The sequence below is a fragment of the Lemur catta genome, chromosome 12 (genome assembly GCF_020740605.2).
Source record: "Lemur catta isolate mLemCat1 chromosome 12, mLemCat1.pri, whole genome shotgun sequence".
NCBI classification, from domain to species: domain Eukaryota; kingdom Metazoa; phylum Chordata; class Mammalia; order Primates; family Lemuridae; genus Lemur; species Lemur catta.
In genome coordinates this window covers 27,922,483-28,210,840 of record NC_059139.1, presented here as the reverse complement: position 1 = coordinate 28,210,840, position 288,358 = coordinate 27,922,483, and the positions used below count along the sequence as shown (strand labels likewise).

The window sequence follows — 288,358 nt, the reverse complement described above, 5'->3', positions numbered from 1 at the left end:
TGCGCCGAGGCGAGGGGCCGCAAGTGTGAAATATTAAAGCGGGATTCTTTGCTCTCTTTTTCTTCTTCGGCAGCTCCTCGGCTGGGGAGCTGCTGTGGGCTCTGGCGCCTGCCGAGCTCTGAACGTTCTCCCCGAGCACCGGCGACCGGTGGGCGCGCGGTCGCCATCTTGGGTCCCACAGTGTAGCCGCTGCGGATCCATAGGGGGCCACGTGGGTCCCCGCGCAGCTCCCTTTTATAGTCCGCGACCCCACGCCAAGAGCCGTGGCTCTGTGTGAACTCTGTGGGCGGGAGACATCAGCGGGAAAGAGCTTGAACTCTGGGGGATCCCCGCGGTATGCAGCAATTAACGTGAAAAGGGGCGGAGCTACGCCAAGGCGAGGGACCCTGAGCGTGAAATTATAAAGTGGTTTTTTTTTTTCTCTCTCTCTTTTCTTCTCATTTCTTTCGCTTCTTCGGCGGACCCCTGGCCGGGCAGCTGCTGTAGGCTGTGGTGCTTGCAGAGCCCCCGGCTCTGGGGCCAGCTGAGCTCTGAACATTCTCCCCCAGCGCGGGCCACCGGCGGGCACACAGTTGCCATCTTGGGTCCCACAGAGTAGCCGCTGCGGATCCATAGGGGGCCGCGCAGGTCCCCGCGCAGCTCCCTTTTATAGTCCGTGAACCCACGCCAAGAGCTGTGGCTCTGTGTGAACTCTGTGGACAGGAGACATCAGCGGGAAAGAGCTAAGACTCTTGGTCGAGGAATAACAGGGGGTTTTTTTGTTTGTTTGTTTTTTTCTTTTCTCTTTCTTTCTTTCTTTCTTTTTCTTCTTCTTTTCTTTCTTGTTTTCTCTTTTTCTTTTTCTTTTTATTCATGTTGTTTTTTTAAAATATTATTATTATTTTTTATTATTATTATAGTGGTTTTTTGTTTGCTTGTTTCTTTGTTTTGTGTTTTTTTTTCTCTTTCTTTTCTTTCTCTTTCTTTCTTTTTCTTTTCTCCTTTTCGGTGGCCCGCTAGCCCAGGAGCTACTGTATACTCCTGAGCACTCCAGACCCCCAGCTCTGATTCCTACCGGACCTTGAAAATTGCCCCCCAGTACCAGTGATCTCCGGGTGGGCAGCAGCAATTGTGCGGGCCAAGGTCTAACTGCTGCAGAGCCATAGGGTGCCAGGCGGCTCCCCAGGAGGCTCCATCCCCTGATCCATAGACCCTCTCCAGGTCCCCTTCCCAGGTGTGAACACTGAGTGCTTCCCCAGACGCAAGAGTGTGGAGCCTGCACCTTGGGAACATTGGGACAGGGTAGACATTTGCCCGTGGGAGCTGCAAAGGCTGGGGCACTGAGTTAGTGAGGGCACCGCCTCCTCCGCCTAGCCAGCATCTTTCCTGCGGAAAGAGACAGAAACCACACACCTAGAGGAAGAACCAAAAGACAGGGGAAAAAAGAAAAAGAGAGGGAGAGGCTTTCTGCTTGCAAATAGTATGAATCCTGCCTGCTAACTGAAAGTCCACAACACAGTGATTTAACTTGCCAAACTGGTCTTAGGTCAAGCCAACCCTCTGGGGGTGGACCCATCAGAAGCAGTCCCCCAACTGAGATGATAGAAAAAAACTCTAAAGAACACACAACAGTCTCCCCCTCTAGACAAAGGAAGCAACATACCTAGATTGTTTCACAGCCTAAGAACAGAGTACAAGGTGTGCTGTTAACCAGACTAAAGCTGTGAGAAAAGATCTAACGATAGAGCCAGATGGGAAGGGCTCAGCGGAAAAATATGGGGAGCACAAAAAAACCAAACAGAAACCTCGCCCCCAAAGAGAAATACCAGCTCTCCTCCAATTGGCACAAACCAGATTCAGAATACCAACGTGTTACCAGAAGAATTTCAGTTTTGGATTATAAATAAGCTGAATAATATACAAGAAAAAATAGATAACCAACACAAAGAAACCACAAAAAAAATCCAGGATTTGGAAGAAAAATTCACTAAAGAAATAGAAATATTGAAGAAAAACCAAACTGAACTCCTAGAAATGAGAGATTTATTCAGGGAGCTACAAAATACAGTGTCTCAAGAACAGGGTAGATCAAACAGAAGACAGAATCTCAGAGATTGAAGATAACTCTTTCCAATTAAATAAGACGGTCACAGAGATAGAGCAAAGAAATAAGAAAAAAGATCAGAGTCTTCAAGAAATGTGGGATTATGTGAAGAAGCCTAACGTGAGAGTTATTGGCATCCCTGAGGGTGAAGAAGATAATAAGCAAGGACTGGATAAACTATTTGAAGACATAATAGAAGAAAATTTCCCAGGCCTTGCTAAAACTCTAGATATACAGGTTCAAGAAGCTCAAAGAACCCCTGGTAGATTCATAGCAAATAGGAAAACACCACGCCACGTAGTCATCAGACTGACCAAAATATCCACTAAAGAGACCCTTCTTCGAGCTGTAAGGAGAAAGAAACAAGTAACATACAAAGGGAGGCCCATTAGAATTACGCCAGATTTCTCAACTGAAACTTTACAAGCAAGAAGAAGTTGGGGCCCCATTCTCACTCTTCTGAAACAGAATAATGCCCAGCCTAGAATCTCGTACCCAGCTAAGCTAAGCTTTCTATATGAAGGAGAAATTAAGACATTCTCAGATAAACAAGGACTGAGGGAATTCACCAAAACAAGACCACCCCTCCAAGAAGTACTCAAAAGAGAGTTACACACGGATCATCACAACAAAGACCCATGAATGTAAAACCACCCAAGAGCTAAAGATCAAATTCCAGCCACCACAATGGCTCAAGAGAGAAAACATAGCAATGAAGTTCTACCCAATAAGATGAACAAAAATCTGTCCCACTTATCAGTTCTCTCACTAAATGTCAATGGCCTGAATTCCCCACTCAAGAGACATAGACTGGGCCAATGGATAAAAAGACACAAACCAAGTATCTGCTGCCTTCAGGAAACTCACTTAACTGGCAAAGATGCATTTAGATTGAAAATAAAAGGATGGAAATTGATATTTCAAGCAAACGGTAGCCAAAAGACAGCTGGTGTGGCAGTTTTAATTTCCAATAACTTAGTCTTTAAACCAAGAAAAGTAATAAAAGACAAAGACGGTTACTACATACGAAAGGCACAATTCAACAAGAAGACATAACCATACTTAATATATATGCACCCAACCTAGGCGCACCAGATTCATAAAGCAAACCCTACTTGATCTGAACCAAATGATAGACAACAATACTTTAATAGTTGGAGACTTTAACACCCCACTGACAGCACAGGACAGATCCTCCAAGCAGAAAATAAGCAAAGAAATAGTAGACTTAAACAGAATGCTAGAACAAATGGGCCTGACTGACATCTACAGGACATTCTACCCGAAATCCACTGAATATACATTCTTCTCATCAGCTCATGGGACATTCCCTAAGATTGACCATATTCTAGGACATAAAGCATCCTAGGACACACAACCAACATCATACTGAATGGAGAAAAATTGAAAGCATTCCCACTCAGAACTGGAATCAGACAAGGCTGCCCACTGTCCCCATTACTTTTCAACATAGTATTGGAAGTCTTTGCAAGAGCTATCAGACAAGAGAGCAGAATCAAGGGTGTCCAAATAGGGACAGAAGAGATCAAACTCTCACTCTTCGCTGATGACATGATGTTGTATCTGGAAAACCCCAAGGACTCAACCAAGAGACTCCTGGAATTAATTAATGAATTCAGTAAAGTCTCAGGTTACAAAATCAATACACACAAATCAGAGGCATTCATATATGCCAATAACATTCAATCGGAGAACCAAATTAAGGACTCAATACCTTTCAAAATAGCAACAAAGAAAATAAAATATCTAGGAATATATTTAACTAAAGAGGTAAAGGACCTCTATAAAGAGAACTATGAAACACTAAGGAAGGAAATTGCAGAACACATAAATAGGTGGAAATCCATACCATGCTCATGGATTGGAAGAATTAACATTGTTAAAATGTCTATACTACCCAAAGTAATCTATAGATTCAATGCAATTTCTATTAAATTACCAACATCATTTTTCACAGATTTAGAAAAAATAATTATACACTTTGTATGGAATCAGAGAAGACCCCATATAGCAAAAGCAATTTTAAGCAATAAAAACAAAATGGGAGGTATTGATTTGCCAGACTTCAAACTATACTACAAAGCTGTGGTTCTTAAAACTGCCTGGTATTGGCACAAGGGCAGGGACACAGACCAGTGGAACAGAACAGAAAACCCAAATATAAAACCATCCTCATATAGCCATCTAATCTTTGACAAAATAGACAAGAACATACTCTGGGGACAAGAATCCCTATTCAATAAACGGTACTGGGAAAACTGGATAGCCACATGTAGAAGACTGAAACAGGACCCACAGATTTCACCTCTCACAAAAATCAAATCACGGTGGATAACAGATTTAAACATTAAATGGGAAACGATTAGAATTCTAGAAGAAAATGTAGGAAAGACTCTTACAGACATTGGTCTAGGCAAAGAATTTATGAAGAAAACCCCTAAGGCAATCACAACAACAACAAAAATAAATGAATAGGACCTGATTAAATTAAAAAGCTTTTGCACAGCCAAAGAAACAGTCACGAAAATAAACAGACAGCCTACAGAATGGGAAAAAATTTTCGCATACTGCACATCAGATAAAAGACTGATAACAAGAATCTATTTAGAACTCAGGAAAATCAGCAAGAAAAAATCAAACAATCCTATCAAAAAGTGGGCAAATGACATGAATAGAAATTTTTTAAAAGAAGATATAAGAATGGCTAAAAAACGTATGAAAAAATGCTCAACATCCCTAATCATCAGGGAAATGCAAATCAAAACCACAATGAGATACCACTTAACTCCAGTGAGAATGGCTTTTATCAAAAAATCCCAAAACAACACATGTTGGCGTGGATGCGCGGAGACAGGAACACTCATACACTGCTGGTGGGAATGCAAACTAGTGCAACCCCTGTGGAAAGCAATATGGAGATACCTTAAACAGATTCAAGTAGACCTACCATTTGATCCAGCAATCCCATTATTGGGCCTATACCCAGAAGAACAAAAGTCATTCTATAACAAAGACACCTGTACTCGAATGTTTATAGCAGCACAATTCACAATTGCAAAGATGTGGAAACAACCCAAGTGCCCATCAATCCACGAATGGATTAGTAAACTGTGGTATATGTATACCATGGAGTACTACTCAGCTATAAGAAATAACGATGATACGACATCTCTTTGGTTCTCCTGGAGAGAGTTGGAACCCATTATATTAAGTGAAGTGTCCAAAGAATGGAAATCCAAGCATCACACGTACTCACCAGAAAACTGGTTTCCCTGATCATCACCTAAGTGTACATCGGGGAAGGATACCAATTGGATGTCAGACTGAGATGGGAGGTGCGGGGAGGGGATGGGTGTATGCCTACATGATGAGTGAGTTGCACACCCTCTGGGGAATGGTCATGCTTGAAGGTGCAGACTCGGGGAGGTGGGGGGGGATGGAGGTATGACTACATGGTGAGTGCCAGGTGCACTGTCTGGAGAATGGACACGCTTGAGGCTCTGACTCAGGGGGATGGGCGGGACATGGACAATGTATATAACCTGAACTTATGTACCCCCATGATGAGCTGAAATTAAAAAAAAAAAGAATAATCACACCCTGATTCCCTGATTTATCTCCCATATCCAGATTTTCATTTACAAAGCTTATTCAAACCTGTATGCTCCTATGTCATAACCTGGAGAAAGGCATACTTTCCGCAAATTTTCTGGGTGAATGATTATGCTAAGGTAAATTAAAAGTTTTTAGTCATGAGTTATTAATTTGTTTATTGATAAAATGTGAAGTTCAGCAGATAATTAGCAATTCTTTAATCTTCAGCCAAATTGCTGAGCTATACTTCAAACCATGAGAAAATTCTGTAACCAGGTATTTGGAAAACTCAGATATTTATTCTTCGGACACTTGACCCCAGCTCATTATGCCCATCATTTAAATACATTCCTAGACAAAGAGTATATCATAATAGATCATGTATAATAGATATTGAAATATAAAATACAATAAACCTGACAATAAAAGCCAGTTCATAAGAACATGAGAACTTGACCCGGGCCTACGGCCCACTCAGCTCAGCTGTAACAAAAACCTTCAGTCCTAAAATAGTTGTCTTCTTTGAAACACATTTCAATCATTCAGACTTTTCTTAATAACCCATTTATTATACATTAATTTATTTAAAACTGTTTAGTATATTTTCATTCTATAATTTATCCTCTAAAATCTCACTGCTATATTCCTGGCAATACTCTTCTTTTTTCCTAAAGTTTCTCTCTTTCACTCTTCAAGGAGTTTCCCCACTTTTATACACTAAAAATGTAGAAATGTAGTAAACTTGTCACTGCCTACCTAACCCACACCCACCCCCGGTTCACCGACTTCAAGCATGTGCACCCACCAAAATATCCTTAATCTTCCCAGCCCATCTTTATATATTTGTTTCCTCCCAGGCTCATTCCTCTTAACTGATGTAACTGCTCTTCACCTTCCCAGCAATTCCTCCCCTCTTCCCCACCATCTCCAACAGCACTACAGACCTCCCAAGGTTCAGAATTGAACATGAAACCATTTGGAACAGTGAGATAACATTTTCTATTTCTTTCCAAAACACTTTCAGCAAGCTATAAATTAAATTTTCCACAGGCTCTTAAATTTCAGTGGAATGATAGAGAATTGATGGTCAAGACAGGACAGAAACAAGAGATTGTTCAAGGTATAGGTAATATCCTCGTGCTTACTTTAGTATCCTGAAGGCCAAGAAAATGTATGTCCCTCTAGTTAGCATTTCATTATAGCACTTCATTGCTATTCAATATTGTACTAATGCTCTCATTTCCTGTTCAGTAATGTATGACCAATTACATGAATACAGAGATACCTCTAATAACATATTCCCTGTGGATCTTGGCATGTAAATAAAATAAGGAGATACTATAATTCTAAATGAACTCTTTAGAATATGTGCAGACATACAAGAGACAGAACCGCAGGCCTTTGGGCAGGGTTACTGCCCTATGTATCTCTGTGCCCACAGCACCCAAGGTAACACCTGGTTCATCATAGTCCTCCATACATATTGAATGTTGGATTCATTAATTGTTAAACAATAATACAACTTTATAACATAAATAGATAGACCTTAGAGATCATCCATTCTAACCTCTTATTTCATAGAAGAAGAAACTGAAATCTAGAAGAAACTTACTCTAAGCAAAGCTTTGGGAGCTTGCCCAAAATTTAACAGCTGGGTGGCTGACATAACAATTAATCATTTTTTCACAAGAGTGTGCTTCATCTTATGAATTTTCTAAAACATTTTTATTCTTACAACACTTTAAAGAGATGATATTTTAAGGAATAAATATTCACACTTTACAACCTAAAAAGTAACCTCAATCAGCACAACATATTAATTCAATTGAGTATTTCCTTAGTCTCACACATGCTATAATTGCTGATATTAAATCGGTTGGTGTTCTCTGCACCACATCCTCAACTACTGCCCCACACAAAGTCCTGAAATAATTGCTTCATTTAATCTGGTTCTGTTTATTGAGTCTAAATTTGTTGTGCCCAGCTGCCTTACACATTGTTAATTTTATATGTGAAGACTGACCTGGACACTGAAACATCCTGATATGAACTTCAGTAGAAATTTATAAAACATAATTTATTTTAAAACCCACTGAACAAAACCCTTGTATCTCATTGCTATGATGTAGGGTTCCTATGCAGATAATTCTCTGCCTCTAAATGGAGCAACTCTGAGAGCAATTAATTCACACCCCTTGCAAAAGTGAGACTCTGTGGAGACTCATTTCAATGCCTTACATGAGTCTTTGTGGACCCCTTATCTACTCCTACTGGCTTCACTGCCATTTGCTCCCCACCCAACTTGTCTTTTTCTATGTGCTTCCAGAAGAGGTGCATAAGAGTTAAGGAGATGTGAAAATACAAGCCCACAAAGGATAGTTTAATCGCTTGCTCTTTTCATGCTGTCCCTGATTATGGTATCTACAAACCACAACACCAACATCTGCAAAATAGAATTAACAGCATTGAAAAAACCACCAGATGTCATATAGTCCCATCTTTTGTACCAAGTCATATGGTCCCTAATGACAACAAACAGTTAAACATCTCCAAGGAAGGAGCTGCTCTAACCTCCTTTGGTGTCTATCATACTAACTATGATAAAGTGATGGAGTGAGTGTGGTATAGACCACATTCTTGTGATCCAGATGGCTTGTTCTTATGCAGTGGAATTCTCTGTTAGATGTCAACAAGAGTGTCAGTGTCTTTTCAGAGTTGTGTGAGAAGACACATAATCTGGCTTGTGCAAGAGTTGTTAAGGAAGAACAGAGAAGAACAGAGATGTGAGGGGGAGAGATTGTGCTTGACTAAACTTTCACTTTCCCATGACATCAATATTTAAAGACCATTTGCCCTTGCCTTGCTTAGTTAACACTATTAGAAGGCATCTGTGTAAAACTAAGACAAAATAGTTGGCCTTTTAACACAGACATAGCACCTGAGAGATGATGAATCACAACCCAAATCCCTTACATTCTGGCCATCTACTGGAAAAATACCAGATTTAGAAGGAGTCAGAAGTCTCACTCTTCATTATCCATAGGTTCTATCTACATAAAGTTTTGAACATTTATCCAGTATATCTTCTTAGATATAAAGAGTAGGTGTCTAAGTTTGAGTCAGTGTAGCAACGAGGGTAGCTTCCTCAGTAGAAAATAGATGACTATACATATAAATTAGGTAAATAAACAAATATATTATTGTTCATATCCTTGACTATGAAAGAAGAAAAACATTTATTGAGTGCCATTTATTTTTAAATTATACAAGTCTATGAGGCAAGTACTACTACTTTTACTTTCATGTAATGAAGAATTACACAATTGGCTTAAGGTAACATAGCAAATAGGAAACAGTGTCCAGATTCAAAATCTGTTGTTTCTAGTTCTAAAACTACATTGTCTTTTCTCCTGCAAAGAAGAACAGAGTTATTTTCTAGTGAGAAATAATTATTGCACACTTTGGTTACTGGGGATTTACTTTTCTTAGATGATTTATTAAATAAAGAAACCGGGGTTTAGATTTACCTCTTTCAATATTGAAGTACATAATCTGTTTGTCAACGATAGGGGCTGCCTAATTCACTATTTTATGCCCATGCTGCCTTGATGAGGGTTGTATTCTCAAGAGGGTCTTTGCATTCTCTCCTACTACCTCTTACCTAGACTTTTGGAAAGATCATTTGGCCTGGAAAGAGGAGAAAATTGAGACAGAAATTTCCCTAAGTGAATTGCCACCATATGAGAAGTGGGTCAATTAGTAGCATTTATCTCTGTACCATATATTATACTTTTAGAATAAGTGTATTATATTTCCTACATTTCTATATGCCTCTTATAAGCAGTAACTGTACCTTGATAATTTATGGATTCCCATAGTAGGCATAAATAACAAGATTTTGAATGCATTCATTTCAGCAGATACCTCTACAAATATCGACTGAATACTGAAGAAAGACTTATTAAACCAAGGCCGGGCACAGTGGTTCACCGTAACCCTAGCACTTTGGGAGGCCAAAGTGGAAGGATTGCCTGAGGTCAGGAGTTCAAAATCAGCCTAAGCAACATAATGAGACCCTACCCCTACAAAAAAAAGAGAAAAATTAGCCAGGTGTGATGGCGTGTGCCTGTAGTGTCAGCTACTTGGGAGGCTGAGGCAGGAGAATCACTTGAGCACAGGATTTTGAAGTTGCAGTGAGCTATGATCATGCCACTGCTCTCATGTCCAGGCAATAAAGCGAATCTTTGCATCTAAAAAAAAAAAGAAAAAGAGGAAGAAAAGATTTATTAAACCAAATGTAAATGTGTTGAATCTAATCGAGTGTCTTATTCAAACATACATTATTAAAGAGCTACTGGCACTCTGGTATATAGAACTAAAAATATACATTCCTAGAATTAGCTACTTTAAAGCCTTTCTGGAAAATGGAAGACAATAACCAACAGTTGCAGAATGTCAGTATTAAATGAATCCTCAAAGGTCATCAACTACAACAACATATTTTGCTAATGAGAAAACTTGGTCTAAGGATGTTAAATAATTTGCCTAATGCCACAAAATATCATGGCAAGCCAATACTAAAAGCTATGCCTCCTATTTAGCAATGGAGTGACCTTTCTCCCATGTGACTTCAATCATCTTTCTTCTCATATTTCTGAATGAATAAATAAACTGATAAATGTTACCAAATACAGAAAGTGCCTGGACTAATACAATGTTGTGGGCTAACAATATCAGAGCCAGCCTTTACAAGATATGATTCTCACCTCCCCAAAGACATAATTAGATATGCATTACATAAATGAATATTTGTTATAAGTTGTTCAAAATTATACTGTATTCCCAAGTTACCTTTGTCTATCTCAATTTCCCTCTGAGTTTCACTGGGACAGTCACTTTTTTCATATTTTTATTTGTTGTGCTTTTGCTTATATTTTCAAAGATGCTAGGATGATAAGTCAAATTTCAGTGGAGTTCTTGGAATGCCTCAGAAACCAAGTCACTGAATCAGAAACCTAAAAATGTGTTTTTCCTGCCTCTTCTTCTTTTGTTCTCCCATTCTGCAGGTTAGTTTGCAGAATGCCAATTTTGCTGCTCACTAGAACTGTGACCTTGAACAAGTTTCTTAATTTCTCTACCCATGTTTCTTCTTCTGTAAAATGGAGGTAAAAATAAAACCCTTATGGAGTTACATGATAATTAAGTTAGTAATACATACAAAACACTTAGAATAGTGTCCCGTACATATAAGAATGCAACAATTTTTATTACTCTGTTTACTCAAGAACTGTTGATCTAAATAGGATTTTGGTTAATTCTGGTGCACCAAGACCTGGAAAATGGCCCCTTTTTGGCTGAAGTAATTCCCTATTTATTCCAAGGAAATGTGTAGGTTTGTCAATATACTTAGTGCTACATTATCCGACAGATCAACTAAGCACGTGTTTAGGTCTCCCTCAGGGAAAGGGTAGAACAAATAGGAGAGGTAAAGAGATTAAGAGAGAGAGAAGTTGAGTTTTAGTAGATTTGTAGAAAATCTGGAAAGAAGCCATCTTAATTTTAGCATACCTCTAAATTTCAGGTAACTTGGCATTGCTTTACTTTGAATAATACCAGGCATGGTCGCGATGAAGGAAATAATGTTTCCAGTACTTGGTGTCTCTTCCGATCTGAACCTGAGTCTAGCATTAGGACACCACCATTTGTTTTGGCTGTTTTTGTTTTCCGTTGTTTGCGCCAGTATGAGAGATGATGCAATCTCTTTTCAGGACGCAATGAGAAACAAGGGGAGCCTGAATGGAAAATGGAATATAATAATTGGACACTTAGCACATAAAAGGCATTGTGTTGGGTTCTGTTCAATATGTAGAACTTTACCAGAATTACTTTTGTTTTTCATTTAGTAAAGCCTCTACACAATAGAGACCCTCACACTCAAATACAACTTCAAAACAACTTCCCAAGAAAAATATCTGAAACTGTCACCAGCATAAAGGTTCTTGCTAACGTCGCAGAACGGAATTTCAGGATGCACACACAACCAAGCAATAGTGGCAAGTTTATTGAGTGAAAGCAGACAGGCTTAGGAAAGCCTTGCGTAGAAGCAAAAGCACACTCCCAAGAAAGGAAGTGCGCAGGCTTGGAGAGAGCAGCTGCGCCAGACCCTGAGTGGTTGCTGTTTGTATTTGTTGAAGTCAAAAAAGGCTGCGTAGTCAGCGTTCTTTCTGTTCTTACTCATAGTTCCCCTGTTTTTCCCACAAGGGGGGTCAAAACCACAATGTTAACTTGTTGCAATTGTGATATAAGGGGGGAAAGGTCACTTTGTACCTTTGCAACGCCGGGAAATTAATGGGTCTTTTCTTCTGCTCGGATCTGTTTGTTCAAGGGACTGTTTGTTCCAGCCAGGTGACTAACTTTTCCAGTCCCTCCTCTCTTGCTCATACCTGATTACCTACTCTAACATTCCCCCTCAAGAACTCTCTGCCCTTGAGATCTTACAAGGGTATGGGTGGAAGTCTCATTTTCTGTAACTGCTTCAAGCTGACAGGAGGTGTCCTCCCTACCTATGTGCCCAGGAGTTCTTGTTCTCTGTCAAGGGAGCCTGAGGGAAAGTGGAGCACATAGGGCAACAGCAGTTTGATCCACGGCACACATTTAGGTGGAAACTGATCCCTGCCATCCATAATGTCCTTGTTCTCTGTCAGGATAGATTCCAAGTCACTGGAGATTTGAGATCAGAAAGATACTCCCACTGAGTCTAAAGAAGAGAGAGAAGAAAGTTAAACACAGGTTGATATTGTTGGAGAATGAGAATAGACTGAACTGAGTCATTTAAAGGCTTGGCAATAAGTCCAAACCCAGGTATCCAAATCCGGCAAAACACTGCCATGCCCAAAAATGTATTAAGTTGCTTCTCTGTCTGTGGTGGTCCTATGCACAAGATGGTTTTCTTGTGTTGGACCAATGGCCTCTGCTGGCCTGGACTCAAAATGTGACCTAGATAGGTTACTGTGTGCTGTGAAACCTGGGCCTTGGCAGGAGAGACTTTATACCCCCTTTCTTCCAAGAAATTCAAAACTTGAATGGTGTTTTTATTTGAGTCTTCTAAGGTTGGGCCGCAGATGAGTGTATCATCCACATATTGTAAGAGGGCTCCAGTGGTTAAAGAGAGCTCTCATAATTCTCTGGCAACTATATTGCCAAAAATGTGTAGGCTAACTCTAAAGCCCTATGGTAAGACTTTCCATGTGTATTTATTGTGTTGTTAGTTGATGGATTAGTCCACTCAAAAGCAAACAAATATTGGGAGCCTGGGCGTAACGGTATACAAAAGAAAGCATCTTTAAGATCTAAAACTGTAAACCAAGCAGCTTTCTCAGGTACTTGAGTCAGCTTGGCCTTAAAATCAGCAAAATGGGAGTATTGCAGGGTGACCGGCATGGGACTATGAGGCCATGTTTGAAAAATTTCTCTATTAAAGGCTGAAGGCCTTACTGGGCTTCAGGTTTGATAGGGTATTGGCATCTATTGGGGAAGCTAGTCTTACCCTTGAGAGAGACCCTAACTGGTTCAGCAAATTTTGCTCTACTGGGATTCCCTGCCCCAAACCTGAGGGTCAACCTGATTCCATATCTCAGTGGTTGGGGTTCTTCAAGGGGACATAGGATGGCCAAGAACAGGTCTCGGGTCCCTGGTAAACTTACAGTTGTTCCCAAGGCTGTTAGGAAATTTCCCAATAAAGAGCTTGGGCATTCAGGCATGACTAAGAATTTATGAGTGAGTTCCCCCAGGGACAAGGAAGGGGCTCAGTGAATCATTTAGGTTTGGGCTTTCCCTCCACTCCAACAATGGAGCAGACCTCAGAAGACAGTGGACCATTATGAGAAGTCTAGACAGAGTAAGCAGCTCCATTTCAATTACAAATTTAACAGTCTTACCTGCCATGCCAAGTGTCACCCAATGTTCTTCCTTAATAATGCGGACGGTCTGTTTGGGAGCCTCTGGGAAACTTTGGCCTCCCCAGTCCTCCAACACCACTGCTGTGGCAGATCTCTCTCTCTCTCTCTCTCTCTGTCTAATCCCTTTGAAACAGGGGACAGTCCCTCTTCCAGTGTCCAAACTTTTCACAAAGGGGACATGGTATCTTAGGTAATCTTGAACTTGGACTCTTTTGGCCGCCTTGAGGACAATCCCAACTCCAGTGATCCTGGCTCCCACAGGAGTAGCATGTTCCTTTACCTGCTAGAGGGGCACACAGGTTGACCTTGAGGTAGATCTGCAGGTCGTATGGCTGTTGCCAAAAATTTGGCATGCCTTTTAGCCCTGCTTTTTCAGCCTGATCTCTGTTGTTAAAGACAGAGAAAGCCACATCCATTAACTGTTTAATGGGGGTTTGAGGACCTAGTGCCAATCTGTGGAGCTTTCTACAAATATCTGGGGCTGACTGGCTAATGAAATGGGTGGCCTGGATAATCTCTCCCTCTGGGCTATTGGGGTCCACATTAGTATATTTCTGGAGGGCCTCTACTAGCCTGGATTGGAATAGGGCAGGATTCTCATCCGGTCCTTGAGTAATCTCTAATCTTGTCATAATTGACAGGCTGATGATGTATCTTTTCATGCTTTCCAATAGACAAAGGACCATATGGTCTCTCGAGGCTGCCCCTGGCTCCCCAGGCTGTGGTTCCATTGCGAGTCGATGAGAGGAAGAGCAGTCAACTCTACCAGGTACATGCTGGACTGGCGTATGTGTAAAGCATCTGCATAAGTTTGAGCCTCAATCCAAATTCTAGTTCTCTCCTCTCTCTGACAGCAGTGGGACAGGACAACCACTAGATCTCTCCAAGTCAGAGAAACTGGGGTGGGGGGGGAACAACCTTGGCCCACCTGGTTGGCATTTCTCAAGGCAGGAACCACATTTATCAGGGTCCTCTCTGAGTGCCATAAAGGCTGGAACATATGGGACTTCTGTCCACTTTCTTTCCTGTCTTGAGTCACAAACATCTTTTCCCCACATATAATAAAAAAGTACTTTGAAATAAGAGTGGAATCTAGTAGCAGAGACTAAGAACAGGGCAGCCATAAAGAGTGAGTCATGGGCTTCTGCACAGCATGGGGAAGTCCCCTGCCACCTCCCACGGCTGGTGTCACTCAGTGTCTGGCAACTGCTTGGATCTACACAGCCTGAGGAGTGACCCTTTGCCACCCCAGTTAGAGGGAGCCGCAGTCAGCCAGATGGAGCGAGGCTATGCACCTGTGACTCACCAGAAAGCCTGCAGAAGCGAAAGAAGGAAAATTCTCCAATCCAGTCTCAAGGGTGAGGACAGCCATACTCACCGCGGGTCACTTGGGGATGAAATAATCTCCAGGCTGGTTCACCATGAGGACATCACCAGCATAAAGGTTCTTGCTAATGTGGTAGAAAGGCATTTCAGGACATGCACACAGCCAAGCAATAGCGGTGAGTTTATTGAATGACAGCAGACAGGTTTAGGAAAGGCTTGTGCGGAAGCAAACGCACACTCCCAAGAAAGGGCAGGCTTGAAAAGAGCAGCTGCGCCAAACCCTGAGTGGTTGATGTTTTTATTTGTTGAAGTCAAAGAAGACTGGATGGTCAGTGTTCTTTGTGTTCTTACTCATAGTTCTCCTGTTTTTCCCATAAAGGAGATCAAAACCACAATGTTAACTTATTGCAATTGTGATATAATGGGGGAAAGGTCACTTTGTACCTGCGCAAGGTGGGGAAATTAATGGACCTTTTCTTCTCCTCAGATCTGTTTGTTCAAGGGGCTGTTTGTTCCAGCCCGGTGACTGACTTGTCCGTTCCCTTTTCCCTTGTTCCCTTGTTCATACCTAACTGACTACCTACTCTAACAAAACTGTTTTATCTTTCAGGAACAGGTCTACACAAAAATTCCCTGAAACACTTTATCTGTTACAGCTCAACAAACTTAGCATTTCACAACCCAACTTCTCATGGGTCTTTCTTTTGAAAGGGAAAAGTGTTTATTATGTATGTATGCCTAATGATCAGATTCTTCTAGACTGCCTTGGGAGGATGCAAGGTTGGGGGGATACTCAAGTTATCCATCCCTCCCATCCTTCTCCCTCTCTTGTGTGGTACAACAGAACCACTGGGCTGCCCCTCAGCCATTCTCTCTGTGGGGTGACAGCAGCGGAGGGATTCAGTTTGCTGACCAAGGAGATGCAGAGGCCCAGGTGAACTGGGAGGAGAGAGATTGGGGCCCCTGGACTCTGCCTCTGCCCTTGGGGAGCTGTTTGAGTCAGGGGAGGAAGATGGAGAACTAAGTTCTCATGTAATAAATACAAAAGGAAGAAGGGTAGGATATTGATATTAATTGAGCTCTTATCTTGTGCAAAGATCTGTAAAGGATTTTTTTTTATTTTTTTAACTAACAAATAAAAATTGTATTTATTGGCTGAGCACAGTGGCTCACGCCTGTAATCCTAGAACTCTGGGAAGCCTAGCTGGGAGGATAGCTTGAGGTCAGGAGTTCAAGACCAGCCTAAGCAAGAGCAAGACCCCTTGTCTACTAAAAATAAAAAAATTAGCCAGGTGTGGTGGTGCCCACCTGTAATCCCAGCTACTTGGGAGGCTGAGGCAGGAGAATTGCTTAACCCCAAGAGTTTGAGGTTGCTGTAAGCTAGGCTGACACCATGACACTCTAGCCCAGGTAACAGAGCAAGACTCTGTCTCAAAAAATAATTGTATTTATTTATTACATACCACATGATGTTTTGAAATATGCATACATTATGATATATTCAATCAAGCTAATTAACATATGCATTGCCTCACATATGTATCATTTCCTGTGGTGAGAACTCTTAAAATCTACTCTCTTAGCCATCTTCAAGAATACAATGCATTGTTATTAACTATAGTCATCATGTTGTACAATAGACCTCTTTAACTTATTCCTATCTAACTGGAATTCTGTATCCTTTTTGTATACTATTTGTACACTTTTTAAAACTGAACATAGGCATTTCCAGATGCCAGAGCATTGCACGGTGAGAGCTAAAGGGTACAGCTTTTAGTAGTGTAAGTGTGGCTCTGCTGCCATTCTGATCGGCTACATTCCTGTTGCGGCTGAGAGTGAAAGAGGATGGTGGGATTGGGTGGGGGGACTGGTAGTCACAGAAGACAAAGCTACTGAAAAGAAGACCATTCAAACCAAGCCCAAGTTGCAGGTTACTTACCCAGTTTGCCAGGAGCCCTGTGTTCAGCCCAGCCAAACACAGAACCCAGAAGGTTCCTATTTCCTCTTTCTTATTCTTCATCCCACCGAGGAAGACTATCTGACCATTTGAAACTCAGCAGCCACATACCATTTCCAAAGGAGGGAAAAGAAGAGTCAGGTCCCCACATCTCCTGGTGTTGAAAAATTTTGAAATACATATTTTTAGTTCTTCCAAAAAAAAAAGTTTAGTTCTCAAAAACACTGTTTATAATAAATCATATGTCTCTGTTTTTAAATTGTAATCAACTATAGGGTGAGAGCAGCCCTTTTATAAAAACTCTGAAATTAAAACAACCACTTAACACTCCAACCTAATGCCTGCAGTAAATCAAATGTCTTTGTTGTTTAGATTTTAGCTGTACAGGTCCATATAAAAAAAGAGTTTTAGCACTATTTATAAGAAGAATTGTCTCTCCAAACCCATCCAACAATTTTTTCATTCTTTAGGTAAAAACGTCAGCAGGAACTTAAGTGGGGTGTAGGCAGGCTACCAATAAGTTTTTGAGCCAGACGTTATATAACAAGGTCAAATTGTAATGTACACACAAATGTACAGCAGCTTAAAAAAGCAGTTCAAAAAAGTGTCCAATAAATTATTGCCACAAGGCTGGGAGGGCTGCGAGGTATCTGAGTTAAAACCGCAGCTCTGTCACTCGCACACTGTGTGACCTTGGACATATCGCTTACCCTCTGCTTCTCAGCTTCCTTGTATATGATCTCACTACTACTTACCCTGCCTTTCCAGATCAAACGCTAGAGAACAGTCCATGCGGCTGAGTGTTCCTTTACATGCTCCCTATAAGACGTTTGCCTCTGACCCTTTCTACAAATGTGTTCCAAAAAGACCATAATCCAGTGTCTGCTTTTCTCTAGACAAAGCAGACTCTTCCCTGTAACTTGATTTTCCACTCTCGCTGAAAACAGAAGAGGTAAGAGTAGCACAGCATACATAGAAGGAAGAGTATTGTGCTGTAAGTCAGGAAAATTAGTTTCCAACCCTGGCTCCGCCACTTCTTGGTTTGGGAAAAGACACTTGACCTTCTATGCCTATTTCCTCATCTGTAAAAGATGAGGTTAGCATATGAATTACCTTAGATGATTATTAAAAGGGCTAGAAAGAATGTATGAAAAAGACTTAGCTCCTGGCACAGAAAGGTGATCCTATAAATGGTAGGCATTACTATTATGGATACCAATGAATGTCTACTGATTCACTTTTACAATCCTTGACAAGAGTTATTTAAAAAATATAAATAAATATGTTTCTGAAAAGAAAACAGTAGATTATAGAACTAGTTAGGGTTTTGGTGCTCAATCCTACACATTCTCTTTTCAAGGTTACCAGTCAAAGGCAGTAATTGCTATTCAAAGAAGTAACAACCAAATGAACACTGAGTCCTGCTTTATTAATCGCTAGGGAGAGCCCAGTAATTCACAGTTCCAGAAATTGTGTTAGGGATATAAAGGTAGCTAGTGATGTAACTAAGAACTAAAGACAAAGGGAACAAAAGAAACTTTCTTTTTCTTTGGGGACAAAAGAATTTTTTAATTTCTTTTGGGAGGAAATGGATAGTAATGGGGCTAAGAACGGAAATAATGACCACTCAGATAAAAGGTTTGGAAAATGAAGAGCCATCCAAATGACTTGGGAGAGTATTCTCCTGAAAAGCTAAGAGTGGGGCCACTGAAGAAGAAAAGTCAGGCATTACCAAAGGCTTCAGGGTTTTTGGGACTGGAAAATTCCTTGGCTCCTTTTAATGACCTGAGTGATTATATTTATTTATGCTATTTATTCCAAGATGAGATTCCGTAGGGCTCTCAGTTTCCATATGTACTCCATAGATTCAATTTTAGGAGTAGTAAAGGAGAGGGAAGGACTTTCTGCTAGTTTCTGGAGCACTGTTTATAGAGCTAAAGTACTGGGCTTTCCTCTTGGGTGGATTTTTCCCAGATGTGCTGTGTGGGAACTCAGCCAGTGATGTGTGATTCCCCATCTCTTAATCTATTGCCACCCAGCAGTTTGAGGATAAAGGTGATTAACAAAGCTTACAAAGTAGAAGTCCCAGATGGAATTCTATGGAACATTGAAATCTCATGAGGGAATGTGGCAAAACCACCAATGATGTCATTATAATTTCAAAACAACTAAAGAAATCAAACAATTGAAACTGGACCCCAGAATCTTTCAAAGATCACATTTGGACATCTGGAGATGTCACTCATATTAATGCAGACAGTAGCTTCATAATGAAGCAAATCAATTGTAATATGGAACCCAATGTTGAAATTTTGAAAGTATATTCACTTTCCAAATGTCAGTATAAACATCCAGGATATTGTTGAATTCCTCTTCTCATCCACACTTGGGACAGGACTCATCCACTAACCTTCCTGGACTGCTCCAGTCTCAGCCAATCCATAGGAGACTCTGGGAGAAAATTTGCCTTTCCCTACACTACGGTTTCTTTCAGGCAGTGATGCCAATTAAAAGAATAGGTAAGGCAATATGTATGTTCAGTTAATAATCTATTACCTACTAAAATTTGACCAGTTAGCAGAGAAGAAATAGGTCTCCAATACCCAAAACATTTCTAATCGTGTAAGGTTGGGTTTGTATATTCCTATAAAACCACTGCCCTCCTTCCTGCTTTGCCTTCTTTTGACTTTGATTTGGATTCCCTCTTTGTACAGGGCCTCCCAGCTTCAGCATAACTGGGCTGATTCTTCCAATTACTTCTTTATGTTATCATTTTAATATAGGAAGTGGTTTGGAGTCCCATTTAGTTAGGCACAAGCATAGGCCTCTCTTGGTGGCAGCTCTTAATAACCTTCAGGACATTTTTTTTTTTTTAGTCCACTTACTATACTTCTCTGGTCAAAAACTTTCTAAGAACTAGATAGTATTTGTATCATATCATGAAATGCCAATTGATATTAAACTGTTTTTCCATGACCTGTACTTTTGTTTTAGCTTTTGGCAAAGTTTCTGTTTGGTTGGTTGGTTGGTTGGTTGGTTTGGTTTTTTTTTTTTTTTTTTTTTTTTTCAGATTATCCTGTTCCTGCACATTGATTTCTAACATACTATGAGGCCTGCTTTCCTATTTGACCTTACTCCCTTTCAAATGGAACTCTCCCAAGTCTTTGGCCTGTTAACATTGGACCCTGGGTACACCAGACCCTTTGTCCGTATTGGGCCACTTAGAGAAACCAAAGGAGTTTGAATTTAGGTGACAGAATGCAGGGGAGAGTCAAAAAAACATGCAGACAAGGTCTTGCTGAGCAGGACCTTGAATTAGATGCCCACTGCTTCACATACTTGAATGAGGCCAAGAGATCATCATTCAAATAATGCTATACGTACATATCCAAAAAATGTAATAGTTATGAAATTCAGAGCCAAGAGAGAAGAAATTCACAATTGAACCTCTTGAAGTAAGACATAAAGATACCTTTTAAGATGTTGCTGACCCATGAAAAATACCAGATCCAGAAAAAGCACATGGAAGAAAATAAAAGGAACTTTTAAGGCTCCAAGTTTCCAACCAAGTTTAGTAAGATAAATATGTAAAAAAAAATGGCTATGAAATTTTAACACTTTAATATTGCAGCTGAAATACCTTGTGCTAGAATATGAATGATTCTGAAACAGAAAATCTCAGGCCTCCAGGTCACGTGTTTGCTCACATCTATGAGCAACATATTGCCAATTCCCTGTGAAACCATTTATTCTAAATTTTCAAATCTTTTCCCATGGTTATTTGGGAAGATCACCACTATGCATGTTTTTCAAGCATATTTTTTGAAAAGTAAAATGTTCCTAAATTCATTTTTGGTTAAACATACTGCTTTCTAATAGAAATCCTTTCCAACCAAAACCCTCACCTTACCCTCTTATTCTGTAGGTTTTCCTTATCCTTCCAGAGCTTATCACTCATGATTCCCAAGCCTACAGCACAATGAATGAACATGAGCAAACAGAGGATCGTGCACAAGAAAACAGCAGTTCAGCTCCAGGTTGGCCCAGCAGCATCCCTTCTCACAGGCAGAATTAGAGGTCACTTCCAGAGACGCATCTTGGGTCCTGTGTAACAGACCCATTCTTCTCCCAGAATCCTACCTTGATCAGTGTACGAGTTTTTCATGGACAAATTGCAGCAACTAATCCCCTCTATTCCTCTTTTCCATTGTATAGGAGAAAAAAGGGATTACTAAAACTATAAAGGCCCAAAGGAGGATTTAGTTAAACTCACCCCAAGAAAAATCTATTTTTCAACAGTCAAAGAGAGATTATCCCCATCTTGACATTAACATGATACTGTATGAACCAACCAACTGTTCAGGGTTTGAGAAAATCTCCCTCACCCGCTAGGTCCTGTATTTTTCCTTGTGCTTGGCTAGTTCCTCTAGTTAAAATCATTGTTGTCACCTATGCCCACCTGCCTAACCTGGGCCTCTGGACAAAACACTATCTAGGATTCCTGAATACAAACCTGTTTTCTCCATTCTACCAGGCTGCCTTAGACACTGAGTTCTTCAACCTCTAACCATGGATTTGCCCATAAATTCTGCTCAGTTTGAACCTCTGAATGTCCACCACAAACTGCCTTCTCAAAATCCAAAAAAGCCTAGTTTGGCTTAACCTCTGAGGCTCTAATCTCTAATTTATCGCTATAATTTTCCTTGTTCGGTCTACCCCCAGCCCTGTCTTCTTCTGGCCCTCCTCCTGCCTGACCTAACATTTCTTGACTGCTTACCACTAAGTCCAGATGTCAATGAGAAGACATCATGGAACTCTTCAGCTAATCCTTCAACTTGATAAAGAAATGATGTGAGGCCTAGAAAGTTTCCACATCAAGCAGAAAAAGTGATCCAGCTGATCATTTCAAACATGAGTTATAACTAAAGTGATTTGAGGAGAGAGTTGACTGAGAACTATATTTTTTAGCAAACAACTTTGCCCATTTGTAAAGTTGGGGGGTTTTTTTTAATGATTCAAAGAGAGTATCCTAGCCACATGTGTAGAAATGCACTTGTTAGCTGGGTTTTCATTGTTATTGCATTATAAGGAGTAGCTTTCACAGGAAAAATGTTAATCCTTGTAGGGAATTGGCATTACATAACCATCAGATATTTCACCCTCATAGATACTTTAAGACAGTTTTTAAATCGTGCTACATTCTCCCATGGTTTTCTTCATTCCAATCTTAATATCAAAGGTGAAATTCCTGAATGTGTAAGACTTAGGTCTTTACATCAAGTTTTAGTAATACCTCTATACAACATCTCTAAATCATTTCTGTCTCAGAGTTCACCACTGGTAATTTACTGTGTGAACAGTGAAATATTCAGTGTTTTTGCAAATGGTACAATATTCTAGTGGAAGATATAATGTCTGGGCCCCTCGTTCTGTCTGTCTCTGGTTTGTGTCAAGTTGACACTGTGTAGGTCAGTTCACTCATCCTTAACACATTGTTTAAATATACAGTAAAAGCAATATTCATGGAGTGGTATAAATATCATACCCTCAAATTACAACAGTTTTATTTTGATACTTCCATCTTCCATAGAACTCATGGAGATTTCAATGTTTCAATAACTTGAGATTTAAACCGACCAAAAGAAATGTTCTGACATGGATGATACAAAAGCTAAATATAAAAAGAGACATTACTGCTTTTTTAAAAAAAAAAAAAAGTCTCCTTTTCAAGCACCATTGCTTTGCAACCTTGGTGGGGAGTGCTAGTGAACACATGGATCATTCTAAGGGGTAAAAGTCTGTTCTATAAAACACTTCTGTGTTTAAAACCCTTTCTCCATCCCCATTGAGGAAGTCAGGGTGATGAAAAGAATAGATGTTTGTGTCAGCAACACCAGGCTACATTTATCATTAAAGCAATAAGACAGAATTAAATCTCCCCATGTAGAGCAAAACTATTGAAATTGTTTGATTGCTGTACCAACTTCACACATAGATGAGTTAGTACAACCAGAAAGTAATATACATTATTAATCACCAGTCTCACTGATGAAAATGACTTCATAACTATTTTGATTTCCCTGCAATCTGACTTGACTGATATTTAAAAAGTATGCAATTGGGCCTAGAGACTGCTCTAGAAGAGAAAAAAAAGCTTCATTTTTATCCCTAAGCAATTGCTAAGTAAATGTGTGACCTAGCTCAGAATTAGAGAATAATTTCTTACGACTTTTCTGGTAAATATTTATCAAAAATAACCTCCCAAATCTAGACAGAATAAACTATTTCCCTACAACTTGAGAATTTCTAAAGCTAATACCTGCAGTACTGTTTCAAAATTGTTATAACATTTATCATTGTGCATAAATGTTAATAAAGGGTAGATTTCATTTGGAGAGAAATACAAGAAAATCCAAAATAAATGTATATCTCAGTATTTCATTCTATTTCATCATTAGCACTAGATAATTATCCCCTCTCTTATGATGATTCAAATAAAAATGCTACAATGAATATAAATAAACGAGTTTGGTTGAAATCAGGCACATTAAAATAATTTTTCTTTGGGAGGAATGCATAGCATATCTTAACAAATTGTTTCAGTAGATGAAGAGCTTCCTGACAAGAAAGATGACAACAGATAGTCAATAACAAGGTAACACTGAGTCATAGACCAAAACTTTAGCTGAAAGCTTCAAAGATCCAAAGAATTACTAGTGAATAACATTTAAGTCCATTGATATGAGAAGAATTTTAAGTATTTTTCAAATGCAGATGTCTGTAGAATAATGAATTCAGTAAATACTTGACTTTTGTTAAGAACTTTTTAAAAGAAAACCCACCTCCTAATGTTGGTTCAACAGTAAAATTTATTGAAATTCAATTGTTGTCAAGTGGGGCCCCATTTCCTCTGCTTTTCATAATTGTGGGCAATTACTAGACACAACATTTTCCTGAAGTGTAAGCCAAAGCCCCAGATGCCTGCCCAGATTCTATCCTTTCCAATTTACTTTGACATCCTCAGTTCCTTTCATAGGAAATGAACATTAGCCTCTTGTGCATTTCGCCTCCTAAGTTGTGTCCCATCTGAAAGACCATTGTCAGAAACAAGCCAGTTCTTACCTGACCCAGACATGTAATTGAAATACAACTCTACAGGTGTTTGGCAGATGAACTAAGAGAGAAGCCTCTGCAATTTCCATTTTCATTCTACAACCCCACTGTCTGGTGCTTAAATCATTTTTTCCTTTTCTCTTATTGAATTTAAGTTAATGTTAAAATAGTTAATAAAGGGAAACCACATTATAATTTCTGCCATTTACTTAAATCTGCCAAGTTGGTGTATTTTTTTCATTATTTTGAGACCCATTCCACATTCTGGCAAGGGCTTGCTCCCAGTCTGACATAATGAGCTGAGGCATCATTCATGGCAGGATGAAAAACTTGCCCAAAAACCAATTCCCTGACCAATATAACACCATGTAAAATATGACCTAGGCCTCAAGCTATAGGTTTCAGGAGAGTCAGAAGAAAAAGTTACATTTTTGCTCCTTGTACACAGGCTACCTCTGATACAATTTCCTTATGTTTGCTGACAATTCTAGAAGCAAATGGACTATTTGTTCCTCTATGGAAATTTTCAAAGCCACGGGATAATGGTTTCAAAGAAAGGAAAGGGGGAATGATGAAATAACAACAATGCTATTCCCCTTTCAAGGAGAAAAACTACAGCATATTTCAACTGGGTGGCCCAATTATACAAATTAATACTTATTTTTTATTTGTTTGTAGTATGACTTATTCCAGAAAGGATTTAAAGCATCTTCAAAAGAAACTTATAATACAACAAGATACAATAACTTTAAGACACATAAGGAAAAAAAACAAACAAAGAAAAACTAAAGGGAAGGAGAACAAGAGGGAGACAGAATTCAGTAAATAAAATTCATGTTAAGTCCTCTATTTTGCTAAAGATGTATTATAGATTATTACTATTCTTATTAATTAACTATAAATTAATAAATCCACAAGTAATGAAACCACCACTTGTAGAATGAGGATGCAGGATTGAAGAGCTCAGAGAGTTGTTTTTTGAAATGAAGATTGGTGTCACTAAGAGATGGATTTATTTTATATTGGAGGCAAATATGTGTATGCTATGACTGAGATACTCTGATACAGTTTTAGTCTCCAGCTTCCTAAATATTAAAACTAACTTGAAGGAATAGCTTTATTATGAGTTTATATTTATCTTTTGGGGACTATGCCTTGAAAATTTCCCACACATGGAAGTATTCATGATTTGCATCCTGAAAGCTGATACCCTAGTATTTCGTGCCATTGACAGATAAGCAGCAGCACCATCAAATAACACTTGCAATCCTGACCCAGCTCTCTGATGACTAGAGAATAGTTTCTTGCACACCTCTGGAAGAAAATACACCATGGGATTAAGCAGTTGAGGACAATTGCTCTCTTTGCCACATGAGCAGTTAATACTCCACCATGGTTTTGGATGATTTATTACAATGTGCTATGAAGTTGGCACACAGAAAACCACCTCTCTATTCACAGAACTATTCTATTCCAGAATCCTGTGCATGACACAACAGGGTGATTTTTCAAAGTCACTAGCAAGTGTCTTTAACTTTTCTCCCAAGTGGCAAAGAGTTGAGAATTGCCCTGCCTCTTTCCCCATTGCTGCTTTCTCTATTGTCAAGTTGGGCATTTAGAAAACTGGACATAAAGGAAGTTCAACTGACTTAAAATGCCTCTTGAGGTTTCTTATGCTACTTTTTCTTTCAATGACAGCAACACAGAGAAAGAACCACAGGTCTTTCCACGCTAGCCAAAACACTGGCAACATTTTAGGCTTATGTTAAAATTTTCACCTTAAGACTTAGGTAATTCGTGATGGACTTTCCTGGGCACCAGTGTGGTGAGATGTGGTCACGCTCTGCTCCACCGAACATCAACACGCTGAGTAGTGTCCTTGAAAGCATAATGTTTTATTTCACAGTGAAGAACTGAGATTTCCAAAACTTCTTCAAAATTGGTTTCAGTCCAAAGTTAGAATGTATCAAGGAAGACAGCCAAATTCTCCTTGCTATGGATGAAATACCCTGGTCATTGGAAGGTGAAGAAGAGCCAAGGCACAATTCCAGAGCCCCTAAGTTCCATTTCCAGAGGCCTCCTTGGTGTATCAAGGACCAGACTAACAATCCACCTACAAGCTCTTTAACTCATATCCAGAGTTGCTCACTTATTCCTTGCATCCATAGAAATAACCAATATCATCCTAGCCAAAACTAATCATAATTCCAATAATAACAGCAGCAGCTCCTTATTTGTAGAAGGCCCTACTATGTGTCTGATGCTGTCCTAGACATTTTATTATGTTATTTCATTTGGTCCTCACAATAGATTTGTGAAATTGATATTATCATTCTCATTTTACAGTGAGTAAAGTCAAAGAAGAGAAGTCATTTGTCTAAGTTAACCCAATCAACAAGTGGTTAGGTATAAAAAGTTAAGTGTGAGGCTATTGACAATGTATTTCAACTCCTCAGAGAAATATACCACATAAATTTTAAATTATTTGAAACTTCTGAAAAAATTTTCTCACACTATTTATTGAACAACCAGAAAATTGTTAGAAAATACGGTCAATGAAGCATAGAAGGCCTCATGGACAGCACAAGGTCTGCCTCCAGTCCAGACAAGCTGAATAGCCTGGCACCATGTTTGTGAGTCACAAGTTGTTATTTGTTGGACTACACAAATGAAATAATGGCCAACTAAGCGTCAGCAACCCTGGGGTCTTCCTAGCAATGTGCAATCCCCGAGGCATAGTCCAAGTCATTGTTCACCCATAATTCACCCAGATATTCAAACTAACTTAAACTCCCTGAAAACACCCTGTGTTTCAAGGAATCCAGCAAAACTCTATCGAACTGAAGGCTTAGAAAAATGCCTACAACTAATCCATGGCCTGCGGGTTCACTGGGAGCTAGCTTGGGGGGTCAAAGCTTACACACAAGGGAAAACAAAACATGTGCAAATGCAGCTGAATCTTTCTCCTCAAAGCAGTGCTGGAAAACTCATGTAAATATACAAATACACTGAGCTGTATTGTGAAAGGAGCCGTTTGTTTTACTAACGCAAGTTGGTATGGTGCAAGATTTTTCTTGGCAAACAAACAGGACACAATGGAAAAATTTGTAAACAATAGAGTTTTCTGGCAATTTTTAAAAAACTGAATGAACAGCCTTCCCAAAAGGTTAAAAAAAAAAGGGGGGGGGGAAAGAAACTGTTCTTTTTCCCCATTTCCCATGAGAAACTACTCACATAAAATTTAAGAATTGAAGCAGATGAAGAAATGTGGCTCGACGATCAGCAGAGCAAATTGAAAGCACTGTAGGTCACTAGTGAGCTAACCTGCCAAATGTTCAACGTGGGGAAGTATGCAGGCCAGGCCACAGTAGCCAGAATGAGAAGTCTCTGGATGACGGTCACATGCTAGAGTTCAGGAGGTGAAGAAACCACTGCTCTTCCTTTGACTACAGTCATCGTCACAGTGACGGAGGTTCAGATACAGGCATTGCTTTAATTACCAAATGTTACTATAGAGACCAAATGTTCTTGCTTAAACACAGATTTCATAGGAAATATGTTGGCTGAAGGACAAAAATATAACGGGAAAAATGTTCCCCCAAGATAAGGTATACCATGGTGGCTTAAGAAACCTGAGCCTATTGTGACCACACCTCTCTCCTGAGCAGCCCCCAAACCAAACGGGTGAAGTCTCTTTAACATCCTGTACATCTCTTTTTCTACTTGATCATTCAGAATCATTGAAAACACACATCATTCCAAAGTCAATGCCTCCTCCTTTCACTCTTTGATATACTCAGAAATAAATTTACATCATACATGTATTAAAGATTCAAAGGACTATGAATTAAATCTTTTCTTAGATTAGTTGGTATCTGATACATTTTTAACTGAAAATTTTATACACTTTATCATACATACTTGTATAAAACTACATATAAAAGGCACACAGTGGGTTTGGTATCCAACTCCAGTTCCTCCTCTCTAACAAACTGATAATAACCCTTAATTACTATGGCTGAGGGACTAATTCTCATACAATTCTAGATCCTCTTCTCTGTCCCACATTCAGGCTTATTCTACCAGGTTTGTACTGGGATGTGTCCTTCTCCCTGAAACGTTCCTGCCAACAAAGTTCAAAGATGCTACTTGAGCACTTAATGTCCATCTGCTCTCAACCAAGTAACCGATGTTAGCAATCTGTTAACAATCTGTGTATATAATTTTATACCCTTCTCAATGATCATGTATTCCTATATATTGTGTATGTGAATACACATCATTTGATATATAAATACACTAATATAGAAGCTGTAATTTTCTTTGATTTTCAAAAATGAGGCTATATACGAACATACATATATTTTTTTCTCACTTAAGAGTATACCCTGGACATCCTTCCCAGCATTAACTTATCTCATTTCTTTTAATGATTGTATAATAATGCATGGTAAAGATTTTCCAGAATTTAATCAGCCATTTCTCTGTTTATGGGGATTCATTTAGTTTCCTATCTTTTTGTGCTTAAAACAATAGATCCAATTAGAAGTAAAGTACCAGTGGAGATCTATATAAAAGCTTAATCTGCACAGGTAAGGGTTCTTGAGGCCTACTCCAAATAGAATGCCAAGGAAGGACTGTATGTACACACCTTCTGTTCCTCTGTCCCTCTTCTGAGCTGATGTCACTGTACAAACTGTGCAGTAGTCCCCATCTGGTGTCTCTGCTTCCACTCTTGCCTTTCTGCCTTCCATTCTTCACATAGCAGCCAATGACTTGTTAAAATAATAAATCATCTTATTTTATTCCCTTTCTTAGAACGTTCCAACAGCTTCCATTCACACAGAGGATAAAGTCACTGCCAACCAAGCCCAATGTGATCTGACCCCTGGCCACTTATGCAACCTCATTCCCTGACACCCTACACACACTCATCCACTGACCACATTCCTTTCCTTGCTGTTCTTCAATTGCACCAACTGCTGGCCTTTGTACCTGTTGTTTTTTCCCACCTGCAACCCCCTCACTTGGCTCCCTCCTTCACTTTATTCAAGCCTCTGTTTAAATTTCCTCTCCTCAGAGAAGCCTTCTTTGATTATCATATTTAAAATTGCCCCTTACCTTGATATATTTATCTTTGAATCATTGATCGCTACTGAAAAATACATTACAAAATGTTACTAAATCTTCTTCACAAGCACAGACAGTTAAAACTTTCTATGAAAGCAGACAATTGTGTCACGGCCCTAAGGATTCATTATCCCATTTGTACTATTACACACAGTTGCCTGAGTTTCCATTTAATTTTACTCTTTGTGGTCTCCCTGAGCATGAACTGCAGAGTTGGTGGTGGAGACTAATGACAATACTGGAGAGGGAAAAACGGGAGAAAAAAATATGCCTGCATCTGAGGGGTGCTCTGTTTCACTTTGGGGTGTGGTATCAAAAAGAATCCTGGAAAATGGATGCTGGGTTTTATTGAATGGTTTCTCATTTTCCTATAAGTCTAAAATACTGTAATTGGAAAGACAGCCCACCCTCATTATCTCCTGTTTACAAATATATTCATAGTTTGCATATAGATTTGAGCTTCAATCAATAGAGCTAGTTAATTAGTTTGGAATAAGCCATCTATGAAATAAGAACTGGTTGAAGATTCTATTAAGCATAATGTGAGTAGAAAGAGTTAACTCTATTTACAATAGAACAGCTTATCTACTGACTAGTCATGGTCATACTGTTGTTTCTGTTCCAGGGGCTTCTCTCAAAGGGCAGCAAGTTGAGGTGATTGCCTCTGTCTCAAGCTTTGGGGGATCCTACTGTTAATACTGAGCAAACTCAGAGAAATTTCCCAGTGGAGAGAAGGAGGTAGGTTCACTAAGATGGTAGAGAGATCTGGGATTCATATGAGAACAATCAGCCTGTGAATTTCTCCACCAATACTATGGCAAGTGTAGTGGTGCCACTGGTTTGCGCTCCCCTTTATCTTTACCCCTACTTGAAGGCATCTTTGATAATGATTCTGACTTAACTGCAACTGAATCAAGATGCTGACAAGGACAGTAAAGTGAGGTACACACTTTTTCTTTTTAACTTATCAAAGAATTATATAGTTTACTATTTGTCAAACATTGCTCTAAGCACTTTAAAATATTATCTTATTTAATTCTCACATCAACCCTATGAGGTCAGAGCTATAATCAGTTGGGTAATGATTTATCCAAGTCACATAACTAGAAACCAACAGAGCCAGGATTTTAACCCAAGAAGTATGTCTCCAAAGTCCATGCTTATAACCATAACTATACTGCCCGATTATATCACTTGTAACTGACAGCATGGGAAGAAGAGCAAAATCTTACCTACAACTTTTTAATTAAAAAGACTATTTGTAAAAATTGTCAATAAAAAATGAAATAACAACCAAAGGTAACTGCTATTTTCTGTTTTAAAGAATATCTACCACTTTAGGAGGAAACCTTGTATTTGAAGATAAAAATGGGTAAAATATTAATTCTTAATGTCCTGGATTTAGGTTATACCACAATTATTTGCTTATGATAAATTCACTTGCATTGTTAATTTAAAAACCTGTTCCAGAAAGTGGTTCTCTTTTACAGGAATATCCGATTATAAGTCTTGTAATCTGTGGTTAATTCCTATAGGATTTCTTTTACCCCAATTTGTCCAAACAAAATTAGGCTAGGTTTGTATTGTATACATGTTTTATTATATATAATTAAGAATATATGAGCTCAGTTTTCCTATTATATCTAATATTATTTTAAATGTTTATATTTATAGCAATTTTTCATAATGTTCTGTCCTATGGAGAACTTGTTTTATGTAATATAATATGAAGCAGGAATTGAAAAAGAGATTGTGTGCTTTGAGAGAGGAAAATGTTAAGGAAAAAGTATTTATAAAATATATAAACTAACAATGATGAATTGAAGAATATTATCCCACTAACTTGCATTTTATAGTTCTTCTCATTCCATAATCTGAAATCTCAGGCAAGATCTGCTCTCTTCATTACAAAAGGGAAAACTTGGTCACAGATTAGTGGATAGTCTAGGATGTTACGGACAATCTGAGATAGAGTAAAAACTCAGATTTTCCACCAACTTAGGAAATCAATAAGAAATATTTCCTGCCCTGCCTTGTCAACACAGCAATAATGCAAAGCATAGTTTTAAAGCAGGTTAGAAGAAATGTCCAAAACTTATATAATAAAAATTATACAATTCTATAATACATGGAACAAATAGAAAGATGCCATGTTGATGATGAGAATGCCATATTATATAGATGTCATTTCTCTCTACAGTTATTCATAAATTTGATAAAAATCCAAATTAAAATAGCTCTCAGAGACTTTTTTCCAAAAGCTAGGCAAGCTGGTTATAAAGTTTGAAAGAACAGACAGGTAACAACAGTAAGCAAAAATCTAGAAACAAGCAATGACAAAAATAAAGCCATAATGACTTGTTAAGGAGTACACAATATAAAAAGATTTAAATTGTAGAATCAAAATATAAATTTCCAGAAGAGTGTAAAATTCTACAGTTTTTGTATGCAACAGAAGTTATTATCAGCTTAAAACAGTCAATTATAACTATAAGATATTTCATGTAAGCCTCAAGGTAGACACAAAGCAAAAACATACAGTAGATACACAAACAATAATGAGAAGGGAATCAAAACTTAGCACCGCAGAAAATTATCAAATCACAAAGGTAGACAAGAAAAGAAAAAAGGAACAAAGGATCTACAACAATCAGAAAACAAATAACAAAATGGCAGCAGTGAGTCCTTACCTCCCAATAATAACAACATTGAGTATAAAATAATTCTCCAATCAAAAGACATAGAATGGCTGAATAGATTTTTTAAAAATCCAACTATATCCTCTCTACAAGAGACCCCTTTTAGCTTTACGGACATAAATAGGCTGAAAGAAAAGGGATGAAAGAAGATATTCCATGCAAATGGTAACCTAAAAAAGGCAGAGATGGCAATATTTTTATCAGATAAAATAGACTTCAAATCAAAAACTGTCACAAAGGACAAAAGAAAGTCATTATCTAATGATAAGGGGGTCAATTCATCAAAAGGACACAACAATTATAAATATATATGCACCCAACATTGGAGCACCTGAATATATAAAGCAAGTATTTTGACATGAAGGGAGAAATAGATAGCAATACAATAATAGTAGGGCATATCAATACCCCTACTTTGAACAATGGATAGATCAACTAGACAGAAAATTAATAAGAAAATACTGGCTTTGAATTATACTTCTTACCAAATGGACCTAACATACATATACAGAATGTTCCATCTCACAGCAACAGAATACACATTCTTCTCTAGCATATATGGAATATTCTTCAGGATAGCCCATATGTTGGGCCACAAAATGGTCTCTTTTTTTCTTTTGTTATTGATACATAATATTTTACGTATTTATGGGATACATGTGATATTTTGTTACATGTGTAGAATGTGTAATATTTAGCCAGGGTATTTGAGGTGTCCATCACTTTGAGTATTTATCATTTCTATGTGTTAGGAACAATTAAAGTCTTCTATTCTAAGCACTTTGAAATACACAACACATTGTTGTAAACTAAAGTCCTCTAGTCTCTGTTGAATATTCGGACTTATACCTTTTATCTACCTATATGTTTATACCCATTAAGCCACCTCTCTTCATTCCTCCTCCCTCCCACCTATTCTTCCCAACCTCTGGTATCTATCATTCTATTCTCTACCTTTATGAGATCAAATTTTTTAGCTCCCACATATGAGTAAGAACATGCAATATTTTTCTTTCAGTGCCTGGGTTATTTCACATAACATAATGACCTCCAGTTCCATCCATGTTGCTGTAAATGACATAATTTCATTTTTTATGGCTGAATAATATTCCATTGTGTGCATGCGTGTGTGTGTGTATACTATATTTTCTAAATTCAATTGTCCACAAACACTTAGACTGATTCCATATCTTTGCTATTGTGAAAAGTACCATGATAAACATGTGAGTGTAGGTATCCCTTTCATACACTGATTTTTTTTTTCCTTTGGATATGTACCCAGTGGTGGGATTGCTGGATTATATGATAGTTCTATTTTTTGAGAAATCTCCATACTGTTTTCCATAATGGCTATACTAATTAACATTCACACCAACAGTGTATGAGTACCATTTTCTTCACAACCTTGGCAGCATCTGTTATTTTTTGTCTTTTTAATAAAAGCCACTCTAACTGGGGTAAAATTATATCTCATCGTGGTATTGATTTGTATTTCCCTGATGATTAGTTATGTTGAGCATTTTTTCATACATCTGATGACCATTTTATGTCTTCTTGTGAGAATTGTCTATTTATATCCTTTGCCCACTTTTTAATGGAATTTTTTTTCCTGGTAAGTTCCTTGTATATTCTAAATATTAGTCCCTATTTTGGATGAATAGTTTGTAAATATTTTCTCTCATGCAAAAGGTTATCTGTTCACCCTGTTTATTGTTTTCTTTTCTGTCCAGAAGTTTTTGGTTTAATATAGTCCTATTTGTCTATTTTTATCTGTGCTTTTGAGGCCTTAGCAATAAAATATATGCCTAGACTAATGTTCTGAAGTGTTTTTACATGTTTGTTTTCTTCTAGTGATTTTAGAGTTTGGGGTCTTACATTTATGTGTTTAGTCCATCTTGAGTAGATTTTTGTATATGGTGAAAGATAGGGGTCTAGTTTCATTCTTCAGCATATGGATATCTAATTTTTCCAGCACCATTCATTGAAAAGGGTGCTCTTTTCTCAGTGTATATTCTTGGTGACTTAGTCAAAAATCAGTTACCTTTAGATAAATGACTATATTTCCAGGTTCTCTCTTATATTCCATTAATCTGTATGTCTATTTTTATACCAACACTTGCTGTTTTGGTTACTAAAGCCTTATAATATATTTTGAAGTCAAGTAGTGTTATGTTTCCAGCTTTGTTCTTTTCATTCAGGATTGCTTTGGCTGTTTGGGATCTTTTCTGTTTCTGTACAAATTTTAAGATTGTTTTTTCTATTGCTATGAATTTTGATAGGGATTACACTGAATCTGTATATTGCTTTGGGCACTATGGTGATTTTAACTATACTAATTCTTCTGATCCATGAGCATAGAACGTCTTTCCATTTGTTTGTGTCCTTTTCAATTTCTTTCATCACTGTTTTATAGTTTTCCTTGTAGAGAACTTTTACCTTTTTGGTTAAATTTAATTCTAGAAATTTTTTGTAGCCATTGTAATTGGGATTTCCTTCTTGATTTCTTCCTTGGCCATTTCATTTTTGGTGTATAGAAACACTACTGACTTTTGTACATGATTTTGTATCATGCAATTTTACCAAATTTGTTTATCAGCTCTAAGAATTTCTCAGTGAAGACTTTTGGTTTTTCTAAATATAAGATCATGTCATCTCCAAAGAGAGAAAATTTGACCTCTATTTTTCCAATTTAATTCCTTTTACTTCTTTCTCTTGCCTAATTGCTCTAGCTATGACTTCTAGTACTATGTTGACTAAGAGTGGTGGAAGCAGGCACCGTTGTCTTGCTCCAGTTCTTAGAGAAAATGCTCTCAACTTTTTCCCATTCAGTGCGATGTTGGCTATGGGTTTGTCATATATGGTCTTTATTATTTTGAGGTATGTTCCTTCAATGCCTAGTTTGTTAGAAGTTTTTATCATGAAGATATGTTGAATTTATTCAAATGCTTTTTCTGTATCTATTAAGATGATCATATGGTTTTGGTCCTTCTATCTGTTGATGTGATATATCATGTTTATTGATTTGCATATGTTAAACTAAACTTGCTTCCCTGGTATAAATCCCACTTGATCATGGTTTATTATCTTTTTGATGTGCTGTTGGATTCAGTTTGCTAGTATTTTGTTGAGGATTTTTACGGTATGTTCATCAGAAATATTGGCCTATAGCTTTCATTTTTTGTTGGTCTCATTTTGGTATCAGTGTAACGATAGCCTCACAGAATGAGTTAGGAAGAATTCTTTTAAATTTTTTTGGAATATTTTGAGGAGGATTGGTAGTAGTTTTTTTTTCTTTATATGTTTGGTAGAATTTGGGTGAATCCATCCAGTCCTGAACTTTTCTTTGTTGGGAGATTTTCTATATTACTGATTCAATCTCACTACTCATTGTTGGTTTGTTCAGATTTTCTATTTCTTGTATTGGCTTTTGAATTATCTTATAAATCATTGAGCTTCTTTTGAATCAAAAAATTTAAATTCTCTCCATGGGCTCTCATTAGTTTCTTTTTGATTGGGATCTGTTTCTGGAGCATTATTGTGTTTCTTTGGAGGTATCATATTTCCTTGCTTTTTCATGTTTCCTGTGTCCTTATGTTGATGTCTGCATATCTGGTGTATCAGCTGCTTCTTCCAATTTTTTTAATTTGCTTTTGTAGGGGAGGCCTTTTTCCTGAGGATGACTCTATATTGATGGTTGGTTGGGGCACTTTGGCTTTGATTCCGGGTACATGCAGTAGTGTAGCCTATGTATAATTTCTTGGGCTGTAAATAGCATCAGTAGCATCTGAGATTTCCTCTGTGGCGAGGGTGCAGTTATTAGTGGAGGCTGTGTTGCAGTTTTGCTGGGGACTGGGATGCCAGGTGCGCCACTCTTCAGGCCCAGTACTGGCAGATGTGGGTAAGCATGCCTATCCTTGGACCCCAGGGTGGCATAAGCTTATCAGGTCCAAGCTGGCCAATTCTTGGGCCTCCAGGTGGCTTACTTGGATATCAGTAGTGTCATCCATGGGCCAGGCCAGGGGGTGAGTTTTTAGGCACCTGGGAAGCCAGTGTGGCACAGGCTGTGGCAATAGCAGTGGTAGTATGACCCTCTATGTGCTGAGCCATGTGCACTGGTGTTGGCAGTAGTTGCAATGGACTGGATGGGGCAGTCTCCAGGCCTGCAGGTGGCACATGCAGGTGGGTGCCAGCTGAGGTGGTAGCAGTTGGGTGGATAGGCTCAACCTCAGGCACCATGGGAGTGTTCAATTGTCAACAGTAACAGACTGAGCTGGGCAATCCCCTGCACCCCAGACCGTGTGCTCTGGCATGGGAGTAGGGGGGAATTCAGGCCAGCAGGCTTGCCTGCAGGCCCTCCCAATGGTGTGTAGAGTCAGTGGCAGTGGTAGACAGGGGTAGGTCCATTCCCAGGCCACTGGTCAAATGCTTGGCTGGAAGCCAGCAATGGCCACACTGCTGCTCTACCACTGGGGTTGTGGTGCTGCCTTCAGTGATGGCAGCCAAGTTGACAGGTATGGAGCACACATGCCACTAACATCCCAGCCTTGGCAGTGCTCATGCCTCTGCCTTGGGTGTGGTGGAGCCCATGATCACACACACCTAAGGTCTGGTGTCAGCAGCCAGCTCTTCTCTTGAACTTCAGCCCTAGCACTGCTGGGCTCCAAGACAGTGTGCAGTCTGTTTGGGGCAGAGTTCTAAAATGGCACTTTGCTGTAGCTGCTTGGGTCTCAAGGAATGTGAGAGAGCTAGCATGAGCTTCCTTCCTGGAGCAGTGCCATTATACAATCTCCCAGCAGCTCCCTATGTTAGTTTCAGGGCCCATGACGGTCGAGGGGCTCTCCCATGGCTAGGATTGCAGGAATCCACAATGAGAATGTGGACCACTGAGGATCTCTCACTTATCCTTCCCCTGTATTGGGAAGTCTCTTTCAGCTCAAAGATGATCCCAGCCCAGCAGACTACCTCACTTCTTTCTCTTTCCTTGCTTTAGGCATTGCCTGTCACTTTCGTATTGAATTTCAGTGTCCTATTTTGAAAGATTTATTCAAAGTGTGATTATGCACTCAATATTTTGGTTCTTCTTAGTGCAGGAAGTAGGTACAAAATGCTCTTAGTTAGCCATCTTTAAGCCTTCCCCCTTAGCTATATTTCTTACATGCCTTGTGACATTGGGTAAACTATTCGTCGAATCTGTGCCTAGTTTTTCTTTTCTTTCTTTCTTTCTTTTTTTTTTTGAGACAGAGTCTCACTCTGTTGCCCAGGCTAGAGTGCCGTGGCATCAGTCTAGCTCACAGCAACCTCAAACACCTGGGCTCAAGCGATCCTCCTGCCTCAGCCTCCTGAGTAGCTGGGACTACAGGCATGTGCCACCATGCCCGGCTAATTTTTTCTATATGTATTTTTAGCTGTCCATATAATTTCTTTCTATTTTTAGTAGAGACGGGGTCTCGCTCTTGCTCAGGCTGGTCTCGAACTACTGAGCTCAAACAATCTACCTGCCTCGGCCTCCCAGGGTGCTAGGATTACAGGTGTTAGCCACCATGCCCGGCCAGTGCCTAGTTTTTCTCATTGAAAAATCTGCACAAGGCCCCTGTCTTAAAAGCTTTGTGAAAATCAAAACAAATCTTAACAAATTTGAGAAGATTGAAATCATGAGTATTATCATTTCTAGCTATAATGGTATGAAAGTTGAAATCAATAGCAAAAGGAATCTTGGAAAATTCACAAATACTGGAAAATTAAACAACATACTCCTGAACAACCAATATGACAATGAAAAAATCAAAAGGAAAATTGAAAAATATCTTGACGCAAATGACAATAGAAACACAACTTACTAAAATCTATGAGATATAGCAAAAGAAGATCTAAGAGAAAACCTTACAGCAATAAATGGCTACATTTAAAAAGAAGAAAGATCTCAAATAAATAGCCTAACATTATGCCTCAAGGAATGAAAAAAGAACAAACTAAATTCAAAGTTAGCAGAAGGAAGGAAATAATAAAGATTAGAACAGAAGTAAATCAAATAGAGAATAGAAAAACCATAGAAAATATCAATAAAACTAAGAGTTTGTTTTTTGAAAAAATAAACAAATCAACCAATCCTTAGCTAGCCTAAGGAAAAAAAGAGAGAAGACTCAAATAAAATCAAAACTAAAGGTGGAGACATTATAACAGATGCCTCAGAAATAAACGGATCTGAAGGGATTATTACAAACATTTATGTGTCAACAAATTGGATAACTTAAAGAAAGTGGACAAATTTGCAGAAAAATAGTTTTCATTTTTTTGAAATTATTAAGTACATAGTAGTTCTATTTTTACAAAATAATGTACATTTTTAAGTATATAAAGTTTCTTGAATGTGGCCTTATTTGATTGCAGCTAAATTAAAGTGGCCTTCCAACATGAAAAGGATACCTCCCCACCCCGGTCAAGGACATTGCTTCTGCAATTTCTCCTACTCTCTTCTGCCCACTCTCTACTGGGCACGCCTGTAGCTCTGACTCAGGTGGGGCAAAGGCAATATATGTAACCTAAACATTTGTACTCCCATAATATTCTGAAATTTGTTTAAAAAGAAACCTATAAAAAAATTCAGAATGGGTTTTATTTGGGATTCTAAAATAATTTCAGCAATAAAATTCAAGAACAAAGTAAAAAAATAAAAACGATGAATATTGCTCAGGCTATAAGAATTAATTTGCTTACTCTAGAGGGAGAAATGGAGCAAAGTTAATCTAGGCAGGAGGAATAGCATGTGCAAAGACATAGAATCATGAAAAATGCAATATATTTAAGAATTTAATTAGTTAAATAAGGTATGGAGGAGATAATTTCAAATTAAACAGTGGATTATCAGACTACACAGTTCCTGCATAAATCAGAGGATCCAAAATTCATACAGTAGCAATCAGTATGGCATATAGGGGAGATATCCAGTTCTGGAGTTAGATTTATGCTATTATTTCTCCTTTAGAAATTACTCTTTGTATGATGCTGGGTGAATTATTTAACATTGTAAGCCTCTATTTCCCCATCTATGAAATAGGAAATACTAATAATAAGTAATTCTATCTATTTCATAGAGTCATTATGAAGATTAAATCAGTTAGTACCCTTGGACCAGTGGTTCTCAGATGTGGGGTAATTTTGCCCTCAATGGGCATTTAGTAATGTCTGGAGACATTTTTGATTGTCATGACTGGGGAGGTGGGAGGCTGCTACTGGTATCTAGTAAGCAATGGTTCAAAGATGTTCTTAACATCCTGTCATGCACAGGACAACCCTCCACAACAAACACTTATTTGGGCCAAAATACTCAGGGTCTTGAGGTTGTGAAACCCTGACTATGTATGAATAATGGCTAGCTTACAGTATGCAGTCAATAAATGTTACCCAGAAAGAGTAGGAGGAAGAGGAATAAGAAAAAGAGGAAGGTGAAAAGAAGGAAAAGGGGACCAGGGGGAGGAGGAGGAGGGTTGATGTGTACAAAGGAGATGAGCTCACTGCAGGTGCTTTCTTCTGTGGTGAGTGCCAAGACACCATGACCTGCTAGCATTGGCTGCGCCTCCTAATCCCAGCCTCCACTTGTCCTTCTACATATACAATTGGTCATAGGGTTACTACATAAGAATTACAACCTGGTGGGCCCTGGAAGGGAAGTCAAACACCTGACCAAAATGAAATTTTATAACATAGGGAGGGTGAGTGACCAAACCCCCTTGTAATTCTATCACATGGCCACCGTCTCCTATCCCACAAACAATTGTCCCAGGCCTGAGAGCAATAAATGGCAATACCCAATAACCAAGCATGAGGGCTGGCAGTTTATTTATCCCACTAGCCTTTAAAAATTGAATCATACAACTCAGGTCTAATAGATTAGGCATATAATAAAAATGGACCACAGCACACTAAACAGGAATCTCCCCATATAAAACCCAGGAGGCCAAAAGACCTCTGAAGACCCTGCAATCCAGGGGTGAGACAAAGTGAGGAATGGCTGGGGGCAAGAACAGAGGATATCCTGATGAGTATATAGGATCAGTGATATCATATCCTTCTTCAAACTGAGCTTCAGCTAACCACACTTTGGCAAAACAAAATACAGAAGCAAGGCTCTGCCAGAAAAGGCTTGAGCCACAAACCAAAGAGCAATCTGCATATATACATGATGTGGAAAGAACTGCTTGTCAGATGGTGTTTTTTCTCAGCCACAGGCTCACACGCAGTGGTATCATCTTTAAATTATGAAGGACAGTTTGATTCTTTAACTACCCAGGCATGCAGGGAACCAATGCAGGATAATATCCTATGTTGACAAGTTAATGTCTCAGCAGGAAAGACCAATTAGGAAATGTGTCATTTAGGGTGCTGCCTATACTTCCAGAATCAACTCAATGTTTCGTTTGAACTGACATCTCAAGAGAACAACTAAACGCTGAGGCTCTGGAGTCAGACAGAGTTGGATTTCAATATTAGCTCTACCATTCACCGACTGTGCAATATAGGAAAAGTTATTTAACCTCTCCAAACGCCAATTTCCTCACCTCTAGAATTGGGATGGTAATAATGGCCACATTATGAAGGTATAGTGAGGATTAAATGTGATAGTTCAAGTAGAATTCCTATCCCCTCACTAGCACAGTGTAAGCCTTGGCTAAATACTGGCTGCCGTGTGGTCATTGGTGTCCATCAAAGAAATCATTTATTTTATCTTCATGTATCATCTACTGTATTTGAGAACAAAGGAAACAGGTCCAATCAATCATATCACATGTTGCTAACTGTGAATTAGAGTGCAGGGGTCCACATATTCTAAAAATAGAACTATACACAAAAAGTGTGACTCATGAATTTGTTCATGATTATTCCCAGATGTGGACATAGCATTTCTTATAGTTTTGATATATCTATTCAAATGTTTGTCTATGTTCTTTTTCACATCCATGTTACCACCATTTTGAGGAGAAAAGATATTTCTTTTGAATAATTTCTCACGTGTACACTTTTCTTTCCCTGCCATGATACTGACCAACCACTGTCAGGAATCTGTCAGCAACAGAAGTTCTGCTGGGAGAAGTTTACTATCAGCCAGTGTAGTAGCTCGGTCTCAGGAACTGCAATGTGAAAACAAACCCATTTCTTCCTGGAATTCAGAAGCTAAGCTATCCAAAGTTCACTATTAGAACATAACTGCCTCTAATGAAAGAAATACTTAGTAAAACATTAAGTCAGTCTCACATATAGAGGCAAAGTAACAACAGGTTAGAACACTAGAATGAGAGAAAGGAAGGCAAGAAGCATGAACTTAATTAAATTGGTATTTCCACTAATTGCTTTGTGACTTGGATACAACAGTCTTCATTAGTAAATAAAACATGAAAAATGTCATAATTACTAGCATTTTTTGAGTGCCTACTACATACCAGGCACTGTTCCAAGTCTTTTACATACACTAACTTACAGCAATCTTATGAGGTAGAAATTTCATCACCCTCACTTTGTAAGATGAGGGAAAGGAAAGTTAGAGACATGAAGTACCAAGATTACACCGATAGTAAGTGGCAGATATTGGGTTCAAACTCAAGCAGTATGGGTCCAGAGATTTTTCCTTTTAACTTCTACACTTCAATGCCCCTGAATGAAAATACAGAAATACTGCTTATCCAACAGCATTAAAAATCTAGACAACAACCCATTCCACAAAATAACATTAGATAATGAAGCTATGCCCTCATCACAGTAACAATTTAAATGATTTGGTTTCCAGTGAAAGATTAATGTCATATTTTAAGGAGAGTAAAGAGAATCTTTTAATTTACTAGGTTTAACCCACAAAACATTCAGAATTTGGTGTTTGTAATGGTCTTAATGGATACATTTTTTTCTTCCAATAGTTTAACATTTTTACCAGAAAGGAAGATGAAGTTTTCTCCAAGTAGTTTAACTTAACTATAAAAGGCTGTCTTAAATTGTTCTTATTTTTCATTGTCTTAGTCTACTTGATTCACAAATTTCTTGTTTCCCCTTTAATGAAAAAAGTTTATTTAAACTCAATCTTTCCTCTCATTGGCTCACAAGCACCATCTAGTGAAGAAACAGAGTAATTACAGAACAGCTACTGATAGGGATCCCTATTAATTTGCATTAACAAAGCTAATATAACACCGTTTTATCATTGTTCTAAAACAGAATGAGATTTATTAAATGCAAACATTATTGGTAAGGCTAAAAATATGCATCTCAGCGTTTGTTTCTGTTTGGAGTTTACAGAAATTAAGAATTAGCCTGCTTTGTATTTCTAACCCCTATTGGCCTTTCCACTACTAATGACTATTGGCTCTCAGACAGCATTTAAGTGATCCATGTCATGGTACCAATATACCAGAATGCTTTTTTGAAATTTCTTTTTCCATATCAGCCCATGCTTCACTTCTCACTTCTCCTTTTCAGTAATCACACTATAATGGTTATTCACCTAACCATGTGAGCCCTCAAGAAGCTCACAGTGCAGATTTAGACATCAGGGGAATAAAGTATTACAGGTATTATGATACAGTGTAGATCAGGGTTAATCAATTCTAATCTGAAGTGTCAGATAGAATTGGCTACCATTTTGCAATTGCATTGGAGGGCAAGGAGCACATCTTATTCTATGTTAGTAGCTCTCTTAGCCAACTTCCACTTAACCAACTCACCAGATCAACTGAAGCTGTCCATTATGTCTATAAAATGTATTGGCTCATACCCATTGCACACTGGATGCTTAGGGCTAGAAGGCTACTCTAAAATACTCATGAATTTCTCTTCCTTACCAGCTGAGTTATATGCTTAACAAGAAGCAATTGAGTTTTCTTCCAAATATGTCCATGCCAGTTTGCTTGTAGTTGCACAATATTAATTATACAATTTAATAAAATAAAACATCAGCCAACAAAATATAAGTTTAAGAACTGGTGTCAAATGAGATTGAAGTGAAACAACTATGGAAGACTGGAGGGAAATCATAAAAATCTAAATTAATTCTATATTCAACTTGCCTTGAAGATATTTTTAGGTTTTTGTTCTAATTGTTTAAAAACCCAGAAATCTTAGCTTATGCTTATTGGTATGTTTTATGCAAGAAAGACAATACATAGCATTTCTAGGATCTCAAAGTTTAAAATTAAGTGAACAAAAGATGATAAAAGGATTTATAACCAAGAACAATATTAAAAAGTAGCACAGTGTTGTAAGAATAGTGTCGAAGAAAGCAAAAGCACAAAATGAGCTCAAGGCTGTGGAAAAATAAGAACAATAAACTAGGCTTTTGGTGCACATCTTTGGACTATGGTAAATGATGGCATAATAACAAGAAGCAGAGAGAAAGTTGATCTCAGATCCTGTTTTCCTTTGTTTGCTGTAAAATAGAATGAACTTTAGCTGGAAAGGGACTGTATACAAGACTCCTAACTCCTCTAAAATGTGCTCAAATGAAACGTGTCCATGCTATTTCCAAATGTAATTCCAGAACAGTCCTTGAGATAACAGAATCTGTTGTCAGCCACCTTTGAGGAATCAAGACAAACAGGAGAAGCATTATAAGACTGATGGTGGTGCAAATGTGTCCCTAACCAAAATGGCAAGAAGTAGATATTGTATTTGATGGACTGGAAATATACTAATTATCCTAGCTACATTCCAGAATAAATTATCAAAATCTCATACTATGATAATCTAAAAAGGGAACCATGTTGAGTGTGAATCAGAGTTAGTTCTAGGAAATAAGTCCTACCAGAACTAACTCAGTTCTGTTTTTGTGTGTTTATTAAGTTAGTCAGTTTCCGATTTCTGTGTATTTTTAGAAGACATTTGACAAAGTCTCTAAAGATATTTTTCTGGACAAAAAGTGAAGAAATGTGAGTTTAAAATATTTATTACTGTTTGTACCTAAATTGTCCGGATTAACAGATCAAAGCCAGCCTTGGAGAAAAGTCTGCAACACATGTTGTTCAGTTTCATCCTAAGCCCTACAAAATGAGGAAATCTTTTTTTTCTCAATGAATTCAATGAGAAAATCGATGTCATAGTTGCAGGTTATACAAGTTAGAAGAAACAGTCAACTCACTGGATAGCAGATTCAGGGACCTGATCTCAAACAATAAAAAATGGGCACAAATGCGTCAGTTTAAAAAAAAACAAAAAACAAACCACAGAAGTGTAAATGGGACAAAAGTGGATTACAGTATCAGGAGCATGTGTGGAGAAAGAGTTAAGGGTTTTAGATAAATTCTATATAAGAAAAAGAAGTGTCAAAAGAGGTAATGTGTCCATAAACTATATTAATTAAAGAGTTAATAGTCTAGAGAGGAAAGGCTTTCCATAGTGGCTGGCCATTGGTGTCAAATGTTATAGAAATGTCCAAAAAATGCATTCTGAGATTTACATTTGATAAGGAAGTTATTGCTGATTTTCAAGAGTGACTTCAGTTAACAATCGAGGTAGGGGCCAACAACAAAATTGTATGAGGAGCAAAGAGAAAGTGAGCAAAAGTAAACTACCCATTTGAGGGCTTTGGTAAAAGGAAGAAAATAACTTTAAAGTAGAGAAGATAAACTAATATTGGATTATTGTTAAATTCTCCTGTTTTAAGAAAACTTTGATCATTTTATGCAATTTAGAGCAAAAAAACTCAAGAGCTATATCCTTAGTATTTCTAGATTATTATCTAGCTTCAGCTATGCTCTGCCTCTAATAATCAATAATTTATATATTTTATTTTTTATTTTACATTTATTTTATAAATAAGCTCATCAGAAAGACTAGCTCTAGGTGATATAGAGGAACTAGAATATGGTTTAGCAGAATTATTGGGCTAGTAAAAAAAAAAAAGGAGGGAGTCTAAACTGTGAGCAATAGCAGATAGAAAGACACTTTCCTACAAAGATTCTATCAGCTCTACTATAAAGAAACAACCTCTACAGGGAACAAGGACAAGCATGGGACAAAGAAGAGGTCAGAAGATGATAAATAATGTGGATAATAAAAAAGAGGAGGACCAGATATGGAAGGAGGACAGAGATCCTGCCAGGACCAGGCTATAAGCTTTATAATTTTGTAGTAAGGAAAGAGTAGTAGTTACACCAGAACTACAATGTGGTTTTGTAGTTGAATTATTTGTTGCTTGTTGGGTGGGGAAATGTATGCTTAAGTACATAATAAGGTCTCAAGGATGGCTTTGAGAGATTCAAGACTTCAATGGAAGAAGTAACTGCAGATATGGTGGAAATAGCCAGAGATCTACAATTGGAAGTAGAGCCTGAACATGTGACTGATTTGCTGCAATCTCCTAAAAAACTTGAACCAATGAGAAGTTGCTTCTTATGAATGAGCAAAGAAAGTAGTTTCTTGAAATGGACTCTATTCCTCGTAAAGATGCTGTGAACGTTGTTGAAATGAGAACAAAGGATTTAGAAACTACGTTGATAAATCAGTGACAGGGTTTGAAAGGACTGACTTTAATTTTGAAAGAAGTCATTCTACTGTGAATAAAATGCCATCACAAAGCATCACACGCAACAGAGAAATCTTTCGTGAAAGGAAGAGTCAATCAATGTTGCAAACTTCATTGTTGTCTTATTTTAAGAAATTGCTACAGCCACCCAACCGTTAGCAGCCACCACCATAATCAGCCAGCAGCCATCAATATTGAGGCAAGACTCTCTACCAGCAAAAAGATTAAGACTTGTTGAAGGCTCAGATGATTGCATTTTTTAACAATAAAGTATTTTAATGAAGGTATGTACATTGTTTTTTAGAGGTAATGCTATTGCACATTTAAGAGTCTACTGTATAGTATAAACATAACTTTTATATGCACTGGGAAACCAAAACATTTGTGCAACTCATATTGTGATATTTGCTTTATTATGGCAGTCTGAAACCACCCCTGCAACATCTCCAAGATATGCTTATATTAATATATACCTCTCTATAAGCATAGGATGAGGCTTCTCTCTAGTCATATCTCCAAAAATGCTTAGCAGAACACGTTTAAATTCCATAGCACTTGTTAAATTAAAAAAAAAAAACAATTAAATTTTAAAATTCAGTGATCAGGCCAAAGTCACTCATGCCTATCATCTCAGCACTTTGGGAGGCCAAGGCAGGAGGATCACTTGCAGCCAGGAATTTGAGACCAGCCTGGACAACATAGTGAGACCCCCATCTCTACAAAAATTTTAAAAGTTAGCCAGGTGTGGTAGTGCATGCCTGTAGTCCTTGCTACTGAGGAGGCTGAGCCAGGAGAATTGCTTGAGCCCAGGAGTTTGAGGTTGCAGTGAGCTATGATTGCACTTTAGCCCACATGACAGAGTGGGACCCTGTCTCAAAAAAACCAAAAAATCCAGTGATCAGATGACAATGGGAAATGCTGTATATTATACCTTTCCTTTTGGAGATTTCCAGTGCATACTATTATCAATCCTGTGATAATAAACAAAAAAAAAATACTGCTTAATTTTATTTAAGCCAGCATTTAACAAACTTGTGTTACCACAGAACCCATTTTTCCCTTACCTTCCATTAGCATCACACTTTGAGAAATGCTTCTCCAGGTCAATTACTCCCCAGATATTCTAAATTGAAGAACAAACAGCAGTTATCCCTAGGGAAATAAAAGTGAAGGCTTTTGAACTCATACCCCTCAGAGATTTATAAATATGCTATTCATAAGTTGAATTTTGGTTAAACCATGATTGCTATTCTTGCTCAACCCATGCAAAGTCAGAATATTAATATTAAAATAAAATCTAAAGCTCTATCATCACTTCCTTTTTTCTGCTTATATTAGTAAACCCACTATAAATAATTTTTGCATTTAAGTTCATTATTACAGACTTTGATGATGATAAATTTGAGAACTGCAAAGTGTATCAAAGCATCATAGCTCTTCCTTAACAAATCTAAAATTATTTAATTATGAAAGAAAGGGAAGCTTTTTAACTATTATTCCATGGAAAAACAGGAATAATATTTATGGCATCTCAGTGATGTTCTTACAATGGATGCTAGTACAATGCATGTTAGCTCTCATTAGTTTTGTTGCTTCTGGGAATGATTTTGTTCATCTCGAATTGAAATGGATCAGGCATTGTAAGGGAGCCCACATTGGTCTAATAAGTCTTGTTTCAGCATAGCACTGTTAGCTTTAATTTCCCCTCTTGAAACATCCCATAGAGCTTTCAGAATGCCAAGTGCCTGCTTTTTTTTGCCTTCAGTAGTAATAAAACATGAAGTTCAGGCACGTGAATTTCTAAAGTAAGAAGGTAAGAGAGAATTTAATTGTTCAGAATTTCAGTTCATTCATTCACAAATTCATTTAACAAATATTGAGTATGCTCCATGTGTCAGAGATATGAAGAGTATTAGGAATATTACAGTGGGCAAAATACGCATGATCTCTGTCCCCTTGGAGCTTACAGTTCCAGGGGATATAAGTGTAATTACATATAAAGAAGGTTGAATTGCCACTACCATAAGTGCTCAAAGAGGGGATATCTGATACTATGAGGGCCTATAATGGGAGAATTGACATAATCACAGGGTTCAGGGACTGCTTCCCTAAGAAAGTATTACTGGAGTCCTGAGCTGAAGGAAGAGCAGGAGTTTAACTGGATAAAGGAACAGGGGAAGAGCCTGGCAAGCAGAAGTCAATGTGTGGGCAAGTCCTCTGGTAAGTGAGGTCCTGGTATGTGGTCCTTCTCAACCATTTCATAGGAAAGCAAACTAACAAACTAATCCTGGCTCAATGGTGCATAACAAAAAACAGCGTTATGTGTCCAGGGATGGTTGCATGTTCATGCTTATAGATGGAAATTTTTAGCTTAGGGGAAAAATTCATTATTTGTATCTGTAGTCCCCAATGCTCAGGCAGTGGCCTGGTAACAGTCTGTGGCCTGTTAGGAAGTGGGTTGTGCATCACCTCCTGAGCTCCACTTCCCCTGGCAACATGGAAAAATTGTCTTCCATGGAACTTAGCCCACACAGCAGGAAGTGAGCAGAAGGTGAGTGAGTGGAAGCTTCATTTGTATTTATAGCTGTTCCCCATTGCTCGCATCACAGCCTGAGCTCTGCCTCCTCCCACTCCTACTCCCACCCCAGGTCCGTGGGAAAACTGTCTTCCATGAAACCGGTCCCTGGTGCCAAAAAGGCTGGGGACCACTGATTTATATAATATTGAAATTTCAAATACCAGAACAGGCTTATAAGAAAGATAATCTGGCATAAGCAGGGCTTGCCAGTGTCTCTCAACTCATACTGTCTATAGGACCAATCATCCATACTTCCATGGGAAAGGAGGAAGTGGAGACAATAGGAAGGAAACTAAGGAAAGAGTTAAAAAAGAAACAGTTGGCACTAAGTTAATGGATACTTGGGGGGAGGGGGTGCTTTAAAGAAAAAAAAAGGAAAGAAAGAAAGAAAAAATAGTTTGCCGTGAAGACTCTGTCATAGCTTCAGTCTTCCATTGCCCAGCAGTCTGTTTTTCGGGAATTCTGGCAAGGTTCAGCTGGTGGGTCTCCTGCTCCATGTTATGTTGGCTCAGGCAGCTGCCTTCAGTGGTATGACCAAGACAACTCCTACTCCTCTGAGACTGTCTTCACGTTGCCTCTCAGGATTCAGCCCCAGCTTCTTTATAACATGGCAGCCAGCTCCCAAGAAGGAACTTCCCAAAGAGCCAAGCCCAAATGCACAAGTTACTTATCAAACTGCAGTTTGCACATCACCTGCTAACATCCTGTGAACCAAAGCAAGTCATATTATCAAGCCCAAAGTTAAAAAAAAAAAAAGGATTAATTCACATTTGCAGTAATAAAGTGCTCTTGGGATTTCCAAAAATGGTATTAGCCTTTCTTTGTATGTATGCACGTACTATCACCAAAGAGTCACTAAAAATACTTAGCCTCCTTCTTTTCTCATATCTATAAACAGTCTCCACACAGACCCCCACTCTCTGACACAAAAAAACATAGGTTTTATAAGTGTTGAAGTTCCCTCTGTATTAAATTTTCCTGTTTAGAAAAAGCTGTCATTTATAAGGGAGAACTATTAACTGTATTCATCATTCCATCCATTTGTAAAAGTAGGTGAAATATGAATCACCTTTTATATTTTTTAGAAGTGCCTGAAATTATTAAATGAGATGTTTTGATCACCTGTAATTTCAATGACTTATGCCATCCCAATTCTTCACCACCATTAATAACCACAAATTAGCTACATTAACATTCATGATGTATTGTAAGGGAACTGTACTAGTTAAGGTTCAGTCGGGAAAGCAGAACCACAGTGAGTGGTAGGAAAGAAGAGATTTACTAGGAATTAGACTTTCCGCATTGTGGATACTGGTGAAGAAGTCTATGAAATGCTCTTGGCTCTGTTTCTGGTGGCAGGGCAGAAGTGACAATAGGTGGGCAGAGCTGCCAACTGGACATGAAGTTGGAAGAGTGAGGACAAACTAAAACCCTTGTCTTTCACCCAACACAGAAGCTGGTACCCTGTACTGTGGAGCTATAAATGTGCCTTTCCCAGTATATGCAAAAACTGAAGAAAGAGATCCCACAGGAGCAAGAGAAGATGTGAATCCAGCTGCCACACAAGACCAAAGAGTGAGCCTGGAGATCAGGCATGAACCTATAATTCCAGCAATTTGGGAGGCTGAGGCAGGAGGACTGCTTGAGCCCAGGAGTTCAAGACCAGCCTGAGCAACATAATGAGAGCGCACCCCTACAAAAAAAAAAAAAGAGAGAGAGAAAGGAAGAGAGAAATTGGCCAGGCGTGGTGCTCTGCATCTGTAGTCCCAGCTACTCAGGAGGCTGAGGCAGGAGGATCGCTTGAGCCCAGGAGTTTGAGGCTGCGGTGAGCTATGATAATGCCACTGCACTCTGGTCTAGGTGACAGAGTGAGATCTTGTCTCCAAAAAAAAAGCCTATTACCCACTAAGCACTGAGAACAGTAGCATGTGCCTGTAGTCCCAACTACCAGAAAGGTTGAAGCAGGAGGATTACTTGAGCCCAGGAGTTCAAGTCCAGCCTAGGCAACACAGTGAGCCCCACCTCAAAAGAAAAGAAAAGAAGAATTTGACTGTGTTTATATGTATCCCATATTACACTGCAAGCTTCTTGAGGCAGGGGCTATGTCACATGTGTCTGTTACCTAGAACACAGCACATAGCACAATATTAATAAATAAATGATAGGGCTTGTCATTGCCATTTGATCAGATATTTTGTAGATGGGAGACCAAAGTCAACAATAAAGGGAACAGAATTCAAAACACTTCAAATATAAGCAATTTCTCACATCACTTTATAATCTAGAAAATGTCATTTACTGCTACCATTAACTCCTTTTACATCCTCTTCTTGTTTGAATTGCAACTCCTTACCCCATATGCCCTCCGAAAATCTCATGCTCATGGTCTCATTCTTCTCCTCTTTGACATCATCTACCTCCAACAACTATCATAGTTTAGGTTTCACCGCATCTCACAAATGCTCCTTTGGTCTCTCTTCTTTCCAGTGGCTTTTCTTCCCCATCTCATGGGAAATGAAAGGTCCCCCATGATCAGCAGTGGCCACTTCACTCTTCTCAACCTGGGTCCCAGGCTCCACAAGTCCCTCTGATCCCACAGCTCAAGCACAGCAAGAACACCAATGATGCTATGGCCCATGCCCTCCCTGTAGTCTATTCTAATTTCATCCTCGGGTGGTAGTATGAAAATATTAAATCACGACAATTTTAAACATGTTTATCTTCTTTGTTCCATTTTATTCAAATTCCTTTATTTCTGTGGGGAAAAAATATTAGTCCAGTGGAGTAAAAAACTTATGCATAAAATAGGAACCGTAACATTTACTGAAATTATTAAGCACTTGCAATTTAAGAAAAATGTATAGTTAATTGGCAGAAGATGTGATTCTTGTTGTTCCATTTACAACAGGGTAATTATGGGAAGGTTGTGATGTTTTGTGCTCTACTTTCTCCAATAAAAATTACAATTAATAACATATACAGAAATTATTTTTAAATGATTTCCTGAGTAACACATCAGTATAAAAAAATTATATAAACATTATTAGAAATGCTAACTTGTATTCTTAAAAATAATTAATATCAAAAAAGCTATTTTGACTTTTCTTTGTTTTAGATGTGCTCCAACTGTGAATTAATGGTTCAACTTTTGGTTATAGATTTAATACCAAAGCATTGCTAATAAACTAGTAGAAATGAGATAATATGGCACTTTTTATTCCTCATAGGGCAGGGGACCAAAAGGAAAAAAATTCCCCAAAACAACTCAACATCTCACTAAATCTTTTTAAAGTAAAGATTTCTGAAACAATTGAGTTAGCTTCAGGAGATGCATTAAATGGCTCTTCCTTAAAATTTCTTTGCTTGAAACATTTGGATCAATTACATTCCAAATTATTTAAAGAGTGCCTACTATTTTCCTTGTGGAAATAGCACAAATATTCCATTCTACTACAAAGGCTTTTAAAATTTTCACCCCAAATATGAATTGTAATAGTAGGAGAAATTTGCCAGAATTTATCATATCCTCCACCTTATGTATTTCTTCTTCCATATTGCTTTAAGCATCTTGTTAACTTCTTTTATTTCATTTAGATCAAAGAAGTATAGACAACATCAGTGTGCAAAGATATCAGCAGCCAAGACTATAAATATCCATCTCAGGGATGCCAGACTAGACACATGGAGACCAAGGACCCGACTCACTCCACCAAACCGTGACATTATATTGTTTGCCTTAGTGTTCATCCTCTTTGGTTCTGAATGAAGATGAGTTCTCAGGAGGAGGAGGAGGAGAAGAAAACTCCCTGAATTAAGATCAAGTTCTTATCGCCAGGGATACAGGGGCTCAAGAGAGGAATTAAGTTATAGGAAAATAACGTCATATTTTTGGCACATTGGAATTTATGGCTGCTGAGAGATGAAAATCCACACCAAGCTTTTGCCTGACTGGCTGTGAGGTGGGGAGGTATGGGAGTTCCAAGCAAGCAAAGGGGTGAAGAAGGGACAGTCCTGGAAAGCAAAACCCAGAAAGGTGGAGGGTCTGTTCCAAAGCCTCCTTTTTTCTGCTCCTAAAGAGAAAGCATTGTCGGGATTTAGGCTTTTGCGTGAGGTAAAAATGGCAATAGCTACTTACAGAGAGAATGGGTGGAAGTGCAAATCATGACTGTATAACCAGCAACATTCATGATGTCACATAAGAACAGCAGGCACTTATTTTCTCTATGAAGTTGGTAATGTTTATTCCTGTCGTTTTATAAATGGATGGCATCTTCTAGCTGAAAATTTAACTGCCTTTTTTCCCCTTATGTCAGTTACATCCTTTATTTTTAACAGAAATCAACTGAGTGGTTAAGTGGACCTCACCATTGGTCAGATCTCAGTTTAAGTTCCATTCTGCCATTTTCTATTGTAGAATACACTGAAACCCACAAGATGTTGCTATGTTGTCCAGCATAAAATGAGTGCTTATTAACTAGTAGCTTTAGCCACCCACTGAGTTACTGAAATTAAATGAGGGAGCAGGGTCTTTCCATCTAGAGTAAAACAATTTAAAAAAAAAAAGAAAACAAATAGAGCTAAACTGAACTTCCAGAAAATGAGTCCTGAACAGAAGTCAATGTAAAACATACATAAAAGCATACTCCCCCCCCGCCCCAGCACCCTGCATAGTAATATATATTAAAATGCCTTTGCACTTAATTTCTCAATGTGATACACTCTAGAAATATAAGCATGGTCATAAGTGATTATGTAGAAAACAGTAATACCTTTCATAGTGATGCTACTACCCAAATACTCATCATGGGTTTATCACTAAAACCCACACTTTGGTGCTGCTTGTACAGACAGAATCCTGGGTAAGGTGCATTACAGCAAGGACCAAAGCCAATAGGAATAGTCTGAAATCCTTATGTGTATGGTATTCTCGTAGGACTTTCTGGTATAGTCTTTGAATGTTCTTTTGGTTTCACTTAAAATGATGATTCTAATCTTTGTAAGAACCATGTTTCCAAGCTACTATAATTATACCCAATGTTAATGAAGCAGTTATTCTTAACTAGACACAAGGATGTGGACCTGAAGTACATGTAAGCTTCCGTGCCCATATATCTCCCAATGGGACAAAACCACAGAGCTAGCTATAACTTACAAGCACAGAATTTTCCATCATCGTAAAGCTTTAAAAGGCTCTTTCTAGAAAGAGTGATTTTTTGAAGCATAATGTCCCATTAAACTTGGGGACTAATGACAAAACATTCTAAAGATAAGGCCCTGGGATTGTGTTTCATCCCTCTAGGGAAGAAATCATCTCCCTCCTGACATAGCACAAAGGGGTTATTTAGTCTCACGTTCTCCCATTTCTCTGGAGGGTTTTAGACATGACCTTTCAGTTCTAACCTGCTGCTGCTGCTGCCTCCATGTGTGTAGTAGGAAATTGGAATCACAAGGTCTGAAGAGAATTAACCAGGCACAGGACCCTGCTGTATTAGTGTTAAGCACTGTATTCTCATGAAAAGTGCACTCCCTAACTGGGAGAAAGGGGGAAAAAAAAAAGACAAGGCACCAACTCACTGGCTTTTGGAAAATCAGTTCTGGAAAAGAACTGGTTTAGATAAAATTTCACTGGCTGAATCTAGTTCTATACCTTATTGTAGATATTTCCAAGTTCTGCTTTTCCTATAGGAAGCCAAAAATGAAATAGGAAAATAGAAAAAAAATGGCCTTATTTCAGTTTCTAAGTCATTCATTTCCAAGGGTTTTTACTATTCCCTATATCATCTCACATTGCTGCTGTGTAGGTTTCATCCTCCCAAATGCAACAGAAAGAAGGATGCGAAACAGTTTATTTGATCTTCATATTCCATCTTTATATAGGGGAAATGTAAGCACTCTCAACTCCCTGCTCTGAGTTCTCACTTCCCTTTTCACTTATCTCCACTGTGGGGGAAAGAACTAGCCACCATCATTCTGAGTGCCACCTGTATTCCCTAAACCCACATCCCCTCCTCAACTCTTCTCAAAGTCCAGGACAACCACTTCTCCTCCCCACCATTCTGTTGCTACCAGGTGTACCTCCCCACTGAACTCACAGTCACCTCAGGCAAGCAGGATCACTTTGACTCCATTCCAGCATCTTCACGTCTTTGTTTTTCACAATGACCCAAACAATGCAGACTAAGTATCCAGCTCTCCAAAGGCCTGGTTTAAACTACAAGGTAAAAATGAAATGTCTAGGAGCAAACTCAACTCCACATCCTTTAGGCAATTTTCCCATTAGTATTATTCTTCACAAATATGCTTTCGGCAAGAACTGGAAAGCAGAGTTAAAGGTAATAATCTCTGGCAAAATAAGAATTGCAAATATTTTACACAGAATGAGGCAGTCATATGCTTTGACAATCAACATGACAGAGATGTCATATCTCCCTCCTACTTAGGGTTCCCACTGTTAAAGTTCCCCATAATCATAAACTAAGCTTTGTCTACCTATCTGATATGATGCCCCACTATTCTCCCAAATAAATTACCTACTCTGGTCTAACTATTTTTCCTATCAGTATCTCAATCATCTAAGAGCTTCAAATATTGATCATTCTAATTACTGATCTCATCGTACACATCACTGCGCTACCAGCATCAAAAGATTTCCATTCAAAATTACAATATGCACGCTAAATGTCCTTAATCACTTAAATAGTGATGAAAACAGTCCTTAGCCCAATATGTAACTTCTAAGACATAAAAGTTTAAGAGCAGGAATTTTGAGTGCTGTGAAATTTGAAATTCAAATGTGACCATTTCTGCTAATTTACTAAATCAACACTTTAAAAGTTTCACTTAGAAAAGCTTTTTCTTCCTCCTTGTTAATTAACTTAATTCTTCTTTCCTTTGAGAACCTAAAGAACGGCTGGATTATGCAAATTGTTGCCACTGGAGTGAAGGGTTTGGGTTTGTTTTTTACCATTCTGACCCAATAATATTTGTTGGCAAAGGCTCTCAAAAACTGGCAAGAGCTATAAATTAGAAATATGAACTATTCTCCCTAGCTATACAAAGAGCTGTCCAACTTTCCAACACTAAAATGCTTTAATTCACAAGACATATGCCTTAGGGGACTAGGAAATTTGTCTCTAAGTTAGGTGAACATATGGGTTATGAGTTATTAATTATAGAGAACAAAGCTTTGGGATTAGATAAAGTGAACCCTAAAGTTGACTGATACCTAATATATTCCATATTTGTACTGGATGAGAGAATATAGCAAAATCTAAGTCATGACTTGGGTGGATCAGAAAGACCAAGGCCAACTTTCTAGATTCATTACCAAATACTTAACTGATACTCCCTAACTCAGTAAAGGGCTAAAAGCCTAATACATGAAGAAATTAGTTCCATTAGTCTTCTCTAATCGCTAGAAAAAAAGAGCATATGGAATAAAGAGATTCTATGTAGCAGAAAATTGTCCAAATAGAGATAGAAATATATATGTGTAAAAACATATATTTACTTATACATATATTTTACTTAGATGTGTAATTTAAACACAACTCCCAATTTCCAGGAAGAGAAAATAAAAGATGATTAACAAGGCCTTTTAAAAGACAAATCAACATTAACATTTCACTACTTAAGGGTAATTTTTTTTTGTAACAGACCATAGGGTACAATAGATTAACAAAATTATAGCTGTTACTTATGTGCACATAACATTCATCAATATGTCGGGCAGGTGGGAGGGGGAGTGGGCGGGGAGTAGGGGAGGGGGAGTAGGGGATGGCTATATTCACACTTAATGGATGTGGTACCCACTGTCTGGGAGGTGGACACACTTGCAGCTCTCACTCAGGCGGTGCAAAGGCAATATATGTAACCTAAACACTTGTACCCTTGTAATATTCTGAAAGTTAAAAAAATGTTTTCCATTAAAAAAATCATTTTGTATATCCCACCAAAAATTGTAGTAGAATGTCAGAAAGACATAGTGAATAATACAAAAACAAGCACCACATATACTCACTATCAAATTGGTACTAATTGATCAACACTTATGTGCACATATGGAATTAACATCCATCAAGTGTCAGGCAGGTGGGAGGGGAAGGAGGGGATGGGTAAACGCACACCTAATGGATGTGGTACGCACTGTCTGGGATGGGCACGCTTGGAGCTCTGATATCTGCCCAAAGGAACAAGAGACATTCTATAATAAAGACGTCTGCACTCGAATGTTTACAGCAGCACAATTCACAATTGCAAAGATGTGGAAATAACCCAAGTGCCCATCAATACATGAATGGATTAATAAAATGTGATATATATATATATATACCATGGAGTACTACTCAGCTATAAGAAACAATGGTGATATAGCACCTTATATTTTCCTGAATAGAGCTGGAACCCATTCTACTAAGTGAAGTATCCCAAGAATGGAAAAATAAGCACCATGTGTACTCACCATCAAATTGGTTTCACTGATCATCACCTAAGAGCACATACAGGAATAACATTAATCGGCTGTGAGGCAGATGTGGTGGGGGGAGGGGATGGGTGTATACATACATAACGAGTGTGATGCGCACCGTCTAGGGGATGGACACACTTGAAGCTCTGATTGGGCGGGGATGGGGGTCAAGGGCAATATACATAACCTAAACTTTTGTACCTCCATAATATTCTGAAGTAAAAAAATTTATTTAAAAAAAGACAATATATGTAACCTAAATGTTTATATCTATCCCTGTAAAATTTTTTTAAAAAGTTTAAAAAAAGAACTGTTCATTCTTCTAATAGAACTTCCATAAAATTCAGTCCTGAGATTACTAGTGATGCATTAACAAACTGTATTTACCACTTAAAAATTTAAAAGGAGTCTTTCTTGTTTTAAAACACCACACACACACACCCCACATACACAAACACACACACACACAGATCTTAATCTCAGGCACAACCAGATTGATTACAAAACCACCAGATAGTGAGTTTACAGTAAAAAATTTCGTACCAGTTATTTTTTCTGGTTTAGAGATAGTTTTTTATGAGTTAATAATTGTTTTGAGAAACTTAGTATCAAATTAATTATATAGACAGATATCCTAAGTATTCATTACACATTCACCTATATTTAGAGCTTTTGACACCATAGCAAAGTCGAAAGGAAAATCTTGACTTCCACTACAAAAACCATCTTTACTGGTACTTAGGTGAACAAACAGGTAGCTTAAAAAGCCACCATTTCTCTCAAATGTCACCAATTACATAAGACTTCAAAACACACTCTGATTTGAAAAAACAATCCATTCTTATAAACAATTAAGACACATTAATTTCATCTGTTTCATAGTAGCAGGTCTTCCCCTGGTGTTTATAATACCCAGAAATATTTAATTTTAGCCTTTTGTCACCAGAGATAATTTCTACATCAATTGCAAACATGATGAACTCATTTTATTAGTCAAATAGTTGAATTCCACTCAAGTGCACTTAATACAGTACTACACATTATAAATTGATTGAAATTAAAGACATCTCTGATTAGAAATGGGGTTTTCAAAAATACAAGTAATACTAATTTCAAGTTATATGTTTCAGTGGTGTTCTAATGAAACATGTACAGCAAATGATTTGTTTCCAGCATCTCTGAAAGATTATCTAGTCCTTTAATGTATTAAAATAGTAGTGAGAAAATATACCCTTGAAATCTAGAATCTGTAGTTTGAAAAATTAAAACTGATTTGATATGGTCTATTCAGACAGATTAAATTGCAAGGGGACAGCTCAGGAGTTCACAAAAGTTTCAAATTAGTCACATTTGTTGAAAAAACATAAATGCAGGTGCCTGCAATGTTTACATTGTGTCAGAGTTTTCAGACCCATGTATAACGTAAGCCCTGAAATCCTAAACACTTAATTTCTTAAAACATTTCTGGTTACTGAGGAGGCACAAAAAAATCCAACAGGATTATATCTAAAATGAGGCTGTTCTTTCTCCTTTTATAAAATACTTTTGATTCATAACACAAAAAGTATGCAAAGACATTAAGAATTTTTAATCCTTTTTTAAAATTGAGGGATCACTGCTCTTGAAAAATCTTTTACAGTATCTGCTTTGCTTTCTTCAGTCTCCCTTTTCTTCCAAGAGCTTCACTACATACGTATATCACCCATGTACACTGATACTTTATTTGCCTGTTCCCACAACTGAAGAGGTGCCATTATTGGACAAAGGCTTGATCTTTAATGTTTATTTCTGATAGGATTCCCTCACTTTCGCCTGCAGCGCGTCACATGTCTTCTTAGCATCACCTAGAAGCATGGCTGTGTTAGGCTTGTAGAAGATTGGATTGTCCACTGCAGCATAGCCAACACCCAAAGACCTCTTCATGACAATGACCTAGGAGCCAAAGATTAAATGAAAAAGCATATTTAACAGACTTGCCTGGGACCTGTTAGGCACACAAATGTTGCCCTTCCCTGCCTTTGAACACGGCATGTCCCACTCCTTTAGTACAGAGACTTTAAAAATACACAAGGAGTATTTTAAATGTATGTTTACATTGTATTAACTTTATTTTTTAAAGTGTGCCCATATTCTTATATCCATAAGAGTTATGTTAACAATAGTTTAACTCTTGAGTGATAAGATTACAATGATTTTCTTCTCAGTGCTTTTCGCTATAAAGACTTTGTATAACATTTTCTAATCAGAAAAATAAACATCTTTCTACAAATGTGCTAAAGAAGACAAACTTAGTACATAAGCCTTCACTACAAATCCTAATAAAAATATGGTTGAGTGGGGAAATGGTGTAATTCTTTTCTATCATTTTAGAGTAAAGCATACCAGAAAGTTCTAGGACAAAAGCCCAAAGAGCAATCCAGCTTCTCACAAGGACAAAACTAATGACTAATATTACAAAGCAAAATGAAAGGGGCATGTCAATCTATAATATTGATGTGTTACAGACATTTACAATGGACATGCTGTCTTGCTAAATATCAACTGAGTTCTTAATGAAATGAAAAGCCTTTCTATGGTCTTCTAGGACATGTACTCTATCTAAAAATGGAAGCAGTGCAAATTTATCCTTGTTTCATATAGCGTTACTATAGTAATACACTCTGCAAAGTCTCAAATATTGACTACTGATGCCATAATTTTTCATATACACACGAACAAGTGTATTTCATATCTACTCACTCACCACAAACACTAAGTTTCAAACTCCCATATTTATAATAAAGAGAAACAAAATTAAAGGGAAGATACATATTCCATTATTATGATTCTTAATATGCAGATATGACTCAAGCATGGTAAAGAGGCAGAGGGAAATTTACAAGCCTTTGAGTTCTCTAAAATCTAGCAATTAGCTTTTGCAGAAGTAAGGTACATGAGCAAAGCTTGCTTCCTTATTCCATGTTACTGTTTGGATTTCTAAATCACCTTTCTGCTAGACACTCCATAACAACATACACATTCCCTTTCGAAAAAATAAAATGAAAAAAATATGCTCATCTTGGTATATGAAGGCCATGATACTGACTCACTGTCCCAGAGGGAAGCCATCTGCTTCACTGGACTCAATCTGGAATTCAGCCAGACTCATTCTAAAAGCTCACAGCAATTTTTTCAGCTGTGGTTACAGATTTTGTTAATCCACCCACATAATCTCATCTGGTTCTACTCGTGATGAGGGCATTTACTCAGGTTCTTTGGTGGCCAGAGAACAGACAGAAGCTGGATATAGGGAACTGGGCCCTAAACATGTACTTACTGCTGGGCCTCCTAAAAGGCATTATCATTTCTTATCAAATGATCAAAGAAAGTTCTGTGTGTGTGTTTTAAGTGACCTTTGAATATCAAAATGAAATACAAGTCTGAAACTTTACCTGCTTTGATTTCCAGACCTCAAGGACTGGCATGCCTGCAATAATAGAGTTGGGATCTTCTTGAGCTGCTGAATTAACAGTGTCATTAGCTCCAATTACAAGGACCAAATCAGTGTCTACATAACAAAAGAAAAAAGAGAAACATAAAATTCAAAGGGTCACTTTCACTTCTTCTCAGGCAAGTCATAGTGATCTGACTTTATAGTAACAAGAATAACAAAAACTAATATTTATAGAATACTCACTTGTGCCAGGCACTGTACAAAGAGCTTTATCAGAGAGGTTAGGCAATTTAGCCAGTGTCTCACGGTTAAAAAGCAGCAGGTCCTGCATCTGAACCTGACCATCTTGACAAAAGCCTGCGTTATTCCTGCCTTTCAACGGATCAACCTAATCTGACTTTGTAAGTCTTTTATTATCTCAAAATGATCTTGCTAGTCACATAAGATTTGCATCCCATTCTCAACTTATAAAGTGACCACTTAAGATGCAATCTAATGTCTAAAAGAGAGTGGTCTAAAAGTCTGTACTGTACTAAAGTTGTGTCCATAATTCCTGGCACTAGCTGGTGTTGCACATAATTTAACAAAAGTGAAATTTGAAAAGGGACATAAAATTAAAATGGTCTACGTTATCTCTTTAAGAACTGATATAAACTACCTTAAAATGTTGCCAAAAATGCCTTGTGAATCTAGGCATACATACAATTTCATTATTTTTTCCTAATAAACAGTGTTTTTTAAGTTTATAGTGGACACTTGCCAGAGGGAACTGGTTTAATTTTAATAAACATAATCTTGGGCCAAATGTCATTATCATTCACAACATCTACCCAATGACAGCTATAAAGTATAGCACTTTATCTAGTGAAGTCCTAGTACTTTAAAAAAAGAAAACTACTTTCATGACCATGCACTGATATAACTGAAAACCAGTATAATCTCAGACACTGACAAGACTCAGATACTAGATTATGAACAGAAGCATTCTTGGAAATGAGGAGCCTGAGGCTGAGTACCAAGTTCAAGGCGGCAAGCTACTGAGAGTCAGGATCTGGATTCAGAAGCCAGGTCTGCCCAGATCCCCAGTCTTCATCATCTCTGCACCTCAACCTGGGATTTTCACCGTCCTTCAGTTCTTCACACAGGAGCAAAACTTACCCATGCTGCTTACAGATCTTTTGCACCTTATTCAATAGTGTCCTTCACTTATTTAATTTCAACTGCATACCTACTGTGTACAGGTTACTTTTTGTCTGACTAGTCAGTCTTCACTAATTCAACGATTTATGCTTTAAGTCTGACATTGTTTTATTCACTCTTAGAACATTTAAACTTCACCGCCACCCCCATCACTTACCTGGGAAATCATGGTTGATCTCATCCATTTCCAACACAATATCATATGGCACCCCAGCCTCAGCCAGCAGCACGTTAAGCTGACCAGGCATTCGGCCTGCCACTGGGTGAATTCCAAACCTAGATGTGAAACAAATGAACAGCTGGCCTTACTTGAGGGGCCGAAATATACAGAGACCCCCAACGTCACCCCCAAATATGCACACTTTGTTCTTGGCACCTCTGCTTTCTCTTGCTACTATCTGATCTCTACAAGTAGAAATAGAATTAGGCCAGATATATGGTCAATCTAAAAATACTGAAGTTGAAGATTCAATATGTTAGTATGCACAAACTGTAGCTTCCACATGTGTTTTAAGTACAATGAACTTCCAATAATATTAATAAATAATATCTATTTATTACATTTAAAAAGCTATGTGCTGTCCCATGACATTTTCTGAAAAATCTTGAATCTTTAAAAACATATTAAGTCAGGCCGGGCACGGTGGCTCACGCCTATAATCTTAGCACTCTGGGAGGCAGAGGCAGGCGGATTGTTTGAGCTCAGGAGTTTGAGACCAGCCTGAGCAAGAGCGAGACCCCGTTTCTACTAAAAATAGAAAGAAATTATATGGACAGCTAAAAATATATATAGAAAAAATTAGCCGGGCATGGTGGCGCATGCCTGTAGTCCCAGCTACTCGGGAGGCTGAGGCAGGAGGATAGCTTGAGCCCAGGACTTTGAGGTTGCTGTGAGCTAGGCTGACGCCATGGCACTCGCCCAGGCAACAATGTAAGGCTCTGTCTCAAAAAAAAAACAAAACATATTAAGTCAAATGGGAATTAAATGTTTCCTGTGGAAAAATCAACATTATCCCATCAAAAGCAGACTTGACATCCAACTTTAACCTCTATGTTCAAAGGTAGTGAAGTAAAATATTGTCGTATACATGACGTTAAATATGCATATACCATCTTTCAGAGAACGGTATGAAGTATTGCTCCACATCACAGAAGAAATGTGACAGTAACACACGGGAGTGTTTAAAACACAGAATGGGTAATGCACAGTCAGAAATCCACACTTAAGGCAAAGGATAATGAAGCATCAAGGAATTTCAGCCACAAATATGAGATCTTTACAGTTTTTTAATCCAACCTCTTGCCCACTGTATTTATCTTTGTCTCCTCAGCACTGGGCACATGCTTGGCACATAGGAAGGGCTCCATAAAAAGTAAATGCATGAAGGAATCTAATAAAGAAATGTATTTTATACTATCTCCCCGCAGGGATCCATCCAACCTTAAATACCTTCAGAGACCAGAAATTTACTCCCTTCTAAGGTCTATTCCACAGCTACACTATGTGTGTCTGTGTATTACGTGCATTACAGTCATTGATATACAGTAAGTCTTCACTCAACGTCATCTACAGGTTCTTAGAAACCGCAATTTTAAGCAAAACGACATATAACAAAACAAATTTTACTGCAGGCTAACTGATATAAACAAGAGTCAAGTTCCTATGGCATATTTCTGTGTATACAAACATCACCAAACTTCTAATATTAAACATTGAAATAAATGCTATATGTACATTTAGGAAAGAATAATAAAAACAAGTAATTATTGATACTTATCCCATTATTCCAGTTCAGTGTCACAGGTGGCAGAAGCATAATCCAGCAGCTCTGGGCATGAGGCAGGAAGCCACCCTGGACAGGACACCACCCTATCTCAGGGCACACTCACACCCACGCTGGCTCAGACTGGGACCATGCAGACCCGCCAAGTCACCTCATGCGCATAGCTTTGCGATGTGGGAGCAAACCGGGGTGCTCAGAGAAAACCCATACAGATGTGGGGAGAACATGCAAACTCCACATGGACAGTGGCCCCAGCCAGAATCAATTTTTTTTCTTACCAACATTATAGCACAATAATGTTGAACAAAACAATGTTATTCAAGGACCTGCCATATGTATACTCATTCATATATATACATATTCATTCATATTGAGCCAAAGAGAAAAAAATTATATGCATGTGCGTATTACATATACCAAAGAGAAATCTCATCTCATTGTTTTCCAAGGTCTGTAGTTTTGACACCTGGAACCATAATGAATCTAGTCCCTCTTTCATTTGTGGATTCCTGTCAGCTATTCTAGGATGCCTACTAAGCAACACATCCTCAGTTCTTTCAACTGTTCAACAAATGACAGGACTTCCTGACCTACTGCTGTCCTAGTAACCTATTCCTATATTGTCAATGTCCAGCTTCAACCTCAGTCCCTCAAAGTGAATACAATGTGCTAGAATGATCTAGATGCAAATGGAACAGCAAGAAAATCATGTCCTCAGTCCTTTCACTGATAAAGTCTAAATCTGCATTAGCATTTATGGCTGTCACAATACGTTGTTGGCTCATATAAACCTTATGGTCACTTAAGATGTCCCATTACTTTTCACAAGAACTGCTGCCAAGCCAGGCTCTCCCCACTCTTAACACAGGTCCTGTTGAGAAGAATTAAAGAGCATGGGAATTGATCTCTTTCTAAGAAGACCACCAAAAAAGAGCTACAAGATGGCTATTTATTTTGCCCAAATAAGTGAGAAATGGTTTTCTACATCTTTAAAACTGATAATAAGGGGCCTGAATTGGGGGACTTGTAATTGTGGGGAAAAAAAGACATCAAATGACAGGTATTACCGTTTATCAAACTCCCATTTATAAAATTTTCCATCTGGAATCACTGAGTATTCCTAAATAATCAATTTATTAAAAATTTAAAAAACCCAGAAACTCTAGAGCTGTAAGGAAATGAAATAGACAATCATTTTTGTTTCCTCTTTTTTTATATTTTCCAAATTTATGAGTATTTACAGTTTTTTATAATGGAAAAAATTAACTTTTCATTTAAAATAAATACTTTATGCTTTTATATCATGATATAGTTTATAAATGGTTTTTCATACATTATTTCATCCTATTCCTAATAATCTTTAACAATCTCCATCTAGAATTACAATTTAGTGCAGCTGATTCAAATTCAGTGCTTAGTTAAATAAACTGGGTTTTACAGCTACATTACTGTATCTGCAAAAAAGAAGAGAGAATGCATATACATGCGATTGTTGACATATGTTTTGGCATGGTGGCTAATATTGACTCTTTAAGATGTGCTATGCAGTTTGCACTACTGTTTTTAGGAAATACTAAAACTGAGTTTCAAACTCAGGTCTTTCTGCCTCAAGAGTCTGAACTCTTTTTTTTTTTTTTAATTTAAAAATTTTTGGAGATACAATCACATGATTCAATATGAAGAAGAATATTCTAAGAAATCTTGCTCTTACTATACAATATTGTCAGTATAATCCTGCCATTTAAGAGGTATTTTTGTTTAGTTAATAGCTAGAGTTAACCAGTTGTGGTTGCGATCTTGGGCAAGCTACTTTTTCTATCTGTTTTCCCAAAGAGTGGTTAACTGGCACATCATGCCAAGGTCTATAGAAAGCTCTGTATAGAAAAGAGCTATAGAGGAGTATCTATCTCTGCTGGAATGGGTTAAGTAAGGTAATAGGAATGGTGTTACATTTCAAGAATTCAATTTATAATGTTCTTTGAGAATTGAGAGCTCCAGCAAGTTTCAACAATGCCACACTGTAAAATCAAAAACACATTAAATATTTGCATGGATGAATCAACATGGGGAAAAAATGCCTCTTAGTATGCATACTGTCTATAACAGGGCAAAACCTTTATAAGCACCTCTTAAATTATTCTGGGGAAGTAGATTCTGAAAAATTGCTAAGGATGGTCTGATAGTGTTTCTACCCACAGTCCTTCTGACATCAAATGTGTGGGTTTTTTCCACACCAACAACCAGTTCTCCAGCTCTCCAGACATCAGCTGGATGTCCTGCAATCCAATTCAATTTTGACACTAACAGGGTGAGTGTCAGACTCCACAGATTTCAGGGCTCAGTCTCACAAAACTGCCCTCGCTTCAGATGCCAGTCACAAATACCAGGCTGCCACCTGTACTGACAAATCAGACTCTCCTTAGGTCTGATAATTTGCTAGCACAGCTCACAAAATACACTTTGTGGAGACACACTTTATTTATGTTATTATCAAAAATAACATTTTATTATGTTATTACAACTCAGGAGGGAAGAATGCATGGACCTTCCAGGCACCACCTTCCCCAGCACCTCAACGTGTTCACCAATCCGGAAGCTCTCTGAACCCATAGTGTAGGGGTTTTCATGGAGGTTTCATTATGTAGGCATGATCGATCAAATCACTGGCCTTTGGTGACTGAACTCAATCTCTAGTCCCTCTCCCATCCCTTGGAGTTCCAGGGGTGGGACTGAAAATTCCAACCCTCTCATCACATGGTTAGTTCCTCTGACAAGCAGCCCCCACCCAGAAGTTCTCTAGGGGCCCAACAAGAGTCACTTTATTAGCACAAACAGCAGGTTATGTTTGACAGGGGCTTGTTATAAATAACAAAAGATGCTCCTGGTACACTATCAGCAAATTCCAAGAGTTTTAGAAGCTCTGTGTCAGGAATGGAAGATAAAGACTAAATATATATTTATTATCACAGATAGTAAGTAGAAATGAACTGTACAGAACAAACTATTAATAATCTAACATTCTTTTAAAAAGAATCCATCTCTTCCTTCAGTGGGTTGTTCAGAGTTTTATTTAAGTGAAAATAAAGGTAACGGCATTAGCTTACTTCCAGGACTGTGGTCACCCAACCTCACTATCTTTATGCATGTTTTCAGTTCAACTACAAATTCTCTTATCATTTTTGGCAATGTAACAGATAGTTCAACCCTTGAGTAAAAATTTTTTTTTTTAATTCTCTAGAAACACGATTTTTTTTAACTAGACATTGCTATTCTAATGTCATCGCCTATGTCAAACCAAAGTTTTCAATCACTCCCAACAACAAATGAAATAAGGCAAAATACTGAAAATTTATGTTCATACTCTTCATGTAGAAATGTAAGCTATATCCAGCACCACGACAACTGTTTTCAAAGTGCTCCACAGAAAGCATTTCCAAAATGTTACATGGACTCTTTGGTTGAGATATCTACTTTTAAAATGTAATATTTTTACAGTGGCAATAAGATAAAACATTTGAAAAGAATTTTCTCTAGGCACCAAAGTGCATGCTCATTGGAGACATTTTCCTAAACCTCAAATCTGAACATATATATGTTTTTAATACATACATTTTAGTGTGAATATAAAAAATAGTATTGGAAAGAAAATGTATTATATTGAAATATCCAAAATATATTGCCAAGCCTACTTGCCATGAATTTAGGAAACAAAAAGATATGATGAATAGAAGTTTCAAAGGTACTTGACTTTATGAATAAGTAACCAGTTTTCAATGCAGGACTTCTAACCTTTTCTTCTATGGTGGGGATAGCTAAATAATTCCTTAGGATCATGGATAATAACAGAAGCAGTAAGAAAAAAATAACAGACCTAGAAAAGGTAAAACTCACTTAAGTGTAATAACAACTCAAATTTTTTTTAAAGTGCTGAATTTGTATAATTCTTGCATAAAATGAGAAAGAAAGTACACAAGGCAAAATACGTAACCTAAACTTTTGTACCCCCACAATATGCTGAAATAAGAATAAAAAATAAAATAAAATAAAAAAAGAGAGGGACATGAACATGTGGTTTTAAAGGCACATGTGACAGCAAAGTATGTAAAATTAAGGAAGTTATTTGAACATCAAAATAAATAAGGATAGTAATATATTATAACCCACTGGAGAAAATGGGAACCCATGAGTCAATACTGGTAACAGTCATACATCAATAAGTAAAGAAATAAAGAAATAAAATAGGAGGTACTCTCCCTTACAGTGGTGGACCATGGGCTGATAAATATGGTGGGGTTTTTAAATTGCCATTTTGCAAGCATCATAATAAAGATTGGTACTGTAAAAGTCATCAGCACCTGTTCAATCTAGGGGGCAAAGTCTGATGAGATGCAGGATATTTGCATGGTCTTAAAGAAAGCTCAAAGCAGTTTGCCCCTGTTCCCTTACTCTTACTTCAACTGAGAAAGAAAAAAAAAATGTTTAAAAGCTTTTAGTGCTTTCTCTGATGGCCTGATAGCCACTTCATTGAAAAATGATCAATAATCAGATAAAGAGTAGTTGTTAGAAATAGTAACCACCTGCACACTTTGCTCAATTCGCGTGTAAGGGGACAGAGCCCATATTTCTGTTTTCTCCCCAGATAATAATTTCTTGCAAATATCTAACAGAATAGATTACCAAGGCTAACAATCCAAATCTCAGCCAAGAAGAACTTAAATTGAAACAGTAGTTTATTATGTATCTTAATGCATTGTTTGGTATACATGAGTACTTACAATATTTTAACTCAGTGTTCCTCTAAATATTGTATGGGAGAACTAAAGGCACAGAAAATGTGCCCCAATAAAGACAAAGATACTACAGTTAGGTTTTAGGACCCTGACGTGTGATCATTTTTTAATAATGATGGAACAAAATCATTTCCAAAAGAACATATCTTAAAATCAAAAATTTTAGTTTAGAAAGGTCATTTTACTTTAACAGAGGTTTTGGTAATATATCTAAAGTGTCTCACATTGCATTATTAATTAGCTGATTTTCTTTCAGAGTTAATGCCAATTTGTATTTCAACTATATCAATTTCAAATCTGCACTCCAGTTTAACTCAGGGTTTTTTATTTCCCCCCAAGAGTACCAAAAGGTACTCTTACTTCTATTACTGACTAGACTTGATGATAAAAGTAATAACTAGACTTAGTGCAGGGAACTGCAGATTCAAAGGATCAGAGAGTACTTAGATAAGGTTCGAGAGAAACAGAAAATACTTAACAACTCAGAAAACATCACAGTCTAAGCAAAAAAGTATCTGGATCAACTAGCTAGAAAAAGGGTAAAATTGTGATTTTTTTTTAAATAAACCAAATAAAACAGAAATTGACCAAATATTTCTCATTTCCACATAACAGAAGAAAAGAAGGTCTTCAAATGCAAAAGAAACAATTGAAATGAGTGTTTTTAAAAAAGACTTCCTGTTAACAATTTAAAACAAATGCCTTATATCTAGGGAAGTTTCAGGCTTCTTTTTTGCGAGTCAGGGAGAGAGAGGCTCATTCACCTGAGATGATGTACTAACCACCAACCAGTTCAGTCCACAGTTAATTCAAGAGCATCTTACACATAACTGCAAATGATGGTGGGCAGTGGGCCTAATCAGGACAGCTGGACACTGAGACAGTCCTTCACCGTGGGATGTGGTGGATGGATCTCAACCAGTGAGAGACAGAAGCAGCTTAGATGGAACCCAGGATTTCCAGAATAACTTTAATACATGACGTTGCTCTACCTCAACCCTATAGTACTAATTGCCTCTCAAATTACTCATGTGTGCTCTTTTCAGGTGTTAATATTTAATAGTAAACTTGGACACCAAAAATTGCTAATTTCCCAGTCCTTCTGATCACAATAAGTGTTTCCTGCTTCCCCAGGCCCATTTCTCTTCCCAAAATTGATTGGCAAGACGTAAAGACAACTAAAAATCGCTGTACCACATGATATTTAAGGTATTAATTTCATGCTGCTGCTGTAACAAACTACCACAAATACAGTACCTTAAAACAACACGAATTTATCTTCTAGTTTAGAAGCTCCAAGGTCCAAAATCCGTTTCCCTGGACTAAAAAAAGTCAAGGTGTCGGCAGGGCTGCACATTCCTTCTGGAGGTTGTAGGGGAAAATCCATTCCTTGCCTTTTCCAGCTTCTACAGTCTGCCCACGTTCCTTGGCTTGTGGCCATATCACTCCGACTGCTGCTTCCACTGTCACGTCTTTCTCTGACTTTGACCCTCCTGCCTCCCTCTCATAATGACCCTAGTGATTGCACGGAGCGCACCTAAATAATCCAATATAATCTACCACCTCAAATCTCCCTCACCTTATTCAATTCTACAAAGTTCCTTTTGCCATGTAAAGTAACATATTCACAAGTTTTGGGGAATAGGATGTGAACATGTTTGGGGGGCCATTATTCAGCCTACCACAAAGCTCTTTTTCTCGTCCTAACAGCGCATGAACTAGCACTTCTATTTTAGTTGGACAACCCAATATACACTTTGCGATTTACTTTTGAATTTCAATTTTGCATCCCTCCTTGATTCCTGTATTTTTTTCTTTGTTTTCAATACTGCATTCATCATCTTTAAATTAATCCATCTCACTACCATCTTTATGCTTTAACTGAGGTATCTTGCACCAAATTAGAAATTAAAGACCTTAAATATATTATTTCTTATTGTAATGTCTTGATTAGCTGCAGACTGTATAAAGACAATGTTTCTGTTGACCTAGTTATGAAGGGTAAATAATCATCAACATAATGATCATGTTATGCTAAATATCCCAAAGGACAGATCATTTTATATCTGCTTGCATAATAATTTATTACACTAAACTTTAAGACTCTAAGGTCAGAGAAAAACACATGCTAGAGGATGCCAATGTTTTAAGAAAAATAACAGAATACATTCAAATTTGTAGAAATATATATGCACACTGATGAGTCAATGTGAATTTATAAGCGATTCTGGCCCATGTAACTGGATAATCTCCAAAGCATGGATTAAAATTAATTATATCAGACACTGGTTGGCCATGACCAACAATTTCCAAGAACTGATGGCCAAAGCTCATCGATTTCCATCATCACATGAAAAATATTCAGAATTTCAACATGCAAAGCCTACCAGCCTTTTAGCTCTTCTCATTGAACAACAAAAATTATCTTTTATTATGCACATGCTTAAAAAAACAGAGCCAGCTGTCCCTGACAATATTCTACAGAAGAAAAATATTAATAACTACTAAAATGAGATCATGGAAAGACCTTCCATGCTTCCAGAACTCTTTCTTTATGCATCTCCTCCTTACCATACTGCAACATAACGACTGTTTGGCATGACTGTGCTCTCTCAACTGAGAGCTCCTGAAGTATAGAAACCATGTCTTATTTACCATTTCCCATAGTACCTGACACTCTATTGTAGGGACTCAACTAAAGGGAAAGGAGGGGCCGGGCACGGTGGCTCACGCCTGTAATCCTAGCACTCTGGGAGGCCGAGGCGGGTGGATCCCTCGAGGTAGGGAGTTCGAGACCAGCCTGAGCAAGAGCGAGACCCCGTCTCTACTAAAAGTAGAAAGAAATTATCTGGCCAACTAAAAATATATATACAAAAAATTCGCCGGGCATGGTGGCACATGCCTGTAGCCCCAGCTACTGGGGAGGCTGAGGCAGTAGGATCGCTTAAGCCCAGGAGTTTGAGGTTGCTGTGAGCTAGGCTGATGCCACGGCACTCACTCTAGCCCGGGCAACAGAGTGAGACTTTGTCTTAAAAAAAAAAGAGAAAGGAGGAGCAAAGGAGTCTTAAAAAACACAGTGTGCTCCATAAGGCACACTGACTCATAAACATTCTGTTTCTTTGTAGAGAAAAAACTTAGAAAAGTAGTGTAGGGTAGCAGTTAAGAGTTCTAGATTGCATTGCTTAGGGTTCAAAGCATTTGGACAATTTATTTCTCTGTGCCTCAGTTTCCTCCTGTGTACAATGGGATTGATAATGAAACCTCTTCAGAGGATTACTGTGAGATTTAAATGAGATATTTCGTGTAAAGAGCATTTCATACAAAGTACTTTAGACCAGCACCTGGCAGACATAAGCCTTCAGTAAATGCACACAGCCATTATCCTACTCAAATACATTTTTATAACACAAATACTCATCTGAATTTTTCAAATAAATGCCCACTTCTTAATGATCACTTAATACAAACAAGCACACATTTTCACATTCAAACAAAATGTTGATTTAATGTCAACACTTTCTGGGTTGCTTTTCTAATTTTTACCTTGAAATCCCAGTAAATATCAATATAGTTCAATAAAAGCCAGAAATTCTTTGTACTTACAGTTACATCAAAAGTCTGCAAATGTAGTAAAGGTAGATAAAGGTAGAGTAGGGCCGACTCACTGGAAATTTAGTCACAACTAATATTAAAATATACATTTATTCTGACAAAGTCAAATTTCAAAAGCTCACTGTTAACCATTCAACAGATACTATTAGGCAAAAAAGTATTGTCTCCTTGGGTGACAGACACAACAAATGTCATCATCAAGTTAGGATAATCTCTTGAATATCTTGAAGAAAGCAAAATTTCAACCTTTTTGCTATGTTTCTCTCTCCAGTATGAAAATGATAAAGTCTCTCATAGAACTTTATATAATAAAAAAAGCCCTGGCTTTGGTCATCAATTCAGAATAGACCCAGGCACAGTTCAAAAAGAGTGGAATAATGTACTCAAATGAAAAAAACCTGATCTTCAGAATCTTTTAAATTAACCAAGAAAGAATTAAAAAAAAATAAGAGTATATGCAAGAACTACTCATGAATACTGAGTAAACTTGGTAAAATTTGGGAAAGGAACACTCCAAAAAGTTATCATTTTTTTAAAAGGTTTTTTATAATATATGATGGCATAAACCCCATTCTTACAGTTTTCCAAATACCACATGCTTTAAAGGGGATACAACAACATAAATATCCATGATCACAGGCCATGGAGACAATATGTCCTGACCAGAGCGCATTACAGCAGTTGTTCTTGGGCATGTGGGGCCATTAAAGAATATAAAACATTCACCACATGGATCTTATCAAACTGTTCAAATAAAATACTTCTTCATGTTCAGATTATGGGAATATCCAGGCCTAGTGCAGCAATAAACCATTGGTTTATTGACTTGAGCACCCCAATTCAACAATTAGACAAAGAAACTGCAAGGACAATTGGGCTCCTTTCTAAAGTACTTAGAGGGTTTTCCCCATTTTGTAGCCTCTTGCTCTTATAGCGACAAGGATCTCCAGAATTTTTAAATAGAAGCTCCTTACAACCTTTAACTATCCGCTTATATGTTTTGAGAATCACTAGCAAAATTTATTTCCATAGTCAAGATATTCAAAGAGTTAATATCCCTTCTTTTACTGTGTTTTATATTTTAAAATCAAACTGCACACAAGATAATGTACATTGACAGCATTTTGGAATTCTGCCTTCACAACACCCCCATCCCACAATTTTCCTAAATATGTTATTCTAACCTCCTAGGAAGTTGACAAATTAGAAAAAACAACAAAGAGAAAATAAAAAGAGGGCTCATTTATTAAAAGTCTACTTACTACTATTTTTAAGCCATAAATATTTGTAAATCAATAAAACTTTAATGGTTAAATTAAAGTTTTCCCCAATCCAACTGCTTCTTAAGGCAGGGATCCTTTATTTAGAAATTATACCAAATATGTTTGCTCAGGCCGGGTGTGGTAGCTCATGCCTGTAATCCTTGTACTCTGGGAGAGAGGCAGGAAGATGGCTTGAGCTCAAGTGTTTGAGACCAGCCTGAGCAAGAGGGAGATCCCATCTCTACTAAAAATAGAAAAATTAGCCGGGCATCGTGGTGTGCACTTATAGTCCCAGCACTCGGGAGGCTGAGGCAGAATTGCTTGAGCCCAGGAGTGTGAGGTTGCTGTGAGCTAGGCTGACGCCACGGCACTCTACTCAGGACAACAGAGCAAGACTCTGTCTCAAAACAAAACAAGGAATACGTTTGCACAGTGTTCTGTCACAAAACAGGCTGGAAATTCCACTGTAGATGCAAGAAAAGTGTCCCTGGTATGAGCTACACCTAGCGACCTTTTGAATTCCATGTTTGCATGTGGCAATGCTCCATTCTGACGAGGTTCCATGGAGGTAATAAAAGGATTTGTTACTATACTCAATATTTGTTACATTTAATTATGTATTTCACCTGTGAAAAATATGACTGACAGACTGAAAACGCAGTTTTCTTTGGCTTATCACAAACTGATCAGAACTTCTGGTTGACAGTTATGGGTCACTTATTAAAAGCACAAGGGAAAGATTTTTTTAAAAGAAATAATTTTAACAAATCAGTTTAAAATAAAACTTTCCCAAACATGAAGGCAGCAGGGCGAACATCCATGTTACCTAAATTACCCTTAGTGGTAAAAAGGCTGAGACCAGCTGATGGGGGCTCATCTACCCATCTGAAGAGAAACACGGTAATGAAGTGAAAAAATATTTCTGCCAAGGCAGTTGCTGTCCACAAAAACTAATTAATGAGATAGAATGTGGAACCAACCTCTCTGGTGAGGCTTCTCGGGCAAAAGGATAGACACCCAGCTTTCTAAAATTGTGAAAGTCCTTCTTAGAAACAGTGGTTCTGACAAACTCACTCATGTAATTCCGAATGAAAAAAAAATGTTTATTTAATTTCCTAGTACTTTCCAACATCCAACATTAGAGAACATTCTGTATCTTTTTTTTTCTTTTTTTAAAGGCAAATAAGGGCTGAACTGCTACTCTGATTCTGAAATCTGTTGTTTATCCATGGCCTTCCCTTCAGAAAAAAAGTTATGAAAGTCAGCTTACGAAAATGTCTCAGGGGCACAATTTTTCTAATGCAGAATAATAGACCCTGTCGTATGAATGTGAATGAGGAAATGTTTGACAAACTATTGTCACATTTTCCATCTGTACATGTGGCCTGTGACACTGAGGCCACCCAAAGAGATGAGATGTCACCTAAGGAGAATCAAGTCAGACAATCTAATGCAAACATCAATGCAGTTCTCTATAAAACCATGTCCCAACATTACCTTTTCCACTCCAAGGAGATTAATTATAGATTGTGCCTAAATCTGGCTTTTGCATCACTGAACCAAATCTAACTACCAAGCCCAGAATAGAAACTATATGACTACTGACACTGTTTTGATTTCAAAATAACCGACAAGACTATGATGAATGATATCAGAGGAAAACCTGAAATGCAATTTGTGACTCATGTCCTAGAATATTATATTCTGGCATATTGTAGAGATTTAGTTAAAATTATACATAATTTCATCTTTCTGTCTAACTTTAATGATGCTGTTGAATGGCTCTTAGAATGCAATGGCTAATGAGCCAAGAAATTAAAAATTATTTATAAGATACTGAAGAATTTGAACATTAAATAAGAACAGGGCTTATTTATTTATACTCTGCTGTGTTCACATGAACTTCATTATAAAAACTCAGCTCAAAGAGTTTATTATAACTATGAGGTTATTAAGAATGGAATGTCCAATTTCCTTAAGTACTAAGTTTGACAGCTGATATCTCTGACATTTCACTTTGACGTGTCTTGTTTTATTTTTATTGTGAAGGTACATCCTCAGTCTTTCAAACTCACATTATGGATTATCTTTCAAATTTTTTAGAGCAATTTTTGTGAAACCATGGATAAGTGAAAAAAATTGTGTTATTTTAGAATATGAGTTCCATCATGGAACCAATGCAACGCAGATAGCTCGAAATATCAATGAAGTGTTTGGGAAGGATGTGGCTAATGAATACACAGTATACTAATGGTTTGAGAAGTTCCAGTCTGGTGATTTTAGTCTTGAAAATGAGCTATGTGGGTGACCTGAGATCAAGCTGGATAATGATGAGCTGAAAGCTGTAGTGGAAGCAAATCCATCTCAACCTCTACATGTGAATTAGCAGCAAGGTTTGATGTTACTGTTCCAACAATATCAGACCATTTGAAACAAATGGGGCAAGGTAAAGAAGCTGGATAGATGGGTACCACATAAATTCAATGAGCATCAGAAGAGAAATGGCCTCAAAGCTTCCCATTCTTTGCTGTCATGACATAAAGGTGAACCCATTTCTATAACGTATTATAGATGTAGATGAAAAATGGATTCTTTTTGACAATTGCAAGCATTCAGCACGACAGTTAGATAAAGATGAAGTACCGAAACACAGTCCAAAACCAAATATTCATCAGAAAAAGCTAATGGTGTCTGTTTGGTGACCAAGCACTGGTAATATCCACTACAGTTTCATGAAACCTGGTCAATTGATTACAGTGGATGTCTACTGCAACCAATTGGACGAAATGATGAGGATGCTTATGATTAAGCAGCTGAGACTAGTCAATAGAGACAGGCCAATCCTCTTGCAAGACAATACTCGACCACATGTTGCACAAACAATGCTGCTCAAACTACAAAAGCTGGACTTGGAAACTCTCTGTCACCCACCATGTTCACCAGACCTTGTCTTCCAGGCTTTGGACCACTTCTTGCATGGAAAAATATTCAAATCTCAACAAGCTGTAAAAAACACCTTTTACAATTTCATTGCCACTCTCTCCAGGCTTCTTCGCTGCTGGCATAAGCAAGCTACCATTAAGATGGCAAAACTGTGTTGATAGTTTAGGCACATACTTTGATTAATTGTACTGCTTCTTGTTTGAGATAAAATAAACTTTTGATTCAAAATTGGACATCGCATATTTAATTACCTAATAATACTATAAGCTAAAAATCACCCTGATGGTTGGAGACACAGATTTTCATCAATAGTGAGAGTTTCTTCCTCAGGATATGGAATGCCTGTGACAAGGGTTTCTAAGGAATGAGTCCTCAAATGATATGGCTGGAAGAGGCCCTACAAGGCACCTAATGCATAGGCTTTAACATAATCCTCTTTTCTTTCCACCATACCAATATGCTATAGACAGTATAAGGCCAAACAATCTGGGATGAAGGTGGCCATTTCCTAGGAGCATAAGAAGCATCTTTGATCTGGGAGATTACTGGCAATTCCACATAATAGATTGAACATAGATGTGAGTGAATGCACAGTTTCTTTGACCTTCCTCTCTTCCAACAAAAGTTTCACTGATTTGACCAAGTACATAAACAAACCCCATCACACCCACCCTCCTGCTATCATCTTTTTGAAGAGGGCAGGCTCAATGTAAAGTGCGAAGAAACACGCCATAGCCAATGAATTGGCTAATTCATTGCTAAACAGTACCAGCTATAACTCTGAAACTCTGATACAATAACCTATGCTATAGCTGTTCTTCCTCTTTTCAACTATAATACTGTATGAACTGGAGACACAATGGGGTTATAAGTGCCTCCAATTCATATTATTTTGAAGCCTATTAAACTAACATCTCAATGAATGCAAATTCCACAGGATCAGGAATTTTTATATGTTGTATTCACTGATACATTCCCAGGACCTACAACAGTGCCTGGCACAAAGTACTATATAATTACTTGTTAAACAAATAGCCATTAATATGAATGGTTGTGTCTTTTATTAAAAAAAAAAACTATTACAAAGCTGACATAAAACTGCTAAACAATGTCTATTTCTTTATTCAAATATTACACTAGGTCTTTTACCTGGCCTAATTTCTATTCTCTTGAGAAACATGTGACTATTACTTTACCAATGTGCCTTGGCTTTTCCTCCCCCCAAAAACATAACAAATCCAAGAAGCCTAAACTTTGGTTTATTTGAATCACATTTACTCCATGAAAAACAGGAAAATCCAGTTAGATGGACAAAATATTTCATCTTCATGTATCTTCAAAGAATCAATTTCTTTCTTAGTAAAAATAACATATTTAAACCAATAACCATGTTATACAAGACTGTAAAACACTATTAAGCTGTAAATATCATAGGCATCTAGATGTGTTCAGAGAGAAGATAAAAATATTTATTTTAAAAAACCTGCAAAAATGTTATGAGTAGTTTAAAATGTTCCCGGGCAGCTAACTACTCAGACTACTCCTTTGCATTCTTACCTACTATTCTACTTGTCTTAGCATACTATCATGTTAAATGGAATTTATTCATTCATTCATTTATTTATAGATTTGTTTTCCTCGTAACCTTTTTTTTTTTTTTTGAGACAGAGTCTCACTGTGTTGCCTGGGCTAGAGTGCCATGGCATCAGCCCAGCTCACAGCAACCCCAAACTCCTGGGCTCAAGCAATCCTCCTGCCTCAGTCTCCCGAGTAGCTGGGACTACAGGCATGAGCCACCATGCTGGGCTAATTTTTTCTATATATTTTTTAGTTGTCCAGCTAATTTCTTTCTATTTTTGTAGTAGAGACAGGGTCTCACTCTTGCTCAGGCTGGTCTCAAACTCCTGACCTCAAACAATCCGCCTGCCTGGGCCTCCCAGAGTGCTAGGATTACAGGCGTGAGCCAACGCACTCAGCCCATAACTATTAACTTTTGAGAATGAGGACTGGGTTTATGCATCCTTGTATTCTCAGTACCTAGAAATAAATTTCTATTAATAAATTATTAATAGAAAGATATAATTGAACATTAACATGAAAGCAACGTATAACATCAGTTAGTCAATCAAAGAAATTGAAAATTTTTAGTAAATTCAAAAGACTTCTGTGATAATCCAAGCAATGATGCTTTATAGGAAGAAAATCAAACAGTGATTAAGTACAAAAAAAAAATTTATGTCCCTTTCTAAGAATTACTCATTGGGAACATTATCTCTGCTTTATGATGAAAAGCCTATCATATAATCAATCCAAAAATTAGGACATAAAAAGAATATTTGTGGCTCTTGTATTATAAGATTTTAGCCACAAAATGCTTTTAGAGATGAAGCACTAGTTAGGTAAGCTGCACAGGCATGCTGGACAACTAGGAAGCAACAATACCTTGGCCACTAAAGAGAGTCTAAGTGAACTTTCATGACATTCTAAAATGAGTTCTTGTCATGAAATGTCATGTGCTTCATTATATAATCTCAGCTCTTTGTGTGCATGTTATGACTATGGCCAAAGTAAAGGAAAACAGGAGTGTCTCTAAATCAATCATGGGCCATGAAGCCAGACAGACTGTATGACAGATGCAGTTTTTCTTGGCACCACTTGGGCGTAACTAACTGATGACAATCATATGTCCATACTGGCACATTTCCACAGGGGACGTGTATGAGTATGTCACCACATCTGGATGCTAGGCATGTTGGGGTCCTGAGGCACAAAGACCTACTAAAACCAGAGGCCCAGCAGCTGTACTCAATGAACACTGTGGGAGCTCCACAGAGTGATGAAAGAACTAAATTACCGCAAACTGTAAATACAGATTTATTTCATTAAAATACGAGGTAACTGCTGCAGCCATCTCTTGTTCAAACAGACATTTGCCTCTTTAAGAAAAGAAAAGCTAGCATCTATGTATATACACAGTCCTAACTTCATAAAGAAAATCTGCATTTCTCCCAAGATAACACATGTATTAATACACAGCAAAATCAACAGTTTCTATGAATCTCTTTAAATTAAAAAAAATTCCACACAGAAGCTAGAAAGGAAAACAAGAAAAAATATGATAATCTACTATCATCATGTTAGCAAGAATAGTCCATTTAATTCAAAGGCAAGATTTACATAATTTGTTACAAAGATTATGTTGAAAATTCAACCTACTACAGTAAAAAGAACTACAGTATATTCATATATAATTGCACCTTTAATATGAAAGACAGAGGACTATAAATAGCTAACTTATCCTAACTCACAAATAGAGAAACCAGACTGAATAATAATTTTATTCTGATCCTATGTAATAAATTATTAATAAATTTAGTAAATTATTTGAACAAACTATGTCAACAACCATGTGAAGCAATGAAAAACTCTCATTGAAAAGCCTGTTTATGAAATTATTTGATAAAAAAAATTTATAACTGAGAAACTATTCATATGTGTATAATTAAATATCTTAAGTCAAATAATTACGTTTCCCATGCAGTGTGACAGAAATCATCCTATAACAGCAGTTTATATTATATCCTCATGGATAAAATTCTAATTTTAATCAGATCAGAAACTAAAAATTCATTTGTCTTATCCCTTTTCTTCAGATTTTTTTCCCCATCTCTCTTATTTGTTTTTACATCCTGCCTTCCTTCAAGATGCCCAACAGTCTTATGATGCTCTTCAACTCAGCATCCATCCATCTAACACTGGACTGTTTTTTCAAAATGTCTGGTTAACCTAGGCTGATCAATGGGTAACAAGAGAGGTATGTCAACTTAATCATTCCTTTCTCTAAGGATCACTAGGACATGAAAGCCATCTTTCTCTATTTTATTATGATTGCCACTCATCTCCTAAACATTATATGGTGATAGAAGGCATTACTAATACATTGGACTTTTTCACATCTGGATTGAATAAAGAAAACAATTTCTTTTTAGGAAAATCATAAAAAAATCTTTAACACATCCTTTTCACTTGTAGGTCTGCAAATATTCTAAGTGGTAAGACTAGGACTAAAAAGAAAGCACAGTTTAATATCACATATGAAAATGGGAATAAGTAACTAAAAAGAAGACTTACGTAAAAATTTTAAAATAGTCAATGACTTTTCTCATCTTCTATCTTCATCTAAGATTATCACTAAACATGGAAACTACTCACAACACCGAAATGCTATTCCCACACTAAATAGTACTTTGATTCATGTATTTGAAAAACGCTAACTATAGATTGCAGGAAGCAGTGGGGGAAGAGTGACAGAAAAAGGGAAGGGTGAGAGGGAAAGAAAGAAAGGAAGAAATAAAACAGCTGACAAAACTGCTGACACCAAGACAATTTAGGTAACTCTCTGATTTCATCATCTAAGTCTCTTTTACCACTATTAATAGCTGAGACATTTAAAGAAAAGATCAGGATTCCACATCCAGTCTGGCACAGATACTCTGACTAGTTCTAGGCACACCATTTAGCTTATTTTATCATCTGCCCCTAGACAAAAGTGTAAGGTTGACATCTAAAAGGAAATTTTATTAACAGTAACAGTTTTGTCAAGGATACTAAATTACAGCTAGATAGGAGGAATAAGTTCTTAGTGTTCTATAGCAGTATTTAGCATCACCATAGGTAACAAAAATATATTATATAGTTTCAAATAGCTAGAAGGAGGATATTGAATGTTCCCAACATAAAGAAAGTATACGTTTGAGATGTGGATATGCTAATTACCCTGATCTGATCACTATACATTATGTGTATTGCAACATTACTATGTACCCTATAAATATGTACAATCATTATGTGTCTATTAACAAATTTTTTAATGTAAATACTATAAAACATTTTTTAAAAGTTTCATCAACAGATGTTAACATCCTGGTGAATACCCTAATTCTACTTAATGAGTTATCTTGTCTCTCTGACTTATGGTGTTATGTCAATGCAACTGCTAGTGAACCAGCATCCACATAAAATGGGCAGCAGTTGTCCTAAGAGGGGTAAGTTTAGAGGCTCTCTTCTCTGACTCCTAAGTAACAACAGAGTTCCAGAATGGGGACCCAAATGTAAGCAGGACAGATGCAAAGTACCTCAAGGGTTACCAAGCTCATGACCCAATGGCTCCATTTTTACATTACTCAAATCCTTTTTCTAAGGTCACGGGGAATAATCTAGGAATGCAGTCCTTGACTTTGCCACTCAGTTTGAGGTCCTCCCAAGAGCAGTCCAATGCCCCCATGGCAAGTGGCAGGAATAGCCACTGCTCTAATTCATATTTCAAAACGTGTATGGCTTTATAAAAAGAACATGTTCAGCAGTCTTTTCCACCCCGACAGTAGGAGGACTAAATCAGCACAACAGTAACCAGCCCACAGGTTTATTACTGGTCTCACTTTTCCAAAAGTTCTCTTTTGAGCCCCTTTGTATTTCCTCACTGTCAACGGAAACCAAGAAGATACAACTTGATGTAATTCAAATGCTTAACTTGACTTCATTCTCCAAATCAAACCATAGAGGAATAAGGCTTCTGCTTTTTCCCATTAATAAACATCCTGGAATTTGTGATAATAAAATTTCTCTTTCTAAAATGAGTCTATGTTTAGAGTCAATGCTATTCTACAGATGGCAAAAACTAAACAGTAAGACTAAGACTAGGATAGAGTTTGGGTTTTTGTTTTTTTGGGGTTTTGTTGTTTTTTTTTTTTTTTACAACAACTTAGTTTCTTTACCTAGGACTATATATGTTAAATGCCACTTTAAAAAATAGTCATCTTTTTTAAAAAGCTGCCCCTTAACCAACATGGGTTTGAACAGTGTGGGTCCACTTACATGCAGATTTTCTTCAGCCTCTGCCACCCCCGAGACAGCAAGACCAACCCCTCCTCTTCCTCTTGCTCCTCAGCCTACGCAACGTGAAGACAACTGAGGATGAAGATCTTTAAGATGATCCACTTCTACTTAATGAATAGTAGATATATTTTCTCTTCCTTATAATTTTCTTAATAATATTTTCTTTTCTCTAGCTTATTTTACTTTAAGAATACAGTAATATAATACATATAACATACAAAATCTGCATTAGTCGACTTATTGGTAAGGCTTCTGATCAACAGTAGCTATTAGTAGTTAAGTTTTGAGGGAGTCAAAAGTTATACATGAATTTTCAACTGTACAGGGTCGGTGCCCCTAACCGCTGCATTGTTCAAGGGTCAACTGTATTTCCTTTTCTTCACACACACATCTTTACACGCACTTCAAGCCTCTCACTTACCTGACTTTTTTGCCTTGCTCAGTGAGCATCTTTACCAAATCAGCGATGGGGTACTGAGCTTTGGCTGCACAGAGACCATACCCTGCAAGGAACATGAAGAACACAGATATGTTTTTTATTTTGAAATTTATGAACTACAACTTCTCTCTTGATCAAAACACATTTTTATGCCAACATAGGCAATTAGGTAAGAGGACTGGAAAATGAAAGCAAACTTATAATTTGGGCTTTTAAGAATACTGGCCTAAATTTGAAATTCAAAATGTAATGATCTCTCCTCAATCTTCTGCAGTGTCTGATAACTGCTGGGCACGCCCTCCCCACACACCATACACACACCTGCGTATACCCTTCTCTTCTCTCCTCTTCTCTCTCTTCATACTTGGCTGTGATGACACTGCGGTCCCCTGGTTCACCTTCTAACTTCGTTTACTGTTCCTTCTCAAATTCTTTGAATAGTTTTTCTCTTTCTGTTTTTCCCCTTAAATGATAAAGTTTCCCAAGATGGTTTAACTCTGCCCTCATGTTCTCCTTGAAAATCTCAGATTATCCTATGGCTTCAACAACCATCCAGTGATTCCCATCTGCCTACAAACCTGACCTGTCATTTTAGCACCAGCACAGCAAACCCAATGTCCCATCTCCATCTCAAACTTAGTATCTCCAAAAAAGAACTTAAAATTTCTCCCAATACCCAAGAGAAAAAGCTCTCGATATTTCTGATGTTGTTGCAGGTATAACCAAGAACTTCAGTCATCTTCATTCTCCTTTTCTCTCTATTTTGTCCATTCTATCTGTACAAGGAATCTCACATCTGTCCCTACTTTTCTACGCCCATCCTTCTAAATGCCAAGTCTCTGCTCAAGCTATTCCCTCTGCCTTCCCCCATCCCACATCATCCATCCTCTAAGGCTCAAAAGAAATCCTCACTTCCCTACAAACCTTACAAACTTTCATAGGTTCCTCATGATAGAAAAATTGCCTACGCAGTTCAGTGTAGCCCTTACCATTAGCCACCTTGCACTACTCATCTACCCATCTCACTTTAACACTAGATGAAAATTGTCTACAGGAAAAGGATCGTGTCCTCTACATCTTCACAGCCTCACACTCCAGCAGTGTTTCTCAACCGTGAGACCAACATCACTTTGGCTGGAAGCATTCACTATGCAGGAGTGTCCCACACATCACAGCATGTTTAGTTTATCTGCTTCTACTAATTGACAGCAGCAGCCCCACCTTTGTGACAACCAAAAACCCAAATCCACATGCACGTGTTTCCAATGCCCCTAAAAAGCGATACTGCCCCAAGTTAAAAAGGCTTGCACCTTAACATTTAGTTTGGCTACTGTTTGTTATCTTTATCTCAGTACATAACCAACCAATAAACTACCCACATGTCAAATCAGTAGATTTTCTTTACAGAAAGCTTATATGATAGCATGGTAGAGTTAAAATCTTAATCTGAAATTAATGTATTACTTATAATACCACAGCATGCTGTGATAAGAGTGAAGAACTGGCTAAACCTCAGAAAATTGGGAAATTGAGGCCTGGAGAAATTTAATAACTCAGTCAATATCATATCGGTTGAGACACAGCTTTTAAAAACAGAAGTCAGGTGGTGTGACTCCCAGACCAAGCTCTTTCTACTAGGCCATGCTGCCTTATCTTATTGAAAACCACATGATTCTTCATATTTAAATATTTATGTTTGAAACAAGACTAACATTTGCTGAGCAAGCCTAATGAGTGAGCTAAACACTTTCATGTACTATATCTAATTTAATCTGGACAATAGGTCCAAAAATTACCAACGAGAAAAAAATTACCAAGACTCAAAAATGAATTAAACATATGTGTGGAATCACAGAAAGACACAGCTAGAACCCATACATCAATTTATAGAATCTCCACCTGATCCCCAAAATATTAAAACTGAGAATTCTCAGTATTTTTCACTATGCCATCATAAAGTTGCTACTATGTTTCCATTATGTTTTCAAAAATAAAGAAGTTCCAATTCTATTTTTTTCCTATTACAAAAAATTATTTTAGGCCGGGCGCGGTGGCTCACGCCTGTAATCCTAGCACTCTGGGAGGCTGAGGCGGGTGGATCGCTCAAGGTCAAGAGTTCGAGACCAGCCTGAGCAACAGCGAGACCCCATCTCTACTAAAAATAGAAAGAAATTATCTGGCCAACTAAAAATATATATACAAAAAATTAGCCGGGCATGGTGGCGCATGCCTGTAGTCCCAGCTACTGGGGAGGCTGAGGCAGCAGGATCGCTTAAGCCCAGGAGTTTGAGGTTGCTGTGAGCTAGGCTGACGCCACAGCACTCACACTAGCCTGGGCAACACAGCGAGACTCTGTCTCAAAAAAAAAAAAAAAAAAAATTATTTTAATGTAAGTAAAACAAAAATCATGGGTTGTTTGCTTTTTAGTTTTTGTTTGTTTTACCTGGAGTAATAATAATGTTATTAGCTTCTCGAATCATGTCAATTGCATTGTCAAGGTTGATCTCTGTATGTGTGCCAGAAATTTCCATGGGTTTTCCACCAGCTGTTGACGTGGTACCATAGCCTCCAAGAATCACATTAGCCAGGGAGCGATTCATTGCCTGAAGAGCAAAATTAATCAGCTGTGAGAGTTTAATCCACATAACTTTTCAGAATGGTATAAATTTTGTGTAAAAAGTTGTTTAGTTGATCATTTAAAACATTTTAACCCGATAAATTTGAGCTGCCTTCTTAATATTATTTCAAAAATTTAAATGACAGAAGACATTTAAGAACCACATTATTTTTTTCCCTATCAAATCAATTGCACATTGATATATTTTCAGTAAAATAGTAAGTAAAAACAAAGAAGTTAATGGAAAATTATCAGTAAAATTAAGAAATTAATGAAAAATTCAGGTCTACTTATTATTGTCTGAACGCTGATTGAGCAACTTTTGCCTCCGTGTTTATGTGGATTTCACCATAGTAAAAAGAGATTAAAGAGAATGACAGAAAATAAGACAACTCTACAGATCTCTCTTGGGTGAATTCTGCTACCAGAAACAAGCCGTGAAGGGGCACCTGGGAAGAATCAAAATCAGAAGGATCCACTTCATTTAGAACTCTGCTGCCCTCTGTCATCAAGAAAATAAGAAATGTGGGGGTTGATACCATCTTATTTTCCAAATCAATTACAGCTCCCTGAAGCCCTATACCTAAGTTGTAATAGAAGTAACTGAGCTCATCCTTAAGATCCTAAAATATTTCACTTCCAAACAGGTAGATGAATGAGGTTATACACTCCTTAAAATTTATATCCACCCTTTTAACTAGAAAATCAATCTCAAAAAATAAATAAATAAATAAATAAATAAATAAAAGGAAGGCACTTCTCATCGCATCTCATTTATAATCATCCAAGAATGTGGCACACAAAGGCCACAACAGAATTATGTGGCAATAACTGATCTGACTTTGAAAAACAGTTCATTTGTAGACCTCTGGAGACAGGGTGGTAAAAGAAAAGGAAAGAAGCTATTTGTTCTGAGTAATCAAACAGATTTTAAGAATTCAAATCACTGACTGCACATGATTAAAAGTCATTCTACATGATCATAACTGCATTCATCACTTCAGGAAAAATTCTAAAAATTCATTAAACCCTATTTTAAGAGTTGTGATAAACATATTATATGTATCCATTATACCACTTAAAAGCTACATAATGTCAATCTATTACTTAAAAAAAAAAAAGACAATACTTTATTATTTAAAAGCACTAGAGATGTTCGATGATAAGTACCACATCAGGAAAAACATGACCACCCGTACAATGATGGCCCAGCCTACTACCAGCTCGGTGGAGACATTTGGGTTACTGCTGAAGTGAGACACAGGCTATGGCAAGGAGGAAAAGGAACATAAAAGATGAGCAAAAAGCCATACTTTGATAAAGGCAGCCTATAAAGAATATAAATTTTAAAGATGATAGATCAAAATGTTGCCAGAACTTTAATTGATCCTTTGACCTAAACTCATTTATCAAACACAACACCCACATTTTACAGAACTCAAAGTTTGGTAAGGTTGTCTATAATTACATTCAAAATAAAGCCTGAAATATCTTTATGTATATTATTAATGGATCAGAGGGTCAGAGAACAATTACATTAATTGACATGAAGTTTAAAATTCTTAACACATCCTCCCATATTTAAATCCAAGGTTTAATGAAAACCCAAATAGCCATATCTGAGACTTCCCCAACATTCAACTTTTGTTGACATTGATAAATCTTTTCTAGTTTTGAATTACAGAATTCTACAATGCAGCTATCAAAAAATAGATTCTACCAAATTTTTGCCCTTCAGTCTAAGCTCTCCCAACTCAGCTATTTCGGCAGCCTGCCCTTAAAAATTGATTTAAAGGACTATTTTAGACATAAAGATATTTCTTTCACATATAACTTTTTTTAAAAAAAGTCAAATGAACAAAGAGGCTCTATCACCTGTCTCATACAGTCCTGCAGAAGGACAGATCACAGAGGACATGATGCAGAGGACAGATGGGGAGGGACAGAACCACTTTATTCTAACTTGGCATGATAGGAACCATTATTTGCTCCTATAAAACTGAATGGCGGAGAGGGAAAGAATTTCTGAGGACATTGAATTAATGTGTGCCCACTTCTAATGGCACCTTAGAGAGAGAAAAGGGAACCACACAGTAGTTGAACAATCAAAGTCAACTTGTTAAACATGTATCCACAATTATATCACCATTAAGTTAACTCCATGTGGCCTCTTAAAAACGAAATTATTTTTCATCTCTAAATTTACCATTGCAACATCATATTTTCAACAAATGTTTAGGGTTTATTGTTTTGTTTCTTTCTTTCTCTCTTTTTTTTTTTTTGGCTTGTTTAAGTGATTAATGAGACTAAACACAGATCCAGAGATTGAAGAAAGTTCCCAGTTTCCAAGACAAAGAATTTACAACACTGTCCAAGACTGTTCCTTTTTAGCTATTAAGCCCTACAATTAAAATTGTATTATACTACATTAAAGAGAAGCTTAATTCTCATAATTCCAAGCACACTGTAAGAAATAAATTCGAAAACAAAGGAAAGGTCATAAAATAGACAAACCCAAAGCAATAATAGCATACATACTATTCACTAGCATCTCTCATTCCAATGTTTTGTAGGTAATAATTAATCACAAGGTAAAAAAAAATTGTTTTTGGTTTGACTTTTGATCTACTTCATTTTGTTCTATTTTCATCTGTAAATAAGCAACAAAGTACAAAAATCAGAAAATTTGGTCTGAAAATGCTGTTCTATTTTTGCAAGATCTCTACATCCCTGGCAATCTGGATACTATCACAAGTAGGGAGACTGTAAAATCATAAAGAGGTTAGTGTCTATATGATATGTGGATATAAAGCAAATCACTGGTTTGAACTAGTTGTTTGGACACTGCTGACACTTTTCAGTTTTTATAATATTGGGTATTATGTTACCATAGCATCGGGCTCAGAGGACACCCAAAAGAATTGTCAGAACAAAAATTCAATTTTAGGGTTAGCCACTTGGGGTGCATTACATTCCCTCATACATAATAAAACCACTCTGTTCTGGTTTGGATTCACGTTTCTTTCAATAAACAATAAAGAAGGTCAGCATACTGGTACCATATTAACTCTAGTATATCTGCTACCATAACCTATCTGGAGAGATTTCCAACATATAAAATGAGCTAAAAAATAAGATATTCATCTATTGTTCATTCAACAAACATTGTACTTGTTTGAATATGCCAGGTGCTAGGCCAGGCTTCATAAACACAAAGGTGAATAATAAATGGTGCTTTAAGATACTTTATAAAACAAGAATATTTCCTACCTTCAGAATCAGTGTGGGGATTAAATAAGCTAATATTTGTAAAGCACCCAGCATGATGCCTGCAGTATTATACTAAAGTCCAATTTTGAGTAGCTATTTCAGTTTTATTATTCTGAACTACTTTGAGCTGCTAAGAACAGGCATAAACAATTTCTTATAATAAAGCAGCACAAGGTAAAAATCAATGAAGGTTAATGTAAAAAGTCAGAAATCAAGAATATTTAGGAAAAAAATTCTGTCTTCAAAATCTAAAAAATATGGCAAGCTTGTTTTTTTGTTGGTTGCTCATTTGTTTTGTAACAACATCTAACAGTAGAGATTACACAGTAAAACAAGCACACTACAGCTCACTAGTAAGAGCTTTGACTACTAAATCCCTTACAGAGATCAATTTATCAATATCAAAAGCCAACAAAAGATCTTACTCCCTTTGACCATGTAATTGCACTATAAAAATTTGACCTAAGGAAATAAAGACGCACAAGATGGAATACTGCAACCAAAAAAAAAGTTAATGGACTTGGATAGATTATGGTATGTCCATGTGCTATAATATCATGTAGATGCTAACTATTATTAGTTAGAAAATTAAACAGAAAATTAAATTTAAAGTTAGACAATTAAGTAATACATTAAATACAATGTATTTAAATATACACATATAAAAAAAGACTAGAATGTTAACAGCTAAGTGGTAATGGAAGTTTAGATGATTGTCTTATTTGATATTTATCTTTTTCTGTTTCTTCTAAATTTCCTACATTAAACATCTTTTGTTAATTTTTTTTAATTAAGACTTCAACTGTCCTTGAATCCAAATTAATACAAACTTGTTATTACAGAGTATTAATCTGACCCAATATGATATTTATGGCTTCAGGCAGCTATAAGAATAACTTATTAGCTGTAAATATGGTATCGGAATAAAATATATCTGCAATATGCTCATGTTAAATGACATGCTTGAGGCAGTAAAAATAGGGAAAAAAAGAACTAGAGAAAACATATCAAGAAATATGAAAGGATAGCAAAAGAAGAGAAAGATGATGTAATTACAGAAGTACACATAGAAGAGAGCACTTTCAACAGGTGCCTTTTACTACCTTATTCTAGTTATTAGTAACAGTTACAGAACTGATACCATAAGAGTTGCTGTGGTTGGTATAACTAATAATAAAAGATACTAGATGAAGAAGAAAAAGGAGAAAAATAAAAGACACAGACAGTCAGAAATTTGAGAAATACTGTTAATAAATTTAAGAACCTAAAGAATACCATTTAAGGAAAAAAAGATAAAGGCAAGAAAGTACCCATGATATTTCAAGGCTAGATATAAATCTTCCTCCCTTCCTTACCCATATCGGTATGCCACTGGCTTTGTTAAAATTAAAATCTTCCCATTTAATTTTAAAAATAGTTTCTGACAAACCACAAGTAATAATGAAAATCTGCTGCCCCCTGCTGGCCATTAAAATTTATCAAATGAGGAAAGACTAAGGGTTAAAAGTTCATTTTTAGAGAAAACTGTATTTCTAGTACAACTGAACAAATTTTTCTTCTTCACCAACATTTATACTTAAAAACCCCAAAGCCTGAAACTTTTCAAACAGGATATATAAACCTCCACTTTTCCAAATCCCTGAACAACTCAAGTGATTTCATTTTAAAATTTTTTAGCTTGTTTTGAATTTGGGCTGTCAAATCCTTTGTTTTAAAATATGGCCAAAGAAGCAAAAATACTTTTTATTATAATAGCATTCCAAATTACAATGATATTTTCAATATTTCATAAAGTAAATAAGGATTATTTTTATTTCATAAAGTCACATTCTGATTTCACTTATAATAGTTTCATGGTTGTACTTTGTCATTCAAAACTATTGTTTAGAGAATAATATCTATGATTAAAAAAATTTTTTAGGCAAACTTTTAATTATTTCCAAGATATCTTCTTGGCATCAAGAAGAGAATTAGAAATAAAAAGGAAGCTAAGAAGTATTTGTGTTACTACTTTATTCTGTTTTTTTAAAACATCATGCTGACCACAAAACTTCTAGCTAGGTACCCTCACAGATGACTAGTGGGAGTGTAAATTCAAACAACCTTTCTGGAAACATGGAAATAAGTATAAAGAGTCTGTAAAAATAAGCACACTCTTTCAATTCTACTTGTAGGAATCTACCTAAGATAAAAATCAGAAATGTCAAAGATGTATTTATGTATAAAGAGAAATAAAAATCAAGCAACATCAAATGTATAGCATTAGGGAAATATTAAATAAATTTTGTATATCCATATGATGGATTAGTATAAAGTCTCTTAAAATAATTTCTTAAAGGCATTTTAATGATAAGAAAGGCCAAGAATATAGTACATAAGTTTAAAAAAATTAAATGTAAAATGATATACAACATGATCAGACAAGTAAATACACAGATAGGCAATACACAAAGAAAAAGAATAGAAGAAAATAAACTAAAATCTTACGTGTTTATCTCCAGACGGAGATAGGCATTAGAAGATTTTTATCTTCCTATTTAACTTTCCTAATTCTCTATAGTTGGGTACCATGAACACAGTCCTGGAAATTTATTCAAAGAAAACACCCTGCTATTTCTGCTGAAGAGAATTAAAGTTAACATACTCATTTTTTTGCCTAATACAAGAAATGACAAGCACATCCATATTTTCAGAACATCATTTACTTTTCTTTCACATTTGTGTTTCTTACCACACACATGATGTACGACAGGATCGCACCAGAGGAGCCGATGAGTGCGCCCACGATGGTCAGCAGGTTGTTGTTGAGCAGGAAACCCTCGGCACACAGGGCCCAGCCCGAGTAGCTGTTTAGCACAGTGATGACCACAGGCATGTCGGCACCCCCAATAGCAGCCGTCAAAGTCACGCCCTGGGACAAAAACCACAGCAGAAGTCAACGTTAATAACATAAAAATAAAATCTCTGACATTTAACATCTTGGTTCTTAATTATTCTAGTTTTTCAATTAATATATTTACATGTAAGTTCTACTTCTGGTAATGACTGCTTCCTATCTGACCAACTCTTTCACATATATAACTATAAACACTAAGTCATACCCCAGCCCCACCCCCCCCAAAAAAATTCCCTAAAGACAGAAATCACTTTTCAGTGCTTCAGTGATTTCTATATTTTCAACAAGCAGAAACTGGAGAGGGGTCTACACTTGGAAAAATACAATGGCATAAAGTGAATTTCCCAGTTTTTATGGCATTAGGCTGAGGGCAGACCCCTGTGGGTAACAATTGAAGCAGCTAAAACTAAAATATAAGCCTACAGTCTTACCCGTTTGAAGATCCTAAAGACGGAGGTTTGAGGTGACTAAGGCAGCTAGAATGTGAGAAGGAAAATTGTACAAAGGAACAGGCTAGAGAGGGGGAACCCCAAACTCTATGTATAAATTCTATGTGTAAAATCCAAATCTCTGGATGACTATGTATATGTGGGACAGACTAATACTAATAAGAATAAAATAACAATAGATTTCAGCTGCCCCTCACCACCATAGAGGAGTCAGAATGTGAAATTTGAGTCCAGCCAAGATAGCTGCCTACAAAAACAAATAAAAAATAATAATCAAAACTCTTTGAAGGAATACAACAGAATCCAAAATGTCTATAATATATCATTAATATTGTTCATGATGTAATCCCAAATTACCAAAACACAGGAAAGGAAAAAGGATGGTGGGGAGAAAGATTTTTGCTCTTTATTCCACATACTCCTACATTTTTTTTTTTGTTTGTTACAATGTGAATGTATTCATGTATTACTTACTTAAACCAAAAGCAATAAAAATAAGTACAAAAAATACTTTCATCTTACTCAAATGTTCTCATAGGACCAATAAGTACCTTTTAAATATCATATGTACTGCTTTTCAAAAACAATAATTCTGTGTTACATTTCTATACTATAGGTTTGATTTTGAGACGTTAACATTTTCTGCTTTATTAGATTAAAAATATCAAAACTATTTTTCTTTTGTTTAAAATAAGACAAAAAACAGTGCTATGTAAGGCAAAATCAAATTGGATCATCAATATTCATATAAAGATATAGAATTTTAGGCCGGGCACAGTGGCTCACTCCTGTAATCCTGGCACTCTGGGAGGCCAAGGTGGGAGGATCACTTGAAGTTGGAAGTTTGAGACCAGCCTGAGCAAGAGCAAGACCCCGTCTCTACAAAAAAATAGAGAAAAATTAGCCAGGCATGGTGGCATAAGCCTGTAGTCCCAGCTACTTGGGAGGCTGACGAAGGAGGATCGCTTGAGCCCAGGAGTTTGCAGTTGCAGCGAGCAATGATGACACCACTGCACTCTACCCAGGGCAACAGAGTGAGACTCTGTCTCAGAAAAAAAAAAAAAGAATTTTAAGCTGCTTTTCTTAAGAACTTCAGTGTCCCAAATTTTGTGTGTTGAAATCATGACCTAACTCTCACAATCACACAAAAATAAGTATCATTTTTATACTATAAATCTAGTGCTTCTGAATCAAAGAGACAGGAAGTGTTTGATAAGCAATTACTATGAGTCTATGAGTCTAACTTTGTGCAGAGCATTGTAGATAATTTCTTAAAAACTTAACATATAAACCTTGTCTACAAAGTATACACTAAAGAACATGAATATCAGTGAATAGCAACCAGTTGCATGTAACAGCATCATATAATAATAAAATGTTGAACTGTAACATGTAGACAACTAAAAACTACTATATGTATCAATATACTAAATGCAAAATTAAAAAGGAAGAAGACCAAACCTATCATGAAAGGCTTCACTGAATTCCCTCACTGAGCACATAGGATTTAACTACATTTTGCTTTATGTAATTATTTGATTTGGTGTCATATGTTCCAATGAACATGAAAGCAACTAATGGGCGGAAACTATCCTACAGGTACTGTGCAAACTCCAAAGCACTACTTTGTAGGGCCTGTCACACAGTAGGCACCTAATGAATGGAATTGAAACCTTTTGGTTTTTTACACTCCTATTCACCAACACATTGCTCCAGTGAGGAGACTCCAGAGCAATAAATTTGTCACATGTGACAACTTTGAAATAAACAATTGAGAGAAACAATGATTTTCTTCCTACATTTTTCTTTATCTTCCAGATTCTAAAAAGATGGCCGTATAACATAATTTTAAAACATTTTTCTTCCACCATGGGTCTTGAAGAGATAGAAATATGATTAGATGGTAATTGAACAAAATATTCCCAGTTCCTCACTAAGTATGTGCTTTTTCAATCTCTGACTTCCTACCATGACAGCAGAGAGAGCTGACACAGAGCCCAGACAGGTAATGCCGGTGGTAAAGCTTGGGTCCATCATGAATGGGATCATTCCTCCCACGCTAGCAGCCAGCAAGCCAGCATTGAGCACGTGCCTTCCAGGTAGGAGGAGAGGGGCAGATTTCAGGATACCTAGAACCATCACATGGTATTCAGAATTGAGAACATGTAGTAAGACACCGCCTCACACACATGCAAGTATATGGCTTTTAATTCCAAACTACCAAAATTTAATAACATGGTATTTAAAATATCACTTTATATCACCAGATATGAAACATACAGGCAAATTAGAGTTGTTACAAGTAACAAACATTAATGGGGACAGGAAAAGTATGGTTCAACTTAACTGTTCTTTTCCCTACTTTGATCACATAAAAATTTCTTTACTCTTTGTCATGGAATATTAAAAGGTGATTTTTTTTTCTGTTTGACCAACACAGAAATTGTTAAGTGTAGTTTTTGTCTATTTAAAACTTCAGTATGAGTCCTTGCACATTAGCATTTCTGATTCTGTCAGCTGAGCTCAAGCAAGAAGAACCCTTGCTTGTTAGTTATTCCTAAAGACAAAGGATAAGATAAGAATGTTTGAGGCTTGACATTCTTTTATGATTTTTAAGTTTCATGGAAGTTCCCCACTTAATTTTAATGACTTTCTTATTGAGAGGCAAGACCATGTTTTTAAACCACAAACTACTTTCTCTAGAGACTCCCTTTTTGTGAAAACGCTGAAAGCAGCCTCTGTGGGCTTCCATTTTCATGACTGACTTTAGCAGCAGCAACAGTTGCCACGCTAGCTAAAGCCCTAAAATGTATATTTGTTTTCGAAATAAGTACTGCCTACAAATCACACACATTTATTCAATAAACTTCTCTCTATTCTGGAAAATGCAGTTTATTTCTGTGAACTCTATACAGACTTCCCTAGCCAAGAATTACGAACATGCTGTTTTGTTCATTTATATTATCAAATGTCAACTAGTCCCTCCATGCAAATTTCTGTGCACTAATTTCCGCCATTCCTGTCTGCAGAAGAAACAGCTTCAAAACTTTATGAGCCTTGAAAGGATCAAGAAGGGAAACCATCTTCATAGGGGAAAAAAAACTTTTACATATTTCTGAGTACTATACAAATACTCTTTACCTAACAATTTCTACTGTTAAGGTATTTTCTGAAATTGAAATGGATCTCTAAATACCCTAAATAACAGATGTTTACCTCCATATCACATTAAATCACTTACCCTGCAGTTTTCCATAAGCAACAAGAGACCCACTAAAGGTGACGCCACCAATGTAGGTGCCAAGATAGGCCACAATCTTGGTGAGATTTGCTGCTGCATCCATAGCAAAATGTGGATATTCTATAATGTACTCAGCTATGCAAGTGAGTACAGCTGCCAAACCCACTAAACTGTGGAAAGCAGCAACTAATTGAGGTAAATCAGAAATCTGAATGCGCTTGGCAATGGTCAATCCTGTTGGGAAATGAAAGTCAAAGAGAAATTAAAACTTGACAGACCTTTAAGAATTAACCACAACAAAAATCACCCTTAAGAGTTTCCATCTTTGTAATCAACAAATATTATCTAGTTCCAAGTATGGGCTAAATACTATCTACAGGGCTCTACAGAAGGCAAGGACACTGGCTATATACTGGTTGAGAATCACTTATCTGAAATCTTTGGAACCAGAAGTATACATAATGAGATATCTTGGGGACAGGACCCAAGTTTGAATACAAAATTCATTTATGATTCACATATACCTTATACACATAGCCTGAAGGTAATTTTACACAATGTTTTTAATGACTTTGTGCATGAAACAAAGTTTGTATTAAGTACTTATGTGTAGAATTTTCCACTTGTGGCATCATGTCAGCACTTAAAAAGTTTTGGATTTTGGAGCAATTTGATTTTAGGATTAGGGATGATCAACTTGTATATCCTTTCATACTAGCTGTTTTTCTCCACACACCTAATCATGGCTGAACTCCAACAAACCCAAACACACAGTATCAATGCATTCGTCTTCCCCTCACAAACTCCCAACCCTCCCCTAGCCAACACTTTGGATTACTTAGAGCTCCAATTAAATCCCCTTAAACTCTCCTCTCTAACCTAATGGGTGTGGTGCGCACCATCTGGGGGATGGACATACTTGAAGCTCTGAATCAGGTGGAGCAAAGGCAATATATGTAACCTAAACATTTGTATCCCCGTAATATACTGAAATAAAAAAAAATTCTCCCCCTATAACCCAGGCCCTCTTCTCTATAGTCAACGCTTGCTCCTGAGCACACAAGAAACATCTGGAATATGAAGATGGCCTAGTTTTTCAGGAAGGTGGGTGGGTGGGAGCCATGTCCAAAAGTAAAGAAATGCAAAAATTAGTAAATACCCAAATTAGAGGAGACTCTGAAGGAGTTTTATGGCTATAAGTAGGTGATATAGAAGGAATATGACTCAAAATATTTGCTAAGATCATGTCTAAAGGTTTTCCCGCTATGAACCTACAACACGAGCCATTTCCTTCAAGTGCCTCTCTATGGCTTATTAAGGACTCAAAGCTTTCCTGGGGAAGTATAAAAGTAGGCCTAAAGCTAATGTTGTGCCAGTAAATATTTAACCACGAGTTCTTGAGAAAAAAAGCATGTGTAGATATAAACTCATGAGTTTTTACTGATATAAAGGTATGTAGCACACAATTTTCAAATAATATTAATAATAAAATACACAATACTCTACATTATAAGTTCTATGTAGATAAATTGACTTTCATAGAATGTTTGATTTTTACTAAACTCTTATATCTGTACCAACCTAGTATTTGCAACAGACGAATGAGTACACTTCTGATATGAACATTGGTTGACATTTTTGTTTACTTTAACAAGTAAGATGATAGTAAAAAAAAAGATGTATGTATGTGAGAGCTTCATTTGTGAACCATGTAAGTGACTTCTTTGCTGAATCTGATAATAGTTTTCAAATACCAGAAGAAAATTTGCTCAATTTTTTGCGCTATTCACAATGTAATGGCTATAGTCAAAACACATTTTAAGCACAAGCTGCATTATTAACATTTTCTCCATTACTTTCGTAGGTCTGGACAATAAACAAAACAATAAATCCAACCCAGATTTGTAATATTTCTTTTTTTTCCAGAATATTATGGGGGTACAAATATTTTGGTTACATGAATCACTTTTCTACAGTTTGAGTCAAAGTTATAAGTGTGCCCATCACCCAGGTAATGTGTATTATACCCATTAGGTGTGAATTTACCCACTGTAGCATTTATTTCTATTTTGTAAATACTGCTACCAAGTCCAATTTCAACCTACCAACATGACGTCATTGAATATGAATTTGGAAAGAGATGCACAGTGGCCCACCATTACACAGTATTTCTATTATACACATACCATAGAAATAAATAGCTTCAAGGGCACAGATAATGAAATCTAGCAAATTAATTAGAAAATTATGAGGTTTTAGTATTATTATCTTTGTTTCTAATAAAATTAAAGCTTATATAATTTAATGTTTAATAATGGCTGTATTTAACCACCAGCTCCCAAAATTCCTGAAAATTTAACAATCAGTCCCTATACGCTATTGAATAAGATTAAAACAGTGATTTTTCAGCTGGCACATGTTTTTTCAAGTTTTTAACAGGTCTATGAAACAGAATCTTCTGCTGTTATTTATACTCAGCAGAACAAAAGACAAGCCTATATATAGTACATAAGTATTCCATTCCCCCATTCTACTTTCAGCTAACTGGACACAGTAAAGGAAAATAAGAATTGAGTACAAGGTGTTTTTTAGCCCACTCTATTGCCTCAGTTGATGCACTTACTTCATGGTTTAAAATGTTTGTATTTGAATAAGAATTATACCAACTGCAATAAATTTTACCAGAATAATATTGAAACAATTTCCATTAAGGCAATTTAATTATTTCATCAAATGGGCTTCAAACAAAAATATACATTCAGAAAGTAGAGTTCACACAAACTGCTTACCAATGGTGCCACCCAAAGCCATCGCTCCAGACATCTGAGCTAACAATTCTGGGCCAGGTTTTAGGCCTCCAAGAGTGGCTGCCAGGCCTCCAGCAACCCCAATCATGCCCAATGCGTTGCCAAGACGAGCTGTTCCCTGAGTGGAAAGGCCAGCCAGGGCACCAACACAGCACAAACCTGAGCCTAGGTACATGATCTTTTCAAAGGAAAGGGGAGAGAGAGAGATTATTAACCTTCAGTCCATTAGCTTAGAGAGGATCTCTCTCTCTATCTCTCTCTCTTTCTCTCTCTCTCTCTCTCTCTCTCTCTCTCTCTCTCTCTCTCTCTCTCGGAAGCATGATTGTCTAAGGACAATTTTAAATTCAGACAATAGACGGACAAATCTGAACTCCTAATATTTCAATATATTTTCCTACCTATCAGGAATATTAACATATTAAATACTTGACATTGTATTTGCAATTATAACATTTATGTAAATTGGTTTCTTCTGGATTTGACATCATGCACACACACACACACACACACACACACACACACACACACACACACACACACACATATATATAAAAGTACCTAAATTTAAATGGACTTATTATCGGATCTGAAAACACTAAACCTGACCAAACACTGTAAAAGAGCCAAGCCCTGATGTAAGTGCCAGGGACTGTGCCATATACTTATGTTGTAACTTAGCCTCATGACAACCACAAGAGGAAAAAAATCATTATCCTAATTTTACAAAAGAGAAAATGGAAGCTTAAAGAGGTTGCATAATTTCTCCAAGGTCAAATGATCAATAAATGGCAAATCTAGAATTTAGACTTGTGGCTCTCTGACTCACTGCTCCAACTCTCCTCAAAAAAGATTTTGTTCATTCAACAAATACTGCACTTGGGAACACAGAAGAAACCAAAGAGACAGTCATTGAAAGGAAATGGAAAATACAGAGTTCAGAACAAAGTTGAGGCTCTACTATATTTCGAGTTGGAACTTTCAAAGTTCAACTTGATTATTTCTGTTTTTCCATACATAACTTTTCAACTATCTTTTTTTGGATGAATTGGCATAACATCTCTTGGTAACAAGAGATGATATGCTGAATTTGTACAGGAAGTGGGGAAAAAACTAATAGTACTTAATAACAAAAATGTTTCAAACTTTTTACTGATTATTTCATTGTATCTATATAATAATCCAGCTAGGTACATCAAAAAGATACTAATAACTTTCTCAACTCTTTTTACACGGAAAATTTAGAAATGAACAGGTAAACCTATATTTAAGCTCAGTTAGCAGGCAAAGCTGTCTCTAGAATCCAGGGTCCTGATCCTTAGGAGACAGGAATGCTTTGTTTGACCAAGTGTTTCCAGGGTTATTATTGTATGTGCTTAATAAAGGAGTTGTATTTGCTTGACAATTTGAATTTTGATAACTAATAATGTTAAATCTAGCAAGGAAGAGAATACCGTAGTAAAAATACAGTCTTTCAAAAGAGCTTCTTACTTGTTCGATGTTGTAACCACTGTAGAGGGTAACTAAATATCCACCAACAAAGGTGCCAGCAGGGAGCAGATACAGGTAGTTGTATTCTGGGGGATCAGTGGGGCGCTTGAACATGTCCAGCATTCTCTGAGTCACCAGAAAGCCACCTTATCAAAGCAAAGGGAATAAAAAACATAAACAGGTATTTCATTGAACCACATGATTTTTTTTTAAGTGCTACAATTTTTCTATTTTAAGCACATCTTTATTACCCAGGGATAAACATAATTTTAAGTAACATTTTAGGACCTCAAAATTTAAAGTCATTCTATTATTCAAGCCAATTCCATTGGAGTGGGAAACAAAACATTGAATATACTCAGGAAGAAAACTTGCTATCAGAATGCAAAACCAACTATTTCTGCATGACTAAAAGTAAATAGCCATTTAAAAAGCCTGGGAATGCAAAAGATCAAAGGTCAGTATTTTTTTCTAATAGGTTATTTATTTGTTAAACCCTGTAATAAATGGTAAAAAGAAAAAAAAACACCATATCAATAGGCACCAGGTTTCTTGGACATATTAAAGAATTTTTAGCTATAAAATAGCATCAAATGGGTCTCATAACATGAGTGATGTGCTAGGCTTTCAGTTTTCAACAACAAACACTGGCTGGGATGAGGCAAAAGACTCAAATTTTATCTAAAACTACACTCATTTATAGATGCAAGTCAACTTAATTCAAAACTATGCATTCAATAACTTTCTAGTTAACTTGCAGCAAGACATCATTTTGTTTGTTTTAGGGCATAAGGGGTTGTTCTTTTATCAAGAAAGTTTCTAAAAATTACAGATGGGCAAAATAACTAATTTTCTTTCACAAAGAGCATTTATGGTTTAAGTGAAACATTTTTTTAAAGGCACAATTAGATGCTTAAAATCAGAATGTCTATTGTATACTGATTTATATTTGCTTATATCTCCATTAAAAATAGCACTCTGGGTCCTTTTACCATCATCATACCTGCAATGTTGACTGAGGATATGAATGTAGCAAGAGCAGCAAGGCCCTGAGAAGTTGTGGAAGGATACAAATGTCCTCCCATCAGTGCCAACCCACCAACTGCAGTCAACCCTAGAAAGAAAGCATCAACACGGTGATTGCAGTGACAATGCCAAATCAAATGTCATAGCTGAAGGACCTCACATACATAGATGCATAAAGCAGAAAGTTCTCAATTAAAAACCAAGGCAGCTATCTTGCACCTTCATTAAAATGATATACACAATTTTCCTGATGAAGACTGCTGACAATACACCTTCACATTCACATCATTCTCACTTGAAGTACTACTGTGGGCAAAGGGTTGACAAAACCTTTTCTCCTTCTGCATAAGAATCTCACCTGCTTTAACTTTCTAGCTGTGTCCCTCTAATAGATATAAATCAACAATGTCACAGACAACATCTGCTTACGGTAAAAAGTGACCCTTGGTGGATAACTTGCATCTAAACTAGAAGGAACTATTCATGAACTATAAATGCCTGATGGGAATGCCCAGCTTTGGGCTTTCCTGGCTACAGTACCTCTTGGAACTGGACATGTTCCCTGCAGAGATCCTGGAAGCTATGCCCATGGCAATGTTGTAAGAGATGACTAAGGGCTCTGAAGCTTCCAGGCCTGGGCAGCTCCCACACTTGTGCAATGTGGGACTCATTCCCTCATATCTGAACCATCACAGGCGCCCAAAGAAAATAGCTCCCAGGCATCCGTGTGGACTGCTGCACAGACTGCTAAGAAGACTCACACCAAAGAGAAACATCGGATGCTGCCCCACTGGCAAGCTGCATCTCCTGCCCCTACGCTTCACAGTAAACCTGGTGCCACATGGGGCCTACTCTTGCCTTACAAGGCTGCGTGTTGAGTTGAATCTAAGAAGAGCCCCTGAAGGATGTTGCAGCTATGATTCTGTGAAACACTGGTTTTCAAATGTTACCAATAGAATCCTTTCCTTAAAGGAAATCATACCTGAAAGAAATAACAGTGGCTCTGCACTGCTTGAAATGGGGGCAGCCCAGAGGGCTGACACACTCCCACAGCCTCCTACATCACACCCCATATCTCACACCCTCTGGAAGCCCCCGAGTCACCACAATAACCGCCTCAGATGCCAAGTGAGGCAACTTGAAAACACAAACTTCATAAACCTCACTGATAGCACTCCTAGAGCTGAATAAACCTATGATAACTTGAGATAAGGAAAAACAAAAGAGGAACAAACCTGAGATTGCATTAGTCACAGACATCAGTGGTGAGTGGAGGGCAGGGGTCACTCCCCAGACAGTGTGGTAGCCCACAATGCCAGCCAAGCCGAAAGTAGTCACCATCTGAGAAAAGGCTAGATTGGGGGACACCATGCCCAAACCCAGCATTGCCGTGAGACCTAGAGAAAGAGGGTAAAGAATGTGAGCTGACATCTAGTTATCTCAGTAAGATTTAAAGCACACACACTCTCACACACAAATATATGGAATAGTCAATGCTTTTAAATTCCACTCCCTTGCTGGTAATAAACACATGTTTTAGACATTTGATGACTGAGAAGCAGAGAGGAATATGGGGGGAAATACTGTGGACAAAACCCAACTTTCTGAACACCCCCAAATAAATTGTAAAGATGTACTAATATATATGAGTCACCTTAATAACAATTTGCACATTTTCCTCTGTGTAGCTTATCCTCTTCCCTGTTTTAACTTTCATTGACAATGCCACGTGTTTACACAAGAATTTTTATTCCAGAATTACAGGCCTATAGAGGATCTACCAAAGCATTTTCTAACTGGGCAAGACACAACCTTTAAAAGACAAACTTTTATGAGGCCAATTTTATGTCACTCAGATTTGGCTGAGGAAGAGAAGTTTTAAAAGAGTAGGAAGAATTTCATTCACTCCAGCACCTCCCCAAAACATATGGCGTCCACCCACCCGGGACACAGTTTTGCAATTGCTCCTGAATCTGGACTGGACTGCTGGCTAGGGCAGTCAGCTCCAGCCTCAACACCAAGTCAGCAAACAGGATTGTACAAAGAAAAGGGGAAAAAATACAAATTAAATTAAGAATGTGCAGAATACAGTCAGGTCTGAACATACATCTTTAATTACTGCCTTCCTTAATAGTAAACATGTGGACGGCTGTTCTGGGTCAGCAAAAACAGAATGACAGTGGGTGACCATGGACCTGGATGTTAACATTCCTCAGAAAGGTACCCTTTTTCCTGATTATGAACTATTACTTTAGCAGTGGCACAACTGGCATATCTAGGAATTGACATTAGTTCTACAGAGAGAAAAGAAAACAAATACATACTGTGAGGAATGCTATTCAAATAGACTCCTAATACATATAGAGGAAAAATACATTTTTTTAATATTAAGGAAGAAGTTCGAGGTAAAGAAAAATATAAGGCCATCCATCTTTTTATTCACTGGACGATGCCATTGTCACATCTATTAAAAAGCAATATACCTTGACTCAACAAATATAAGAGGAACCTAGAAAAATAAATCATTATGTATGCCTTGCTATATTTTCTTACAAATTTCTAAGAGAAATGGAAATTTACAATCATATTCATAATATTCTCCATGTACAATACAATAATCTAGTTTATTTTTTTTTAAACAAATGAGTGCAAGTAGGGACACTACTCCATCTATTCACAACTAGAGGCATTTTCGGTCATTTTGCTGAGACTTGCTCTTTATTCAAGGAGAGTTACATGTTTGGCTTTAAAACATCTGGACTCACATGGGAATCTGGAGAATGCTGAGGCTACAAGAATTCTATGTGCCTGGTGCTGGTCCTTAATTCTTTATAGTTTGTGTTTTTTTTTTGTTTTTCTTTTGGCTCTAAGTATACCTAATACTTTAAATTCATTCTGTGAGAGAAAAACCAATTTAAAATCAAATATCCATATTTCAGGCTCTAACAATACATAGCCAGAATGAATATTATCATTTCACTATAATTATTTAGTGTTTTCATAAAGACAAATTTAAAAACAAAGATTTGTGCTATATTGTAAAGAAAGATCAAAATATTAAAAGCGAATTTTTTTACTAGGTGAATAACTTAGAATGTCAATCAAATGTTCAAAGGCTATACCTTGCATCATAGTGTTTATTCTTCAAAACAAACATTTGGGACCCTAGTCTTACCCAAGTGTGCAGATAATCACAACTGGAGTTTTACAAAGCACAAAAAAACCCCTATATTTTATTTGCACTTAATACCAGCACAATCTGACATACATCATTACTCAATATATTTGACGTAGATAAAAATACTGACTATATTTAAAATGCTTTCTATAAAAGGAAAAGTGTTAATAGCCTGCATATTCTTTCACATGCCTTTATTCCAGTATTTAGCACACAGTGCCTGCATCTCTTGAGTTGATCAGTGCCGTGTCTACCTTCATACAGGTGGGACAAGTAACACGTTGGTGAAAAATCAGGTCTGTCAGGACCATTTACTAACGAATCCAAAGGACAACAGCATTTCACTTACTAATTTTGACAATTAATACATTACTTGCAAAATTCAAACAATCGGGACTAAACACTAATTAATGGGATCCTCACCTGCTGTATATGCAGAAGCCGTTGTCATTGTCCTCCTGAAGGGTGTAATGGTAGCTGCTTTTTCAGCTTCCAGCTCAGCCACCGTTTTCTGTTTTACTGGGGCACCTTGAGGAATATTTTTCGGTGTGGGAGCTGGGAAAATCACTTCACCATCCTAACAGAGATTAGAAAGTGGCATTTTTTTAAAAAGTCAATCCAGCATTTCAAAACCACTTATAGAATATAGCTTACTATCTAAACAAAACCTGTTCTCTTAAATATAATTTTATATAAATTCATATAATTTGTAACATTTTATATAAATATGTAACACATATATAAATATGTTTGTGTTACACATACATAGATACATAATTTGTATGTGTATAGGACACGTATGCAAAAATGCTAATCAAACCTTTAAAAGTAGATAGGCAGGGAGAGTGTTTAATTTTTTCTATATTCAATTTCTGCTTGTTTCTGTTTTCTCAAAAGCAATGTATATTTTCAGTGATCCGTGTACTTAAGTCTTTGAAATATTTTTCTTTGAATCGTTCTGCATATTTAAACAATTTTTATTGGCATAAACCTGGCATATCTATACTTTATTAAAATATATCTCAATTCCAAAAGAGGATTCTTCCATAAACAGAAATCGTAAAACAAATTTACATTAAAAACAAGAAGGAACAGATTTCTTTACTTACCTTCATGACTACAGTTCCTCTAATGACGTGACCCATTGTACCAAAGTCAAAATCATCTTTCACTTCAAAATAAAAATTATCTTTGTCTGGGCTGATGGCCTTCAGGAGTTTGGTGATGTTGTTGGAATACAGGGTGCTGGCCTGAGTGGCCATTCGGCTGGGAAGGTCTGTGTAGCCTATGTGAGTAATTCCCTAAATGAACGAAATTATAGTCAAAAAGGTCTATTACCCTATGCTCACATTCTTTCTAGGACAATTCTCATTCACAGTCAATGTTAAATTTTGAAATTGTATATATTTATAAGTATATACATATACTCACAAATATGAAGCCATTATTTCAAAAGGATACTTAAATGGGCCTATTTTTGATTTTAAAAAATGTCAGGCTTCAATTTCTGCAAATATTTAAAAGAATAAACACCCCCTCATAAATCACCAAAGATAAGAGAATTGATTCACAGACAATGCTTTTTGTTATACCTTATGAATATATAGTTCTCCTGGCTTAGTGGTTTCAAAGTTTCCGCCAGCCTCAGCAGCTAAATCCACAACAACTGAACCTTCCTTCATTGACTCAATCATTTCTTTACTAAATAAAACTGGAGCTTTTTTACCTAATAAAATAAAAAAAATACAAATTATAATTTGCTAGAGTCTTACATTCTTCTAATTATTACAGCAGTCTCTAGGCATTCAGGAATTTAACATCTGAAATTTTAACTCTTTCCATGAGATCCCTAAAGACCATAACACAGGTGAGATTAGTCATTCTCCTATGAAAAAAATACAGAGGCCAGGCACAATGGCTCATGCCTGTAATCCCAGCACTTTGGAAAGCTGAGGTGGGAGGATCACTTGAGGCCAGGAGTTTGAGACCAGCCTGGACAACAGAGCAAGACCCCATATCTTAAAATGAAAAAAAAGGAAAGGGGCCGGGCACGGTGGCTCACACCTGTAATCCTAGCCCTCTGGGAGGCCGAGGCGGGTGGATCACTCAAGGTCAGGAGTTCAAGACCAGCCTGAGTGAGACCCCGTCTCTACTAAAAATAGAAATATATTATCTGGACAACTAAAAATATATATATAGAAAAAATTAGCGGGGCATGGTGGTGCATGCCTGTAGTCCCAGCTACTTGGAAGGCTGAGGCAGTAGGATTGCTTAAGCCCAGGAGTTTGAGGTTGCTGTGAGCTAGGCTGACGCCACGGCACTCACTCTAGCCCAGGCAACAGAGCGAGACTCTGTTTCAAAAAAAAAAAAAAAAAAGAAAAAGGAAAGGAAGAAAGGAAGAAAGAAAAGGAAAGGAAAGAAAAAGGGTAGGGGAGGAGAGGGGAGTGGAGGGGAAGGAAAAAAAAAGAAAGAAATAGGAGCTACAAAGCCAGAGTGAAGGAGGGAGCTATGTGGCCAGTGACCAAGCGCTGCCACCTGCTCAGCACAAGACTCTCAGCACTGCTCTCCCCAGCTGATCTATATCCAGTACCATTTACAAAGGGATAAACAGTTTACTTGTTTTTCTAAAAGTACATAATAATAAGCCATTATGGAAACTATGTGCACCCAAATCGAACAACTCATAAAGTTCACAAATGTTGAGAGTATATTCAGTACTAAATTATGAATTACAAAATAGAATATTTTCAATCGTCTTAACAAATGTCACCAGATTTTCCAACACATTATATCATCCTTCCTTAATTTAACACAGGATGAATTTGAGGAGAGAAACGGAAAGTGCCAAGAAATCAAAACAGTGGGATACCACAGCTCCAAAAAGTGTATTTTGAATCCTTCACACACTTTTATTTCCACTCAACGACTATTTATTTTGTGCCTGTGGCAAGTTAAACCCTCTCTACACCTGATGCTGGGAATACAGTGGTAGAGAAACAACAAAGGTCCCTGTTCTCACTGTGCGCATTCTCTTCATGTGATACTTCACATTTTAAATTCACAATGTGTTTTAAGAAATCTACTAATTCTTCTGTGGAAGATAAAGCCCCAAACATTAGGATTTTTCAAGCCAACATATATCAGTAAGCATGTTCAACAGGGGCTCAAGCTGTCAGCATATTATTATGTTCACATTTCATAAAACAATGCAAGTACCAAAACCGAAAGAAAAAGGAAACAAACTTGTAGGATTAGTAGTATGAAAGCAGAGCGTTAATAGCTTATTTTTACCTCTTCTTTTGAAAGCTTTCAATTCCATTTACAGAATTTTAGTAAAAACGCATCAATTTTATAAATGGAAATGATAAGAAATAAAATTCACATTATACTCACATGTTTTTAATCCACTTGACTGGAATACATATGATTCAAAAAGGAACATTTATTTGTAGCACATGTGAAAAAAAAGTTGTAAAGATACACGCAGGGCATTTATGTAGTACCTCATTCATTTTGCCTCAACCTTCATACTTCCAAAATAAAGCCCAAACCCTAAGGCATCTACTACTGAAGGCCTTCCTCCCTGGGTTGAAGAGCTCTCTCTAACGTGCCCTCTCACTACTGCCCCATTGGACCTTCTACTCTAGCCACCCTGGCCTCACTGCCATGTGATTTGTTAGATGATCTCTGGTTCTTTCTTCTGAATCTCCTGGAAGGGGCAGGAATCAAGAGACATTTTCCCCAAAGACAACATCCTGAAGTCCTAGTAGATTCACCACTCCTCAAATTCTCGGGCAGTATTCCTTTCATCTACCTTCCCCACTGGAGTCTAACAAAGGCACCTTGAATACTTAACTTTACTCAACCATGAGATTTGAGGAAGCAAATCACATACATCTGAGGACTCTTCCCAAAATCAGCTCTTCAGTGATTTCTAGTTATGATGGATCGCATGGCTGCATTCACATAAAGGGGCAAATTCAAAATGCCAAACTGTACTTTGCTGGTGTTTATTGTCATCACCACTGCCACTCTCTGTCCCAGAGCCTCCCTTCTCTGCTAACCAGCCTCTTGTGTGTTACAGCTTGTCTTCCCACCTTATCTGTACCCTCCAGTCTTAGGTTGATAAGCCTGGACCCTTTGGGATCCAGGTCTACCCTCTTTGACTTCTGGCACCATCTTTGTGGCCAACGATCTCACAAATTTGATTTGGCTCTAAATTTCTCCTTCCCTAGAAATTCTAGATTCCTTCCTTCTTCTGAGATATTTATAGTTAAGGGATCAGCACTAGACTGTATGCTACAACTCTACAAGACATCAAGTAGCAAAACCATTTAGGTTCTATAGAAAACATCAAACATACAACCTATTTGTTTCCTCTGACTTAATTCATTCAACCTCCACAAAACAACTGTGCAGTGGCTGACACAACTTTAAAAAATACACACACATATTTGCATCTTAGCAGGGATAATTTGGGTGTTCTGTCCATATTACTGCTCTGAAATTCAATCACTTTTAAAACAAAAGCATGTTTTCTTCACATAGAGTAATTTACTTAGTGTACACACTGGAAGGGATTACTATAACAATTAAGTTAAAAATGTTACTTAAGTTACAGAGGAATATTTAAAGGCATGGAATTATTTTAAGTAAAAAGCACATGACAAAATAGTATCCTTAAATATATACATATATATACATGCGAGTGTTTCTCATTTATATATACATACATAAAATATGATATAATATAGTATATCACATATACTATATAGTTTATAGTCAATTCTATAACATTTAACAAAACCAGGGTATATTTGAGTGGTGGAACTAATTTATTTTCTCCTCTATGTTCCTTCTTATCTCCCAAATGTTTTAATTTTAAAATTAAAAAATTTTTATAAAGGCTACAGGGAATACAATGATGAATATAACAGTGCAGCTGCCTTCAAGCACTCACATGTGGGTCAATTTTTTAAAAATTCTGGAAAGTGCAGAAATAAAAATTGAAAACAGAAGGGAAAAAAACAGAGCCAAAAGAGAAGCAGGGCAGTAAATAAAAGTTTCAAATGAGCAAATCGTCAAAATAATAAGTCAAGAGAAAGACTAAGAAGATAATTTCAAAATACTATCTTACCATGATAGCCTAATATGATAAAATTTAATGCATGATAACTGTGCCATCACAAAATGAAAGAAAAAGAATAAGACGATATTAGGTATTTGGGTAAAAAATATCTACCCTAATCTACTTTACACTAAACTCTAAGTAGATCAGAATTAATTGTAAAAGAAGAGAATTAACCCATAAAGTAAAAGAAAAGAGAAAAAAGGAAACCTTGGTGAATCTCTCTCTAGTTTGTGGATAAAAAAGTACTTTCTAAATTTAAAGCAATGGTGAAAAATTACAAAGGAAAACATCAATAGATTTAAATATTTAAAAAGTATGTACTATAATCCTCAAAAAATTAATAAAAAACTCACAGGAACTTTAATAAAAACAAAACACTAAGATCCTGTCTAGCAGATAAGTGAACAATAAAGACAAACAATTTAAAGAAATGGTAACAACCGAATGGAAAAAACATGTTCACCCTCAGTAAGAATCAAAGAACTGTGGGTACAAAAAGTGAAATATTTTTTTGCCTCTTAAACTAGTAGAGTCAAAAAAATCATAATACTTAATGTTGAAGTGAAACAATGAGTTGGACAATCTATTGATAAGATCATGAACTGTACACTCTTTCAAGAAAGCAGAGTTTATCAAGCATATATCAACTGGCCAAAATTAATGATATCCATTCACCTAGTATTAATAATTCTACTTCTAAAATCTGGGGAAATAAATGACAATGCAACACAAGAATTATACAGAAAAAATGTTATAAGAGCGTTATTTTTAATTGACAAAAACTGGGAATAAACTAAAGCCCAACTTTGGGGGAACAATTAAATAAAATATGATACATCCCAACAAGAAAGCCCTACAAAACCATTAAAACATATTTACAAAGTGTTCTTAATGATTCATCATATTATATTAAGGGAGAAAGCTTATGATATAATTCTAAGCGGGGAAAAAAGATTCTATATCTTAATCTCAATGTTATAAAAATGCATAGAAAAAAGGCTGAAAGGAAATGGTAAAATGTTAATAGTATTTATCACTAAGTGGAGGGATCACAAGTGATCTTTATTTTCTACTTTGTACTTTACTACATCTCTAATAAAACCCACATACCACTTTTGTTACAAAAATAAAAAAGTACTCCTGCATAATCACAACCAGCTTCTCCTTTGAGTCTAGGACATGGTTTAAGAGTTGGTACTAGGAAAATTAGAGTAACTTAGAAGCATTAGCCCTACTTACGTACCAGTTGAAAAGACTTCACTCAAAGTCACCTGCCTTCCCTGCTACAGCAAATGAATCTATGCAGTTAGGACAGTCTTTCAAAGAGTGTACCAAAACAATAACAAAGGGAGACAGAGACATAACTAAAGATGGATAACAAACAAGAAGATGGATACAGACTTTTTTTAAACAATGTATAACACAGAAATGAATATATCCAATGTTTTCTGCAAATCCTTCAAACACAAAGAGATGCCCTATCTACCCCAGAGACAGCCTGCTGAAAGTTCTAGATATGAGAATAAAAGACAAAATGAGAATGAGGTATGTTGAGACATAATTGCAAAAGAAAGCAGGAAAGTTAATAAAAGAAGACAGATAAGAAGGTATTCCTTTTTCTTTAGGTACAATTGGGCTTTTCCTCTTTTGAAGTTCATCTCTATTAAATTTATCATCTATCTACAAGGATGAGATACACAAAAAACCAAGAGTGTTATATTTCCTAAAACCATCCCCTTAAAAAAAGAAATCACTATGGCAGAAAAAATTAACAAGGAGAGAAAAATCTTAAAAATATTTTCTGACATAATACAAACTATGGGTGAAAGATATGGCATTATGTCCAACTTTATGAAATAATTCTTGCTCCCTTCTGGTTCACGGACATTAAGGTCCCCTGGTAAGGTTACTCAGTTCCCTTCCCAGTGGGAGTTATTTTCACACTTTTGCCAAGACAACCGTTAAGACATCAAGCACTCACAGTCATCACTGAAATATTCATCCATTCATTGACACAACTCATACTTATTTAGTGCCTCCCATGTGCAGGCTAGATGGGGAAGGAAAACTTTATTTATAACTCTGAGGTCTAATATTTTACAACTGGAAGAAGTTGCATTCAAAGGTTAGTCAACAGCTTCATTAAAAGAAGAGCTAGGTAATTAAAGTACTAATCTAAAAAACTTAATTATACTTTCCCGATTGGTTGACCATTATTTGGGGTGCGTAGGTATACTACAGGTTAGTGTAAGGCATCCTTGAATCTCTGCGTGCACCAAGAATTGACTGTAGACTGAATAAATATGTCTCATGCATGTGCACTGTTTCTTGATATATGCATAGATGACTGTGATACAAATAAATTTATTTTTAAACATTATTGAATTCATAATCTTTTTTTTTTTTTTTTTTGAGACAGAGTCTCACTCTGTTGCCCAGGCTAGAGTGCCGTGGCGTCAGCCTTGCTCACAGCAACCTCAAACTCCTGGGCTCAAGCAATTCTACTGCCTCAGCCTCCCGAGTAGCTGGGACTACAGGCATGTGCCACCATGCCCAGCTAATTTTTTCTATATGTTTTTAGTTGGCCCGCTAATTTCTTTCTATTTTTAGTAGAGATGGGGTCTTGCTCTTGCTCAAGCTGGTATTGAACTCCTGACCTCAAGTGATCCACCTGCCTCGGCCTCCCAGAGTGCTAGGATTACAGGCGTGAGCCACCGCACCAGGCCCATGTATTTTCCTAATAACTGAACACTAAGATGCAGTTTTAAAAGTATTAAAATTAGAAGCTGCCAGAAAAATTACTAATTTCTAAAAATAGCTTTAACAACTTATTGCCATGTAACAAAGGAATATATCATTGGCATCTTTACAACACTAAATTCAAAAACAGTGATTTAGCTTAAACTAAATAGCAAAGGCTAAAGATTTACCAGAAAATTTTGTAATATATTATACCTCTCTGAATGAATCAGGCCTAACATGATCATCTGAAACCAACAAATTCTCAGATTCTACCTCAATGGGAAGAGAATCAAGCCTTCAAAGACAACTTTAATCACACTAAAAAAAAAAAAAGAAAAAGAAAAAGAAAAAGAATGAAAAAGAAAGAAATTAAGAAAAAACCACTTCGAAAATATTAAGAACAACAAGACAAAATGAATGGGTTTACCACAAAATTTTATAATGAGTCCAAGGAACATTCAGCATTATTTATTAGAATTCTTCAATGGCACGTAATCAGATGGGGAAATTCCTAACTTCCTGGCCTATAAGTCATCAAATTAGACCTCAAGAAAAACTTTCTGCTTTAACAAGAATATAATATACTCTATACTAGCAAATAAATAAATAATATAAATTATATATTTATCCAAACCAAAGTAGATCTCTCATGAACAAGTAGTAGGAAGACAAGTATAGTTTTTAATGTGATGCAGTAATCTATACTAACATAATATAGAGCAGGTAAAGAAAGACATCCTGAACCTCAGCATTTACACAATAAGAAACTTCATTATAACAACACAATGTTGCACTGAGCACTGTTACCATGTACCCAGCATCCACTGCCTCCTTTTGTCACTACTCTGATTTCCATTCTCTCCCCACAGTCCATGAGCTTCAGGACACATGGCCACAGTAAAGGTTCCAGAGGTGGGCCTGGCAGGTCTAAGGGTAATCTCATCACCTTATTAGCGACAGGTGTAAGCTGAAGAGCATCTCATTGCCCTGACTATATGAACTGGTTCGGAAAGGGGCAGGTAATCCAATTAAGGCTAATAAAAATGAAGGAAATTTGCTAAGGGCTTTTGAAAAAATTTCCTTGCTCTTCAGAAGGGAGCCAGCAAAACTGCCCTGTCTCATCCTCTGGACATTGTGTTGTTCACACTGGAGGCTGAAATTGCTGTTGCCTTGTAGATACCTCTGAAGATGAAGCCAACTCAAAGAGGAAGGCAAAGCTGAGAGAAGACAAAGAAGCACAGCCAGAGTCCCCCTGATCCACACCTACCCACAATCATAACTGGACTTTTTTCTGTTAACCTAACCCAAGAAATTGCCTTTCTTAAGGCAGATTGTGTTGTTATTTCTGTTTCTGGCAGCCAAAAGAATCTTAACAGATACACACCAAAGGCTCTTTTAGCATTTCAAAATTGCAGATGGGGTTAAAGTATTGGGTCTTATGCTTTAAAAATGTTACCGATGAGGACAAAAGGTTTTCTATACCTATATGCATACATATGAGAATAAGAGATAATTAATCATGTAATAGATAGGATGTGGCAAGAAAATTGCTGAACATCTGATCCACTGATCCATTATCTAATGAACTTCTGATCTGGCCAGCTCCACGGTGCATAGAGCAAAGTATAGATGCAACCCTCATCTCTGCATATGGCTAGAGAGGCTATAGATAGCTGTGTTCATGAACATGAAGAGATTCTGACCCAAGCTTAAATAGTCAAGCAGAGTACTTTATATGTGAGCTCTATTCCTGGAACTAGAGGAGAACTTTCTCTGCATAATTAATTATTTTTATAAGGAACCAGACAAAAAGGCTGGCTAATAGTTGGCTTTCATAAACCGGATGCCTTGAGATATTTCTAAATGTAATACTTATGAAATATGATTAGTCAATAGCATATTTTGGCAGATTAGAAAAATCCTCAATTTTCTATTTAAAAAAACTAAAAACAGATTTTTAACTCATAATTAAAGAGCATGTTCATAAAAAAATTTTAATGATTATATTAATAATTTACCTCTCATAGCTACAAAATTCTATACAAATAAAAAGCAAATTAGTCAAGATTTTACCATGGTTTCATAAGCTATAGGAATTCTCCAAAAAGGAAAACAACCTACCAAACTTAAACGGTAGCACAAATAAGGAAATACATAATATTCTCATAGAAACTACAGCATTTTTTGAGTTCCCTCCAAGTCATGAATAGATGTACATTAGCTAACAAAATCCTTTAAAAGATGAAGTGATCAATATTTATTACCCATTCTGATTTATACAAAATAATTAAAAGGTTTTTTAAAATATAGAACTAGTACCATTTATTTTCTTTCCATGTCTTTCAACTTAGGTCAGAATGAGGTTAATTGGCAAAAAAGTCTTAATAAAATCAATATTTTCAGAAAATTCAGACAGAAAACAATTAAGTCATCTTTCTTCCCAGGGAAACTCATGCCAGATTGCCATCTAATAAACGCTGGTTACATAACTTCATGAGTGGATTCACAAACTTGCCAGTCTCAGGGACCATCTTCAACATTCTACATAACCCTTGAGAATAGTCTTTTACTACAAAAGTCAATAATAAGCTTTGTAGTCCTGAGTACCATCCACAAGACCAGGCATCATCAACGGAAGAAAGAATTACACTGATGTTCTCTACATCCAGCCCTACGCTGAGTTTTTCCTTTACATATTCCTCAAAACCAGTCTGCAAGGTAGAAATTTTTATCCCAGAATTTTTATCCCAGTTTCAGAGATTTGTTTAGAGAAACAAATCAACTGTTAAGCATTATAACTTGAATTTCAATCTACTTTATCTGGCTCTAAATCCATGATCTTTCCTCTGATTTCTAATGAACAGATTATAAGTAAACAGATAAAATTACAAAGTGAGGAAAAGGAAAGAGGCTGTGAACAAAAATCTACATCTGTTGTGGGTTGGCTCCTCCCTGCTTGGCCATCTGTCTGGGCTCATTACTCCAGGACAGAAGAAAAGAGGCCATCACCAGAAAGGGGGTCAGAGGGTGCAGGCGAGGGCCCCTGACATGTGGCACAGAGGGCCTGCTTCTGAAAAGCCTGGTAGAGCATCTTGGGACCACGTTGTCGGGCACAAGAGAGGCAAGGCGAAACTAGGCAGCAGAGCCCTGTGTCTCCCTGTCTTCTGCAGAGCTAACACATGCATTGGCACGCCCATGAACCCACCTGGGCTATCCTCAAGACCCCAACCCTAGCCCCCCAGGCCCTCACTGGGCTGTCACACTCACCAGCTAGGCTAGGATCAAGTCCCACTCCCACAGGGTTGGTATGAGAAGTGACACACATCCAAAGAAGCCCCAGCTGGGCAGTATGTGGTCAGGGGGGAAACGGCCGGCCCATAGCTGCTCACCAGGGTCACCCTTTGTGGTCGAAGTGCCCAACAGGGGCAGGAAAGGACTGGACAGAGAGCCAGGGCCAGAAACACACCCAGCAGTGAGGGGAGCCATGGGAGCAGGCAGAACCAGAACCCACAAGCTTCCAGGTAGAAGGAAGGAAACCCACATGCCCAAGGAGAGGACCCCAGTGTAGGCAAAGTCCCCAAATGTCATATGTCGAAGCCCTAACCCCAAGACTGTATTTGGGGGTAGGACCTTTAAAGATGTGGTTAAATTAAATTGAGCCCATAAAATGGGCCCTAATCCAATCTGACTGGTGTCCTTAAAAGAAGAAGAAATTTAGACAGAAAAAGAGACACCAGAAATGCAGGCACAAGAAGAAAGGTCATGGGAGGACACAGCAAAAAGGCAGCTATCCGGAAGCCAAGCAGTGAAGCCTCAATAGAAATCAAACCTGCTGACGCCTTGTTCTTAAACTTCCAGCCTCCAGAACTGTGGAAAAACAAACCTCTGTTGTTTAAGCCACCAAGTTTTTGGTATTATATTTTGTTATAGAAGCCCTAACAAACACTGTTAACAATTCCCAGCTTCCTTCACAGTTAGGTTTGGACATGTGACTGAGTCTTAGCAAAAGAAATTTGAGTGGGAGTAATATGTGCCCCTTCCAGGTCTCCTACCCACACCCTGGCATGCCCTTTTCCCTCCTGGCTGGCTAGAATAGAGACAGTGCCCAGAGTGACCTTCATAGCCTCGTAACCATGATGGCAACAGTGTCTTAAACTGAATCCCCAGATGACCATGTGAAGGAGAGCTGCCCACAAATATGTGAACCTACCTATTACTGTTAACTCAGCAAAATGTAAATTTCTATAATGTCCAAGCCATTATACACCTTTGGGTTAATCTGTTATAGCACAGATGATGGATTTAGAGCTAGACTCAACTAATACTGAGGCACAACAAAGTATAGGGAAAATGGAAGGAAAGAGACACAGAAATGCACATGGCAGGAAGTCCTAGTATGTACAGTAATTCTGTCAGTGCTGCTTCACCAGAGACAGCCTCAGCCTCCCAGTCCTTTTCAACTCAGGGACTGCCAGGGAGGAGAACAGAATGCTTCCCAATGTTGCAACATACTTTTGGAGAAATAACAGACCAAACCAGAATAAAACTCTCTGCCGTAAATTTTCCTAACAGAACATTTGTTAAATTGGCCCAGTCACTTACGAAGTGTGCTCAAATACATCCTAAGAAATCAAGGCTGATAAATGGCAAGAGAAAACTCCATAATTTTGGCTTCCTCCTCTTGATGACAAGTTGCCCTGTGTTGAAAGCTACCAAGAGGTGTGTAGACAGCCTGTGGTTACCAACCCTTGATGTTGTAGCACTTAAGTTTCTCTCTGTTCTTCAAAACTCTCAAAACAGATGAAATCTTGTAGAAGTAATATTATAAAATTCTACATAGTCATAAAATACATTTTAAGGGAGGGAAGGATGGTAAATGAATCAGATGGTAAAAAAGTAATGCTAAAAACGTTGGGTATCACTGATCTATAGCACATAGTTGTGTCCTGTAAGATCATAATGTGTACAGAAGAAGGAAAAAGAACACTCTGAAAAATATACTCTTACCTTCAGGAAAAACTTTGTATAGTCATAAAAACAATATTATCACTGTAGAGTTACATAAATTGAGAGTATCAATTATCCTTGTATTTAATTACTCTCTTGCCTAAAAGTGCAACTCTGAAAAATTACTGTGGAAAGTCATTCTTTTGTACTATATTTCCACTCCACGTGAAAGATGAATTCAACAAGACAGGCAGCATCAGAGAACCAATGTCGATTTTCTAGGAGACTGCAAAATCTCTCAGGTTCAGTTTCATATACATATGGCCCTTGGATACCAGAGGAAAACACGTCCCACCCAATTCTCCAGAGTCATGGAAAACTGCCACAAGGATCCTTTCAGGGATGTATTTTACCGATCCTAACTAGCATAGATAAAAACAAAAAGTACTGCTACCCTAATCTAAATTGTGCTAAAAAGAGATCCAAGTATGTATGGCCTAAGGTATTTTAATTTATAATCAAGCAATAAATATTTTCCTTCCTATATGACAGGATATTTTCTAATTCCTGAACAGACTTTCCACTACTTCCTAATTCTATCTCCTGAGAGGTCTAGCTAAACACCTCAAATTGCAGACTGGGCATGTGTCCTAGTTTTGAATAATTTAAGAAAGCTAAATTCCCAGTCTTAAATTAGCCTCTGCAATGTTCCTATCCAAAAGTGAGCCAACAGAGTGTTCTATCTTTCCTTGGACAGCACCAGAAAATAAAGGGATTGTACCAACCAAGACCTAAGGAAGACAACCAAAAGTGTTAGTTCAGCAACATTTACTAAGCCACTATTGTGTACAAAGCACTATGCCAAGTACTGGCATAAATCAAAGACTCCTGCTGCCCTCACAGAGAGACAGAACAACTAAAGAACAATGAGATTAAGCACTGCTGTAATTGGAGGCACAGGCAGGCTGCTATGGGTGCAGAAAAAAGAACACCTAGTACTGAGTAGGAGGCAGTAAAACTATAGAGGATGTGGTAACTGAGTTGAACAGGATTTCAAAAGGCAGGGAAGGGCAGGGATAGCATTCCAAAGAGAAAGAACAATATGTACAAAGGCATAAAAGTATCTTCGTCTATTCAAGGAGATAATAGTAGCCAACATAACTGAAATCAGACCTAGAGAATAAGATATCAGTTTATCCTGAGACCCAAAAGCTACAAAAGCTAAATCAGGACTAGAAAATGAAAGGCAATAAATACCTCCAGCGAGTGCAAACTATATAGCACAGATAATTAGGAGGTGGGGGAATGTGATCTGACTCTTGTTCAATCTAGATGCCATCATCTAATGATGCTGAAAAACCCTAGTGGTCCAATATACAGTCATCATTAGTAAACAAAACCCCAGGCCTTGCAGTAGCTTTGGTTCCACTAAATTAGTAAGTGCAAGACCTGAGATATGGAAGGGAGAGCAAGGAAGCTATATGACCATACGATGCTTATGATTTTTTAATTAAGTGGTCATCAGGAAAGATTTTAAATGGAAAAGGTAGTTTCTAACGGTAAACTTAGCATGTGCTCCACAGTACTCTTAATTCTCATTATAATTTAGGTGAAATTTACCGAAGACACTGTCAGTGCAAAATCACTATGATTCCTCCTCACCCTACCTCAGAACTACCCTAATTTACTAATCAGATTTTCAACCTGATTCAGTGTATTCCTGGTTAAATATTCTATGTCTATGACAAGTCTCTCTAAAAGGGTTCCAGATCATTAGGGATGCTAAAAAATCTCCTGTCTCCAAAGACTTAGCAAAAAAGTTTATAAGCACAGCCTTAGCACTACCAGAGAGCAAGGCTGTCTTACTTTGGAATGAAATGATATCCCCAAAGGTCAAAGAGCTAGACAGGAAGGTGGGGAACTTTCCCTTGTGTGCGCAGCACCACAAAATGGGAATGTCAGCTCAATCCTGTCATAAAGTTACCAGCATTAAGTGAAATTCTCACCTTTAACCCATCACCCAACCCAATAAGGGATCTACATGATGGTACAAAATATCAGGCAGTGTAACAATTAGCTTGCTACAAAACTATTTCATTCCACATACAATCTACATAAGGACAAGGTCATTGCTTTTTCAAGCCCACTGACTAATGTATACTTTGGAGCAATGAAAATGTACCAACTACATAAAGTTGCTCCCTGAAACTAGCTACTAATACTTGCCTATGTCTTCTCTCAACGTTCTCATCCATGCCAAATCTTCAGTCCAGCCTTCCGTGGATTTTGGTCTATGAATCTTAGCTTAAAGAATTTCTGGGCCGGGCACAGTGGGTAACGCCTGTAATCCTAGCACTCTGGGAGGCCGAGGCGGGTGGATCGCTCAAGGCCAAGAGTTCGAGACCAGCCTGAGCAACAGCGAGACCCCGTCTCTACTAAAAATAGAAAGAAATTATCTGGACAACTAAAACATATATAGAAAAAATTAGCCAGGCATGGTGGCGCATGCCTGTAATCCCAGCTACCCAGGAGGCTGAGGCAGTAGGATCGCTTAAGCCCAGGAGTTTGAGGTTGCTGTGAGCTAGGCTGATGCCACGGCACTCACTCTAGCCCGGGCAACAAAGCGAGACTCTGTCTCAAAAAAAAAAAAAAAAAGAATTTCTGACATTTGCCTTAATTTCTTTTGACTCCACTTGAGGAAAACTTTAGAACAACTTCTGCTCCAAGAGTCAATCAGGAGCTAGATATACCATCAGGTGACCCATGCAAAGCCTCAGGACATAAACCAGTAAAGGCACAATGCAAAGGACATTGTTTTCCAAAGGGCATTTGTTCCTTTATGTAATCTTTTCAATCATTTTTTCAAATGCTCATGCTTTCAGTTTTCAGTCCCCCAGGGACTTTTAGAAAAATCATCTTTTTCCCTGTAATATTCTAATCAACTTTTTTTTTTAATTTTTGTTTGTTTGTTTTCAAAAAAAAGTAAGGGGAAAGTCCTTTTCAGACAGCCTTTTAAGAGCAAGCTTCCAGCTAATCAAGGACTTTGTGCAAGTTTAATGTGAAGATCGTGGCTTCAGAAAACAGAAAAAGGTCAGTGAAACAGATTAATAAAACTTCTTCAACTAGTCTTCAACACTATCATACAATTTGATCTTTTTTATTAAAGTACACTGACCATAAACTACTGATTAAAAAAAAAATAAGATTACTGGGGAGAAAGAGGCCCTAAAAGTCAGTATATATTTCTATAAGAAGTCTTGAGTTCTATCACTTACTTCTAGCTTTATAATCAATAATAAATCTATATAGCATGTCCAAATTATCCTCAGTTTTTTATTTAGAGTATGAGTTGACTAAAACTAGCTTCCTGTCCAACTCAGTGCCTCCATGAGTAAATGCTTTAGCACCCTCTACTGGCCACTCGTTGCATCTATTGATAGTCAGCTCAGAACTCCCCTCCAGAAGGCACCGCTGCCTCTTAAAGGTCAGATGGTGGCTACAGCATAGATCACCCCATCCCTTCTTCAAAGCCACCTGTTTAACACCTGAGCCAGCAGTCATTGCCACAAATGGAGAGGATGGATCCTGAAGTGTTCTACTGACACTGCTTGTGCATGAGCTCTGTTCTCGCTGACAAATTTCACAAACACCACCCTGGGTCCGTGGCTTGTCCGATCTGCATGCACCTCCAGTAACTAAACGCAGGCCTCATTTCTACAGATGCTTCCATGGGCTGAGCCCTGATGACGTCCCCATGTCACCCTCCCGTCTACTTCATCTAGCCAGCGCTGGTGGGATGCAGGTGTCTGAAGAGACCAGCTCACCTATCACCCAGGTAAACAGAAGAGAAAGAACTTGGGATGGACATTTTCCCCCACAAGTTCATAGATCTGATGCCAATCAACTCCCTGTCCTTGGATTTATATTAGCCAGATTTTTTGTGGGGGAAGGTGCCGGAAGAGAGCTTCTCCTCTCCCATAGCCTCATGACAAAGCAACTTCTAATTCTTCACAGACCCCCTAGAGAAAATGAGGCTCCTTTAGCAGGATCTAACACAAGCCACCATGAACCCTTTAAGTTCTCATGATCTGGTCCACTTTCTTTCAGAAAGGAAAAAATTAGAGGCAGCATAGTATTCATTACTCAATAACAGAAGGAAAGGACAGAGGAAGAGATGAGGTAAGAATATAAAAGGGAGAGAGTTTCTTCACTCTGAAATCTTACTAGATCAAACTACTGCTTACTGAATAATGAATGTTTATTGGTTTGACAATCAATTATGCATTGAGTGCAAAATACTCTTTAGAAGAAGATTTTGTAAAAGGACTAGAAAGTAATTCCTACCACCAAAGAGATCACGATTTGGCTGAAAAGACCAACCAGGTCAAAGGAAATAATTAGAAAGTGACAAAGTGCCACATCCTTAAGTAAAAATACACACCGGAAATTCCATAAATACGTACACACACAGTCCCCTCCTTCCTCTCCTATATGAAAAAATAACCATCAAAATACTAATAACAGTCATGCGTGGTGGAACTTCAGATTATCTGTACTTTTTTTCTTTGTATTTTTCAGTACTGCTTGAATTTCCTACCATGAGAATGTAGTATCTTTACAAAGAGAAATAAATCAACAATCAATTTATCAGGGATCTAAAAAAAAGGAAACTGCTTACAAATATAATATTGTACATAGAATATGATGTATGAACACAGTTATATAAAGATACACAAAAATAAGACAGGGAGAGAACATACTAAATTATTAATGACTTATCTTAGGGGCTGCAGTGATTTTTGTCACATGCTTGCTCATTTTCTAGCACTTTTATAATAGAAAAATTGATCCTTAGGTAAAGAAATTCAAATGTCAAATAATTATTCGTCTTCATTTTTAAAAAATCATGAGTAAACATGCTTTAAAGATAACCATTTACTTAATGGCATACCTGGAATAAGTGCTGTGCTGATAAGGATGTCTACCTCCTTGCATTGCTGAGCAAAGAGTTTCATTTCTGCTTCAATGAACTCTTTCGACATTTCTTTTGCGTATCCTCCTTGTCCCTCTCCAGATTCCTGCAAGTCCACCTCCAAGGGCTCAGCACCAAGAGACTTGAACTGTTCCAAAGCTGCAGCTCTGGGGTGATTATTGAAGGAGAAACAGTGATTATGGTGGGCCCCTAATAAACGAATCAAGATCATCTACATATACATTTTTAAGAAGAATAAACTATATATATTCAAAAGTCTAGAGTTTCTTTTGATGTCTCTGACTGGACTGTTCCAACTTTTCTTCTTAAGGCAGGTAATATTTTTATGATATTTATTTCCTGTAAAAAAAAAAATTACTATTGCCAACTTCAGTAATGAATTATGTTTCTTGTGACCCCAATGTTGATTATGATGTGGTATCAGACATAAAGATTTGATACTCAAATCACTCAAGTTGAGATTTCTCATTTGTAAATACTCTGAATTTGTTCTTATTGGGGACTTTTCCCACATAAATGACTCTTAAAAATATTTTAACGAAGTGATTTTTGCCCCCAGTCCTCATTAAAATGTGTTTATGAAAAGTAACCTATAAATGGTAAAATGTGAAAAGCCAACACACTTAAATTATGTAAAAATAAATTCAGTTTAAAAAAATAAATACTACCCAAGCACTATATCCTGGCTGGGAAACCAGAGCCAACAAAGATCTCAGCCCCATGGTGGACAGTGTATTTAACTCACCAATATCCATTACCCTACAGTAAGTCCCAAACCTCCCTAATGACAACAATCACTCAGGGTACTTGTTAAATATTCAAATGCCCACTGCTTCCCAGACCCATTGAATTATAATCTCCAGCAGAGAGGCCAGAAGTTATAAGTTTAGTAAGAGCCGCAGGTCATTCTTATCATCAGGGAAGTTTGGGAAGCCATGGTCTCAGTCAACAAATCCCTAGCAGTCATCATGTTCCAGAGTGTAGATAAGGTAGGACATACAGTCAATGGTTGAGCAAGAAGGTCTCTCTCTCTGCTGGTCTGAACAAGGAATCTGGCAGCCCAGACTGCCCCTGGAGGTCATGTTGCAACCACAAGTGGAATCAGCCTTCAGAGGAAGCCAAAGCTAAGGACAGCAGAGACAAGAGACAGAAAGAAACTGGTCCTTGATAGCAGCAATGAGCTTCTAACGCTAGTGTGAAAGGGAATCCTTCCTCTAAATTCTCAGTTAGGAGAAATAATACATTTTCTTATGGTCCTAAGCCAATTTGAGTTGTTATTTTCCATTCCTTGCAGCCATAGGGATACAGCTCTTTAAAAAGCTTCAGAAATGTCTGCTATTATTAAGAAGAAGATGAATTCAAAATTATATATATGTATGTGTGTATATATACCTATATATTAAATGATCTAAGTTTTGTTCAAAAGTTAAATAAAACTCTAAGATATAAAACCAAAATATCATTAGCAATTACATCTAGCTAACAGAATTATAAAAGGCATTTTCATTTTCTTATGTTGCTCTATATTTTCAATAATGAACATGTATGTATCATTAGAAACATAAAAGCTATTTGGAATCTTTGCTGTTATATCTTTGCCAATAATCTTATTGTTTAAAAATATTATATCAAAATTTAAAATGTATATATCCTTTGACCCCAATATTCCATTTCTAAGAATTTATCCTAAGAAAATAAAAAGAGATCACATACATATGCTCTTGGATATAGTCATCCCTCAGTATCCATGAGAAATTAGTTCCAGAAATTAGTCCCCATGTCAAAATCCACAGATGTTCAAGTCCCTTACATAAAATGGTATAGTCTTTGTAAATAATCTACACAAATCCTCCTTTATACTTTAAATCATCTCTAAATTACTTATAATACCTAATACAATGTAAATGTTGTGATACCATATTGTTTAGGGGATAATGACAAGGAAAAAACGTATGTACACGCTCTGTACAGATACAACCACTTTCTGGTTTTTCTCTTCCCCGAATATTTTTGATCTGATTGAAGCCACAGATAACAGAACCCACAGATACAGAGGGCCAACTGTGTGTGTTTGTGTGCGTATACACCTACAGAGTATGGGTTATGTACAGCATAAGATGTCCATTTAGAGAGGATTTATTAAATACATCATTGTACTTCTATACCAGGGTTAGGGAACCTGAAGCCTTAAGGCCATATGTGGCCTTCTAGGTCCTTCAGTACAGCCTTTTGACTGAATCTAAATTTTACAGAACAAACCCTTTTATTTTTATTAATACATTTTTGTTCATCCTTTATGTTCTTATTTTATATTTAAAATGAGTGTATTTAAAATATCAAACAATAAAATAAGTTTCAACAAAATAATCCTCCCAGATTGACCAACACAATTAGAACATTAGTCAGCCATAAGGGCCATAAGGACTTAGTTCTAACTTCCTCCGCCTGACTGGCACCACTACTGCAGGAGGCTGGTTGGCTAGAGTTTACAGGGGTTGAGTATGCCAGTCTATTATCAGTTTTTGACAACAGGGCACTTTGTTTCTGTCTGAAGTGAAATTTCCAAATAGTTGCACAGCTTGACAGTATTTTTTAATTCTGTCTGCTTAATAGCCCATCATGTCAAAGAAGACCAAGAGAATGCTAAAGGAAGAAAACAGATTTTTTTTATGAGGATTGGGAATTAAAATATCTTGCTTCTGCTGGAGATAAGATGATTGGCTTGCTTTGTGATACTGCAATATCAACATTAAAGAAATTCAATGCTCATCAGCATTATAGCACTCACTAGGACCACAAATATTTTAAATTAGAGGGAGAGGTGTGAAAGGTTGTATTACAGAAATTAAAAGATGAAAAGCAAAGACAATTCTTTCAAGCAGCAATAAGACCTGGAAATAATGCCACTAAAGCAACTTATAAAGTAGCTTATACACTTGGGGGGAAAGGGAAGCCATTCAGTGATATAGAAATTGAAAAATAATTCATTTTAGAAGTTGCAGGATGCTTAGACCCTGATAACATTTCAAAGTACAAACAACTGCCTCTTTCCAGGAGAACCATAACTGATCAGCAACATGAATTAGCCTTCAACTTAACAGAATAACTTCATGCAATACATCAAAAGGAAAATAAACATTATTCAATCACTTAGGATGAATAAACTGATACTACTGACTCAGTGCAAGTTTTATACTTCATTTGGATCATAACAGAAGATTTTCTTTGGTACAAAGAGTTACTGGCTTTGGGCACTCTTGCAAACAGAGCATGGGGAATAAGTATCAATATCTTCAACAACTTTCAAGATAAATGTTGTGAATTTTCACTGAATTTGATAAATTCAGTGAGTGTATGAACAGACAGTGCACCTTCCATGACAAGAAAACACGAAGGATTTACTGTACAGATAAAAAAGTATTAACAGATCCAGATATTCTCATTTCTTTTCATTGTATCTTGCATCAGCAAAATTTCCATGCTAAAGCTACTATTTTAAGTGTCACTCTGCAACAAGTTATAAGTATTGTTAATGACATTCATGCAAATGTAACACAGCATGGTCAGTTTCATAACATGCTAAAGTTGAACCATGAGGTATTCAATGTGGATCTGCCATATCATTCTAAAGTGCATTGGCTATTACAAGGACAGATGTTAGCCAACATTTTATCTCTGAGAGAACAGAAATTAAGTTTTATGAAGAACAGAATCGGCAATATGAATTATTGAAAGAAGATTTCTATAAGAATGTAGCATTTCTGTGCCATATCATGTCAAATCAAAATGACTTGAATATTTCTTTGCAAGGTAAAACTAATCCATATATATGGTATGTAGCAAAAAATCCAAGCATTTTGAAACAACCTATCTTTTTTCAAAACACTTTCTCAAAAGGAAATTTCGGATGAACATCTTCCCCAGTTAGCAAAGGTCACTGATGAGCGGGATGATATATGCGAATCATTTGAAGTATACACAGCTGTTATAGACATATTAATTGGAGAATACAATGAAAGGTTCACTGACTTTCAGAATCATGACATCACACTCAAAGTAGCATTTCAGCCTCACCTAGTTGATATCACCAAGGCACCTAAGGGACCACAGATGGAATTGATTAAGCTCTCAGTAGATGACATTTTAAAGTCATTGTTTGATGCTAAGAAAGATCCAATTGAAATACGGAAAAATGCAGAATACCCATGCCTTCAGCAACATGCCTGAAAATGCTTTCTTGCTTTTCAACTACTATTGCTGCAAATCTATTAATACATTCCCCTACCTAACCCAAACCAAGACACCCTTAAAGTCACAAATGACTGATACCCATCTAGAGGATCAACTGAAACTGCGGACATCCATGCTGCAACCAAATATTCAAATGCTTTCCAACAAAAAGCAGACACAACAAAGTTATTAAAAGGTTAGTCAACTTCAAAATAAAGAAACAGTTTTCATTTTTTGAAATTATTAAGTACACAGTTGTTAGAATTTTTACAGAATAATGTATATTTTTAAGTATGTCTAATTGAAGTTTCTTAAATGTGGCCTTATTTGATCACACAAAAAGGTAATGCAGGCTTCCAACACGAAAAGGTTCCCCACTCCTGTTCTATACAATGGAAACTTCTTCAGGTATTAAAAATATTTTAGGTAAGGAAAGATTGTCATCATCTACTGTTAAATGAAAAAAAGTTAAGTAGTACTATTAGTAAAACTGCATTTCTAATTAATGTGTAGGAGAGGGAACATATATTAAAATGTTAATAGTTATCTCTAGGCAGTAGGACTTTAGGGTATTTTATTTTCATTCTTTGTGCTTTTTCATATTTTTCTGAATTGGGGAAATAATCACGTATTATTTTTATGATAGGAAAGAAAGTAAAGCTTTTATATTTCAACTTTGTAATACAGGCATTAGGTAAGATAATCACTATTGTTCAGAGAGGAATCTCCTGTTTATTGTTTGAAAGAATGGAAAAATTAGACTCTTTTACTATCATTAGGCAATAAGTTGTCCTAAAGTTTTTAGTATGTTTAATTAAAAATATATACCACTCAATCTTCCAACAAGAATTTATAATCAAGTGTTTCCCAATATATTTGGATTTCATGTTTATGATACCAACCTCAGTCTCAAAATAGTGACTAGATTAATGAGCTATAATTCTTAAAAAAGTATTGTACCACTTTAGCCACATCTTTCTTCATTGTATAGTTGAGTCACCTGAATAAACTTAATACAATGTAAAGAAAAATAGTTTTTCTATTTTTCTAATATAAGCACAGGCATATGCTAGCTCTCTGTACACAATCTATAACAATGACATTGATATACTCAATTTTCAGTAGTTCACCCACTACTAAATTTCACATCATATCTAAGTCAGATATATCCATTTCCACTTTAATACTATTATCTACTACAATGAATATTTGAACAGGCTTGGAGGTCTTGAAAAATCTTCACATCAGCAAACATTAAAAGTGAAAAGACAGGACTAATGGCATGATTAACTCCGGCTGTCCTTGGTTTGTGTCTTGGTTACTCTGGAAATGCCTTACTTTCTCATTTCAGCAGGATAGCTTTTTATCAATACATTATTTCTCCAAATGCCAGGTAAATGCTGGTTAACCATATTCTATGCAACATTCCTTACTCTGAAAAGTCATATTCTTTCCAACTTTGAATTTTTTTTATCATTCCATATTCAAGCTTGGCAGTATGAACATTCCTCTACTACCCTCAACTGATAATAAATGACTACATGTATCAACCTCAAAAAACGTATTGGAACACATAAATAATAACAGTAATCAATAAGTATTTAATAAAATCCAGTATCTAGTGTCTTCTGAAATGAAGAATTTTAATCAAGTGTCTCTTAAAAGACAATGTAGGAAAGTGTTTGTATGTCTGCTCTAAAGAAATACAGTGTACATAATTAAGTATTTTCACCTATGGTCTCTAAAATTATCAGAGAAAGATATTCAACTCTATCTTACATTAAAAGCAGGAGGCCTTCACATAAATAATGCAGTGATAATAATTCATGTGTTGGTACTCAGGTGAAATATCAAGTCAGCTTTAACTGCTTCCATCCATCCAAGGAAGGCCATGCCCCTGATTCAGTCCATTTTCTAAGATGTCTCCTATTTTACTCTTTCCTTATACTCAACAACATCTTTCTTCATGTCCTAAGCTAATGCCTAAAAGCATTCTGAACAGATAACAGGACTTGGTAAAGCAACATGTTAGAAACTCAGAATAGAGAAAACTCTAGCCCCATTGCCAATCCATACAAAGAAACAAAACTGTGAGTTGTTAGTTTGCAATTTTTTTCTGGTTTTTTTTTTTTTTAATTATTTCTGCTGGGTCCTCAATTTCTTTTCCACTAAAGTAATTCATTTTCACTTTGTATAAACTTTTAAAAGGTAGAAACATTTTTTAATGGAAAGAGGTTATAAAGCAGTTTCAATGTGCTACTTCAATTTATAAATTCTAAGGAAAGCATAATATGCCCCTGAAACAAAATGTTTTTACCTTAACATCAGTCACCGTGCTTAACATCAGCACTCACCTTGTGTCAAATCCTCGAACAATTGCACCCATCGACTTTGCTGCCCCTGCAGAAGCAAGCCCGGCAACACCACCACCAACTATCAGAATCTAGAAAAGATAGAACCATTTATGTTTTAAATAAAGCTCATTATCAACTGATTATGAAAAATAATAATTATTGGTGCCTGGTACACAGTTAGCATACAATAAATGGTAGTATGGATGGTGGTGGTGGCGCTGATCAGCCCTCAATAAATGTATAGAGTGGACAGACTATTGTTTAGCTGAACCACCACTGTTTTTAAAATTTTATTAAAAGAACAACTGCTGGAAAAGGGCAACAACCTTCACTAAAAATAGTCTAACAAACAGCATTTCCACATAAAAGCTACCTAAGCATGATCAGTATTACATATGTTAAAGATTATCAGGTTCTTTCCCATAGTTCCCTCTATTAAAATTCCCCATGTGGCATTCTAACTCTCCCCTCTCAAATTCTAAGGTTTATTTCTATGTTTATAAAATACCAAAACACATTTCAAAGATGAGTACCACTTTGATGAACATATATCCCAACTCCTATCTTAAGCTCAAATGTTTCTGAAAGGAACAGCTAGTGACCAACCACATAATTCTGAACCATTTTGAGTGAACTGCACCTGAAGTCCCAAGCAGTGTGACTAATCTCCCTAACTATGGAAGGATCAGAGCCAAGAGAACCAAAGAATTCTTCAGAAACAAGAGTCTCCCCTGTCTTCTAAGAAACAAAGAAAGAACAATGTTGTCTCCAGTCTACAATGGGCCTTCCAGAGAACAGTCCTGTTATATATCCCATACACACAGTCTAAGGCAACTCCTTGTTCCTGTAGAAAAAAATGTCACCCACAGAAAATGAAGCTTATAAATTCCCACCTACCCATCGTGCCCACACCTCCTTCCGCCTTTTTACAAAGACAGCTAGTCAAACTGTGCCCTGGCACACCCTAAGCATTGCTCAGAGATCATGTGAATTGATCTTGATGATGATGGTTTGTTTTGGATAAGGGGGAAAGTCTACAGGAAAGGGGACAAAGAGGGACCAGAGAGAACAAGCAGGCACTAAGGTGCCAACTCTGTTCCACACAGAAGCGCCACCACTGCTTTAAAAAATGAAATAAAAGTCAAAATAAGTAAAAAAAAAAAAAAAAAAAAAAAATCACAAGACTTGGCCAAGTTATCCTGAATCAAGAAAAAACAAAAGACCCCGTAAGTTAATTTTAATATTTAAATTTTTATTTTTATTTTTTTTTGAGACAGAGTCTCACTGTGTTGCCTGGGCAAGTGCTGTGGCATCAGCCTAGCTCACAGCAACCTCAAACTCCTGGGCTTAAGCGATCCTCCTGCCTCAGCCTCCTGAGTAGCTGGGATCACAGGCATGCGCCACCATGTCCGGCTAATTTTTTCTATATATTTTTAGTTGTCCATATAATTTCTTTCTATTTTTAGTAGAGACGGGGTCTCACTCTTGCTCAGGCTGGTCTTAAACTCCTGAGCTCAAACAATCCACCCACCTTGGCCTCCCAGAGTGCTAGGATTACAGGTGTGAGCCACCGCGCCCGGCCAAGACTCCATAATTTAAAAGACAAAATTGTACAAGCATAAAGTCATGTGGATCCTACAACAAAAATTTACTCTTTCTCTGCATCATGGGGTGAAGAAAAAGACACAGAGACTAGGAGCCAGAGATCTTAGGTTGAAGTCCTGTTACTAACTAGTTCTAAATGATGGACTCAAACTGAAGCATTTAACTGCTAACTGGCATATATTCAAGAAACAGTATGGGAGAAGGCAAGAGAAAGAAACTACTTTTCGGGATGTTCCTAACGTTCAGTCACATAACCTGTTCCTCTTCTGGCCTTCCCCATCTCAGTAAAGGGCACTAACCACACACAATCGTTCAAGCCAAAATGGAGAGGTCATCTTGAGTCCTTTCTTTGCTCATATTCCCACTTCCAATCTATCTACAAGTACCACTGGTTTTAACCCCCAAAGATCTCCCAATCTGTCCCCTACTCTACATCTCTGTGGCCACCACCTTCCCAGGTAGAACCAATTCCTCACAGACCTTACTTTCACTCTTCCTGCTACCATCACTTCCCCCACAGAACAGCCAGGTGACTTTTTTAAAACCCTAAATCTGACATTTCCCTTACCTGCAGGAGAATCCAAACTCTGTAACATGACCTAGAAGAGAGACCCCAACTGATCAAACCCAGACCTTCCTTTCCAACATCATCTCAGATCACTCTCCATCTTGTTCATCACACTCCAAAGCCACCAGCCTTCTTCAGTTTTCTAGAACCTAAATACCAGAATCCTGAATGCCTAGAATCCTAACCCCTGGTTTCTTTCTTCCCATCCTTCAGATCTCACCTCAGATGTCAGAGAAGCCTTCCCCATTACCCTAACTAAAGTAGCCTGTTCCCATTTCTCACTATAATATCCAGTTCATTGTTTAATATCTAAAATTGTCTCTCATTTTTATTTGATTTTTTGTCTCCTCACTGCAACTCTCACTAGGGTATAAGTTTTGTGTAGCAGGGATTTTATGTGTCTTGTTCATACCATGTCCCTAGTTCTATACCTGACATATCATAAGCCTTCAACAGATTGATTTTAGCTCATTCTAGACAAGAATGCTTTGTGTTTTAAAAAAACGTAAATAAAATACTGTATTATGGAATCTACCTTGATGAGCTCAACTAGTGTCTTCCATTTCAAAAACTATTTCTGACATTTAACTAAAGTCCTTTAAGCTGCAATTTAAATTTTCAGTAAAGATAGTCACTTTTCCACCTTTTAAAGGCTGATCAATTCTCCTTTCTTTAAGGCTCTTGTCTTTTGTTTCACTTTTTAACCCCTTATATTCACAGCTCTCCTCCTCTCAACTTCCCCATACATGTAGAAAGATTTTAACCAAAACTGAGTAGTAGACTTGTGCCTGAAAGCATTCAGCCAGTTTAAGAACAGCATCAAAGTTCTGACCACCATGAGTGCCAGACATTTTCTTATGATCCTGAGAAAGAAGTCAAAATTTAATCACTTCCCATATTACATCTTTGTTGTTTCCTCATACTTTCTTGCTAAATATTCTGGCCTCAATTTCAGCCACTTACATTTTTTTCACCTGGTCTGTTTTTCAAAGCAATATATAACTAGATTTCTCAAAGCTGCTATTAGCCTTTTTTTTCCCAGCCTTTTCCCAGGATGTTTATTTTGCATGAGAACTCTTAAAAGCAGGAAGCATGGGGTAAACCTGTACTCTAAAGGTATGAAGATGAGAACATTTAAAGTCCAATTTCCCATTCCTGTGGTTTGGATGTGGTTTGTCCCTGCCAAAACTCATGTTGACATTTGATCCTCCATGTGGCAGTGTTGGGAAGTGTTTGGGTCATGGGGGTGGATCCCTCATGAATAGATGAATGCCCTCTTTGGTGGGGAGGGGAGGGTGAGTGAGTTCTTGCTGTGGGGGAATGGGTTCGTTCTCATGACAGTGGGTTGTTAAAAAGAATCTGGCTTCCTGAGTTTCTCTCTGTTGCTTTCTCTTTCACCATGTGACCTCTTTGCACATAACTGCTCCCCTTCTGCTGTCCGCCATGAGTTGAAGCAGCCTAAGGTCCTCACCAGATGCAGCTGCCCAATTTTGAACTTCCAGCCACCAAAATCATAAGCCAAATAAACCTCTTTTATTTATAAAGGACCCAGCCTCGGGTATTCTGTTATAGCAACACAAAACAGACTAAGACACCTAGACTCGAGATTTATATTGTTACTGAGTATGTTTAGCAGTGAAGGCTCACAGCGTATCTCCTATTCTTTCACCCAGCCATCCCCACCTCCCATCATTGACCGCTCCTCCCTGCTCTCAGTCTGGATTAAAGAACAGGTACCCTTTGCCTCTGCCAAATACCCGGATTACACCACTTCCCATTTTCTGTCTTCTTGATCCAAAAATCCACAAAAAGTGAGAAAACCAAAGAAGTCTTCTCTACGAGCCAAAATTGCACAATAATTGGGAAGCCCAGAATTTCCTAAATTGTATCTTGAAGCTTTTTTTTTTTAACAGGCCACATAGAACAAGTTATTCAAAGTCTTAAGACTTCAAGTTAGTAAATCAAAAATCAGAAAAAAAAAAAGACTAAAACTTCCAGAATGTCAAAATTCATTTTTTTCAAGCAATCTTAAATATTCAGCTTTTAGACTCCACCAAGTATTTGTACATACCACAAATTCAAATTCATCAGTGTGAAGTTAACACATAACAAAAACTGTAAAGTAACTACATTTTAAGACTATCCATACACCTTTGTCTTTAATTCATTCATATTATGAAGAAACATTAAAAGCTGTACCTACCTTAGCTGGAGGAACTTTTCCAGCAGCTGTGATCTGACCAGTAAAAAACCGTCCAAAATGATTTGCTGCTAGGACAACAGCCTTATAACTTTTAAAATAAACAAACAAATACATAAATAATTCCATGAAATGCAAGGTCTTAGGCTCATATATCATAAGTTATCAATAAAGCTTTGTAAAAGGATAATAGCTAATATTGATACAGTACTTAGTATGTGCCAAGAACAGTTCTAAGTGTTGTGTATATACTTACTCCTTTAACCTTCACAAGTTTATGGATAGGTATAATTATCACCTTTATTTCTCACCATTTATAGGTGAGAAAACTGAGACAGAGAGAGTAAGAGACCTGCCCAAGGTCACTCAGCTTAATAAATGGGAGAGCCAGAAGTCTAACCCAGGCAGCCTGTCTATAGAGGCACACATGCTTATCCATGACACTACCCAGCCTCTGCATAACAAATACTGCAGAAAATCAGTTGAGGTAGAAAAAGTAATGAAGGAAAGAAAAGAAAATGTTAACAGTGGCTTTCTTTAGGTGCTGGGACTACGCATCCTTCACACTTTATTTTACTTTACTCTGTTATCCAAATGTTCTTTGATGACTATGTAGTGCTTATATAATAAGGGGAAAATTTTTCAAATAAAATAAATTAGATTAGCTATATACTTGTACAAAAGATTCCAACCTCAGACAACAAAAAACACTTCCCTTGATCTAATGGTTGAAATCATGGGATTTTTAAGACAGACTGACTTCAGTTCATGTCCTAATTCTACTGAAGAGCTTTGTGACCTTGGGCAAATTTCTTTAATTCTCTAAACCTTGGTTTCTTCATTTATAAAGTGAAGACAAAAACGCATCTATCTCTTAGAGTTGTTCTGAAGACTAAATGAGATAATGCAGGTGAAGAACTTAGCATCAAGCCTGTCACACAGAAAATGCTCAATAAATATTAAATGTTTTAGCCAAAGAAACAAACTATGCAATAAAAGCTAATAATATGCACCATCTTTTCTTTAATAGGATAGTTTTGACAAACTACACTAGTTTCCTTTGCACATCATTTTGTATTAAAAAGGCACTTTTGTACACTCTCAACTTGGTAATACACACTCTGCCTCAATATTATAATGCAACTGTTAAAACCCACCCACTAGCTGGCAACAAACCTCTCCCTGGTCATGTTTTTATATAACAATACTTGATATAACAATTGACGCAAAAACATAAGTCACTACTATTACTTTAAGTTAATCATACTGGAGCAGGAAACAATAATTTAGAGATTACATCATCTGTTAGTTTTACTTCTGACTTCAAGTGATACAAAATTTTCAATGGGAAAACATGACAAAGATTCAAAGGCCATTGTAAGAAATTAATTTTGTAATTAATGTTTTAAAAGATTCAGTTGCCATTCACAAAAAAATTGCAAATCGAGACTGATTACATGGGAAATGTATAAGAAAATGTTGCTAGTGGAAAAAAGTGATAAATTGGGCATTTTCTTGATGACAGCAAAAAAGCTCAGAGTGAACAGTAATGAACTGGAAGCAGCACGCCTTCACTGTAATATGGCTGCATGTATGAATGAGATAATGATTTATCACATACTGTGTGGGTGTGTATACTAGATGATTCATTTCACACTATGCTCTTTGCATATATCAACTCAGGGCATAAAACAGTGCCTCTTCAAATTGTGTCCCCTGGATCCCCAAAGGTTTAAACTTCAGACAAATCTGAGGCCATAATGGATGGGAGAGAGAACAGGCGTGTGTTGGGACATTCCACCTGTGCTTAATGCAACCAAGGCCCCTCAGCATAAGAGCTGGATTTATTTATACTGCCTCATAATATTTCATCGGCTCAAAAGATTTTGCAGCTAAAACCACCGACCTAGAGTTACTGGTTTTGATATTATTTCACATATATGCGTTTCACATGACGGAATCAACGGTACCCTTAAAACTTTACATTACACATTTTCTACATAAAATTTATGTAGAAAATTGCACATTTCTACATTGCATAATATAACTCTTCTACAAACTAAATCAATATACCAAAAATTTATCTTCTCCCTTGGTATATTACTTACACCATAAAATACATCTTCTGACAAACTATTTGCCACATTACATCAAGCACAACAAAATGTGTTTTTAACTTGTCATTTTCATTTATTGCATCTCATTCACATCAAAAGTGAATAGCTAAAACACAAAGTATTGTATTAACAGAATCTGAGGCATATTTGATGTGCTAAAACATAAAACCGAAGAAAACTTCGGCTCGTGTGTCAGTCATAAAAGGCCTTATTCATGTTAGTCTTTTGTTCATGCACTTTTTAAAAAATATTTTCTGTGTTGATGCCTCATTAATATTAGCAAATTGTCAACTACTAATAGCTTTCATGCTTAAAATCCAATTTAATTAGTTTCTTAGAGAAGAATTCATAAGCGTTATCCCATTTCCTCTAAGGCAGTCAGCAATACAGCACACATATTTTTTCCCACCCCTCACCCATGGCAGACATAGCCACATTGCTCCGAACAGAATGGGCCATAGAATCAATCCTTCTCAATATAGCACTCCAGCACAACAGGCTGACTATAGTCAACCATCAGTTACTGTATATTTTTAAATAACTAAAAGAGTGGAATTGGAATGTTCCCAACACAAGGAAATGAGAAATGCTTGACATGATAGATGTCTCAATTACCCTGATTTGATTATTACACATTGTATGCCTCTATCAAAACATCACACGCACCCTATAACTATATACAACTATTATGTACCCATAATAATGAAAAATAAATTTTTTTTTTTAATGTGAGAAAGAAAAAACAGCACTCCAGGCATCAACAAGGAATGTATTAGTGCTGGCGGGCAAGTGAAGCTTATTACCACCTTGGCCTTAAATGTAAGAGGACATAGTTAGCCCTCAGTTATCATTATGGGTTTTGATACCAGAAGAAACTTCCTCTACTACACACGTTTCCAATTCATTAAATGTTTTATGAATTTACCTAAGCAAAACCTAATTAAGATAGTAAATCTGCTAATATGTATATATTAGATTTAACATATGAGACTGCCAATATTCAACCATTTTTGACCTACGAAAACAGAAATTTCAACCTAATATATACGTGTATACACACACACATGAAATACAGCATATTCCTCAATCTGACAGCTATTTCCTTTTGTGGATGGAAATACTTCTCTTCTACCCATGAAGATTAAAAAGGAATACAAATAGAGTTCATTTCCTATCTGATTACTGTGAAATAAAATGAATCTTAAAAATAATTCAAGTGCATTCTCAAAAGGGCTGCAATCTCTAACAATTATTATGAGCAAAATCACTGTAAGAGAGAAGAGCTACAGTGTGAATGTTTCCATTGCACCATTGTACTTTTGTTGAATTGAAATGGAAAAGATTCAACCTACCCAGCGATGTTGGCCATGGAGCTTAGCGCATCATATCCCTGAGCAATTGTGACTCTTGGAACCTGGTCCATTGCCAGAACTGTAGTTTTTCTTTTGGAAAGTTTATTTAGCAAGTCTGGGTTTTGTGCTGGGTAAATAAAACTAATCAGTGTTCCCGATGTCTTTAAAAGGTCAGCTTCATGAACACCTAATGTTGGATTAACCATGGGGGCTCGCACCTGAGAAAAAAGTCACAGATTAAAAATGTAAATACTTTAATCATCTTTTTAAGCAAACAGCAATCTAGAAATTTGCTATGATTGAAATAATACTCCAGATATAAATATTCCATCAGTAAATTTCTCACTAAATTCTTAAGCAAGGTAATGCACACAAAGATGTATACCATCTATCCTCTGCCTAATGACCTATGGACTGGTCTGAGTAAAGAGTACACACACCTGGGAAACATGATATTGAGACAGGTTTAACGATTAACGGTAGAGCAATGAAAAAATATGGAGGTTCTACAACAAACCTCTCTTCCCAAAACCTCATACCTGGGAAACACACAGTACAGGGTTAGGTTTAACACTTAACTGTAGAGCAGTGAAAAAATATGGAGGTTCTACAACAAACCTCCCTTCCCAAAACCTATTACTCTGGTAAAATTAAGATACATTAGAATAAACAGGAAGTGTTTGTTGTGTGTTCAAAGATTCAATTCTTGCTAATTTAGGCAAGCATAAGCATTTGGAGTGGTGAGGCATTAAGAACATTGTAAACTAAAATCTCAATGATAGATTTATGTCACATTAAAATTCCAGATGACTATTCATAAACAAACAATTCAAACCAGTAGCCTTACTGAATTGGGTTTAAGCAAAAAGTTATAATACATTCTGCTAAGTATCAGATAAATGAATGAAAACACACTCCACATGCTTGAAAGTCTCAAATGTCTATTTTCAAAGCCAAATTTTAAAAATTCCATTTTAAAAGTATTTTTAAATGTTTTATATCCAACTTTAAAATCAATCTTTAATTAAAATATCTCATTTCATTAGCTCCCAGTTTGTAGTAGTGGTTTTAGGCAAGTAAACACAGAAAACACAGCCTCTGAGACTTATGTTTTAAATACAAACACAAACACTGGGTCAATAATTTCATCTCACAGCATTTCACCTCAATTTACCTATGAGACACCTTTGTCTGTTATTCCCATTTCAGTTGTTGATCTGGTGATGCATATGACTCTAGGTTCTGGCCTTTAATTAAGACTCTCTGACAAGGTCTATTTTTCCTCCATGAAAATCTATAACATAGATTTAGTAAAAATTAGAGGACAATTTTGAATTGATTCTACTGGCCCCTATCAAGTGCTCAGCTGAGACTGTTGGCATCTGAGTAAGTTAAGCCAATGGTATGTACCCCTGAAGGTGCTCCTCAAGATGTTAACAGGCTTGATTCAAAAGAAAGGCCCCAAGGTCAAGTAGTTTATCAATGCTAATACTGTATACAGTTACATAAGTTTCTATACTATATGATTTCTCAGCATACCTTTAACGTGCTCATATACATTGTGAATCCCAAAAAGGAACACAGAGCACTTCCAAAATGTATATGCACCCTTATGTCCCTTTTTTCAGACATTTCCAAAGATTTTGATCCCTACAACATACATTAGAATGAATTATACTTATTTTCCTATTTTCCCCAAGTTCTTTTATAATACTATATATCAAGTTATATTGCCAAGTATCTGTAAACATAAAACTTTAAAAATCTTTAGCTGAATTACAATTTATCTGTATACTATTTACTATTAAGTTTCTGCAGCAACATTGGTTTGTATCTTCTGCAAAAACCATTTAAGATCACGTCAAGTTATTCAGTGGACTTTATATAAGAAAAAAATGATGTGATTGAATCTTCTTAGAAATTAATATAGAAAAAAGCTTATCTTTATTAAAAAGTGAGATATTAATACTTCTGTTTGCCTTGATTGCAGAGGCTTAGGATTTAATGTTCAATTCTAGTTATCATCTCTGCGTTAGACTCTTGATACAGTCTCTCCCCCTTTCTCTATAGGATTTTTTACTTCAGATTTTAATTCTAAAGTTCTACAGCAGCTAGATTTCTATTATACATTACCTTAAGACCTTGTTTTAAAGCAGCTAAGGCTACATGCCCCTAAGCCCCATGCTGCTTTCTCCAGAATAGTCATGCCTTCTCTAGAAATAGTACTCATGTCAGCATAAATCACCGTGTCTTCAAATATCAGAAGATCACTGTATATTCAGTCCCAAGCTGAGTTCTGCACCTTCTTTCCATTCTCTTAGCAGTTAAATACTCACCTATGGGTATTCTGGGTATATATGGACCACACAGTGCAAATTTTCCCTAGTCCATTAAAAGGAAATTCCATATAGCAAACATAAAATGAAGATCACTTTTTCTCTTCTCATAGTTAAATACAAATGACATTGCCTGATAAAAGTTCTATCGGAGCATGAAAAATATTCATAATATGCAACCATTTCTTTAACAAAAAAGCATCATTTAAAAATAGGAAAAGCTATATCACCAAAGAAAATAATTTAATTTTTCTATGAAAAGACTTCAAAAAGTCAGCATGCCATAAACGGGAGGGGGAAAAGGAATAATTACTTTGACCACCAAATCAGAAGCCAGTGCTTCCTTCGCTCCTTGGATTTGGGCACCTGCTGCTCTGTAGTGATCATCCGAGAATTTGGAAGCTTCGCCTGCACCCGATTCCACGACAACATTAAAACCCTGCTTGACCAAGGCCTGAACACCGGCAGGAGACAACGCCACTCGCTTCTCATTTTGGAAGATCTCCTTGGGGACTCCAATAGTCAGTTGCTTGTATGGAATTCCTGCAAACAGACAAAGGCAAAAAAAAAACATTTGGTTAAAAACAAACAAAAAAACCCACCTCATTTAATAACAGATTTCAGAAAATGGAAATGGGAAGTCTGTTCTTCAAAATATGCCACACAAACAAGTTGCTGTTAAAAATGATGTTCCTCATTGATAATCATAATTCTTTGACTTTTTTGATAGATGATGAATTTTTATGCTTATTCTCCTGAAAGTTCTAAATATTTTATTTAATCAATGGCTCTCTTCAAGGTATGACAAGCTTAGTTTATTCTTAGGAAAAAAATGGGTTCAGAGATCACTCAGCATGTAATTCTACTCATCAAACTAACCCTCTCAGGGTCTCTTGTCCTTACCTTTAACAAAGATAGAAGTAATTAGCTGTTTTGTAGAACAATCCTATAATAGATACTTTAATGGCCTGCCACACCCAAAGTCACCTTCCTGGCAACATGGTCATAGGCGACTTCTCATAGATTTCTCAGTGTCTTGGACCTTCAGACTCTACACGCTTAGCCACTTAGACAATTTTGAGTAGAGGACTGACATGATCTTACATTTTGAAAAGATTATTCTGTCTTGTGCAGAACAAACTGTAGAGGGCAGAGGCAGAAAGTACAGAGAACATTTAGGTGCCTGGTGTATCAGTCCAGGTGACAGATGAAGGTGGCCTGGACCAAGATGATAAAAGTGTCAATGGGGAGAAGAGGACAGATTCTAGATACAAAGTAGAGCTGACCTATCCCTACTAGGAGGAGGACGTAGATTGACTCCAAGCTTTCTGATCTGATCAACTACAATCAAGTTGCTATTTACTAAATTGGGAAGCACTAACAATGATCAATTAATACACTTAATTCCTAATTCCTGAGCATGGACGAGCTACATGTGGTACAATTCCCAATACTGACAAGGAACAAGGAAGGGCTGCTGGGAGAAGTGGTTACTATGAGCAATAGGCTCCCAGGTACAACTCAACTGATTTATCTTTTTTCTTTTTCTATTATCTTTTCTTCTCTGTTAACAATGGCAATTGGGAACTTCTACAGCACATGGAAAATGTAAGACAGCACTTACTTGTTTGTTTTTTTTTTTTAAATGATCCCCCTCATAACACTCTTAAGCACCAGGCCATAAAACCATATGGCTCTTCCTTTCATCTACGGTCAGGACATCTATTGGCTCCTATGACTTGAAGGTCTGATTTACAAACACCAAAGTGAGACTTTACCTTGTTTTAGAGAGGATTTACACCACAGTGCCTGATGAGTATGAAATGCTCGTAAAAAATCCTTCTTCCCAGGTAGAACCTTGCAGGAACCCAAATTGCTAAGTAAAGGACATGAACAGCCAGTCACCACGGTTTTCAGTAGGTTCGCCATGCTGATGGAAGCTTCCAATGGTCTGACCCCAATTTCCTTGAAGGCAAATCACTAAGAGGAAACAAATAAAATAGGTTATATGCTGAGGGAAAAAAAAAATACACTTTGTCTTCTGAAAATGAAAAACATTTTTAAAAAACACTAAAGAGCTCGGAATATGACAATTATACGTGGGCATCTAGAAAGAATTTATTTGCCGACTCCTTTACTTACAGAAGATGCTTCAAAAGTTTGTTTCCAGTTCAGGTATTTTAAACTTGGTATCCATTTTTCCACTAAAATAGGAATTAGAAACTCACTATTCATTTTCAAGCCTAGATCATATAAGTCTATTTGATCCTTAACATAGCTGGAAAGTAAAAACACACACACACTGCTATAGAGTCCAGTCACATATTATATGAAAGTAATCTTCTAAGTCAGCATGTCCAGCAAAGATTGCGATAAGCAAAGTTACCTTTGACTTTCCCTTAAATTGTCTAAAATGTTGAACGGTACAATGGTAACTTACATTTACCTACCAGGTTATACAGAAAACATTGCCATCCTATTTAGGGCAGCAGGATTCTCATACTGGGAGACCCCAGAACTGAGGCTGCCTGAGTGAACACAAGATTCGTGTTTGCCAAGTGCACCGCTCAAGAAAATTAAACATGCATGGGAGGCGACTTCAAAAAAAAAGAAAGAAAGAAATTCCATAGTAACTTTATCACATAGGCTTGTGCCTGTGGATGTGGGTGTAACCATGAACTCTTTTGTCAGTGGTTCTCACAAGTGGCCACTTTTTGCCACCTCTAACAAGGCTGAGTGAAGTGTCACTGGCCTATGCTGTTATTGAGGCTTCAGCAGCTACCTGCACTGCCCTCCTTGGCAGATCCCCAGGGATGCATAGTAAGTACTCCAACTATCCCCACAATTCCCAATGGTCCTCCACCTTTCTCATCCTTTCTTCAAGAAGGGGAAGAAGCAGAGAACTTAGAACTATCAGTCAAATTCAGCTAACTCTACCAGGTATGCCTTTAGGTTCTGACCCATCGTGTGGACACCCAACAGGGCCAAGCACCTTAATCCCAGAAGACTCCATAAACACTCTTCCAGACTCCAGGTGAAAAGGGACTTAGCTCATTTTTAATTTCATAACTGCTGCCATAACTCCCTGAAGAAGCTTCTTTAAAGTTGCAGAAAGTAACACTGGTAGTGGAGATTCTCAATCCAGGCAGTGCTTATTCGTAAGATGACCTTTCATTCAACAAACATGCATGGAGGGCACAGTTTCAGAGGCACTGCCATTAGAAGCACTTACAGGATCAAACTGGAACGTCTCATACACTAGCAGATAAGAAAAGTCAACAAGTACTAACACTACAAACCAGAGTAACATAAGTTCAGAGTTCTTCAAAGGATCAAAGACAGAGCTTGTGTCCGCTTAGAGGGCTCAGAAAAGGAAGGGAAAGGCATTTGAGATGGAGAGAATAAAATGAAAAAAGCTAAGGAAGAAGGAAAATGAAAAATCTTTGGGCATGCCATTAAAAATGTGTATAAATAATTCTTTGCATTTGAGTTATACATTTCCAAAGTATTTCTACATACGTCATTTCATTTCAGTCCTAAAGTATCTCAAGTCCAATAAATACCCTCTCCATTCATTCATGGATTATTCATGGCTGAGAATGAAGAGCAAATGAGTTTAAAATTCAGCCATTCAAAACATTCGCTGAATCTATGCCAAGAATTGAGGGAGATACAAAGATATATAAAAGATAATTCTTGTATTGAGGGAGATCTTCCCTACCATTACTAAAGGACCCACTCCTATCCCAACCTCCCTATTTATCCAAGTTTCTCTCCTTGGATTATCCCAGGTCTCCAACAATCAACATTTTCATAAGGCTGACAAAGATTTCCCAGACTGCATCAGCAAAAGAGTGAAGCTAGCTTTAATAAAGCCCTGTATTGTCCAAATCTACCACTCGTTCACTATTTGACCTGAACCTCCCTGAGCCTCAGTCAGCTCATCTATAAAAAGAGCATAGGAGAGCAGGTTTTAAGCTCTAGAAATTTTATGATTAGATGAGATCTTGCAATGCCTTACAGCTGTAGTCCTAGTTCATGGCCTAAAGTCTGGAAAATTTGTCCTGCCTACTTAGAAAATGGTAATTTGATGTTGAGCAGATCCCTGGCAGGGGCATCAGACATCAATAGGACCAAGGTTCTCAGAGGACAATTTCTCTGAAGAATTCCACTTTTCAAGTTAAGAACATACAGGGCAGGCCGGGTGCGGTGGCTCACACCTGTAATCCTAGCACTCTGGGAGGCCGAGGTGCGAGGATCGCTCGAGGTCAGGAGTTCGAGACCAGCCTGAGCAAGAGCGAGACCCTCCGTCTCTACTGAAAAATAGAGAGAAATTAACCGGACAACTAAAAATATATAGAAAAAATTAGCCAGGCATGGTGGCGCATGCCTGTAGTCCCAGCCACTCAGGAGGCTGAGGCAGAAGGATTGCTTGAGCCCAAGAGTTTGAGGTCACTATGAGTTAGGCTGATGCCACGGCACTCTAGCCCGGGCAACAGAGAGAGACTCTGTCTCAAAAAAAAAAAAAAAAAGAACATGGGGCAAAGACCAAAAGACCAAGAGGTAGTTTAATGGCAAGAGCAGGCCACATCACTAAGCCTAGCTCAAATGCAAATGGCCCCAATATTCAGAGAATATCTGAGCCATCTTATCATTAACCAGTACATGTTTATACCAATATAGTATTTCATCTTAATCATCACATTTTCCTCATCTTCACTTTAACCCTCTCTGCTGTTTTATTATCTATGTGCTTTTGTGGCTTTGAAGCAAAAAAGAGGAAAACTTTACAATCAAAACTGAAAAAAAAAAAAGAACAATTTTTTTTTTTTAGTATGGCATTCAAATGGCTGTTTAGTGTAAGTTATTTGAGTTACCATCTCCCCTAATAGATATTAAATCCTTGAGGGCAAGCACCTGGCCTGGAGAGGGAGGATAGCACAGGGTAAGTCAGAGGGTCCCACTCTGTAACTTATTAGCTGCATGACCTTGGCAAGTCACTTAGTTCTCTGTACCTCATTTCCTTATCTTTGAAATGCAGATACTAATTACACTCACCCCATAGGGTTGTTGTGAGGACTAAAAGAACACAATATCCTTATTAGCTGTTAGATCCTCTTTGTTATTACTTCTGGCCCAGTGCTTTGCACAACACAGAGGGAGTCAATAAGTATTTTTCAACTGAATGAATGAATAACTAGGGCTAGGTAACTTGAAGCTTGGGTACGTACTGAGCACATTCTCCAAGGAGTTGCAGGAAATTTCGTTTGAAAATGAAATGTTTGTGTAGCCTTGTGGAAAACTGACTATCAGCAAAGGTAAGCAGCCTGAGTAGCCTGCTGATAAAAAGGTAATCCGGATGAAACTGTCCATTCAATAAATACAGTCACGGTTTGCAAATAAAGGGGGGCAATGAAGAAGAGGAGAGCATTTTACACAAGAAAAGTAGCCACGTAAGCCTCACCCACCACCGCGGAACAGTCTGTCCCTACAAGACTCCAAGCAGATCTCTTAAGGACTGCCAAGCAACACAGGGCGAATAAAGGACGCCTGCAACAGTAAACAAGTCACTCTTTTAAAAGCGAGACATACCAACAAGGACACAATAACCTACCCAGGCAAACAGCCTGGCAGGCGTGTGAACTCACTCCAAACCACAGGTACCATGGCCATTGCCACTGGTGTCACCCCTCCCTCTGCAACCAAACTGCCAACTGCCGGCATTTACAGGGTACCGCTATTTATAACCTCCCGCGGAAGCGGATTGGCCCGGGCTGCATAATAAGTCATTCCGGCTCTCGAGTTTGAATCAGCTCTGCCCAGGCCACCCCCTCCGCTGTCTCTTCCACCTTGCAAGCCTGGGCCCCACTCTGGGCCCGCAGAAGCTTGCACCCACCGCCACCAGTCCACCCCCACATACGCTAACTTTTGTTCTCCTATGTCCCCACCTGGGCATCCTCCCCGAACTCCCTCAAGGTTCAAGCATAATTTGGGGGCGTCCAGCTGCCACCTTTCTGGGTGCACCGCCCACCAAAAGTCCTCTATGACCTTCCTCTCCACCGCTCCTCTTGCGGGCCGAAATGACACTGTATGACTCGCTGTCCCCCGAGCTCCAAGATCTGCACGTGCACAGCCGCTGCCTTATTCCCTGGCCTCTGCGGCGACCCAGTTCCCGAACCCACCCACCCACTCCCTTCCACGTCACCCGAGCAGGAGACAAGAAAGGGGGTCCAGGCGGCACGGTTCTTTTTCCTCGTCCAAGCCTCGGGCCTGCGAACGCCCCTGTGCGCCCCGCGCCCCTGCCACCGCCGACCCCGCCCCCCTTCTGCTCTTTGACAGGTTTCCTTCCAAGCGGTCGTGGTAGTCACGGCCAGGCCGCGCCCCTTCCCCCGCTGCGCCCTAGGCGCGCGCCCCGGCTGCCGGAACCATCGGCGCCGCCGTGCTCACCTGGGCCTGGAGACAGGGTGGCGCGGGCTGTGCGCCGCGAGGGGACGCCGAGCTGGCAGACCCGGGCTCGGGCCCCGCGGCGCAGCGCCTCCAACCCGGAAGAACAGCCCCAACCCCGCGGCGGCGACGGCCACGTGACGACAGCGCAGCCCCCACCCCGGCCCCGCGCCCCCTTGCAGCTCTGCCCTCTCCGCCTGGTCCCCCGCCGTCTCTCCGGACAAGAAAGCGACCTCACGAAATGCCCGCTCGGAGATCAGAGGCAGGTTACCCCAACGCGCCTCTCCACTCCTGGTGGTAGCCAAAACCTCTTTGTCTGCCGGGGCCCGAGGACCCCGCCCCGCCTCCGCGCTCTCCCTCGGCCAGTCCTTGTCAATCAAACCTGGTGCCAAACTGGGCCGCAGAAGTTTTCAGGCAGACATTTGTTTTCTTCCCCTGGAAAACCAGTTACAACGTATGATTTCCGCTCCGGTGTGCCACCAGAACAAATAAGCGTATACTATAACTCCACTTTGGGTACCTGCCTTTCCTCTAGCTCTCTAGGAAAAAGAACTTCTGAAACAGTAGAGAACCAAAGGGAAAGGAGGAGGAGGCAAAGGGGTGGTGAAGGGCGGGAATAGGGGCGTTGTTTATCCATTCTGGCAGGAGAGGTGGAGTTAAATTCCTCAGAACCGATGTCAAGGCCCGAAAATTAACTTACATCTGCGTACTTGTCTTCTAAGGTCAGAGCCAGCCTAGAGGAAGCCATGTGTTACTGCTAATACGAATATCTAGCGGCTGGAAGGCACCCCCGGTGGACGTTGTTAACTTTCCTGACCAGGCCTAGGCTGTTTTCGCCAAAACTATTGAAGGACTTTGAAACATAATGACCAAGTTCTTTTCACATAGTTCTGAGACTTATTCTGCAGGTATATTCTGACTAAAAGCGGGAGGAATAAAATATAGAGTGTAAAATGGTTCATCTACCAAAAGCAGAATCATCATGAAGGGTTAGTAAGGTCATTTCTTTTTACTTTAATTGAAATATTTAAGACAAGTAAAAGAATGCTGAATCTAAAAGGCATAAGGCAAAACAGTTACTCCATATCTTTAAAGAGAAACGAACTGCAGAGAAACTAGTACTTTGAGAAAGTGTCTTGTGTTTAACGGACATGAAAGGTCATTCAATTAATGAAGTCCCACTGACATCCGAACAAGGAAAATCACTGTCCCTGTCCTGGAAGAGAGTTCACAGACAGGAAAGGACACAGCCCCATGTTTTAAAATAGCAATGAACAGTGATAAAGGTAACCGCAGAGACAGTTTCAAGAGATTGAAGGTACAATAAGGCAGGAGTGATGACTAACGATTTAAAACTAAGCCCTTGTTTTAAAACAATACTTTTTCTGGGGGTAAGGGGTTGCTTCTTTCTCTTTCAGGGTTTAAAAATCAGTGGTTCCCAACTGCAGACAGTTTTGTTCCAGGAGACATTTGGCAATATCTGAAGACATTTTGGTTGTCACAACTAGAGAGAGAGGCATCTACCGTGTAGAGGCCAGGGATGCTGCTAAACACCCTACCTTGCTCAGGACAGACCCTCACAACAAAGCTTTATCCAGCCCCAAATATGCTGAAGCCAAGAAATCCTCGCTTAAATTAATGCTCAATATGTTATTTAATTTGACTTGTCACATGAAAACAAATCCAAAGTTAACATACTGCTTTTCACTTCTGAAAATAGTAAATAGTAAGCATATGATAATGTAAGCATATAAGAATTTTAATAATAAGCCTATGATTATTTTACATATTGTACATATAATTTGGGTAACATTGCTTCAGGTGCAAATATTTGTCATTTGGAAGGTTCTGTTTCAGTCCTTAAGCTCTTATATATATTTACAGGTGTATTAGTCATAGAAGGAATCCCCAAAGAAAATCAGATTAAGTCCCAAAAGTTTGTTTGTAACTTAGTTGCTCTGGATCTTAGAGACACTCTTAGATAAAATTTTTGTAAAGATTTTATATTCCCTATTAAGTTGTAAGGGATTTGCCCATTTTGATATCTGCTCCTTCTTCCCTGGCTACCTTGACTTCCAGACTCTCATCTTAGAATAGTACCTCTCACATAGATGCAAGTTTTCATTACAGATTTTCTATTATTATATACATTAATTTTAAAAATCTTTTACAATTAGGATATATATCAAAATTTAAGCCCTTTGAAACTTAGGAGACTTTGTAGTCACAAATGCTTAAAAATAGTATTTAATATTTATTAGAGTCCTGAGCTGTCAGAAGCAAAAAGGATGAAATCTTTAGAAGAATATAATATACTGCTGGGATCTGCTTTAATGCCTAAAACCCAGAGAAGTACGCAATAGTCAAAAATCAAAATGTAGGCTGAGCCTGAGAAGATATGTGATAGGATCAAAAACTGAACTCCAATGATGACTTGTTACCAAAACTCAACATCTAGTTAAGACCAGGCCAGAAAACAGGTAGCTTTAATATCTTGTCACTGTGGTTATTACGTTACACACTTACCAGCAGTTTATTGTTTCAAGTTTCCCTTTTATAAATAATTATTAGCAAAGTAAGCAGCTCCAAACAGATAGAATTCTTTTTTTTTCCCTCTAAGAGACAGTGTTTAGCTGCCCAAGCGGGAGTACAGTGGTTATTCACAGGCACGATGATCATCATAGCAGTGCAGCCTTGAACTCCTGGGCTCAAGCACTCCTCATGCCTCAGCCTCCTGAGTAGTTGGGTCTACAGGTACAAGTCATGGTACCTGACAAAGACATAGGATTCTTAGACTCCAGTAATGTCTAATAATGCAAACACTTAACGGGTTTTAAGGGAATCATCACTAACCTCAATCTTAGCCCTCTTCTCCCAGGCTGTCAAATCAAGTGTTTGATTTTAGTAAATAAATATTAACTGACTAAATGAACTGATGCTAATCAATGGTAATTGGAAGAAGATCAAAAAGAACTGACGTTAAACAGCCAGCCCAAAGTTAAACAATATGCAATTTGTTTAAATTATTTAAATAAAACCAGCTTGCATTTGGAATTATTGTGAGAATCTACTAGCTTGTAGCATAGTTTTGTGCACATTGTCTGTTCCATATAATAAATGCCAATATAAAAATCTGTGGGCTTTTTAAATCAATATAAAAATTATCTGGGCAATCATAGCTTTGGGGGCCTGGGAAGCTGTATTAGCATCATAGAGCTGGTATAACAAATTACCACAAACTGGGTAGCTTAAAACAACAGTAATGTATTCTCTCACAGTTCTGGAGACCAGAAGTCCAAAATGAAAATGTTGGCAGGGTAGATTCCTTCTGGAAGTTCTAAGGAAGAAACCATCCCATGCCTTTCTCCTAGCTTCAGGTGGTTGTTAGCAATCCTTGGAGTTCCTTAACTTATACGCAAATCCAATCTCTGCCTCCATTTTCACATTGCCTTCTTTGTGTGCCTGTCTGTGTCCAAATCTTCCTCTCCTGTCTCTTACACAGACACCAGTCAGTGGACTTAAGGACTATCCTAAATCCAGGATGATTTTATCTTGAGATCCTTAACTCATTATATCTGATGATGTTCCTTCACAATAAAAATAAAACAAGAGTCAAAGTGAAATGTCAGAGATATCAACTGTCAAACTTAGCACTTAAGGAAATTGGACATTTCATAATTAATAACCTAATATATTGTTGGTTTGCTTTTTTAATAAACACTCAACTTAATTGAATTTTTCCTTCAACTTTTTATAGAGTACATATTTATCACCATTATCAAACTACTTGATTATAAAACCCCATAAGAGCAGTTAACACTTTTTAAGCAGTTAACATTTATATAATATTTGATTTTTTAAATATTGCATTCGATGAAAAATTCTAGTTCATATATTTTTTAAAGTTTTGTGAAACATTATCTCTTTGAAAATTCTTTTTTTTATGCTAGATGTTACCCATAACAGAAGAGCAAAACCCAGAATTTCTCTCCTCCATTGGTTTCTGTCATACCACTCTCCTATTTCCTATTTCTCTAAACATTCATTCTAATTCTTTTGCACTTAAATGTGCAAATACTTCAAATATCTCCTTGGTTCTCTGTCCTTTGAACTCTATTACTTTCCCCCTGTCCAGTATCACCTGGCCATGACCACTCCCAAAGCTTAATGCTGAGCCCAGACCTCTCTGCTGAGCTCCAGACTATGCAGCCAACTGCCTGCTGGTCAATGCCATTGAGATATCCACAAACATCTTAAGCCTAACATGAGAAAGTTCTCTTCTGCTCCCCTCCTTTTAGCTATAACAAAATACTTGCTGTTTCCTGAATGTATGGAAGGGTTCCACACTTCCTAGCCTTTTCATATGTCTTTTCTTATATCTGGAATGCTCTCCCTGCCCCCTAACTTTTCTTTTTGCAGACTTGTGCCCATCCTTCAAGGCCTAGCTTTTGTCAGTTTCTCTGTGAAGCATTCCAGGAAGTTTTGCTCACTCCTATTTCCTCAAGCTTAACACAGTGCTTGGCACATGACAAATGCTAAATAAAAGTTAGCTAGATAAATAAGAAGCAGCTGCTACAGAAGAAAGACAGGATTGAATCCTGACTTTGGCTGAGTACCCTTGGGAAAGTTATGCAACTATAAAATATGGGAACGATAACCATTTTGCAGGTTGTTGTGAAGAGGAGAAAAGAATTTCTGTAAAGAATATAACCCAAGAGGAAGATTGCTTGAGGCCAGGAGTTCTAGATCAGCCTGGGCAACATAATAAGACTCAGTCTTTAAAACATTTTAAAAAATTAGCCAGCTATGGTGGTGCACACCTGTAATCCCAGCTATTCAGGAGGCCAAGGCGGGAAGATTGCCTGAGTCCAGGAGTTCAAGACCAGTGAGAACCCATCTCAACAAATATATAGAGATAGAGATAGAGACAGACAGACATAGCCCAGAGTTTGGCCCATCATAGATTTTCAAAAATGTTCCTGACTTTTGGCAAAGGTGCAAAAACATGTCAATGGAGGAAAGATAGCCTTTTCAACAAATAGTACTGAAGCAATTGGATGTCTATAAGCAAAAAAAAAAAAAAAAACTGAACCTAAGTCTTGCAGCTTATATAATAATTAACTCAAAATGGAATATAGACTTACATGTAACCATAAAACTTTCAGGAAAAAATTGGAGAAAACTGAGGGCTAGTCTTGACACCACAAGCATGATTTATAAAGGGAAAAAATTAAAAATTAAACCTCATTTACAAAAAAAAAAAAAAAAAAACTTAAGCTCTGCAAAAGACCCAGTTGATAGGAAGCTTGCAGACTGGGAGAAAATATTTGCAAGCCACATACCTACACAGGACTTGTATCTATTATAGAATACATATTTTTTAACTCTCAAAACTCAACAGTAAAAAGAAAAAAACCAAATAGAAAATAGCAAAAGGCATAAAAAGACACGTCACAGAAGAGGAATACAAGCACATGAAAAGATGGTCAACGTCATTAGCCATTAAGGAAATGAAAATTAAAACCACAATAAGATGTCACTATATACCTATAAGAATATCTAAAATAAAAAATAGTGACAATATTAAATGCTGGCAAGGATGGGGAGAAACTAGATCATTCATATATTATTAATGGGAACATAAAATGGTATAGTTACCCTGGAAAACAGTTTGGTAGTTTCTTTAAAAACTAAACATGCAACTACCATATGACCCAGCAATTATACTCCCGGGCATTTCTCCCACAGAAATGAAAATTTATATTCACACTGAAGCTTGTACATGATTGTTCATCGTAGCTTTATTCATAATAGCCCAAAACTGGAAACAACCCAGGTATTCTTCAACAGGTAAATGGTAAAACAGACTGTTGTACATGCTTACCATGGATTACTACTCAGCAATGAAAAGGAATGAACTACTGATACACTCAACAACTTGGATGAATCTCCAGAGAATTATGCTGAGGAAAAAAAACAATCTCAAAAGGTTACATACTGTATGATTCCATTTATATAACATTCTCGAAATAACAAAGTTATGTAAATGGAGAACACATTGGTAGTTGCCAGAATTCAAGGAGGGGAGAAGAGTAAGAGAGAAGTAGATGTGGCTATAAAAGTCAACCAGACAGATTCTTGTGGTGACTGCATCAATGTCAGTACCTGATTGTGACATTGTGCTACAATTTTACATGATGTTACCATTGGGGGAAACAGGGTATACAGAGACTCTGTGGGTATTATACTAGACAACTGCATGTGAATCTATAATTAGCTCAAAATAAAGTGTTTAATTAAAACACATAAGCCTGCAGGTATAACAAAATATTAATGATAGAATCTAGGTGGTAGGTATACAGGAGTATATAAAATTCTTTCAAATTAGCTGTATTTTTTAAATGCTTCTTAATAAATTAGGGGGAAAAAATCATACTTACTATTGTAATTATCCTGAGGCTAAGGCCCTTCATTCCCACAATCTAAAGAATAAAAGTAATGTACATTCAACTCATTCAAAGTATTCATAAGTGCCTCTTTTGCTGTGGCATATGTTTATCAAATGAGCTGGCCCACAGAATAAGAAAGCAATTCTGGGAAATGGTTTCTTATTAGTGGAAGCAAATGTTGATGGTTCAGGAGGCCATCCTGAATTTGGAGATAAAGAGGTTTTTCATCTCCCTCCCCCAACACCTCACCTTTATTCAGCATTCCCAATATTTATTTGGCCTGCTAATTGTCAAATTCCACTTTCTTCTGATCTTTTTATCCATAGAGTGGCCAAGGTACTTTAAGGACTGCATTGTTCAAACACTCTTCTGCTAGGTGAGACTTTAGCTGCCACATCCTGCCTGTGGTGGCTTTTCGGTACAGGACAAATTACAGTAATTTATGACATTAATTCAAACATTTTAGATGGCTTCAGGGAACAATTAACTTCAGGGTTTAAACTTGGCAGACCTGAAAAGTAACTATAAATCCATAGTGATGGGATTCTTTGTTTCTTAATCTCCATAATGGGCTCAAGAATACAAAAGCATAAGTTATGCCACCTTAGGACAGTAGAAATAGTTATACTCTGTGTAATATCTCACAGTGTGTATATCATTTTGACATATATTACCTCATTGAATCATTTCAGTAACTCTGATGTAGGTCATGTTATTCCTGTTTTAAGATAAAAAACTGTGGCTTAGGTTTAACTGACACATCTGAGGTCTCACCAACAAGAGATAGAGCTGAAACTTAAACGTACATTCGAAGTTTGGTGATTCCTGGTGGGGAAGAGTATCGTGTAGGAGGGAATAGTAAAGATGCCCCCTCAGAGAGAAAGAGAGAGAGAGAGAGAGAGAAAGCAGGAGAGAGAGGCCTCTGTGAATACTGAGTCCCTCTGGTTTTCCCCTCCCCATTCATTTGCCTGGATTATACCTACTAATCCTTCATCTTACGTGAGAGGAGACCTTTTCACAGAAGCTTTTCCAGACTACCCAAGGCTGAGGTAGAACCCCTTCCACAATATCCAAGTTTTAACATTATTACAGTGTTTATAACTCTGTGTCTTACTCCATTCTGGCTGCTATAACAAAATACCATAAACTGGGTGGGTTGTAAGAACAGAAATTTATTTCTCATGGTTCTAGAGGCTGGGAAGTCCAAGATCAGGTCACCTGCAATTTGGTGTCTGGTCTGCAGCCTCATAGACACCTATAACCACACATGGGGGAAAGAGCAAGGAATCTCTCTGGGTATCTTTTATTAAGGGTCTAATCCCATCCATGAGGGCTCCACTCTCATGACCTATTCATTCCTAATATCATCATCTTGGGGGTTAGGATTTCAACAAATGAATAGGGAGGCAAAAACACTTAGTTCATTGCACTCTGTATTATTGCCTGTTTGACTCTTGCACTTAAGCCACTCAAAGGTGGATATTTTGTCTTATTCATTGTCATGTCATAAACACCTGACAAGATCCGGCTTTATTAGGCAGTCAACAAAAAATTTGTTCAAAGAAAGGAAAACATTGTGAGTGCCCTGTAGGAGCTGAAACAGAAAAAAGATACTGGCTTTTGACCAGGTGCCAACAAAAAGAGGAGTGAATAGACTGAGCCAGAGAGATAGAGAAACAGAACACACCAGCGGCAAAAGACTTCTTGTTTGACATTTATACATTAAAGATTGATGCTCCTGTCTTTTGAGTGCCCAACTCTGTACATCATCTGATTAATGAGATCTCCAGCTATTATATTACTTTGCTGCTGGCCAGCAAGCACTCAGTTCAACTAGTTGAATTGTGCAATTAGTGTAATATGGCATGTTGTCTTTATTCACTAGAAACTTCCTTGAAAAATTTCAACTTCTATGTCTCATGCTCTGATTACCACTTTCTTTATTTTTTTATTTCAGATAGGTCATTTCCAACCTATCACCTATCTTCTACCTTCAACACTTTCTCTATATAGCCTAAACCAGGAACAGCTTCTCAGTTCCCTCTGTCTTTATCCTTCTACCTTAACTACATAACAAAATTGCATTCCCATTAACAGGCTTCTCAGTGCCTACATCAGGTTGTCAAGAGTTGCTAGAGAAAAATCACAAAATGGTTTGGAGTGTTGCCCCTACAAAAGAAAAAAGAACTGATCTGTTTTGGGATGTATCTGTTTTTCTGAAGTTTCAGTTTCATTGTCACATTTAGCATGAATGACTTGATTTTGGCTTGATCTTTTCTTCTGCAGCCTCGTGTATGAGCTCAGACTAAAATAATGGCCTTTCATAATTTTGTTTCATAATTTGTGTGTGTGTGTGTGTGTGTGTGTGTGTGTGTGTGTGTGTGTGTGTGTGTGAGGTTTTTCACTTAGATGAGAATGTGACTAAAACTTAGGGCTTTAGCGCTATGTTTAGTTATCATTTTGGAATTTGGGCCTCAGTATGTCATTTATAGGTTACAGTGTCTTTGTGATTATGTTTTTTTTGAGTTTTTGTCATTTTAGTCAAAAAGAGACTGACATTTTATGAATGGCTGTATGTAAACATTTAAAATTTTTGAGAGAATACAGCATACCAGGGAGACTACTATTATGACTATCAGGAGGATAATAGCAAGAGTTGAAAGTATATTTCTTAGTCAGGGATCCCATGAACTGAACTAACTAAAATCAAATAGATCAAAGAATGAGCCAGATAAAGTCTACTCATTTTAACCAAGTAACGTGTTTGTTAATCTATTATAACTGAATTTCTATAATAGCCAACGTATTTATCTATAACAAGAAGTGTCAGTAACTTTATAGATTCTTCTCTGTTTAGCCAGTAAGTAATATAGGGCAATTCTATTATCTAGCACAACTTTAGTAAGAGAATTTAAAGAAGTCTATTGTGCAACCATAGCCTTTGTAGTAGAATCTGTTACAGAGCCTATTATGAGGGACAAATTTTTAATCACTGTCTTGTTTATGCTAAGTTATGGTAAAGGGGACCTAAAAATGATGTTTATTTGGAAAGGTGAAGGCCTCTTGGCAATGTTTTCTTTAACTTGTGATATAGGTGGAGAGAAGTGGACTATTCTGTTTCTGACTGATTATGGACCATCAAAATTTTTCACCAACATTGGCTCTTCATTTTTTATCTATCAAGGCATGAGGCTGTCCATGTATAAAGATGGCTGTGAAATATTTTACAAATAAAAGTATATTCCATGGGCACACACAAGACCCCTTTTTTAATTCTATTGTTTATAGAGGCATAAGTAAGGAAAAAATTAAGGGAGGTAAGAGTTTCATGATAGAAGAGAAGCCTTGATCTGTGATCTTGGGAAAGCTGTCTAGGTTTAGTTAGGATGCCATCTGTTTCTGGGGAGAAACTTCTCTGGTTAGCTTTACCTTAAGTTCTCTAATAGGTGTACAGTTTAAGAGTCTGCAGAGGCCCTATTGAGTAGTAAGATTACGGACTTAGGGTTCAAGGTCTAAAAATTTTGTTGTAGTGTATGGCAAGAGCAGTCTTTTTTTTTATGTTGGTTTAGAAGACTCAATTTCTAGGTTTTAAATTGAAGGGTTTGATTGTCTTTAGTCAGTGGATCATAAAAAGTTTCTTCTACCTGGTGAAAATACACTTTGGCATAATCTGTTAAAGCCTTGCAGCATTTAGTCATATCAGAACTTATGAATGGAAAATGTATGAGGTTCTATTATTTGGGCACAGGCCTTTAGTGACTGTTTTATAAAGGGTCAAATTATGTTTTTTATTCATAGTGGATCTGATTATAATTGTTCTATGATACCTATGACCAAGGCAATCTAGTTGATTTAGTTTTGTCTAATGTTATTGTAACATTCCTGACCCTATGAGTTATCCCAAGCCAATCAGCAGACTCAATTCCCTAGCCCTTTTCCCCACCAAACTATCTTTAAAAACTCTTTTTCCTGGCCAGGTGTGGTGGCTCATGCCTGTAATCCTAGCACTTTGGGAGGCCAAAGCAGGAGGACTCCTTGAGGCCAGGAGTTCAAGACCAGCCTGAGTAAGAGCAAGACTCCATTTCTACCAAAAAAAATAGAAAAATTAGCCAGGGGTGATGGCACCACACCTGCAGTTCCAGTTATTCAGCGGTAGCTGAAGCAGGAGGTTCGCTTGAGTCCAGGAGAGTATGAGGTTGCAGTCAGCTATGATGGTGCCACTGCACTCTATCCCGGGTGACAGAGCAAGACTCTGTCTCAAAAACAACCAAAACCTTTTCTCCCAAATTCTCAGAGAGATGGATTTGAGAACTTCTGTGCACTGTGCCTGCGATATTAAACTCTTTCTCTGCTATAACTCCTGCTGTCTCAGTGCACTGGCTTCCTCTTGAGCAGAGGGCAATGAGCCTGGCAAGGCCGTAACACCATCATTTCTTCAAACTAAGGAAAAAGGGTATATATAGGTAAAGGCCCAGCTAAGACAAGATGGCCAGAAAAGGCTACCTTAAATAAAGGTAAGACCTGTGAGGTAAGTTTAAAATAATAGTAAGAGTTTCTAGCAAAAGCCCTTACAAATGTAGATTTCCTTTATATATGCAAATTTTTTTTTACAAAAGAGTTTCAAAATAGCCGGCAAAGTGCCAGAAGGGGTATTTTGGAATCCAATTTAGTTCAATAAGTGGTCTTTTTAACTTAGCTACTGATTCTTAGTTAAAATTACTGAGTTTAGAGTGGAGCCCGTTAAGGCAAAAAAAAGCATTCTCTATGTCTGCACTCAGCATGGATAGGTCTGAAAAAGAAACAAGCCTACTTTACATGAGATCTACCTTTCATAAACACTCTATTTGGATAGTTTCTTTTAGCCTTTAGGGCTGTATAGTAACTAAGCCAAAAGGTTAGCAGATTTTATTTTTTATCAATTAATCACCTAAGATTTTATTTGCCTTTTGTAAAGTCTTTTAAAGGAGGCAACAAAACTATTGAAATCTTTTTAGAAGCTTCTGCACATCAATAGACATCTCTGGATGAGCCTAATTTGGGAGCCCTCATTTTTAAATGCACTTTTGAAAGTGCAATATTGCTCATTTGGAACATTCTACTGTAATTTTAATTATCTTGAGCAAGATTTTGTCATGGCCTAATACTTATACATGTAAATGTAGGAGTAGCCAGAAGGTGGAGTACTCAGTCCTTCAGAAAATAACGATCTCACTTTACCTTGAACCTTGGCTTTGGCCCTTAGATCCCCTTGATCAACTTAGCCAATGATTTTTTCCGTACCTAAGCAAGCAAGAAAAAAAAACTAAGGGGATAGAGCACAAAAAATCCCTGCAGATTTCTAGAAGCTGGAGTTCACACCCCCTGCAGTACTGCCATTTACTGCCTCCTTCTCTCTGACCTAGTCAGACATCTGACTATTCTAACTGAATCTAATCCAGTTAATTATTGGAGCTAATCTGATCTTGGACCCAATCCAGTTTCTGTTCCAATTTTCAAACCCCAACTCAGCTCAAAACACAAATGCATGGAGCTTCAGAATCCAAGAGAGAACTTGTCCAGGATCCCCAGTTGTTGCAAGAGAGCAATGGATACAATGGGCCTGGTGGGTACTTTGCTTGGTCACTTGATGCTCCTGGGGGTCGCTGGAAGCTCAACTTTGAATCTGACTTTCAGCACCATCCATTAGAAGAAAAACTTTTGACAAATTAAACAGAGTTTGAGCAAAGAACAATTCTCCAATCAGGCAGCAGCAGCACCCCCTCCCCCTATACCCTCTCTGCATCCCCCCAACCAGAATAAGTTCAGAGCAACGTTGGTGCTGCTCCTCAGTCAGAGAAGATTTATAAACAGAAAAAAGAAAAGTGACATACACAAAATGGAAATGAAGTACAAAAACAGCTAGATTGGTTATGGGTTGGTATTTGTCATATTTGAACACATTTTAAATAGTTGGCCACCTTTGATTGGCCAAAACTGTGATTAGTGCAAATTTACACATCTAGTTAAGCTGTAGTTTACTATGCATAGAGAAACCTTTAGGCCTAATTTAAAATATATAAAGAGACAGCTTTAGGCTAAACTTAATTTAACAATAGTAAAAAATATAACTCAAGGAGAATGAAATGTTTGCATCAGTGTGATCCATTTATTCTGGAGAAAAAGTGCAGCATATTGTTTAAGCTGGTGGACTCTGAACTTAGAACATGATTGCTCACTATTTATACAATCTTAGGCAAGTTAATTAATCTCTCTGAACATCTATCTATCTATCTATCTATATATATATATAAAATGGGGTAAGTAATAGTACCTACCTCATAGAGTTGTTTTGAAGATTAAATGACATAATTAAATGAGATAGTCCACGTAAAGTATTTGGAACATAGTGCTAAATATTAGCTATTATTATTGTTGTTATTATTCCTTTCAATATGCAAAACTGGACAGATTCTAAAATTATAATGAGAAGACTGCTTAGTGAATGTACACTAGATTCCCAGAAGTGGTTGTTCTTCAGTTATTTAATGACCTCAGGCAGAACATACTACTACAGTGACTAGAGTACTCAATTTCAGGGAAGGGTGCACTTTCATGGATTCTTTAGAATCCTACTAACTATCTGACATTTCATCAACTGCAGATTTTCAGAAAATGATACCCCAAAATGAAGACTTCAGAAGCACCTCTCTCTGGCCTCCCACCGTCTTGTCTCTGGCCCTTCATTCTTTCCTGAGGCTAGTCACAGAAACCAGAATCCCTCTTCCCCACAGTGGGTCATAGAAACCAGAACCCCTTTTCCCCAAAGCCAACCACAAAAATTTAAAAACATTACTTTAACTACCCTCCCCCTTTTAAAGTAAGAATTGGCCATAAAGAAATTACTTGACCTACCTTGTTTGATTATAAGTCATAATACATCCATTCCAGAGATGTTCCTGCCCCATATCCAGAAGGAAGGAAAGCATGCTCAGAGAAACAAGGACAGACAGCCCTTGCTGGGTTTCCCTACTAATGCTAATCTATTAGCATTAGATCATACCCTTTTTGTCCAATCATATTTCTATATACCGGTGCATACTTTGTTGAACCTAAGCATAGAAATGGACAGTTTCCCCTATATCTTTGAGTCCTCATTATGAAGCCTCCTATGCCATGTAAAATTATGTATGCCTTTTTTTTTTCCTTTTAATCTGCCTGTTGTCAGTGATTTTCAGTGAACCTTCAGAGGGCAAAGGGGAAGTTTGCCCAAAATATTTGACACTCTTGGGCTCTTCCTCTTTAAACTTCTATTTTCCACTGGCTTCTCTTAGTTTCAGTCCTATGTAAAATAGAAAACAGATTTCCCTTCTTCAACCCAACCATTATATCTGATGCTTCTCTCTCTTCTTCTGCCTCACTTTTCCTAAGTAATCTCATTTCTTCTTGTGGCTTTAGCTATCAAATTTCTAACTCAAGTAACATTTCTCTGAACCCCAACACCATAAACTTTATCCACTGTACAATTCCACTTAGATGCTCCAGGTACCAAATGTCCAAAATGGAATTAGTGAGTCCCCCTTTTTTTTCCTGAACCTGCTCTCTTCTGGTATTCCCAGTCTTACAGAATGAGGAACCAAAGCCAGAATCCTGAAAGTCATCCTTATCTCCAGCCTCTCATTAATGCCTTATACACGGTCTGTCAACTTCTTCCTAAACATCTCTTGAATTTGGCCCTTCTCTTCAATTTCATTACCACTACCTTACTAGCCATCACCATTTCTCACCAGAATTTCTGCAACAGCCACTGCAGTCTTCCATCAAGCCTCATATGCCTCATATCTACTAATCTCACACCCACGCATATCTTCAGTACCTGGAACAGTGTCTGGCACAAAGTAGACATGAAATCAATATTTGTTGAATGAATGAACAAGTGAATGAATGAATTCCTATTGTACGGGGCCAAGGGAAAACCTCCCCTTTGCCCCTGAAATTTTGCTGAAAAAATCAACAGACAAAAGGTGGATTAAAAGGAGAAATGACATACAAACTGAGTAATGTACACAGAAGAGAACCACAAAGTGATTACCCCAACCCCCTAATGGGGTAAAGAAGCTAATATACTATCTAGAGGTTACAGAAAGAAAGGGAGCTCTGAGCATGGCCAAAAACAGATTATGGGGATAAATCAGGTTATAGTAGCAAGACAGGTTATGGGAGAGAGAAGAGGAGGCATGACTAGCAAAGGTGGACTTGTTATGTAGATGAAACCTCACAGGTAGCAGCCCTCAGAGAGAATAGATGATGAATGTTTCTTTCAGATCTTTAAAGGTGTCACACTCTCAGTTAATCTTCCTAAATCAAACAAGGGAGGGCAGCGGAGAAAGCCTGGCTGCATCAATGCAGATTTTCTCTACAGTTGCAAATCTCCCCCATAAAAGACAGCTTTTTATAACAGCTATTCTTGTATTTCCAGACCTTCTGAATAGCCATCTTGAACTATGTAAAGGAAATATATTTTAGGTTGAAATATTTTGGTTTCCTTCACTATCCTCATGGAGTTTACAGTACAGCTAAAAGATCAACATTAAACAAGTATCATTAGCTACTGGGGAGATCCCCAGTGGTATCCTTGGCTATCTCAGACTCAAAGATGACTTGGAGCCCTAACCCAGATGGGACTTTCAAAGGCTGACTGGCTGGGAGCCTAGCTCACAGCAACCTCAGACTCCTGGGCTTAAGTGATCCTCCTGCCTCAGCCTCCCGAGAAGCTGGGACTACAGGCATGCACCACCATGCCCAGCTAATTTTTCTATATATATTTTAGTTGGCCAGATAATTTCTTTCTATTTTTAGTAGAGACGGGGTCTCACTCTTGCTCAGGCTGGGATGACATTTCACAGTGAGCCCAAGAGACTAGGAGAGAAAGGTAATTTATATAGATGAGACTCGTGAGAACAAACAGCAGCTAATTTTTCTCCCTCTTAATGATGCCCCTACTCATTTATAATGGCATGTAAATTGCCCTGATGATTAGGATGGGGAGTTGTGAAATGAACTATCTAAGAAAGAATTAGGAGTGATGGAATACAATGGAACAAGTTTATTTATATGTGTTGGGTTTCAAAAACTCCTGACCTCCAGTGATCCACCCGCCTGGCCTCCCAGAGTGCTAGGATTACAGGCATGAGCCACTGCGCCCAGCCTTATAATACAATATAAATCCAGGAAGTTGACAATGTAATCCACCTTAGTTTTTTTTTTTATTTTCAGCATATTATGGGGACACAAAAGTTTACGTTACATATATTGCCCTTGCCCCCACCCCCACCCCCGTCAGAGCTTCAAGCATGTCCATCCCCTAGATGGTGCGCATCACACTCATTATGTATGTATACACCCATCCCCTCCCCCCCACATCTGCCCAACACCCGATTAATGTTATTCCTAAATGTGCTCTTAGGCGATGATCAGTGAAACTAATTTGATGATGAGTACATGTGGTGCTTATTTTTCCACTCTTGGGATACTTCACTTAGTAGAATGGGTTCCAGCTCTATACAGGAAAATACAAGAGGTGCTATATCACCATTGTTTCTTATAGCTGAGTAGTACTCCATGGTATACATATACCACATTTTATTAATCCACTCATGTATTGATGGGCACTTGGGTTGTTTCCACATCTTGCAATTGTGAATTGTGCTGCTATAAACATTCGAGTGCAGATGTCTTTTTTATAGAATGTCTTTTGTTCTTTCGGGTAGATGCCCAATAATGGGATTGCTGGATCAAATGGTAGGTCTACTTGTATCTGTTTAAGGTATCTCCATATTGCTTTCCACAGAGGTTGCACTAGTTTGCAGTCCCACCAGCAGTGTATGAGTATTCCTGTCTCTTCGCATCCACGCCAACATTTATTGTTTTGGGACTTTTTGATAAAGGGGGTTAAGTGATATCTCATTGTGGTTTTGATTTGCATTTCCCTGATGATTAGAGATGTTGAGCATTTTTTCATATGTTTGTTGGCCATTCTTCTGTCTTCTTTTGAAAAATTTCTATTCATGTCCTTTGCCCACTTTTTGATAGGGTTGTTCATTTTTTTCTTGCTGATTTTCCTGAGTTCTAAATAGATTCTAGTTATCAGTCCTTTATTGGATGTGTAGCATGCAAAAATTTTTTCCCATTCTGTAGGTTGTCTGTTTGCTCTCGTGACAGTTTCTTTGGCTGTGCAGAAGCTTTTTAATTTAATCAGGTCCCATTTATTTATTTTTGTTGTTGCTGCGATTGCCTTTGGGGTATTCTTCATAAATTCTTTGCCTAGGCCAATGTCTATAAGAGTTTTTCCCACATTTTCTTCTAGAATTCTAATAGTTTCACACCTTAGGCTTAATAACTTTAGTTTTTACATGCACTTGTGTGTGTGTTTTCAGTTCTATGCAATTTTATCATGTGTAGATTCATGTGATCACCACTACAGACAAGAACAAAACAGTTCCATCACAAGGTGTTCTCATAGTACCTACTCTTTTAATAATCACGCCTACTTCTCTCCAAACCTCACTCCCTCCTTAATATCTGGCAATCTGTTCTCCATCCTCATAATTCTGTCATTTCAAGGTTACATAGATGAAATCATACAATAATATTTTGCAATTGGCTTTTCTTCACTTAGTGTAATTCCCTTGAGATCCATTAAAGTTGTTGTATCAGTAGTTGTTCCTTTTTCTTGCTGAGTAGTATTGTGTGGTATGAGTGCACCACAGTTTATTTATTCATTAAAGAACATTGGATTGTTTCCAGTTTGGAGCTATTATTAATAATGCTGCTATAAACATTTGGGATAGGTTTTTGTGTGAACATAAATCTTCATTTCTCTGTGATAAGTACCCATGAATGCAATTGCTGGGTTGTACAGTAGTTACATGTACAATTTTTTAAGAAACTGCCAATTGGCCAGGTACGGTGGAACATGCCTGTAATCTTAGCATTCTGGGAGGCCGAGGCAGGAAGATCACTTGAGCTCAGGAGTTCAAGACCAGCTTGGGCAAGAGCGAGACCCTGTCTCTACTAAAAATAAAAAAATTAGCTGGGCGTGGTAGTGCACGCCTGTAGTCCCAGCTACTGGGGAGGCTGATGCAGGACAAGTTCTGAGCATGGCCAAAAACAGATTATGGGGATAAATCAGGTTATAGTAGCAAGACAGGTTATGGGAGAGAGAGAAGAGGAGGCATGACTAGCAAAGGTGGGCTTGTTATGCAGATGAAACCTCATAGGTAGCAGCCCTCAGAAAGAATAGATGAATGTTAGAGTCTGAGCTAGCTACACCTCCTGGGTTGCTGAGACTAGCTCACCCAGCCTGCCCAGCTCAAGAGTTCTTTACATAGTCTAGATACAAGTCTTTTGTTGAACATGTGCTGTATTAATTCATTTGTGTTGCTATAAAGGAATACCTGATGCTGGGTAATTTATAAATAAAAGAAGTTTAATTAGCTCACAGTTTTGCAGTCTATACAAGAAGCATGGTACCAGCATCTGCTTCTGGTGAGGGCTTCAGGCTGCTTCTTCTCATGGTAGACAGAAAGGGAGAGTCTGAGTACAGAGATCACATGGCAAGAGAGGAAGCCAGAGAAAGGGGGAAGACGTCAGGCTCTTTTTAACAACCAGCTAGCAGGGGAACCCTCTTAGGAACTAATGGAATGAAACTCATTCATTACCTAGGACAGCACCAGGACATTAATGAGAGATCCAATCCCATGACACAAACACCTCCCATTAGGCCCCACCTCCAACACTGGGGATCAAATTTCAAAACGAGGTTTGGAAGGTCAAATATTCAAACTATAGCATGTAGTATGCAAATATTTCTTCCCCCATATTTATGAAACTTTTCTCTTATTAGCTGGGCTTAAAAGGCTGGACTATCTACTCTTATAAGGTCTAACGATGATCTCAAAGTCACTTCTGCAAATCAGCCTTCTTTATCAAAAGTATACTGGTGAGCCACGGAAAGGCAGGACTATTGCAGGTGAGTCCTATTACTGTTAAAAGCTTATTATGAACCAAGTACTTGGCTAGGATCTAGAGGATTAAAAGGCGTCCTCTCCCTTCAGTAGGCTAGTTTAGTAGAGGAGACAGTTAAATAAACTAAGTACTAACAATCTGGCATGCTAAGTACCAAGACAGAGTTCTCCCAGGATGCAGCCATTGAAAGGGAAGAAATCTAAGATTAGGCAGCTTGGGAAAGTCTTCCTGGAGAATGCCTTTCAAATAGAGTTTATTCACAGGAGGTCCTTTTCCCATATTACAACGTATTTTCAACCTCTCCAAATTTAGCCCTCCTACTCTCCTTTCACCATAAATTATTAAGAAGCGCATAAATGTGGAGGAAGAACTTTTTTGATGACTTTTTTAGGGAGTCCCATACGGTACTCATATTTTTGTGTGTGTGTGGCCTCTTGCTATTTTATAATACCTAGCACCTGCCAGGTTAGCTCTCCAACAGTCCCCAGATGGATCTGTGCCCTTGTGATATCTTGGCACCTTTTCTGTAAAAATGGGTTTTTTAGAATATCTATCTCACAGGGTGTGAGAATTAAATAAAATAATAAAGGCTCTTGGAACTCTAGCTGGCACATAACAAAACACTCAATAAATGTTGCCTATTGTTATTATTGTGATACTAAATCCATTCATGCTATCCCCAAGTCCACCTTTCACATATTCTAAGAATATGGCTACAGTTACACAATAGCAGACAGAAGGCAAAGGATATCTCAATTATCTAACTTATCTAACAAAATGAGGCTCTGAAGATACTCTGACATCACTGTGTATGCCTTATCTTCACATAAGAAAGTCCCAGGTGTTAGAAAAGGTGCTATCATTAAAATTTTAAGGGGAAAGGAAAGGATGGTGAATGCGGAAAAAAAAAAAAAAAAACAGGACAGAATTTGGGCATCTACTTCAGTGGAACATCCAGGATAACTCCATTCTCAGTTTTTGAGCATAGTTTATGGGTCTTTCCTATACGAGAAGGCCAGGAAAAAGGTGACTGGAGACCACATACAATAATGAATTTTAGTGTTATGAGCATCACTTCATCTAATTTTTAAATTGTAATCTTTGTAATATATGTTTAATGCTGCAACACAGTGATTATTTTACAGATGATCAAACTGATGCTCAGAAAAGCTAAACCCATTACTTACCCAAGAGTATAGCCAGTACTGGTCAAGGCTGGAATCCCAACTAAATCTGGCAGACTTTGAATCCTATGTTCTTTCCCTACACCAAAGAACCACATTTGCTGCCGGCTCACTTCTCTGACTCCATTATTTTTGCCTAACATCAACAGCATGAATTATTTATTCATGATTGCCCTCATTAAAGCCATTTTTCTCATTTAGGTGCAGATGTTACGTTTTATTACTGAGAAGAAAACATGGTTAACAGAAGTTTTTTTCTCTAATTGAAATGATTCTTAATATGAAAATATTGAAACCTGCTTAAAACACATGGCTAAAATAAGAATTTGTGGACAAGGATCAATCCAACAGCAAAGAAATCCATTTTTTTTCTCCTTATTACTTACGTTCACCCTTCATTTGGCATTACAACACTTTACGTATAAATAATGTTTAGAACTGTGCTATACAATGCGGTAGCCACTAGCCACATGTGGTTCTCATGTGGCTCTCGAGCACTTGAAAAGTGCCTAATCCCAATTCAGCTGTGCCATAGTGTAAGCTATGCATTGGCTTTCAACTAGTATAAAAAAGAAAACATTTCCTTACTGTTTTTACATTAATTACATGTTAAAATATCACTCTGAACATATTGGGTTAAATAAAATGTTAAAATTAATTCCACCTGTCTTTTATTCAATGTGGCGTCTAGAAAATTTATAATTACGTAAGTGACTTGCATTTGCGGCTCCGCATTATATTTTTATTGGACAGCACTGGTAGAAGATGAAAAAGTGGGGAGAGCTGTATTGAAAGTGCGTTTTCTTAAAATTTCTGGAGAGGAAGAGAAAAGGGAAGAGATTGAAACTTGGTAAACGTAGGTGTGATCTACTGTGATAAATACATAGTGTGAGCTGAAAGGGGGGGTAAGTATTTTGATTCTGTTTCTACTCCCTTCCCCTGCCGCTAACCGCGCAGTCGGCGGAGCTGCCAGGGTCCCCTTCCGCACCGCTCCGCGCGGCGGCGCCGGGTCATTGAACGCACCTGCGCGCCCCCGGAGGTGTGCGTCCGCGAACCCCGGCGCAGGGCCCACGCCCCCTCCCCCCGTATTTTTATTTTCCTGGCATCAACCGTCAGTCTCACACTTTTCTCTTGAGAACCACCGAGCAGGTCGGGCTCGCCCGAGGTAAGCATCTCCCTCCTCCCCCAGCCTGGCCCCGGGAGCCCAGAAGCCCCCGCCCAAAGCCCGCCGAGGGCAGGGCCGCCCTGTGGCCGAGACGCCGTTCGGCCGGCGGCCTGTGGGGCGGCGGAGGCCGGCCAGCCACGAAGCGGACGGACCGCGGCGGGCGCGCCCGGGGCCTCCGGGCCGCGGGGGGCCGCTGTGACCCGCCTTAGCCCCAGCCTCGCCGAAGGCGGGGAGCCGGGTTTTGGGGGAGAATCGGAAAGCGGAGGGTGGCCGTGGGAGGCGGGCGCTCGGGAGCGGCGGGTGCTCAGGCCGCCGTCCGCTCCGCCTGAAGCACGGAGCAGCCGAGCCGGGGCCCGCCGCCCTCCTCCTCCATGAGGCCCGAGTGAGGCGCAGCTGTTAGAGCCGGCCCGCGGCGCCTTACCTCCGCGTCCTACGCCGAGCGCAGCGGCAGCGGCCCCTGGAGGAGGAGGAAGAGCATGTCGGACGGTTTCGATCGGGCCCCAGGTGCTGGTCGGGGCCGGAGCCGGGGCCTGGGCCGCGGAGGGGGCGGGCCTGAGGGCGGCGGTTTCCCGAACGGAGCGGGGCCTGCTGAGCGGGCGCGGCACCAGCCGCCGCCACAGCCGAAAGCCCCGGGCTTCCTGCAGCCGCCGCCGCTGCGCCAGCCCAGGACGGCCCCGCCGCCAGGGGCCCAGTGCGAGGTCCCCGTCAGCCCCCAGCGGCCTTCCCGGCCCGGGGCGCTCCCAGGTACGGAGCAGCTCTAGGGGACCCTGTCCTCTTGGGCCAACGCTTCCCCACGGCCCTCCGCGCGTGCCGCGGCCCCGCGCGCCGTCTCCTCACCCCCGGTTCCCCGAAAGCGGCCCCCGAGGGACCCGCGTGTTACAGGGTAGGGACGGGCCTGGAACCGGGTTTGGAAGGTGGCCGCTGGAATCCTTTGTGCGCCCCGGCTGGGGGAGGGGCCGGGTGCGTGGTCTCGGAGTTCTGCTGTCCGGGGAGGAAGTAAAAATCGCCTTCCCCTCCGCAGCCCTCTAAAGCGAGACTTTAGGTGAGCAGCCACCTCTTTTTCACCGACTCCTTAGAGAGAGAGAGGGACAAAAGCTCTCAAGCGCTCATTTGAGAGGCAGGTATGTTCATAAATGAGCTTAAGCAAGTCTATTGTTCCTTTTTACAGGCTCTCTTTATGTATCCTGGCGACACTTTAAATTTCATGATGGTTTCTATTTAACTCTTAAGAACCAGCGCTTCTCAGATGGTTTTTCAGCATATAGCAAGTTGCTATACAGAAAAATGAATGCAACTGACACCCCTTTTTTTTCTTTTGCAGAGCAAACTAGGCCCCTGAGAGCTCCATCTAGTTCACAGGATAAAATCCCACAGCAGAACTCGGAGTCAGCAATGGCTAAACCCCAGGTGGTTGTAGCTCCTGTATTGATGTCTAAGCTGTCTGTGAATGCCCCCGAATTTTACCCATCAGGATATTCTTCTAATTATACAGTAAGTACATGTTTTTCCTACAACTCTGGGTTAAGACTACTGGAATAATGTGGTTATTGCTTCATTAATCAGTTATGTTGGTGCTTTCTGTACTACACGTGAAAACATTATGAATTCATTGAACTCATGAGGAAACAAAGCTGATTCAGAAACATATTTTGTACTTATATTCCCAGTATCAGAATGTAGGCTTGAGAGTAGAAATTCTTGTCTGTTTTGTTCAGTGCCGTATTCCTAGCATCTGTAGAGTTATCTATAGACTGGTAAATCTGATGTAGTCAAGGACATCTTCAATTTATAAAACTAAAATCTGTTCCCACACTATGGACAACCTATAGAGTAGTGGCCAGGCAAAGTTGATTTTTAATTTGATTTTTAGTAAGATAACAATACTCAGTGGCTTTGGGATAAATAAAACAGTGGTTTTGCTGTAAAGTAATTATGAGGTAGCTGTTTGAATGCTGAGGAGTGCACATCTGGGCTCTTGTTTCTAGTGACTGTTATTCCATTATGTTAAAGTAGAAATATTTTTCATGCTATTATCTATTATATGCAGAAACTTCATAAGGGGTTTTGATAAAGTGTTTTATGTAGGTATAAAGAACTTCTGAACTTTCAGATTCAGCTTTGTCAATTATATAACTTTAAAAATTGGTCACATTTTTCTTAAATAGCAGAAAGCACAGTTGGAATATGTAGAAAAGAATTTGCTGGCTAAACTCAGATGAGTAAATGCATAGGGATTAATTGCAGATAAGTGAGAAGGAACCATTCTAGGTTGAAGAAATGATGGATAATACTTTAGCATAAGTCCCATCTTTCCTATCTTTAATTGAACTATAGCATGGAATGGGGTACATGAGGGTTAGCTGAAAGGTTCACAAAGAGAACACTGAGGTAACTAGCATCCCAGTCAAGAAATGGAACATCATTAGTATCCCTAAAGCCCCCTTTGCTTCCTTCTAATCATTACTTATGTCCACAGCGAACCACTGTTTTGACTTAACAATAGTTTTGCCTGTGTTCATAGTTTATTTTCAAACAGAATATATCCTTTCTCACTTTCACTCAACATTAAAATTAATCAGTGTTGTAGCATGTAATTAAAGGTGATTTATTCTCATAGCATCCCATTGCATGAATATGTCACAGTCCCATTTGAACATTGGGTAGCTTCTACTTTAAGGCTATTTTGAATAAAACTGCTATTCTTGTCTATGACTTGGTGGATATATGCTTTTATTTCTGTTTGGTATATAACAAGGAGTAGAATTTCTGGGACATAGAGGAGCCAACTTTAGTAGAGGCTGCCAAATAGTTTTCCAAAGAGATTATTCCACTATACACTCTGAGCAGTTCTGCTTCCTGGCCAGTACTTGGTATTTTTTGCTCAAGGTTATCCTTTCTGGTGGGTGTATGGTATTTGGTTGTGGTTTTAGTTTGTATTTCCCTTATAACTGATCATGGCACACTTTTGGTTACCTTTTTTTGGCTCACCTTCCATATTTGATAGTAAAAGTATGGAAAAGCTATATTCCATGTTTTAGATACTCCCCTCATCTTAGACTATAGAGTAAAAAGCTTTGGGATTGGAAAGGGACAGGTTATAGGCATAGCAGGATGAGCAGCTGATTTGGAGTGAAAAGGGCCATCTATTGTAAAATAGAAATGAAAGCATCTTGGGTTCTTGCCAGAAGATTGTGTTGAGCTCAGAGAGGAAAAGAACCGTTGGAAAGCTTTGAGTAGTTGAATAAACTGTTAAGGATGCTTGCCTTCTGGCAGCCACAGTTTCCGATTTGTTTTCCTCCCTATTGACTTGGGCTATTTTTGATGGATATGATAGTTCTTTTCACAATCCTGTATCAGCTATTTTTATGTAGTTCAAGTAACTCCTGGGCTATAGAGCAGTGTGTTAAGTCATGTTAGTCACCTTATTTTGAGCCACTGTCATCTTTTAGGCATCCCTTACTATCATCTGGTAGATCATTTCCTCCTATACTCAATTCACCAGACCAGATTATGGCTAGGAAGCCTGTGAGGCCTGCAAGTGTGTCATCTTTGGCCCTGTGTGGTTTTTTTAAAGTTTTCTGGTCATAGTGGACTGGTATTTTAATAGAGCAAAAATTGGCTGAAGCTGAGTAGAGGCCCTTTAGATGGAGTGTGGGAGTTCTAAGTTGCTCCCTGGCTTACTTCATTCATTTGTAACCCACCCTGGATTCTACAGGCATTCAGGTTTGCTACCCCTGCTCTGGAATGATCTCTAGCCTTACTAGTTTACTTCTAATATTTATCCTCTGTCAAGGCTAAGGTTTTTCTCAACCTACTTAGTCACAGAACAGCATCCTTAATTTTCCCCCTACTCTTAAGATCTTGTGAGGCAGACTCTTCCTTACAGTAACCATAATCCAAAGTTAGCGACATTCACTAATTCAACAAACAGTTGAACACTTATAAATCAAGCATTGGGGATACAGCCAGCCACAAATAAAATGGACAAAAATTTGTTTTCATGCAGTCTCTATTCTAGTGGTCTCCTGGCTCAGCTTCCAGAAATTTCTTGAGTCTGCTTTTGTTCAACACATGAAAATCTATTGCCTGGGATCCATGAGCTAGGACTGCTCTTAAGAATGCATTCTTTCTCCCAGCCTTTATGGTAGTGTTTTTCTGTTCTTGCTTAACTTATTCAAAGCCCCAAGCCCTTTTATCTCTGGTCCTTCTAATCCTACTGCTAGAATTTCTTACTTTCATGGCTTCTTACCAGTGAGTTGCTATATCCATCTATTCCTGGCCTGGCCGTTGCTACTTCTCCGACAAACCATTACACCTTGTATGTTTAATCACAGTCCACTTACCAGAACCAAAAAAATTTCACATAGGAGTTCATAAAATATTGATTAAGAGAAAGTCCCCCTACTCCATTTTTAAAAAACTTTTTTTCTAAGAACATACCCTTTCAAGTTACTGCCTAGTTTTTCTTCCTTTCAGTACTGACATTCTCTAATATGTAAAATCACTCACTGTTGGTACTACTTTACTTCTCACTTATTATTCATACCTCCACAATCTGATCTCCCAACTATATGATAGTATTTTTACAACAGTTACTGATGTCTTTCTAATTTTTAAATCTATCATCCTCTTAACCTTCATCCTAATACTGTGAAGACAGTATTATCTATTCACTTTAGAAGTCCTGATGTGCCAAATCCTATGCTGGGTGCCAGGGATACCTTGTTAGTCTGTCAAAACCTCCTCCTGTTTTTATAAGAACTAAGTATTTAATATTACAATTCTTTTCTCTGCATAATCTCTTTCGCTCCCAAGACTCTACAACCATCATTCTCTTCCAGATTTCAACCTGTGTATTTATTCTGTAGCATGTAATATTATGAGCACCTCTTTTCACCTCTTCCTTTGGCTTCTATGGTAGTACTCTTCATTCTCCCAACCAGCACATCATTCCTTCTCCACATCTGTCCCTGAGGCTCTGTCTTTTTATCCATTTTATTACCTCCTTTGCTAATCCTGCCTATTGCCTAGAATCTGACCATCACTTTCCTATATACTGATAACCCTGGAATTTATTTTTTCCTCTGAACTCCAGACTTGTTTTTCCATTTGTTTGACACTTTCATGAGGATCTTTCGTTCAAATGCTAGTATAAAATGTATACAAGTACAAGAAGAATTTATCTTTTGCAAATCTCTTCTTAGCCTAAGCGGCTAGTTAGAAAGAACTTGATGTATTGACTTACCTCTTCTTCACACCCTTTCCCTAGTTCAGTCCAACTAACTAGTCTTGACTATTCCACCATCTAAGTGATCAGTTTCCTTTTATTCCCACTGTTTTGGATTAGGTTCTCATCTCTTGACAGTGCATACAAAGTATCTACCTTGAAAAGTGCATTTTCTAATTGATGTTCCTACTAATCTCATACAGAATTCAAAGAAAAATCTTAAATATTCCTCAGTTTGGGAGCCATTTGTGACTCCACATTGAAAACTGAAGAAATTTGTACCAGATTTTTTAAAGTAGAAGAGAACTAATGCAGGCTTTGATTCAAACACGTTGGAGTGCCTGTCTGCTCAGAAGACTCTGCCTCCTTTTTTGCTTAAAATGGCAGGCTCTGGATCCTCTGTTCTGCTATATTCAGAGCAGCTCTACTTTCCTCTTTTACTTATCAGACTTCAATTTTAAGAGTTCTGTTGGCCAGGCATATGGTGGCTCGTGCCTGTAATCCTAGCACTCTGGGAGGCTGAGGTGGGAGGATCACTTGAGGTCAGGAGTTCAAGACCAGCCTGAACAAGAGCGAAGACCCCATCTCTACTAAAAATAGAAAAATTAGATGGGTGTTATGGTGTGCGCCTGTAGTCTCAGCTACTCAGGAGGCTGAGGCAGGAGAATTGCTTGAGCCCAGGAGTTTGAGGTTGCTGTGAGCTAGGCTGACACCACAGCACTCTAACCCAGGTTCGAGTGAGTGAGACTCCATCTCAAAAAAAAAGTTCTGTTGACCTTAAAAGACTGAAAATTAGTGTACTTAACAACATTTTTGCCACGATGAATGATATTTGATAGAAACAGGAAATTAGTACCTGCAGCTGGGACCTGTAAATTTACCTTTCTGTTTTTCATTATCGTTCATGGTGATAGGATACTACAAGTCTATAAAACTATCAACTGTATATCAAAAACTTAAACTAGTTTTTAGTCATAAAATTCATATGTATAGTGAAAATTAAGGATATGAATATATACATTTGTTATGCTTAACTGCTTTCACAATTTTCTAATAAAGGGTTAATATTTATAATAGGAACATTTCCTCAATCAAGTACTATTGTCTCTTGTTTGTCTTTCCAGAAATTTTCTCTGCCTATACAAGTAAATATTTTTTAAAAGTTGTACTGAAATGTGGTTCTGTACTCTTTTTCATTTAACACACTATCTGGGAGATACTTCTCTAATGATACATGTAAATATATGTTATTAAGTAACTATATGACATTCCATTATACAGATAAACAGTAATGTATTTAACCAGTTCCTTGTTAAAGTATTGTTAGATGTTTTGGTAGTGAACATCTTTGTACGTAATGTCAAAGTTGAGTTTTAAGCCTTTGTCAGTTCTTTTCAGTATAGTATAGAGTTAAAAGTATAGACTTTCTTGAACTATTATTCAGGCCATGAAAAAAAATAAAATTATAGGCTTTCTGTGGCCAGTTCCTCAGTTCTTCTAACTAGCTGTGTGACCATATGCCACTTAAGCTGGTTCATGGTCCTTCCTTACTCAAACCCTCCCTCACTCCTTGAGAGCCAGCCTCCCTAGTGTGTCCCTGAAGGCCCTACAAGATCTCCTTATCTGCCGCATTGACCTCATTAGCTACTGCCCATCCTTGGTTTCTGTGTTCTGGCTCTTCTTTCTCAAAGGTATTAGACCAAGTACCTACCTTCTCAGCGCCTGTATGCTGCTTGTGCCTGCTACATAGAATATCTTTCCTCAGATACTTGTATGGTTGGATCTTTTTTTCCCTTTGTCTCTGTTTAGGTGTTACCTCTTGAGAAACTTTCCCTGACTGCTTTTTTCATGGTTTATTTCAAAGTCTAAATGCGTCTTCCATCAGAGTATGAGCTTCATGAGGACTTTGTCTGCTTTATTTATCTCCCAATTCCTAAAACAGTCTTTGGTACTTAGTAGGCACTCAACAGTTACAGTCTTGAATGAATAACCAAATTGACTTAACTGCTCTATGCCTGTTTCTTCTGTGCAGGGGGAGTAGCAATGTTTACTTCAAAGTTTTCTGGGGTTAAATGGAATGCATGCAAAGCTGTTACATTGTTGGTCATATTATATATGCAGTGGTGGCTGTTAGTTTATTAGAGTGTACCATCTTAGGTGCCAAGAAGTATGGCTTTTTATCATTCTATTCTTGGATGCTTTTTATACTTTAGCCCCTTTATGAGTGCATGGCTCTTTCATTTGGAATATGTTTCAGTATTCTAGAAATTTGTGTTACTAATTTGAACACTTAGGACTTTACCATGTGTTAGTCAACAGTCTAGGAAGATTTATTCACTAATTTAATCCTCAGTCACAGCTGTAATGTTTATGATTTGCAAATAATTTCAACATTAACCTTTTTTTTTTTTTTTGAAACAGGGTCTCTATCATGCAGACTGGATTACAGTGGTATGATCATAGCTCACTGTAACCTCGAATTCCTGGCTCAAGTGATCCTCCTGCCTCAGCCTGCCAAGTAGCTGGGGACTATAGCTGCACACCACCACAAACAGTTAATTTTTTTTTTTTTTTTTACTTTTTGTAGAGACCGGGGTCTCACTAAGTTGCCCGGGCTGGTTTTGAACTCCTGGCCTCAAGTAATCTTCCTGCTTCAGCCTCCCAGAGTGCTGGTATTACAACTGTGAGCCACTGTGTCTGGCCAGCATTAATACTCTGCCTTATAGTAGAATGTTTAACTTTGATTCAGCTGTGTAATCAGACAAATTTAATGTATAAGGCTTTATCTGCCCTTCTGCCCTGTGAACATGATATGAACTTAAGGGTCTGCTATTCCTGCAGCTGATGTTATTTCCTGAGTGCCTCTCATAAATACATCCAACTTGTATCATTTCAGTGTCCAAAGACATACAAAAATTATGTAACATGAACTTTAAATACCTAAAAGAATAGCACCAACAATGGAGGAACAACTGGACAACTGGCTGTATTAGTCTGTGTACTAAGACTGTGTGTCTATCTCTAACATGGAGCTTTTCGTAAGGGTATTTCAGCCATGTTTAACTTCTTTTTTATGCATTCACTGACTTTAGACCTTAACCGCTTCACAGAATGCTTCTATACTGTAGTCATAACTTTTTTCATGTGGTTTTTCATTTAACGCCATTTGGAGAAGAGTAAATTTCATTAAGTAATACAGTTATTAGATCATAACTGTTAAACTTAATGCTTTGGGTGGTGTTTTGGGCATTGAGAATGTGTAAGTTCTGTTCTGATACCTTTTGTAAAACATGTCTGCCCCAGCCCCCTGCCATTAATTCAAAGGTTGGGAACTACCAAAAGTGACAGGGTGACAATGGTGGAAACATTAGCTGGAAACTACTGCTACTATCAAGGTTGGTTAGAAACCTGGATGTAGCAGCCAAAAAGTCTACCATTTACACCACGATGAAATCTTACAGTTCCTCTAGCAGCCTCATGCATTCCTCTATCCTTAGGGATTAACAGATGACAAACATAAGTAGGCTTTTTCTTTCTGGTATGGAAGTTGTCAAACATTGACAAAAATACAGAGAATGGTATGATGAATCCCCATGGCCTCAACAGTTTACATGTGGCCATTCTCGTGTCTATATCCCTGGTCCATTCTTCCCCTCTTATTTTGAAGCAAATCCTAGATCTTATTTAATTCATAAATAGACCAGATGCATAGTTTTGATATTGGTGTTACAGTAAAATATTGGTTTAAACTTTATTCCTTGGCCATCTTATGAATCTGCCAGGAGTGAAGCCAGGCACAGTGCTCATGCCTATAATCCCAGCTATGTGAGAGGATTGCTTGAGCTCAGGAGTTCAAGGACCAGCCTCGGCAACATAGCAAGACCCCATCTCTTAAAAAAAAAAAAAAAAAATAGCTGGATGTGGTGGTGCACGCCTGTAGTCCTACCTACTCAGGAGGCTGAAGCAGAAGGATCACTTGTCCTCAGGAATTCGAGGCTGCAGTGAGCTGTGATCATACCACAACACCCAAGCCTGGGGGACAGAGAGAGAGACTATCTCTTTTACAAAAATAAATACGTAAATAAAATCTGCCGAGAATGAGAAGATAATTCCCTATCTAGCTATGTGGAGCCCTTCTGCTTATAACACCTCAGCTATTAGGCAAGGAAAAAAAAGATGGCTCAGTGGACTTAATTTTATTGAAAAACAGCACATTTTATCATGTGAAGGATCCTTAAATCATTTGTGCTCGAGACAGGCCACCTCATGTTTGTTTTAGAGAGTTGCATGGATTAAGAAAATTTTTAATTTTTGATCCATAGGAATCCTATGAGGATGGTTGTGAGGATTATCCCACTCTATCAGAATATGTTCAAGATTTTTTGAATCATCTTACAGAACAGCCTGGCAGCTTTGAAACTGAAATTGAACAGTTTGCAGAGACACTGAATGGTTGGGTTGCAACAGATGATGCTTTGCAAGAACTTGTGGAACTCATCTATCAACAGGTAGGTTGGCTGATAGCGTGGAATGATCTTGGGATGGTTTCCTTGAGTCCCAGAATGGTGGCTACTCCTGAGGAGTCCAGGTTCGTGTTCACCTGCCTCCACGTTTAACTTTTTATGATTCATAGGAGTTCTAAGTTCGTCTTGTATAAAACCCCTGTAGTTAGGGATCCAAGGCTAGAGCCAGGCTGGACTGCAGATTCATCTCTGTGGCCAAGGCTCTATACAGGCAGTATTCACCTGTATAGCCAAGGCTCTACACAGGCAGTATAGTATAGAAGGGGATTTGGACACTTTAGAGGAAGGCTACATAAGTATTTCACCTACCCCCCTAACGTAGCCTCCATTTTATAGGATCTTCAACAGTACACAAAAAAGACTGCAATTCTTTTCTCCTTCGTGTTGAATTATGTAGCATTATTGGAGTAGGAGAGGGAAAAAAATTATGAGAGAACTTACTTGTCTCATAAATAGGTCATTTAAAAAAAAGCCAGACCACAAATCATCCTGTCTTGAGTCTTAACATTTCTACTTCACTTTCTCTTAAAACTTAAGATTTTATATTTTTTTCCTTGAAAGTCTAATATTTAGTCAGTTGATATTGTTTCATCATATATAGCATTTAGTTTTAACTCCAACATATTGGTCATTGACATATTAATACTATTTTAAAGGTGAAAAATGCAGTAGACAACACTGGTTTTTTAAGACAAAATTTAAGGTCAGTTTGAGACTGGCCAATAACAGGCAGTAAATGAAAATACAAACTTTAGTGTTCATTAAGTCATTAAAAGAGCAACTAAAATTTGGAGTATATGGAAGAGTGATTATAATGCAAGTTGATAGTTTTGGCATAACTGATACTTCATTTGACTACTTTTCCAAGCTGTTCTGGACTGTTACTGGACCCCAAGATTACATGGCCAACTCTCAGGTTTTAGGAAATGCCTGAGATTTGGGGAAGATAGAACTGGTCTATTTGTGTGCATTCCTGCTTTCTGTTTCTAAATGGATTGAAGAGAAGTATGAAATAAGAAAATGGAAGAAATATTGGTTGTTGCTTTTCTGGTTTCTCCTCTATAGTTTTAGTTATTTAATAGGCTCTACGTAATTATGGTTCTTCAGGGCCAGGCAAAGGGGGCTGTAACCTGACAAGTTGCTACTATTTCTGTGGTTGTCTCAAAACCAATTCTTCAAATATGTACTCAGTATTCTTTTAAGTTTTATTACTCTGTAGTCAATGACATATAGGTTTAGCAACAGCTGGTAAATTTTGTTGAGATCGTTTATGGAAATTTACTCATAGCAACTAACAAAAGAGTACTTATTGTAAAAGATGGCAGATTAAACATACACATTCAGCTTTGATCCCTCCCCAAACACCACTAAAATGACAGTGTAGGGGATTTTAAAAAGGCAGAAAGAAGCCCATAAAGACAGAAGAGGAAAGGCAAGAAAGCACCATTTTGAAGACTAGACAGCAGGTGGGTGAGTGGTAACTGACTTGGCAGATCTACTACAGTTGAATTCCAAGCCAGTGGGGAAAGCTGAGAATCGCCTTGATTTAAAATGCGACATCTCTGAAAGGCTCCAGGATAAGGATGAAATAAGGCTAAAAAGATACCCTGAGGATCTAAAAAATTATGCCCTCTAAATCCTGCACTGAGCAGCCACTTTGAAGTTTTATTGTAAACTTCTTGATGTTAACAAAGGAGGTACTCCACGAAAAAAGAATTAAGCCAAGGACGAAGTTAAGACATGGAAACCAGGACATGAAATTCTACAAGAGAGGTTGAGTCAATTATCCAGATCTGCAGTCCCCAACCCCAGGCCATGGACCAGCACGGGCACCCGCCCTGAACTGGGCCTGGTCTGCACAGCAGGATATGGGTGAGCGAGAAGCCCCACCTGTGTGCCCACAGCTGCTCCTCATCGCTGGCATCACTACCCAAGCCCTGCGCCCCTCCTCCCCTGGACTGCCAGATCAGCGATGGCATCAGACCCATGTAGGTGCACAAACCCCACTGCACATGCCAGGGATCCAGGTTGTGCGCTCCTTTTGAGAATCCAACACCTAATGATCTGAGGTGGAGCAGAGACAGTGACGTCCCCCTCGCCCCCCTGTCTGTGGCAAAGCTGTCTTTCACAAACCGGTTTGGTGTCAAAAAGATTGGGGACCGCTGATCCAGCTGATGGTTGAAAGGAGGTCCCAAGAAAATAGCTGCATGTATAGCAGGTCTTGGAGCAGCCAGGCTTCACTGGAGTAGGTAGGAAGGCTCCTGCAAGGACTTCTCTGTTAAGATGAACAACCTGCTATGTTTGAATTATTGAGAAGAAATTTACAAATTAGGGATAAATAGAAGTATATGAAAAACAGCATAAAAAACTGTCTAGGGAAAACAAAGTTATGCAAAAGTAAAATCAGTATAATACATATAAATGGAAACACAACTAATAAAATGGTATAACCATATAAGTAGATGGAGGAGAGTAGGAAATAGTGGAATAGGGTGGAGTTAAGCAGGGTGAAAGCTCGAAATTCATCTTCTCTGGTGGGAAACTACAGCTTGAGTCTCCCTTATTGAAATACTTGGGACCAGAAGTGTTTCAGATTTCAGATTATCTTCAGATTTTGGAATATTTGCATATATAGTACAAAATGAAATCTCTCAGGGCTGAGGCTCAAGTCTGTTGAAATTGAAGAGGGTTGGGAGGCTCTTTTTCCCTTGGTGTTGCTGAGTAAACTCTTGTGTGCCCACTTTTTGACTGATCTGTCACCTGAAGTCAGGTGTAGAGTTTTCCACTTGTGATGTCATGTGAGCACTCAGAAGTCTTCGGATTTTGGGACATTCTGAATTTTCAGATTAGGTATGGTCAACTTTGGTGAGAAATAACATCTAAGCTGAAAAATCATGTAGCGTGGAGATACAAGAGGTTAAAATCTTTTTAGCTGAAAGACCAAAAAGTGGTTGTCTGGGGCATAGGTAGGGAAGTAGGAAACTGTTGAATGACAAGCCTCATAGAATTTAAGTCTTTAAATTATGTGTGATAACTTTAAAAAGAAACTAAAGGAAAATGGGCAGTGCCAATAGTGGGGAAAGTATAAATTTGAGTTTCAAGTCTTCTGTGGTACCAGCTAATGTCAGGAAAAATCAGTCTTTCTCCCTTGATGTGAAATGTGTGGGATCCCATGTAAGCAAGGAAATAATTAGAAATAAAAAGGTCTAATATCTATCAAGCACTTACTACATACATGCCAGGCAGTATGTAGTACTAAGCTCTTCACATGTAGTTAACTCATCTAATCCTCAGTAGTTGCAAGGTATTACTTATTCCCATTCTGTATATATATATTAAGAAAGGTTAAGTGACTTGTCTAAGGTTACCAGACCTAGTAAGTGACCCAACATGGGGTTGGAGTGGCATCAGGCCATTTGTTAGATCTAGATTCTGTGGTTGATGACCTTTGTGACCTTGGCCAAGTCCCTTAACCTCCTAACGTGTTTTCTTGCCTAATGTTAGGTGGCAAATTATGTTCTCTACTATTTAAAAACTATGACTAACCTTCCTCCGTACTGCTTTGGCTACATCACTATATTCTTTTATATGTAGTGTTTTCTCACTTTTTTTTTTAATAGCTTAGCTGTTTTAATTTCCTCTGTATCCCAAGTGCTCTTGAAGTATTCTTTAAGTGTTAGTCTCTCATGCCAAGTATCTTTGATCACCTTTTTAGTAATCAAACTAAAGCTCAGGGAGGTTTAGTGACTTCCAAAGTCAAGAAGCAGAATGCCAGGGAATCTTGTTCTGATCTGCTAGACGCAAACTCTGTGCTGTCCTGCCCCTGAGAAGCACCACTGGTCAATAGTTGGATAGATATTCTTGTTCATAATTGTCACTGCGTGACTAGGTTCATGTACAAGTTTTCTGCAGAAATGGGTTAACGTCAAGAGACGTTGTCTATTTGCTTTCTGGTAACCTCAGGTAAATGGTCAGGAGGGGAAGAATTTGTCTTAAACATTTCTTTGTACTTGTGATTCTTGGTATAATGTTGGAGGGATAGTAAACTTAATTACCTTATGCTAATTACAAAAGATTTGTATATGATCAGTTTGGGGAGTCAAAATAATTTTTCCTTTTTAGAATGTTACTATTCTTAAGTGTTTGCATTAATAACAATGTATCTGTGTCATACAAAACTTTTCTTTTTAAAAGGCCACATCTATCCCAAATTTCTCTTACATGGGAGCTCGCCTGTGTAATTACCTGTCCCATCATCTGACAATTAGCCCACAGAGTGGCAACTTCCGCCAATTGCTACTTCAAAGGTTAGTGTGTTTATGAAGTTAAAGGAAAACTACTTGTAAATGTACTAGAATTTGACTATTCCTTTTTTCTAAAGACCATGTGTCACAGAAAGTTGCAGGGGAGAGTAGGGTGGCCTGTTCTTATTTGCTGATATTAAAAAGTTTTTAGTCAAATATCAGTCCTTTTTTTTTCTGTAATGGTCTCTGATTTGGGGTTTGTGTTTAGAGGTCCTTTCCTTTTCTAAGATCTTAAAAATGATATGTATTTCTTAGCATTTCTATAGTTTTTGTTTGAGTAAAGTTCTAATTTTACTTAGAATAAAAATGAATAATCCTTATTGATTCGAACTGCCATCTTTATCACACTGTGTTTTTACGTTTGGGTTTTGATTATAGACTTTCATTATATTACATTTATCACTTATTGTGTTCCTTTTTATTACCATACAATAGCTGTTAAAAAGCTCTAATTTTTAAAACATCTGGTTAATTCTCCATTCTTTTTTAGTGTGTGTGGAAATCTTTGCTATGCTTGTTTTCTCCAATGAACTTCAGAATCAGTATTTGAAATTACCTTGTTGGTATTTGTTAGATATTTTGGGGATGATACTGAACTTATAAGCTAATTTAGGGAAAACTAATCTTCTCAAAATTTGAGTTGTCCTCAATAATGAGGGTTCTCTTCAAGTTTATTATAGTCAGTCCATTAGTTCTTTAAAGATACAGTTAGTGGCTGCAAAAGTATTCCATTGTGTGGTTAAACTGCAGTGGAACAGAATGATTCTAAAAGTAGACACCAGAAACACTAGAAATTAACCTTTTGATGAAAAGATACATTGTGCTGATAGCATAATTGGATAGCCATTCAGGAGAAAAACAAAGATGAATTCGTATCTTTATGCCAAAATAAATTCCAAATATATGAAAAGACTTAAAAGTGAAATGGTAAATACTAAGGGGGAAAACTGACAATTAAACAAAAATCTTGAGTTGGTAAAGGCCTTTTAAGCAAGATGCCATACCCATAGGCCCTAAAATAAGAGACTAACAAATTTAGTTACATATAGATTATAACATTTGGGGAGCAAGGCATAAATTTATAAAGTGAAAATTGAAAGATTTATAACATATGCCAATGAGTTCATTTACTTAATAAAAAAGAGGGGCCTCTTAGGAATGAGTAAGAAAAAGACCAGTATCTTAATAGAAATATTTGGAATGGCCTTGATTGGTATAGTTGGAAAAATATAAATGACAAAGTTATAAAAATATCTAACCTTACCTATAATTAAAGAAATGCAAATTGTAGCTTCGAGAAAGATACAAAGTGGTTTACTTCTAGGAGGTAGGATGCCAGAAAGGTTCATATATCTTCTTATTCCCCAGTGCTTCTCACCCTGGTTTTGCCTTAGAGTTATTCATGCTTAGAGACTAAAATAGGGCTGAGACCCTGCCTCCACCCTCGCAAATTCTAGTTTAATTGGACTGTGGTGGAGCCAGGGGATGGTTTTTTAAAGCTCCCCGAGTAATTCTACTGCGAAGCAATGATTGAGAACCACTCTTCCAATTCTGAGTCTTACGTGTGTGTGGTTCTATAGTACTATAATACTGTCAAAGATACTAATGTGGAGAATTGCTAAGGATATAACAAGCAACAAGCAGAGCATAGTTCTACTACATACAGTCTTTGGAAAAAAAAAAAAAAGAATGGAAGTTACCCTCACAGCACCTGTCTCATGGTTGCAGTGGTATTATAGATGACTGTTCTTTATATTTTTTTATTTTAACTCTTCTGAAATAAATATATATTGCTTTTATAATTAAATCTTCAGCTTAAAAAGGTTTAGGGTCTTTAACCTAGATAGTCAACAACGTACAACCATGTTACTTTTACACATATTCATGTCCTTATGTATAGTCTAATAGTTGTAGCAATTTGTAAAACAAAAGTTTCATCTAAATTCTTACCTGTGAAGTTGTAGCAGAAAGAAAAGCTTCCAAACAAGGTGTTTTTGGATGACTGAGTTGGCATTGACTAATCTCCTCTGGGCCGGGCATGGTGGCTCATGCCTGTAATCCTGGCACTTTGGGAGGCCCAGGCGGGAGGATCACGTGAGGCCAGGAGTTTGAGACTAGCCTGAGCTAAAGCAAGACCCGATCTCTACAAAAAAATACAAAAATTAGCTGGGCGTGGTGGTATGAGCCTGTAGTCCCAGCTACTCAGGATGCTGAGGTAGGAGAATCACTTGAGCCCAGGAATTTTAGCTTGCAGTGAGCTATGATGATACCACTGCACTATAGCCAGGGCAACAGAGTGAGACTCTGTCTCAAAAAAAAAAAAAAAAAAAACACCGATCTCTTCTAATATTAACTAGAGTGTTTTTTAACTAGAGCTTTTTTTTTTCTGATGAAGAATTTAATATGTACAACAAGGTAACAAATATCTTACTACATCTGACTTACTACGTCTGAAGCATGGTACTCAGTTAATACAGCTTGTAAGCATTGGGATTGGCTACATAGGCACCATAAGTTACGCTGGGTTTATGGCTGGCTCACAAACTGACCCAAGGTAAATTCTTGAGCAAGAAGTGATTTCTTTTTTCTTCATTACAAATTTTTTTACAAAGCCAACCTAAATTGGCTATATGGGGAAGCCATTTTGTCTCAATAGATCTTCCCTTTTTCTTTAAAAGAAAAACTGTCAACCATTTTATATAAAATGACTTTCCTAGAGTTTTCTCACCTCCTTATCAATAAAGATAAAAAATACTTAACACCAAAGTGATAAACTTTTATAGTCCACATTTTGGACTGCAAAAATCCACCTTAGTGGATTTTTAGTGACAGCAGCCAACATCATAATTATACTGAATAAAGGCAGTGACAGGCATATTGTGATTAGTTTAGGTACCCTGTAGGAACTATGACAATAAGCTCCAGGAGAATTTATTTTTGTTATCTGTGAGGCAAATGGGCCAAGTCAGGGGAAAATAAAGCAAGGAAAATTCAGTTGTTTGAAGCCCTCAGTCTTCATTGGAAATAGAGACCAAATCAATTGCTTTCTGTGTTGTGGTTTTAATTAGGGAATTATTTCCTCATAGTAGTAATTCCCTGATCTGTGTACTGGAAATTACAAGGGTAATGGGCTTGACTTAAGAATTCACTTTATGGCCGGGCGCGGTGGCTCACGCCTGTAATCCTAGCACTCTGGGAGGCCGAGGCGGGTGGATCACTCGAGGTCAGGAATTTGAGACCAGCCTGAACAAGAATGAGACCCCGTCTCTACTAAAAATAGAAAGAAATTATCTGGCCAACTAAAAATATATATACAAAAAATTAGCCGGGCATGGTGGTGCATGCCTGTAGTCCCAGCTACTCGGAAGGCTGAGGCAGTAGGATCGCTTAAGCCCAGGAGTTTGAGGTTGCTGTAAGCTAGGCTGATGCCACGGCACTCACTCTAGCCCGGGCAACAGAGTGAGACTCTGTCTCAAAAAAAAAAAAAAAAGAATTCACTTTATTTTCAGTTTAGTTGGAGGCCATCTGTATATATTTAAGGATATGTTTCAAAGTTCTAATATGCAAAAAAATTTTTACAGGGACAGTTTAGGTAAAATCAGTGATTATCAAAAAGCCTATAAGACAAATAAGGTGAGGCTTCTTTTTTTCCCCCTTATTGGTCCCAGTGTGCCATGAACCTCATGACATTATGTTGCTTAAACATATTACCAATTTGATAAGAATAGTTGAAAATAAAACTATTAGTTTCTTGAAACTGGGAGTCTTAGTGTGAAAAGTTGCTGTATATTCTAGCCTTTACAATAGACAGAAGCACTTTATTATAGAAAGTCAGGTTGTTGGAACATTATACTTGCCTCTATTGCTGTGAACAACCAAACTGACAAGTGGTCATCTTGTTTGACTATTTAAAAAACGTGAGATTATAAAAGATATGTCTTTATTAGATGTCGGACTGAATACGAAGTTAAAGATCAAGCTGCAAAAGGGGATGAAGTTACTCGAAAACGATTTCATGCATTTGTGCTCTTTCTGGGAGAGCTTTATCTTAACCTGGAGGTAAGCAATTTTTCTTTTAAATACTAACACGGCCTGAGAACATAAGTTGATCTCCATGAGGTATTTGTGTTCACATTGTACTTTTACAATATTAAGAATGAAATGAAAGAGGGGGGAGTGGGAGAGAAAGAACATGTTTCAGCATCTACTCATGGTAGTATCTATGTTCTAATGGACATCTGTAACATTTATTTCTCCTGCTCATGGGCAAGATGTTGGAAAGTAATTACTGAGCTTTTTAAAGTTTTTATGTACTTTTAGGAAGCTGTGTTTACATGTAAGTTGAAGCTCTTGAGGTATCAACAGTGATACCTTTTGAGTCCTTGCATCATAAATGTTAACACATTTAGTATAGTGACTTACAGATGGTGGCTCAAAGCAACTTTGCAGAACACAATCTTTTGAGTGAAGAGAAAGATTAGAGTTTCTGGCTTTTTACCCTAATTCTCCTAGATAGTTCTTTTAAAATATTTTTTACTTATTTTTTTAATTGACAAAATTATATGATGTACCACATATTTTGATATATGTATACAATGAAATGGTTAAATCAAGCTGTTTAACATGCATCACCTCACACAAGTATTTTTTGTGAGATGAGCACTTAACCTAATTTCAATTTTCAAGTATACGGTATATTAACTAACTATAGTCATCATGATGTACAACAGATCTCTTGAACTTATTCCTCCTGTTTAACTGAAATTTTGTGTCCTTTCACCAACATCTCCCCAATCTCCCTACCCCTAAAAAATAGTTCTTTTGTCCTATTTTATATATTAATCTTCCACATAAAATGCATTTGTACAGAGTCTACAGCTAAAAGTGTTTGTAAATTTAGGTGGTATACTTTACTCAAGCATATGCTTGTTAGTAGATAGTGTAAGTGCTGAATAAATTATAATACTATGTAATGGACTTGTTGAGATTTTTTTTTGATTAGTGAATCCCATATATAGATTTATACCTTCTTAAACCCTGACTTGAACTTAATTTCATAAACACCATAATATCAGAAACATAAGACATGTGAATCCACCATCAAATGTGCATCTCACCCAGTGTATCTAAAAGGTCTATGTCCAGTCCAGTGTCTAACTTACTATTCCTTTTTATTACAGGTCTACCTAATTTTTTTAAAAAACCTCATCCCTTATGCTTTTTTAGTCTAATTTTTGTATAAGCCAAAATAACACTCTAAAATGTGGCTTAAATGAAGAGTCATTTTAAAAATGCTGTTGAGCATTTCCTATATGAAAGTAATGATGCTAGGTCTGTGGGGAGTATAAAGATTAAGGCATCATTCCTGCACCTAAAATTTCTCTACCCAATGAAATAAGATATATATACCACTCTAAAATAGAAAATATTAATTTAGTGTAAAAAGCAGAATAAAATGGTATGTGTTCAAAGAAGGTAGTTAGGTTAAACTAGAGGATGCTTTATGAAGCAGTAACATCAAAGTGGGCTTAAATTATCTGACCATATGTGTGATAAATGGTAGGTAAATTTTACCCATGGTTTACCGGTTTCATTAGAGGTTTTAGTTACATATAAAGTAATTCTAACTAATTCTGTAAAGATGTTGGAGTGTGTTCCTATGATTTTTGTATTTAACTAAAACACTTATTTTGCCAACACCTTGTTAGACCATTTATATATCTGTATCATATTTTGGCATCCTTGCTTTTAATTTTCTTTTGTCTTAAAAGATCAAGGGAACAAATGGACAGGTTACAAGAGCAGATATTCTTCAGGTTGGTCTTCGAGAGTTGCTGAATGCCCTCTTTTCTAATCCTATGGATGACAACTTAATTTGTGCAGTAAAATTACTGAAGGTAGGTTTTTTTTAAAAAATTTAACCATTTTACCCATTTAATTTATAATTTACAGGAAGGAAAGTATGTAGTACACAAATGAATTCAAGATTATTTAAGTTAATTATTGACATTTCACTTTACTGTCAAATACGTTGGAAAAGCAATATATGCTTAATGTTTAAGAAGCAAAACATGGAAGTCCTTCACCCCATCCCTGTCTGTAAATTCCCTCTTCTTCCTTTCTATATATGTGCTCTTATAAAATCTTATTCTTTTGTGACTTTTTTTTTTGTTGCCACCTAATGAAGGATCTTAGTTTTTTTTCCCATGGCACACAGTTTTTACTCATTATTGAGTAACTTCCTAGTATTACATTGTATGCATATGTTTATCCATTCCACAAATCTATAAGTATTTATCAAGGAACATTTGGATTACTGTCAGCTTAGCTACCGCAGCACTGCTAATAATCTTTTCTCATGTCTTTATATGTGCAGATATTTCTGTAGGTTAAATTCTTAAACATAGATTTGGTGAGTGAATGAGAATGTGTTCTTCATGTGGACAGGTTATGGCAAATTTTCTTTCCAAGTGCTGAACCCTAGAGTGTACTTACATCAATGGTGAATGAGTACATCTTTCCCTATATCCTTATAGTGATGGATGTAATCAGTCTTGGGTATTGTTTTGTTATAGATGAGTAAAAACTAAAAGCTCATTCTACTTTGCATTTTCCTGATCACTAATGAATTTAAGCATTTCTTCATGCTTTTTAGCCATTTTTATTAGTTTCTGTGAATTGCCTGTTTAAATCCTTCAACTCTTTTTTTTCCTGATGGAGTTTGTTGTATGTGTTTTAATTCAGAGCTTCTATATTTGTGCATGTTGCGTATTTCAAAAAGTGGTATGTTCATTCAAACCTAATAGCCTATCTTTGTCATACAGGGAATATAACATTTATTATATATGTTATTGATAACCGATGATTAAAATTTTATAGTTCATTCCTTTAGTTTCTTGCAGTCAAGGAAAACAGAGGGTATAGAGACCTCTTAATATTAGAGGTAGAGAATAATTGAGAATAGTTATTATAACTTGCTAAATTCATCTTGCTCGGTGAATTCTTAAACTACTACTAATGTATCTTTTTAGAATTTCCATATTCTGTCAATTCCTTATTTTACCAACACATACTCTTTTAGTTGACAGGGTCAGTTTTGGAAGATGCCTGGAAAGAAAAAGGAAAGACTGATATGCAAGAAATTATTCAGAGAATTGAAAATGTTGTCCTAGATGCAAACTGCAGCAGGTAGGAAAAGAAGTCATGTAGATAGCCAGTAGGTCTCAGTTTCTTGGTTTTCTTTAGAGGTTGTCTTCATAATCTGCTGTAATTCATCAGGATAATTGAAATCTTATAGATCTACAGAAATATTTTCTTTAAAGGAATAATTTACCTATGGTTTCTGCTCACTAGCCATTTTTGTTCAGTTTCGTTTAGAAATTGAAAAAGTTAAGATATTTTTGTGTTAAGATATAAGTCCAATGAAAAATAAAATGATTCAGACTTATTAAACAAATATTTGGGTAAAGTACTACTATAAGTATAGTAGGACACACAAAAATGTTTGAAAGGTAGCTACTGCCTTTAAGGACCATATAGTCAGTTATGTGAAACAAATTTCAAGATTTTTTTTAAGTGAATTTGTGTCATTTAGGAAATGTCAGAAAATCAAAGCACTGATGTACATGTTAAATTTAGGACATAAAGTTTTAAGAGTCGAGGTGTTTCAGAGTCTGACACTTACAATGGATATACTTTAACTCATTTTTTATTTTTGTCTGCAGAGATGTAAAACAGATGCTACTAAAGCTTGTAGAACTCCGGTCCAGTAACTGGGGTAGAGTTCATGCAACTTCAACATACAGAGAAGCAACACCTGAAAATGATCCTAACTACTTTATGGTATGCCAGTGTTTTGTTTGTTGTTTGAATTCAACTTTGCAAGTTAGATAAGTTATACAAAGCTATTTTCAGAGTTGAGTGCCTAATACCTCTCTTCACTGGCTTAGGTTGACATGGCATCAAGCAGACCAGGTAAATTAAGAGACGAGACCTGGAATTCTCCAGTGCTAGGGTGGACTGGAGAAAGATTTCATCCAAGGAGAAATTGATAAAGATTGGACTTGAGTGAGCACAGGGATGCCAGGAAGCAGTTTTTCCAGAGAATTCATAACTAAGGACCTGCATCTCTGACTGACTTTGCATGTTGTAGTAAAGTAAAATAAAAAATGGTTACCAGGCCAGTGATGCCCTGAAGCTCCCAACATGACCAGACATAAAGCAACTATGGAGAAATGCTCCTCCAACCCCAGTCTTGGAAATTCTCCAAAAAATGAGGATTCTTGAAGTGGGTAGGGGGAAACCACAGCTAAAAATGAGCTGACACTAAATCACAGTGCACAACAGAACAGTTCACCATGAATGTGACAGACAATAGACAGCACAGTTAGAACCACAAGAGCTTAAGATAATAGAATGGAAATCTGAAAACCATAGACTTTTCCAATGAAGTGAGAATGGCAGCTAGGAAGTTAGCTTTTTTTGCTTTTTCTTGCGTTATCAGGTGCAGATGAGTGACATCAGCCATGCTGCATTAATTGATATACTTTAAAAAAATCAATTCTGAAATGATTACATATTTTTATCACTTTGATTCATCCTAGAATGAACCAACATTTTATACATCTGATGGTGTTCCTTTCACTGCAGCTGATCCAGGTATGTTGTCTCACAGTCATTTCTTCCCACCCTCATTTTTTTGTTAAAGTAGTAAATCACAGAAAACCACATCCTCACTGGCACAAAATTGTCGCTTTTTGACTTGTTCACATCATTCTAAAATGCTAAGGTAAAGAAGGTTTGTTTTATACAGGATATTTTTCATGGTGATCACTTGAACCATTTCAAATGAAAGTCTTAACTCCATATATAGTGTCTTGTCACTTTAATAGTACAGAATTGGAAGAATTCCTCAATTAAGCAACCATTTTTATGTTATATTTTCTGTTAGATTTTTATACTCTTAAACTTTCAAGTAATTTTAGAATGGAGGGGAAAGGTGCTTCTAGTTCAACATAGCAACAGATATTAATATGGGTTAATGCTTGTGAATACCAAGAATTACAGATTTTGTTAATATATGGCAGGTCAGAGTTAATTTAAAACCTAAATCTCTACATACTTCCCCTTCAAGAAAGAGGGTCATTTATAGAAAGATCCCTTTGTGATAAATGGGACAATAGGGTGAGGAAGAAATTTTTCCCACTTGGTACAAACTACAACTAGCTTGTGGTTGGATTTTTTCCATTTGTTTCCTCTGGATTGCAGGCATTGTTTATCCTGTGCCTCTAGCACAAAGAAGTTTCTTTAAGGTGAGGAAGTAGAATTACATTATAGGCCATGAGCCTCTTCAGTGTCGCTAAATGTTGCTAAATTGTTTACAATATGATTATGCCACTTAATATTCCCACCAGCAGCATATGATGGTTCCAGCTCCTCATCCCTGGCAATAATTCTTATTAGACTTAATGTGTCAGTCTGATTGTATTAAATTCTCTTGCTGTCATTTTATTTCCCTGACTACTAGTGATAATGAATTTCTTTTTCTGTTGACTGATGATTTCTTCCTTTGAGAATTGCCCATTTGTGCTATTTGCCCACATATCCGTTGGATCATTTGTCTGTCTTATTGATTTGTAATTCCTTAAGTAGTCTAGAAAAAAGTGATCCTTAGTCAGCTGATGGTTTCAGTTAACTTTTCCCAGTATGTGGCTGTCTTTCCTTTTAGTTTAAAATATCTAAATATCTTATCGTATAGAACCTTTGGGTGTGTGTTTGGTTTTTTTCTTTTTTTTGACAGAGTCTCACTCTGTTGTCCGGGCTAGAGTGCCCCATGGCATCAGCCTAGCTCACAGCAACCTCAAACTCCTGGGCTCAAGCAATCCTACTGCCTCAGCCTCCCGAATAGCTGGGACTACAGGCATGTGCCACCATGCCTGGCTAATTTTTTATATATATATTTTTAGTTGTCCAGCTAATTTCTTTCTATTTTTTTAGTAGAGACAGGGTCTCACTGTTGCTCAGGCTGGTCTCGAACTCCTGAGCTCAAACGATCTGCCCGCCTCAGCCTCCCAGAGTGCTAGGATTACAGATGTGAGCCACCACACCTGGCCTAGAACCTTTGGGTTTTAATGTAAACAAAATTTCTTTTTAAGAATGTTTTCTTGCCACTATCAAATTCCATTTTATTCTGAATATCTTTGCTTTTCATATTTAGATCTTTAATCTAAATCTACTTGACTTTTATATGTGGGATATAGTAGGAATTAGACATCTTTTCCATAGTCTACAGTCTCAGCAACAGGTATTAGGTTATCCTTCCTCTTAGTTATAGTAAGCCCCCTCTATTGTGTACCACATAACTTCTCCGTAAACTTGTCTTACTCCTGTGTTTATTCATGTGGATCTTTTGTCTTGTCTCTCCATACCAATACCACTCTTTATTATTACCTTACTGTAAATCTTGCTATATCTGGTAAGATAAATTTTCTTTCTTACTCAAACTTACCTTGATTGACTTAGATTCTTTTTCATCTTTATCTAATCTGTTTAGCCTATCTATTTCTAATGATTCCTTTGTTTATAGAAATTCAGTTTTGTTTTTTCAGTTTCTTTTCAAGGAAAAGTAATATAGACAGCCAGTAGATCTCAATTTCATGCTTTTTCTTTGTGGGTTGTGTTTTAATCTTCTATACTTCAGAGTAATTAAAATCTTAGAGATCTACAGAAAAACCAAACTGAATTTTGTTTCTGCATTTTGTTCAAATTATCTTGACCTTTTCTCAAAGTTCAATTCTTTTCTCATCATTCTAAGCATGCTTATCTTTGTTTTGTTTTATTATCCCTTTTAATTCTAACCCTGCTGTTATTTCTGGTTATCACATATAAAAATTTATTTCCTTAACACTCTTAAACTTTTACTCGGAAATGATTTCAAACTTACAGAAAAGTTGCAAAAGTCAAAATCATGCAAAGAATATCCATTTGCCTTTTACCCAGATGTGCTTTTTGTTAACAGTTATTTGCTTTGTCATTTGAGCTCTCTCCACACACTTTCCTGAATCACTTGAAGTTACATATATTATGATCATGTATGAATGCTTTCGTGCTTTAATTGTCTTTTTTTTTTTTCCTTCATGAAAATGCTTTGTGGCTTGGATTGTGGAAATTTCCATCCAAAATGGTGTTACATTTGCTTCTGCCATGAGCCACCGCGGGTATCACTGACTTGGAACAAGTTTTTATTTTCATATCATAGGGTTCTTTATGTAGGTAGTAGAAATTTGAGGTTATAGGGCCATTGTTAAAAATTCTCTGGGGAACCAGTTTCTCCAGAATGCTCTGTCTGCGTTCTAAACCCAGGCAGAGGCAACCAAGTTTCCTTCTTATCTCTCTTAGATAAAAACACCACTGAAGTATTTTTTTGTTTTTTCCTGTTTCACCTTTGGCTTAAGATTCCAGCCCTTTGAAGGTCCCAGGTTTGTGCAGGATGAAGCTGGGCATGGAGCCATGGATTCCATCTTTCTGTTTCACATGGGCCTAAGACCTTGCTTTCTGACTTGTGCATTTTAAATCTAAGCCCTTTAGTTAGAGACCAACACCATCATTCAGCCTCCCAGCTGCAACAGCTGTAGTAGTTTATCTATGGCTTTCAGTTCCTTTTTTGTCATCTGATGAGTTGAATTTTCTTTTTTGTGAATTCATCCATACATATAAAAGAATGTCTTAAGCAGCACCTCAAGCCATTTGTAGCAGGAAGATTTTATGGTTAAAATTGTCTCTAAATTGTCAAAATTGGATATTGAAATATCACCACCCCTTGAAGCTGGAATTAATTTGCCAGAGACTCACAGTCTTGGGAAAACATGGTCTTTGCCCAGTCTAATGTAATTATAATATCCTTTTAAGATTTATCTTCTATTCATAAGAAACTTATTTTAAGGTAACTGATTTTATTAATAGTCTCAATATTACTATTTAGATTCATACTAATCTTAAAAGGTATTCAATAACTCTAAGACAGTTGGCAGGTGAAGAGTTATCACCTGTATTACCTTGGAAGACCCAACAAAAGGAAAGTTGGTGGAGCTGAAACATACCAGGTAGTTGCCTTCCTAGTCTCTAGGGGAAGGAAAGAAAAGGAATTCCCCTATGCTTAGAACCTTTCATAGGTTAACCTCATCTGAAAAACAGGGACCAGTTGCTGTTACCTGCTAGCCAGATACCTTACTTTACTTCCTTGTGGAGGAGGATTGGGGGAGCTGGAAACCAGGAGTAGTATTAGATTAAAATCCTTCTTTATGGAAGGCGTGTTCTTACCCAACAGTCATATCACCAGTATTTTGTCTGACAGAAAGCCCCAGTAGAGAATGTAAACAGCACACATTGGCTGTGGAGTGTACTCTGGTATATTTGTGGCTTTGAATTCCAACTTATATTTACAGTATTATATATAATTGTAAGAATTATAAGCATGTAGGGGAGCAAAAGGAAGCCAGTTAGAGTATAAGTCTTATAAAAGCAGTTTTTTTCACATAACTGGGAGTTTACTGCTATTTAAACATTGAATCTACTTAAGTGAAAAGTCATAATAAATTTTAGGGGTAACTGGTCACTTCTTATGGGTTTTTATAGCATTTCATTTTTCTCCTATGTTGTCTCATAGATTACCAAGAGAAGTATCAAGAATTACTTGAAAGAGAGGACTTTTTTCCAGATTATGAAGAAAATGGAACAGATTTATCAGGGGCTGGTGATCCGTAAGTTTTCCTTAGTTACTAACTTTCTGTGTCTCATTTGTAAATAGAGATCAGACTAGAAAAAGGTAGCTCATGAAAGAATGGCATTTTGATTTGATGGTATCGTTATATATTATATAGTGTGCTTATATACTAAAAATTTTCAGAAAATCATGTTAAACTAAGACTGGTTGTGAAAAATCTATAGTTGAGGAAAAATAACTATATTAAAACATAACTTAAACATGCTTAAGTTACTAAGTTTATTTTTAAAAAACATTGTGTTATACCTAGACTTTAAGAAGCTCTACTGCTTTAAGATCCTAGGCAACTTCTGTGCTTGTTTCTATAAAATGGGAATAGTCATACCCCTCAGGTCTTTTTTTTGAAATCTGAATGAGAATACATAAAAAATACTTGCTAGCCTTCTAGCACATAGTAAAAGGTTCAAATCTTAGCTGTTAGAGGATTAATTAAGAGTAAAGAGCGGCCGGGCGCGGTGGCTCACGCCTGTAATCCTAGCTCTGGGAGGCCGAGGCGGGTGGATTGCTCAAGGTCAGGAGTTCGAGACCAGCCTGAGCAAGAGTGAGACCCCGTCTCTACTAAAAATAGAAAGAAATTATCTGGCCAACTAAAAATATATATATACAAAAAAAAATTAGCCGGGCATGGTGGCTCATGCCTGTAGTCCCAGCTACCCGGGAGGCTGAGGCAGTAGGATCGCTTAAGCCCAGGAGTCTGAGGTTGCTGTGAGCCAGGCTGATGCCACGGCACTCACTCTAGCCCGGGCAACAGAGCGAGACTCTGTCTCAAAAAAAAAAAAAAAAAAAAAAGAGTAAAGAAAACGGATTACTATGTAAAAATATTTGGCCTGATAGATATAAGTTATAGTCCTGTTCATGTATCTGTTTCTTCACCCATAAGTGAAGACACTCTTAATGTATTGCTCACCATCAGATTGTACTTCCCTTTCCTGATAGAAGGAACAGTAACTTGAGAGGTTTAGTCCCAGATCTGTTGACAACTTGCATGTATTTGGACAAACTCCTTAGGTTTTTCTTCCTAACTGGGTGGGAGGCGGGGAGGAGAATAAATTACACCTGTGACTTCCTTTTCTAACATCCCATCTTGTGTGTTATAGGTTTTAAAAAGTGAGCCATCTTTATTCTAGTGACATTTTAATTATGGGTCAGTTTAAGATCTAGAAATAAAATGTTTCCATAGTTAATTTAATAGAAAGTACAGGGATATAAGGACTCAGGGAGAAGTAGGAAGGTTCAGTCTTGCTTAGGTATCGCCATGGAACTTAAAGTTGTTCTTAGCATTGAACTTCAGGTTATCCTCTAAAGATTTTGTTCAGTAAGCTGTATATTCTCTTTAATGAGCTCATGGTTGTTTCAACACATGGCCTTGTGCTGGAAATGGGGAAGAAACAGAAAAAGACACGTCAGTAATTGGTAGGATTGGTAAGATAGTTTTGTCACACTTGTCAGTAGAAGGGATCTTTGCAGGCGAGGGGGACCCTGTAGACAGCATCATGTTGTAGAGGGAAAAGTATAAATAAGGGAAAAGATCTGGAGTTGAACAAAATTCTGGCCCTGCCACATACTTATCCAAATTTTATATTATTTAACCTCCTAGAATCTTCTTCCATCCTTAAAATGAAGAAAATAATTCCTATATTTTAAGATGACTATGGGAATTCAATAAGAATATATATTAAATCCTTAATTAACACTTTAAATCCGCCCCCCCCCCCCCCCCCCCGTATATAACTACGGTAAGCCTTGCTTTATACCCTTTTAAAGTATCCCATAGTTGGAAAAAATCTGGAATAGATGATGTCCGAAAGTACTTCCAGCCAAGCAAGGTGGCTCATACCTGTAATCCTAGCACTCTGGGAGGCCAAGGTGGTAGGATGACTTGAGGTCACAAGTTCGAGACCAACCTCAGCAAGAGCGAGGCCTTGACTCTACTAAAAATAGAAAGAAATTAGCCGGACAACTAAAAATAGAAAAAAAATTAGCCAGGCATGGTGGCACACGCCTATACTCCCAGCTACTCAGGAGGCTAAGGCAGGAGGATCGCGTGAGCCGAGGAGTTTAAGATTGCTGTGAGCTAGGCTGACTCCATGGCACTCTGGTCCTCACAGTAGAGCGAAACTGTCTGGGGAAAAAAAAAAACTTCCTATGAATGTCTTCTTTGGGAGTGTGACTAAACTGTTACTATGCTAATAACCTAGCAGGAATAACCCTTAAATAGACATAAAGCATTAATGCGTCACTAAAGGCATATTTAAAGTTACATTCTAGTTATAGTATAATTATTTATTGATAAGGTAAATTTATTAATATCAGTCTTGAGCCCCCAACTTTGTATGTCGAAACTTTGATTTAACTTCTAGGTTACAGAATTTAACATACCTGAAAGTATAGCAGAATCTTTAGACATCATGGACTCAGTATAAAATTTCAGTCTTCAAATCAAGCATGTGGTTATCTGAAGACTGCCATTTATATAATCTAAAGTTAGGCTTGAGTTCTGTTGTAACTCAGTCTAGGAAAGTTATGTTACATTTTTTCCTGGCTTAGCATCTTAGACATCTTCTGAATTAAAAAACTTACTGGGGAGGAGGGAAGGAGCAAAAACCTCCCTAATGGGTACAGTGAACACTGTTTGAGTGATGGGCACACTTATAGCTGTGACTCGAGTATTACAAAAGCAGTTCATGTAACCAAAAATGTTTGTACCCCTTTAATATTTTGAAATTAAAAAAATAAAAACATGAATCATTTTTGTTTCTTTTACAGATACTTGGATGATATTGATGATGAGATGGACCCAGAGATTGAAGAAGCTTATGAAAAGTTTTGTTTGGAATCAGAGCGTAAGCGAAAACAGTAAAGTTAAATTTCAGCATATCAGTTTTATAAAGCAGTTTAGGGTACAGTGATTTAGCAGAACACAGGAAAGCAAGAAAATGTGTCACACTTATACCAAATTAAGGATGTTGAGTTATGTTACTAATGTATGCAACTTTAATTTTGTTTAACACTATCTGCCAAAATAAACTTTATTCCCTATAACTTAATGTGTATATATATATAATAGTTTATTATGTACAGTTAATTCCACTGTTTTGGCTGCAATAAAATCGATTTTGAAATAAATGAAATGTTGAATTTTGCTAGCTGGTTAGATGCTTATCCTTTAAATTCTACTTTTAAGGGGGAAAAGTCTTAGTCTGGAAATACATATTACTGCAAAAATGTAGCATCTCTTTAAGGTAAGAGTATTATAGCTTTCGTTTTAGTTTGATATTTAATGTCTCAATAAATTAAATTTCAAATGTGAATCAGAATCATGAAAGTCTAGCACTAAAGTCTTGGAATATATCATTAACCACTGATTTACATATGCAGATGCTATTTGATACCAAGGGCTTTTAAATGTCATTAAAGAAAGACTTAGAGAATTCCCAGCTAAACAACCAAGACTCTTCACTGAGAATTTATTCCAATTCTAGAATTGTTTTTTTTTACCTGACTAATTTCATTACCCTAAGGCGTAGAACATTATCTGCTTCATTTATATGGCTTTCTCATTTTTATTTTGTAGCATGGGTTGCATTGACTTTTTTACTAGAAAATTTTACTAGATATTTATCATTCAAGTTTTCATCTGCTTTATAATTGATACACCTTGAAGGTCACTTTTCTAATACTTTTATTATGTGGTACCACCTCAGCCCTATTTAATATTTTTACCTAATGTCAAATCTTTTTCCAACTAACTAAAAAATAAAACTTATGTACAAAAGTATTGCTTGTAAATATGCATGTAAATAGTTCTGTTAATAACCCACTGTTTTACATTTGGTACATCTGTGTCTGCTAATACAGTTAGGTTTCTCACTTTTCAGCTTGTTTGTTCAGTCTGAATTAAAATTAGACTTTGAAAATAAAACTTAAATAGTTCTGTTTCCTGTAAGTTTGAAGTGGCATTCTGGTATTTTAAAGAATTCACTGTTGAACTTGTTTATATTACATAAATTAAAGGTTTGAAATCAGAGAAACTGTATTAAGATAGAAGATACTCTATTCAATGTCTGAATAAGAATTCAATAACAAGTCTACCCAGGAAAAACTAGCAAATATATAAAACATTACAACTCTAAGATTTCATATTATAAAGGGGAACATATATATATATATGTATATGTATAACTAGGGTTTTTGGAAGTTATGATAGTCGGAATTCTCTTTTTCAAAATGTCTCCTGGAACCTGGTGGCTATTATCATAACCTGCAGTTCTCTAAAGATAGAGCTTACTATAAATGTTGGAGTGGGAGGAGGTGTAGGAAAGGAGGCAGTACAGTAGACCAGGGACCAAGGAATACTAACTACATATACTTCAAACTTCTAACAGTTGCTCTGTGAATAACCAACCATTTGTCCACTAGCTCATTGTCACCAACTGCTGCTTGGTGACTACCAACAGGATTGATACTCCAGTTATTACTGCTGCTTAAACCACCCATACCTAACGTTATAAGCTAACCATTTTATTATGCTCATGGGTTCTGTGGTTCAGGGCACAGTGGGGATGGCTTTTCTCTATTCCATAATGTCTGAGGCCTAGGCTAGGAAAACTAAGGACTTGGGGGTGTGGTTTGAACAGCAGGGGGCTGTAATCGTCTGGAAGTTGTCTTCTCAAATGGCTGGTGACTAGACTGAGGTGACTTGAAGCCAAGACTAGATCTGACTTGTTGACCCAGAGCATCTACACTTGTCTTCTCATGGCTTGGGCTGGTATGTCTCACAGCATGTCCGCTGGATTCTTAGAAGGGGAGTTCAAAAAGACCCAGAACGAAGCTGCTTATGAAGTCATGCAGCCTTACTTCCACTACATTGTCTAGGTACTAAGCAAGTCACTAAAGCCATATCAGATAGGAGACCCTCAAGGAGTATGTGGACATGTTTTAAGATTGCACTGGTACATAATGAAAGGAAGAGTTGGCCCTGTGCCACAATCATTGGCCTTTAGGATTGCCACGTCTTCAGCAGGAGTGTGTCAAGTCTAGTACAGATTATTAGTATAGGTCTTCAATGAGCAAGGCCACACAGTTGCCAGTAAATGTCATAGTCTTGTGCTCTGGCAACAAAACATAAATATGGGTCATAACCTGACAGTCATGTCATCAATTCAGACTCTGTTACATCATTAGTGCTTTCCAGCCAAAGGCACCAGAAACATACCTATACCTGAACATATTGGGTTTATTGTTGTAGTGAGAGAAAACATACACCTTGGAACTGTGAGGTGTATCAGTAAGAGGGTGTTAGAAAACTATGATAGGATTTGGGTTTTGGTTGGGTAATTTGGGGGACAATCTAAGACACTGGAGGTTAACTCTAGACAGCATTGTCAGCACAGGTAATTCTACAATTAGGTATTTCATTAAATCTTATCTATAGGGAAGACAGATGAGTATGGATTAAGTTGTACGTGTTTAGAAAAAAGATCAGTCACATTTAGTGAGCGGAGGATGTTTGGTATGAAAGTAAAAAACTGTCCAGGACCGAAAGTCGGCTCGAACTGAAAATAAGGCAGCTCTACAATTAGGTTGAAACTAGCTGCAAAGTTAATAGGAAATGTTTCTTCCAAGGTACATGGGGGGACATCCAGTTGCTAAACCTCCCTCATCTCATGACAGCACCGAATCCCTAGTTAATTCCTGCTTCTCCTAATCTTGCTGCCGAAACAGCATCCAACCCAGAAACAGGTCTTCCTTCCCCTTACAGTTTGCTCAGAATCCAGCAGGAACCCAAACCTTACCAAAGATGGCGCCCTTCGCCCCCTTGTGGAATGTACCATCTTCAGTTCTTGTGGTTCCCTTGTTTGCAAGTCAATAAATGATTTTGTCAGCAGACAGGCTTAAGCCTAGTGGTCTTTGGTTGAGTAGATGTTAGCAGACTTAAATAAGCTCATGTATGCTGCTGCCCTATTGTGTCGGCCTGGCAAGACACCAAACCTGAATGAGCCCAACACTGCCTCTGCATCCTTGCAGCTGGAGGTCATGTTTCTGCTATGTTTGTACCACTATAAATTCATGGTCACAACTTTCAGATAGGCTGTCCGTGCTGCCAACAATCTTACTATGTTTGTCTCTTTAATCTATCTTTTATCTGTTTCTAAATCCTCTCCACTGCAACAGTCCTTTATCCCCTGATTGCTTCATGGGGGGGCGGGGCAGAGTGGGGAACCCCGAGACGAATGTATACAAATGCATCTGCGTTCACTTCATCCCTCTTCTTCCTGTACAGTAAGAATCCCTCCTGTTAGAGGGCAGTTGCTGGAATCCTGTTCTCTCTTGTGAACTCTATTGTTACTTGGTCTGCGTTTTTTATTTTTCTCCATTGGCTCTTTGCAGGAGCTGTTGAACATGCCATTCCTCTCATCAAAAGAAATCTGGTGGCTGGGTGTGGTGGCTCACAACTGTAATCCCAGCACTTTGGGAGGCCGAGGTGGGAGAATCACTTGAGGGCAGGAGGAGTTTGAGACCAGCCTGGGCAAAATAGCAAAACCCCGTCTTTACAAAATTTTTTTTAAAAAATTAGCCGGGTGCAGTGGCATGTGCCTGTAGTGAAGGCTGAGGCAGGAGGGTTGTTTGAGCCCAGGATTCAAGGCAGCAGGTGAGCTACGATCACACCACTGCACTCCAACTTAGGTGACAGAGACCTTGTCTCAAAAAAAAAAAAAAATATGGCCCTCATTTCTCTCCAACCACGGTCCTGTGTCTGCTTCATGACTTCTCAGGTGTTGTCCCATTTTTTCCATTTCCTTATCTATTTGCTTTTCAAACCTACTAAGGCTTCTGCCCTCACTGTGGCCTTCACTAGAGTCACCAGTGACCTCTATCTATATCACTAAATCCAGTAAACACTTTTTTTTAGTTTGTCCTCTGGCAGTACATGACATTACCAGTGACACCAAAATTGAAAACCTCTAGGCATCTAAGACACAATAACTTGCTTTATATCTTTATGCTGTTCCTCCTCAATGGTGTTGTGGGCTTCTCTACCAATATGTCGTCTGTACATATTGATGTGCTTCCACATTCAACCCTACGCGTTCTTATGTCACAATATTCTTATACTATTTCATCTTCTGTAGCTTCAGTTAGGAGCTATCAGTCAGTGACCTCTAGATTTGTTCTATCTCCTAGTTCCAGACCTTTACTAACTTGCCATCTCCACCAGGTGGACTTAACAAAATTTAAACCATGTCATCCCTAAATTTGCTCTTCCTTGTATATCCCCCTCTCATCAATAATGCTGCCACCCATCCTCTTGCCCCAACCAGAACCCCTAGCACTGTTTTCGACTCTCATCTCTCCCTCAACACCCAGATTCAATCATCACCAAGAATAGAGTGAATCTCCTGAATATTTCTTGGAGCTGTGTTCTCCATCTTTACTGCCCAGGTCCTGAGTCATGAGCTGCCATTATCTGTCCTGTTGCATTTTCAAAAGCCTTCTCCTGAGCTCTTACATCCTACAATCCATTCTCCACTCAGCAGTTCCAGGAATCCTTCTAAAGTACAAATAGTATCACAAAACCCCTCCGCAGTAGACAGAATTTCTATATAGGAGTTTCTCAAAGATTGGAGGGGAAAAGATAGGGGTAGAATAGGACCTAAGTTAGCACTGTATAATACAAACTGATGTCACAGATCAATGAAAACATAGTTGTCTAAGGTTGCTTTTACTTACACTTCATGTAATATTGATCAATTTGCACATCAGCCATTTTATTTATTATTATTTTTTTGAGACAGGATCTCACTCTATTGCCCGGGCATCATCATAGCTCACTGCAGCCTCCAACTGCTGGCTCAAGCAATCCTCCTGCCTCAGCCTCGCACGTGGCTGGGACTACAGGTGTGTAACATGCCTGGTTAATTTTTTAAAAAATTTTCTGTAGAGACCAGCGTCTCAGTATTGCCCAGGCTGGTCTTGAGCTCCTGGCCTGAATCGATCCTCCCACTTCTGCCTCCCAAAGTGCTGGGATTAAGCTTTTTTTTAAACAGAGCTAAATTTAGGGAGTTAGATTTCTTTCCATCCATTGGTGCTGTTTTCTTTGCTTAAAGACCTTGTAGTAAACAATTATATCCCAATAAAGCTGTTTAAAAAACAACTTAGTCAAAGATAGGAACCTTTTCCTAATTTGGTATCAGAAAATATAAATCTTAAGATAAAGTCCATAAACGCATAATGATCAGGTCCCTGCCTACCTCTATAGCCCCACTGCAGGCTTCTTTCCCCTTAAGGCTTCTCTCTCCCCTCTAATCATGTTTAAACTACACTCGCTTTCAAGGAAAAATATCTTTCCCTGGGGCCTCAGGGCCTTAACACAGGGACCTTACTCTGCTTAAAATATTCTCCATACTTTACTTAGCTAACACATACTTAAACTTCAGATTTCAGTGGAAATATTGCCTCAGCCTAGATTAAATCTGCTTACTACAGGCATACCTTGGAGATACTGTGGGTTTGATTCCAGGTAACCACAATAAGCAAATATCACAAAGTGAGCTGGGAATTTTTTGGTTTCCCAATGCATGTAAAAGTTATGTTTATACTATACTGTAGTCTATTATTAAGTGTGCAAAAGCATTATGCCTTTAAAAAAAGTACATACCTTAATTTAAAAATGCTTTATTGCTAAAAAAAAAAAAAAAAAGCTACTGATCAGCTGAGATTTCACGAGTCAGTCTTTTTACTGGTGAAGGGATTTGCCTTGTTGATTGTGCTGACTAATCAAGGTGCTGGTTACTGAAGGTTGGGGTGACTGTGGCAATTTCTTAAAATAAGACAACAAGTCTTCCACATCAACTGACTCTTCCTTTCACAAAGGATTTCTCTGTAGCATGTGTTGCAGTTTGATAGCATTTTACCCACAGTAGAACTTCTTCCAAAATTGGAGTCCATCCTCTTAAACCCTGCTGCTACTTTATCAATGAAATTTATGTAATATGCTAAATCTCTGTCGTCATTTCAACAATGTTTACAGCATTTTCACTAGTAGATTCCATCTCAAGAAAACACTTTCATTGCCCAAACTTAAGAAGCAACTCCTCATCTATTCACATTTTATCATGAGATTGCAGCAATTCAGTCAACTCTTCAGGCTCCACTTCTAATTCTAGTTCTCTTGCTATTTCCACCACATTTGCAGTTACTTCCTCCACTGAAGACTTAAGCCCCTTAAAGTCATCCATGAGGGTTGGAGTCAACTTCTTTCAAGCTCCTGTTAATGTTGATATTTTGACCTCCTCCCATGAATCACAGATGTTCTTACTGGCATCCAGATGGTGAATCCTTTCCAGAAGGTTTTCAATTTCCTTTTCCCAGATCCATCAGAGGAATCACTATCTATAGCAGTTATAACCTTACAAAGTGTATTTCTTAAATTCTAAGACTTAAAAGTCAAAATTATTCCCTGACCTGTACGCTGCAGAATGGCTGTTGTGTTAGGAGACATGAAAACAACATTCATGTCCTGTACATCTCCATCAAAGCTCTTGGGTGTCCAGGTACATTGTCAATGAGCAGTAATATTTTGAAAGGAATCTTTTTCTGAGCAGTAGGTCTCAACAGTGGGCTTAAAATATTGAGTAAACCATGCTGTAAACAGATGTGCTGTCATCCAGGCTTTTGTAGATGACATTTGGCTATTTCTAGAGCACAGGCACAGTCAATTTAGCATAATTTTTAAGGGCCCTAGGATTTTCAGAATGGTAAATGAGCATTGGCTTCAACTTAAAGTCACCAGCTACCTTAGCCCCTAACAAGAGAGTCAGCTTGTCCTTTGAAGTTTTTAAGCTAGGCATTAACCTCTCCTTTTTAGTTATGAAAGTGCTAGATGCATCTTTCCATGGAAGGCTGTTTCATCTATAGTGAACATCTGTTTAGCGTAGCCACCTTCATCAGTGATCTTAGCTAGATCTTCTGGATAACTTGCTGCAGCTTCTCCATCAGCACTTACTGCTTCACCATGCACTTTTATGTTCTGGAGATGGCTTCTTTCCTTAAACCTCACGAACCAACCTCTGCTAGCTTTCAACTTTTCTTCTGCAGCTTCCTCACCTCTCTCAGCTTTCATAGAATTGTAGAGAGTTAGGGCCTTGCTCTGGATTAGGTTTTGGCCTAAGGGAATATTGTGGCTGGTTTGATCTTCTATCCAGACTTTTCTCCAGATCAGCAGTAAGACCGTTTTGCTTTCGTATCATGCATGTGTTCACTGGAGTAGCACTTTTAATTTCCTTCAAGGACTTGTACTTTGCATTCACATCTTAGCTGTTTGGCACAAGAGGCCTGGATTTCAGTCTATTTCAACATGTCTTCCTCCATAGGCTTAATCATTTCTAGCTTTTGATTTAAAGTGAGAGACATGTGACTCTTCCTTTTAATTGAACACTTAGAGGTCATTGTAAAGTTGATTGGCCTAATTTGAATATTGTTGGCCTATTGAATATTCTCTCTGAGAGAGACCTCCCTCTCAGAATAGGGAGGTCCTAAAGAGGGGAGAAGATGGGAAATGCCAGTCAGTGGAGCAGACACACACAGTGTTTATCAATTCAGTTCACCCTGTTATATAAGTGTGGTTTGTGGTGTCCCAAAACAATTACAATAGTAACATCAAAGATCACTTATCACGGATCACCACAACAGATATAATGAAAAAGTTTAAAACATTGTGAGAATTACCAAAGTGTAACACAAGAGACATGAAGCGAGCACATGCTATTTGAAAAATGGCACTGTGATAGACTTGCTCCAAACCAGGTTGCCACAAACTTTCATTTGTAGTAAATACAGTATCTGCAAAGTGCAATTATGCAAAGCACAATAAAATGAGATATGCCTGTATATCCTCTCACAAACCTCTGTATTTTATCTTGGGAACACTTACCACAACTGTGATCAAATGCTTATTTAGCCTTTTAATCTTTATCCCCTATCATCACCCCTAAGGAACTGGGCCTCCTTCCCTGTTTTATCCCCACCATGCCTAGCACAGACTCGACTCTCCATAAACACGTGTTTAGTGGCAATAAATATAGCAGACACGTTTACTTGTCATTTTAGAAAAAAATAGTGCAGATACATAGATGGAAACCTAGTTTCTGATACCAAATTAGAAAAAAAGAGGTTTCCATCTTTGGCCAAGTTTTTTAACAGTTTTATGGAGGTATAATTGTTTAGATCTTTTAAATAACTATCACTCCACTAAAATCCACCCTGTGGTTAGTTCTTGGCTGGACCATTCAAGAGGTCGGACCTCACCAGACTTTATTATCATGCAATCGGGTCGAACTTCCGTGAGATACCGGAAATAAAGACCAAAGAGCGGCGGACCTGATTCCCAGCTGGGAACCATACCACCTACCTTCCCCTCCCCTCCGCTTCCTGCCCCGCCCTTCGCAGGGAGCGCAGTGGGGCGTGGCCCCCCGGGGCGGAGGGGCGGGACTTCCGGTCCTCCTTGTTCCGGAGAGGTAAAGTGGCTTCCCGGGGGCGGGGGGCAGTTTGAACCGCCGCTGAGTGGCCTTTGCTTTCTCTTTGTGGTTACAGTTGGTGTTGTCTTTGTTCTCCTGCTACTTTACCTTGGCAGGCGAGTCGGCCAAAACAGTCTTCCTGTGATCCTGTTCCTCTGCTGTTGTGATTGTTTTCTTTTTTCAAGAAACACCACTTGTTGCTAATTGGTCAAATTCAAGAAACAGCCCTGGAGAAGCAGTCGTGGGCAAGCACAGACGCAACATTTTGGCCAAATAAAGCGTTGACTGGCCTTCTTTCCACAACTTTTCAGCTCTGAACTGCTCTGTGAGTGTAAGACGTTTGGTTGTTTTAATGAGACTTTTTCTGTACCTAGATACTATCACATTTTCAAAAATGAGGTTCTCATTGATGTCAAGAACAGACTTGTGGCTTTTTGATCGTTCAACATAGTCATATAATGTGCTGGGTGGTGAGAACACAAACAGGAATAAGACATTAGCGATGAGGCTGAAAATGTGGGTTGGAGCCAGATTAGGGTTTCCTGTGATATGCCAGGAACTTTAAACATTACACTGTTTCTTTTGTATGCTTGATTATTTAAATAGTGTTTAAAAAATTATAGCTCAATAAAGCATATGTCTTTCAACTATGTATCATCACCTGTTTTTTTCCTGAAATACCAAGTAGACATAATCTGATATACATATTGCTGTAATATAAATGTATTGCCATCTAACAAGTATGAAAACAAGTGATGTAAAGCATTTGATATGATCTGACTTGTAGAAAGTTACCTGTAACAGCAATACTAGGGATGGATTGGAGAGAGAAGAAACTGGAAAGAGGTCCCAAAAGTTGCAGGAGTTGAAGGGAGAGGTGATGGCCTGATATAGAAAAGGAGGAAAAGAAAGCCAGGTTCAAGAGAGAGACTTAGGAAATCAAGAGGACTTGTTACAGGTTTACGGACGAAATCAGAGTGATAAGTAAAATATTGCTAATATTGGCTAACACTGCCATTAACTCAAATTGCAAATTCAAAATGAGCAAGAATTTTAAAATTCAGTTATTTATTCTTTCATCGGTCAATGAATATTTATTGCACCCTTATTATTTGCCCAAAACTGTTCTAGATGCCGGAGATATGATTTTGAATAAGACATAAGGTCTCTGCTTTGGTTGAGTTTATATCCTGGTGGGAGAAGACAAAAAGCAAGTAAATAAACAATTGGTTTTGATGATGTTAGATTCTATGAAGAAAAAAGGTGAAATGGGATATAAAAAGATTGGGAGATGTTTTGGAGCAACTTAGTTGGTCAAGTTAGGCCTTTGGGAGAGTGACATTGGTGCTGACACCTTAATGACAAAGAACCGGCCTTGTGAAGAGCCAAGGAAAGGACAAGCTAGGCCGAAAGAACAGCACAAAGAGTCTGAGATGGGAAAGAGCTTGTTTAAAGAACATTAAAAGGGCTATGTGTCTAAAGTGTCCTGAACCCTTGTTAGAGATGACATTGACATTTGGAGAGATGTATAGGACCTCTCCAAATGTGTGGTCTTTGTAGAACATGAATTAGGAGATTGGATTTTATTCTAAGTAGAAATGGAAGGTAATAGTGGGTTTTAAGTTAGGAAATTAGAGATCCGAGTTCTTTTTTTGTCTTTTGGAGACAAAGTCTTGGCTCTGTCACCCAGGCTGGAGTGCAGGGGAGTGATCATAGCTCACTACAGCCTGGAACTCCTGGGCTCAAGTGATCCTCCTGCCTCAGCCTCCTGAGTAGCTGGGACTACAGGGACATGCCACCACACCCAGCTAATTTTGTATTTTTATTTTTGTAGAGATGGAATCTTGCCAAATTGCTCAGGCTAGTGGTGAACTCCTGGCCTGAAGTTGGCCTCCCAAAATGCTAGGATTACAGGTGTGAGACCCTGAACACAGCCGTTATTTTTATTTTAAAAGATCCCTCTGGCTACTGTATGTGGACTGGACTTGAGGAAAGAGATGAGAACAAAAGTGAAAATAGGGGATATTACAGAAGTCTGCTTTTGGTGGGAATGATTAAGTTCCATTTTAGTCATGCTGAGTTTGATTATCTATGGGACAGGGACATGGGGAGAGGTCTAGCAGACAGCTATCTGAAAGCACTGGAGAGATGTTAGGTAAATTTAGAAGTTCTCTAGAGAAAGACAATATTAAAGTTGTGTGAATTGCCTCAGGAGAGACCATATGATTAAATACTTATCCTGACATGTTCCACAGAAGGTTATAGTCTATATTATATGCATCTGATTACATACATTGGAAGGGGGTAAGATTAAAAAACAAAACAAGATGGGGCATAAAAGTGACATAAGTGTTTATGGTAAGAAGAGATGAAATGGGGACTAAGGTCAGATCTTGAAGAATCCTTGATTTAAGGGAATGGTGAAAAAGAATGATTAAAAACAGTAGATGTAGAGAGGGAAACCATGGCAGTCTAATGTGGGGGGAAAAGGACAGGGAAATTGAGAGTTTGGTGCAGAGAAAGGTAGACAACACTGCCACAAGTTGACCAGGTTTAGCAGGATGAAGCCTGAAGTCATTGAGTGTAAGAAGACATTGGTGACCATTGTGAAACAATGTCAATAGGGAGGTAGAGAAGAAAGCTGGATTGCAGTGGGCTGAAATCTGACAGGAGAGAAAGTGGGCAATGAGTAAATACTAGAGAGGTTTATTTGTAGAAAATAGGAATAAAGTGGGGAAAGCGTTATTTATGAAAAGTTATTTTTTTCCAATGAGTGAAACTTGATCACCTGAGTAGAAGGGGATAATGCAGAAGGGGATGTGGTTAGTGTTAGAAAAGGATAAAAATATGTCATAAGCTTGGTTGAATTCCTACAAGGTGACATCTACAATGCTAGGTAGGCACCGTCATACTTGTTTTGGCATTTAATCCACACAGTATTCCTGTTACTGCTCACGTGTTACAAATGAGGAAACAAGCAACCTGAGGCATACAGCTTTTAAGTGGCAGAGTGTGAATGAAATCCAGTTCTCTAATTCTCCTCTGTGAACCCTATATGGAGAGCATAGGTGAAGACACAGAGTCATTGTAGGAGAGAAGAAGAAATTGAATGCAGTGAAATGAGAATGAATCTAAGATACTAGGAGATTAACTTGCTCAGTAGTGACATGGAGCTACAATACTTCCTTAATGCCAGCTAGGGACAAGATTCCAAGTAGTACGATTTCTTTTTCAGTGTTCTTTTTCTTGAGGCCTAATAGTTACTTTTGGCCTGCCTTTTGCATGTATTGTAGATGATTTGCTGCATTCCTATTGCAAAAGTGAAATTTGCTTGTTATTTGAAATGAGATACTGAATATGTAAATTAAGAACTTAAACTTAAGGAAAAGTGAAGCTATTGAAATTATAAAGACAGTTATAACTTTGTCAGCTATCTTCTCCCTCTAGGCTATGTTCCTATCTTGGAGTAAAGTCCTGGGAGTTAATTAAGGCATTTTATTAAGGCTGTTAATTTCAGATCATTTAAGTGTTTATAGTAAGATTATTTATATAGTAAGAAAAGATTACTTTTCCTCCGACAAAAGTAAATACAGTGGTAATGTGTTTTGCTTATGTTCTAAGAAAATGTGTCCATTTATTTTGATAGAATTTTTGTACATAAGAAAAGTATTTGTGCTATTGTGTTTCCTAGTTTATTCAGTCTTTGACTTGGAAGGATATATTATCCTGTCTTAATAATGGCAGCTGAAGTGCGAATGGTACTTTATGAAGATGATTCAGTACAGGTACAATATGCTGATGGTTCCAAATTGCAACTTTCTCCCTGTGGCTCTGAATTTTTATTTGAAAAGTCACCTCCTGTTTCAGCACATCCTTTAGAACAACCAGAAAGAATTCGCCAAAGGACGCACTTTGTTATTAGCACTTACCGCGTAAGTAAAGATGTTACAAAAACTACTCTTTTTAATTCCAAAATATTGTTAAAGTGGGCTAGAATATGAATAGTGATTAGTAGTCTGGATTACACTGTACTGTCATTCTAAATTGATTTTTTTCAAATTGTTTTACATTTTTTAAGATTACATTTTATATTTCTGTTTATAGGAACAACTAGAGCGAGCCCTAGATTTTCGAAATTCTTCAGCTGCTCACCCTTTTTTATCTGAAAATATCATACCTGCTGAAAGAAAAAAGGTGATTTTTTTAAAATTTCATTTTTATAAGTAATATTTGAGGCCAAGTAATTACAAACAGGTAGTTTAATGTTTAGTCTTTTTTTTCCAGGACATTTGGGAATAGACACATTGCTATAGAATGCATAAGCCTGTATATTCATCAGACTGAGGAACATAGAAGTTACATGGTTCATCTCCCTTCCATTTTCCCTGTAGTCAAGAATTATAATCAGAATTTTTCAAATTGGTTACTTTTTCATTCTCAGAGGTCTCAAAATTAAGAAGTTATGTGGCCATTTTTAGTAACCTACATGTAGTTATTTTTTAATGTGTAGTTAAGATGTGTAATTACATATGGATACAAATATTCTTTTGCTTGTATTTTATTTTGGACTTTTAAGAATAATAACTCATTTATCGAGAGTTTACTATGTCCAAGAACCAGGAATAATATTGGAAACATTTAATAACACCAGTATGGCATGGGTAACTACTGATCAAAATGGAAGTCCAGCCAATCAGAACAGGTATATTGTCTAGATATCAGCCCCTTTTTATAGGTAGTAAAACTATGTCTTAGAGAGTTTACCTAATTTATCTATGGAAATTTTCTTAGAGGCAAAGTCAGGATTTGAACCCAGTCTGTCTGACTCTGAAGACTGTCATTTAACTACTTTTTGATACCCTTCTATGCTGTCAGTGATGCTTGCCTGCCTACTGAGTAATTTTCTAATATATTATCTTATGGCAAAGGAGCCGTAAACAGTTATAAGCAATAACTTAGTCTAGAAGGCTCTTTTTCCATTGTTTCTTTTGAGTAACTTTGTTCATTGAAACTGCATAGCTTACTGCTGATGCTGCAGTAGGATTATTCGACAGTCCAATTTTAGAAGAGAGAACTTTCTTAACTGACCACCCTTACAAACCAGTTTTGCCATTAATACTGCCCTTGATTTTAACATCCTGACATCGGTACACATAGGTAGTACTGCAAATTTAAGAGGCTTTCTTGACAATAGTTTTTGTAAATTTAAGGTTTTACATAAATGGAAGTTGAAATGTTAAACTCTTGGCAAAATTAATTGATTTAAAGACTGTTAATAACAGCAGTACCTACTGTTTATATTTTATAAGAAAAGACAAAACCAACTGTGTTACTTGCTACAAATCTGTTTGCTATTGGTCAGGGTCAATTTTCCTTGGAGTAATTCAGCTTTGTAAAATGTTACTCTTTAAACCACCTGGAATTTTAGTGTATGGAGTGCCAGGGACTATATAGGGTAGTACTTTATAGGTACTTTATACATGTTATTTTATTTAGTCCATGTGATAACCCTCTGAGATAGCATTTCCCAAATGGTGTTCATTAATTCTAGTGCCATTTATTAAATCATTCTCTCTTGTGCCTCTTGCTTTGAAAAGGTTTTGTTGTCACATATAACATTTTAAGATAACATTGAATCTGTTTTTGTATTTTCTGAGTGGTTCTGTCAATGATTTTTTATGCTAGTCCCATACTATTTAAGCCATGACTGCTTTTTGTAAAGAAAAAAAAAATTATTTATTTATTTTATTTTTATTTTTTAGCTGTGATGGCTTTTAGTATAGCATATCATAGGGCTGCTTCTTCCTCATTTCGGTTCTTTTTCAGAGTAGGTTTTTGGGGTGGGGGAATGCAAATTTATTTATCTCTGATTCAGTACATTTTAAACCAAAATATGTTTAACACTAAATATAATCAAGATATTTCTTTTTCTTCTTTTCTCTATTTTTTTTGTGTGTGTGTGTTTTATGTCTCTTATAAGAGAGATAATGTTAACAGTATAAATATAATCTGGAAAACCATATATAGGCTGACATCTGCCTTTCAATTTTTCATTCTCTCTAGGTAGTGAAAATACAAATATTTAAGAGCTTTCTTATATAATATTTAAGTATCAAATGTATGGAAAAATTGGACTGTTAACAGAAAATAATCATCTTTTTTCCCCTTCAATTTAGCATATTTTCATTGACATCTCAGAAGTGAAATGGCCCAGTCTTGATGCAGATGGTAGCATGATATGTCTGGAGAATGGCACCGTGAAGATAACATCTTTAGATGGTCATGCATACCTTTGCCTGCCCAGATCTCAGCATGAATTTACAGTGCATTTTTTGTGTAAAGTTAGCCAGAAGCCAGAGTCATCTGTAGTATCGTCATCCCAAAAAGACAAACTAGTTGAAAAAACTGGCAAAATCTATACATTTGGAAATTTATCAAGACAGAGACTGAAGAATAAAGAAAATGAACTTTATTGCCACATCATGAAATCCAAAGAACCTTTAAAGAAGATGAGTTCTGTAAATGGAACTGAAGGGAAGGAAGAGCTGCCTTCACCTGGTACCAAGCACACATGTGTATACACATGGATAAAGCAACACTGGTCTGTGGCAGCCTGTCCAGAGGAATGGAAATATCCTTTGTCTTTAGCTCTTCATTTTCATACTAAAGTTAGCAGTATGTCTAAAACTGATGCAGATATCACCCAGAGTAGAATTTTAACTTCTGCTGTTTCAGAGGAAAGAGGAAAAGAGGTTTCTGTTCTTCCTAGGGCCTTGTTACTCAGCTGTCCTGTCCCACACCTGCACAGGTAATAGAAGAATGTCTTTTGTTCATAATGCTTTTGTCATAAACTCGTCTTTAAAAATAATTTTCTTTCTAAATTACATGATAATATTCATAAGGAAAGTTCATTTAGTGGATCCAAAACTTTGTTTTTAACTGATAGTAAATAATTTCCCTAGCAAATGTGTTGCTTATGTTTCCTACTCTGTGTCCATGCATTGCATGTTCATGGAAGGCTGACTCTATACTAAATAGTTTGTTCAGCCGCGTGACTGTAGAAATGACTAAGACACAGTCCCTGCTTTCTAGTAACTTAGAGTCTAGTGAAGGTCATTGTCCCTAAAAGGATTATTAAAGTGTGGTAGGTGATGGGACAGGAGTCTGCACAGGGCTGTGTGGGAGCGAGCACAGAGGAGCACCTGCTGCTGCTCACTGGAGCCCATGACCTTGCTTGCTGGTCTCAGGGGCTACCCCTGTGTTTGGTTAACTGTAAATATGTCCATTTTCAAAAGGGGTAAACATGGAGAGGCTTCTGGATGCCCCAGTATAAACCTTTTACCTCCACTAAGAGATGAATAACCTGATACTAAATAGTTGTAGATTTGTAACATGAACTTTGTGTAAATAGGGCAGTAATAATGATAATAGCTAACAGTTACAGAACACTTATGTACCAGGCGCTGTTGGACTTCACCTGTTTGATTCTAGTAGAAACACCATAAATTAAGAACTGTCATTATTCCCCTTTTTTAGAGGAACTTGAGATATGGAAATGTTAAATAACTTCAGCAAAGGCACTCAGCTAGTACTTGTATAACTGGGATTTGAACTCAGGTAGTCTCTGCATATACATTTGTTATTTTTTAAAAAATATAGGAATGACTTTCAAGTTTGTCATTATCTGGTTAAAATTAGAAAATCCATTGTTATGAGTACATATCAAAAGAGATTTATGGTTCTAAATTAACAGCTTTAGGTTGAAATCCATTATCCTTAACATGGTTTAACAGATCTTTCATGATCTGGGTTTCTCCTGTAATCAGTAATCCTCAGCTCTTTCACTGCTCTTGCCCTTGCTTTCTCTACTCTTGCTAAACTGGACTTCTAGCAATCCCAAGAATGCTCGCTCAAACTCCCTTTCTCCACTGCACCTGCTCTTTACTCGGCAGGAGCTCTCCTCCTTTCTTTCTCCCAACTGGCTAACTTGTGCTCATTTCCAGGTCTCAACTTAAGTCTCACTTCTTTAGGGTTATTTTCCTGAAGACCCTATACAAGTTAGGTCCTTGTTATACCACCCCACAACATCCAGTACTTCCTATTTCTTTACACTCCATGTTTACTACTTAATGTCCCTGCCATAGGAATTTCCATTGAGGGCAGAGACTGTTTGCTTTTGTGGGTGTAATATACCCAGTATGCATAGCATAGTGCTTTGCCCACCATAGATATCTCACTAAATATTTGTTGTTTGAATCCAGGCCAAATTTTAAATGTTAGTAAAACTGTTAATTTATGTATTAATAATTGTGCTGAGATTCAATAATGAGATTATTGAAAATACTGGAAAAATGTATGGGAAAAGACTTGTTTTTAAATTTGATTAATATGCTTTCATATTAATTTTTTTCTTTGAGCTAATGAGTTACACAAGAAATCTTTTTTCAGTAGCACTATTTTGTTGACTTTTAAAGGTAATTATGTGGAGTAACCAACAGTAATAGTTTGTATTTTATCCTTCACAGGTGGAATTTTTGTAATTCACTTTTACAGACACAGTCTGATGAAGAATATTCCTACCCTGAACTAGTGAAAGTGGTTTGGTACAAGGGTGTTACATATAGGTAAAGCACCTATGTTGGAATTGGAGTCATTATTGATGTCACACAGAGGATGGGACTAGCCTTGCACACAGATTTTCACAAGAGGACACAGTTCTACTGGGCTTACTGTGCCTCCTGTGTTTGGTCCTGAGCATTACAGGTCTCAAAACTAATTAGTGCACACAGGGGTCTTGTGACTCAATCACATTAACCGTGTTTACAAGACTTCTATGGCAACTCCAATGACAGAAATCAGTTGTGCTAGTGAATGTAATATTCATATCACTTATTTAGGATACCCTTTCCAAGCATCAGAGGATCTAGTTGTTTGAATTAGTCAAAATAGTAGTTTGCCTATTGAGCATGGAATTAGAGAAGTTAGATAGCCTAAGAGAAATTTTGGCCTTTATTCACAACACAAATATTCATTGATTGGCTGCTCTGTGCCAGCATTATCGCATTGGATTATCTGTACCCCACAACAAAGGACACCCCTCTAGTGACTGGAATAGTAATGTTGGCCAGATTGTGAGTTTTACTTGCATGAATAATGCTAAAAGAGCACGGTTAAAGTTTTTGTTGGCCGGGGTGGGAGGGGGTCTTCCTGTGTGAAGACCTATCCCTTCTCACAAGATATTCTAATATAGATAGTAATAAAATTAACTTGGCTTATATTTTTATATATTATAAAATAATACCTTGATTATTTCTTGGTTGCTACAGGTACAGTCAGTCACCTTTCTTAAGGTGGCTCCTTGCACAAATGGCTAATCTCATCCAAAAATTATTAATTCTACACATTTCATTATTAGCACATCAACTGCCATGTGAGTTGTTTTCAACTCATGCTAGTTTTGAGCCCAGGGCCTCATGAAACATATGTAAGTGCAGTTGGTTTGTGAAAATTTTACTTGTTGATGTTCTGTTGTTACAATTAATATTGACAATTTAATTGCATATAACTCACACAGAAAACAATAAAAAATAACAAAATTTTTATTAAATTAAAAAGGATAGTTTTGTTTTCGAAGTTTTTATTCTATTTTTGTAATAAAAACACCATGGCCCCAGGGAAAAATTGTTTTTTTCTGATGTGGCAGTCAATATGTTAAAGAATATTCCATTTTCACGTTCTGGAAGTGTTGTATTTAACTCCTGTGTGATAGATATTGCTTTGGTGACTATTATGTGCCAGCCCTATGATTGGCAATGGGAATATCAGAAGGATAACAAGATAAGATGCTTGAATTCCAGAAGCTCTGAGTTTAGTTGTTAAAATAAATACATAAACCAATTCTATGTGTTCTGCTTATCTTTGTGAAAAAGTTAATTTAGCTGGTAGGGTTCCAAATATGAAATTATCCACTACTCTGGATAGGCCAAAAAACTATATTTCTTTGCTTGGATTTTCTTTTTTTTAGTGACTGCCTTCATGGATGTTTTAATCTCAATGAGAAAAAAAATTTTAATGATTATTTGTCTTCCTTAGACTTACCCATCAAAATATGAACTCAATAGAGATTTATCCTGGAGATGGATCTATTTTAAAATCAGAAGGCGCTTATTTGGGGAACTATTTTACATATTGCTCCATTCAAGAAGGATCAGAAGAGGTAAGCCAACGAACTCAAGGAGAGTTTTGGTGTATAGCTCTTTCTAAATAATTCCGAAAATATACAGGAAATTTGGTCTTTATATAACATTGCTTCCTACTCCCCAGTCTGGAGAATTAATGTAATCTTACTGCCAGCATTGGCACAGTAATTATTCACTACCTTGCAGGGCATGGTGGCTCATGCCTGTAATCCCAGCATGTTGGGAAATCCAGGTGGGAGGATTGCTTGAGCCCAGGAGTTGAAGCCCAGCCTGGGCAACATAGCAAGACCCTTGTCTCTGAAAAACATTTAAATATTAGCCAGGCATGGTGGTGGTGCCTGTAGTCCCGTCTACTTGGGAGGCTAAAACAGGAAAATTGCTTGAACCCATGGATTTGAGGTTATGTTGAACTATAATTGGGCCATTGCACTATAGCTAGGGTGATGGAGCAAGACCCTGTCTCTATAAAAAAAAAAAACAAAGCAAAACCACCTTATTTTTACTATATTCTTACCTGCTATATCCATTTGCCTAAGCAATTTGTATTTAAATCAGAAGCAAAATTTCTTGTCATGGAATTTATCAATAGAAAATGCTGAAACTAGAAGCATTACTTTGAGTCAGTGCACTACTTTGAATAGTAAAAAGCACATTCTTTTTTCCCCCACCATGTAATTGTTTGTTTGTATATTTTTAGTTTTTTAATTAAACTTTAATTTTAAATTTTTGTTTTAAGACAGAGTCTTACTCTGTTGCCCAGGCTGGAGTGCAGTGGCTCAATCATTGGTCACTGTAAGCTTGAATTCCTGGTCTCAAGCAATCCTCCTGCATCAGCCTCCCAAGTAGCTGGGACTACAAGTGTGTGCCACCACACCCAGCTAATTTTTTTAAATTTTTTTGTAGAGATAGGGTCTTGCTATGTTGCCCGGGCTGATTTAGAACTCCTGGTCTCAAGCGATCCACCAGCCCTGGCTTCCCAAAGTGCTAGGATTACAAGCAGGCATGAGCCACCACACCTAGCCTATTTGTAGATTTTAAGCAACTCTTAACTTCTAAATCTTTATGTACAACTGAAAAGTTGAACAAGACTGTTGTCTGTCGTTGAAAACAGTGAAACATATTTATCATACCATAGTCTAATAATATGGATATTTTGTTAATGAGTTTTAATTTGCTTATTCCTAGACTGACATTTGACATCCACACTTTTATAGTGATCACCATAATATCACACTACTTTCCTTTGCTGATTGAAACAGAATAAATATGTTTTCTCTCTCCTTTACAAAATGAAGTATTTAAGTTATAAGATTATTAGAGTCACTAGGAAGAAAAGTTAAAAATGGGCGGTTTTTTTAACTATGGAAAATTTCAAACCTATACAAAAGTAGAGAGAGAGATAAGCCTAACAGACCCCCATGTATCCATCACCCAGCTTGTTCATCTATACTTCCTGCTGCCCCCCACTCCCTATTTATTTTTAAGTAAATCCCAAATATCATTTCATTCATAAATACTTTAGTATATATTGGAGCAAATTCTTTACTGGGGCCTATTTTTAGGAAAGTATTAATTTATTCAATAAATATTAACTAAACACTTTTTGGCAGGCACTCTGATAAGCATTGGGAATGATGAAAGAGTTCCTGCCCTCAAGGGTCGACAGTCTAGTGGTCAGAAAGGCAAACAAGCAAATGAGATAAAAATAAAAAATATGTGTATATATATATATATATATATATATGCATGTATGTGTATATGTGTATGTAGAACATGAGACAAGTAAACAGGCAAATAGAGCAGGTATGCATAGTCACGCTGCTGTATATTAGGGGCTTGCAAAATTGCAAGATAAGTATAGTACATCTTCCTGGAGCTTCAGTTTTACTCAGAGGTATTGGGGAGGGGTGATAATTTTTATACTGAAGCAAACATACCATGGAGTAGAGCATGAGCATGAGCTTTTGGGATAAAGCACAAAATTTCCAAGCAAGTTTTATATTTGTGGTGGATGCAAATGGTGGTGAAGCTTTGGGCTTCACTCTCAGACTTTTGTCTGCAACATATTCACTTTTCTCTACTTTAGTGGAAAGATTTAGAAACAAGTGACTCTCTTTTGGTGATAAAGTTGTTTGTTCCTTACTTTAATCCATATTCTAAAATAAATTTCAGATGAATTAAAGAGCTAAATGTGAGAAACCAAACTTATAATTGTTAGAAGACAACATGGAAGAATGATGTCTATAGTCTTTCATTAGGGGAGGCCTTCTTAAGTACAATACAGAAAATCAGAAGGCATAAAAGAAAAGTTTGACAAATTTGACATTTTCAAACTTTTGCTAAGTTTTAAATATTTAAAATTTCTATTGAATTTAGATAAGTTAAAAAGGCAAGCAAAGGCCTGGAAGAAAATATTCCATACTATAAATCAGTAATAAAAAGACAAAAAATATCCAGAAAAGTTGTATATTTGTAAAAAAAAAAAAACCTAAAAGGAATGGCTAAGCCATAGAAAGGCAATATAAATTTTAAAAAACCGCATAATGTTTGAAAACATGTTCAACTTTACTACTTGCATTGGGGAAATGCAAATTAAAATAACAATGACAGAACATTGTTCACTTATCAAATTGTCAGAAACTAAAATTATTGATGACATCTATTGCTGGAAAGGGGGTGCTTTCAAAAGGAGTGTTGGAGAATAAATTGGTTCTACCTTCATGAGGGACATTTTCATATCAAGTAAAGTTGATCAGAAATTCTGCTTCTAAGTAGCCTAGAAAAACATTTGCTCAGATGTACAAAGATGCATGGCCAAGGATATGGATTGCAGCACTGTCGTAAAAAACTCAAAGCAACCTTCAATAGAGAAATGGTGAAATAAATTATAGTGATCAAATTATAGGAATGTGCAGCAGTTGAAAAGAATTAGGAAGATGTAGATGCATAGAGAGATGGATACTGGAACATTTTCAAGATACCGTTGAGTGAAAAAAGAAAGTTGCATCAGAACATCTACAGTGGTATTTTTTGTGTAAAGAACAAACTCTAAATTGGAAACCTATAAATTATTATCTATAATATACATGTAAATGTACAAGACAAGATTTGAGCAGATATAAACTAAACTGGTATAGTTACTTTTTGAGAGGAGTTGGGTTTTGTGAGGGGGAGGAGTCAGGAAAGATTTAATTTTTGTATTATTATTATTATTTTTTTTTTTTTTAGACAGAGTCTCACTCTGTCACCCTGGCTAGAGTACAGTAGCATCATCATAGCTTATTGCAACCTCAAACTCCTGGGCACAAGCGATCCTCCTGCCTTCGCTTCCTAGAGTGCTAGTATTACAGGCGTGAGCCACCTTGCCTGGCCAATTCTAGTATTTTTTGTTGTGATTTTTTTTTTTTTTTTTTACAAAAACATAGTAATGTATTATTACTTGTGTAATTAAAAATTTAAATAGGAAAGCTTGACAAGTACTCACAATGTAAGTGCTTCCAAAAAGGTAAGAACTTGTTGCTTTGGGACCACATAAGGAGAAGCACCTGGCCCAGTGTTTCAGGCTCCAGAAACGCTTCCTGAAGGAAGATGTGGCTAAGCTAGGATCTGTGATTCTAAAGGAAGGGTTGCACAAAAGATGGATGGAGGTAGGGGGCCATATAGCTAAGGGAACAATTTACTTTCTCAACAACTCTTTGCATGCCTGGCTTCTTGTCATACAAATTTCTATCTAAATGTTACTCCTCAAAGGGACTTTTCCTCACTATCCAAATTAAAGAAGCTACCCATGACACTCTCTATCATGCTATCCTCATCTTTTTTCTTTTAATATGAGATGACATTTTCTTATTGATGTATGTTTGTTTACTGTCAGGCACACTAGAGATAATCCCTGTCTTGTTCAATACACTATTATTGTTCGTGCTTAGAACAGTGGCTAAATGATACCTAAGTGGATATAAGAGACTGGCGGGAGCATGGAGTGGTGAAGGAAATGAAAATACTGTAGTTTAGAAGGCCAAAACAGAAACAGGATCTTGGGAGGAACGTCTGGAGAAGAGGCTAGCTCACTAAGTTGGGCCAGCTCATAAATTGAGCATGAGAAACCTTACTGCATTTGGGGAATCACTGAAGGATTTTAAGTAGGGAAATGACATCAGATTTTTGTTAGATTGTTTCAGAGGAAGATGGACTGGGTAGGGACGAAGTAAAACTTCAGGCTGTAGAATTAGTTAGAGAAATATTAACGGGACAGAATTGATGACTGACTGGCTATTGGGGATGAGGAAGACATTGAAAGGGATGCCAAATTATGAATAAATCAGTGAGTGGTGGTACCAGGCACTGTATGAAACCAAAATTTTTGTCAAATCTACATTGTTTTGATGATGGCTGCTTTTTGATTTTATCAGGAGGTATCAATAGAAGATTTAAATTGAACTATATCTCAACTCCACCTGCCTAATAGATTGTAAGACACTCTTAATGATAAAATGTGTCCCGATTTCAGAGAGATTAAATTGTAGAAAATATGTATTTTAGAACTGATGAAATAGGGTAGTGGAAAAGATAAGAACCCTTAGGGAACTCAGTGTCCAGTAGAACTCAGTATCCAATAAAGCTCAGTATCCAAAATAAATTGTGATATTTTGAGTGCCTTTCATGTGCTAGGCACTGTGCTAATACATGCTGGGGCTACAAAGGTGAGCAAAACAGATACAGCCCCTACCTTCATGGAGTTCCATTCTAGCAGGGAAGGCAAACATTAAGTAAAAAACTATTTAATTGAAATTGTGATGAAGATCAAGCAGCAGGAGTAGAAGGAACCATGCTGGTGGACATAACTAGGGGATTTCTCCTAGTTGATGGGACCTCTGTGATGGCTCCCCTGAGAATAAAGGGAAAAAAGGTGTTAGCCAGACAAAGGGAAGTGCTCAAGGAGGGAACTGAGTTCCAGGTAGAGAGAACAACATATGATAATTGACACACCAGAGATAAATACAGAGTAGAGAAGGTGAAAATGCAAATTTTGAAGGGAAGATAATTTTATTTTTACATGTTGAAGTTGAGATGTTATTGTGATATCCAGAAGAGAAATCCAGTACAGATTTAGATATTCAAGTCTACATGGCAGAATAAAAGAAGAGAGACTTTTTGTGTGTGTGTGCATGTCTACTATGTATGAAATTCTGTCCCAGGTGCTTTATATTTGTATTATGTCATTAATCCTCAGGACAATCTGGATGTTTAGTAGTATCCCCATTTCATGGGTTTTAGGCACTGAGGCTTACAAAAGGCTGTACGGCCTGCCTATTATTATTGTAAGAGACAGACCTGCTATTCGAATCCAGATGTGACTGACTGCAAATTCAAAGCCCATCTTCTTTCCCTGATGTTAGAGAGCATAAGCTACACTCTCTTGTGGTTCATATCAGATCTCTACTACTTCTTACCCTTCAACCTCAGTTTCCTCATCTAAAAAACAGGCATTAATAGTTATCTCAGTATTGTTTTGAGGAGTGAGATAATCCATGTAAAGTACATAGCATAATGCCTAGCATAGAATCTGCTCCATAAATGTTAGCTGTTGCTATTACGATGTTTATTGTGAACACAGCTTTGGACCTTGTGGGGATTTCCTAAAAAGAAATCAGAAAGCCAGAACAGAAGGCTGGAGACAGAGTCCTGGGAAATACTAGCAAGTCTGAGAAAGAGGAAATTCAGAAGGAATAACAAAATAAAGTGTTTTTCTTGTTATTTCAAGAACCTGAGCCTGTAAATAATGTTGTCTTCCACAAATTGTAGCAATAGTTCTTCCATTAATAAAATAAAACAAAATGATATATTCATTCAATTAAAAGTTTTTTAAAACATATATAGTCATTTTTTTTTTTTGTCTTAAGAGAGGAGGATGGCTTATGTGATAAATTTCCAGCTAATATGTAGGAAAATTAGTTTGGTTACCATGTTAATTTAAATATAGCCAATATTTAACTCGGGCAGTAAGTTATATGCTAATAGAATGTAATTTTTGAACAGATAGGAGGAATGGAGGAATTCTGTACTTTTAAAAAATGGGAAATGGAAAAGCATCATAAAATACCTTTAAAAACATACAGATTTTATAGGCATTAGATTGTTAAAATAGTGTATGGCCATACCACTCTGAATGCGCCCGATCTCATCTGATCTCAGAAGCTAAGCAAGGTCGGACCTGGTTAGTACTTGGATGGGATTTTGTTAAAATAACTGCTTACTTGTCACTATGTAAATACATATTTCAAAAAAAATAGCTAAGAAATAAGGGCCAAAATTTATTATTAATGAGATTTTCATTTTAAACTAATTTTCAGAGAGAAGAGAAAACTTATTCAGTAAATAACCTTCCTCCAGATAGACCAGGAAGTTTGTTTTCTGTGTGTTCTCTAATTAAGCAAGCAACCAGGTAAGTTCTTCATGTTCACCTGAATCAAGTGTTACATGTCTGAAAACCTTGATACGTTTTCTTGTGATTAAGAATAAGATTAAGGCCGGGCGAGGTGGCTCACGCCTGTAATCCTAGCACTCTGGGAGGCCTAGGCGGGTGGATCGCTCTAGGTCAGGAGTTAGAGACCAGCCTGAGCAAGAGTAAGACCCCGTCTCTACTAAAAATAGAAAGAAATTATCTGGCCAACTAAAATCTATATAGAAAAAATTAGCCGGGCCTGGTGGCGCATGCCTGTAGTCCCGGCTACTCGGGAGGCTGAGGCAGTAGGATTGCTTAAGCCCAGGAGTTTGAGGTTGCTGTGAGCTAGGCTGATGCCATAGCACTCACTCTAGCCCTGGCAACAAAGTGACGCTCTGTCTCAAAAAAAAAAAAAAAAAAAGAATAAGATTAAGAATTGGTAGGTACAATGGAAATACATGTCTAAGTGCCTTTCCTCTGGGCAAGTGTGGCATCATTATTGTTCCTTAAAACCAGGTTAGGGATTTGATGATATATTTGAAATTCTCATACTTCTTTATTATCCTCAAAGTAATAAAGATTTCTGAGAGTATACTAAATATGAAGTGTAGTGTCATTCTTTGGTTCATATGTTTTTAAAATTCTCTCATTCTGTGGCACCCAGAAGAATGAAAGTAGATTGTTGCATTAAATTTGTTCTTTTTATAAATTTGTGTCTAAGCACCTTTGAAAATAGGTTTAAAGGAACATATTTTGTAATTTGACTTCCTAGGGATACTTCATTCACATCCCCACCACTTTTAGGCTAAGTTAAACCTTCTAGGCACTGTGAATCACCTCTTCTCTCATTCTCTCTCATTTCATTGCTAAAAATTAGAGGAATGGCTTTATGCAGGTAAGATTAGCTCAAAGGAAAGCAACAATAATTCCCTTCTAGGGGCTTAAGGATTTCTGGAAGCAAAGAGTTCCCAAAATATTTCAGTGGAAATGAGTTACTTGACATCTAAAATGTTGTATGGCATTGAGAATGAGTTGCTAGAATTGGAAAATGTCATTATTTGCAAATGTTTAAGTAGTCTTTTTCATGTTCACAGAATTCTTCAACACTGTGCGAAGATGAGACTCTCTTTAAGCCATAACTATTGTGTATGCTGCTGGAAAATGGTATGTTAAAATTATTTTAAAAACAAGATATTTTCAATTGTTTTATTGTTTGTATCTGTACTTCTAAGTTCAATTTGCTTTCATCTAAGTTATGTTCTTTGTAACATTTATATTGGTTTATTCAGAAAAATACCCACCTAATAGACCCTGAAAAATCAGGCTTGTAAGTTACACTTTTATTGAATATAGTTTGTTTTTGTTTTTAACGGAGGGGGAGGGACAGAAGATTTGATTGGATTTGAGTATGTAAAAACATAATCATTATAAACCATGATATTATAGTATTCTATATTTTCATAACTGTGAAAATAAATTCTTTAATGTTGATTTGGACGAAGTGATTCTCATACTTTGATTTCTGTATCTATACTAATTTAACAGAAAACCTATATGTTGCTGTAGTTCCTAATTTTTGTCTATATTCTATGTGAAGTTCAGAGTAGAACAGTGACTTTTGAAAGATTAGAATTTAAATCTGCTTATAAATAGACTGGGTATCAACTTATGAAAAAAATTCAAGCATACATAAGTATTCTACAAATATTCAAGTAAGAATCTGAAGCTGCCTTAGAGTTCATTAATAGTCATTTAAATCTTATTAATGGATAACTCTATTTCCTGCTATTTTTATTTACTTGGTTTTAGGTACCTGGGATAAATGAGAGCAATATATTGCCTTTGCGTTTGAAAGAATCACTCATACCCAACGTGGGAAGATTTCTTGCCTACTCTGATGACAAAGTACATGCTATCTTTTTAGATGGCATTAGTCTAACTCTAAGTTGGAATTTCAGCTCTTCTATTGAAAAGAGACAGGTTGGGTATACTTCAGACTGAAATCTATTTGTTATTGGTTATTTATTTGTGGAAAACAAAAAAGAAAATAAAGTACCACCCTATCTCTATTTATTTATTTAATTTTTTTTTTTTTTTTTTTTTTTTTTGAGACAGAGTGTCACTTTGTTGCCTGGGCTAGAGTGAGTGCCGTGGCGTCAGCCTAGCTCAAACTCCAGGGCTTAAGCGATCCTCCTTGCCTCAGCCTCCCGAGTAGCTGGGACTACAGGCATGCGCCACCATGCCCGGCTAATTTTTTTCTATATATATTTTTAGTTGGCCAGTTAATTTCTTTCTATTTTTAGTAGAGACGGGTCTCGCTCAGGCTGGTCTCTAACTCCTGACCTCGAGCGATCCACCCGCCTCAGCCTCCCAGAGTGCTAGGATTACAGGCATGAGCCACCTCACCCGGCCATTTTTTTTTTTTTTTTTTGAGATAGAGTCTTGCTCTGACACTTGGGCTAGAGTGCCATGGCATCAGCCTAGCTCACAACAACCTCAAACTCCTGGGCTCAAGTGATTCTCCGGCCTCAGCCTCCCCAGTAGCTGGGATTACAGGCACATGCCACCCTGCCCAGCTGATTTTTCTATTTTTAGTAGAGATGGGTCTTGCTCTTGCTCAGGCTGGTCTCGAACTTCTGACCTCAAGCGATCCTCCCACCTCGGCTTCCCAGAATGCTAGTATTACAGGCGTGAGCCACTGCTCCCAGCCTTAATTTATGTTTTGAAGTATAAATCTGTCAAGAGGCTTTACTGATCTCATTGGATTTCCTAGCAAAAATTGGAATTACATGACAAATAACTATTTTTATAAAGATAACTCATTATAAGAGAAGGATTAGTATTTTTACTCTCTTTGATAATTATTTATATGAGTGGAGGTTAAATAATACCCATATCCCATGTAAAATATATTTAAATTATCAAATTTTTAATGATTACCCTTATTTTTTAAGTTGCTAGTGAAGTTAGGGTTGTTTATATTTTTGTTTTCAGTTTTAGAATGATAAAACCTACCTTTCCTGTTTGCTTCTTAAGGTAAATCGAGGTCTTAGCTTAGGCTGGTGTAAGTTAACTCTTCCTGATGGACAAGATCAGTTAATTCAAATTGAACACCCTGGACCATATGAAAGGTACTGACAAGCAATTTTAAAAATTATTTTTATGTTTTACTTTTATTTGATGGAGACATATAAACATTATTTAAATGTTATACTGGTATTTAGCATAACTAAATAGGATCAAGTCAGCTTCAGTCATTTCCATTTATATTCAAGTGATTTTTCATAATGAAATGTGTTATAGATACACTGACCTGCTGTGGAGGTTGGACTGTGGTCAGCTGTGTTAGCCAATTAACCAATTCTCTGATTTGACATGAGGTTTACAACTACAAGTAACTAAAATTGTGTATATTTGTATAAAGTGGATAAAATTAAATTACCTGATGATTGTTCTTAAAATGGGGAAGATTCTTCAGCTTTTTGTCTTTTGACTTATGTAATTTGTTATTAGTTATAATAGTTCTACTTGTAATAGTCTTGACATTTTAGTGATTTTACTTGAGAATGTTCATAGAATTGCTTTTTTTACCTCTTGAATTTATTTTTCTGTTGGGTTTTGTTGCTTTTTGGACTAAACTCTCCAACAGTCATTGCTCTTTTGAATAAGTTGCCTAAAAAAGATAGTGTCTTTAACAAACATTACTGTTTGGTTCAGCCAATCACTTCAGATCATTCGTTTCATTAAACTTGGTATTTGTTTTGTGTATTCAGTGAGTTATATATAATTATATGTACATATGTGTATATGTGTGTGTGTGTGTGTGTGTATGCATTAATGGATGTTTTCTGATTTAAATTTTAATAAGCAAATGCTCACGTGGGCTTATTATATATAAAGGCATTTCATGATAAAACACTGAAACTCATTTTACTTTGAAAAACTAAAAGGAGAATTTAAACATTTGAATATGAAATCCAAGTTTCACCTTTATTTTGATTCTTTTGTTTTTTTTTTTTTTGTTTTTTTTTTTGAGACAGAGTCTTACTCTGTTGCCCGGGCTAGAGTGCCATGGCATCAACCTATAGCTCACAGCAACCTCAAACTCCTGGGCTCATGCAATCCTTCTGCCTCAGCCTCCCAAGTAGCTGGGACTACAGGCATGTGCCACCATGCCCGGCTAATTTTTATATATATATATATATATATATATATATATATATATATTTTTTTTTTTTTTTTTTTTTTTTTTTTTTTTAGTTGTCCAGCTAATTTCTTTCTATTTTTTTTAGTAGAGACGAGGTCTCACTCTTGCTCAGGCTGGTCTCAAACTCCTGAGCTCAAACGATCCACCCGCCTAGGCCTCCCAGAGACCTAGATTACAGGCGTGAGCCACCACGCCTGGCCCTATTTTGATTTTTAAATGTCATTTTTATTAATCACTAATGTTAGCAAATAATTTTATTCTTGTTGAATAATGGAAAAAACTTGCATTTTCTATGACCAGTGAAAAAAATTTAGAAAACCATCCAGTAAGTGCCTCACTTTAACATTTTTTATCTATCCTTTTTTCCCAAATTGTCTTAATGATTTTTCCATTTTTTGTATACTTTTTATAATGTATACAAGTTAATTTTTCAAGTATTTCTTTTAATATGTTCACTCTAGATATGTGACAGCAGTAATATCATGGTGCAGAAGGCTGACCCTGACTAGTCCCAGAGAGATGCCTACACATCCTTCATCTTCTGTTCTTCAAGAAAATTGGTATTTATATTTATTTCTTTTAAACTTAATCTGTGTGGAAGATCAAACTAATACTTAAAAATTAAAGTGTCAAATAGTAAACTGTTAGGCTTTTTTCCCCAAAAATACTTTCTTCATTTTAGACATTTTTAACTCCTATAATATTTTTTATACCTTAAGCTTGAAAATAATTTATTTCTAATCAGACATCTAATTTATTACATTTCATCATATTTTATCTGAAGGTCAGAAAACCTTGCATTGAGAACTTCACATGAAAATGAGTGGCTCTTTTTATGAGATAAGTTCATTCTGAAAACTTTAGGGAAAATTTTAAAGGGGAGTCTTAAAATTTTAGTAATATTAAAGGAAATAAAATGTTGACTGACATAATAAGCTTTCAGAAAAAGTTGATTTTTAAATAATTTTTATCATATTAGTTATCTCCCCCAAATTAATTGGCAAATCAACAAATAAAGCAAGCATTTTAGTCTTTCTTGTGTGCTTTCCAGTATGCAAGGTACTAGAACTGGGCTTCAAAGGAATTTTTTGGGAAAATAAGACATTTTAGGAAAGAAGCAAGGACAGAAGTAAAAAGGATATTTTGGCCTGTGGAGACAGTAAGAAGATAGTTTTAAGGGAGCAGATGCTATCTGTTAGGGTATAGTATGAGTTTTGATGGATAGGAATGGATCTTGTAATAAGTAGAGGAGTTCAGACTTGATAGAATTACAAGTTCCTGAATGGAAAAATGATAGGAAGAAAGGTCATTAGGAAGATTAGTATCACTGAGAGTATAACCTAAATATGTATTGGTAGAGAAGGATACCAGGAAGAATTTAGGAAGCTTTTAAAATAAGTTGTGAGGTGACCTAGCCAGAGTATAGTGAAGCTAAATATAAACATTAAGCCTGATTTTTATCACCTTTTCCTGAGTTACTTCTTAGAACAAATCAAATCAAATCAGTAGATGTTATTTGAATATCTCAGGTATCTAAGAATCCAGCTTTCCAGATCTCTCATCCATCAGCTATAGCCTGTTGGGGAGCAGAAAGGTTGCTTAAGTAGCTAGCAAAAAACATTTGGGAAGAAAGGGAAATTATACATAGCTTTAAAACTGATCATTTCACCACTGCTCAGCGGCCAAAGTTTGTAAAATGCCAGGCTTTTTATATGAAAGCTGAGAAGAGGATAACTGTCAAGACATACTAAAAAGTGAAAGGACAGGTTGGTGATAGCAGCTAACAGTGAAAGCAACTAGGAGCAGCAGAGAGACAAGATAAAGGAATTGAGGAGTAGCAGCTCCATTTCCCTTGCAAAGCCTAAGAGATCTCCACTGTGATTCGTTTTCTTGTCAAAGAAGCTAGGCTGGAGGAAGACGAGAAATTGTACAATAAAAAGCTGCCTAAATTGTATTTCAGTGTTTTTTTTTTTCACCTTACCCTCCATTAACTTATTGATTCAACTTTTTAATAGGGATATTAGTCAAAAAATAGTACAGAAGATATTCCATAAGAAGTTGGTTCATCATGTGAGCAACAGCATTAAGGATTGTATTGTTGCTTACACCCAGAATAATGTGTCTTGTGTAAAAAAAGGAGAAAAAAGATATTTTGCAATAATGAAGAATCAGCAGGCTTAGAGTAAGTCATATCCAAGTTCTTTACCACAGATGCTTATAATGATGAAATATCTCTTTCATTCTCATCCATAGGCTGGAGTACAAGGAAAAAAAGAATGCAAACTGATGGGCATGCGTGTGGTTCATTTTAGTAAAGCCAATAAAGCAGACAAGTGACATAGCCTATTATGAACTGTGAAGAAGACTTTTCTAGTGACTTGAATAGAGAAATGTTTTAGACTAATGTCCTCATTAATTTTACAGCAAGCTAGTCAAGTTATGCTATTTGTAGTTGTATGCCACTGCTCATATTTCATTCTAGCTTGATGAGAAAAAGCACAAAGAACACACACATAAGGGGTTCTGCTGGAGTTGTATGCATTCAGCCCTCTATCTCATACCAGCTACCCCAATATCTCATTCTGTAGAACATGGTAAAAGCTAATGTTCATCATGTTAACCTTTTGTGCTTAAGGAAACAATGAAATGAATAGGTAGTCTATTCAAGAAGGAATTTAATAAAAAATAGTTATGTTTTGATACCTAATTCAACTATGTAAAAACTTGAATCTCCCAGACCATCCATTCCTTAAGAGTTCCGTATAAATGAGATCTTAATGTATGCACAAAGTACAGAAAAATAAGATCCTTCCTTCTGAGAAAGGTAATCTAGGTAGGAATATCAGAAAGTTAAATAGTTAAAGAGAAGACATTACAAAGAAGTATGTGATTAAGTAACATAATGCTATAGGAATTCATGCTAACATCCTTATTCACAGAAGGGATGGGATTTTGGTAGGTTTTTAAAGTCTGAGTAAACTGTAGGGAAGAAAGTAGAGTGTATGCCAGGTTAGTACTAAGAAGTAGCGGGAAGGCCCATTACCTTCAAACATCAATATTTGATTACAAAGTCCTTGAGGTGGGGACTTTTATTCACTTGCCTTTAAAAGCACTCAATAAATATCAGTTTTGTCAATTTGATTTGGTGCTAAATAAAGCCATTAATAATACAAAGAAAATTCTTAACTTCTAGATTCTGCTGTTTAAAATTCTAACCTTTATGAAAAAAGGTCAAGTATGTTTATTTGAAATTTCACAAATATGAAAGAACCACACATCTAGCATGAACTTTTTTTTTTTTTTCTTGCACAGGTCTGTTGCTTCTGAACTTGAAAAAATACAGAAGTTTAACTGTATCCTTTAAACAGAATACATTGTCCTGCCTAATTATTAAATACTTCCTTTCCATTCTAGGCTTAATTCAGGATGGAATACTTTGTGAATATTATCTTATATATTGCTGAGCTTTGAGTGAGCAAATATTTAATATTATAATTTAAGATATATCCTGCCTATGGAAGGTACATTATGTTAACATTTATACTTTTCTTTACATTTAAATTGGGCAAGGAACAGTAAAAATTAGGGTTAAGGTCTCCTTTGGGGACTTTTTCATATGACTATATTCTAAATTATAACTGTTTAAGACCACATCTCTGACATCTTTTTCTTACAAAACCTTTTGTTCTGTACGTGGTTTTTTTTTTTGTTGTTTGTTTGTTTGGTAGACAGTCTTGCTCTGTCGCCCTGGCTAATGTGCAGTGGTGTCATCATAGCTCACTACAACCTCAAACTCCTGACTCAGGCCTGTAATCCTAGCACTCTGGGAGGCCAAGGCAGGAGGATCTCTTGAGGTCAGGAGTTTAAGACCAGCCTGAGCATGAGCAAGACCCTGTCTGTACAAAACATAGAAAAAATTAGCCAGGCTTGGTGGCATGCGCCTGTAGTCCCAGCTACTTAGGAGGCTGAGGTGGGAGGATCACTTGAGCCCAGGAGTTTGAGGCTATAGTGAGCAATGATGACACCACTGCACTCTACCCAGGGCAACAGAGCCAGACTCTGTCTCAAAAAAAAAAAAAAAAAAAAACCACCTTCTGGGCTCAAGCAATCCTCCTGCCTCAGCCTCCCAAGTAGCTAGGACTACAGGCACTTAGCCCCACACCCAGCTAATTTTTCTATTTCATTGTAGAGATGGGGTCTCACTCTTGCTCAGGCTGGTCTCAAACTCCCACCTCAGCCTCCCAGAGTGTTAGGATTACAGGCATGAGCCACCGCAACCGACCTGTTCTGTACATTCTTACCCCATTCATTTAAATTTGTTTTGTCTTCTGATTTTTCTTTAATCTTATTCAAATAATAAAGTAGTCCTATAAGAGAAGACAGGTTTCTTTTTACTCTAGATCTTTTTAAAATTAAAAAATACACCACACAGATTGTTTATAATCCTATCATCCCTACTCTTTTTTTTAATTCCCATGACATTCTTCACTTAAAGAAATGTTACTTCTTTTTAACAGATTTTAATTTCTAATAGATTTCAACTTTTATTTCCTCACCACCAAATTTCCTCCCAAACACACATATACATACTTTCTTTTCCTTCCCCCAGTTACTGTAACTAATTTCCTCATCTATAAAGGGTAGACTTTGATAAGTTCTGAAGTCCTAACTCTATTATGAATCCAAGAGATCTTACTTCCAATTGAGAAATAATATTTTAATATGAAGCACAGTTTTTCTGAAAATAAAGATATTTATATAATGAAAATGTGGAGAAAAGCTTCTTAACTAAGTTATTCAGTGCTCCTGGAGAACAGCGGTGTCCTAAACCAGATTTCTAATAAGAAAAACGAACTGTCTTCTCATCATTATAAACCAAGATCTACAGAAACTTTGCTAGAAGAAATTAATGAAAAGAGAGTATCAGTAGCATTGAAAAAAACCTCTGAAATCCTTCAGGATATTGACTGTCTTCTATCAAACTCTAAAAAGTGAAAAATGGAATTATTATAATATGTTATTAAATGTTAAAAGTGTTGTTTCAAGTGACTGGTATAAAATTACTAGTAAGCCAAGAAATTCTATATATTACTTCTGCACAGCTATTGTATGAGACTTGACATTTAATTTTGGAAGTGTTTTACCTAGTTTGTAAAGTTTTAAAATATGTTTGTAATATATTGTATTAATAAAGAACTATTTTGAAATTTTGAACTATTTCATTTAATTCTTAGTTCAGATTTATGAGAAAAAACAAAGTTATAAAGTTGCTTTTATCTTGTGGAGCATTCACTATTAATCTTCAAGTTTTTTTCTTTTTTTAATATGCAAAATTGTACATTTGGTCATTTGCTATTTAGTCTCTCTACCCCAAGTATTTGTCAATAGAACTATAAGAAGAGAACTAGATCTCAAGAAAGCAAACAAAAACTGATCTAAGCAATAACTGAAGATAAAAATCAAGCACTTCAGCATAGACTAGATTTTATCTAAACTGTCTCATGAACTGGATACTTTCATTTCTCTTGAACATATGAAAAAATTTATGCTGTAAAGTGTGTGAAATTAAGAGAAATTATCTCACTAAAAGTGCTGTTTATTACAGCCTTGTTTATTAGGAAAGAACAAAACCACACATCTAAAAGACTTCAAGATTACACCAAATACAACCAGAAATGGTCTAATTTTCTGATTTCTATAAAAGACCAAACTCTTCACATAAAAGAGGAACAGCAACAGAGGGAACAAGGAGAAAAAATGTACAGAAAAGAAAGAGTATAGTTGATCAGGAGTGATAATAGTGCATTGAATAGGCACAGTGCCCCTTTTTTATTTTCAGTCCATCTCACACTGGACTCCATCAAATTTCAGGTCTCAGCACAAGTATCATTTCCTCAGAGGGGCCTCCCAGACTACCTGACTAAAGTTAGCCTCTTCCAACTCTGTTACATCACCCTGTTTATTTCCTTTTTAGTACTTATTACAATCTATCCAGCTTGTTTGTAACCTTGTGATCTATATCCTTCACTAGAACTTGAGCTCCATAAAGTCATTCTGTAGCACACAGAGCACTCAGTATGTATTGTATAAATCAAGCAGTGCCCTTAGGCCATAGACTGACTACAGAGAAAAGAACTGTAACAGTTTTGTTCTGTTTTGGTTTGTAGGAAGCCATCTATGTCTCAATAGCTCCAGAAAGCCTAAATGATGGTAAGACTTGGTACCATGCTGCCATAAGGGTAATGACAAATTGTCATTAAATTATCTGCATTCAGAGAATATTTGCCCTTAACATGGCTAAAAGCACTCAAACTTGTAAATATATAATATTTGGTGATATTTGCAATTAGCTTTTAAGTTATATGGGGGTTAAAATGTGCATAATTTCCCCCCTCAGTTGAGTCTTTTCCATTGGCTAAGAACCAAGAGTGTAACAGGCAATGAAAAGTTCTATGATTAAGAAATTGTGAGGTTCTCTGAGTGGCCTGGGTTTGCTTGAAATTGAAGATTCCCGGGTTTTTTGTTGTTGTTGTTTGTTTTGTTTTGTTTTTGTCTCCAACTATATAATATAACCTCAGTGCTGCCCTTGTTTTCCATCTGACACTTGTTTCGATGAACTGTAGATAGGAAGGGGAAGAAAGAATCTTCCTCCTTGGGCCTCCTCTTTTGGGCCAGTGCTTCCTAAAGCCAAATGTCGAGCCAGGTGTCTCCTTGGTGCTAAGGCAGCTGCAACCTCTCCCAGGCAGAGACGGGATGGGATCTGGCCACAGTCCCTGTTAACAAACCATCTTATGAGTTCCGTTAATTGGGTCAAACTACCCTGCATGAAGTTGCTTTTTCGACTCCTGAGATTTAGTAGTCTTGACCAAGTGTTCTAGCCGTGCTACCGCTGTCCACAAGGAAGAGTAGGCCACCGACATCCGCCCGCACAGTGGCAAAAAATCATCAAAAAATCCGCAAGGGGGCGGTGAAGCGCTACCTAGGCGCTTCATGCCCGTGGGGTCGCGTGATACCTCCGTCTCGTGAAAAACTCTCCGTCGCCCACCCTGAAGGATTCACGAAGGGAGTGGGCAATATCTCTACACCTCCGAGGCCCCCGATGGCTCCCAGCTCCAGCGTCAGGGAGTCAGGCCCGTGTGCCCAACGTTCGGTGAGGCCACTTCTTGGTCTGCAGCTTCCTGGCCGCCACTTGGGTGTGCCATGGGGATGCCAGTGGGCCAGTTTGCTGCACCATGCAACTAAGCCAAGAAATGAACCCTCAGGTTCTTCTCGCCCCGACGTCCCAAAGGTCTCCTTTGCGGAGGGAGCTGGAAGTACCCACCCACTCAAGCAAAGAGCACTCCTGCATCACCCCCTTTCCACCCAAAGGGAGACACGTATCCCGGCGTCCTCTCGGCCGCCGCTGCGGGCTGAGCCGCTCTGGCAGGCGCCCGGCGTCTCTATGGTGATGACCCCCAGCGGAGGGCGGAGGCGGGGCCGCTGTTCGCGTCGCCGCTGGCTTCCGCCGAGACGACCGAGGGTGGGTACAGCTGAGCGCTGCGAGGGGCGGGAGAGGACGCACTGTACGTCGTGCAACTGCGTCCTGAGGTGGCTGGCTGGAAACGGGGACCACCTGAATCCGATGTCCGATGCCCGGGTTGCGGGCGGGGAGGGCACGCTGGAAGGGCAGGACGCGGGAGTCGGAGCGCGGGAGCCGTGGGTGACTTGTGGGCTGGCGCGGTCCAGCGGCCCCCGGGTCTGCGAGGCGCCCTGGCGCCGTCCCCCGCCTCCGCCTTCCTTCCGGAGCCCCCTGATTCCCAGCTCCCGCCCAGGCTTCGCGCCCCTGGCGTTTCCCTCGGCAGGGCAGGGTGCCGAGGGTCGGGCCCGAGGAGCCCATTGCCACCCCTAACAGATAGGAGTCCTTCGCCCCGGATGCCTAGAGGCTGGACTGCTGTAAGTGACGTGGTCTCTTCCCTGCTGATACCGGGACTTTCTGCCCCCTTTCTTAAAATGACATTTTAAAAATTATTGCGTCGCACCAGCCTCAGAAAAGGATGTTTTTGGGAATTTGCTGAGACTTGAAACATGTAGAATTCAGAATTGTATGTTTTGTTAGTAATGGCTGTACAGGAACTAAACATTTTTATATACAGAGATCTGGCTATAAGAAGTTTCAGTGAAAGAGAACAAGATTTGTGCTTCCTTTCTTTGCCAGTTAGTTGCATTATATTTGGCATCTACTTTTGGTATTTTACCATTAAAGAAATTAAATATGTTAAGTTTCACAGCAACTACAGTTCAGTGAAAAGGACTTATTGATAAAGCGTAATAAAGGCAGTTTTGGGTTTAGGACCAAGTTTTTACCTCTGGTTTTTGTAAATAATTTGTGAGGTTGGTGGGGAAGCAGGAAGGTTGAAGCAAAAGATGAAATTTTATTGGGAATTTGTCAGCTCTTTTTTGTTTTGACAGAAATAATGTCTAAAAGATTATTAGCAAACAATACATGATAGCATATAATTAAAGTAACTAGCAAATTATGTGTTTGTGGAGTTAAAAAAAGGGGTAATTACTACTATGTATACCTTGCAGGCCCCATAGTTAATGGCATTGGCTATAATGGGTGACAGGAAGTGGCTCCTGCAAGTCACAGAAACTTATTATATGGCTGTTACTTCAGAGAAATAATCCCAAATAATATCTTTAGTTTATAGGCTGGGGATTGCTTAGTGCTTACCCCCGTATTATTAGAATGAAATATTTAAAAAACACCTTTAAGCACATTAGATTTTATGCATGACGAGTTTAAAAGGAAATTATAGAAACTTCCCAACAAAAGTGAATTTGTGAAATAAACTTACAGCTTAGGAGTTTAGGAGGTTCAGGAGTCCATTTTATTTGTAGGAGGAGGAACAGGAAGTGGAAAAGGAAAGAAAAAGGTTTAAGAAGAAAAATGGGTATACTTAGATGTCCTAATCTGAGACAATAAATAATAGAGGAAGAACATTTAGTAAATTTCTCTTTCTCATACTCAGAATCTAAGCCAGAGATGTTTAATATCTGCACCAATAGTTAGAGTGGAGTAGATGCCAGAATGTGTATTTCTGGAACCACAATTATGCCTTTCTCAAAAACAGAAACAGTACTGTTCTAGATATCTATTGCTGTGTAACAAATTACACCCAAACTTAGAGGCTTAAAACAGTGAACAATTATTATTTCATTCTTTCTGTGAGTCAGGACTTTGGAAGAGGCTTGTCTGGGTGGTTCTGGCCCAGGGTCTCGTGAAGTTGTAGTGCAGATGTTGGTGGGGGCTGCAGGCATCTGAAGGCTTGACTGAGGCTGAAGGATCTGCTTCCTAGTTCACTAATGAGCTTTTTCTTCCTCTCTCATCAAGCAAGCTGTTCTATGCTTTTCATTTATAAAATCCATTTGTATCACCCCCATTATGTATATGTATTTCTATTCATCAACCATGGTACAGTTATTTGTAAACAATAAGTTTTTCTTTTTCAGATCTTTAAATTTGGATCATCATGTACATAGTTGAAGTAATCTTTTGATTTTTCATTTTGCTCATACATTTTCATGAAAGCCTGCTATTTTTATTATCAATAAAGTATATTTTCCTACTTTTTAACATCTTTGTTGGAGTATAATTTGATATGTAATTAACTGTATATGTTTAAAATATAGTTTGATATGTTTTGATATATGTATGAAACTGAACCATGAAACTATCATCACAATCAAGATAATCAAGAAGGATTAAAAAGGAAACTTTTTTCCTTGTGCTCCTTTTTAATCCTTCCTGCCTCTCCTGTCCCCAGGAAACCATGGATCTGCTTTCTGTCACTATAAATTAGTTCATATGTTCTAGAATTTTATATAAATGGAATCATACTATATACTCTTTTTAAAAACATTTCTAAATGAAAATTTCAAACATACAGAAAAGTAGAGAACAGTATAAAGAACTACAGTACATCTATTACTTAGATTTAACAATTATAGTATTTTTCCATATTTGCTTCATTTATTTAATTTAAAAATTGATAGACCTTATTTTTTAATTTTTTAAAATTAATAGACTTTATAAACCTAAACAGCAGTTTCAGGTTTACAGAAAGACTGAGCAAATATTACAGATAGTTCTCATATACTCCCTTTGCCTCTGCACACGTTTCCCGCGTTATTACCATTTGCATTAGTGTGATACATTTGTTACAATTAATGAACCAATATTGATATGTTATTGTTGACTGAAGTCCATAGTTTACATTAGGGTTCACCCTTTGTGTTTTACTGTACTATAGGTTTTAACTATGTACTTTTTTTTTTTTTTTTGGTTTGGCTTCTTTGACGCAGTAGAATTATGTTGAGATTCATTCATGTTTTTATGTGTATCACTTGTTTGTTTCTTTTTATTCCACATTTTGTTTATCCATTCACATGTTGATAGACATTTGGAACTAATGCAGATAAAGTTGCTAGGAACATTCACATGTAAGTTTTTGCGTACATGTATGCTTTAATTTGTCTTGGGAAAATACCTAGGAGTGGAATGACTGGGTTTAACAGTAGTAATATGTTTAACTTTTTAAGAAATTGGAAAACTATTTTGCCAAAGTGGTCATACCGTTTTTTATCCCCACCAGCAGTGTATAAGAGTTGTTTGCTCCACGTCTTTGCTAACATTTGGGATTGTCAGTCTTTAATTTTAGCCATCTTAATAGGTGTGTTTGGTAGCTCATTGCTGTTTTAAAGTGCATTTCCTTAATAATTGATGATAAGCACGTTTTGTGTACTTATTGGCCATATATATACTATCTTTGGTAAAGTACTTTTTCAAATCTTTTGTCCATTTTTTTATTGGTTGGTTTTTCTATTACTGTGTTTTAAGAATTTATATATTCTGGATACAAGTCCTGTATCAGATATGAGATTTGCATATATTTTCTCCCAGTTTATGGCTTGTTTTTTCATTCTTTTAACATTGTCTTTCAAAGATCAGAAAGTTTTTGATTTTGATGAAGTTTGATTTATCAATTTTTTTAATGGATCAAGCTTTTGATGTTGTATCTAAGAACTCTTTGCATAACCCAAGGATACAAAAATATTTTGTTTTCTTCCAGAAATTTTATAATTTTATGTTTCACATTTAGGTTTGTGATCTATTTTGAGATAATATTTGTATATGGAGTAAGGTATGGATTGAGGTTCATTATTTTTGCACATGGATATCCCATTGTTCTAGCACCATTTGTTGAAAAGAATGTTCTTCCTCCATTGATTTGTCTTTCCGCCTTTGTCAAAAATTAATTGACCATGTATGTGTGGGTCTACTTCTGATCCCGCTCTCTATTCTGTTTTATTGATCTATTTGTCTATCTTTATACCAATATCACACATTGTCTTGATTACAGTAGCTATATAATAAGACTTGAAATCAAGTGGTGTTAAGTTCTCCACTTTAGTTCTTTTTCAAAGTTGTTTTCCTATTCTAGGTCTTCTGAATTTTTATTTCAATTTTAGAATATGTGTAATAATCTATGGACAGTTTTATTGCAGAATGGAAATTGAGTCATTCTCAATAAATCATTAAGTTATTCTTTAGTTTCAGAATTAAACAAAACATTAATATAAAACAAAAAACTTCAAGTATCACACAATATTGATTAACTGGATAAATAATTTCAATATTCTGGGCCAGGTAAGAACTTAGCACAGAACTATGATTGCCTCTGAGTATCAGTTAAGGTTCTTTGATTAGAGGTAATAGAAATAAAAAGGGGATTTATTAGGAAATGCTGGGGTAGTTTATAGAAGTGAAGGTGAGTTTCGATGTCTAAGGCAGCTCTGAGAACCTCAGAGACTGGACCCAAGGACTTAATAAGGAGCTTTCTCCACCACCTCCACTAAGGAAAGTTTTGGAAAGATGTCGGATTGGTCCGGCCTGGGTAACCCTCATACTAGATTAAAAAGTGTTAGTAGGGAGACAGGAAACTAACTGGTCAGCTCTGGAGTTTAGGTATTGTGATAAGCAGTTTTCTCAAAGGAAGGAGCAACTTGTCAGAAGTATGGAAAGTAGTTGTTGAGTATATAGACACAATGGATGTTCACTACCATGTAGTACATACAGCTGAGAGAACTATTTGATGACCTCAAAGCAATAGATTATAGTCAGTAGGCTTTCTGAAATTCTCCTTGATACATACTACCATATAAATTATTGTTCCTCCAAAGCTAATCTATTATCCTTGGGCTATATGGCATTTTATATATCACATGTAAGAGATGCCAGTTTTTACAACTTGGTTTTATATTTCTGAAATTATTGCTGATATTGTTTTGTTTAAATATAACATGAGAATAATCATCATTAATATTTTTCTCTGCTTTCTATTTTAGGGTACTGGGAATGTAAACAAGAACAGACTATTCATTCCTGATGGCTTTTAGTATGTACTGAGATATGGCATCTGAGACTGAGAAAACCCATGCTTTACTCCAGTCTTGTAGCACTGAATCCCTCGTTTCCAGCCTTGGTCTGGGGATATTTTGCCTTGTAGCTGACAGACTCCTTCAGTTTTCCACAGTTCAGCAGAATGACTGGCTTCGCGCCTTCTCAGATAATGCAGTACATTGTGTGATTGGCATGTGGTCATGGGCAGTAGTCATTGGAATCAAGAAGAAGACTGACTTTGGAGAAATCATTTTAGCTGGATTTTTAGCCTCTGTTATTGATGTAGACCACTTTTTTCTAGCTGGATCCCTGTCTTTGAAGGTAAGAAGTATATATGATTAATTTTTCTGATCTTTCCTTTAATTTCTGTAGCATTATTATACTGATCTTTTTAGAGCTAGATAGGATTAGTCTTAAAATAAGAAAGCCCACTCATTCAACTCTTTGATTACTTAGTACTTCCATAAAGACATACACAGACATGTTGCTAATCAAATTACTCGCTATCACAAAGTACAATGGATGCTCGGAGAACAAGGACCCACTAACTGTACCTGAGGAGTTCAGTGCTGGCTTGTAGAGGATGTATTTAGCCAAGTCTTATAGGAAGTATTAGCAAACTGGTTCAAATTAGCAGGGATTGTTTTCAGGCTACCCTCATTATTTTTGTATCAGTGTTCTTTCTTCAGGACCACACTTAACATTTTCCCCTTTTTCCTTATGTTTTACAGTTAGTATGCAGCTCCTAAGTACTCCGTAAAAGTTGAATAGCGTCAAGATGATTCCCAGTCCTCGGGAATGACTTGAATGGATTCATTCCCCGAGTCCCTCTTAGGGCCAAAGGCATGCGTTTCAATGGACAGGCTACAACACAGTCCCAGGCTAAGAAATCGAGGAATTTCATGGAGGCATTCAGGGGTTTAGCTATACAGTGATTTGCCTCACAAATGGACTAAATTTAAAGCGGTGGTTCAGATAACATTTTATGAATGTCAGAAGATTTGCCTGCCTTTTGCATGTTTGTGATCTATAAACATTTCAGGAAAGAAATATAAATTCACAGAGCAAAGACTTTGTCTCCTTCATTCACCACTGGCCTAGAATGATGCCTGGCTTACCTAGTGGATGTCAGTATTTGTTGAACAAATGGGAAGTATTCACTTCCTCCTATTATATGTCCAGTACCAGGTATTTCTCAGAAGTTGTATTACTTTTTCAGAAACTTAATCAGTAAAGAATTAGTAATTGCTGATTAAAGACAAATTTAGATACTTTGCCGAAAGTGGAGGTAGCATAACATTTTTGTTCAAGATTGGAACCGGAAGACTTGAGTTTGAATCCATGTTGTGTGGTGTTAGTGGAGTACTTTTCTTCTTTCAGTTTCAATTTCTTCATCTGTAATACATGGATTATAACATAACTTACCTTGTAGGGTTGTTGTGATGGTTAAGTGAGCATGGTAAGTGACAAGGCCTGGTAAATAGTTAACAATGAATATTAGTAGAGATTGGGATAAGCTATGAAGCATTATAAAAAATGTGATTCATAAATGCATTCATATAGAATTTAACTCTCCTATTGTAATTTTAAAAAGCACTTAGGCTGTGTAGAGTATTTATCCTTTAATTCAGCAGTCCTCAACATTTTGGGCACCAGGGACTGGTTTCATGAAAGACAATTTTTCCACAGGTGGGGGTCCGGGAGCAATGGGGAGCGGCTGTAAATACAGATGAAGCTTCACTTGCTCACTTGCCGCTCACCTCCTGTCCACCCCCACCCCCACCTCCCACCCAAGTTTCATGGAAGACAAGTTTTCCAAAGACCGAGGAGGGCAGTGGGTGGCAGAGCTCTGCGGCCTGGTCCCTAACAGTCCGCAGATGGGTACCAGTCCCCGGACTGGGTGTTGGGGACTGCAGCTTTAATTCATTTAAAAGCACCAGTGTTAAAAATATGAGCTGTAGAGTCAGACCCAGTATGAGAATCCCAGGTCTGCCACTTACTAACTGCACAACATGGGGGAAGTGACTAGCCTCGCTAACTCTCAGTTTCCTCTGCTGTAAAATACTACCTACCTCATAGGGTTGTTACAAGGATTAAAGGAGACAGTGTACATAAAGTACAACATAGTGGTAGTATTGATCCTTACTTTTGAATTAAGTATTAAATTTTTTTTTTACTTTTATCATAAGGTGGTAAGTGATTATCAGTAATAAATATCAAAACTGAATAAGTATTTATGACAGTGACCTATTTTTACTTCTACAATTCTATGATGATGCCATTTCCTTTCATTATTATTTTTCTCTTAATAAAAAAATCTACAGTGACATTTTAGAAATCAGCCAAGCAACAAGGATTTTTTTGTTTCTTTTTTAGCACCTATTAATATAAATAGATGTTGATTCACAAACGAAAGTGTAAAGAATCAGTATCCCTTAAACATATCCAAGGCATAAATGCTAATCATCTCAGCATTAGGTTATTGCTTTCTTACAAGTAGTGATTACCATAGGCTCCCTGATCCCACCCTACTGTTGAAAATCGTATACTTTCTATTAAAAATGTTGTCAGTCTTTGCAATCAGTTCTATGATTTATCTTTTACTCACATGGATTACAAACTAAAGCTTTCTTATTATAGTATATGAAAGTGCTCTGTGGTGGAAGGAAATGAATTAATTTAGATGTAGAAGATATCTATAGAAGTTATCTTAAACTCATTAGAGACTGAATTATTGATGACCTGAAATTCATTTATTCAGAAATTAGGTGCTGGCAATGATTGTGTGCCTTGTTCTATATAGTATAATTGATTTTTCACATCAGATAGATTACAGCTTATCTACTTGAAATAATCCTCCTGTCATAATAGCTAGAGTTGTCCTATGTGTATTGCGTTTAATCCGAGTTCTAGAATGCTTTTAATTTGTTAGATGACTATCTACATACTATTATTTCTGTCTAGTTCTTAAAACCACAAAAGAAAAGGTATATCTTTCACAGTACAAAAATATATATGCACAGGTTATTCACTGCAGCATTATTTGTCATTGCCAAATATGGAAATGATATGGCTTTAACACAGCATCTTTACTATTTCATTTCTTATGCTTTTTTAGTTTACTTTATTCAAAACCTCTTTAGCTGGAAATATAATTCATCTATTTTTGTTATTTTACTTTTCCTGTTAAGGGTTTAAGGTTATAAAGAGTCTTCTTGCCGTACTTTAAATGTATCTCACAGTTTCTGATTTGAAGTTTTTCATTATTAATTTTTAGAAATTCTGTAATTCTGTTTGTATTTCCCCTTTTACACAAAGTTGTTTAATGGAAGAATTTTAAATATCCACGTGGAAGGGCCATTCTGTCTTTTTATTTTATTAATTATTTGTATTGGTTCTTTTTGAAATGTACTGATGTTTTCTTTGTGCCCATATTAATATATGATCAGTTTCTTCAGATGTTTCACGTGTACTTGAGAAAGAATGTGTATTTCTCTGTGATCAGGGTGTAAAGCTCCAAAAGATCCATATTATCCACTGTGTACCTTATATCTTCTATTCTTGTCCACTTGACCTGTCTTGTACCAAGGGTGATATTATTAGTGTGTTTCTGTGCCTCCTTATGTCTTTATAAAAGTTGTTGCTGTTTTATTTGGTACATGGATATTCATAACTGTTTTATCTTTACTGTGAATTGTGGTTTTTAGTGGCTTTTCATTGCTTTGGACATAAATTCTACTTTGTCTGATATCAGTATCCCAACTCCTGTTTTTTATTATTTCCATTTGCCTGGCATGCCTTTGTCCATTCCTTTATTTTCAGCTTTTTTCAATCATTTTACTTTTGGTGTGCTTCTTATATAAAGCATATAATTGGATTTTGTTTTGTGAACCAAATTGAAGATCTTTTTCTTTTAATAAGTGAGTTAAGCCATTCACATTTATTGATATGTTGAGTGTAAAATTTGCCATTATTTTATGATGTGATCATGCATATTGTGTTATATTCGCTTTATTTTAATATCTACATATTCTCTTTGTCATTTTCTTTTTATTTTTAAAAATTTCTATTATTTAGGGAGGTTTATTATATTTATTCTAATGTTACTTTTGTACTTATACTCTTTTTAGTGCTTATAGAGCTCTGCTTTCTTAATTAACCTTTTACTATCTGGTTTGTCAATTTTTAATGGTATCTTTTTTTTTTTTTTTGAGACAGAGTCTCGCTCTGTTGCCCAGGCTAGAATGAGTGCCGTGGCATCAGCCTAGCTCACAGCAACCTCAAACTCCTGGGCTCAAGTGATCCTCCTGCCTCAGCCTCCCGAGTAGCTGGGACTACAGGCATGTGCCACCATGCCCGGCTAATTTTTTCTATATAGATTTTTAGTTGTCCAGATAATTTCTTTCTATTTTTAGTAGAGACAGGGTCTCGCTCTTGCTCAGGCTGGTCTCGAACTCCTGACCTCGAGCGATCCACCTGCCTCGGCCTCCCAGAGTGCTAGGATTACAGGTGTGAGCCACCGCGCCCGGCTGTTTCAGCTTTTTTCCTCATATCATTTTCATTCTTTTGGTTGGTTTTCTACATGTTTTCAGTATGCCTTATTAAACTTTCATTTGGCCTATTCCCCTTTGGAAACATTGTACGATAGTCATTTATTAGATAGTTTTTGTCTTTTTTTCCTATACGAGTTTAATGAACTGTTATTTCAACCTACATTGTTTTCATTTTTGAATTCTGATTTAAGATATTTTTTCATATTCCCGTATGGTTGTTAGAGGATATTTAATTTAGTTTGGAGTCTTAGGATACAATTTTTATATGCTTTGGGTAGTTTTTTGCATTTGTTTGTAGGAACAGGATTCAAGAGCGAAGGATATGTGGGGAGATTTAGATTTAGACATTCATCTATCTTCAGCTTTTTTGGTGTTAGAGATGATCTAGCTGCTAGTTAGCCTTTAAAGTAGGCAGAGAAAAAAACCTTACTCATGGATCATTTAGAGGTTAAGCCTAAAATTTTTATTTGCTCAGATAGTGATTACATTTTTTTGCAGTGGTTTAGAAATTTTACTGAAATTTATTTAACTTGATTTTAGAATATTTATTTAAAATAATAAAATCTTTCTAAATGTAAATAAATTCTAAAGGTATATACAGCTAATAAAAAATGGTTATGACAAAAATATTCCCCTTTTTAACCTTTATTAATTAAAACATATTATATGTGGTTGTAAGATTTTTTTCCATGCTCTTAGAGGCCCCAGACAATTCTATAAAAATCCAAATTACATAAGCCATACATTTAGGATATAAATTATGTTCATATTTTGACTTTTTTAAGCGAATAATGGGAAACGTTTTAAAAAATTACTATGTTCCTGAAACCTTGATTTTATTTTTAATGCAAAGAATAGCCTCACACTTTTATCTTCTTTGCTTTATACATAATTTTGATATTTGTATTCTGAGGTGGTATAGAAAATGTTTCCCTTGCATGTCCAACAGACTCTGGAAAATATTTTAAAATCTGAAAAAGCGTTTATAAAATTCCGTTTCACCAAGAAGGAAATGATACTAGCTACTACTTTGCCCCCTCAGGCTGTTTTGACACTTCCACGAAGACCTTTCCTTCACTGTTCTACTGTGATACCCATCGTGGTTCTGACCCTGAAATTGACTATGCACCTTTTCAAGCTCAAAGACTCATGGTGCTTTCTTCCCTGGATGTTGTTTATATCCTGGACCTCACACCATATCAGAGATGGGATTCGTCATGGCTTATGGATATGCCCATTTGGAAAAACTTCTCCTTTGCCTTTCTGGCTTTATGTAATAATCACGTCATCTTTACCTCACATCTGTTCATTTGTTATGTATTTAACAGGGACCAGACAAATGATGTCTTCAAAACATGGAATTCATATAGATGTCTGAGGTGACCATGTGGCAGTCTTGGAGAAGCAAATGGTTTAGATGATGATAATTTAGGGTAGCCAACAGTAAGCGAATTTTAAAAAACATAGGTATTAATATTGTTTAATTACTTAATATTATAATTCCTCTTCTTCAGAAGGCCTGTACAAGTTTTTAAAAAATTATATTTGTTATAATTCTCTTGTCTATGACACTCTAGTGCAATATTAGAGTTTCATTTATTCCATGATATATTTTTATTGTTTCTTCTGTTTATTGATTTTTATTTTTATTTTTTATTGCAGCATATTATAGGGGTACGAATGTTTAGGTTACATTGCTGCTTCTGTTTTTCTGGCTTTACTAGTACTTTTAGATTGACATCCAATTCATTTTCTGGAGGTACACCTTTAATTTAGTCCATTTCCTGATGAAAAACAGCTCAAATTTAGGGTAACTAATTTATAGGAAGTTAGCATTATATTTGGGTCCATACTTTCTTGAGATATTGAAACAGTGAGATAGCCAAAATAAATAATATCGTGAATAAGATGTACAGTGAACACTAACATGTATTTATTTCATATATGTTGACCTTGACTGAAATTTAATTTAAAAAGTGTTTTATGAGTTAGAATGACTGGCAAAATCTGCTTCAAATATTATCTTATCATTATAATATCCTTAAAAGACAGTAGCTAACGTTATATCTAGGTTGTTATTTCAGAAATAAATTTAGGAAATAATTTTTTTAAGCTGCCTTTGAAAAAAGCAAGGAACTAATTATTAAAACATGTTGGCTATAGTAATATTTTGCTGAAGTAGTATTTTTTAGTATCCTTAACCAAGAATCTCATGTTAGTGTTTGTTTTGAAAAACATAACTTAATTTAACAAAATATTTGTTAAAAAATAACATTAACAAAATATTGATACTTACATCATAACCATAGCATTTGAATTCACACACAAAAAAGTAATGACCAGTAATTTCACTTCTAAAGTAAATTCCTGAGTGTGCCATCATGCTTTTGTTGCTATCAGTCTGTTTATATACCATTCTAAAATATTGTACTAATTAAATAATTTTTAAAAATCTGCCTGATACTGAGAGACAAAACATTTTTTTCAAAATAAAGTAGTTTTAGGAACTACTTATCCTTTTCCTTTGTTCTTTCAGGTTGATCTTCTGTTAAAATGGTTAACTTTTATTAGAGAAGAAAAATTTAGTTGCTATACATTTCACATGTGCAGTTTCATGTTACTTTGATGCTAAAGTCAGTACTCCAAAGGTACCTGCTATTCTTTGTGGCATATGTGCTATCCGTTGTCTTCAGATTTTCTTCCAGATTTGTGATTTATAATGCAAGTGACTGTGTGCCTTATTCTCTGAGAAACCATGGATGATTCATAAAGCAATGCCTTATCTACAGCAGATTTTCTTACATCTTAAGTTAAACAGAGTTCTATAAATTGTTATGAAGGTTCAAGCTCTTCAGAGAAGTAACTTTTTTCCTGTTAACAAATTGGTTGCAATCTATTATATTTTACAGTTGATTAAATGTTAAAATCTATTATTTATTGTCTTTCAAAAGTAATTATTATATAAATTTGGTTAGTATAATGGTAAATGTTATATAGTGGGGGTAAATTTGATTACAGATATTTTTAAAATTTATATTTAAACTCATTGTTTTGGGCTTTATGGAGATTTTTTAAAAAGCATCTGAGTTCAGAAACCTGTGGAAATAAAGTCTATTATCTTGTGTAACACTTTGTGACTAAATTACAAAACACTTCCTATTTTTTCTTTCTCCATATTAAACAAAGGAATATCATTAAAATATAGGGCCTTATTTAAGAATGTCACATAGGCATTTGGGGGAGTTGTCCTAACTTTCCTTTATTAGAATGGGAATTCACTTTGACTATGACTCCTTGCTTAAACAATCACTGCACATTTTATGTGTTCATCTCAGTTCCTACCTCTACCATCAGAAATGTTCTTTGTCCACTTAATGGACTCTAATAGCTGTGATTGTAACCTCTGGAAAACCAGCGACCAACTCCCAGTGCCAAGTGAAAGAATTGTTCTTGCTCCAAGTGAAAGAATTTGTGTCAATACATTATATTTGAAAGTTGGATTGTAGCTTATTTGCATGTATGTGTTTTCTCCATCCTCTAGATGTCTTTCGTTCACTTAGTGGCTGTTTCACTGACCTGACCTCCTACTCTACTGTTTTCTTGAGCTGTGTTATTCATGCAGGCTTTGGGAAAACTTCCACCGCTGAGCTATTTTCTACTCATCCCCAAGCCTAGCTTTCTTTAGTGGTGGGCTAAGATCCCGTGTTGCTAATGGGAAAAACTCCCATGGATCCTCACCTCTTTACATTAACTTGGCACTTTTCTCCTCCTAGGCATCAGGCCTCCCACGCCCACCCTGAGGCAGATACCCCTGGCTCCCTTTTCCTTTGGCTGGTGGAATCAAACTCTACCATACATCAGAATCGCCTGCGGGGCTTATTAAAACATGGATTGCTTGGGACCCATCCCCAGAATTCTGATTTGGTAGGTCCTGAGAATTTACATTTTCAACAAATTCCCAATTGATGTTGATACTGCTCTTCAGGAACCATACTTTGAGAACCACTGCTCTAGACCTGTCCTAGTTCTTTACTTCAATTTCCTCCTCTCCCTTCTTTCTAGTGAGCCAACTGCTTTGCCTTATTGATATCTTAATTTTTCTTAACCTTCTCTTGTCACCAGGTCTATCTGCTCTCTGCCAGGTACATTTAACTCTGTTCTTGCCCTATCTATGCATAAGTTACTGTACACTTCCTTGTATACCATCCAATTAGCCAATCCAGAATAATCCATGTAGTCTGCTTTCCTCAGTTCTACTTTAGACCACTTGTCTTTGAAGCAGTTATAGAAGCATGCTGACTTGGCTTACTATAGTTCATATTAACTCCACCTGGGTACTTGAGAATACATTGCTCACTACTGAACAATTTTTTCTCCAAATATTGTACCAGAAAGCCAAGCCACAGAATGTCTGCTATGTCAGCTGATCATACTGACCTCATGATCCCACTGTATTGCCCCCCACTAATATACCACAGAAGCACACCCTTAACCCAAATGTTGCCAACTGGCAGCAGGTTAGGGTGTCAGGAGGTGGCTTGGAAAAGGAGCTTTGACTAACAGGATGACTAAGGTGAACCTTAGAGAAGGGAAAGCAGATAGCACAGGCCACAGAGTATGCGGAACTGTTACAGGTTTACATTTTCATCTTATAGGAAAACCCAGGGTATTTTTAATCTGGCTGATGGACATTTATGGGAGGATAAACTTTTTACTGGGAGTTTCAGTTGCTGGACTTTGTGTTTCCCAGAGCTACAGAATGGTGAGTGAGGTCATTCAGTCGTATGTTCTGCCTTCAAATTGGACAAGTCCAGTGATTGTCAAGCCTACGTTTACAATTTTCAAGAGAATTTCAAGTTCTTTGTGTACTTTACATCCTGTTCCAAAGAAAACACATTTTTTTCTTTCACATTATCTGTATGAGTAAAGTCTGCATATACAAAGTCTGATTTATGATAGAGCTGTAAGGCTCATTGGTACCTTGCACAATTTTATGACAACAATGCAAAACATCAGGATGGTAGAGTAGTAGGTGACATACTCAAACCTCTGGGTGTGGAATTCCTTAAAACCCTCCAAATATAACTAACTGTGCCATATTTTAAGTGCCATGGCCTCTGTAGCATGAGTAATTATGTATATTATGTTATATTTTAATCTTCCTGGAAAGACAAACTTGGCCATCAAGCAATCTATTTCCTATAATTAACTAGATTAGGAAGCAGTAAAATGCAAATATTATGAGTCTAAATATCTAGCCCACAAATTAGAAATCAGGAAAGGCTTCTGATCTATGGGGCATAGAAGCAACTCTCATGCTTTGATGGCTGGTTTAGGTGCCATGCTGAGGAGTTTAGCTACCAAGAGCAGGCACTTTTGAGAATCATGCTGGTTTCTTTCCTGCTGTATACAGCTGGATCTCACTGGAAATGGACAGGACTGAAAGTAATTGTGTTTATGTATCATTTTGCAGGCAGTGTTCATTGCTTTGTATGTTTTGCACCCTCTTCTAAATGTCATTACACATTCATGTAGGTTAGACAAAGGAATTTAATTGGATTTTACCAGTGTGCTGGAGGATCCAGCCAAATGTCAGTCATGTTAGCTGATCCCTGTTGTAGGGGTAAATCAATATAATATAGATATGGCTGGTCAAACAATAACATATCTACCAAATGTGCAGATAGATATCCATTTGCTTTCCTATGGTTTTTCCTCTGGGCCCAAATCATGACCTTAAGAAAATATTGATCTGCTTTTATTGATGAAGTTCTAAAGCTAGAGCTCTTAAGGAATATCTTAAGTACTAATTTCCTCTCTCTGACTCATTATGTCTATCTCATGTGATGAAAGACATACTGAACTTAATTCTTATGGAATCTGCAGATGTGGTAAGAGGTTGATTTTGATCCAGTTATGTATTTATAGATATTTTGTGATTGGGGTACTTTTTACTTCTCAGTTACAGAAATGCTTATTTCTGTTTAATGCAAGTTATTACAGCTATTTTAATTGTTGTAAGTTATAGAAATAATATATTTAATTGTAAATCCCAAAACATTCAATGTAACTAAAATGCAAAATAAAACAGCAATGAGTTTTTTGGATTTTCACTTTGGTAAATTTTTTCTCTTTTTTAAATTTAAAACATCTTTTTAAAAAACTGAGACAAGGTCTCGCTCTATTGCCCAGGCTGATCTTTAACTCCTGGACTCAAGCGATCCTCCCAAGTAGCTGGTAATACAGGCATACACCACAGCACCTGGCTACAGTATAAATTTTAGAAAGATTGATAATATTCAGTGTTGGCAGGAGATAAAGGAAATGGGCATTGTTGGTGGAACAGTAAGTTCACACTTTCTTGCTAGAGGGAATTTGGTAATATATTTTAAGAGTACAAGCCAAAAATTCCAATTTTAGGAAGTTATTCTAAAGAACTAATGAGGTAAGTATACAAAGGAGAGGGATTTCTGTTTGTTGTTTAAGATGGCAGAAACAAAACAAAACTAGAAACAACTAAAAGTCTCACTAGAGGATCAGTAATCTAAACTATTATGCAAACAATGGAGTACAATGGCTAGAGTCATTTAAATGGATAACATAGATCCATGGAATACTATATGGAAATGTCTGTATGAAATATTTAAAAAATATAAACCAGTAATAGTATGATTCTATTTTTGTAAAAGAAGCATATATATGTGTATATGTGTGGAAAACAATTTTGAGGTTGGGTACAATGTAATCCTAGCACTTTGGGAGGCCAAGGCAGGAGGATCACTTGAGGCCAGGAGTTTTAGATCAGCCTGGGCAAGATAGTGAGACCCCATCTCTACAAAAAATAGAAAAATTAGCCAGGTGTGGTGATGTGTGCCTGTAGTCCCAGCTACTCTGGAGGCTAAAGTAGGAGGATCCCTTGAGCCCTGGGAGTTTGAGGTTGCAGTGAGCTATGATGATGCCACTGCACTCTACCTGGGGCAACAGAAAAAAATCCTGTCTCAAAAAAAAAAGAAAAAACCAAAACAATTTTGAAACCTAGCTAACAGGCAGTTAACAATGATCATCTCTGGAATTGGGGGATAGGGTTCATGAGGAACTTCTGCTTTCACTGTATATATTATATAATGTTTTACAATAAGCATGTATACTTTTATATTTAAAAAGGCAGTTCCATTTTCCATAATAAATGCAACTTCCAGGCTATAGAGCAGATCTGGCCAATCACCAGTAGCTGACTCAGGCTCTGGTGCTGATTGTCCTGGTAGGTCAGTGAGCTATTGATAAGCAACCCTGTTTCCACATTGAATTTAGCATCTCAATTAAGCCCACATAGCTATCACTATTATTTATTATTTTAGCAGACTTCCACAATATACCAACATCCGGCCCCAAGCCAGGAGGTTCACAGCAATTCCATTGATCTGAGAAACTCCTGTTTTTGTTTTTTGTTTTTTGTTTTTTTTGCTTTTATTTTTTTTCACATTTACTCTTTTATTTATTTATTTTTTAAATTTCAGAATATTATGGAGGTACAAACATTATGGTTACATATAATGCCTTTGCTTCACCCAAGCCAGAGCTACAAGTATGCCCATCCCCTAAACAGAGCACTCTGTACCCACTAGTTGTGAGTTTGCCCATCCACACCAACCCCCTCCCACCCATCTGGAACCCGATGAATATTTCTTCCATGTGAACACCTTAGTGTTGATCAGGTAGTACCAATTTGATGGTGAGTACGTGTGGTGCTTGTTTTTCCATTCTTGTGATACTTCACTTAGTAGAATGGGCTCCAGCTGTATTCAGGATAATACAAGAGGTGCTAGATCACCATTATTTTTGTGGCTGAGTAGAACTCCATAGTATACATATACCACATTTTATTAATCCCCTCATGTATTGATGGGCACTTGGGTTGTTTCCACATCTTTGCGATTGTGAATTGTGCTGCCATAAACATTCAAGTGCAGATGTCTTTAATCATTCTTTGCAGATGTAGAAAAAATAATTCTACACTTCATACAGAACCGAAACTCCTGTTAATAATCAGTCTCCACAGTTACTTTGCACTTTGCATAATTCCAAGGCATTGTTACCTGCATCTCTTTGGCATGTCTTTACTTCCCAGAAATAACAATAATAAATGAAAGCACTTAGGAAGCATTTTACGCTTTCAACTGACTTTGCAAAGAGTTGACTTGCATACCCAGCAGCACTAATGAATGTTGTTGCTTCAAGATCTGGGCAGCATTCCAATCCCATCAGTGCCATAATTGCCTGAATAAGAGGGAATGTCAGATTAGAGCTATAGCACATATGATCCTCCTTAGACCTCTGTGTTAGCTTTCAAAGAAAGCACTCATCTGAGTTCACCTTTACTTATTCGGTATTCACTTGACTTAATTTGAGTACTGCCCAGGTTCCCAGGTCAGTGATATTGGTAGCGTGTACATAAAGTATAAGACAGGGAGAAAATTTTCCCTGAATATCTAGGTGATACTAAATAAAAACTAAAATATGGGACAGTGGTTACGTAACAGGTTGTGTACACATGTAACATATCTTAATGACAGTGGTTAAGTATTCCTGAGAGTACCATAAAGACCACATTGTATGCTGCAGGGGCCCTGTTCATCCAGGAGAGCCATGTGTAAATACCGCGGTTCCCTCTTCCTGGACTTCCGTAGCTGATTGCACAATGCCTCTAACAATAGTGTCTCAGTGTCAGGCTTGGTTCCCTGGCCAGCAGAAACTCTGGTGTTTCTCTAGATTCTAAAAATGATTGGCACAGGCTGCTTTTGTGCAATCTGGCCTTTGTAAAAGATTAAACCCCAAGCCAATCCTGGAAAGGGCTCTTGCATTCCTAAGGTGTGACACCTAGAACAAACCACTCTGCAGGCCCTCTGCTTCCTTCTCAACATATCAATCCAGGAGAGATCAGATGAAAATAAACGTGAAGGGATCTTTGAAAGGGTAAAAATACTACCAAAAGGTGCAAAGAAAGTGTACAAGAAAGATGAGAATTCTGCCTACTGGGCCTGCTTAGGAGTTATAGCATGTGAGTGTGCATGTATGTATCCTGTATTAACTTTCTTTTGCTGCTGTAGTAAGTGACCACAAACTTAGAGGTTTAAAACAATACAAATTTATTATCTTATAGTTCTGTCAGAAATCCAACACAGGTCTCACGGGGCTAAAAATCAAGCCATCAGCAGGGATGTGTTCCATCTGGAGGCTTCAGGGAAGAATCTGTTTCCTTGCCTTTTTCAGCTTCTAGTTGCTACCTGTGCTATAGACTATAGTTTGTGTACCTCCAAATTCATATGTTGAAACCTAATCTACACTGTGGTAGCATTTGCAGGTGGAGCCTTTGGTAGGTGATTAGGTCACAAGGGAAGAGCCCTCATGAATGGGATTAGTAAGCTTTATGACCGGGACCCCAAAGAGCTCCCTTGCCCCTTTCACTATGTGAGGTTACAGTGAGAATTCTGCAGTCTGCAGCCCAGAAAGAGCATTCACCAGAACCTGACCTCCATAACTATGAGAAAGAAATTTCTGTTGTTTAGAAACCACCTGATCTATCGTTCTTTGTTATAGCAGCCTGAATTAAGACAACCTGCATGCCTTGGCCCCCTTATTCCATCTTCAAAGCCAGCACTGGCAGGTGAGGCCCTCTTCATATCACATCTCTCTGATCCTCCTTCCATAGCCACATCTCCCTCTTACCACAGCCAGAAAGCATTTTCCTATTTAAGAAGCCATGTGATTCAATTGGGCCCACCTGGATAATCCACGCTCATCTCCTCATCTCAAGGTTCTAATCACATCTGTAAAGCCACTTTTGCCAGGTTCTGGGGATTGGGATGTGGAGATCTTTGGAGGCCATTACTATATTCTGCCTACCATGATTATTTCTGTATTTTTAGTTGTAGTTTAATCATTGGCTTTGTTTGTTTTATATGAGCTGGTGGGCAACGCCCTATATTCCTGAGACCACTTTCTAAAATCACTGTGCACTGGACAAAGCTGTAGCATTGGTCTCTTTGGACAAGTTACTCGTCATTTTTGAGCCAATGAGGGGTAGGCTAGAGGCTTTGCAAGATTCCCTTCCTCCTTTAATTTTCTATAATCCCCAGCTCCTTGTCCCAGTAATGGTGGGACTCCTCAAATTCTGGGGAAACGGCCTCAACTTGCCTTGCCAGGGTTAAGTTTGTTCTTGGGATAATGTCTTCTCCACTTCCCCTTGATAGTAACACTTTGGTTGTATTAATATTTCTCCTCTATTTTCTCCATGTAGAACTACTAAATCTTTACACAACCCTTTCTCTATTCTCCATGAAAAAAATATTTAAATTCATAAAAGTCTTGTCAGTTAAATATTCATAGTTCCTTTAGATGAAAATGAATACGGTACTTGCCCTCACATAACACTGGTTCAGTCAGCAATTAAACACATGTTTAACGTGTTCCTGTAATGTAGCAGGGCTTGTAATAAAAACTAATATTCTAATGGTGAAAAAACAGGCCCTGTGTTAAAAGAATTCCTAGGCTATTTGGGAGTCATACAGGAGACAGGACATTTTGGTACAGGGTGGTAAATGCTGCAGTAAGGGCAAGCACAGGGTCTTGGAGGTCCCACCAGGGCAGACAGGGATGCTCCCTGAGAACTAACAGCTAAGCAGGAGGTCTCCAGGTGAAAGTGGGTAAGGTGATGGGAACAGCATTTACAAAAGCCTTGAGCGGCAGCTGGTCGGTGGAACTGTAGGAAATTCAGCATCACTGGAGCAGAGTGTTATGAGGTGGGAGAGTGACAAGAGTTGAAGGCAGTAAGCTGACCAGGACTGGGCCCTGGAGAACCTTGTGCTGTATACCAGTTTAGGACTTGGGAATTTATCCTGAGGCAATGCACAAAAAGGTTTAAGCCTGAGGATGGTGTGATCATGTTTGCCTTTCTTCCTGGAGGCAGTAGATAACTGGGAGCTGAATCCAAGAGCTTCTGTGTTTTACTTGGCATCATGTAGCCGTGTGGCCTTCCTAGCAGGAACTTCAGAGGTTCACAGGTTAAAAGACACAGCAGTAGTAAGAAGCCTATGTACGTATTCAGTGGTATTTGCCTCTGACTTTGGGCCACTTACAATCTAAAAATAGAATACTAGAAATATCTAAGCAAAAATAGCCCTACTTTGAGCAAACCAGGGATGCATTCCCTGTTCCCTTGATTGTAGTCTTTTTGGATCGAGTCCAGCCTCTTTGCCTGGAGCACTGGACGCTGTTGCGGTGCCTAGAACTGAGCATGCTCTGGCTCCCTTTGTCCCTGTGCGCATGCTGCTCCCTGCGAGGCTTTTCCTTCCCCATCTAAGTGTCTGGGTAGCTGTTACTCTCCCTTCAATACCCACCTCAGGTGTGTCCTGTTCTGTAAAATATCTTGTATCCTCTCAATCCAGCCTCCAAGGTAGAGCTAGGGCTCCCACTTCAGTGCAATCTTCTGTATCCTTCTGTTTCGTGGTTATCACATTGTAATGTGGTAGCAAGAGCTAAATGCTTTTCCTATCCTATCCTTATTCAGCTACCTCATTACCCGCCCCCCCCTGCCCCGCCCGCCACCGAAGGCCAGGGGAGAAGCCTTGTAATTAGAAGACATTTGGACGTGTACCATTTGTTATCAGTTAATGTAGTGTGCTCAGTCAAGGCAAACACCATCTTAATATAGTAGCCACAGGATATTAGTTTATAAGAAACTAGTTCAAAGTTATGTTAATGAAAGGTATAAGACTTTCTCACCTCACTAGAGGTTCAAAAGGAAATTAATCTTGGGGTGCTGAACCAACCATAGCCCAGAGGGGAATCTCTTCCCAGCGTTTCCCTCACCCTTACCTTTTGTTCAGTAGCGATAACTGGGCAGAGGAGGAAAGGACTGGGATGCAAACTCTGCAAGTCACTTGATGGGACTGATGAGGATTGGCCTGATTGTTTCCACAGAGAGGTGCCAGGGCCTGGGGTGAAGGAACACTGAAGCCGGAGGGGGCTGCTGCAGGGAGGGAGGAGTAGTGGGGAGAGATTGGCAATGACGTCCATGTGGGGATGCCCTCTGCCTGCTCGGTCCCTGCAGGAGGCCCAGGGGGGTGAGGCTTTGTCCCAGAGAAAGAATAACTCAAACAGTATTTGTTCACTTAGAAGAAAAAAAGGAAATATCAGGAAAATTGATAGATGAGGTATTCTAAAGGTTCCCACACTTTTTTGACTTACACTTGGTGCCCTTAGTGTCTCAGTAATTTTTTTTTTACTGCACCACTAGTCCAAAATAAATACTAAACAGTGCCTGTCACTTAGATTTGAACAACTTAATAGTATTAGTTGTGTGATAGCCAACAGAGGTCCCTGTGTTTCTCTCAAAAATTTAGAATATCCCCCAGCACCACTGTGAATCTGTCTCAGCATCCTGGGGTGCCTCGGCACACAGTTTGGGAACTGCATTATTCATTTTAGTTCAATGGCAGCCTTACGTTTGAGGACTTGAGCAGTAGTATCAATCCCAGATAAGGCAAAGACCCAGCTGAAGACTTGTAAAAGTGGTTGTCTTGATTTTCCCCACTTCAGAAAGTCAACTTGAAAGCAGAGACACTGTCTCCATCTGTAGGATAGGGCTGTGCCAAGTGCAAGGTGGGGACTCGATACATTTTTAAATGAATGACTGAATGGCGATATCTACTTCTGCTTCCCTATTTTCTTAGAAGATGAGCTAAAGTGTCCGAGACATTCCTAACTCAGGATTCTTCCCTGAAGACTCTTAGGGTGTTGGCCAAAAGAAGGAAAATGTAATTATCCAGTTTCAAAGCCAGCAGCCAATACCTGAGCTTAAATTTTCATTTGTTCTGCACCCTGAGGTAAGTGGAAGGGAAAAGGTGATTCAGTAGTACTAAAACAAGAAAAAGAAAGATGGATAATGCTTCGATGTTCTATTACTTGAGATTGTGGGGTCTTTTTCTTAATGCTTTTAAAGAAAATGACAGATAAATTATTGGGTTGGTTTGAGTACAGGCTAGCTCTGAGATAGAGGAATAAATTAATGAACCCTTTTGTGGCAGATTGACAGCAATATTTCAGGTTCTCGTGCTCTTACAGAACCTTGGCACTCTTCATCAAGGGGTGAAGTCTATTTCCCCTCCCCTTCAACCTGGGTAGGATTTTGTGGCTGCCCTGACTAATCCAATGCAGAAGTGAACCCGCATAATTTCCAAGACAGGACATAAAATACAGTTTCCACCTGGCACTCTCTCTTATTTATGGGCTATTTGCCTTGGGAGCCCCAGCCACCATGCTGTGAGGAAGCCAGACTAGTCACATGGAGAGGCCCATGCGGACAGGAACTGAGGCCCCCAGTTCACAGCCAGTATCAATTGCCAGACCCAGGAATGAGTGAGTCTTCCAGGTGATTCCAGCTCCCAGCCTCCAAACCCCTCCAGCAGATGCTGATGGGCAGACATGCACCATCCCTGCCAAGCCTTCCCCTGTTTAAATTACAGATTCATGAGCAAAATAAATGCTATAGTTGTTTAAACCACAAACTGGGCATACTTGTTATACAGCCTTAGTAATTGGAAAACTTAAAAAAAAATTTTTTTTACCAATTTATTTGAAAAATGTCCACATAATATAGTAAGGAACACAGAGCTCTGTGTGTAGACTGCTTGTGTTCTAATGCAAGCTCCAACATTTACAGGCTTTGTGACATTGGGCGAATTACTTAAATTCACTTTTCTGTAGAGTCAAATTTTTCACTCTTTTCTTTATGGCTTCTGAGTCTTGTTTCATGCTTAGAAAGACCTTCCCTACTCTAAAACTTAAAAAAAAAAAAATACTCTTCTATATTTCCTTTGCGTCATTTTATATTTTCATTCTTTACTTTAAATATTTAATACATCTAGAATCTAAAGCTTCAACTTTATCTTTTCCACACAGTTAACCAGTTATTTCAATACCATTTATTGAATAATCCAGTTTTCCCTCATGTGAAATGCTAACTTTACAATATATTAAATTCACACAAGCATTATAGCTTGTGGATTTATGCATCAGTGACACACTATTTCAGTTACAATAGATTTACAATATATCTTAACATCCGGAAAAACTTGTCGTCCCTCATTGCTCTCCTTTTTCAGATTCTCCTGGGGGAGTTCTTTTTATTTTTAGTAGCTTGAGGTACTATTCTGCTCTGTGCTTTCCAATTTATTGACTGACCTTAGGCAAGTCACTTAACTCCTGTTCCTATAATAAAATGATAATGGTGATATTGGAATGAATTTGGATTATTCATATATCTGGAAAGGATGAATGCTAAAAAAAAAAAAAAAAGTTATACATTTAAGCTGGGAAAGGAAACTACAGTGTTAACCAGGAATAAGAAATTCAGTGCAAGGGAAATTCCCTACTTTGGCTCTAGGTTCAAACTTTGTTCCTTCTGATTAGTCCTGAATTCTTTCTTCTCTGTTTACTTTGGCATACCTGATGCCCAACCCCATCACATATTTAATTACACAGTGTAAATCATGGAACCACAGCACTGAAAGGGACCTAGCCCTAGCCTGGCTCTCCTAAAATCCATCTCAGCTGGAAAATGTACTATCTTCTTTCTTAAGAATACAGATTTCTGAAATCTCTCTCACTCTCTCTCTCTCTCTCACACACACACACACACACACACACACACACACACACACACAACACACTTGTACTATCCTTGGCCCTTGTTTCAAACCTACAAATCCCCTGGTGATATATCTTTTTATAACTAATCTTCCTGCAATGTGTAATTTTTTATTTTCAGTATTTTATAGAAAATCCTTTCTGAGAAATGCAAATTTAAAATAATATTACCATTTAGGCTAGAGGTACTCAGAAGAGGCCAAGAGTACCAATTGTAAACTTCTGTGACCACACTGGCAAGATTTTGCTCATGTAATAAAGGCCTGCTTATTTGAGTTATCCAATTCATTATTCACTCAACAGACACTAAGCATCTACTATTTGCTGAGCACCAAGCTAGGCATTGGGGGTATGATGATGAATGAGACACAGATCCTGCCTTCACTGGGGCCACTCTATTGGAGGAGAGAGGCATGCACTGTATTTATAACACTGTGAGATAATTTGGCAACATATATTAAAAAGTAACTTAAATGGGCATATCCTTGGAGAAGTTCGATTTCTTCTCAGGCTGGAGTGCAGTGATCCAATCATAGCTCACTGTAACCTTGAATTCCTGGGCTAAAGGGATTCCTGCCTCAGCCTCCCAAGTAGCTGGGACTACAGGCGTACGCCACTGCACCTGGCTGATTTTATTGTTTTTACTTTTTTGTAGAGATGGAGGTCTCACTATGTTGCCCAGGCTGGTCTTGAACTCCTGGCCTCAAGCGATGCTCCCACCTTGGCCTCCCAAAGTGCTGGGATTACAGGTATGAACCACCATCCTGGCTGAGAAGTTCTATTTCTAAGAATTTATTTAAGAAAACATTGAGACAAGTGAACAAAGGGTATATGACTGATTGTCATAGCATTTCTATAATAATAATAAACATCAGAAAAGAAGCACAACCAAATATCCAGCAATTAGGGGAATCAAGTAAATAAACTGTGACAAAACCATGTATTGAAACTATGTACTATGAAAACACTGAAAGAAAAAAAGCAATGCAAATCTACAGGTACAGCTATGGAGGATTATTCCTAATATATTAATATTAACTAGAAAAAAGTCACAAAACAGGAAGTGTTATATGACTATTTTTGTAAAAATATAATTACAAACAAATTTTAAAACCCTGAAATGTTTTTAAAATTAAATGTTAAAGAGAAATTAATATTTGATTGCTTTTTTGGTAATGAAGTATTATAATATTATATAAGTGATTATGCAATGATTTATAATATAAATTGGGTATTTGGTTATAAAAGATTTTGTATTTTCATATACTATATTGTTAAAATATAATTATATATTGATATAAATAAATATATATTTATATAACTATTTTATACAGAACAGGTTTGTTTTTCTTTTACTCAGAACAGAAGTTTCTAAAAACATACGGTGGTGATACAATAACAATGATTCAACCGGCATTCCTTTTACACACATGAATACAGAACCTTCTGTGTGTTGGGCCTAAGCTGCACGTGGGGGAAGCAAAGCTAACTGGAGGAGTTTCCTACTTTCAAGGCCCAGCCTGGAAGGTTGTGAGAGCAGAGGATCACATAGCAGAGGGTGGGGAAGCAGGGATAGGTGACAGGGAGACACACAGAGTGACACTGGAGCTGTGCCTTAAAGAATACTTTGCTTCTTTTTAAAAAGTAAAAACTATTTGGTTCTTCCTGGTAAAGAAAAAAATTTTTTTTCCTAAAAGGTTACATCCAGATATTCTTAGCCAGGGACATTTCATAACAGAAAGCATAAAGCCAGGCATAGTTTTAGGTTGTCAACTGTTTCATTCTATGGTTCTTCCCTCCAGCTGTGCCCTGGGTCCTTTCTTTTCTTTTCTTTTCTTTTTTTTTTTTTTTTTTTTTGGAGACAGAGTCTCACTCTGTTGCCCGGGCTAGAGTGAGTGCCGTGGCGTCAGCCTAGCTCACAGCAACCTCAAACTCCTGGGCTCAAGCGATCCTCCTGCCTCAGCCTCCCAAGTAGCTGGGACTACAGGCATGTGCCACCATGCCCGGCTAATTTTTTCTATATATATTTTTAGCTGATGTAGTGATTTAGTAATTTTAGTGATGTAGTAATTTAAAATATTCTGAGTTTAAATTACATATATACTTGTCTCAGTCTGTTTTGTGCTGCTATAAGAGAGTACCTGAGACTGGGTAATTTATAAAAAACAGAAATTTATTCTCTCACAGTTCTAGGGGCTGGGAAGTCCATATAATTTCTTTCTATTTTTAGTAGAGATGGGGTCTCGCTCTTGCTGAGGCTGGTCTCGAACTCCTGAGCTCAAACAATCCGCCCGCCTTGGCCTCCCAGAGTGCTAGGATTACAGGCGTGAGCCACCGCGCCTGGCCTGCCCTGGGTCCCAATGGCACACATTTCCCAATCTCCTTCTCATTTGGTTTTGTAGACTCCCCAACCCCAGATAAAAATATTTAAATAATCAAAGTTATTCTTCCGAATCCACCCCTTTGGGACTCCTTCCTGGTTTATGGTGGCCCCTGTGTGCCTAGTGAGCACCCCTCTCAAGCACGGACACACATACCCCATAATCAGGGCTTGCACTATGTTCTCTCAGGATGAAAATCTCTCACCCCAATCAAAACAGATCTACCCAGTGTTCTTCTCATTCATGTCTTAGTACAAAATGATGTGACATAGGGTTTTTCAGTGGTTTATGGGTTCCTGCTTGTGAATGTCAGTTTTGCTTTTTAGCAACAGAGTGACATAACACCCTGCCCCAAGGTTGTGATTCTGATGGTGGTAATTTCACAAGTGCTTTAATGTTTTTGGTTCTACATGTTATACCAGCTGTCTTCCAGTCACCACAACCCAACCCACCATCCCATTCCAGTGCCCCCAGGAAAGAGTCTGAAGTAGGAGGACCGCAGCTTTGCTCTCCAAGTCCCTGGATTCCATGCCTACGCAGGGCTACGGTAGCGTTTCCTGGCAGAAGAAACATGTGCACAGTGAAAGAGAAGCTAGCCCATGAAACACAGAAGCAAGTAAGAAGGTACATGAGTTGAGTACACAGTTCCTGTCTAGTTGCAGGCTCATCCAAATTGAGCCCAGCCTTCCTTGTCAGTGCCCTAATAATTCTGCATAAATTTTGCCCTGTTGGATTAAAAATCACACCTATTACCCAATAGTCACTGTTCATTTCATCTGAACAGAAGCTATTTTCTACTGTAGGAAAGTCATCCTCAGGAGGGATTCCTAAGAGTGGGAATTTCAGGCACTTGGCAGGCTGGTGAATGTTTAAACACGTGTTGTTTTTGTAAATCTTCATGACTGTTTCAGACTATAATTTTTGTGCAGCTTCTCTGACTTTTACCTTCAGAGCATTCTGCTTTCATCCAGAGAGGCTGCTGTGGTTATGGCTGGTGCCCACAATTTCACAGGTCATTGACAGTCACCTCCACAGGTTCTCTGTGCTCTTTTACTAAGACCTGTAGCAAGGTCCCTTTGATTAGTGGTAGAGGCTGGACTTGCTGCTCTGGGTGACTGGGTCTTCTCATTTTGAAGGTCACCGTCTTTGCTATCCCATTGCCCTCCAAATCCCCCATTCCTTATTTTATTATAGCTCTAGTTCTTGATAGTGAATTGGAGCTTGGTTAAACACCACAACCTGACAGCTGGGGACAATTCAGACCCCAGGCTCTTGACCTAAAGCAGCAACACCCAAGCAAATACGTGATGTAGTAATTTAAAATGTTCTGAGTTTAAATTACATATATACTTGTCTCAGTCTGTTTTGTGCTGCTATAAGAGAGTACCTGAGACTGAGTAATTTATAAAAAACAGAAATTTATTCTCTCACAGTTCTGGGGGCTGGGAAGTCCAAGATCAAGGCACCAGAAAGTTCGGTCTCTGGTTCCAAGATGACACCTCATTGCTGCATCTTTTGGAGAGAAGGAACGTTGTGTCCTCACCTGGCAGAAAAGCAGAAGAGATCCAACCCCCTCCCACAAACCCTTTTTATAGCAACATTCATCTATTCACAACGGTGAAGCCATCAGGACCTAAACACTAGGCCCTGTCTCCCAACACTACTGCGCTGGGGATTAAGTTTCAACATGAGTTTTGGAGGGGGCAAAAACATTCAAACTATAGTACTAATTTAAAATGTAAACTGAAATAGGTGAAGTTAATTTTAGTAATATATTTTATTTCACCCAATATGTCCAAAATATTACCGTGTAATCAATATAAAAATGATTAGCAAAATATATTATTTTTCTTTGAAATCCAGCGTTTATTTTATGCCCATAGTACATCTGAATTTGGACATGTAGCTACCGCACAGGGCAGCACGGTTCTAGAGGAAGCATGGCACTACTTTGGAGGTCATCCAGTCTGACTCGTTATTTACAGAAAGCTTAAGTACGTTTTCAGAGGTTATACAACTAGTTAGTAGAAGAGGCAGGATTAGAATGCAGTGATCTGCACCCCACCCAATGGTTTTATTCACAAAGCTAATTGGCAGCAAAGCTGTACTGGAGCTCATGTCTCCTCACGCCTGCTCTGATGCTCTTTTCTACAAGGCACTGCCCCTCTTCCTGTCTTACCTTTTTCCTAAATAAACTGAAAAGCTTTCACTGGAAACAACTTGGCTGTGAACCAAGACCAGAGTGGGGTCAAATTTTTCCATTTCTTTCCACACAGATGATAATTTTTTTATGACTTGTCACCCTTGTCCCCAGAAACTCATGGTTTCCGTAAGCTACTTAAAAACTCTGATTCCTTTATGCAGAGGTTCTCACCAGAAGTGTTCATCCGAATCACCTATGGAACTTTAATTTTTTTGGAGACAGGATCTCGCTCTGTTGCCCAGGCTAGAGTGTAGTGGCATCATCATAGATTGCTGCAATCTCAAACTCCTAGGCTCAAACAATCCTCCTGCCTCAGCCTCCCCAGTAACTGGGACTACAGGAGCCCGCCACCATGCCTGGCAAATTTTCCTATTTTCTGTAGAGAGAGGGTCTTGCTGTATTGCTCAAGCTGGTCTCCAGCTCCTGGGGCTCAAGTGATCCTCCCACTTTGGCCTCCCAAAGTGCTAGGATTATAGGCATGAGCCACTGCACCCCGCTGGTGTCTTTATAAAATTCAAATGACTGGTCCCCTAGCCCAGAATTCTGGCTTATAGGTTGGGGGCATGGGAGAAGATTCATGTAGATTGATTTTTTTTTTTAATGATTCCCAAATTATTCTGATACACACCTCCAACTCACAACGACCTTGCCAGCTGCCAGATCACCACCTACGTCCCCTGACGCTCAGGCAATGTGAACACAAGTTGGGAGCTTGACAAGTCAGGCCAGATCCTGATCTTAAGGAAAGAAACATGAGAAATGATACCCTGAGCCCTTCCCAGGGCGGGGCTACCTGGCTTACTTTTCCTCCCCGCTCTTTCTCTGCACCCAAGAACACCTTTAGCCTCATTTCCTGATTGTACAGCTTCACCTGCTGTGCTGTCAGAGGCAGTGGGGTAGGCAGGAATGCAGCAGACAGGACTCACTGTCGTGGCCTTGGCTGTCTGTGTGGCCCTACACACCTCGGAAGGTGAGTCGGGGCGCTGGCCACGTGGGCCTCCAGTGGAAGGGGGGGCCTCCTAAATTGGGGCTGGAAGGAGTGAGAGGGGGCAGGAATCTCTGTCTCTTCAGGTAGGAATTTCCAATTGATTTCTGATTATCTACAAGAGTACGTCATAGGTTTTAACACTAGAGCTCCAAGAAATTTGAGGAAGAAACCTCATTTTAACAGGAATATCAGTAATTTGCCACCTGGAGGATGAGGTGCAAATTTTTGAGCACAGGTGTAACCTTGAGCTTTGTTTCATTTTCTGATGACCGTATCTTAGCAAATCCCAAGCCTGAGGTTGGATAAAGCCCTATTATTCCTCTTGTCTCCACCCTTACCCCAACCTGTGAACTCAGTGTGCACGTTCCTGGAGGAAAACACAGACTGACCGACTGGGTTTTAGTTAAGTAACTGCAAATTTCCTGAGCAAAGTCAGCTCTGTGGCTACTGAAAACTGAAACTTCAGTCTGATCTTCAAAAAGGGAAGCAGGATGAAGATTAAACCACACAAATTATACCGAAGAGAATTTAAATTGTGAGTTACTAGCATGTATATGGAGATGGTGACTGCATATGGACTGGAAAGAATCTATTCTGCGGTAGCACTCCCTACTGTATTTAGGAAACCCTAAACAAAAAGCACTTAACACTTGACTGATGACTCTTTTCCATTGTCATCTTTTCTTAACCTTCACCCTGAACAAATTCTCTAAGTCCAGAGCAGAGGTGGGATATCAGTTTTGTTTGGTCTGCTTTTTAAGAATTGAGCCAACAGTTTAAAGCCAACAGACTTCACCTGCACATACTCATACATACATACATACACACACACACACACACACACACACACACACAAACTGAATATTAAAGCATCTCTTGAAAAATCAGATCTGGCAGCAATGGTGCCATGTACACTGGCAAGAACTGGCTGAAGCAGATGAGCCTCCGTCTTTCTCCTCTGAAGTTTGCTGTATTGTAGTAACTGGTTCCTGGAGGCATTTGTTTGTATAGTGTACCAATATACTGGCTTATATAAATAAAGGAAAACATCTGGATAACCTTTTAACTTCTATCTATCTTGTCAAGATAAAGATAAAAGTTTGTAATTTTTTATGTTTCTGTAACATTTTTCTAGAAAAATTCACCACTGACATTTTAGGACTCACTTTTACTGCTTCTCAAAAGTCTAACTGCTAAGGCTTTACCCCTAATTTTGGCAACTCCATCTCGAATTTTTTATATAAAGCTTTGAAATAAAGGTGTGCCTCCCTTCCAGCTTCCTGACCTATTTCCAGCTGTCCCACAGTAGCAGCGGCCACCGCTGCCTGCCTATTGGAAAGGAGGCAGGGAAGGGTAGGCGGAAGGGGCAGAGGGTCGTAAGGGAGGCTCTGCCATACCCAGGATAAAACTTCACATGGGACTGAGTCCTGGTAGAGAAGGTGGGACAGCAAAATGCAGAGGTATCTGAAAAGGTACTGCTGGTGGTGATTAAAGAAAGGGAGCTGAGAGATGCAGCAGTAGCCTTTTGGTTTAGTCTTGATGCTTTACCTAAAGCAATTTGTCTGAGAAGCTCCAATCTTCTGGCATTTAAAAATAAGTGATGTTGGGTGAAAATACATGAGGGTAGGCCTGAGAACAGTTGTAGAACCGAGAGGGGCAACATCACTGCTCTCCTTAGCAAACTTCCATTCCAGTGTCCGTGTGTGCCAGGTGCCCTGTGGGAGGCACTGAGTGATTCAGGCTCCAGGGACGGGTGGAAGACCAAGTGGGGAGGCTGGGAGGTGGGAATGCTCAGCAGCGCAGAGAAGGGAACAGGTGGCCTTGGCGATTGTTGCAGGATTGGGGAGGGGATGGGGAAACAGCCTGGCCCAATTTGGGATTTGGGGAGATACATTTTGTTATTTCAGGCAGAAAACTGTTCCATTATCTTAATGATGTCTTAAGTGGCTATGTTGATGTGATGGCTCAACAATTGGCATTCCCAAAGTGTTCTGCATAAATCAGGAAGCAAGTGACTTTATCCATGATTAAAAGCCTTGGATTCTCTCCAAAGGTAGGGCACATTCCACATCTGCTGACATGGCTGCTGGCTCCCAAGACTCAATACTGAGTCCATAAACATGTCTATCATCCTGTTTCAGTGGCCCTGAGCCAGAATATTTAAAGCCACAATCTAGACTAGAGCTTTGTGGGCGTGGCTGTTTTTACTGTATATTAAGACCACTTGTGCCCAGCAGATTTTTTTCACTTGATTAATCATTGATAGCGGTATATCTGAACGGTGTATCTGTTCAACACAAATAGTCATTTCTTAAAAATCTGCATCATTCATCTTATAGACAACATATAAACTGCTCAGAACAGTTGGGAATGTTAACGTTTCACTTATTCATTCATTATTAATCAGGGTCCTATCAAGAGACAGAAACCAGGCAATTAGAACAGGGACAGTTTAATATAACAAATTATTAATGATAACAAGAGATAGGCTAGAAAGAAAGAAAGATAAGTCTAAAAAATGTAGGAGTAGCAGATATTCCTATGGTTAAAATAGAGCACTCAAGGAACAGGGTTCACACCCTGACCCTGCCTAGCCAAGATCCAGACTTTGTTGGAGAATGCACCGCCATGGTTCACTGAATGGCAGAAAAGTCCCCTGGCAGAACACCATCTAGTTTGCAGGGGAAAGTTAGTTCTTCACGGGGAGGTATCTCATTGGAGGGAGGTACTCCGCTACTAACTGCCTGCAGGGTTGCTGCTAGCTGCTGTGCACCACAGAAACTGGAAGCCCAGTGCTGGAGAAGCTGCAGCACTGCAGGAGCTGGGCCTGCAGGAGCCTGCAGAGAGCACACTGGAGCCAGAAAGGAAAGCTCTCTTTTCCCTGCAATGTCTCTCCAGAGGCTGTAGACAAAGTTTAACATTGTGCTAACTGGCCAAAGGAAAAAAAAAAAAAGAAACAGCCCATCTCAATTTAGTAGAACAGGCAATTAAGGGTGAGTTTGTAGCTGAGGAGAAATAGACAAGATGCATATTCCACAAACACTTAATGGATACCAGGATACCTACTATGGGTCAGGTATGTGCTGCAAATTGGCCTCTGGATGTCTTTTTTGTTTCCATTTATTGAGTGCTTATTATTTGCCACTCCTGTTCTAAGCACTTAAATGTATGAACTCATTCAATCTTTACAACAACCCTATGAGGCAGGTGCTAGTACCATCCTCATATTACAGATAAAGGAATTGAGACAGAGAGAATTAAGTAACTTACTCAAGGCCAGCTAGTAAATGGCAGAGCCAGGACTTAAATCTGGTAGTCTGTCTCCACATGCTTAAGTACCATGCCATAAGGCCTCTTGGGATGTCTCTATGGCACAAAGTTATCCAAACCCCTTCAAGACTACCCCCTGACCACTCTGGTATCTATGCTGTGGAAGTACTAGTAACCAGATGTCTTTACAGTAAGATAAAGAAAAACCCCCATCCACTCTCCATTCCCCTAAACATTATCCCCGGGTTCCAAAAAATATCTGGGAGGACTTTATTTGGGCATAGCACGTTCATATATCATGGGTTGGTGATTCCTTTCTGCCCTAATCAGTGTCAACAATGGGCACCTTTGTAAGCATCTACAGGGTGATGTGGCTACATCAAGGTGGAAGTCCACCAGAATAGAGATGTGTTCCTAAGCAAACATATCCTTAACATTATGTTTAAGTATTGCCCTTCTTAAATTACTTTCAGTCTTTTTTTAATTTAAAAATTTTAGTAATTAAGGGTATATAATAGTTGTATATATTTATAGGGTATATGTGATGTCTTAATACAGGCATACAATGTGTATTAATGAAGTCAGGGTTAATTGGAGTATCCAATACCTCGAGCACTTATTATCATTTCTTTGTGTTAGGAACATACCAGTTCCACTCTTTTAGTTATTTTAATGTATACCCTAACTTAATGTTGATTATTATTGATTAGTCACTTTGTTGTGATTCATAGTCTTGAGACACTGCCAGCAGTTGAGTGACTCTTTCATGTCATGTTTATCTTTATCCTGCAAATCCTTTCTCCTATGGCATGTACCTTTCTTTAGTCTGTTTCTATTTTGCTGTGTTCTATATACAGTACCATTTCTAATAAGCTCCTAGGTGATGCCATTCCTGCAGCCCTGGGAACCACACTTTGAGTAGCAAGATCCTGTACAATACAGTCAAGTAAGAGAGGAAGCTGATTCACCTCTCTACAATAGTAGGATCCTTTCCTTAAAACCCAGAATCCAATTTGTATAACATAAATTTCATGTGTAGTGCTTCAATGTTGCACATCTTGTGAGCACTAGGAAATCTTTAGTGCCCTCCAGTGGCCAAAATTGGATCACAGCCACAACCAAAACAAGGGTTGACATTCCTGGCAAATCATCCATCCACTTAATACTGGAACTTAATACTGGGAACAATAATGCCAACCCCAAACCAACAGAATCAACAGAAATAATATGACAAACAATAAGACAAATAGTAATGCTTTTAATCAGATACTAATAACATCTTGAAAATATTAAATATAATGGACAAATGATTTATCATATTGAGTTGACCCTAATTACTTGAATGTGGAAGAATGTTGCTTCTGAAAAGCACTGTGGGCCGGGCGCGGTGGCTCACGCCTGTAATCCTAGCACTCTGGGAGGCCGAGGCGAGTGGATCGCTCGAGGTTAGGAGTTCAAGACCAGCCTGAGCAAGAGTGAGACACCCCCCCCCCAGTCTCTACTAAAAATAGAAATTACCTGGCCAACTAAAATATATATAGAAAAAATTAGCCGGGCATGGTGGCACATGCCTGTAGTCCCAGCTACTGGGGAGGCTGAGGCAGTAGGATCGCTTAAGCCCAGGAGTTTGAGGTTGCTGTGAGCTAGGCTGACGCCACGGCACTCACTCTAGCCCAGGCAACAAAGCGAGACTCCGTCTCAAAAAAAAAAAAGAAAAGAAAAGCACTGTGTAATTTTAGGTAGTTTGGTACAGAAGACTTTGACCAAAAACTGAGAATCTTATTTCTTAAAAAAAAAGTAAAAATATTTTTTTTTCCCCAGGATATTATGGGGGTACAAACATTTTGGTTACATGTAATGCGTTTGCCCTGCAAAAGCCAGGGTTACGAGGGTGTCCCTCCCTCATACAGTGTGCTACACTTACATTAGTTGTGGGTTTACTCCCCCCTCACACGCCCTGACCGGCACCCAATGAGTATTACTACCATGTGAACACTTTAGTGTTCATTCGTACCAATTTGATGGCGAGTACATGTTTTTCCATCCTTGTGATACCTCACTTCGAAGGATGGGCTCAATGTCTATCCAGGATAATATAAGAGGTGGTAGATCACCATTGTTTTTTGTAATTGAGTAGTATTCCCTGGTATACATATATCACATTTTATTAATCCACTCATGTATTGATGGTCACTTGGGTTGTTTCCACATCTTTGCAATATTTCAATGACATTTTAAGCCTTAAAAGTGTTTTTAAAAAATAAAAATAATAATAAAATAAGATGAAACATTAATGTAAGAATGCTTACATTAATGAAATGCTTAATGAAAGAATTCAATGCTTAATTCAGTTCAAGAAATACTTATTTAACACTAATGCTAGTCATTGTGCTATGTAGTACGGGTACAAAGATGCCCTGCGGGAGCTTGCAGTCAGTCATACAGCCTCTTAATTTCATATGTTATACACTAAGATATAGGAAAGCACAGGGTATTACAGATTCAAATGGGGAAAGGACAAAATTGGAAGGAAGGAGACAACTGAGAGACTCAGTAACCCAGAAACCAATTAATGAGGTCCTGAACTAGGAGTGATAACAGGGATGAGAGGAAACAGACCTGAGAAGTGTTAAGGAAATAAAATTTACAGGAATTTGTGACTGGCTGTGGGAAGTAAAGGAGGAAGATGGAATAACACATGGGTTTATGGCTTGGATAACAGTACATGGTGATTAAATAATAAATGAGATGAGAAAAGGAAAAGAAAAGTAGATTTAAAGTGGCAGGAGATGATGTTTTCAGTTGGGAATTTGTTGAGCTAAGAGTGCCTATGGGATATCCAAGTACATGTTCAACAGCAGTTGGATATATGTCAGAATATTTGGGTAGACATCAAATAGGGATATTTTGAAGTTACTAACATGGGCTGAGACTAATTTAAAACATTAGATGTGGAAAGTGCAGTAGGTTAGGGACAGAACTTTGAGAATGCTAACTGCTGAGGAGAGAGCGAAGGAGGAGGCATTCAAGAGGCAGAAAGAGTAATTTCTCAGTATTAGCATTAGGAGAGACTAGGAAACCAGGGATACCAAAATTTTCAAAGAAGGAATGGTTAAGTGTCAAATGCAGGAGGGAGGTCAAGTGAGACATTAGAAAAATGGCTGCTAATTGTAGGCATCTGGAAGGCAGGTTCTATGACTTACTAATTTTTGTATATTTTGATACAAGGCAGGCACCCAATAAATGCTTCTAGAATTTTACTGATATGGCAATCACTTTCTTTAGTAAAATAATACATTTCCTCAAATGATTCAAAATCAAAAACATTTGTATGAGGTATTGTCACAGGAATTGTCCCAAGAAGAAACATGTCTCCTGGTGTTGGATATTGTAGACATTTTCCCAAGGGAGCTCTTCCTTGACCTAACCCAGCCTAAATTTTCAGTAGAAAAATATTAACAGAGGAAATGTAGAAAACTTATCTTTCCGAGCAAAAGATAAAAAGGCAATGAAAAAGGATTAAAACAAAGCAAAAAGGATGTAAAAATAAGTGTAACAAATATTAGCCAAAAGGTTAATGTAGCAATGTTAGTCAGAAAAATATGATAAAAGCAAAAAGCTATAATAGAGGAATTTTACCGAGAGAAAAAAGATCACTTCACCAAAAAGCTGTACTCAGGGCCACGTGTCCAGTGAAGCAAGTGAGATGAGCGAGTTGCACAAATGCAGCGTCAGATTCTGTTTTTATTCAAAATTGTAGTATTTTATTAATCATGGATTTTTTTGCATTCAAATCTTCTCTTGATTAGAGATTTTTTTGAGGCACTCCTTTAAATTCTGCACCCGAGATTCATACTTCACTCTAATCCTGGCTGTGGACTAAGAGGGTACTTGTGGGCATCTGAAAACATAACTCAAAGTGATACATTATCGCAGGAAAAATCCTGACATAGTCCCAATAACAGTGGGAGATTTTAACATACCCGCATCAAAAACTGTTAGATCAAAAAACAAACAAACAAAAACAACCAAAAAAAAAAAAAAAGACTGGTTTCTAGGAACAGGTGCACAGCACAATTTTTCCCTGCTAACTCCGTGAGGCGCAGCCGCGGTAGGCCAGGCCTGGCCCAGGGCGGCCCCTGCCGGTCACCCTGACCCGGAAGCCTGACCCCCGGACGCCGGTGGGCGGGTGCCTGCGGCTCCCCCAGGTCTGACGCTTGCGGGCGCGGGGGCAGCCCGGCCGTCACATGCTGGTCCTGGGATTCCACTCTACCCTTCGCGGAGTCCTTGTAATACTTGGGCCGCTACTTTGCACGGGGCTCTCCTACGCCACGTGAACAGTCCACCCGCTGAGAAAAAAATCGCACCACCTCGCCAGTGGCGCCAAGCAGGTTTGCCCGCGCAAAGACGGAAAGGCTGCGGGATGTCGCCCAGGTAAAGGCCGAGAGCCACTCGTTCGTTGTTGCTGCCGCCCTGCGCCCCTCTTCGTTTTCTTCCTTGCGCACGGTCTTCGGCTGCGGTTCGCGTACCTGGTTTTCCTGGTTTTCCACTCCTAGCCTTTCTCGCTCCACGGCCGCCATGACCATAGACCCGGGTAGCGCGACAGCCGTAAAGCGCCACGACGTCGTGCTTTTCGCTATTTCTGTTTCCTCTAATTTTCCTTTTCCGGGTTTTTGAGTTGAACACACTTTTTGTGTATGTGGGTGTGTGTTTTGAATAAGTGCTTTTAAGGATACATTTAACTGTATCCCATACATTATAATAAATAGTACTACCGTTTTCCAAAATAAATATTTTGTGATTTCCTCTTCAACTCAACGAGTTGAATGCCTTTTTTGGTTTCTAAGCAAATTATATTTGTAAGATTATAAACATATTTACTTAGTGCTTAGATCAAAACTTTTAAACTGTTATTTTCCACAGGAACCCTATCTTCAAACGCTATATACGAATTAAAATAAGAGTCATAACTGCAGACAGTAAGATGATGCTATGAAACTTTGTGACAAAGTAGAAATTGTGGAGAAAATGGACAACTTAGAAAACGAATATATCAAATATCAAATATATCAAATATACCGAGGTTGTGGTTAGCCATGATCGTGCCACTGCATCCCAGCCTGGGCAATAAAGCAAGACCCTGTCTTTAAAAAACAAAAAAGATAAGCAATACCCCCAAAATAATAATAATCATAAAATTAGAAGGAAGAAAGAAAATGAATATATCAAAATAGACTCAATTTTTATATTTAAATTTCATATTTAGATTAAATTTAAAAATTTAAGAAATTAAATCCAACTTAAATATCCTTCCCTCAGACACCAGGCCGAGATAGTTTTAAAGGTTTACCAAAAATTGGAGTAATAGAAAATCCTTATCTTATACAAACTCTTTCAAAGAACAGAAAAACAGAGAAAGCTACCCAATGTATTACTGAGATTAATACAACCTTAATTCCCAAAACATGCAAAGGTATAGACTATGAACAGAGATTCAAAAATCTAAATAGCAAATCAAATAAAAGATCATATGAAAATTAATATGTTATGACAAAGTATAGTTTGTCCCAGGAGGGCAAGGAAGAAAGTAGATTAATCCATCATAGTAATTAAAAAATTATGTATTGATCTTACAATGGGTTAGGCACTGTTCTAGGCATTTAGCAAAGTATTAATAACAGATTTAAAAAGAAAAGTATTTATTTTCCAATCAGGAATTGAGAAGGAAGAGATAAAAATGTTTATTTACCTAGAAACCAAAGAGTATCTACTACAAACTATTACAACTAAAAAAGTCAAGCAAGGTTGCTGGATAAATCAACATAAAATAGTCAATAGCATTCTTATACATCAAAATTAGCTAATTAAAAATATTTTTTAAAAATCCCATTCACAATGCAACAAGACCTGTAAGATACCTAAAAGTAGATCTGAGATATACAATATTTCATCATTTTCTTCATAACGGTCTTGAAGGACAAAAAAAAATCTGAGTAGCAAGAGAGATAATTCCATGCTTATGGATGGGAAAACCATATTTTTCAGATGTTAATTATAAATTTGTTGCAATTCCAATCACAATTTCAAAAACTTTTGTAGAACTAAACAAGCTGACGTTAAAATTTATTTGAAAGGTAAAAGGCCAAGAGCAGCCAAGAAAATCTTGAAGAATAATTTTGAGGACTTACTGTATCATGTATCAAGATTTATTTAAAAGTACCTTAATTGAGACAGTGTGGAATTGATCAACAAATAAAGCTTGGAACAGAAGAGAAAGCCCAGGAACAGAACCATGTGTATGTGTAAACTTGGAGATTTAGAGTGTCTACACATCAATGAGACAGGGTGATTCTGTTAGGGAAAGAACAATCCTGCCAGCAAAAGTCTGTTCTGTACTAATATAGAGCAGAGAAATCAATATATTTTGGAGTAAGCATTAACGGATTTATAAGCATGAGTTCTCTTAAATAAATAAGGAAAAACCCTGTTTAAAAAAACCTGGCAAAAGAGGATTTGGCAACTCAAAGAGCAAATTTGAATGATCAATAGCTCGCCAATAGGGAGACACAAATTAAGCCACATTGAGATTCCATTTCAACCCCATCAGATTGGCAAAATTTTAAAGTGACATTATAAAATGTTGTTGAGGATGTGCAGAAATGGAACTCTCATCCACCACAGGTATCAGTGTAAATGGGTATAATTATTTTGTAGAGCAACTTGACAGTATCAGATACAGTCAAAGATAAATACATCCTACAACCTAACAGTTCCACGTATGAGTCTATTTTCCTTGAGCAGTAGTTCTTTAAGTGTGTTCCAGGACTAGCATTATCAGCATCACCTAGGAGGTTATTAGGTATGCAAATGTTCAGCCTCACCCAGACATACTGAATCAAAAACCTAAGGTTGAGGAGGGGTTTGATTCTGATGCACATAAAAGTTTGAGAACTCCTACCCTAGAGAAATTCTCACACAGCCCCAAGAAGACATATAGAAGAGCAGGTATAGTCAGACATTTAAAAAAGTGCCAGAATGTCTGCTTCAAATCCCAGCCCCACCATTTCTTGGTCCTTTGATCTCGGGAAAGTTATGTAAGTTTTCTGTACATTAGTTACCGATCTGTAAAATGGAGATTAATATAGTTTCCTTCTGCAAGTAGTTGTGGTGAGGATTAAATGAATTAATTCACATATAGCAGTTACATTTGTGTCTGGCACAAGTAAGCACTCAATAAATGTTGTCTCATTATCAGTAGGATGTTTATTGCAGCCTTGCTTATAACAGTAAAGTATTTGAAACAGATTATTTAAAAATAAGACTGAAAGCAAACATGAAAAAAGATTAAAATTAGTAAAAATTGGGTGATGGATATCTAGGTGTTTTTATTATTCTTGGTACTTTTCCCTGTGTTTAAGTATTTCCCAAGAAAAGTAGTAAAGTCATCATTTACATATTCACATCTCCATTTCCACAGAAAAGTCTTAGTTTAGGCGAATTAAGATATGTTGATTTTTTTTTATTTTTTTTTTTACTAGGGTCTCAAGCTTTAACATATGTTGATTTTAAAAGTTTCCATAGAAAGGTTACTGAACTTGTGTTATTGGTATAAAATATAAGGTTATCTGGTCTCAAAATACTTTTTATGTCGTCTGCCTCCAGATTGCACTTATAAATTCTATGTTCCAATCAAATTTGCATAAATCTATCTTTGTCTATATTTTTATCTTTACATCCACCATCTCCTCTACGTTTGCTGTCCTATTCAAATTCTATCCATTTTTCAAGTCTTCAGCTCAAATGCCACCTCTTTGATAAAGAAGTACCTGAGTCTCTGTTATAATTTATATCTTCTACCTCTCAGTGTTCCAAACACTAATTCTATTTATTACATAGTCTATGACACATTCTGCCTTATGTTAGAAATATTTTCCCCCTACTTTATTTTACTATTCAGAGGCAAGTCATCCTTTTTAATGGAGCAAAGGTTGATGCAATCTCAAAAATGTCAGAGCAAACCAATTCAAATATGATTCAAATCCTGATTTCAATTCACTGAAAACATATATCAGATGCTACCCATGGAACCCCTATGGTCTCAGCTTCACTACCAGTGAATAGAAATTACTGTCTGAGTCCCCATCTTCTTGCCTGGCAGTAATTGCAGAGTTTTCCGAGATTCTCCAATACAAACGTTCTTGATAATTCTCAAATTGTGGGTCCTAGAGAAGGGTCCTTTCCCTCTAAGAGGCTAGGGGAAGGTGATCTGATAGGGTAGGGAGACTGGTTTCTCTCTCATAACTGGAGCCCCTACCTGTAGCTTTATGGCACCTCAGTTGGGCAGCTGCTCTGGGTCCACTCCATACCCACTGGTGATTGCCCACTTCTTCCAGAGGGCTGACCTTACTGCCTGCTTCTTAGGCCAGCAGGGAAATGCATCTGCTGATCTCACCACTTTTCAAAGGTAATTCCTAGGTGAATCTGTTGGGCCATGTCCTTCCCAAAGCAAATGGGTACCTCTAGGGGGGTTAGGGAAGGAGTTGGCGGTAGATCAGGTAAAGCTTTGCAGTACACTTCAGATCCTTGCTCCTTTATAACTCTGGACTCTGCTGCTTTCTCAAGGCCACTCTGCAAGACTTCTCTCTTATTTGCAATAATTTTCACATATTTCCCTCTGGGAGTACCCCTACTCCATCAGACAGGTCTGTGTTTGTGTGTGAACTCCAACTCTGGAACAAAAGCCGGTTATTTCCCATGATATCCCTGGCCTCATGCAGTGGTAGCACCAGGGTGGTCTTTGCTGGTAGGCTTTAGCCTCCACAACCAAGTAAAAGTGTCATCTGAATGAAAACTATGGAGATTCTGAGGAAATGTCACATAATCCTCTTTTTCAGCCTAATTGACGCCATGAAATCTCACCTCTATAAAACTTCTGGAGTCATAATTGAAATCAAGGGGAGTGGCTGATCATTCTTTCAAACTGGAAATATTCTGACAGTTAGGAGGCTGCACAAAAGAACCTCTAGGGGGTGATGTTATCTAACAGAACCTTACCATGCCTAGTCCAAACTATCGCGTTTACATTCTTCGTTGCCTAACTCCCTGTGCGCTCAGCCCAGCACCTCCTGCACCATTGGTGATAAAAATCTTGCCAGGTTAAACATATTTTGGTAGACATTTAGAGGGTCTGTAATGTTTTGCTATAGTCAACAACTGTTAACCTATTCTTGTGACTTGTGTGAGTCTTTTTGAAGGTCAAAATTCCAGAAGTACAATTATGGTGGGCCAGTAGATATCAGGTTCCATGGGTTTGACCTCAGATTCTGTGAGATACACAATCCAGACAAGCATTCTGTTCTCTTCTACCTCAGTGTTCTGAATATGTTGTTCTTCCTGCTTGGAATGTTCCATTCTCCTTCTCAATTAGGTGAGTTCTGACTCCTTTAAAATTGAGTGCAAACTTCATGTCCGATGCCTGCCCTTCTTCCCTAAGTGGAGTTAATTTCTATGTTTTCCATGTTTCTGAGTTGGATTTCCATAGCACTGTATCCTTCCAAGAAATTTTGGAGGTTTAAAAAATTACAAGTGTTGCATGGTAATCGACAATGTTCCCCCTCTAGATGTATCACTGCTTATAAATTTGGGCATATATATTTCCATATCTTTTCCTCCATGCATGTATGCATAGACTTCTCTCCTAGTACGGCTTTTGCTGCACTCCATAAGTTTTGGTATGTTGTATTTTTGTTTTCATTTGTCTTGCTGTATATTTTAATTTCCCTTTTGATTTCTTTTTTTGACCCAATGGTCGTTTAAGAGTGTGTTGTTTAATTTTCATGCACTTGGGAGTTTTCCCATTTTTCTTTTGTTGGTAATTTCTAGTTTCATTCCATTGTGTTCATAGAAGATACTTGGAATTACTTCAGTCTTCTTGAAATTTGTTAAGACTTGTTTTGTGGGCTAACATATGATCTATCCTGGAAAATGTTCCATGTGCACTTGGAAAGAATGTGTAGCCTGCTGCTGTTGGGTGAAATGTTCTGCATGTCTGTAAGGTCCATTTGTTCTAGAGTGTTGTTCAAGTCTGTTTGTTTCTTTATTAATTTTCTGTCTGGATTATCTGTTTGTTCATTACTGAAAGTGAAGTATTCGAGGATACTAATGAGACTGCTGTCTAGGAGACAGCACTTGTCTCGCTATTTCTCCCTTTAGGTCTCTTAAATGTTTGCTTTAGATATTTAGTTACTCTAATGTTGGGTGAAGATATATGTAATTATTATATCTTCTTGTGGAATTGACCCTTTTATCAGTATGTAATGACCTTCTTTGTCTCTTGTGACAGCTTTTGTCTTATTTTGGTAGACATTTAGATGTCTCTAATGTTTTGCTATAGTGAACAACTGTGTACCTGCCCTTACGACTTGTGTGAGTCTTTTTGAAGGTCAGAATTCCAGAAGTACAATTATGGTGGGCCAATAGAGTTGTATTCTGAGCATTTAGTTCCAAATTTGTCTCCTCTACTACAGCCCCTTGAGGACAGGGACATATTATTTTTTATTTTTTGTATCCCCCAGTGACTAGCATTGTACCTGAAACATTTTAACACCTCAATAAATATTTGTTGAATAATTGAATGAATAAGTGAATGAATGAATGAATGAATGAATGAATAAAAAGTTTTGATGCCCAGAGATCTGGTGAGTCAATAGATAGTTTCAATTTCATATTCAGCTCCTTTTCTTTTCCAAAGCTGTGAGTAGGCCTGATGTTTCCATGTGGTCAAGGCATGGATACAGAGATCTTCTCCTAGCCCAAGGGCAGGTACTTCTGCTGTAGAGGGGCTAACAATTTCTTTTCTTTTCTTTTCTTTTCTTTTTTTTTTTTTTTGAGACAGAGTCTCGCTCTGTTGCCCAGGCTAGAGTGCCGTGGCGTCAGCCTAGCTCACAGCAACCTCAAAGTCCTGGGCTTAAGCAATCTTTCTGCCTTAGCCTCCCGAGTAGCTGGGACTACAGGTGTGTGCCACCATGCCCAGCTAATTTTTTTCTATATATATTTTTAGCTGTCCAGATAATTTCTTTCTATTTTTAGTAGAGAAGGGGTCTCGCTCTTGCTCAGGGTGGTCTTGAACTCCTGATCTTGAGCGATCCTCCCGCCTCGGCCTCCCAGAGTGCTAGGATTACAGGCGTGAGCCACTTCGCCCTGCCTAACGATTTCTTTTAACCCTTGATTTAAGGGCTAACTTCTGCCTGTTCTTATGAGGCTGCCACCTGCAGCCACACTTAGCTGTAATTTCATTTTTTTTTTTAATTCAGCACCCACTTGGTGGAATGGGAAGCATGGTAGAATACTGTGTCCTCATGTCATGTAGCAATTTGCATGTACATGTTTTCGTATGGAGTTTAGATTTTCTTTTATATTTGTTTTGCCTTTATCTCCGTAACATAAACTCATCCTTAACTTGACCTTCTGTCTCAGTCACTCCCCACTTTAATCCATCTTGCTTGTTACTGCAAGATGAATTTTTCTAAAACGCTTCTATTTCAAATCTTTAGTGGTCCCTATTTCATAAAAGCTAAAGCTCCTTAGAATAACATTCCAGGCTTCAGTGGTGTGATCTCAGTCTGTCTTTTGAACCCTGTCTCCCATTACCTCCCAGTCAAAGTGTCCTATTTTTCTCTATGCACTGAATGTGTCAGGCACTTCCCTGAGTCTGGAAAAGTGTTCTCCATTTTTCTCCACTCATCCAAATTCTTAATCCAACTAAGTCCTTTCCTGTGGGGAGACTTTCAAACCTGCTGCAGGGGCCCATGTGATTGCTTTCTTCCAAACTGCAAGGGACATTCTGTTGGCCTCACTCCTTTCATCTTTGATCAGTTTGCAACCCAACTAGCATCACTATCTGCAGCTTTTTTTTTTTTTTTATCTCTCTCACTTGTTTTGTTTCTTTGCCTAAATTTACATTTTATCTCTCACAGACACAGTTTAAGTTCCAAAAGGTCATGTCCTGCCCCAGGTCTGTATTCCCAAAGCCCTCAGTGTCTGCCCCTTGCTGGAGTGGATTAACATTCTGTTTTGCTGAAATCTTTAAAATGAGAACCATGCCATGCCAGTGTTGTATAAACTGTAAGATTTATAATAACATTTCCTTTCTTTTCTTCTTTTAGCCATACTTCCCATTGCCTCCAGCTGTTGCACTGAGGTTTCACATCATATTTCCAGAAGACTGCTGGAAAGAGTGAATTTATGTCGCATCCAGAGAGCTGATGGGGACTGTGACTTGGCTGCTGTCATGTGAGTGCTCTTCAGCAGGGAGGTCTAAACCTACACAGATATTATTTCCCTGGCCAAAGAACAATAGGTTGGAAAGGCTTTACTTGATACACAACATACAAATAATCATCCAAGCAAGGAAGGGGAGGGTAAATATCCTGTCCTTTGGGCTCCAGGCTCCCTGGAATAAATACACAATTTCTCTGCGTAGGGATGTCCTGGGCCCCGCGCCAGCTGTCTAGCTCCCACCGCTGCTGTGTGTGGTTAGGGCTGCATGCCCTCAGCCACCAGAAAGCGTTCACGACTTTCCTAAGCAAAACCAGGGAGATTCTGAGTGAAAAAAACAAAACCCAAAACAGAAAGTGACTCATATTTCATGGCTTAAACAGTAACTTTTTCCAGGCCAGTCTATGGGTTGCTGTCATTTTTACTCTCTGAATTCATCAGGAGTGCATTATAAAGTTCCAAAACAAGTGTGGAAATGTTCTGTACCCGTCACAAGTGTTATCTGCAATACAATCACAAATGCCTTTCTCTGCTTTTGATTCTGGGGTATTGGCTCATGGTGAACCCTCCCCCTCCCACCCTGGCTCAGTTATTGAAACGTTTATATTTATATGTATTTAACATCTGTGCAGAGGCTTCAACATCTGAACTGCACTGGTATTTAGCAAATCTGGATTCTGGCAACATTGCTGTGAGGAAGACATAAACTATCTCCCCATCACACACAGGAGAAAGCTGTGCCGAGATTATACAGTTCACCTGGTGTCATATAGCTAATGAAGGGCAGAAATGGTATGTGAACCTAGGTCTCTCGGATCAGAATCCTATACACCTCCAAGGTCATTCAAAAGGGATGGTGGGACTAACCATAAAGTGCTCCCTCCAAACTCCATTGCATTGGAGGTATCAATGCAAGCTGGTTTGAACACTTATGGCTCCAGGTGATGCTAACGAGCCATTTGGTGCACCTTTCTTTGGTCTGTAAATAAGCACATCGCTTCTGCCTGAACTCCCAAGTCACTCATAAACCTCCTTATTCATTCAGTGAATTCAGCAAATATTTATGGATCAACAGTTATGGGCCAAGCACTGGTCTATGTGCTGGGGATGCAGCAGAGACAAAATGGGCTCTGCCTGCCTAGAAAACTCTATCCAACTGAGTTCTGAGATGATCTCCAGGATTTAAGAAACACTGTTTTTTTCCCTGTTCAGAGGGATCTAGCCACTAAATATTGAGAAACACTTCTTCACGACAAGCTTTCTTAAATGTTTAGAGGAAGAGCTTATAAGATGTCCATTGACAGACTTTCTTCAGGTCAGGAGCTGTGAACTCCCTAAAATTTTTGTGTATATGAGCATTTTTCTGGGGGGAAATTCCATAGGTTTTATGAGATTCTCAAAAGCAGCTGAGATCTGATAAAGTTTTAAAACCACACTCAGGGTCAGATGTTGGGGAGGTGACAATTCTTGGTCCAAACTCTTAATAAGTGTGAGGGTCTATGTGGGAGAAGGGAGAGGATGGAGAACTCTCTCAGCACCGCCTCAGTTTGTGCCACCACCTGGATCCAGGTGGTTTAGTCACTGGGAACCAGCGTAACTGTGGCAATCCAGGGACTACGTACTAACGAGGTGCCTTCTGAGGGGGGCTTCAAGTTCCTAACCTCTTTGAACAACTTCCTTAGTATGTGTCTGGCCAGGATTGTACCAGTCTTTTATTTAGTGAACACTGTTGGTAACAGTTGGAGAGTGAGGCCAGGCACAGTGGCTCACGCCTGTAATCCTAGCACTCTGAGAGGCCGAGGCGGGAGGATCGCTCGAGGTCAGGAGTTCGAGACCACCCTGAGCAAGAGCGAGGCCCCGTCTCTACTAAAAATAGGAAGAAATGATTTGGACAGCTAAAAATATATATAGAAAAAAAAATTAGCCGGGCATGGTGGTGCATGCCTGTAGTCTCAGCTACTCGGGAGGCTGAGGCAGTTGGATTGCTTGAGCCCAGGAGTTTGAGGTTGCTGTGAGTTAAGCTGATGCCACGGCACTCTAGCCCAGGCAACAGAGAGAGACTCTGTCTCAAAAAAAAAAAAAAAAAATAGTTGGAGAGTGAAAATTCATAGCCAATTTATGGATAGACATGCTGTAGGTAATTAGAAACATCTAGATATCTGTGTCAGGTGGACACAACTGAACTAAATCTGCCTGATGTTGCTCTGGCTGCTCTCAGAAACACAGAGTTTTCAACTCCTCTCAATTCCTCTCACCTCATTGGCATATGTCACCTCAGATTAAAGGAGGCTTGAGAGCTTGTAAGGGCTCCGGTGGGTCTCCTAGGAAGACTTGGAGAAAAAGCCATAGGAAGTTTCTGTGAGTGTATAAGGATAAGAGACAGATTCTGGGAGTTATCAGGAGATGCTATTGGTAACAGAATTTTCAGAGAAGTTTCTTTGGGATCAGCAGGTGTGAGATAGCGATATGAAAGACATAGGAACAGAAATGATGTCTCATTTAATAAAAAACATGAGTCTTCATTTTAAAAAGAATTTAATTTTAATTAAAGAGGAACTATGAAACCAATCACCTGGATCTAAAAATATTTGCTTTATTCAAACACAATTTTGTAAACTGACCTCTCTGTACTGATAAGAAAGCTGAAAAATACAGAGCTGTAACCTGATCTCAAATTAAATTTGACTCTAGTATTTTTTAACCATAAACTACAGATCCTCTCTGTTGTGCTTTCTGACGTTCAACATAAAGACTCTCTTGTTTTCAAATTGTTTTACTACATAGCATATCTTTATTTATCCAACATGTAGTCCCTTAAACTTGACTGTGTATGAAGACTTTAAGGTTTGAGAAAAGTATTTAAGATGCAGAAAACATTACTAGCATTGGAAATATAATTCCAAAGTAGCATGCGTTATTAATAACAATATAAATTAACTTACAGTGAACTCACTCAGTTTCTTTTCCTTTTTTGCCTAGAAACTGGTCCTTTGTTTCACACCCTATAAATCATCATTGTAATTTTTGATGCCTGAAACAAGAGTTTTCTTGTTTAAACCCCTCTATAGTGGACTTCACCAATGATCTTCTGGATGCTTCTAAACATAAAGACAATGAAAAGTTGTTTATCTTGGGCAGAAGGCTGAGCTTTCTTGAATCATACAGACATTATCTGTTGGGAAGAAAATGTGGGGCTTTTAAATAAAGTTATCTGGGAGGCTTGAGTAGTTTTTCAGATGTAGTTGTGAGGAATGGGTAAAGGAATAAAGTTTAGGGGAAATTAAATGTGTAATGTTTATGGCAAGGCCACCCCTCTAGGTCCATTGGATTGTCTCCAGCTACCCTCCTGTGGGTTAAAAAAAAAAAAGTCAGAGGATTACCCTCATGATTTCTTAGAGTCAAAACGCTCCACCTAGAAATTCACAATTGGAAGAGTGGGGGTTAGTGCCCATCAGAATGCTATGGAGTTGAGCATGGGGGAGGGAGTGTGAAATGGGCTACCCTACCTCCTTTCCCAACATTACACTATCTGTATCCTGATGTAATATACATGGGAATAAGTAGTGGTTGACACAGTTTTTAAATTTTAAGATTCTAAAACATCATAACATCTCAGATTGGGGAACTGTGTTCTGGTAGCTGATTTTTTTCCTTTGAATTACATTGAGAGGCTGAGACCTCACCAGTAGGGCTTCAAAAAGAGCCCCACATGGTGCTTGTTGCCTGTTTTTCTAGGGTCCTTTACCTCTTTGAACCCTTTACCTATATTTGCCCCATCTAGTTCTCTCATTTGGCCCTAGTGCCGTTATTTTAATAATGCAGTTGAGTCCTAGTTCTCTCTTGTATAACTCATAGGCTTATCTACATGTCACTGAAATCTTTATCTGCTCAGGTTCTTGCTGATACCACAGGGAGAGGAGAGAGTTTTACTTCTCTGGAAAGGTTAGGAGCTTCAACTCCAGTTTTTTTGGCTTTTGTTTTTTCCTCTGTAACAGTGCTACAGCCAAATTTTTTCCTATAATAGCAAACCAACAGGCCATAGTGAGAATTAGCTTTTCTTTTGAAGACCTCTCAATCTAATACACTTAGGGAATGTATTGTCCTCTTATTAAGATGCCCCACTTTTTTCAAATTACTATTCCCCACATGCTGGCTTTATTATGCTAAAGTTCATTTACACCTTTCCCCATTTTCCCCCCCATTTTAGGAGTCCCCACATTTGCTGGTAATGATTCCACTTAGGCCATTTGGAAAAATGGCAGCCTACTTCTCATCTCCCTGTTTATTCCCTGAATGACAGGGTTAGGGATTCCAATTTATCGGTACAGGACACGGAAACATGGCATATGTAGAGCTAGCAGGATTTGCGACATTTGATAAGAGCTAATGGCCCCTGATGGGGAATTAAAAGTCACAATACCTTTTGTAACAAGAAATTCTTCGAGTTACCAGAAATTGTGGCTGCTGCCCTAAGGTTCTCCCACCCCTAAAAATAAAATGAAAGCAAATTCTGAGCTTTGGAATAGATTTATATTGTAGTAAAATGTTAACATATGCCTAGAGTATTTTAGTTCATTGTTTTGTTGAAAACAAAACCAGACTGTCCTTATTTTGAACAATTTTCACTTCGTATCTACAATGAGTTGCCTAATTCCTACTATGAATAAGGCCTTTTCAACACATTTCTAGACTATTCCTCCCTCAAGGAGCATAACTCCAGTAGGAGAGACAAGTGTACTCGAATAAAAGACAGAGTAAACTAAGTACCTGAAGAGTGACTTCTCACCATGGAGTGACCCTCACTATGGAGACTCAAGGGGAAGAGAAAAGGACATTTAGCTGAGAGGATCCAGAAAAACCTCATGGGGAAGGATATGTTTGAGATGGGCAGTGAGGATGAATTAGTTTCGTTGGGTGAAGCTTGGGATCAGAGACGAGAGTTGTTGTCACTCGGTTTTTATTATTGTTTCTCCCCTCCTTCGTCTTCATCCAATTCCTTCTCCTCTGCCTCCTCCACCTCCTTTTAATACTTTCTGCTGATGTCTGAGGACCCACAGGCAGCAGAGTAAGTAAAGTCAAGATTGAAACTTGTGGTGCTCAATTTTAGGATTCAGTCCCTAAGAATATAGAGTCCAAAAGCGGGAGCTGCCTATGAGTCACTGAGTTGTTATTTATTTGTATTTTCTGTGAGTGATTTGTTTTCTTCCCTCCTTGGCAGCCTTCATGTGAAGCGCAGAAGAATCTGTGTCAGCCCACACAATCATACTATTAAACAATGGATGAAAGCTCAAGCAGCCAAAAAAAATGGAAAAGGCAACCTTTGCCACAAGAAAAAACCCCACAACAAGAGGAACAGTAACAGGTCACATCAGGGGAGACATGGAACATATGGCCATAAAACTCCTTATTAGAGAGTTTACAAATGAATCTACAAAGACAGTTCTTCCAGTGAACTTGGCCATGGTTTGTTATAAACTTATCACCTGAATTTTCCTTAGTGGCAGACAACAGGGCAAGACAAAATATTGGTTTTAAAAACTGAACAATTGCATAGTATGCAAAATGTAGCCCATAATATACACTTAACTGAAAAGTGAGATGGAAAGATAATACTTATCTTCATATAATATTTTAAGAGGACTATGTAGATACAATTTCTCCAACTTTTTTATTACGAAGTTTTCCAAACCTATAGAGAAATTAAAAGAATGGTACAATGAACACCTGTATATCTCTCATCTAGAATAACCATTGTTAATATTTTGATGCATTTGCTCTCCCTCTTTTCTCTTTGTATGCGTATCTGTAAAATATTTTATACGCATATATAACTTTTTTGCTCAAGCATTTGAAAATAAATAAGTTGCAAACATCATGACACTTCACCCCTAATTTCTTTTCGGTTTATAACTTGGCATCCCCCAAGAATAAACACATTTTCCTATGTAATCACATTGTCTTATGCCTAAAAAATTAACAGTTTTACCATATTTATATATATATTCAATATTCAAATTCCCCCAACTATTTTCAGAGCATTTTATATAGTTTTTTTCACTCCAGTAAGCAATCACGGTTGACATACTGCAGTTGATCATTATATTTCTTTAGTATCTTTCAATCTAAGAAAATCTCTCTGCTTTTTTTTCCCCCCCTTTCTAGTCTAGGCCAGAATCTGTTTCACATTCTGGGTTTGTCTGATTGTTTTCTTATGATCAGGTTCAGGTTTAACATTTTTGGTTAAGAATTTCCTATGCGAATTTGTATACTTCTTATTGTGTCACTTAGAGTTCATGAACATTAGAGTTTATTTTCTAAATAGAAAAGTTTACACTGACTATCACTTTAAAACATCTAATTTGAGTAGCTACTGTTTGGATTGACAGATTCTGATGCTGGAGGAAAAAAAATGTCTGCTTTGCTCCTTAGAACCTTCTGACTTCCAGTCAATTCTTGGAGCAGCATTAGTTAGGGGTGCAGAGTTCATTCCCGTGTGGGTGATTTTACACTCTGCCTGAATAAGGAGTCAATATCTTTTAACTCCTAACCCATTTTCCCCACACGCTGTGAGTTGATTCCTATTGTGCCATGCCTCTTTTGGCTTCCTTTTTGTCTACAGAGCCTTTGAGATACATAGTAAGAGCTCAATTTTATAAACAGCCAGCAGAGAGCAGGGGCCAGTTTACCAGGTGTCAGGTTCCTCAGCCTCCCTGCTGGCTAGTCCCAGGCAATGGTGTAAGGATGACTTGGAGGTGATAATGGGACACACAGAGGTTCTGAGCCTGATGTAGATTAAAATACCACTAAAATTGGCCTTTTTCTCATAACTCTCATTGACACTAATTTAGCACGTGATTGATTTCTTCCCACCAACAATCCTGCAAGCTTTGTAGTATTAATATTTCTACTTTATGCATAAGGAAACCTGAGGCTTTTAGAGATCAAATGACTTCCCCAGGGTCACATAGTAAGTAGTAGGGACAAGCCTTCTTAAAAAAGTATTTAACGGAGTTGCTGGCTAAAAAAAAAGTATTTAACGAAATATGAGAGTAATGTAAAAATAAATCACAAGTTTAAAATTAATCATAATAACCAACATGAATAAAGAAATGAAAGTATTGGTCTCTAATTCTTTCAACCAACAAATTATTTTCAATTTTGTCTCTTCTAGTCCAGATCCACAATTCTACACAAAATGCAAATACCTTAAACTTTGTCTGAGGATAGTGTACCTGGTAGATCAGATTCTTAAAGAAATTCCATTTTATAGGGTATCACATGTGCTTAGTAAAACATTGTATCACTGTTACTATACTAGGTATTATTATAGTACTATGAGTAAATACTATTACTGTACTATGCTACTGTATTATGAGTAAATTACCCAGGTTAATCCCCTACATTTTCTTTTTTAAAAATGACGTTTTTATTGAAGTAATACAGGTTTGTGATAAAAGAAAATCAAAAGTACAGAGGGATTTATAATAAAAATAGCATCCTACTACCCTAACCTCTCTATCCCCAGACCTACACTTCCTTAAGGCGACCTATTGTAACCCTTCTAAAAGTTTAAGTTCTAGCGATTACCTCCATAATTTCAAATTAAATGCTTAAAATATCATTTCTTTTGTTTATTGATTTGTGGCAATATCTATTGCCTCCTTATTACTCCCTATGTCCTTCCCATCTCTCTCATCATCCTAGGGCTTGAATTTTATTACTGTTTTTTGTCTTTGTAACTTTGAATAATATAACCACCTTGTATTTATTAATCTTTATGTAAGATATAGATAATGCCCCATACTCTTTTCTTTTTCCTCCTATCCTCCCATCTTCTATGTTGTGTCACATCAACTACACTTTTTTTTTGAAACAGAGTCTCATAGTGTCACCCAGGCTGGAGTGCAGTGGCACCATCATAGCTCACTGAAGCCTCAGACTCCTGGGCTCAAGTGATCCTCCTATCTCAGCCTCCCAAGTAGCTGAGACTACAGGTGCACAGCACCACACCTAGCTAAGTTTTCTATTTTTTGTAGAGATGGGGTCTCACTATGTTGCCAAGGCTACATCAGCTGTACTTCTACATTTACATGCCTGATGTTGATAACTGTAACTCTGTACTGTAATAATAATCATCTTTCATGCTTTTTTTAAAGTAGCAGGGTTTCCCAACCCTAGCACTACTAACTTCTTGGGCTGCATAATTCTTTATTGGGAAGGGAGGTTGCTCTCCTATATGTTGTAGGTGGATCAGCAGTATCTCTTGCCTCTACCCACTAGATGATGTCCCAAACTGTCTCCAGCTATTGCCAAATGTCCCCGGGGAGGGGTATCAAAATCTCACTACACCCCAGTTGAGAACTACCGGTCTAGAAGAAAAGATAGATTTTAAAATTAAAAAACAATGTAGTTGCAAAAATTCTATGATGACTTCCATAATTTCCTTCCCTGGTATACACATACCTCCCAAACACTAATCTAGGTGTTGCAGTGAAGGTATTTTGCATGTGTAATTAAGGTCACAAATCAGTTGACCTTAAGATAGAGCAATTACCTGGGTAGTGGTGACTTAATCACAGGAGTCCTTTAAATCTGGGTCTAGGGGTCAGAGATAAGGAAGTCAGAGAGAGCCAACGCACAAGAAAGATTCAACATACCATTGTTGGCTTTGAAGATAGAGAGGGCTGTGTTGCAAGAAATGCCAGTGGTCTCCAGGAGCTGAGAGTGGGCCCCAGCTGACAGACAACAAGGAAATAGGAACCTCGGTCTTATAACCACAAAACACCAGCCAGCTTCAAGAATGAGCTGCGATCACTTCTTGACCTTTTGGCTAAGATCAAGTGAAGAATGAGCTTGGAGCAGATTCTTCCACACAGCCTCCAGAAAGGAAAGCAGCCCTGCCAACATCTTGATTTCAGCCTTGTAAGACCCTGAGCAGAGAACCCAGTCACACTGTACCTGGACTTCTGACTTACACACTGTGAGCTCATAAATGGATATTGTTTTAAGTGACTAAGTTTGTGGTAATTTGTTAAGCAGCAATAGAAAATTAATACAACTAATAAATGGCACTTTTACCACCCCTGACTATGTAAGTATTGTTGTCTGCAGGGCCAGGTAGTGCGCTAGAATTTAACATCCTTTTCTAGGAATAGACTGTGTATAATTCACTGTTGAGGCACTATAAACCTGAAGAAATACAACTACCTCCTATACTTCTTCCTATACTATACTTCCTTTACTTCTTTCCCAGGTATGGACAGCCATCCAGGTTCTTTATATCTCCTACTATTCTTGTCTTTTTCAGTCACTTACTTGAAGTCTTAGGGCTCTTCCTAAAAATTGCAGAGAATTCTCCATTTGTGCACTTGAAGCTGTTCATAATTCTAAGATTTTTAAATAACAGAGTTCATATCAACTGTATTGCTGGGGAGGGTTTTGCCCTTCCATAACTGCAAAATGTTTGCCTCCAGATACCTAGAAGTTGGCAATGGCCTTTCTATCAACATAGCCCCTCAGCTTTCTCTCTGTTTCTGATGGCTACTTCTGTGTTCTGGCTACCCTGGGGTGAGTTTTATATTTACTGTTTTTGATGGGAAGACTACTGCAGTTTTCAGTGTAACCTAAATTAGAAAGGATCTTCCATTTTGTAGAAACATGGATTTTTCTGTGTAGCATCATTAAACAATCACTATTCCAGTCCAAATTGGGATGGCAAGCAGACAATGCAAAATGCTTCCATTCACTCATCATATGATGCTTAACTAGAAAATTAGGGAAGGTGGACAAAGATGACCTAAATGTAGTATTAGTACCCATTCCTGTGAGATCTGAATTTTTATACTATCATAGAGCAAATAGAACCATGGCATACATTTCACAACTACACAGCCAATTTGATGCTCTTTTGACAATTCTAGCACATTTAAAAAATAATTATAAAATCATTGTTCCCTCTGGTAAATTTGGGAGACTCTGAGTTCATTCCATCCTACCTAGTGCCATGCTTATGCTCTTCCTCATAATTCACTGACAGATAATTTGATTCACTGGCATACTGCACCCCCTACATGTTGTTGCCATTCTACCTCTACATAAACTACCAAAACAGTGCAGCATCTTCTTCCTTCAGCCAGAGTTTAGCACATAGTAGACAATCAATAAATATTTATTGAAATATATGTGGGCATGTGACCTTTTGTTTGGCCAACTACAGTGAAAACAAGGCACCACAGAACAGTCATTTGCTTCTATGATAACTAGCTTCTACTGAAGACTGAAGGCTGATGAGGATTACATTCTGCCAAGACCTGGCCTAGGAGAGTGTGTTATGTTAACCCCACATGACTGGGCTCCAGTGTTTTCAAGCTTTTCTTAATGTCAGGATTTTCATGCCCTTTTACCTCCTCCCTGCAGCTCTGACATCAGCCTCTCCAGAGTACAGACTTGTTTCTATTTCTGTTCACCTTTCTCACAGAACATGATATCTATCAGTGACATAAAGACCTTTCTTTGTAGAGTAGGTAGGGCAGAGGAATTAGCTTCTGGAAGACCAACTTTGCTAGACTCAGACCACAGTGAAAGTAAATGGCACAATCTGTGAGAAAAGTCAGGTTTGGGAAGAACATGGGGTCATAGTGGCCTTAGGAATTATAAAGTGTGAAGAAAAGAGGTGACTCTGTATTGGATTAACCTGTAGAGTTACTGTGGACTTACCAGAATCGCTAAGATTAAAAGATGAAAATAGAGACACAGGGTGGAGGAGGCCATGTGGAGATGGAGGCAGAGATCAGCATGATGCCACCATAAGTCAAGGAGCACGTGGAGCTGTCTGCAGCTGGAAGAGACATGGAAGGTTTTCCCCTAGAGCCTGTGGAGAGAGCTTGGCCCTGCTGACTCCTTGATTCCAGACTTCTGGCCTTTAGAACTGTGAGAAATGCATTTATCTTGTTTTAAGCCACCAAGTTTGTGGTCATTTGTTTCAGCAGCCACAGGAAACTAATATGGCTGGTGATGGAGAATGCCACACAAGGACCATGGTGTGGGTTGAGGGAAAGATAGTGATGCTGCTGGAGAGGGTGCTGTGAGACTCTTGTCACCTGCCCATGCACTTTACCTGCCTCCAGGTGTGCTCGAGCTCACACTGATGATGGACTAATGGCGCAAATACCGACTTTATAACCCAGGAGACCAGATAACGCCCAGGTCCAGATGGGCTGCCTGGGTTGCATAGTCACTTGGTGCCCCAGAGTTGGGCATTCTATCTCTACCAGGGCCCAGTAAAAGCCAAGAGCTATTTCCCAAATGGAGAATAGTTATGTACAGGAGAGGACATGGCTTTGCATCAAAAACGTAGGCATTTGTACTGCAAGTCTCCTACTGGGGCCTGCCATGTTCAGTGCCCCACTTGCACAGAGAGCTGGGTTGAGTTGAGTTCCACAAGGAACGGGCTTATTCTGAAGGCCCAGGCATCTAGGCACCAGCCTGGAGTTGCTGCAGGGCCTTCCCCGTCTCTGAGCCTCACTCAGCCTTATAGCTTATTCAGAAAGTAGGTTGGGGCTATACACACAAGAAATATACCTAGTTCTTAGAGGCCCTCTCCTTCCCAATCAGTGCCTGTGCTTTCAAGTAAGAGATAATGAGGTTGTGAGTCCAACTTATATTGCAATTCGACAACCCACAGGATACCATTTTAGATCTGATGTGACTGTGCAACCCAGGCAGCCCATCTGGACCTGGGCGTTATCTGGTCTTCTGGGT

General features: G+C 37.8%; 5 protein-coding genes and 2 long non-coding RNA genes across 18 annotated transcripts; 5 read left to right on the top strand and 2 right to left on the bottom strand.

Moving 5' to 3' along the window:
- Window positions 1-9,845: 9,845 nt before the first annotated feature.
- LOC123648416 lies at window positions 9,846-12,585 on the bottom strand. Its single transcript, XR_006738623.1, has 3 exons — window positions 12,262-12,585; window positions 11,267-11,490; window positions 9,846-9,948 (listed from the first exon to the last, which is right to left on the bottom strand). It is a non-coding gene; the product is annotated as an uncharacterized LOC123648416 (long non-coding RNA).
- Window positions 12,586-57,135: 44,550 nt separating this feature from the next.
- Window positions 57,136-165,082, bottom strand: NNT (nicotinamide nucleotide transhydrogenase). Of its 4 annotated transcripts, none has more exons than XM_045566163.1 (22): window positions 164,999-165,082; window positions 139,111-139,312; window positions 137,646-137,875; window positions 134,997-135,214; window positions 131,531-131,618; window positions 127,155-127,243; window positions 120,529-120,716; window positions 104,350-104,483; window positions 103,867-104,058; window positions 103,181-103,334; window positions 100,815-100,976; window positions 99,557-99,667; window positions 98,554-98,699; window positions 97,048-97,243; window positions 94,259-94,492; window positions 92,986-93,146; window positions 90,404-90,583; window positions 84,229-84,388; window positions 81,768-81,849; window positions 61,218-61,336; window positions 59,859-59,974; window positions 57,136-58,359 (listed from the first exon to the last, which is right to left on the bottom strand). In XM_045566163.1, the coding sequence occupies exons 2-22, from the start codon at window positions 139,259-139,261 to the stop codon at window positions 58,210-58,212; spliced, it is 3,261 nt and encodes a 1,086-aa protein (XP_045422119.1). In that variant the 5' UTR covers window positions 139,262-139,312; window positions 164,999-165,082; the 3' UTR covers window positions 57,136-58,209. The 4 variants fall into 4 exon arrangements, with proteins under 4 accessions (XP_045422119.1, XP_045422117.1, XP_045422118.1 ...); XM_045566161.1 differs by lacking the exon at window positions 164,999-165,082 and adding an exon at window positions 144,159-144,348; XM_045566162.1 differs by lacking the exon at window positions 164,999-165,082 and adding an exon at window positions 143,780-143,939.
- On the top strand, window positions 164,475-194,550 carry PAIP1 (poly(A) binding protein interacting protein 1). 3 transcript variants are annotated; one of them, XM_045566167.1, is made up of 11 exons: window positions 164,475-164,577; window positions 165,899-166,068; window positions 174,127-174,312; window positions 178,522-178,634; window positions 182,579-182,690; window positions 184,403-184,528; window positions 185,713-185,819; window positions 186,356-186,473; window positions 187,235-187,289; window positions 191,296-191,389; window positions 194,179-194,550. In XM_045566167.1, exons 2-11 carry the CDS (start codon window positions 165,970-165,972, stop codon window positions 194,270-194,272), a joined length of 1,104 nt encoding a protein of 367 aa, XP_045422123.1. In that variant the 5' UTR covers window positions 164,475-164,577; window positions 165,899-165,969; the 3' UTR covers window positions 194,273-194,550. The 3 variants fall into 3 exon arrangements, with proteins under 3 accessions (XP_045422123.1, XP_045422122.1, XP_045422121.1); XM_045566166.1 differs by lacking the exon at window positions 164,475-164,577 and adding an exon at window positions 164,752-165,081; XM_045566165.1 differs by lacking the exon at window positions 164,475-164,577 and adding an exon at window positions 164,824-165,321.
- An 8,355-nt stretch (window positions 194,551-202,905) lies between these two features.
- On the top strand, window positions 202,906-228,994 carry C12H5orf34 (chromosome 12 C5orf34 homolog). Of its 5 annotated transcripts, none has more exons than XM_045566156.1 (14): window positions 202,906-202,928; window positions 203,005-204,142; window positions 206,620-206,860; window positions 207,033-207,122; window positions 209,105-209,736; window positions 211,454-211,552; window positions 213,021-213,144; window positions 219,481-219,572; window positions 220,667-220,736; window positions 221,382-221,552; window positions 222,609-222,703; window positions 224,241-224,339; window positions 227,092-227,132; window positions 228,581-228,994. In XM_045566156.1, exons 3-14 carry the CDS (start codon window positions 206,666-206,668, stop codon window positions 228,772-228,774), a joined length of 1,902 nt encoding a protein of 633 aa, XP_045422112.1. In that variant the 5' UTR covers window positions 202,906-202,928; window positions 203,005-204,142; window positions 206,620-206,665; the 3' UTR covers window positions 228,775-228,994. The 5 variants fall into 5 exon arrangements, with proteins under 5 accessions (XP_045422112.1, XP_045422113.1, XP_045422115.1 ...); XM_045566157.1 differs by lacking the exon at window positions 202,906-202,928 and having other exon boundaries at window positions 202,943-203,253; window positions 204,060-204,142; XM_045566159.1 differs by lacking the exon at window positions 202,906-202,928 and adding an exon at window positions 225,795-225,961 and having other exon boundaries at window positions 202,943-204,142; window positions 228,581-228,628.
- Window positions 228,995-231,248: 2,254 nt separating this feature from the next.
- On the top strand, window positions 231,249-243,916 carry TMEM267 (transmembrane protein 267). Of its 2 annotated transcripts, none has more exons than XM_045566154.1 (3): window positions 231,249-231,298; window positions 236,167-236,542; window positions 241,817-243,916. In XM_045566154.1, exons 2-3 carry the CDS (start codon window positions 236,231-236,233, stop codon window positions 242,150-242,152), a joined length of 648 nt encoding a protein of 215 aa, XP_045422110.1. In that variant the 5' UTR covers window positions 231,249-231,298; window positions 236,167-236,230; the 3' UTR covers window positions 242,153-243,916. The 2 variants fall into 2 exon arrangements, with proteins under 2 accessions (XP_045422110.1, XP_045422109.1); XM_045566153.1 differs by lacking the exon at window positions 231,249-231,298 and adding an exon at window positions 231,305-231,711.
- Window positions 243,917-245,519: 1,603 nt separating this feature from the next.
- On the top strand, window positions 245,520-256,168 carry LOC123648411. 2 transcript variants are annotated; one of them, XR_006738622.1, is made up of 4 exons: window positions 245,520-245,536; window positions 250,375-250,438; window positions 253,506-253,658; window positions 256,136-256,168. It is a non-coding gene; the product is annotated as an uncharacterized LOC123648411 (long non-coding RNA). The 2 variants fall into 2 exon arrangements; XR_006738621.1 differs by lacking the exon at window positions 245,520-245,536 and adding an exon at window positions 249,793-249,844 and having other exon boundaries at window positions 250,372-250,438.
- A 4,802-nt stretch (window positions 256,169-260,970) lies between these two features.
- CCL28 (C-C motif chemokine ligand 28) lies at window positions 260,971-284,219 on the top strand. Its single transcript, XM_045565872.1, has 4 exons — window positions 260,971-261,034; window positions 268,664-268,756; window positions 276,487-276,613; window positions 281,817-284,219. The coding sequence occupies exons 1-4, from the start codon at window positions 260,971-260,973 to the stop codon at window positions 282,007-282,009; spliced, it is 477 nt and encodes a 158-aa protein (XP_045421828.1). The 3' UTR covers window positions 282,010-284,219.
- Window positions 284,220-288,358: the final 4,139 nt, after the last annotated feature.

Bases quoted from the DNA above. Each gene is read 5' to 3' on its own strand.
- C12H5orf34 (XM_045566156.1), top strand. From the start codon at position 206,666: ATGGCAGCTGAAGTGCGAATGGTACTTTATGAAGATGATTCAGTACAG. The intron at 221,553-222,608 runs GTTGGGTATACT...TTGCTTCTTAAG, and splicing joins CTTCTATTGAAAAGAGACAG to GTAAATCGAGGTCTTAGCTT. The intron at 224,340-227,091 runs GTATTTATATTT...TTTCTTGCACAG, and splicing joins TCTGTTCTTCAAGAAAATTG to GTCTGTTGCTTCTGAACTTG.
- TMEM267 (XM_045566154.1), top strand. From the start codon at position 236,231: ATGGCATCTGAGACTGAGAAAACCCATGCTTTACTCCAGTCTTGTAGC. The intron at 236,543-241,816 runs GTAAGAAGTATA...TTGCCCCCTCAG, and splicing joins CTGGATCCCTGTCTTTGAAG to GCTGTTTTGACACTTCCACG.
- PAIP1 (XM_045566165.1), top strand. From the start codon at position 165,054: ATGTCGGACGGTTTCGATCGGGCCCCAGGTGCTGGTCGGGGCCGGAGC. The intron at 166,069-174,126 runs GTAAGTACATGT...TTTGATCCATAG, and splicing joins GATATTCTTCTAATTATACA to GAATCCTATGAGGATGGTTG. The intron at 178,635-182,578 runs GTTAGTGTGTTT...TGTCTTTATTAG, and splicing joins CGCCAATTGCTACTTCAAAG to ATGTCGGACTGAATACGAAG.
- CCL28 (XM_045565872.1), top strand. From the start codon at position 260,971: ATGCAGCAGACAGGACTCACTGTCGTGGCCTTGGCTGTCTGTGTGGCC. The intron at 268,757-276,486 runs GTAAAGGCCGAG...TTCTTCTTTTAG, and splicing joins GGCTGCGGGATGTCGCCCAG to CCATACTTCCCATTGCCTCC. The intron at 276,614-281,816 runs GTGAGTGCTCTT...CCTCCTTGGCAG, and splicing joins TGTGACTTGGCTGCTGTCAT to CCTTCATGTGAAGCGCAGAA.
- NNT (XM_045566163.1), bottom strand. From the start codon at position 139,261: ATGGCGAACCTACTGAAAACCGTGGTGACTGGCTGTTCATGTCCTTTA. The intron at 103,335-103,866 runs GTAAGTAAAGAA...AATCTCTGTTAG, and splicing joins GAGGAACTGTAGTCATGAAG to GATGGTGAAGTGATTTTCCC. The intron at 59,975-61,217 runs GTAAGTGATGGG...TTTGTTATGTAG, and splicing joins GATCAACCATGATTTCCCAG to ACACTGATTTGGTCCTTGTA.